Here is a 257,989-nt window from a genome sequence, read left to right as displayed (position 1 = left end):
TGTTGCCTCTTACTCACCTTTTCTCTAAACTAAGAAATCCCACATATTGCAACGTTTCTTCAAATGGGATCATTTTGGTTGCCCTTTTCTGAACCTTTTCCAACTCTACAATATCCCTCTTGTGGTTAGATGACCAGAACTGTAGTCAGTATTCCAAATGTGGTTGTACCCAGTGCTATTTTTTCTAGAAAAAGTGCCAGAACTCACCATGAATGCCACCTCGTTCTCTTTTAATGGCAATGATGCCCACCTGAGAGGTGCCGGAACTGAGTTTTATTGCAGTTTTATTGCATTAGTATAGGAACCAGCTTTATACTGAGTGAGATTGCTGGTCCACCTCGTTCATTGTTGTCTACACCAGGAATGGGGAACCTGTGGTCTGCCAGATTTTGCTAGACTAGAACTTCCGCCATCCCTAACCATTGGCCATGGTAGCTGGGGCTGACGGGAGCCTGAGTCCCTCTGGAGGACCATAGGTTCTCACCCCTGGAATACCCTATTTATTTATTAAGAACATTTTTATATCACCCTTCATTCACTTAGAAGAGTTTCAGAATGGTGTACAGTTATATCACAACATAAATACAATATCCCATTAGGGAACTTTTCCTAGCACTGCTTGGAAAAGACACATATCAAAGTTAAGGTTTCAGAGATCTGCGACACAAGCAGAAAGAAAAGGTGTTTCAGATAAAGTAAAAAACAAACACAAAGCAAAACCATCAAAACCTTTAAGCAATGACAATTTTAACAAAGCAAGGGAAACTGCTGCAAGCACACTTCCCTGGCATCAGTTGATTTCCTGTTGCTGCCTGATGTCTGCTATAACTCTCCTATTCCAGAAGTCGCGGGGGGAGAGAGTACAGCTGCTAGGCTTGACTGTCATGTTTCCTGCTTAGCAGCTGCTCCAGAACACATGCTGCTACTTAGAGCAGGGGAAAATAGAGGCAGCAACAGAATGACACAGCAATCTTATTCTTTGAAAAGCTAAATATGATTGCATCCTCCCCTCAACACAGTTAACTCCTAAAGAATGCACAGTGGAGGCGAGGAAAGGACAATCCACGGGGCGGATTCTTTCCTAGAATCCTTGATCCATATTTCCTTGAGATAGGAGTTTAAGTGCAGCCACTTAATTCTGCAGGCAGTTTCAGCGGGAGAAAGGGAAACCATTATGGAATCAATTGTGGCTTTCTATGATGAGGAAAATATACAGCATAAGCAGTTCAAAACATTTTCCCCTCGGTGCACTGTGCTGTCACACAGTCTATCCACATGACACATCATAGTGATTAATGCCAACTGCATGGCAAACCTCCAGGATAAACACAAATTGCACATTTTCAACGGAGAAATTGACAACAATCACATCCTCTGGGATTTGTAGGAATCAGACTCCAGCAGCTGGAATTGTTTTGTGTTTCAACATCTTCCTTGCTCCTCTCACTGCTGCTTTAGCACTGTAGGGTTGTCAGTCGCTCAGAATTTTTATGGCTTCTTCATATTTCAGGAGCTAAGAATGGAAGAAGAACCTGCTGGATTAAGCCAGTGTCCCATCTAGTGCGGCATCCTGTTCTCACAGTGGCCAACAAGATGTCTATGGGAAGCCTGCAAGTAGCTTCAGAGTGCAACAGCATACTCCACACCTGTGATTGCAGAGCAGCTGCCAGTCACTCCATCTGCCCTCCACCAGATGTTGCTCCCCTCATCCCTGACGATTGGCTATGCTACTTACCCTGTTTCTCCTAAAATAAGACATAGCCATAAAATAAGCCATAGCAGGATTTCTATGCATTTGTGAAATATAAGCCGTTCCCCAAAAATAAGCCATACCCCGAAAATAAGCCATAGTGACGTGGTACCTCCCATTAAAACAGCCTGGAGAGGCGTGGCTATGCAGCGTACCGATGCGACACGGCTAAAATAAGACATCCCCTGAAAATAAGCCATACTGTGTTTTGTTGAGCGAAAAAAAATATAAGACGGTGTCTTATTTTAGGAGAAACACGGTAGGAGCTGATGGGGGTTGTTGTATGACAAGCTCTGAAGGGCACCACAGGATTAGACAATAGTGCACTAGATAGTCCAATGGTATAGCGCAGCTTTTTATGTTCCTAAGAAGAAAAGGGAGAGAGGGAAGAAGAAACCCAACAGCATCTGAACGTTTTCCCTTCCTGATTTTTCTTAACATTACCTTTTTAAAAAACCTCTATCCACTAAGGAATAATTACACTCCTTTGCAGTGTACTTTTGAACTAATTATTGATGAAAACACCAGCTAATTAATCCCTGCAGCACTTCTGCCCACCAGGCCTCTCGGCTTGTGTGCCAAAAGAGGAACTGAGGAGGTCGATGGTTGACTGGGCAGATGGAAGAAGCTCTTAATGATAAAAAAATATTCTTGGGGGGCAGCATGTCGAGTGTGTAAATTTTGTTCTTAGGATTGTTTTTATATTCAGTACTGGATCAAGTCCCCACCCTGGAAAAGCTCCCTTCCTTCCTTCCCAAATACTATTTATCAAATGACAGCAACATCACCAAGAGACTAGTATCATAGACAAAGCCACAAATTGACCCCCTAGTTCAAAGCTACCTGCCTCCTCCCTAGGTCTAGATGTGCTTGTGGAAGTCTATGCTCTTTTGCCTTACTCACAACTGTGAATTACTCACAGCTAATTCAAGGATGCAAGCCAGTGAGTTGGGATTGCTTGCATTTTCCACAAAGAGGCAAAATTTGAGAGTATTGCAACATAGACTGTTCCAGCAGGCGGCAGCACCAAATTGGGTGCATTGCAAATATTTCAGCCAACAGGTGAATGCAGCAAATACGGTGGTACCTCGGGTTACAGACGCTTCAGGTTACAGACGCTTCAGGTTACAGACTCCGCTAACCCAGAAATAGTACCTCGGGTTAAGAACTTTGCTTCAGGATGAGAACAGAAATCGCGTGGTGGTGGCGTGGCAGTAGCAGGAGACCCCATTAGCTAAAGTGGTACGTCAGGTTAAGAACAGATTCAGCTTAAGAACGGACCTCCAGAATGAATTAAGTTCTTAACCCAAGGTACCACTGTACTATGTATTCCTTCCAGCAGGTGGCAGCAAAAAGGCTCCTATACCGTGGTACCTTGGGTTAAGAACTTAATTCGTTCTGGAGGTCTGTACTTCCTTTTGGTCTCTGCAGATCTACCCAATAAGAAGTGCCAAAGCAAGATCTGCTAGCGTGGCTCACAAATCTCCTATCCTGCTAGTGGTTTCTAGTAAAAATAAGCCTAGTTATTTGCAATTTCCAGCGACAGGGATTTTTGCCTAACGCTGTGGTGATCATTTGGCCATAAAATGTTGAAATGCGTCAGGCATATAGGCCATTTATAGCAATTAGAGGTGTTCCAGATTTGTTCCACCAAACTGGAGTAGCGCTGCTTCATCTAAGTCAATTTTTGTCCTCGTTTTAGTCACCTTATGTTAGAAGTTCAAGCAATTATTTTAGTAATGCAGAACGGGTGACCAAACTTGCCTTATCAGGTTGTGCCCCTCTCCAGCCCCCAAGTCTTTAAATAGAACAGCAGGTACATTTGCAGGTTTGTCTTTGAGGGTGCCAGCAGCATTTCCACATATTTTTCTGCAATGGTGAGTTAGAGCGGTCATGCTCTCCTCCTCTTGTGTCTTGTTTAGATTGTGAGCCTGGGAGCAGGACCACTGCGACTAGCCACTAGCCACCCTTGCATTGGATCTTGGCTTAGGAGCAACACACACGCCTTGCTCCGGAAAGATCGCAGAGTTCTGATTGCCTTATAATGGGAAAGATCGCAGAGTTCTGATTGCCTTATAATGGGAAAGAAACACAGGGCAGCATTGTCCGCCAGAAAGAAAGCTGAGAGGAAGGATGGAGACGTAGTGTGGCTTCCTGTATGAAAGCATCTCTACCTTTGCAGCATTAAGAAAAATATTCTGGCATGCTGAATTGCCTGTCAAGAGGGTGCCAACAACAACAACAACAACAACAACAACAACAACAACAACAAGTTTATTACTTATACCCCGCCCATCTGGCTGGGCCTCCCCAGCCAGTCTGGGCGGCTCTCAACAAAACACCAAACCCTTAAAAACTTCCCTAAACAGGGCTGCCTTCAGATGTCTTCTAAAAGTCAGATAGTTGTTTATTTCCTTGACATCTGATGGGAGGGTGTTCCATAGGGTGGGTGGCCCTCTGCCTGGTTCCCTGTAACCTCTCTTCTTGCAGGGAGAAGGCCCTCTGCCTGGTTCCCTGTAACCTCTCTTCTTGCAGGGAGAAGGCCCTCTGCCTGGTTCCCTGTAACCTCTCTTCTTGCAGGGAGAAGGCCCTCTGCCTGGTTCCCTGTAACCTCTCTTCTTGCAGGGAGAGAACCACCAGAAGGCCCTCAGAGCTGAACGATGGGGATGGAGTTACAGGTGGGTAGCCGTGTTGGTCTGCCATAGTCAAAACAAAATCGAAAATTCTTTCTAGTAGCACCTTAGAGACCAACTGAGTTTGTTCCTGGTATGAGCTTTCGTGTGCATGCACACTTCTTCAGATGGGGATGGAGACACCATTATGGATCTCTAACGGCAAAAGGAGATCAATCAGGACATAGTAACCTGAAAGACTGTCTACTCCTGCATAGACCTGTAAAATTATTTAGAATATCTGGATAATTTTCACATGCCCCATGCATAGCTGTCAACTTTTCCCTTTTCTTGCGAGGAATCCTATTCGGAATAAGGGAATTTCCCTTAAAAAAAGAGAAAAGTTGACAGCTATGGCCCCATGCCCTACAGATTATCATTGGGCGGTGACTCCCAAAATGGGCATTTTTTTCTGTTGCCCCTGTACTATAGAATGCCCTTCTCTCTGCCATACATGAAGCAGCAACCAACTGTTGCTTCAGAACATATCCACACTCAACGTACATTTAAAGCACACTGGATTCACATTTAAAACACATTGCTTTCCTCAAATAACCCTGGGAACTGTAGCATAGAGCTATAATTCCAGCACCTTTAACAAACTTCATTTCCCAGGATTCCTTACGGGAGACCATGTGTGTTGGATGTTTATTGAATGTGATTTAATCATCTGGATATGCTATCTTGAAGAAGAAGAAGAAGAGTTTGGATTTGATATCCCGCTTTTCACTACCCGAAGGAGTCTCAAAGTGGCTAACATTCTCCTTTCCCTTCCTTCCCCACAACAAACACTCTGTGAGGTGAGTGGGGCTGAGAGACTTCAAAGAAGTGTGACTAGCCCAAGGTCACCCAGCAGCTGCATGTGGAGGAGCGGGGACGCGAACCCGGTTCCCCAGATTACGAGTCTACCACTCTTAACCACTACACCACACTGGCTCTTGAGTGGTGGAACACACGTCACCAATATAAAGAAGACCTTGGGAGGTTAGCCTAGCCCCCACCCAGAGATCTGCTTCTGGCTGGTGGCACACACACACACACACACACAAAATCTCTTCCAATTATTCTGATACTTCATAGAAAGAAAGGAGGGGAGAAAACACTTTTTAGCTCTAGAGGGAAAGAAAAAGGAAGCCACCAGGAAGGAAAGAATCGTGATAGTGTGGAACAATGGGGCAGCTTCGGAAGGCATCATCAGGGGCTGTAAAAAAGTGAGGTCACAGCCTTCAGGCCAGAAGTTGCCCAGCTGTGCTACAGAGATAGCAGAGGTAGAAGTCTGTTGTGTATGCCAGGCCCAAACGGATCACGAAATTTTGTTGATGGCGTTGCAGCCCATTATATTCCTCCAAAGTGCCTTCCCTACAATATACAAGGAGTTATATTGCAGGGATAAATCCTCTAATTTGCATCCCTGCCATGAATGCTTTATACATCCTAAACCTATTTTTAAGCTTTGGTGCCACAAAGATCACAACTATTCTGTCAGTTGGTATCTTAAAAGAAGAAGAAGAAGAAGCACACCTTCAACAAAGATACAACGATATTTGAGTGTTCAGCTTGGGTTTTCAATCGTTCTTCCTCTCGGCTTGGTTGCCGATGTGAATGAAAATTAGTCTGAAAAGCATGCGGTGATAAAAGCCTTCGATGAATGGTAATTAAATTGATACTGCCCTGTAGCTGAGCCCTTCACTTCTCTTAAGGTTCTGACTGACACCGGCTGAAATATTCTCTGATAACTCATCTGCTCTTTAGCATTTAAGGTGCATGAACTGCACATTAATTCTAAGTGGCTGAAAAGGTAGCAATGGAGTTAGTGTTGAATGGGGACTCCATCTCCTCTGACTCCACATGGTTCTTTCCCCCTGTGTTAGAGAAAGCTGCCTTATATCAGGCCAAGTTTTGCCCATCCAGCCAGCATCTACTACTCTGACTGGCAGTGGTTCTTCAGGGTCTCAGGCATTATAAATGGATAAATGTAAAGAAGTGGTATAAATGTGGTTTAAATGAATGGCGGATGTTAGACAAGACAAGGGGCTGTCCTGTATTTTACTAGCACGTTGACCTTGGGTCCTTTTCTGGAAAAAACACATGTTCTCTCTCTGAAGAAAGTCATTAAAAAAAATCTTTCATTTATTGCAAGCTGTCAGAACAAGCACAATGCGATCTGATGCGATCTCAAGGCCTTATATCAAATGATTTGTACTTATAGGAGGCCATTGTCTTAAGAGAAAATACGAGAGGCTGGGAAAAGGAGACAGAATGCTTCAAAGATACTCCCAAGATTCCTTGCGCGATAACTTGACAGTGCTTATTGTGTGACATTTTCTGTTTTGTATGAAGAGGTGTCATTTTTGTAAGAAAACAGTAATTTATTATTCGCTTACCTATGAAAGGAAAAGATTAAAACCAACACAGCTTTAAAATTGGGCAAGTGGAGTCATGGATAGCTGTAACTCAGAGAAGGGGAACCTGTGGCAGCCTTCCAGATGTTGTTCGACTCCAACGCCCATCAGCCCCAGGCAACACAGAATGATGAATGGCCACATCCAAAGGCAACAAGTTCACCATCCCCTCTGTAACTGATTCCAGTACAGTTGTACCTTGGTTGACGAATGCCTTGCGACTCAAATGTTTTGGCTCCCGAATGCTGCAAACCCAGAAGTGAATGTTATGGTTTGCGAATGTTCTTTGGAACCTGAATGGCTGACGCGGCTTCCAATCGGCTGCAGGAACTTCCTGCAGCCAATCAGAAGCCACGCCTTGGTTTCAGAACGTTTTGGAAGTTGAATAGACTTCCAGAACGGATTCCGTTCGACTTACAAGGTACGACTGTATAGCAGGAAATGATATAGCTCAGTGGTTCTTCAAGGGTGCAGCACACCACACTACTGTGGCAAGAGAGGATGGCAAGTGTGGCAGAAAGATTTAAGGACAATCAAAGAAACATTAAAACATTTCAGTGCCGTATGGTATAGTATCTAATTTTTTTTATTTTATTTGCAGAGCGTGGATAGATTTTCAAAATGAGAGCATCAGGGACAATCCTGAGGACCATCCTAGTTGTGTTTTCCAATGTATTTCTTATCAGTGAAAAATTCAGTGTAGCACAAGCAAATTTGTATTCTGAAAGTGTGGCCCAGATAAAAATGTTTGAGAACCACTGGTATAGCCTGAATCTGAGTGTTAGCCTTAGGGCAGAGCCAGCATTTTTGCTTTATAAAAACTAGGTGCTGTGTGAATAGAAGGTGAGACAATACAGAATATGACTGTGCCAGTGATAGATCTATATTCAAATTTTATATGTGCAGCTATTCGGCTACAATCTGCATTCAAGAAAAATCAAGCTTTTTAAATAAAAATAATAATATTTATATGCAGGAGATCAAGGCCCAGCACACTGTGCAGCATTCCAACTAATTAAAATTCAACTCCATGCCAGGAAGAGCTGGTGGATCAAGTGATATGCAGGTCTTGTTTCCCAGCAGCAATTCTCTGTGATCTTACAAAATAAACTCCTGAGGGTAGGAATTGCTTCCTAGTGCAACATGCCTGTACCTCACAGGGTAGCTTTGAAGAGGAATGAGATGCAGGTTACAAGAATGCCGGTAGTTACCACACATTAAGCTCGCTTATCTGAATGAGATGCACGTGCAAAGGTAGAGACATAGACCATCTTTGCAGCACAATTTTGGGCTGGGATGGAAGATTCCCCAAGTGATTTGCACATTCAATGTACTTAAGTAAATTGGTAATCTTCAGCATGAAAGCAACACCTGTTTGGGTGCCCTTTGTTGGAAACGTATGTTAAGACCTTACTGAACTCTGTCCCCCTTATAGAGTTGCCATATGTCTTCTTTTTCCAGGACATGTCCTCCTCTTCATGGGCATGTAAAAGGAGAGCCATCACAGCGACCCATAGTTAAAAGTAGAAGTCGGCAATTGAGTCCTCATTTTTGCTCTCCAAAATATGGCAACACTACGAGTCTTGTGGTGATGAACGCGAAAGCTCAGAGTTTACAAATACACAGCAAAATCACACGAGGGCCAAAAATACAGCTGCCATTTAATAAATAATCTCCCCGGAAACTTTTCCAAAGTGAGAAGAAAGGGCTTCATCAAGTAGGTGTCTGTAACCGTAAGAAGAAATGTCAGGTGGAAGGAGAAAATTATAGTTACCATATATACAAAAATCCAATAATAAAACTTTTACGGACCTTATTCAAAGCATTTGAAAGTAAGCTGAATGTCTTTAGTTACATCAGTGGTCTAATAAAACATCAGACAATCCAAACATGAAAATCAATCAGATTTGACTCTTGCATATAAACTTTATAAAGGAAAAGCAATCCTTTTCAAATCTCCACCGTAAACAGCCCCTTTTCACACACAAAAGCATAAATATCTATGCACCAGAGGCTTTGAAGCTAGAGAAGGAAAATGAATAATTGTGTATGGAGAAAGTTTTATGAATTGTCTTGGAAACCTTTGTATTGATCGCTATATTGTACAACAACAAGTTATTTCAAATGGCTTACGTTGAAATGCACTGTATAAAATTCGACTTACCAAGGTTTTATTATTGGAGTGTTTGAATATATGATAATTACTCTTGTAATGAAGAATTTTGTACTCACATCCCTCTTTGGGCTATATCCAATGTTAATCTTACTCAGAGTAGACCCATTGAAAATAATGGAAAGAACTTAACGGGCAATCCTATGGCAAGATCTACTGGAATGAACAGCTTAAGATGCAGTAGATCTTTGGCTCAGCTGGCTGATCCCCATCTTGTCTGAGTCCCTAACTTTGGCACAACTAAAGATATGTTGTCTCAACCGAGGCCAGTGTAAATCCTAAAAAGGAGCGCTCCAGGGGTGTGGCAGGGGCAAAACCAGAGCAGGGATTGGATCCTAAACCCATTGGAGCTGGCAACCTCACACAGAACACCATTTTAAATACTTTTTTTCCCTCTGCCAGGCTTAGGCAGATGAACAGAGTTCGGATCTGGTGTAACTTTACACCAGTTTCTTGTGCATAGGATTGTTTTCTAACTTAGGTCCAGTAATTTTAGTGGGTCTGCTTGGAGTATACCGGTAACTTAGTTGGAGGCAACCCTTTGTTTTGGGCTGCATAAGCCTGCTTTGAAACAGATTGTGCCCTGGTTGTCTGAAGTTATCTACAGCAACATATCCGATATTCAACATTATGCAAAGCAACTATAACAAAAAAAAAGGCTGGCACAAAATATGGATGAAAAATTATTGGTGTATATGTATTTGTCTATTTTCAGTTAGGGGATGGGTTAATGTTGGTGTTTTACTTGTTTGTTGTAAAATCAATAAATTCTTATTAAAAAAAAGAAAAAAAGAAAAAAGAAAAATGTCGGGGTTCTGTTACTCGACTGTGTATTCATCTGAAAGCTTTGCGCAATTGAAAATGTATCGAAGAGAAATGTAGAAATTACACACATGGCTGATTCTTTTCTTCAATTACAGGTTCCATTCCCATCCCTTATGCTTCTGCGATAATGAAGTGTCAGAAAATGTCAGCAGCATATAACTGTGATATTGTTCGGCCCACATTGCTTAGCAGTTCATTTTTGGGCACAATTTAAAATGCTGGTTATTACACATAAAGCTTTAAGCAGTATCCTGCCCGAGACAGACTGCTCACCACAATTCCTATCAGAGACCCTGCTTCATATTATATCATATATTTTATTGAAAATCAGTTTTAAAAGGCTTCATATTTAAAAACCTCTAAGTGGCGAAAAACTTAAAAACAACAAACAGGATATATATATATATATCCAACACAAAACCAGTAAAGCAATAATCTCTCACCACTCAGTGATTGGGGCGATGTGTGGCAAAGGCATTAGTAGATCAAATGAGCCCATATTCTCAATACATCCATTGCATCCTGTAATCAACAATACAGTACCAAAAAATGGCTTTGGATTCGCTCTAGTATTCCTATAAAGAAGCAACAAAGTAGCCTAGAATGGATTTTATACAAAAGCATATCCTGCCAACTCCAAACCTAGGATTTCTTCCTGCCAAAGATGATGCTTATAAATGTGTGTGTTCCTGCCCTGGAACTCTATGATTCTATGATTCTAGTTATGATTTTTGTTGTGTCGTTAATAACTGGAGGCAAGAATCAGGTACAACATCTCTTTATTTCAGAAACAGGGAAGAGCCTCCAGGAATGGAGAAAACTGGGGTTTATATAGTAACAGTCATCTAGTAGGGAGAAGATACATTTTGGCGGGAACCAATGGCACGTCTTCCCTCCCGTGGAAACCAATCCAGCAGAGGATCCAAATCCTGCTCCCTGAATCAGCAAATGCTTGCCGTTCCCGCTGTAACTTGTACATTCAAATAAGGTCTGTAATACAACACAATACACTATATTAAACATCTTGACTGTGTTATTGCTTAATACACAACAATTTTGCTGAATTGTCTAAAGTCACCCTGCTTGGAAAAGGGATGAGACATAAGAATAATAACTGGTCAAAATGTGAAATGGGATGAGCTCACAGGTCGAGGAGATGATTTCTCTTACAAATCTTTTACAGTAAACATCCATGCAAAGGAATATTTAATTGAAGTGCTCTTGAACAGGATGTCTCACTGCACTTCTTGGAGCCCAAGCCAAGGAAAAGAAATTAATGCTGAATGAGTGGTAGTGGAACTTTAGTGGAAGAAAGTGCACTGGGCTCGGTTCATGCAGACAAACAGCTCCTACACACATATATAATCCTGCACTACACTTGATCTTAGCTAAAAGGCCGAGAAGCTGTTACTGTATATTGTTTTAAACATCTATTTCACTCTTGTGAAAGCAGTCTCAGTTGTGCTTCTTGAACTAGTCATTGACCGTAATAATAAATTATTACTATTATATAATCCTGTATATTCAGGATTGTGTGAATCAATATATTATATGGCAATATACACCTTGCTATGTATGATTTATTCTTTATCCATAGCATAAAGGTCTCAGCATAAAACAAAAGGTTGCCACTAAAATCTTATTTTGTTTAGTTAGTCTGTTTTCATTTTGCTTTTGCCAAGGCTAAAAAAATAATAATGTTTTTTTTTGTTTTTGTTTTTTAGTAAAGTGCCCAACTTTGTAATGGGGATGAAATCTGTATATTACAGGTTCCTCTTCTTTCACGTGCAGACAAATGTCACACATACCTGCTTTCACCCCAATGTTAGGCTAGAATGCAGAAAGCCACCTTAAAGCAGGACAAAGTTTGTTGCTCCATCTAACTCAGCTGCTCTTACTCACAGAAACTCTCCAGGGTCTTGGGCAGAGAGAGACCTTTCCCATTACTTCTTGTTTCACACGAGAATGCCAGGAATTAAACTAGGCATCTTTTGCATTGCAAAGCATTTGCTCTGCTGCTGAGTTATGGCTTGGATGCAACCCCGTCACGAAAAGACTTGTTTATTTGGTATACAGGCGTCACCCCTCTTATATGGGTGTTACATTCCTGGGTACCATCTGTATACATGAAATCATGTACAGTGGGGAATACCATCTAAAAATCCTGTAAACACTCTAAACCCCTTAAAAAAAACCAACAGCACTTACCAGACTGGCTTGAATGGTGGCAATGGTGTCTCTCGGTCTTCCTCATCACTGGAAGACGATGTGGAAACTACAACAATGGGGCTACACAAGTACCTTGGTTGTGATTCAGAGGTAAAGGTAAAGGTAAAGGGACCCCTGACCATTAGGTCCAGTCGCGGACGACTCTGGGGTTGCGGCGCTCATCTCGCTTTACTGGCCGAGAGAGCCGGCGTACAGCTTCTGGGTCATGTGCCCAGCATGACTAAGCCACTTCTGGCAAACCAGAGCAGCACATGGAAATGCCGTTTACCTTCCCGCCAGAGTGGTACCTATTTATCTACTTGCACTTTTTGCTTTTGAACTGCTAGGTTGGCAGGAGCAAGGACCGAGCAACGGGAACTCATCCCGTTGCGGGGATTCAAACCACCGACCTTCTGATCAGCAAGCCCTAGGCTCTGCGCCACCCACATCAGATTCAGAGGTAGGCCATGCCATTTTTGAAATTTTCGCTGCTCTTTCCGGGCTGTTTTTACCCTGTTCATGCTTTCCCCCCAGCTCCAATCAATTTTAAAAATTATTTTCCGTTGCTGCACGTGTACGTGGTCACACGAGTCGAAGGCACGTAAATTGGGGGACGTCTGTATTTATGCCCTGTAGCATGAAGGAAAGGGAGGCAACTGCCTTGGGTGACAGGATCTACAGGGGCTGCAGATCCTGATCTTTCTTCCTGATGTAGATCTTCCTCACCCCTTTTTGTGGATTGCCTCAGGTGCCAGAATCTCTTGGGCCGGCTCTGCCCTGCAGCCAAGAAACCTTTGGCCCTTCAGATGTTGCTGAACTACAGATCCCATCATCGGGGGCCATTGTTCATGCTTAGGCTACTGGGAGTAACAGGAATGCTAGTTCAGCAACAATATGGAGCATCAAAGGTTCTACACTTCTTGTACCAGGTTGCCAAATCGGGTCCTAGTTCTCCCACTTCATTTTTAAACTCTCCATTCAAAAGATTTCAGGACTTCTATGGCTGTTTTTGTTTCCTTAGGTCCATTGCCTTTGTTTCCCTTATTCTGTATTAGCTATATGCTTAATACATTTAAGTAGCCTGTTGGGGGAAAACCAATACATATATCTTAGGACCTGCTTCAAAAACATGAAATAAATCACAGACCTCAGATTCTGGCCAAAGTGGTGAAACTGCCCAGAAGATGGCTTTGGTGGTTATTTTTAGGAATGGAAGGGTATGTCAGCAAGATTTGGATCCAAGGATGGGTTTAATTAAGTGAAATAGAAATTTGTAAAATGAAGCACTTGCTAATTGGGGCAGCAAGACGATTATTAATTGCTCATAGGCTCTCTCATTAATGGATTTCTTGCTCCGTGCACTGATTCCTGAGTTGCTTCTAACATTCTGCTGATGAATCAGCAGTAAATTCCACACTTTTATGTTGTGCTTGCCTAGAATTATGTAGGAGTGTTTGCTCTAAACAGCCAATTATGATGAAATAAAATGTGAACAGGATATTGACCAGCCGACACAAGACATTTAGGCTGTGTTGTTGTTATGAAAACACTTAGCATTTTGCTATGACTATGTGGATATGGATGGGGCTTCTTTCACACTAACATCAACTGCCATGGGTGTGACCACAGGGCACGGTCCAGTTCTTTCACCCATTCTCAATAGTAGAACATGGAACTCTCTGATGCCATTTGTGGTAAGTCACAGAACTGGCAGTGAAGTGTTCTCTGGCCCTGGATTGGAACTTGCCAATCCAGGTTCACCATTAGACAGGAAGGACTATAAGAGACTTCCTGTCTCAGCCAAGACATTGCCAGAGCAACAATGGCCTTCCTGTCTCTGATGTGTTCTGGCATGTCCTTCAGCCCTGCATATTTTTTGTCACCTGTGAACATCTGCATTATTAAGCACCTAAAATTACAAAGAGTTCTACAAAAATTCAAAATATCACAGGCCCTGCCTGCAGGCACAGCAGTTTAAAGCTCATCAGGTCCTTTTTAACAGAGGAAGGCAATGGGGGCAATTGCCCTGGGGAGAGATCGGACACACCAGCATTGACAAATGGGATATCCCAACGGAAAAGGGGGAAAATACATTGACAGAGAGTGCTGTTGTGAGTAGGAAGCATGCATTTCAAGTGAACATTCAGTCTCCAGGCCAGGGCCAGCCCAAGACACTTTGGGACCTGAAGCGAACCACAAAATGGCGCCCTCTAGGGTTCTTCTGAACAGAAAAGGAACCTTTTTCATTATAAGAGGACACAAACTGGCTTCATTGCTGCGCTGTGTAACTCAGCTGCTGTTCTCCAAGGCTTTTTGACAAATTGTAAGTCATGAAGTCCTAAAGGCTGCCGCTCTCAAAATACATACTGTGTTTGGAGACATATTCCAGTATGGTAGCACCTATCTGCTTTCCATATAACTTTGCATGCTGAAAGGCCATTTGAATCTTGCTCCAGAGAGGTGGGAAACACAGAGAAGGAACTGAGGGATCTGCTTTTGTGTTGCTACATTCCAACTCAATCCCTGCTGAGCGGTAGCAGGATTCCAGCGGTTCCAGGCACTCACAGGGGGTTGTGTTTCCTTTGAGAGTCCAGACTTGGCAGAGGCTGTAGCATTTTAAGATAGATGGTTTGTTTTGCACCTGTAGACAGTGGTGGAGGAAGCTGCTGGGGTACCCAGAGCGGCAAATATGACGCGCATCCGGGGGTGGAGCGATCTGCCCACGGAAGCGTGCCGATTCTCCCGGGGGCGCCAGCGCCGCTCACGGATCGCGCAAATATGCGTTCAAGGAAGTTTGGCGTCCGGGTGCTTGATGGAGAACTAGCACCATGGGGTTGAGGGGAAGGCACTGAATGGCTCTCTTTCCCCTCTCCGTGGCTCTCCCTCCATCTGAAAGGTGCCGTGAAGTAAATGAACAGTGCCCACCTACCTCTCCTGCCTCCTCCTCCCCCCTGCTCGCTCCTTCAGTCTCTCTCTTTCTTCCTTCCCCGCCTCCCTCTCTGCCAGCTGCTCTCTCTGCTCAGTGGCTCTACTAGAAGGTCTTGTGGCGCAGGAAGCGGGACTGACAGCCAACAGCGCTCCTCGGGAAAGCCCTCTCTCCCGCGTCGGCTCCCCTCCCCCCCCCCGCTCCTTGGTCACCCTCCGCTGATTGGCCAGCGGGACAAAAGTTTCTCGGGAGACGGCGGAGCGCCAATGTGACGGACAGAACTGCCCCATTTAGGGATGCCAAGCTGTGCGCATGCTGCAGGCGGGCGGCAGCAGGTTGGAGAGTGCCGCGCAGGCAGGCGGGGCTGGGCCGAGCAGCAGGCGGCAAGGTTGCCCGTACAGATGCTGCGCACGCCCTCAACTGCTCTACAGCTGGGAGGCGGGTGGGACGCAGGGGCCATCTTGTCACCCCTCCCAGAGTGGCACCCAGAGCGCTCCACCCCCTCCGCACCCCCTTCCTACACACCTGCCTGTAGAGACCTAGGATCTTTCATGGAGAGGGAGGGAGTGCACAGTCTTACATCTCCAGCAGACCTTGTTCCCCACAGCAGTGCGACGTTACAGTCCAAGGTATCCTGCACACCATTCCCTTGTCTCTCTCGCAGCCTCCCAAGGTGCTTCTGCCCTTCAGTCCCCTGCATGGAGTTCTGCCTACTTCCCTTCTTCTTCCCAGAAAATCCTTTGCCAGAAACACAAGCCTCCTTCCTGCCACCTCACACCCCTTTCGGTCACCTTGGCAACCTCTGTTTTTCACAGACCTGGGGGGGATTCCTCTTGAGATGATATGGATTGTCTATTGTTTCATGATGATTTACATCCAGCCATTCCAGCCAGGCTACTTTGCATAGGCTACACCCAGGAGAACTGCTGCAATCTGTACTTTCCCCTTCAATATCCCAGATATTAGCTATATTCTGACATTGATTTCTTTAGTTTAAGGGGGGGCTTCCCTCCCCCCCATTTATAACAGTATGGAATATTCACATGGATCATGCTTTAAACCAAATAACATGTGTTTTCCAAATAATTAATTGCAGTGGGTCAAATACTCATCCCTTAAATCATTCATTTTTAGATATTCTGATGGCTTCCCTCTTTTGTGAGTCTTGGAAGCAACAACTAATAGTTTAAAATGTTAATTTCAAGCAAGGCACCTGCAGATTCCTCTGAAATATGTAACTATTGTTTCTCTGACATTAACAGATGCAAGTGAAAATTTAGCATTCTGGGCAGCAAATACTGAACAATTATTATTAATCACTCATCAAACTTTTCTTTTAGAGCAACATGTCTTAAAACCTCCATCTTTTTAAGATCCATGGCAGTTCTGTTGAAAAATCTATTAAGAGATTAAGTAAGTTGTTGTTCAATAAAGGGATCATTGTCCTACCTATCTCACATTGCAGAATTATTATAGTACAGTAAATCACGTATTTGGCTGAGAACTCCATGTAATCCTAGTACAGCAACATAAATTCACTGGGCAGCCCATCATAAAAATAATTGCCCGACCTTTATCCTCTCAAGATGAGCTTTTATTTTAGAACTTGTAGCAAAAGACCTCTTAGTGCTAAAGAAGAAGTGATCCACCTAAAACACGAATTAAATTTTTAGTGCAGCTATATTTGAAGGCAAGATACTTGCTCATGCTGAATTTGGAGGCTTACCATCTTATGGCATTCAAATATTAATGCAGAATATTTTGTGTTTCACTGAATATCATGGGTGGAACTGCAACACTTCTAAATTCAGGGCGTTGGCATATACATGTATATATATAGACATAGCTGCATTGTGGGTGGCATGTGTACAATCTTTAAAACATCATCACCATCATCATAAACAACAACAGTATTCCGGGCCCAACCACCCCAGCTATGGTACCTGGGATCATTTTAATTAGGATGACCTGTGGTCCTCTAGAGGTTGTTTGCTATTGACATGATCACTCCTGAGTGCCCTCTCCTGCCTTGTTGAGCCTGCCTGAAAATTCAGAATGCTACATATCACATTATTATTATTATTATTATTATTATTATTATTATTATTATTTGTTTATTAAATTTGCATTTTAATAAATTTGCATTTAATAAATTTAATCCAAATATAAATTGTATTTTAATTCAAAATGATTGCTTTTCAGATGAGAAACCTCATTCCATTGCTCATAACATTAAAACAAGAAAGTTTAAAAAGATCACGGTTACTGGATTTTAATGTTGATGATGGGCTAAAGTATATTGAGCATGAATTTCCTTGCACATAAGAGTCCTGATCGATCAAACAAAGGGCTCACCTAATTCAGCATTCTGTGTCTAACAGCAGCCTGCCAACTGGAAGCAAATCCTGCTTCAGTGTCTCTGAATATAATGAATTAGCTCTTATTATAATGACTCAAAGTTTTTTTTTAATTCTCCTGAATATGAGCTGATGGTTCCCACTTTAAATGCAGTGGGAAATAATGGCATCTTGCTGAACAAGCCACAGCAGTCCTTGAATTCACACTATCCACTTTTTTAATGGCCATGAAGGGAAGATTGGAGATGTTTGCTTCTAGTTTTAAACAAACCACAGTTCCCTGTGACACTGGAATTCTGTGAATGGCGGGTTAATGAGAACAAGCCAGAATAAAGCTATGATTTCTGATTCTGGGATGTACTGAAACAATAGTTTAAACAAACCACAGTCCCTCGGGTTTGGACACCACAGGGGGTTGTGGTCAGTTTAAAACTGGAACTGGATGATTCCAGTTTCTTCTTCTGACACATGAAAAAGGAGAAATATGGACCAATGCCTGTATTTGCAAGAAATACAGGTTGACACCTGGATGGGTTTGTGTATGCAGTAAGAGAGGGAAATGCTGAGATACACTGGACACCAGAATCTCCTTTCTTACTGTGATTTGTGCTAAGCAGAATGATTTTAAAATAAGATGTTCCATTTATACATTTATGGCTCAAATCTTTATTTCAGCGGTTTGTTCACATGAACTTCCTACTGTTCAGAGAGCAGAAAGCGAAAGATGGCTATTGAAATGTATTATCTGAACAGTCTTCTCTGCTGTGTTGGGATTAGGAGGAAAATACTAGTACATGGAACCTATTATTCCTTAGCAAGGGGACAGGTTAAAAAAGAAAGCAGAAGGGCTTATTTTTCAGAGATAATTTCTACAACTGCTTTCTGACTACATGCCTATAAATATATTGAACTCCCCAGAGGAAAATAAGAATGCCATAACTGTATTGGTGAGCACTGAATGGCAACCCCTGTGGCGTGCCACCACTTTGCAACACTAATCATAATGTTCCATCAAAGAGGAAGATGAGGCTCCCTTCTGAGTTCTTAGCATTGGCAACATCTTCTCTATCACATGGGGAGGGGGAATGGGGATTATTTTATCCCATTCTTTCTAGCACAGCCTGAATTTGACTGTTTCCATGGGCACAGAGAGGCCTTCTCTATCCTTTTCCATGCACGTTGTCCTTCTGCCGTTGGATTAAAGAGGCAAGCAAGTTGAAGAGCATGATCAAGAGCAAAGGAACATCAGGCTCAAAGCGGGAAAATGTGCAACACAGCACTGGAGAATGGGTGTACTGACAAGAGCCCAGTGATAAAACTCTTATTAACGTCTGAATGAAGGGTTATGGAGTCATTGTAAGCTCTCTACAGGTCAGGTAGACTGTAACATATGCACTTGGAAAATCATACTTCTTGGTGATCTCAACAGAACTCACTTTCTAAATTGCATCCATGCAGACAGACCCTGTGCATGTTTACTTCTAAAGATCCAGGCACTCTTGGAGGAAGCTGATGTTCTAGATCCATTTCACTCGGGGTCTAGGTCTGGTTTTGGCACAGAAACTGCTTTGGCTGCCCTATGCAATGACCTCTGTCAGGAGAGAGACGGAGAAAATGTGTCCTTGTTAATTCTCATTGACCTCTCAGTGGCTTTCAGTACCACCAACCATGGTGTCCTTCTGGAGTGACTATCCAAGTTAAGTAGGTGGGTGGCACCACTTTGTGGTGGTTCCATTCCTCCTTGGTGGGTTGTTTCCAGAGGGTGATGTTTGGGGAGTGCTCTTCAGCCCTGTGGAGCTGTCAATGTGGGGTTCCTCATGGTTCAATTTTATCTGCCATGCTATTTATAACATCTACATGAAACAGCTGAGTGGGGTCATTCAGAGTTTTCAAGTACATCATCAGTGATATACTGATGACACTCCTTTATATCTGCAGGTGTGGCACTGGAGGTACTCCCCAGGAAGGCTTGCCTGGTGCCTTCATTACAGATGTTTAGGTGCCAAGCAAAAACACCCCTCTTCTCCCAGGCATTTAGCTAATTAAATGATCTATGACCTTTTAAATTGTGATTGTGTTGGGGGGTTGTTTTTGTTTGTTATAATGGTATGTATTTTTGTGCTTGTATATTGTAAATTGCCCTATAATATTCAAATGAAAGGCGGCATAGAAAACAAACAAACAGACAAACAAACAAAGTCCCATTGTTTTCAGTGGGGCTTTATCCCATGTGAGTGTGCATAGCTTTGGTCCTTTAAAGGGTAATGGAAATATCAGGGAGGTTAATTAATCACTCTTTTGTCCGCTTTGTCATTTTGCAATTAGGAAAAATCAAAACAATGTAAACAATGAATACATAAAGTTTTGCACACTTACAAACAATAAGAATCAATACTGGTGGTATTTGCTCAACTGATTTCTGTTCTTGCCCACAGACAAACATGCAAACTGCAGCACTTTCTGCCTCCTTTTCCATTTTCATCAGAATTGTCTGACATCCCTATTTGGAACCTACAGTTGTAAGCATTTCTGGAAAAGGATTTGCTGCATGCGCATGTAAGTGCTCTGACAGCACAAGTAAGCTTTATTTAACAGGTACAAAAGTTATTTCTGCAATTGCTTCACAGGAAGAGTAACTTGATGCATTTATATCAACCAACATTTTCAAAAATGAAATGTGCAGTACAGTACCTGTCATACATCTTTTCTTATGTTACCTAAAGTGTTCATTTTCTGTATTTTACTATTGATTGTCATGGTTGAGAGCAGTGGTGGATCTACATTTTGAGGGCCCTGAAACTTGAGCTGTTATCTTCTTCAGTGGGGTTGTTCCATGACAGATTGCAACACCTTTACAACATCTGTGCTATTGACATTGTGGAAGTGCTGGAAGCCAAATACATATTGATTGATTATTATCACTATAGTTAATGAAATATTTCCAATAGATATCGTTGTTGATTCTTTACTGTGTCTTCTGAATTATGCTGACAGTAATATGATATCCACACAATTCAAAGTGCAGGTATTATGCACCCTCACATTGGCAAGAATCCTCTGCAATAAATTTTGGAAGAAAAACCAGAAAGCAAGCAAGTTGGAACTGATCAGGAGTTCATTAAATTAACAACAGTGCTGAGAAAGCAAGGGACAGATAAAGAGGCATGGAGCAAGTGGAACCCACTTGCTCAATATGTCAAAGAAGAACTGACGATTCCTAGAACAGCAATAGATCACATGCTGCCATAATGAAAGATATTTGAGATATGAATGCTAGTGGAATGGATGTTGTTGTTTAGTCATTTAGTCGTGACCCCATGGACCAGAGCAGCATGCCAGGCACTCCTGTCTTCCACTGCCTCCCGCAGTTTGGTCAAACTCATGTTGTTAGCTTCGAGAACGCTGTCCAACCATCTCGTCCTCTGTCGTCCCCTTCTCCTTGTGCCCTCAATCTTTTCCAACATCAGGGAGTCTTTTCTTCTCATGAGGTGGCCAAAGTATTGGAGCCTCAGCTTCAGGATCTGTCCTTCCAGTGATCACTCAGGTCTGATTTCCTTAAGAATGGATAGGCTTGAACTTCTTGTAGTCCACGGGACTCTCAAGAGTCTCCTCCAGCACCACCTCCAGTGTAATGGATATATATGCATAATTATTCTTGAAAAAATTGTCTATTTTTGAGACACTAAGTTCTCAACATGTATATTTGTTGTTGAGAATTCATGATGATTTGTGTCAGAGTGGTTATGTATATATATATGTTTTCGTATTTTAACTTCTTGCATATTTTAATGTATTCGATCCCCACCCCACCCATGGGCATAACCAGGTAAATAGTTAAGTACTTCTATTTAACTGACCAATTGCATCACAGATATCTCGGTTCTGTCCCCCCTAGCATAAAGCCTGAGCCCCCTAAAATATATCCTGGCTATGCCCATGACCCCACCCCCTGATTTTATGGTTTTGTCTTTTTGTAAACCACTTTGAGTGCTTAATTTTTTTTATAACAATCGAGTGGTTTGTTGATCTTATGAAGTAAGTAAGTAAGTAAGTAAGTAAGTAAGTAAGTAAGTAAGTAAGTAAATTGTCCCACTTTCAATACTTCTTAAACCTACATAAAGTTCTGGAGCTGACATACTGCTTTGTTTCCAGTTGCTGTATGTCTTGGATCCTAGAATCCTCCATTGTCTTCCAAGACAATGCCAACAACAAAAAGAATTGCAGAGTTGGAAGGGACCCGGGGGGGGGCGCTAATCCAATCCAAGCCACTGCAATGCAGGAATCTCAACTAAAGCATCCATGACAGGTGGCTATCCAGCCTCTGCTTAAAAACCTCCAAGGAATGTGTGGGGCCAGAGGCAAAAATGGGTGGAACAACAAATGTAAATTTTCACTTTCTGCATTTGGCTAGTTTCTACACAAGCTCATGTACCCTTTTCTATCCTCCACCCATGCAAGCAAGAAGCATCATCAGAGCCCAGGGGCACATTCCAGCCAGACACAAGCACACTGGCAGGGTGTGGAGCAGGGTTAGTGATGGGTGTGGCCTCGGGAGAAAGTCCCAAGGGCCAGACAGTTATCGCTGGAAGGCCACACTCAGGTGTCTCATGGCTTTCTGCGGACTCATACCACAAATGTTCCAGGGGCTTTTTTCAAGATGGCGTCGGCGTAGCAAGCAGGCTTTGGAGCTCTCGAGATAACACGAGCAATAATTATCGCCCACTGCTTCCAGGGAAGTAAACGGCTTTTAATTCCCTAATTTTATACATTACCCTTATCTTCCCATGGGATTTTACCGATATATCTTATAAGCTTCCAGGTTGCTGCTGCTGTTGCACTATGGTGCAGGATGGCAAAGATGCAGTAACATTGGGGAGCCATTGCAGAAAAGTAAAGTGGCATGATTTGTGTGGATGGTCCAATATCCATCTGCCACTAAAGCACTACGATTGTGTCAATGACCTGTTGCAGAATGCACCTGCAACCTGCCTCCCGCAACCTAGAAGAGCTCTTAGTTTGCTGTTTTAAAACAAAATTAAAAAATTCCTTCCAGTAGCACCTTAGAGACCAACTAAGTTTGTTCTTGGTATGAGCTTTCATGTGCATGCACACTTCTGTGTATCTGAAGAAGTGTGCATGCACACGAAAGCTCATACCTATAACAAACTTAGTTGGTCTCTAAGGTGCTACTGGAAAGAATTTTTTTTATTTTGTTTCGACTATGGCAGACAAACACGGCTACCTACTTACTGTTTTAAAACAGTAAGGCTTTACTTTACGAACCACGTAGTAACATATCTTAGCATGCAACTCTTTCCTCCTTTTCTAGCCTTAATTTCCCATATGAAGTTCTAGTTGACAGACCTGCCTTCTACACAGAAGTCACATAGGACTCCAGTACACCTCTGATTTTTCACTCTCAGCTGTGGGTAGTGGTGGAGGAGGAGTGGGGGGGGGGTTGCCACGAAAACAGCCTCCTTTACGGTCCCCATCTGGATTGGACTCCTGTGACTGTTTTGGAGCTGATGAAGGAATAATAAGGGAACCATCTACTTTTTATTTAGTATTTGTTTTGGGAATTTCAAACTGTTATGCATTCAGAAAACACCCAAGTGGTGTACAGAAATAGAAAACAATATAATTATTAATGCAAGCTGCTGTTTTAGAGTAATTTGCTTGCAAGTCATGGTAATGGCATCATAACTGATAAATACCATTAGCTGTTAAATGAAGGAGGCAGGATATATATCTTGATTCCTATTATGCATCTTGTAACTTTCCTAAGCAAAAGGGTGCAAAACCTCATCGGTTCCTGAAATTTGCAGTGTGCGCACTGCTTAGACCCTCAGTGCAGATGGATGCCTTTTCGTCTTTCACCAGCACAATACTTTCAATTTTTAAAAAGGCCGTGCTATTTAATCCAGAAAAGCATTGGCTGCACGGTCATTATAATTACTTTTGAGAACAGCTTTGTCTGCGATGTGAGTGATCTAGCAAGCATATCAGAATAATATTATAATGTTCCATTAGCACTCTATTGTGCTGCAGAGGGGGTGCGGGGAATGTGGGCTAGGATGTTCCAAAGCATTTTTGCAAGAAGAAGAATGAGCAGAGGGTCGGGAGAAAAGAGAAAATGCCAGGTTTAGGGATTTTTAATTACAGCCTTCCACAGGGCACTGCACAAAATATGAGGGAGAGTGCAGGAAGGATAGATAGTCTGGTGCTCAAGATGCCAGGGTGCTAAAGTACCTTGCAACATGCCAAATTAAATGCATTTGGTAGCTGCTCCCAGACTTTGGAACTCCCTCCCTAGAGAAATTAGACTGGCACCCTCATTGTTGTCCTTCCAACAACAGGTGAAGACTTTCTTGTTCCTACAAGGAATTGACTGCATTTAATGAAAGGGCTTTTACCATGCTGTTTTTATTGCAATTGTTTGTATGGTTTTAACAGAGTACACACACGCGCGCGCGCACACACACACACACCAATGTTTAATTGTTGTTTAATTATTTCTATGTTTTTAGTGGTTCATATTTTTATCTGTAAGCCGCCTTGAGTCCTGTCAAGGGGGGAAAAGTGAAGCATAAATTGATAGAAAACAGTGAAAATAAAATTGCTGATATCATTGCAGGACCCAGAGGAAAGAAGGAAAGGCCAGGGAGGATAATGGTTTCAGAACCAGCCTGGGTTCTGGCGGACAGCGTGAGTGATTCAGCAAGCGATTTCATATGGAGTGGAGCTGAGCAACTAAAGGCAAAAAGGTAAAGGATCCCCGGATGGTTAAGTCCAGTCAAACTTAACTATGGGGTTGCAGCGCTCATCTCGCTTCAGGCTGAGGGAGCTGGTGTTCGTCCACAGAGCTTTTCTGGGTTATGCGGTCAGTGGCATAGGAAGAGGGGGCGGAGGGGGCAGTCTGCCCCTAGTGCCACTCTGGGAGTGGTGACAAGATGTCCCCTGCCTTCCCCCAGCTGTAGAGCCACACATGCGCAGCCTGTATGGGCTGCCACTTGCACAGCATCCGTAGGGCTGCCGCACATGCACACTCAATACAGGATGCCGCATGCGCGACAGCCTTTATGGTTGCCATGCAAGTGGCAGCCCGTACAGAGTGTGCATGTGTGGCATTCCGTACGAAGTGCGCATGCGCGGGATGCCGCATATGCGCAGTCCGTATGGGCTGCGCCGCCCCGGGTGCTGGAGAGGGTTCCTCCGCCACTGCATGTGGTGAGCATGACTAAACCGCTTCTGGCACAACGGGACACTGTGATGAGTGCCAGAGCGCACGGGAACGCTGTTCATAGAATCAGAATTGGAAGAGACCACAAGGGCCATCTAGTCCAACCCCCTGCCAAGCAGGAAACACAATCAAAGCATTCCTGACAGATGGCTGTCAAGCCTCTGCTTAAAGACCTCCAAAGAAGGAGACTTCACCACACTCCTTGGTAGCAAATTCCACTGTTGAGCAAATAGAATCACTAGTGAGCCCAGAAACTCGGTTTTTAAAAAACCTTTCTGGACAAAAGCTTCAAGATAAATTCCAAAATTGATTGGCTCATTTGTAGTCAGCCTTAGCATAGAGACTCCTTGGCTAGCATGATTAAATTTAAAACTTGAATGATGGACCTAAAAGGGCACCCTGTTGTACTGATGGTTGACTGGATGGCATAGCCCAAGGTCTTGTCCAGTGACACCATCTCCATTGAGATGACCTGTTTAACTCCTTCCACTACTTTCCCCATCAAGACAGCCTCTTGCAGCCCCTTCCCTTTTGCTGAAAAGTGAACCAAACTGAAGTCATTCTTAAAATCTTATAGGCAATATTGGAGTGGAGTGTCTCCCAGGCTCTTCAGCAGCATTCAAAGAGCTTCTGAATCCCCACTTTTAGGAGCCTAAGATGAGTTATTATTTTTCCTTATAGCCAGAGCTTGAAGCTCTTTTATGTTGTCAGGCCCTCAATACCAGGAGCTGCAAGAATTGTCAATGAACCATGAAACTGAAAAGGTCACATTTGTCTTAGTCAGATATAAAAATGAGTGGTGGATCAGCTATTTATCCTGTGCCAGCTTGTCTTTTCACAGAGACGGTTTGTAATAAGTTTCTCCATATAACATTAACCTTAATATTTGGCTTAAAAGAAAAAAAAAGATCAATGAATGTAGTGCAGGGTCCATTAAGCTTTCAGCATCATCAGTTCCTTTTGGAGGAATGCAGTATCTATTTTTATATTACAAAAGAGTTGCATTAGGCCACTTTAATGCCATGCGGCTGGAACAAGGAAAAGAAGGGGAGATGTAACAAATGCCAGACACGAGGCTCCAAAGAAGAAATGTTAAGTCAAGCATTTTGCAGATTCCTTGTATATACAGTATACAGTGGTACCTCGGGTTAAGAACTTAATTCGTTCCGGAGGTCTGTTCTTAACCTGAAACTGTTCTTAACCTGAAGCACCACTTTAGCTTATGGGACCTCCTGCTGCTGCTGCGCCACCAGAGCACAATTTCTGTTCTTATCCTGAAGCAAAGTTCTTAACCTGAAGCATTATTTCTGCGTTAGCGGAGTTCTTAACCTGAAGCGTCTGTAACCTGAAGTACCACCGTATTATGATGCACACATAATGCATTTTTGAGAAAGAGAGCAGACAGTCCTAACAGGAGAATACTTCTGTCAGTTACTCACCCTGGCTCCTACCTTTTGAAAATGGCTCCCAGGTCCAGACCAGATTTGTCTATGTCTGTAAACTGAACATAATGGGATTCAAAGTCCTCCACTGGGATCTAGACTGATCTGGAAAACACTATTAAAAAAAAACGCTATTAAAAAAAGCACCCAATGCAATTCAGGTCGCTGCTCTACAGTGCCCTCTGTTGCCACATTTTTATAACTCATTTTTAACATTATAACTCACCAGTACAGTGGTACCTCGGGTTACAAACACTTCGGGTTACAGACTCCACTAACCCGGAATTAGTACCTCGGGTTAAGAACTTTACCTCAGGATGAGAACAGAAATTGCGAGCCGGCGGCGCAGTGGCAGTGGGAGGCCCCATTAGCAAAAGTGGTACCTCAGGTTAAGAACGGTTTCAGGTTAAGAATGGACCTCCAGAAAGAATTAAGTTCGTAACCAGAGGTACCACTGTATAGATTAGACCCTCTTCCTCATCACCTTAAAAAATAAATAGCTATGTGGTTAGCAGTTTAAACATTTGTTGGGTTCTAGATCAAACTTTATGCTACTTTATGCTGTAGCACTGTGGATTTAATTGTCTGTATATTAACTGCATGTGCATCTACTCTTTCCATACTCTGGAGGACAGCGGACCTGAAGTTGATCTGACAGCAACTACACTAGAACTTGGCTTTAAACTTGGCTCAGTTTGAGCATGTTGAAATAACCAAATAGATAATTTCTACGTCACCACCAATTTCTACATGGGCTATAGAATCATAGAATCATAGAACTGTAGAGTTGGAAAGGCCCCCAGGGGTCATCTAGTCCAACCCTCTGCAATGCAGGAACCCTGCCCATAGCCATCCCTGGGTGGGCTTGAACGACCAACCTTCTGTTTAACAGCCAGACACAGTGACCCATTGTGCCATTAAATACACAGTTGCAAATGAGGTTTTTCCGTTCAGCAATGCATGAGAATCTGTGGCAGGTCACTTATAGCTGGAGTGTCAACTTGTGGGGCCCCTGGTAAGCCCTGCCCTGCATAATCAATCACAAGATGCAGTGTACACACCCCATTTCAATGGCAATGCCCATCAACTTTGGGGCCCCCAGCCCCCCAAACTTTTTTATGGGGGGGACAGGGTGAAGGGACCTCAGACCCTAGGAGTTTGTGCCTATGCTTATAGCTAATGCAAGTGATGTGATTGTCTTCCTTGCACAAGATCTTATTTTGCTGGACTCCCCAGAAGAGGAAGTCAAGCTCTGATGTTCTTCTCTAGGGTGGCTGACTCTTCGATGGCTGCTGGCAAATTGACTTGGAGAATGAAGTCCAAAGCCTGGCAGGAAAGTGCCCAAGTCAGCATCCTGACTCCCATAAAGGACATTCTTGCTGACAGCCTTCACCAAAAAAGGCACAGGGCTGTGTCCTGTCTGTCGTTTCTTGAGGCTGGTTCCTCCGGGTCACACTTGAAGCCAAAATGGAACAGTGAGTAGTGATGCTTCTTGCACAGCTGTAACTTGTGTTCCTCCCCCCTTCCCATTCCCCAGCAATGAAATCAGACCTCAGGCCTTTAGGCTGCCAATCCTGCTGCTTTTAGGAGCACCAAACCCCCACAAATTCATGAAAACACAGGAAGGAAAGTCACTTAAAAACCACCGTGAGAAAAGAATGGATAATCTCTCTGTCTCTCTAAGACAGCTTGCTTGCTTGCTTGCTTACTTATTTTTTTATTATATTGTGTAGGCTGCCCATTAAAAAAATTAAGTTTTGTTTTGTTTTTAAATACTGGTGAAAAATGAGATCTGAGAAGAGGCAGGAGTGTATTAGCTGTCTGTATTAGCTATCCCCACAAACCTTCTTTGTGCTTCAATGGGTCAACATCCTTGGTAAGGGATTGAAAATCGATCTAACTAATTCATACTTCTCGGTACAACCAAAGTTCAGCTGTCCTCCAAAATTTTCATTTCTTTGAATTTTGCAGTGCAAATCTCCAACAGCAAAAGTGTGGAAAAATGCAAATATTCGGATTTTTTTCTATAGAATGAATGGGATCAAAGACAGACAAAGAATTACTGCATTTTTCTGTGTATAAGACTAAGTTTTTTTTTTAACCCAAAAAATAGGTTTAAAATTGGGGCTTGTCTTAAACATGGGTAGTGCTGAGGGGTGTTTTCTTAATTTGGAGTCCCCCCAAATAGGGGGCCTCTTATACATGGGAGCCTACACCCATGCGCAATAAGCATTGCTAAGTAAACACAGGAAAATACGGTAATTCATTATTTGCTGATGACAGCCTAGATGTTTCATCTTTCCAGGGCATTTCAGGGTGGGAAGAATGGTGGCCATTTCCCCCCTCTTGTTGCAACTGCCATTTTTTGCCCAGAATACTCTGGGATGATCTTGGAAAAAGAAAATGGTGACTGCTTTGGGCAACTTTGTCACTACCACCTTTTAAAAAAATAATAAAGTCCCATTGTCATTTGGCAGTGGCCTGTTGCCTGCCCCTCTCAAGTGCTGAAACCCCCAGCCCTCCCCCCAATATACTGACTTAAAATGGAAGGTCAGCCTTGAATGTAGCAATGCTGTAAGTACAACTGTCTGACTGCCTTTATGTGAGTAAGTGCATTTCTATGTGCATATGCATCTTTTGTTTGGGTTTTCTTTATTTCCTAGATTTTCATTCCTTTTCCGTTAATGTAGGCAACAGAAGAGATTTATTCCATCTGTTACCAAGGTTACTTCTGATCACTTATGTTAAAATGTCCTTCTTTTTCTTAATATGCTCCTATACAGCAGGGTTGAACAATCCCAAGGGCATTGCAAGACACACACCCCGGTGTGATCCATAAGCCCCTTAAGCAAAAATAAATTAATGGGTTGGACCTCAAGATTTAATTTTATAAATATTTTGTTTTATAAATGTGGTGCTGGTGGATTGGCACTCGCCAGAGGTCAGAAGAGAGCTGCCACCCCACCTGATAATTACATTGCCAGCAGCTATTTTATTGGTATATGTAAAGCAATCCCGATTCAACTGGTATAGGGTGGTTTACAATTTTGTATAAATAAATACATGGATTTTTTTTTAAATAAAAAACAACTGTGCCAGGGATATAGCTCCCCTCCCACTGCCAACAGCCAATGCTGTGAGGCAGTGTGTGGGGACCACATGCATAATTATGGTGTCCTATTCCAGGTTGAAATGTTGTAATGGCCAAAAAGGCCTATCTTCTGAGCTACGCCAATAAAACCCAGAGACTTGAGGAGCTAGGAGTCCATTATTATTTATTGCGACAGCAATAAAGGTTACAGTCGAATCTTTTTCGCAAGCCTGCAACCCCACCCAAAGGTCTAGGCAGGGTTATTTATAACATTTCAAACAAAGGATTTCAAATTAACCAATCAAGTTCTTCATTACCTCATATTAGTTTAGTAAGCGTGTACATTACCTAATTTAATATGCATGTGCAATAAGCATTGCTAAGTAAACCTTGATTATTAATAATCTGTTACATTCTGTTAGTATGCAATGCATGGGAACTTGAGTTAGCTCTTTGTGCATGCATCAACTTATGTTCTAGCTTATGAATTGCGTCTTTGTGATTGATATATTCACTTGTTCTTCTATCTCAGTGTGAGATGGCATCTTGCCAAAACCATCGGTTCCTTAAAGCAGCAGGTTACCATCTTCTATTAGAGGAATATTCAATGATTTATAGGGGTTCACATTATCACATTTATTATGGCCCTTTGGTCTACTGCCACAGAATGATATTACGAAGAAGAGAAAAGGTAAAAGGTAAATGTAAGTCCGGTCAAAGGAGACTATGGGGTTGCGGCGCTCATCTTGCTTTCAGGCTGAGGGAGCCGCCATTTGTCCACAGACAGCTTTCTGGGTCATGTGGCCAGCATGACTAAACCGCTTTTGGCGCAACGGAACACCGTGACGGAAGCCAGAGCGCACGGAAACACTGTTTACCTTCCCGCCGGAGCAGTACCTATTTATCTACTTGCACTTTGATGTGCTTTCAAACTGCTAGGTTGGCAGGAGCTGGGACTGCAACAGGGGCTCACCCTATCTCGGGGATTCGAACCGCTGACCTTCTGATCGGCAAGCCCAAGAAGGCAAGATTGGCACAATGGCTCCATCTATTCCTCTTGTAGCATCTAGTTTTGCCCTGAGCCTTTAAGGGAGGTGGTGGAGAGACAGGCATGTAAAACAAGCAATACAGGGATACAAACAAGGGCTATAAATAAAATGGGAAACAGCTGGCAGGTGCATCATCCTTATGGCAATCAATGGGGGTGGCGAGGTATCATTTAGGGAAGGGATAAAATGAATGCAATCAAGTTGAAATCAGACAGGGCAGAGTAGAAATGCCACAAACACTATACTCTACATTTGTGGCGTTCGTACAGAGCCCCCGGTCATTTCACGGACTGTTGACCTGTACACCACTACTTTATCCTTCCTCTGCCACCAATTTTGTGGGAAAAAACTCAGGGTTCCCCAGTGAAGTATTGAGTCTCAGTCAGGTAGGGTTAACAATGAAGATTAAAGTTTATTTCAAACACAAACAAGTTTTAAAATATATTCAAAACGCTGTCACTCTATTCCCTCTCAGTCTTGTCCCTGTCTCTAACTCACTCTGACTCCTCTATTTCCCCCCCCCCCCAAAGAACCAACCGAAAAAACTGTCAAAACCTCTGGGCTGAGCCTCAAAATCAGGTAGGCTCCGCCTCTGGGCTTTCTTATTGGTCAACCTATTAACCCTTTCTCTTGTTGTGTTTCTCTCGCCACAACAATCAATGGGGTGGTGAGGTATCATTCAGGGAAGGGATAAAATGAATGCCATTAAGTTGAAACCAGACCGGGCAGAGTAGAAATGCCACAAACACTATACTCTGGAGAGCCAGTGTGGTGTAGTGGTTAAGAGCGGTAGACTAGTTATCTGGGGAACCGGGTTCGCGTCTCCGCTCCTCCACATGCAGCTGCTGGATGACCTTGGGCTAGTCACACTTCTCTGAAGTCTCTCAGCCCCACTTACCTCACAGTGTTTGTCGTGGGGGAGGAAGGGAAAGGAGAATGTTAGCCGCTTTGAGACTCCTTCGGGTAGTGAAAAGCGGGATATCAAATCCAAACTCTTCTTCTTCTTACTCTACATTTTGTTGACAGTGAAGACACTGGTCTCCCACCCAGGCTCAGCCAGAGATATATGCCAGCCTTAAATCCTCATCTGAGCTGGTTGTAAGCTCTGAAAAATGGGCATTCTGGGGGAGGGGAGGGGGCAGGAGCAGAGCACTTAGGCTGGATCCTAAACCCGTTCAGCTCTTTCACATGATTTGGCAACCCAGCACAAACTAAGCTGGAAAAGGGGGCCGTTGAACCCAAACACTATTTTTTTTTTAATGTTTTCTCTGCCAGGTTTAAGCAGGCTCAGGCAGCCATAGAACTTCTCCTGAATGGAGTTTGTGTGGAATGTGATACATAAGTAGCAGTCAAGTACAACATTCCTTGTTTTCCTAGAGTGGACATGCGGTGGAATGTTTGGTCCAGCCAATCGAAAACTTCCTGTTTCCTCCTGGCTGGGACATACTTCCTTTGCATGTGACTAGAGGTGGGCGTGACCTTACCTGTACAGGTATCAAAAGGACAAGGCACGCAGCACCCTCTCTCTCTTTGACTTCCTCTGTTGTTGGATCAGCTTCTTTTAGCGTCCCTGAACATTCCCACAGTTTGGATCTAGCATACTTTATGCCAGGTTAATTTAAGCCATCATAATTTACCCTGGCTTCCTTTACTTAGGATTGCTCCCTTAGTTTGAAAGATCTTAACTCAGGGGATCAGATGTTTGGGATCCCCTTTCAAAGGGGTGTTTGTGACGTGTCTTTCTGCATCCTCTCACCAGCTTTCCCTCCGCAGGTTAGCCTCTGAGAGATCTGTGGAGCAAAGTTCTGCCATAACAATTCTGCGAAGGGAAAAGTGGGTGCGAAGAGGTAGGAATTCGCCTGTTAGTGGAAAGAGACAAGCAAAGGAACCTCGTTGAACATAGAATTAATGGCCTGGAACGCTCCAGCGATGCTGCTTGCCAGAGAGAGCCATTTATTTCACAAACAATGAGACACAGGGTGCTTATAGCTTCACCTCCAGCATCCCTTCTGCAGAGGCAGCAAAGAAAACCACACAAATCAGGCCATTTGTCTTGCATCTTTCACCCTCTTAGGCACTGGCATCCAGGCTCAAGAAAACGTGGAACTTTGGAATATGAGCTCATGAATGTATTTCGAATGAATGACATACATAGAAGGAGAGGTCGGTCTCAGTTGTTGCTGCTGCTACAGCTGCTGCACTCTCTGGGTCAAAGAGGGAGAGGAGGGCAACACTTTTTGAGCATCCCCAAGGTGCGTACATTTTGAAAAGAATGACTGATTTTCATTCACTGTAATAATAATAATAATAATAATAATAATAATAATTTATTTGTACCCTGCCCATCTGGGCGGCTTCCAACAAAGATTAAAAATACATTAAGATGTCACACATTAAAAACTTCCCTAGACAGGGCTACCTTCGGATGTCTTCGAAATGTCAGGTAGTTGTTTATCTCTTTGACATCTGATGGGAGGGTGTTCCACAGGGAGGGGAGGAAGAGGTTCCAGGAGGGTGAAGAAGTAGCACACAACACTCTCATGAGTACAAAGGTTGGTGACCTATTGTAATATGATGTTCTTCCTGCACATGACCGCAGCGCCTAGAGACAGTCAGATTGTGTATCTACAGGAGTGACTGGAAGAGGAATGACCACTGGGGGGAGTGCAGCGAGAAGAAAATTCATGGTGCATCTGCAGCAGCGCAACTGGGCGCCTTTCTCTGCCCCACCTGCAACAAAACATGTCTCTCCTATATTGATTTCTACAGCCACAGCTGATGCTGTAACTCTCCAGCGATTTGACTTTACCCCCGAAGGCACAGTCTTCCATCATCTTCCAAGACAGACGGATGCCTACATTTTCTTTTGTTTATTTTTAACTTTATGGCTTCTTAAAAGCTGTTAAACTGCTTCGAAGCCATTTTGGCAAGCACGTGGTGTAAATAATATTGCAAAATTAAATGCTGTGTTTGTTTTTAAAGACAAGATAGTTTTGCAAAGTGGAAGCTCTATTGCAATGGTGCACCATGCAAATGACCCTGAGAGCCACCTTTTTGTGGGGTGCCAAGGTTGGGTCCAGTTCTTCTCAGTTCCCACATCAGCACAGAACATTCTTAGAGGGCTGTCCCTTTTCTGCCAGCTTCCTCCATGTTTATTCTGAGTGGGAACAGCAGAAAGGGTTGGCACCAATGTGCTGGAGTAGACCATTGTTGGGTAGTCCCACTCTGCTAGGCAAGTGTTTCCCACACTAATCAGCTTTGACAATACAACTATTTTCCTTTGGCCTCTTAAGACTCTGTGCTAGAGCTCCAGAGTTGCATCATGTGGTGCAGCAATATTGAAACATTAAATAATTGTGCCACCTACAAAATTAAAGAGTCGCTTTTCAGGAGCTAAGCTATGCAGAGTGCTGATGCATTGTTGTGTAATAACAAAGACCCAGGACAGATAAAAGAAAATATTTCTTCACACCATGCATAAACTTGCTCCCACAGGAGGAAGTGATGGAAGATGAGGATTTCAGTGGCAGTTAGCCATGATGGCTCTGCTCTGCATCCATGGTCAGAGGCAGTGATGCTTCTGAATACCAGTTGTGGGAACTGCAAGAGGGGACAGGGTACTTGTGCTCAGGTCCTGCATAAGGGTTTCTCACAGACATCTGGGTGGCCACTGTGAGAACTGGATGCTGGACTAGATGGGCTAAGAGGTAACTTCAGTTTTCACATATTGACGAAATGGTGACTAGTCATGGCATCTTATCAATCAATCTCTTCTTTCAGCCTTTGCTCGGTGAAACTCATTATTATTCATGGCCAGAAAGTTCTAATCATCTGCCTGCTCTGCCTTTGGTGTGAATAAAAAGGTTTCAGATGCTCATTCACATTTTATCAGGCTCAGGCTTGTCATAAGCTTGGCCCAGTCACACCTACTGATGAGAAAACACTGTTCTGTTGCTTGTGTTCTGCATTTGCCCTGCACAGTTGTGACGTCTGCTCTGGCTTCTTTCCAACATTTCGTTCAACCTGACATAGGGTTGGAGAAGGATTCATTATAGGTAGAAGACATTGTAGAAGTGCACATTGCCGAAAGTGAGGAAATGTGTCCCCAATAAACGTTTAAATGTATTTCTCATTTCACTACTAATTATCCTCTCTTTGACTTATGGATCATGTTTTGCATAAATACCTGACACTTATCTGTGTCAACTCAGGAGCTATCTCCACTCACTTCAGTGGTGTGGCACTTAAGTCTTATTCTGTACCTAGCTTTCCCCCCATCCCGTTTGTCAAAAATCCACAGGCTTTTAAAAGTTTATCTTCTAAAACAGAATTTCTGAGGGACACGAAGTCCTCCCTAAGAAGACTCAGGAACAATGGCTAGCTCAATTATATAACCTAACACTCTGTTTCTATTACAGCAGGTTCCCCATAGCTTCCCACTTTCTCTCTCACACATATCATTCCTTTAACTAGACCTTCCACTAGATGCTTCACTGCCCTGGATTTTAAACCCAGTGGTTTAATTTAGTGGGCATTTAAAAACAAACAAGCCCTGCTCTTAACTTGGTGCTTTCATACAATCCCAGCTAACACTAAGTAGCAACTTCCTGGATTCACATAAGCTTCTGTTTATCGAAGGTGAAAGCCATTGTCTTCTGATGATGATAACTTCAGGGTTAGCCAATTCTGGCAAGGTTCATTGTGCTACAGCCAACTTCCCAGCTTATCCAGTTAAAGAGTAATAAAGCATCCCGCTGATGGTCTGTGGCTGAGGAGACATAATTACTGACTACTCGCTAAGTTGCACATGGTCAGCTCTCTGCGCTGTGAGTTGTGGGAGACAAGGAAGTTTGCTTTATGGATTTCCGATTAGATTTTCAGTACACAAAGACTTTACAGACATTGCAAGTATTGCCAAAGTATGCACAAAGTAATGCCACAAGGACCGTGTTTTAATGAGGGTAGAATTGTAGAAGCTGGATATATTTTGGTCCCTTATTAATGCCTGTAGTCCTTAACTTAAGAAGGCCATTGGCCCTTCTAATCCAACATCCTGCTCTCTCAGTGACCAATGAAGTGTCTGTGGGAAGCCTGGAAGCTGAACCTGAGCACAGCACTCTGCCCGCCTGTGATTCCTAGCACTTGGTATTCAGAGGCAGAATGCCTCTTGACTGCGGATGTAGAATAAAGCCATCATGCCTAGTAGCCTCTGATAACATTGTCCTCCAAGAATTTCTCCTTCGAATGTTGTTTCTCTTATTTGACATTAGGGGAGTTTGTTAAGTATAGCAATTTAATTCACGAATATTGTAAATGCTCGTATGCATTACTATGTGTTTAAATTTGATTGATTGGTAACTGAATTCTAGAGAGTTCTCATGTGATTGGCTAATGTTGGTCACATGGGAGGTATCTGGTGAAGGAGAGACATATTTTTATGTGAAGCAAGGTGACTGTGTTTTGGAACCCACTGTGAAGACTGCTAAGTTGAATAGAGTGTTGGAGTGCTTCTTCTCTGCTTGGAAGAAAGAGAGCAAAGCTTCAGGAGAAGGTAGAATTGGAAATCTCTCATAAGAGCTGCAAGGCATGGCCTAACTAAGATACAGAAGACTGAGTGCTGAGCTCTGGAAAGAGAGGAAAATACAGTTGTTTAGAAGTTGGAAGAAGAGACTGTAAGCCCATGCTTGGAGAAGGATGTGACTGTAAATATTATGTTTCAATTCATATTTAACCATAAGTTTATGCAAGTAATGTTTTTGAATGTTAATGTTTGGTTGTTCATGTAATTTCCAGAAGAAGAGTGTCAGTCATAATATGATTTGAGTTTCTTAGCTGCAATTTCGCTACTCTTGTATCATCAGAGTTTACTCAAATCTCCTTTTGTATTTGGAAGGGCATATAAGGCGATTGTTAGGCTGTACTGTCCTCAGTGGCGGAGAGCAGGTGTGGGTGGGGCGGGTGCACGTCCCAGGGGCATGGCGCCCAGTGTGGGCGGGGGGACAGCCACAATGGCACCCATGGGATCACGCTGCCAGGGGCGGTGCACTCCCCCCGCACTCTTCTTCCTCCGCCAGTGACTAATGGAATGGAGAAGAGGCTGAAAACTTGCTTCTTAGATTCAAGTTAGGGGATGAGTGTCTTACACAACTATCACCCCCCCACACACCATGCGCAGGTGCCATAGCTAGATTCAAACTCTGCTTCCCTGCTTCCACCTACCTCTATTTGGAAAAAGAACAAAAATAACACAGAACTTCCATGTTACATCCTATTTGACCCTGATGTGTCTATTGCCTGAGGATTTGGGTGATAAAATGTTTCGGCAAATAAAGCAGGGACTTCTCATTTATTTCCACTCCTCCATTAAACTATTGTCAATTAAAGGTGAATCAAATTACATCTGTTTTGACATTGGCAAGTACTTCAAAGGATTACTAAATTGTGCTTTCAGAACCACTTACATCTCTGATTGAGATGGAACTCTCTATATACACACACAATTAGACAATTATTTCCCTTATTATCAGTAGTAGCACTGCTGCTGTCAGACATGTACCAGTCATTCTGCATTAATGTTTCTGCTACCTAAAGAATGGTTCTCACAGTTTGTTGTATGGCCATTTGAAACTCTTCCATCTTTTCCTTTGATCAAACAGTTTCCCAACACTGATTTTCTTCAAAATGTATTTGAATGTTATATTTATACTTCTTTTTCTAAAAACAATCATAACAAGCCGATTCCCTGTGAATAAGTAATAATACACTACTGAAACCTTTCCTTCCTTAAAACAAAATAAAAAAATAAAAAAATTCCTTCCAGTAGCACCTTAGAGAACAACTAAGTTTGTCCTTGGTATGAGCTTTCGTGTGCACGCACACTTCTTCAGATACATGTATAAATATGTATCTGGTATGATATCTTCTTGGTATGAGCTTTCGCATGCACACGAAAGCTCACACCAAGAGCAAACTTAGTTGGCCTCTAAGGTGCTGTCGGTTAAACCACAGAGTCTAGGGCTTGCTGATCAGAAGGTTGGCGGTTCAAATCCCTGCCACGGGGTGAGCTCCCGTTGCTCGGTCCCAGCTCCTGCCCACCTAGCAGTTCGAAAGCATGTCAAAGTGCAAGTAGATAAATAGGGAAGGTAAACGGCAGTTCCATGCGCTGCTCTGGTTCGCCAGAAGCGGCTTAGTCATGCTGGCCACATGACAAACGCCAGCTCCCTCGGCCTATAGAGCGAGATGAGCGCCGCAACCCCAGAGTCGGACACGACTGGACCTGACGGTCAAGGGTCCCTTTACCTTTACTAAGGTTCTACTGGAAGGAATTTTTTTATTGTTTTATTTTGTTTTGACTATGGCAGACCAACACGGCTACCTACCTGTAACTTTCTTTCCTTGTTGATGACCCCATTTCCCCATCTAGTAGTTTCTTTCCATAACTGGCTGTGGGTGAGTGGCAGCCATGCTCTCCTTGAGGTGCATAGACAATAAATAAATGCGATGTATCATAAAATTTGTTTTCTAGTGTCTAATTTCTCATTTCCCTCACTTTTTGAGCAAGCTTTTCCATGAGAGTCATTGTCCAAGTCTGATGATGCTGTTCCTTCAGCACCCCCTCCCAGCCACGTTTTCCAGTTTTTAGCTAAAGTAGGTCTAGCAGCTGCAAATAGAAAATTCAGTAAGCCTTTGTGCAATCCCACCCTCCTTTCCTCAAATCTCAGAAGCAGAGTCGTATTAGGATCAGAAATCACCCATTATTTATATAACATCATCTATGTACATGCTGCTTATCAAAGAACAGGTGCTGCTGAAGTCCAGCTCTCATTATTCCCAACCACAATGGCTAATTGTCAGACATGATAGGAATGGTAGTCCAGCAACATCTGGAGGGACACAGGTTTGCCACCTTGGTGTAGACGAGCCTTCCCACCTGGGTTTCCTCCAGAGGTTTTGGACTACAGCTTCCATCACCCTCAATCATGATGTTGCTGGCTGGGGCTGATGGGACTTGTAGTCCAAAACATCTGCAGGGCACCAGATTGATTTAGACAATACTGAACTAGATCAACCAATGGTCTGCTCTGATGCAAGGCAGTTTCCTGTGTTCCTAAGTTTATTTCACAATATATTCATTTTAAGCTGTCTAATGATTCTCTTCTCAGGGCTAGTTGAGCTCCCTTCCAACTCCACTGAAGCAAGGTAGAAGAAGAGACTGCAAAATGATGACTCAGTCATTGCCTTTATCCCAGGGCAATGGAAACTGGGGGTGCCCTTGGCTCAAGGTTGCAAGCCAGCTGGTAAATGTCAGACATAGGTGCTGGAGGGGCACAGAGGACCTTCATGGTCAGCAGTTTGATAACAGATAATCTGGACACATAGTACAGCTGCGAGCAGATGGGGATGATTATTCAACCAACCTTTCTTGGGTGGGGAGGGTGGGGAATTCTCCAATCTTCAGTATAAGATGCAAACAAGATTTTAAGCACTAGCCATTCAGAGGTATGAGTGTGCAATGAAGGGAGAAGAGGGTTCTAAAGATGAAGAAAGGAAGTTGCCTTGTACTGTCAGGGAAGATCATCCTAAATAGGAGCATAAGGTGGTGCATTTTATTGAGTCAGGCTATTGGTCCAGGATTTCAGAAAGTGGTCTTCCCCAGCCCTGCTTGGAGATGCCAGCGATCAAACCTGGGGTCTTCTGCACACAATACATGTCATCTACCACTGAGCTACAACCCTTCCCTAAATCATGACATTTAAGAAGAGATTTGTTTGTTGTTGTTGTTGTTGTTCAGTCGTTTCGACTCTTTGTGACCCCATGGACCAGAGCACTCCTGTCTTTCACTGCCTCCCGCAGTTTGGTCAGACTCATGTTAGTCGCTTCGAGAACACTGTCCAACCACCTCGTCCTCTGTCATCCCCTTCTCCTTGTGCCCTCAATCTTTCCCAACATCAGGATCTTTTCCAGGGCGTCTTTTCTTCTCATGAGGTGGCCAAAGTATTGGAGACTCAGCTGCAGGATCTGTACTTCCAGTGAGCACTCAGGGCTGATTTCTTTGAGAATGGATAGGTTTGATCTTCTTGCAGTCTATGGGACTCTCAAGAGTCTCCTCCAGCACCATAATTCAAAAGCATCAATTCTTTGGCGATCAACCTTCTTTATGGTCCAGCTCTCACTTCCGTACATCACTACTGGGAAAACCATAGCTTTAACTATACGGACCTTTGTCGGCAAGGTGATGTCTCTGCTTTTTAAGATGCTGTCTAGGTTTGTCATTGCTTTTCTCCCAAGAAGCAGGTGTCTTTTAATTTCGTGACTGCTGTCACCATCTGCAGTGATCATGGAACCCAAGACAGTGAAATCTCTCACTGCCTCCATTTCTTCCCCTTCTATTTGCCAGGAGGTGATGGGACCAGTGGCCATGATCTTAGTTTTTTTGATGTTGAGCTTCAGACCATATTTTGTGCTCTCCTCTTTCACCCTCATTAAAAGGTTCTTTAATTCCTCCTCACTTTCTGCCATCAAGGTTGTGTCATCAGCATATCTGAGGTTGTTGATATTTTTTCCGGCAATCTTAATTCCGGTTTGGGATTCATCCAGTCCAGCCTTTCGCATGTTGAATTCTGCATATAAGTTAAATAAGCAGGGATAGGCACCTCTAAAGAATGCATGCTTTCTGTCTTGAAACAGGAGGATTTGTTTTGTGACTAGAGGTATGTAACTTTTTACAGAGCTGTATAAATTTCCATATGGTGAAGAGAAAGTAAGCTTATGTCTGTTCTGGGAGGCTCTAAGAGCTACAAAACAGCAGCAGCAGCAGCAGCAGCAACAACAACCATACCTGATTAAAATATGAAACACCACAACTACCCACATAATGGGACTTGCAGTTCAAAATCTCTGGAGGTCAGGAGGTTGGGAAAGTCTGCATTAGATAAATACAGAGCAGAACAGAATCTTACAGCTTGCTGATGAGTCTGCAAAGCACACATAATATACCTGTTCATATTTAATTCCTCCCAATTGCTTTCTTCCACAGCTGACTCCATTTCACCATGAGATGGAGAGGGAAGAAGCTTCCTATTTTCATATCTTCTGAAAACCCTGTGTATTTTAATTCATTTCCCTTGCTCAGATTGTTTGCTGCATTTGCATGACGCCTTTCAACATAACAGCCGGTAAGTGATTTTATAGTGCTTCTCATTTGCAAAGTAAAAATCAAAACAAGCTTCTTGGGGCGGGGGCTGTTGGAGGGATTGGAACTGTTCTATACATTATGCAGAATGGGTTTATAGAATTCTAGGCTGTACTACTTCAGACCATAGGGCAGGTGTGAGGAGTGAGGAATACGCCATGAAAAGCTCCCCCTAAGTGTAGCTCCATCCCTTGATATTTTAAAATAGGCCTCAAAGACCCATTTCTTATCAGTGGCAGCAGAATGGACCGTATTTTTCGCTCCATAAGACGCACTTTTTTCCTCCTAAAAAGTAAGGGGAAATACCTGTGCGTCTTATGGAGCGAATGGTGGTCCCTGGAGCTGAATTGCCCAGGGGCCAAAAGCAGATTGTGCTTTTTATTTTACAAAGAGAAAAGGGAGTGTTGAAAGGACCCCGCTCAGCAGCTGATCAGCAAGAGATCTGGAGAGAGATAAGAGTCCCGGCTCCCTTTCAGCCCCGCCCTCCTTTGTTGAATGTGCTGCAGAGGGAGGTTGTTTGTTTCCCCAGGACATGTGACTGGCTGATTAGATTATCTGTCTACAAACAGTAGAAATGGCTCCCTTTCCTTAAGATTTTTTCAGAAATGTGAGTTAAACCCCATAAAAATGGGGCTTTTCCTCTTTGCTTTTCCCCCTTTGCAAAAGGAGCTTTGCTTTCCCCCCTTTGCAAAAAAAGCTGCAAAACGTTTAGCTGATCCTAAAAAAAAACACCCAGGGCTTTTCCCTTTGCAAAAAAAGCTGCAAAACCTTTAGCTGATCCTCAAAAAAACCCCAAAAACAAAACAAAACAGGGCTTTCCCTTTTGCAAAAAAGCTGCAAAACCTTTAGCTGATCCTTAAAAAAAAAACCCAGGGCTTTCCCCTTGGCAAAAAAGCTGCAAAACCTTTAGCTGATCCTTTAAAAAAGGCCTTTTGCCTTTGCAAAAACAGCTGCAAAACCTTTAGCTGATCCTAAAAAAAAAAAACCAGGGCTTTCCCCTTGGCAAAAAAGCTGCAAAACCTTTAGCTGATCCTAAAAAAAAAACCCAGGGCTTTCCCCTTTGCAAAAACAGCTGCAAAACTTTTAGCTGATCCTAAAAACAACAACAACAACAAAACCAGGGCTTTTAAGAGGAAGAAAACCAGAAAAAAATTTTTTTTCTTGTTTCCTCCTCTAAAAATGAGGTGCGCCCTATGGTCCGGTGCGTCCTATGGAGCGAAAAATACGGTAAATTGGGCTGCAGAAATGGTGTTGTGATTTCTTTATGCTCCAGATGTTTTAGACTCCCATTAGCCCCAGTCCAAGACATCTAGAAGGCACCAGCCTGCAGTGACTGATGTAGATGATGTAGGTACATTTTGTCCCTCATCGCCCCCCCCTTAACAAAAACAATATGGTCCAGTATATCTGAAGGAGCGTCTCCACCCCCATCGATCTACCTGGACACTGAGGTCCAGCGCCGAGGGCCTTCTGGCAGTTCCCTCACTTCGAGAAGCCAAGTTACAGGGAACCAGGCAGAGGGCCTTCTCGGTAGTGGCACCCGCCCTGTGGAATGCCCTCCCACCAGATGTCAAAGAGAACAACAACTACCAGACTTTTAGGAGACATCTGAAGGCAGCCCTGTTTAGGGAAGCTTTTAATGTTTGATGGATTATTGTATTTTAATATTTTGTTGGAAGCTGCCCAGAGTGGCTGTGGAAGCTGAGCCAGATGGGCAGGGTAGAAATAAATTATTATTATTATTATTATTATTATTATTATTATTATTATTATTATTATTACAAGCAACACAGGATCCATGATTGAAAGTAAAGCAATGACTGTAAAGAGAAACAGTTGTGGGAATACACTTCGTGGGTGCGCTTGCACCCACTCGTTTATATCTGTTTATTATTATTCATGCACTATTTGATGTATACCTCCACGTTAAAGTGAAAGTGAAAGGAGGATCCAGTAGACGACTTGCCGCTGGGATCGCTCTGCCGGGACTTTTTGGCTCCAAGTTTAAACTGTTTAGTGGTCAGTTAATCTGCTTCCCGCCCTTTTCAAGGGCAGCAACAGTGTTCTGATTGGTAAAAGTGTTGATCATGACGTTGTTTGTTCTTGTCAATAAAAGGCTGCGGCTCCCCGTGCTGGGTGTAGAATCAACGTAGAACTAGTGCAGAATTAAGAGAGAACTAAGAAGAGTACAGGTGTAGAGCTAGACGGTGGAACGGACAAGCCCAGAGAGAAGGTAGCGTGGCAAGGTACAGAGAGAAGAAACCGCCCGTGCGGGTCAGCCAAAGCCGTCTTAAGAGAAACCATGGTCGTCTGTCTTTATTTCATTTTCGTTTAATTTTTGCCATTTACTAGCTTATTATTTGGCCGCCGTTTTGGCCACCTTTACTTTGATTCCTTGCTTTTGGGAACAACTTAAGAGGTCGCAAGTGCTTGCAGATTCATCTACGAGGCACTCATTCATCCGAACAACTCACTCATCCTTCAGATTCAGCCTGGCGGACAATCTTCTTCACATGTGAGCTGGACTCCGGAATTACCGGCCGTCCCGTCCGCAGGCTTGGCTGGTGCTCCGTGCAAGGGCGCACGTGAGGCACTGGCCATAGATCCCCCAGCAACTGCTATCCTGCGTGCAGTTGACCTTGTCCTGTGTGCGGGAGGCTCCAGCCAAAGAATCCCCGCAAACAGTACCAGCCATAATACAGTAAAAATTGGACTTTTCAGGCAGACATTCATTGCCATTCCATTGGAAGGCATGTGTTGCCGGGGGAGGATAATTTGCATTTGACCTTCTAGGGTTTTCCAGCTTTGAGCAATCTCCTGGCATGCTGTAGCTAAGAGCAGGGAAGCCGAATCCTTACAGTGCATTGAGGGCTTGGTTGGGCTTTCAGCAAGTAATAGCGCTACCAAGGAATCAGGTAATAAGTGCTGGAAAGTGATATTTGATACCAAATAATTTGATATCTTTTTGGAGAGGGAATTATTTCACAAATTGGACCTACATGCACAGAGTGGATGTAGTGTATGACTGGGACGAACTTTTAAAACACCAAACGTCTGGAATGAATTGGGGCTGAAATTTAGCACAGCTCCATCACAGCTCTGAGTTGTGGGCCAGCATTAAAAGGCTTCATTCCAAATGGCATTCTGGGGAGGAAGATGGTGGTTGCTAGATAAGTGGAAGTGTAAAGGACCTCCAGGAACCCCTCTTCAATGCACCTAACACCCCAAAACATAAAACATTTGGCATGGTAGTCCACAGGGACAGATCAAGACCTTCGGTGTCCTTAAGCACCAGAAAGGCTGTGGTAACCTCCCATATGTGGTTGTTATGGGGCGGACAGATGCACATGTGTGAATGGAACCTTCAACCTGCAAACAGTGTCCTTGGACAGATTCCTGTAATTAAACAGCCACTTCATTCTTGCCTGAAACAAGCATGGCTCAGATCAAAGAGTGATGTATCAATCCTGAAGACAAGGGGTGGGCGGGCTGTATTCTAGCAGGACTAGTAACCTACAACATTACAATCTTTATATATTAGGAATGCAAATGCCATTATCCAGCTAGTAATTCACACTGCACGCCGCTTAAGACTTCTTTTCCTAGCGGACAATATATGGGAGTCTAAAGCTGTTCCAAGTTAAACCAAAATGAATTGCCACTGGCTATACATATAATTTTGCGCTGTGGAGCTGGGGACAGGCCTCCCCACCCCCGGTGATTAAAGATCATCCAAATCCATTCATACTGCCTCTCTGTGTAAATGATGGATTTTTCACATTAATGAAAGAGCCATCAGGGCCCTCTGGGGCGAGTTGTTCTATTTTTACATTTTGGCATTTTAGCTGGAGCAGCAATAGGCTATTCATCTTTCAGAAGGAGACGGGGAAACTTTACAACCCTGGCTCATCGTCCACACGTGAGCCTCACGGGCCTCCTCTCCTCCCCACTTTCTCTTCCCATTGTCATTGTCCAAAGCAAGTTTTGCAGGGGGTGAATGTCTGTAAAAAAAATGCCGGTAATAATTGACAATAGAATTAGGAGAGAGTAAATTAGCAAACAGCCTTTTGTTAATCTATAAACTGTCTGATCACGGATGGGGAGCCTTTGACCCTCCAAACGTTGCAGGAGTACAGTTCTAAACATGCTTGATCACTGGTCTAGGGCTGATGAGAGCTTGAGTTCAAGAACAGCTGGAGGCAGTGGCATAGCGTGGGTTGGCAGAGCCGAGGGCTGCACGGAGGGTAGGGTAGAGGGAATTGGATGGAGTACACATGCACATTCAACTGCCTAACATTGTCCACTTCACCCAGCAGATCGCAGCCGCAGACATGAGAAAAGAAGAGTTGTTCTGTTGTCTGGAGAGGTAATTTCCTGGTTTCCATGGAGAAGCCGTTTTCAACTGAGCCCAGTGACAGAAGGGCAGCACCTGGTGTTGAAATTTTGCACCCCTAACCGTTTTGTGCCCGGGGCAACCACCCCACGCTATGCCACTGGCTGGAGGACTGTGGATTCTCCATTCCTGGACCAGGTGGGTCTTTGATGTAATCCATCCAGGATGGTGGTTCTTAGGGTCTTTTGAAGTTTTAGAAACTGAAATAAATACATAAACACCCACGATGAACTTTATTCTGCTTATTTATCTTCTGGCTTTGAAGTTGTCATCAAACAGCCACCATTTCCGAGACACTTATGGCACCGTCCTTTGAAGATGCTTATTTATGTCACTCTTTCAGAATAAAATAGGTGATTACTCTGAAGCATCAGAGGCTTTGCTATTTAGATTTCTTCCACCCACACTGAAATGAAACAAAATCTCCCCCAAAATCTGCCTTGCTCTTTGTTCTAAGACTTCCCAAAAGCAATGAGTAGAAAAAGTGCATCAAACGATCTTTGTAGCAGTGACAGGAAGTAACCAGTCAAACACTCAGAAATAGGTTGCTTTGATTGTCTGCTTGCCTGTGTTGATCAGGCCATGTTATGTATCTGAAGAAAGAAGCGCTTACAGTTCTGCTCAAAAACTGTACTCTTCGACCTGGAAACTTCCCTGCTGGAAGCCTACAGTGGTGAGGGAAATGAACATTTTCAGAGTATCTGTATGTCTGTATCTGCCAGACACCCAACACTGGTCACAGACCCTTCAACATTTATCCGGTGGAAATAGGGACGTCCTATTTAACGACAACAACAATTTTATTATTTATATCCTGCCCATCTGACTGGGTTGCCCCAGCCACTCTAAGTAGCTTCCAACATCTATAAAAACATAATAAAACATTTCCCATTTTAAAAAAAACTTCTCCATACAGGGCTGCCTTCAGATGTCTTCTAAAGGTTGTATAGTTACTTATCTCCTTGACTTTGGGGGTTTCTTAGTACAGAAAGTATTGATCTGATGTGTAGAGATCTTTCCTATTCTAATTAATTCAAGAGGGTTCTGGAAGCTTCTCTGTGTGAAAGAAACAAGCAGGTGGTTCATGATGTTTGGTTTATTCCTTCACATAATCTTCTTGGCTACCTAAGTGTCAGCAGAATTAACCTGTAGGTTACTGACTGAATGACCCTTGCTGTTGTACTTCCAACATGTTTTAGTTTGCACATTGTTTTGACATGTGCAAATGGGGCAGATTCCTATTAAAGTACATATGGAACCTCATTCCTCCCCTGTCCCTATGCCATCAGTTCTGGCAGGTAATTCTTGGCACCTATCAGAGCACAGGAACGGCACCAGCAATTCTCCTTGTGAGTTAGCAAATGGAGCACATGTAAAATTGGGGGCAAGAGATTTGTGACAGTGGGGTTGATAATACAATGGGAACTGACGTTTCAGCATTTAGATCAGGGGAAAGTCAGCAATTCCCGACTTCTCTGAGTTCCTCAGGCTCTTTGTGCCTCCTTGTTGAGTAGTGATTGTTTCAGTGCGCAGTTGGGGTTGTGCGTAAAGTTTTTGCCTTGCAAAGAAAAGTCCTACCCCCTACTCGCCCTGCTTCAAAGCAATTACAACTCCATGCTGCTCCGATATTTATTACACATTATTATTTGAATGCCCATTTATGAGGCATAATTAGGACTTTAGCAAGCTATAAATAAGACTGATTTGTACTTTCTGGCACATTCGTTAACATGACTGATTACCCTTGGCAGAAAACTACACATGTGTGAGCCTCCTAAATAAAACCCAAACAATGATCTTTCCCCATTTGTCAAACTCTCGTAATTAAAGGCATCAGCAGTGCTTAGAATTAGCACCTTCGTTCTCAAGTCAGGATGGCATCTATCGTTAGTTTGACAGAGGGCATTATTTTCCATCAAGCTACCATCTTGTTCTCACGTATTTGGTGGTACAAAGACACCTTGCAGGAAGCCATGCATTACTTGAGTAAATTCATTTCATTTGTGCCATATATGCATATTACATTTGAATACTTGGTTGCTATGCCAGCGAGTAATTGGAGCAATTGCTATGGAACAAGCTAGGGACACAGGGCAGGTGCATCCTGATCTAGGTTTGGATGGTGTCTTCTCCAGCTCAGAGACCCTGATGCCTGAAAGTCTCGTTTTGTTGGTGCAGGAAAAGGAGAAGGCCAACCTGTTAATATTTAGAACAGGCCTGGCCAATCCAAAAGCTTCATACTCGCAAAGGGGTGCTGTTAGGTGCCTAAAATACACAGGTCCGGGACATAAATATGCATAAAATTTCCATATGCTAATGTGTCAATGTTCTACATCCACTGCCTCTGAATACTAGTTGGTAACAATGCAAGTGAATCACACAATTAAATGTATGTTGTGACTGTTGCACTAGTTGGGAACTTTACACAGCAGCAGAGCCTCGGACATCAGCCTATGAATGCTTCCATGAATTCTGAGGAGGCAAGTGCATAAACCCCCAAGAAACCTTGCTGGAAATACTATTGGAACTCTTTAACAGAGCTACTCACCACAATGGCCATGTTATACCTCCACTGTCAGAGGCACTATGTCTCTGGATGCCAATTGCTGGGAATCACAAGTGGGGAGGGGGCCGTTGTATTCAGGTCCTCCTAGCAGGCTTCCCATGGACATTTGGTTGGCCACTGTGAGAATAACCACCTTCCAATAACCAACATGCTTAAGTCTAATTAAGCATGAAGGGGTTAATACCATAGAGTAAGCTGTCCTTCTAGGCTTAACTTTGTCCTCTTCCCCTCACTTTAGGAAGAACTAGGTAATTAAGCCTTTCTTCTACCCCAGTCTACTCAAGGAGCTCCGTGAATGAAGAGGTTTGAGCTGGTTGCTTTAGCTCAGACAGCACGGCTCTCACAAGCCACGTTTGAGTTCCTATACAAAATAATAATAATTCTACGAACATTCACCACAGCTACGTTTTACTGCCTGTGCAACTATTCTGAAGCACATGAATGTGACCTTTGGAGGGTTTGTAAGTAAACTTAAATTTATTTATTTATTTTACAAAATGTGTGGCCTTTTTCTGTGTTAGGGGACAAGGGAAACCATGAAAGGAATTTGGAAGAGCATATTTTAAAGGTCTATTAGCCTGTATTTCCGTGCTTTACTTTGCTGTATATTTTGTGTTGTTAAATCTCTGCTGGGCTTCTCTGACCAAAGGTTACTTGCCTCAAACCTGGATCTTGGCATCAAGGGAGTACTCTTTTATACCTATTTTTCCTTGTACCAACAAGTACACCCTTAATTCATGGTGAATTTGTGCCAAACCTATAGGGTTCCAGGCTTGACCCTTAGAAAATATGACAGCACCACACGTATGTCCATCAAATGTCTTTAAAGATATGGAATTCTGACTGTAATAGAATTTTCCTTGTTTGGAGATCCATGAAAACGAGTCAATGTTGTTAGCTTAGGCTGGAATTGGGGGCTTCAGGTTAAGCCAACAACATTCTAGGGGATTTGAATGGTTTTAGCTGATTGAATTTTGTTCTGCCTTTGTGGGGTGATCTGAGATTTTTAATGATTTAAAAAAAACACACCAATATTCTCTCTGTCCCATGCAATAGAGAGGTGTATGTTTAGTGATCATGCCATTTTTCCTTTCCACAACTGCTACACAAAATCAGCTTCTGATCTCGCACTGATTGTTAAGAGCTTAGAAATAACAGATTTGTGAATCAATCATCACTGAAGTGGTTAGGAGGCTGTTTCCTAGTTCCACCTAGATCAGTATAGAAAGATTATTTGCTGTTGCCATTTCCCCCATCTTTTGAATCTGATACCATATGCTATTTCCTGGCCACGGCTTAGAGCTATTGTAAAGTTGCCCTTTCCCCATCTGCCACTATCAGACCTCTTTGCGGGTTACTGAGGTCAGGAGATACTTCACCCTCAAAAGCCAGGGAAGCAGGCAGATCAAGCCTTGTAAACGTCAGAGGACACAAAGCAAGGGCTTATCCATTTCTTCTTCCCTCTTTGAGAACATATATCTAGGACCCGATAAGCTAATCTTCAGCCCATGCTTCCATTTCCCCTCTGAATTCTAACTCGCTCGGCATCACTTAAATACTCCTACTCATTCTAGGAAGGCGCAGAAGGAAAAATAAAAACCAAACGTCGGAAGAAAATGAAGTGAGGCTTTAACAGAACCATTAGTCCAAACCCAATCCATTTGCAATGGTCTGGCGTCTATTTCTCTTTATCACGTTGATTGTGAATTCGAAAAGAAAGGAAGAACCTGCCTAAACAATGGGAATAATGTTTCCATTAAGCAACAAAATAAAATACATTTTGATCCTCAATTATTCCACGGCATGAAAGTTATAACATGGGGAGAGCCCAGTTTTTAGCATTGCGCATGCAAGTCACTCCAACACCTTGGTTTACCTGAAAGTAACGTTCTATAGATTTCAGAGAGACTTTCCAGATAACATTTCCAAATGTGGTAGAGGGTAATAATAATAATAATAATAATAATAATAATAATAATAATTTTATTATTTATACCCCACCCATCTGCAAAACATTAGACATTAAAAATTTCCTGATACAGGTTTGCCTTCAGATGTCTTCTAAAAGTCAGATAGTTGTTTATTTCCTTGACATCTGGTGGGAGGGTGCCACTACCGAGAAGGCCCTCTGCCCGTTTCCCTGTAACTTCACTTTTGACGAGGAAGAACATCAGGTAAGAAAAACAACAGCAGACCTAACCATGGTGAACACATTAGGAAGGTCTTTATTGCTCTAGTAAAGGAACTGCTTTGCATTCAAAAGCTCCCAGGTTCAACCCCAGCATCTCCAGGTAGAGATGAAAAAGACTCTTACCTAAAACCCTGGACCAACCACTGCCAGTCAGTGCAGACAGTACTGAGGTAGATGGACCAATAGTTTGACTGCATATAAGACAGATTCCTGTATTCCAAATATATGGTTGCACTCTGCTAGAATTCAGTTCTTCTTGGATGATCCCATTTGCAAAAAATTCATTACCACAAGAGATGAGGGGCCAGCTGAACACCACCTTATGCATCATTCCATTTAATTAATTAACTAATCAAATTAATTTGTACTCTGCCTTTCATCTGAAGATCACAGGGCAGTTTACAGCATAAAAATACAAAATGAGAACCCAAAATATTTAACAAAAAGGTAAAAACAAGCAAACCAATAAACTGTGTCCCACAGAGACCACAGGCAGCTGTAGGTCAAAGGCCTGGTTATAGATAGAGGAATGTTTTTGCCTGGCACCTAAAAGGTATGTAATGAAGGTGTTGGGTGAGCCTCTCTGGGGAGAGCATGCCACAAACGGGGAGCCACCCGAGAAAAGTGGTGTTGCCACCTTCTGGACCACTCATGGAGGGGGCACACAAAGTCTAGCATCCTGTTCTCACAGTGGCCAACCAGATGCCTGTGGGAAACCCACAACCAGGTCCCGAGCACAAGAGCCCTCTCTTCTCCTCTGGTTTCCAGCAACTGGTATTCAGAAGCATTACTCTCTCCAACTGTGGAGGCAGAACTTAGCCAACTATGCATTGTGTGAAGAAGTAAGGTAAAGGTAAAGGGACCCCTGACCATCAGGTCCAGTTGTGTCCGACTCTGGGGTTGCGGCGCTCATCTCGCTCTATAGGCCGAGGGAGCCGGCGTTTGTCCGTAGACAGCTTCCGGGTCATGTGGCCAGCATGACAAAGCTGCTTCTGGCGAACCAGGGCAGCGCACGGAAATGCCGTTTACCTTCCCGCTGGAGCGGTCCCTATTTATCTACTTGCACTTTGACATGCTTTCGAACTGCTAGGTGGGCAGGAGCTGGGACCGAGCAACGGGAGCTCACCCCGTGGCAGGGATTCGAACTGCCGACCTTCTGATCAGCAAGCCCTAGGCTCAGTGGTTTAACCCACAGCACCACCTGGGTCCCTTTGTGTGAAGAAGTACTTTCCAGTAAAGGTTCTACACAGGAGGAGGTGGGCGTGTGTAAGCTCTTTCCTTAAGATGAAAGCCTTGCAGAGCCCAAGCATCTCATGTATCCTATTTTGCTCCAAGAGAAGTCCTTCATGGGGCGACCTCCACCTTCAAAGTCACCAAACTTGGGTACAGGCCAAGAGAAAGCTTATGGTTATCAGCTACCCTTTCCTAAAGAGAAAGATTGTCTTAGAGCCACTGTGTCTTATAGGAGAAAGCTTAATTATCCTCAGTGGGAACTGGAGGTGGCTCTGTGTCACTCCCTGCTCTTTCGTTGCTCCTGCCTGATGTGGAACAGCAGAATTTTGATTCCTTTCTGATCCGACATAAGGAGATTGTGAAATAATTAGACAAAGATAATTCGACTACATTTCAAAACTGGGCAACGTCTTTTACATCCAGGCTCCAGCATGATAAATGACTCTCTCTTCTCCACAGAAAACTGCTGGTAGTTTTGTATCAAAAGTAGGATTAGTTCAAGGGGAGCACTTAGGTAAAAGTGCAACAGCTGGAGGACACGAGATTGGCGGAGGCTGCTCTGTGGAATATCATTTATCATTGTCATGTCACCTCAGCCATCAAAATGTCTTGGGTCAGACCTGAAAAGAACAGCTGGAACGCTCTTGAATTAGAACCAGTTGCTGAAGAACACAGGAGGGGACAGTGTCCTTGTGCTTAGATTTTCCATAGGTCCATTGTGACAAGAAGATGCTGGACTAGATGGGCCATTGGCCTGATCCAGCAGGCTCTTGTTATGTTTGCATGTATAGGGATAATCTTTCATGTGACAAAATGCTGTAACTTATACTGCATTTTTGAGTTGGAATGAGCTATTTTCAACTTACTGCCATTTGTCACAAAGAGACAGGCAGTAGAATTGGCAGGAAGAAGTCGGAAACAACTCCCAAATAATGATCAGCTCCTTGGTGTGTGGGTGTGGGTGTCACTTGGAGGTCCAGGCACCTACTGGCCTAAGCTTTTCGTTTGGATTCCTTCTTGATCCCAAATAAGCCAATGAAGGAATGTGCAAAAGCCATCACTGGTTTCCCCATCTTTATAGAGCATGGGTAGCCAATGTGGTGCCCTCCAGATGTTGCTGGTACACAACTCCTGTCAGCCCCGGTAACCTTGGTAATAGTGAGGAATCCCTGGGAGTTGTAGTCCAGCACCACCTGCAGATGACCATGTTGGCTTCCCCTGCTAAAGAGACTGCTCTGTTACTCTAAAAAATACAGTGCGCTCTCTCTCTCTCTCTCTCTCTCTCTCTCTCTCTCTCTCTCTCTCTCTGTGTGTGTGTTTAAAGCAATGTCCTTTTATCTAATCTTTGTTATGCCCACATATCTCTGCACACATTCATTTATTGCCAGTTCCTATATTGAGAAGCAAACAGAGAATGCACATTTTACATTTCTGCCACTTCCAACAGCCACATCATTTGGGTATCATCGGAGGACGGTGACACAAAACACACTCTGTGCAAAAAAGAGCGTGAGTGAGTGGTTGGGTGTGTGTGTGTGTGTGTGTGAGAGAGAGAGAGAGAGAGAGAGAGAGAGAGAGAGAGAGAGAGAGAGATGTCATGTTCGTGGATAGATGTACCTCTGAAATGGAATGGACAGAGGAAAAAGAAGGAATGGGAAACAAAGAGAATGAGTGACACCAAAACAAATTACATTTTTTAAAGGGTGGAAGCTGATCGGAGCTTGCAATAATACCAAATGCTTAAATGAGGCTCAATTTTACAAGGTGTACTTACACACAAACACAAACACACACACACACACACACACACACACACACACCAGTTTCACAAGCACCTGCTGTGGTACACAGGGGCGAAGGAAGGGGGTGCAGTGGGTGCGGACTGCCCCCGTGTGTCACCACTGAGAGGGGTGACAAAATGCTGTGTGGCACTCACTGCGGGGCCTGCAGTGCTCCTGAGCCACGCGTCTCTCCTCGGAGAGACACGGTGGCTTGGGAGCGTGCAGGCTCTGTGTTGCCCAAATGGTCCACCCACTGCCTCTCCCCCAGCTGTAGGGCAGCTGAGTGGGAGGAGGCAGGCAGACTCCAGAGGTCCCATGGTGCACCCCGCCCCTATGGGCGGCTCGCCCTGTCCCTGGGTGCGCCGCCCCAGGCGCCCGAGCGGCTTCCTTCACCACTGTTGGTACACCCAGACAGCAGCTGTATGACATGATACTATAATGCTCAGCTTTCCCCCTCCCACACAAGCACCAGCCAATGTCTTCTATACAACCTTTACAAGACACCTGAAGGCAGCCCTGTATAGGGAAGTTTTTTTTTTTAAAAAAATGAATGTTTAATGTTTTATTATATTTTTATATATGTTGGAAGCGACCCAGAGTGGCTGGGGCAACCCAGTCAGATGTGCAGTGTATAAGTTTATAATAAAAATCAGTATATTATTATTATTATTATTATTATTATTATTGAATAAAGGTAAAGGTAAAGGGACCTCTGACCATTTGGCCCAGTCGTGGACGACTCTGGGTTTGCGGCGCTCATTTTGCTTTACTGGCCGAGGGAGCCAGCGTACAGTTTCCGGGTCATGTGGCCAGCATGACTAAGCCGCCTCTGACAAACCAGAGCAGCGCACGGAAATGCCGTTTACCTTCCTGGCAGAGCGGTACCTATTTATCTACTTGCACTTTGACATGCTTTCGAACTGCTAGGTTGGCAGGAGCAGGGACCAAGCAACAGGAGCTCACCCCATCGCAGGGATTCGAACCGCCGACCTTCTGATCGGCAAGCCCTAGGCTCTGTGGTTTAACCCACAGCACCACCTGCATCCCATTATTATTGAATAGGACGTCCCTATACACTGAGCCTAGAGCTTGCCAATCAGAAGGTCGGTGGTTCGAATCCCCACGACGGGGTGAGCTCCCGTTATTCGGTCCCAGCTCCTGCCCACCTAGCAGTTCAAAAGCACATCAAAGTGCAAGTAGATAAATAGGTACCGCTCCAGTGGGAAGGTAAACGGTGTTTCCATGCGCTGCTCTGGTTCGCCAGAAGCGGCTTAGTCATGCTGGCCACATGACCCGGAAGCTGTATGCCGGCTCCCTCGGCCTATAAAGAGAGATGAGCACCGCAAACCCAGAGTCGTCCGCGAATGGACCCAATGGTCAGGGGTCCCTTTACCTTTACTTTTATTTTCACTAGAAATATGTTGGAGGGTATGAACTCACCTTCAAGGAAAGGTTACAACATCTGGGGTGGTGGTGGTTACATTTTAGAAAGAAGGCAAGTTAGGAGGGGCTGCGTGAATGAGATGTATAAAATTATGTGGTGGTGGCGCCCCCCAAAGAGAGTTAGACAAATTCATGGAGGAAAAGGTTCTCTACCTCCACTGTTGGAGACCATATGTCTCTAGGTACTAGTTTCTGGGAACCAGAATTGGAGGGAGTGATGTTGCAGTCTGGGGCTGCTGGTTGGCTACTGTGTGAAAAGGATGCTAGAATGGATGAGCAAGACAGTGTCTTCTTTCATTCTTATACATATCTCTTAATTTGATCATAATCCAGATCCTTTTTTTGGGTTAAGGGGAGTAGCAAAGTATGCCCCACCATATGCTGAATGCAGCTCTCATACCTTTTCAGCAGAACACCCACCATATGCTGAATGCAGCTCTCATACCTTTTCAGCAGAAAAAAAGAAACCATAACCAATCAGACCCTCTGTAAATAAAAATGAGGAAATGCATATATCCCCTTAATATGTGCAAATTGTTGTGCATTTGCCAAATGTTGTTTCAAAAGAATGTAAAGAAAACTGCTTACGAGAAGAGAATCTTCTAAAAATGATAATTAACTTTTAAAAAATATCGCATCCTGTGCTCTATTATCTTTGTACCAGAGAGGAACATTAAACCAAGGAGGGACTAAAAAAGAAAAATCCTTAATCATCAGCTAACTCTTCAGAGTAAAATGCTAATACAGTGGTACCTCTGGTTACGTACTTAATTCGTTCCGGAGGTCCGTTCTTAACCTGAAACTGTTCTTAACCTGAAGCACCACTTTAGCTAATGGGGCCTCCCGCTGCCTCTGTGCCACCAGAGCACGATTTCTGTTCTCATCCTGAAGCAAAGTTCTTAACCTGAAGCGTTATTTCTGGGTTAGCGGAGTATGTAACCTGAAGCGTATGTAACCTGAAGCATATGTAACCCGAGGTACCACTGTACTCTAACTGCTTAGGAACCATAACTGCATTCTTTCTGAAGCAAATCAGTGTGATCTCATCATAACAGCGTTGAATAAAGTTGGGATGTTCCTTAATTTCACTGTCTTGCATATCTCGCAGCGCACGGGTAGACCACCTGCAGCACAGGTGTCTCAAGTGGCAAAATACAGCCCTTCAGTCCTCTCTGTCTGGCTTTGTTTCACATCCATAGTTTTTGCTTAGTTGAAATGTACCTGCTTTTATCTTATTTTGTAGGGAGTTGGCAGGTTTGCCCATCTCCACTAACCACTACACTACACTGTCTCTCTGTGGCCAGCCTAGCAGCATCCAGTTCTGTAGACATCAGCTGCAGGCACCTGGGCTCTTCTGAACTCCTTGCCAAACCCCTTGCTGATAGCCTGGCTTTTCTGCAACTGAAGCTGTTTGCATAAAAGGCATCACCTTACCGACATTGTCTCTCATTCTTTTAGACTGAGCACATCAATAATAACCTCTGCTGTTCCGTCCCAAAGCGTCAGCTTGCCAGCTGTAGCAAAGTGTCCATTGATGGATTTATGCTGGATAAATGACCAGGAAATGACATCTATTTACTACCTTGTCTTCTTTCGGGTTGATGTAAAGATATAGGTCAAAAACAGCCGTATATCTTGCAGCCAGGACACATTGTGCCTAATGCCATCTATCTACCTATGAAGATGTATGAGATAATGTTTGCTAAGCACATTAATGTTTCGGATATTCACAGGGATGTTTGGCATCCTTTTATCTCTGTCTTTAGGGTACAATAGGAATGTGATTTGAATTTCCTGGGCGACTGAAACAATACAAATCCAGCCCCATCACAGAACGTGAACAAAAAACAGATTGAGACAATAATCTTTAGCAATTGCTTCCTTGCCCAGTTCATTCAGGACCATGAGAATAGACTGTTTTATACACTAATTTTAAGGAAACTGTCAGAAAGGCTTTAAAAAAAACAAAAACAAAAACAAAACAACAACACATGAAGCCCTAGGTAATGACTTCGCATCAGCAGGAAGGAAATAGCAATCAACCTGTTTGTCTTTAAGGGGCTGAAAAAGAGACAGTTGCAAAATGCATGCTGACGTGGGTTCCTCGCCACCCCTACCCCGTTCCAATCTCTGTCTCGAAATTCACAGAGCATATTCCTAATTGGCAAACATTCATCATTCCCAGCAACTATTTATGTCTTGTTCTGATTCAGCGCAACATTTATTCCCCTGCTTGACTCCATGCAAGGGAGCTTGTTTGGAGGTTCTAGCAGGGGAGCGCAGCTATCGTATACCCTTGACCGAAGAATGGTACACTCCTTCTATCTGGGATGGTCGTCCTCTTCCACCGAGCGCGCATTTTCGGGAAGGACGCACATGGAGCAGTGAGGGAGGAAGGGGACACCCGCCTAGCCAGCCAGATCAGCCGAATCAACCCTGGCGATCAATGGGGTGACAGATGTCGCAGCCAGATCACCCTAACATCCCCATGCAAGGGAAGTGAAGAAGAAGAAGAAGAGTTTGGATTTGATATCCCGCTTTTCACTACCCAAAGGAGTCTCAAAGCGGCTAACATTCTCCTTTCCCTTCCTCCCCCACAACAAACACTCTGTGAGGTGAGTGGGGCTGAGAGACTCCAGAGAAGTGTGACTAGCCCAAGGTCACCCAGCAGCTGCATGTGGAGGAGCGGAGACGCGAACCCGGTTCCCCAGATTACGAGTCTACCACTCTTAACCACTACACCACACTGGCTCCCCCAAGTGATTTGAGTGAGCTTCTGGGAAGCGCTTCTTCATATGATTGCCCAGGCAGGATTCTCCGGGGATGTTGTGGGGTTTTCTTTGGTGCCTGGGTGGAGTGTCTGCAACAGGTCCTGTATGTCTGAGGTAGAGGGGCCTCCCCTTGCCTCATGGGTAGAGAGGTCCTACTCAGAAGGGACCCTCACCTGTCTGTGCCACCACTTATGGCCCTCCCCACTAAGGAGTCCGATTTAATTTTAAAGAAAAATTACTAATTTTTAAATCACCCATTTTTACTCACCTTGGTATAAGACAGCTCCTTGTTCATTGATATTGGGCCTTAGAGCAGATCAGGAATGGGAGAAGGTGGTTTCAACAGTGCTGTGCTTTATACTGACACAGAGAGTCATGAATCCCCCAAGTGATTTGAGAAGATTGTATTCACCCCTGATCCCTAAAATAGGCATCTTATGCTTATTATGAGTCCCCAGTGGGTGGTTAAAGAAATGAAGTATCTTGATCTCACTTGTATCAAATCCAGGAGCATGCCCAATGCTGGAAACCTGAATGACCAGCTAGAATGGGAGTTCTCCAGGTGAGGGAAACTCTTATGACAGTGGTTGGGTCATGTGTGCTCCTGGCCTGATGCATACTTTATAGGTCTGTGGTTTAAGCCTTTATATGCTTCCTTTCTACCCATTGGGGACCCATCACTTAAAAACAGTATAAGGTTCTAAAACATTGTGGAAGAGCAAACAAAAATATAACAAAAACCAAACACAGCAGCAAGATTTAAGTGACAGCAGCAGACAAACTGAGCCAGGCATTGTTTAGCTCAGTTGGTAGAGCCTGAGACTCTTAATCTCAGGGTTGTGGGTTCGAGCCCCACGGTGGGCAAAAATATTCCTGCATTGCAAGGGTTTGGAGTGGATGACCCTCGTGGTACCTTTCAAGTCTACAGTTCTATGATTATTTTATTCTGGGCTATTCAAGAGGATCCCCAAAGACTTTATGGGGTGCAAGGGAAGGTCTTAAGCAGCCATTAGGAGCCAGACACTGTGGACAATAGTCACTGCAGACTATTTACCTGTAATGTGGGCCATTTCCCTAATAAAAGTTGTGCCTAGAAACATTGCCACTGACTGTTAAGAAAGTTTCAAGTCATCCTTCCCACCCCCGTTCCTCCCCTTTTCAAGCATACGCAACACAACCTTGTCTAACTATCACTACAGTGCTGGTCTAGTGCCAACATTGATGCCGAAATCCAGCATTGCCTCAGCTCTGTGAGTGCAGCTTTCTCCCGATTGAAGTGCAGAGTGTTTGAGGACCAGGACATTCTCAGGGAAACCAAAATGTTTGTTTACAAAACTATTGTACTACCAACCTTACTGTATGCTTGTGAAACATGGACCACTTATAAATGCCATTTCCAATTCCTCAAAAGATTCCATCAACGGTGTCTCCAAAAAAATTTACACATCACTTGGGAAGACAGGTGAACTAATGCCAGTGTACTGGAAGAAGCCAAGATCACCAGTGTCGAAGCAATCTTTCTTCAACATCAACTTCGTTGGACTGGTCATGTTGTATGGATGCCTAATTATCGTCTTTCAAAGCAACTACTCTATTCCAAACTTAAAAATGGAAAGCGTAATGTTGGTGGTCAACAAAAGAGGTTTAAAGACTCTCTCAAGGCAGATCTAAAAAAATGTAGTATAAACACTGACAACTGGGAAACACTGGCCTGTGAGTGCTCCAATTGCAGAACAGCCTTTACCAAAGGTGTCATGGGCTTTGAAGAAGAAGAGAAGAAGAGTTTGGATTTGATATCCCGCTTATCACTACCCGAAGGAGTCTGAAAGCGGCTAACATTCTCCTTTCCCTTCCTCCCCCACAACAAACACTCTGTGATGTGAGTGGGGCTGAGAGACTTCAGAGAAGTGTGACTAGCCCAAGGTCACCCAGCAGCTGCATGTGGAGGAGTGGAGACGTGAACCTGGTTCACCAGATTACAAAACTACCGCTCTTAACCACTACACCACACTGGCTTTGAAGACGTTCAAACTCAGGATGAAAGGGAGAAACACACTAAGAGGAAGGCACACTTGGCAAACCCTCACCATTATCAACTCCCACCTGGAAATCTATGTCCCCACTGTGGAAGGACATGTGGATCCAGAACTGGCCTCCACAGTCACTTACGGACCCACTGATAAAACCGTTTATGGAAGACAATCTTACTTGGCTACGAGTGATCGCCAAAGAAGCTGAACTAGAAGAAGCAGAATGGCAAGTTTGTGAATGCTGTAGAACTGCAGCTTAGATGCAGTCTTTTAAACTTTGGAGGTGAATTTGGCAAAGCCAGCCGTCATTTTTCTTGTGCATTTGCTGACTGCACATGGCGGGAAGTCACATCACCCAGGGTTGCCTTTCAGTAGATGGTTTTGGGATTAAATTAAGTCCCGTAAGATTGTACTAAGTGTCTAGCAGTGCAGAACTAATTTAGCATTCTGAAGTCGCAGTTGGCCTGGGAAGAAGCTTTAAACATTCCAATATCTTGAATGAAACTTTAATTTTTAACTCAATGACCCCATGTGGTTCTGGGCGCTCCATCAGCAACTCCCACCGCACTTCATAATCTTGCTGTCTTCATGAAGGTTTCATAAGCATAAAGAGAAAGCACATCTTTGGTTCAGAAACTGTAAGCTTGTCTGGGCAGGGACCTCGCACTTTTACGCTCCTGCAAACACCAGAAGCGTCTTGGGCGCCCTCTAAATATTGAATGCTGACAACAATAATGGATGAGGAGCTGCAGTTGAAATGCATTGAAGGATATAAACTACAGGACCAAGGTTACTTAACAAAAGCTATAATTCATAATTCATTGTGTGGCTTTTCAGCACAGAACTCCGAAAGGGAAGAAGTTTTTGAAGCTTACGAAACCAGTCAAGTAAAATGTGCAATACAGAACAAAGATGATTTTCTAATTATAGGGCAAGAGACTGTGTGTTGTTCTTGGGAAGACAGAAGACACAGGAGAATACAACGAAAAACTGAATAGGGTTGAAAATCATAGAATCATAGAATTGTAGAGCTGGAAGGGACCACAATGGTTATCGAGTCCAACCATCTGCAATGCAGGAATCTTTTGCCCAGTGTGAGGCTCAAACCTATGACCCTGGAATTAAGAGACTCATGCCACCACTTTGAGTATGTTATGCTGTGATCTTCTATGTGTACTTATGGTGCTGTCAGTAATCATAATCAGGATATTGGGAGAGTGTATATTGCATTTGTATTGTGACACTCACTGAATCTTTATGGTCAAGAAAGGTTGCAAATGGAATGAATGCAAGAGTATACATATTTAACCAAGGCAGTTGTTCCAAACTGTGAATGAATGAATGAATGAGTGAGCAATCTTTACTGGAATCCCAGAGGATTGATTTTTTCCCCCGTTTCCTTTTTTTTTGGGGGGGGGGTATGAGGTAAATGTAAAGCTTGAAAACAACCTTCCATTGATTTTTATTTTATTTTAGTTCATAGCAAAAGTATTGGGATTGCTCACAAAAGAACAGAGGCTTTAAGCAGACTTGGAAGCATGTAAGGATTTCTTGGCATTTCTTCAGTAAAGCACTAACACAGAGAGAAAGACAGAGAAACAGATAAAGGAAGAAAGGAGGTTTGCCAGGCTAAGAGAGCAGAGCAAATGAAAGGGAGGGGAATGGAAATTGGGTGAACTTTATGCAGAAGCTTGACGGGAGACAGAGGCATCATATGAAAAGCAGATATAAAATAAAAACCCTTATGTACAGTTTTAGAAGACATCTGAAGGCAGCCCTGTTTAGGGAAGTTTTTAATGTTTAATAGACTATTGTATTTTAATATTCTGTTGGAAGCCACCCAGAGTGGCTGGAGAAACCCAGCCAGATGGGCGGGGTATAAATAAATTATTATTATTATTATTATTATTATTATTATTATTATTATTATTAACCTTCTGATAGATATACCACATCTATCTTAGTTAGACTTAGTTAGAATGCCTACATGAGTAAAGAGTTTACATTTTTGACAAAGAAGACAGCAAGTGTCTCAGCAGCAGCTGGTAGGGACTGAACTTACAAGCGCATGCCAGGACAAATTTTTGTCCACCCCAGGAAACAGGTACACACACACACACACACACACACACACACACAGAGAGAGAGAGAGAGAGAAAGAGAGAGAGAGAGAGAGAGAGAGAGAGAGAGAGTTTCCTTGGCAACCAGATTCTAGTACAGATACTACCCATTCTTGACTGCCACAAGTCATGTGTGAGTAAATATTTGGATAAGTTTATTTTTCACCAAAGAGAAATGGACCAGGCATTTTAAATCAGGTAAGAAGGAAATATGCCTACTCTCTCTGCAACTGTAAAAGAATTTTGTGAAATATTAGGTTGCTTCCACACCCTGCAAAGTTCCTCTGAAACTAGGTTGACTGATTTCTAATGAAACACCCAGACAACATTGCTGTCAAATTGTTACACTCCAGTGTTTTCTGTGCTCTATGTTTTCTTCTTCCCAGAACTGGTTTTTGTAACAAAAGACAAGTGTGGACAGGCAAAGTGCTATTTTCAAGGGTCAAGTATCTTTACATTAAATACTTTGGATGGTATTCAACTGAGTTTTACTCAGAATCGATCCACATAAAATTAATGAACATGGCTAATCTAGGTCCATTAATTTCAATGGAAAAATGTGCTTGAATGCAAACAATTTCTCTTTGCAAATTCAGACCATTTTATTGCTCCCTGAAGTTCCTGAGTGGGAGATTTGAAAGCTGGTATCAGTCGATATCTGTACATATTTTTCAAACCTGGCACCCTCTGTATTGCATTCAGATTGCTCTTACCTATGTTTGTTGTTGATTTAAACTGCCTTGGGTGCCTTGGAAGAAAGGCAAGATATAAATGCAAATAATTAAATGTATATGTGTATCACATGCATACATATATATACAATTGTATTTATATGTAAATGTTTAGCTATCTTTACTTATGCAGTTGTTCTGTGTATGTTTTTACTGCATTGTAAATAGCTTTGGGATGCCTCAAGGGCAAGGGTTCATAAGAAATAATAATGATGTGATTAAAAACTCAATAACGAAAACAATGAAATGTGTGCATAAACTTCCTTGTTATCTTGTGCCCTTTCTCTTTCCCTGCTTTGCAGCCAGCAAACTCTTAGTGTATTAAAACTGATGCTCACACCCTACAGGGGTGGGGCCAGAGCATCTATTTTGCATCCACAAAGCTTCGAGGTCATTCTCCACCAATCAGAAGGCTCAGTTAGCAGGAGATGGTAAAGACCTTCGGCTGAAAACTTAGAGAGCAGTTGCCAGGTGGGCAAGATGGACAACTAGGCTGACCTAGTTATAAAGCAGTTCTCAACATTTTGTTTAATCACACTTACAAAAACAACATTTAAAAAAATAACCACAACCACACGCACACACATATATTTTCAGATTGTTTTTTCTTTGAACTGTCTCTAGAAATTGACCCAAGAAGGCAGCAACGGATGAGCATAGGCACTTAGCAAGTTCAGCGTAGGAGTTATAAGAACAGGATAACAGGAATCAAAAAGTCAGGGAACAGCTTGTGTACATTTGCCTTAAAATTAATGTTATTCGTCTCATATGCCTAATTTGTCTCAACTCAATTAATTCTGGCGTCTGGAGTTCATTTTACCGTAATTAAGAGTCCAAATGTTTGAAATTGGGTGTCATCAATATATTGACAGTGCCTAGCTCTACTTTTCTTTTGCGCCCACACAAGAGGAGCACTTGACCCTAAAAACCAGTCTGCTGTGGTTGAATAAGTTGCAGCTGGATCCCAAAGGAACAGAAACGATGATGATTAGAGGTTCTGGATGTCTCTGAGAAGCAACCTGCTTGTTTCTTCATGCCCTTGGTGGAACAGCTACCATTTCTCCAGGTTTACCACGCCTATCAACCAATCACCCATTCCCAACACCCTTCTGAGTAATACCCCTCCCCACCCTCTCACTATATATAAGGGTCTGCTGGCTTCTGTTTCAGTGTATCTGAAGAAGTGTACATGCACACGAAAGCTCATACCAAGAACAAACTTAGTTGGTCTCTAAGGTGCTACTGGAAGGATTTTTTTAATTTTTTATTTTGTTTCGACTATGGCAGACCAACATGGCTACCTACCTGTAACATTTCTCCAGTGACCTTGGTGGATAGGAGAGGGCCTTTAGCAATTATATCTGATTTATAGGCTACTGTTCTTTCAGGGTATCAAACCCTCGATGAATTAAGGACCTCCCCTGCATGCAAAGCCAGGTTTTGGCAGATTGAGCATGCAAGACAAGTGGTGAGCCCAACAGTCAAGATGGTGGTTACTGCACAAGCTAAATAAAAAAATAAAAAAATCCTTCAAGTAGCAGGGTGGTATTGTTGTCTGGGCAAACCCAGGATCTCCACAGACACTGCCCAGGCAGTATTTGCAAAGGCTTCCAATTTGGTGCAGATTCCAGTCTGTCATGTGGATTTAAAACGACATCTAGACCACATCCAAACATACTGTAGATGAAAACCAGCACCTTCACCCTGGGAAACCACATGGCAAGAAGCATCCGACTGGATGGAGAACAGACAGGCAGACAGAGCATTTTCCAAAATATGTAGTAGACTTCTGTTTTTATTTTCTTTTTACAAAACGGGATAACAATCAAATAAAACTGTAGTTATCTAAAAGAAAAGGTGGCAAAAAGGAAATTAGCACACACAGACCCCATTTCAGTTGGACAACTCATCCAAGCAAATATCCTGTCTTGTGTCAAATAGCACATTTCCTACAGCGTCATTACATAAATGCAACATTTCATTTCACTCCAATACATTTTATTTTGTTTCCCCCATGTTGCCATTAACCGTGTCTTGCAAGTGGTGGTGGAAGTTTTTCACTGGGACCCTGGTATGCAGGGAGTAAAGCTTTAAGCCTTCCTTTCGCAGCCAAGAACTGCACAAATCCACCCCAGTGCAGCAATTATCTTTGGGAAAGAGTTGCCATTGGTGCAAATGGAAGTACCTCCTCATTAGAGTAACTGCAGCCGGGGGGGGGGTGGGGGTGGGGAAGAGGCAAATTTCATGGGGATCACAGCTGAAGCAAGAAGGATAAATTAAAGAGGGCACGTATCGCGGTGAGACCTGGAAACCGACACCCTGTGTTGTGGGTGGGTTCGATTGGTCAGCCCCAATACCCGATTGGAAGGTCCCTTGATGCTGGGTTCAGTCTGGCCAACGGGGCACAGTTTAAGTGTTACACGGGACCTATATATGCCCATGCACGTGTCCCAGAGCTTCCTCTTTCAGTGCATGCATCGGAATACCTGCCCACCTCTCCCTACTTTTAGGGCTGTTGCGCTTGACCTTGCTATGCCGTCGTATGTCGCCTGTCGTTGGGACAGGGGCATGGCAGGAATTTTCCCCACTTGGCTGATTGGCTGTTGCCATTTGGGTTTCGCTTGCTGCGTAGCAAACCGTCACAACTTGTAAGGTTGCGGATAGGCTCTGGTTCAGGTGATAGGGATGGGAAAACGCTCTCGCCATCCCTATGTGAAGGGTATTCTGTTAAAGGAATCCAGGGACTCGGTGGTTTGGTCAACCCCTGAGAGGGGGTTGTGTCCATGCCTGAGTCCAGGGGGACATTTGGGTGGCGGAGATAGCCTGCTCCTGGCTTTCCGCTTATCCAGGTGTTCACCCTTGGCTGACCTATGCTGGAACCCTGGGTCAGCGTTACCTGCATGGCAGGGAGCTAGTCGAACCAGAGCCTATGCAACCACTCACTTGCTGTAATCCAATAAAGTTGTGGCCTAAATTCTGCCAAAAACCAAACCAAATATTTGAGTCGTGTGAATACTTTAAGGGGAGGTTTCTGGGTCTGAACACGCAAACCTCTCCTCCCTGATTATTGTGGTCCTTATGAAAATCAGCACTTGCACTCTATTATTATTTTTAAAATTGCTACTGATGCTGCATTTAACAACATATGCATTTAACAATATATTGTTCAGGTTTTCAGACCATGAGATTTTCCTTTACCTGAAGCTTATGGGTTGCATCTCTTACTGAAATCAATGGGCACAACTAATTTAAGACCACAGTATTCAGTGGATCTACTCTGCATATGAGTTAGCTGGATACAAGGCAGCTTTATGGAGAGTACATTGCTGGAATCGAGGGGTCACCAGCCGGTGCCTGAAAAATTGTCCTAGGGTGTGCATGCATGCAGGGTCTCAGTAAACATACCCTCAAAAATGCCAAACACACAAGAGACTGTTTGTGCTTCCTGCTCAGTGCTTGCTTGCGCTAGCTCCACCTCTGCTGCAGGCAACAACCCCGCCTGAAACATGTCCACATTTCACTGAACGCCAGGATTGGACTCCCATCCTCCAATCCATTAAGAACAAGGGAGAGGTGCCAAAAAGTATCACACACACACACACACACACACACACACACCATTCTCTCTCTCTCTCTCTCTCTCTCTCTCTCTCTCCCCATGGCAACCATTTTGTCTTATGATGCCTCTACTGCAGCCATTTTGTGACTGCTGCCCATGGCACTTTCCCTAAATTCCAAATGGACCCACTGACCCTAGAAGGCTGGTGAGCCTACAATAATCTGCTGTGTTTTACAGGTTACCAGGACATGGCTTTGTGTTGCTGGGCCCTGATTTACTTATTTAGATAACTGATATGCAGCTTAATTACAACCATCTCTAAGCAGCATACAAGGAATTGGTTAAATTGGTTGAAAGTACAAGATCAGATTTCAGCCGAAATGTCTGCTGGAACAATAGCAAATTTATTCAGTATACACTGGAAATTCAACAGAGACAGGGCCTGCTTGACCTCAGTGTGGTGTAGTGGTTAAGAGTGGTAGACTCGTAATCTGGGGAACCGGGTTCGTGTCTCCACTCCTCCACATGCAGCTGCTGGGTGACCTTGGGCTAGTCACACTTCTCTGAAGTCTCTCAGCCCCACTCACCTCACAGAGTGTTTGTTGTGGGGGAGGAAGGGAAAGGAGAATGTTAGACGCTTTGAGACTCCTTCGGGTAGTAAAAAGCGGGATATCAAATCCAAACTCTTCTTCTTCTTCTTCTCAACTGGAAGGCAGTTCCAGAAAACGGGACCCACAATATTGAACCTGGTAGATACAAGTCAAGTGATCAGGCAGGGATATAAGGGATCAGGTGGTCCTGGAACCAACTTGTTTAGGACCTTGTAAATTAATACAGGAACTTTGATGCTCAAAGAAGGTTTGCAGTTGGTTAATATAAGAGAGACATTAAAAAGCACCCAGGAGCCTCCATCAAGAAGGCAATTGTCTTACTCTTATGTTCATTGGGTTAAATCAATATATAATGGGAGAGCAGAAAAAGAAGCTTTTTTTAAAAAAAAAAATCTATATATTCATATCCTGACAAAAGCTCAGGTAATAGGAAGTAACAAAAATGGTGATTAAAAACTAGTGCAGCTAGCAATACCGCAGACGCCAGAAATTATATATCTCTCTCTATAAAACACCACAGTTCTGTGTTTAATTGCTGCAGGACCTTTTTGCTTGAGACATTAGATAAATGGCTAGCCTTCAAATTCAAAACTGCCATTTTGCAGCAGCAGAATATTAATTGGGGATTCTTTTCCACTTAACATGTTTTTCATAAAGGTCAGACAACGTTTACTCACATTCCTGATGCGGGCCCAGTTGTTTGTTAATCAATTTAAAGCAGCTGGAAATAGCAATTTGGAGCCTACAAATTCTGATGAGTCTTAATTATGATTTGTTATCTGCTCTAGATATGGATTCTGCTTTATTAACAATGCCTGGATTTGGGGTTGCCTTCTTTCAACAGCCTTGATAGAAATATATAAGGTCTGGGCTACATGCTACGTGGATCATGGGGATTGCCACCCCCTGAGTGAGTCCCCAACCAACCAGGCTGTGACAGGTACAAATGCTCATCAAATTGCATAATTCCATTGAGAGTTTCTCTGTTTCTGCTTCCTGCCATACATACGGGAAATTCCGGACATCTCTTAAAATTCAGTCCCATCCCCCCCCCCGACGCCATGTTAGCCGTCCAATTTCCTGGCATGTCCAGAAATTTCTGGATGTATGGCAAACCTAGTTTAAAATGGTATGACACTGCTTTAAATGTATGGTGTGAATGTGGTCAATGGCAACCTCTGGCAGGAGTGGGGAAATGCTGAAAGTGAAGATAACATTGCACCTACCGGTATTATGGCCAGTTTGGAATCCTTTTGAGAAGTATAAGGTGTAGCCCGGCCATAAGACTTTGAATGCTGTCTTCTATCTGGAAAATTATAGTGTCTTGATATCTTTTGTTACTTAAGGCCAAACTTAAAACAGCGCTAATTGTGCAACTGCATATTTAGCGTCTCATGACCCTGAAGTCCAGCAGCAGTCAAGACTTGGAATCAAGGGCTGCCGACTTTCCAGCTATGGAGACAAACCAAGTGCAGAGGTCTGAGTCCAATGCTGGAAATGATGAAACAACAGAAGTCAAGGAACATAAGCTCCCAGAAACACTTCCTGTATCTGCATGGTTGGAGGCTGGAGCCTCTTGGGCACCTTCCTCTGAAGAACCAGTGACCTTCCCCAGGTCCTCACCAGTCCAGAGGCACAGGGAGCACACCAGGCAGGAGGCTAGGAAACAAAGGAGGAGGGCTCATAGTCAAATCAGAGGGTTGGCCCTTTAAGAAACTATAGTTAGTCACAAGGGGGTGCAGCCTGAGAGAGGTAGTCAGAGAGCAAGAGCTTTAAAAAACCTCAGCTTGCTCTCAATCATTATCAAAGCAAGTGGCTTACTTGGAGCCAGAGCTGTCAACCTTCCTTTTTTTTGCATTGGGAAATGGCCATGGCTGTCAACTTTCCCTTTTTTTGCAATGGGAACTGGCGCTGGAATAAGGGAATTTCTCGCAAAAAAGGGGAAGTTGACAGCTATGCTTGGAGCTATCCATGGTCTTGAAACTTTTGTCTTCTTGTCTGTAGAATTCAACATTGGACCCGATGGCCACCATAACTTCTAGCAAAGCTTAGTTGCATCTGGTGGTTACTAGCAAAAGCCAGGGATTATGAGAGTTGCAGTGCAGTGAAATCTGGAGGGCCACAGCTGCTCCATCTCTGAGTTATGGTAGTATCTAGCTTGGCCTTCATATTACTTGCTGCAGTCTAAAATGTAAGTCCATTATTGTGGCAGACTAAAATATAAATTCCTAACTGATAACTTTCCCCCTTGATTGTTTCATCCATTATACTCTCGATCTGTTTTTCCATTATTTTTATTTTTGCATTCACAAATAACAAATAAAGCCATCTATTTTTTATCTGGAATCCTTAGAAATTCTGTTGCTCATACTGTTTGGGGATTTATTGTGCTGGAACTACTGGAGTCACATTGAGCATTTTAGAAATATCACATCATTACGACTTATGTAAACAAGGACAGTAACATCCCAGAAAACCATTAAAATCAAATCTCATTAGTGTTTCTATTGCATAAATGCATCTGTTTAAATAATGGCTACAGGAACACTGTCAGATTCCAACCTGAGCCCAGATGCTGCTGCAAAGAAGGTCAAAAGCAAGTGCTCGGTTGTGATGGGCAGAAATGTTGCTTAGAATTTCAAATTGCACAACCAGGAAACCAAAGCTCTATACAGTTCTGCTACACAAGGAACCTTTTCTTCCTATTTCCCCCTCCCCGTCTACAAATGTCCAAAGCCGCTCTGAAAAAAAGTCTGAAAATATGTGACTCCATCTCCGAGGTGAAGCAAATTTCAACCTCGTTCTTCTGAGATTATGCCAGAGCCCACAAGAAACCAAGTTGCCAGAGGGCAATTGTAGTCAAGCAGGGGTGGTCAGCGCTGGAAGACCTTAGATAGCTCCTAATGAGCAACTTGCTCCGAAAAGGTCTGGAGTCCAACTGCAGCACTTACATTTCATAGCCCAGACTACCCCAGTTCTGGAGGATGGTGGTGTCTTGCTGGTTCCCTGTAACTTCACTTCTTGCAGTGAGGGAACCGCCAGAAAGTCCTCGGAGCTGGATCTCAGTGTGGACTGAAGAATGGGGATGGAGATGCTACTTCAGGTATACAGGGCCAAGGCCGTTTAGGACTTTAATGCTAGTAGTCATCGAAGGATAAGGCTATCGATGGCTACTAGCCATAATGGCTGCGTTTTGCCTCTACCGTTGGTAGTAGCAACGCTTCTGAATACCAGTTGCTGGAAGCCACAGGAGGGGAGAGTGCTGTTATGCTTGGGTCCTGTTTGAAGGTTTACCACAGGCATCTGGTTGACCATTGTGACAACAGGCTGCTGCACTACAGTAGATGGGCCATAGGACTGCTCCAGCAGGCTCTTATATTTTTTGTGATGCAAATGTAGAAATAATGGCTATAATTGAAATAGAAGTATAATTTAAACAGAAATACACTACATCACATTATAGTGGGGAAGGCAGTGACCAGGTGATTTATGTCCAGCACTGTCTTGCTGTCCAGGTCCTAATTGTAGATGGTCAGCTTCAAGGCTCTAACTGCTCTCCCTTCATTTGGTTATCTTTCAACTGGATGTGTACCACACAGCCTCTCAAACAAAGGACTCTCCTTTCTGACATAGGGCCCTTGGCCTCCTGCAAACCACTTGCTTCCTTGGTGCTAGTAGCAAGTCAGGTAAATTAACTCGTGGTAGCATAGCTGTGTTGTAAAACTGTAACATGAGTAGCCTTACTCTGGCTCAGAACAAAGACCCCCATCCCCAAATGCTAATTACTAATGGGGTTATCCTCAACATAATTTATGAGCTAGCTCTCAATTAACCCAGCGAGTTCTAATTTCAGTGGGGAAATGCCTTATTATTTCCATGATTAATTTTCTGAAGAGGGGAGATAATTCATGTTAAGAATAAGTGCCAGATATTTCATCTATTATTAAATTAAATTTAAGAACTTAATGCAAGAAGAGTTCTGCTGGATTAGACCCTACCAAGCGCGGCATCCTCTTTCTTTCGGTGGCCAACCAGATGCCTGTTGATTTATTAAGTATTTGTACCATTTCTTCGCAAGACCTGTAGCCAAAATAGGCTCCTAGAAGAGCCACTTACAGATACCAATAATAAGGCCTCAGGCTTGCAGTCTAAAAGACATGACGCAAAAGGAAAGGACAGTGGGAGAAAGGAGAGTGGAGAATCAAACTCAGACAGTAGTTCATAGTTCCAGAGTTGATGAAATGACCAGCTGGAATGGAAAGAGAGCCAAAATTTGCTGGTGCCTCAGCTGTGGTGGTGGAGAGGTTCTGCAGCCCCATCTCTCTGTCTTCTATAGGCTGGTGCAACTGGCTATTACTAGTCAATAGTGGAGGGAAACAGGCAATAGCCCTCCCCAGCAACTAGTACTGAAGGTGGCCACTCAGCAGCCATTGACAGCCTCCTCCTCCTCTTCCTCCTCCATGTATGCGTTTAGTTCCCCTTTAAATTCATATGAGTTGGTGGCCATCATCACATCACTGCCTGCCCTGAATCTCCCACTGTCCATCTGTGTTGGATCAGCTCATGATCCATTAGAGAGGAATGAAAGCACCTATCCACTCTTGCTGAACGATGCCTAATTTTAAACACCTTTATCATGTACCCACTTACTTGCCTTTTCCTGTCATCAAATGTTGCAACTTTTACTCTGTAAGAGAGTTGTTCCAGTCCCACAGTCATTTTGGCAGCCCTTTTCTTAACCCTTTCCAGCTCCACAACATCCTTTCTAACATGAGGTGACCAGAACTATACACAGTATCCCAAGTGTAGCCACACCATATGTTATAAAACAGGCATGTCTAACAGGTCAATCACGATATACCGGTCGATCGCGGGGCATCCCTGGTCGATTCTGGTTGATTGTGTGATCCTGATCATTGACACCCCCTCAACTACTTTGGTCAACCCAATGGGTAGATCAATGCCAGCTTTTTATAGTGGGGGTAGATCGCAGCCTCTTGGGAGCTGGACGTGCCTGTTATAAAGGCATTGCATTATTGGCAGTTTTGCTTTCCGCCCCTTTCCTAACGATCGCTAACATGGGATTTCCTCTTCCACAGCTGCCTCACACTGGATCCAAGTTCTCATTGAGCCCCCCTTCCTGGTCAATCACTGACAGCTCACACCCCATCAGGGACTAGACGAAGTTAGGATTTATTTATTTATTTTGCCTTACTTCCACTGAACTGCCACACTTGCCATTTTCTCATTTTATTACATTGCGTTGTGTTTTTATGTGCACTTGGCGTCTTTAGCTTAAGCCAAACTGTGACCTATAAATCACGGCCAGAATATATGATATCTTGGAATGCCTACAATTTAATTCACTTAAGCATTTTGTTGTCTTACTGAGCTTATAGACTAATGCACTGAATGAGTAGAGTTGGTGGCTGCAATCCAGAAAAATTGTGGGCATGACGAGATCCCATAGCTGGCTATGAAAAAGCCAAGAATGGGCCTTTACCTTTCCATAATGGACAACAGCAACCCTGCACTCTGTGTGCTTATGGCCGGTATTTATTTTTAATGGAATGAGCAGTACAATTTGCATCGGACCAGCTCATCCATCGAGTGAATGGACATTTGTCCTGAGCATCCACCCATCTGCCATTTGGGCAAGCACATTGGGAAGCTTCTCAGGGTTGTGTGTGGAGCTTCTGCACCAGCAGAGACAGCTGGAGACATGCAAGGTTGGGTGAAGGGACACTTCTACCGCATCAAAACCTCCTGCTGTCTGGCAGATTGGGGGTTTGGATTGCTCTGGCAAATGTTCCAAACAGGGCTGGTTTGAGGCAAAACAGAAAATGGTGTCACTGTGTCATTGAGGCTAATGAGTGGGCTGGCCCTGGTTACAAATGCTTTAGACTTAAAAAAAAATCATAATAATTTATCTTAAAAAAAACCCACAACTACAAATATTCACAAGAGGAAATAAACATACCCAAAATGCTCAACTTATTTGAAGAGGAGAGAGAAGAGAGAGAAAAGGAGGTGAGACTGGGAAACAGATAAATGGAAACACATAGTGTAATTATAATATTCCCAACAATATTTGTGGCTCAGCGTTCTCTTGTATTTCATTGCACCAGTATGTGATTAACAGACTGCACCTTTAAACAAAATAATTATCCAACCGCCTACCCTTACCCTAGTAATATTTGCCATCTTTACTTTCATACAGTAGTTCCTTTCTCTTTCAGGCCTTTTCAGGGTAAACTAAAAAAAATTCAATCCTGGCATTAGCCTTTATAACATGGTCTGAAACTACAAGATGGTAAGTAGATGTAATGGTGAGCTTTGATCTGCATCAGAATCCTTGAAAAACCAGACAATCTCAGTTTCAATTACTTATTTATAAAGTGGGAATAATTAGTAATTGTGGATAAAGGAAATGATGTCACGTTAAGTGTGCTGAGGGATAAGGAAGGCCATCAATCTGGAACTAAAAATACCATAACGTTAATTAAGACTTAGATTCAGAAAAGTCTTACTGTCCAGAAGAGGCACTTACTGAACCCCTTTAATTTTATAAGCATATGAATAATTCTTACCGAATGCAGCAGTCTATTCCTGAATAAGGATCTAAGGGTCGTGTCTTAACCACATCGATGACTTCTCCAGCAAAACCAATGCTTATTAATGGCTGGAAGGTTTGTTAATTTAAAATCCACAGCCTTAGTCACTGTCAACCACTGCACAACAAACCAATAATACTGCATGTTTACTCCCCCCGCCCACTTTTGAAGATTTTTTTTTGATGGGCTTCCAATCTTCCTGCATTTTGTACATGTTCTAATTAATTTTGAGAGAGAGCTTCCTCGAGTGATTGTGGAAAGGCGGGATTAAAATGTTTTAGGCTACCAGCCTGAACACACTATATTTCTTCTTCTTCTTAACATAGCTAGAGCCAGGGATCCTCAAATGAAGCAGAATGATGAGAGATTTAAGACAGAGAAAAAGAAGTAATTCTTCACACAGCACATTGTGAAAACTATGGAATTTGCTACTGCAAAACGTGGCGACTTGGACAGCTTGAAAGGGGGATTAGATTCATCACCAAATGGCAACTAGTCATGATGGCTAAGGTCACAATTGTTTCTCCAGGACCAGAAGGAGCATGCCATGAAGTAGGGATGGGCACATCTGTGTTTTAATTTCTCTCGGTTTCTTACTTTTCTAAGCTTAAATTCAGTTCTCGACATTTCTACATCAGTTTGCAATTTCTTTTTTTTAAAAAAAAGACCCTCCTGAAAATTCTTCAGCACTTTAGTGTGAATTTCTGCAAAGCAATTCCTATCATATAATGTGTCCCCCCCCTTCTGTATGTTATTTTCAGTAACATCTGCATTTATCTGCATGCTTTATCTGAAAGTGTGTGTTTTCTGTACACATTGCTTGGCTGGAGAACCGCACTGCAAAATTCAGAGAACTGAGAACTTGGAAGGTTGTCTGCCTTTTGGCCTGCTTATTGAGAATTAGGCGAGTTCATCTTCAAAGGTGAACGGAGTCCAATTTCTCACCCCAAACTGGGAGAATGCTGTTGCATTCAGGTCCTGGCTTGTGTGCTACCCAGAAGCATTTGGGTAGCCAGTGTTGAAAACAGGATGAAAGGCCAAATGAACTTTCGGTCTGTGCTTGAGTGTAGCAGTTCATAGAACAGTGGAGGGGACACTGCCCCTCATACTTCAGTAGCCCCAAGCTGGCTTCCACCTGCCTATCTCTTTAATTCCAACCAGTTCAAGAGGTGGTCATAACTTTCAGCTCCCTCCTCCTTACACTCAGTGTTGCCCTTGTAGAACGTAGCAGGGAGGATGATGGGGACAAAAGGAGAATTAGTTGCTTCTGCCTCTGGCTCTACCTAGTGTTGACCTCCCTGCCTTCCATCCTACCACCCTCAATGAACACCAGTCCCCAGAGGATTTGAAAAGTCATGCAGTTTGGGGGAAGGGGAGAACTACCCCAAAGACTATTTTGTTTCTTCCATGCCCATCTCCCAGATTAATTAAATATGGCTTCTCTCTTTTAAAAAGAGGACCCAACATTTTCCGTTCCTGATTTGTTATTGCCCTCCATGTGATTTTCTTCCGTAATAAAGTTGAAAAGCCAACAACATCTGTGCCTCAACTAGCGGTGCTGCCATACCAGGAGCAAACAACAGCAAATGAGACTTTCAAGTGCAGTCTTGAAATAGAACCTTTGACAAGTGCAGCAACATCCTTGGAGATGAAAGAGTTGTTTGCATTTGAATCAGGAGCAGGATCAAAATATCACAACGGAGGGTGAAGATCCTCCAACCCTCTACTCAAAAAAACAAAACAAAACCCCAACCTAGACTTTCTTGTTGAACAACAATGTTGCATAACTCTAATACTTCCCACCCCGCTCTGAATTATGTATTTAAATATTCCTTTCTTTCATCCTTCCATCCATCCATCCATCTATCTATCTATAATGCTTTGCAGATGAAGAATAAAATATGTATTCATTTCAAACTAGGGACAGATGGAGAAAGAAAAGATCTTGACATTCATGAAGAAAGGCAAATTTGCAAAGAGATATGGCAGTGAGTGAAGGAACAAAGTGTACAGATGCTTCCTCTCCCCGTTGTATAAATACATATTTACAGAACAGCTCACGTGGAGGAGGATGTGCCATAAGGCCAGGTGAGACAGGGTGATGGATGTGGGGTTGCATTAGGGGCACCAGCGTGTGGGAGACAGGCAGATCCATCTTTCGGAAGAAAAGGGCATGTAGCTCAGTAGCCATGCAAGCAAGAGGTCCCAGCTGCAATTCCTGGCATCTCCAGGGTAGGGATTCTTTTCTGAAACCCCGGAGATCCGCTGTCAGTGCAGACAGTACTGAGTTACATGGACTAATGGGAACTTATTCAGTATAAGGCAGCACTATGTGTTCCAAAGAGGAGAAATGTGAAGGAAGTGATGTATGGGTGCCACAGGTAGCACAGGAAGTGAGAGTTTGTGGCACACCTGGACAGGAGCAAGGTAGGATCCTTTGTACCTGGTTGTAGCACAAAGTCAAGTGTACACTCTCTGCCTCTCCTGCCCTGTGCTGCCTGTAGTTTGATTTCTGGCTCAAGAGACTGCAGACAAAACCACCTGAAGGCACAGGCAGTGCAAATACACTGTCACATAGAAATGGGCAAATACAGTATGCTGATTTCGGTTTCTCAGTGGTCCAATCTTTAGTTTAGTCCTCCCAGGGCTGGCCCAAGATACTTTGGCACCTGAGCTGAACCACAAAAATGGCAGGACCCCTCCACCAGAGAAGAAGGGGTGAGTGAAGATCTACACACGCACACTTCTGCAAAGCTATTTAAAACACACTTTTTAATGTTTTTTTCACTGACTTCTGCGTTTTTGTACACATTGCTTGGCTGGAGAGTTGCATCACAAAATTAAAAACAAAGTACAAAATTGGAACGATGGCTGTGTGCCGGTTCACATATTGCTTCGGAAAGCATGGATTAGGTATTTTCATCTTTCACTGTGAGATGTAACAAATTTCCCTCCATATTCCTAAGCATGCATTGGCGCCATTGCATCATTTGGACCTGCCAGAAAGGCCTGCCACTGCACAAACCAGAAGAAAACCATGCCTGCCCCTTCTGTGAACTGGCAGAAGAAACTGCCCTTTCATGTATTTCAGCCCTAAGGACAGAACCAGATGCGGCAACAAATGTCAGTTTTCTGCCAGAAGCAGCAATCTCCCCTCTTCTCCCTGCAAGGCTCAGTAGTTTCAGAAACTGCTCCACAGTCACATTATGCACCAAGTGTGGCGATGTCACATGCCTCAGAAAGGAATCATTGATTTTCTATAGTTGTTATTGTTTTATACTACATTTTACTGCATGTTTGTTTGCTTGTTTACAGGATTTATAGCACGCTCTTCATGGAATGTTTTCAATCCCAGAGCGGGGAGCAAAGTAATAAAACCGAGAAAAAACAATATGCTGAAATACACAAAAAATACACATTTGTATATACCGGGCTAATAAACAACACAACAAATCTGTCACAAGCTGGTGAAGCAAAATTACAACAACCTAAATCAAAATTTCCAATTTAAAATAAAATACAGGGTTTTTTTGTTTTTGCTTTGTGGGCCTCCTAAAGAACTCCCATTATGAGGTTTTTGTTATATAAAGTCAGTTAATTAATTGAATTTCTATATAAATTCTGGCAACAAGTCCTCTTTTGGCACCACATCTACTTCTGCCCTTGGGAATAACTCTTAAAATTCTCAGACAGCAATGAGCCTATGGACACTTTAAAGCAGGGGTCCCCAAATTAAGGCCCGGAGGCTGGATGCGGTCCAATTGCCTTCTAAATCCAGCCCGTGGACAGTCCGGGAATCAGCGTGTTTTTACATGAGTAGAATGTGTCCTTTTATTTAAAATGCATCTTTGTGGGGCATAGGAATTCGTTCATTTTTTTTTTTCAAAATATAGTCTGGCCCCCCACAAGGTCTGAGGGACAGTGGACTGGCCCCCTGCTGAAAAAGTTTGCTGAGCCCTGGTTTAAAGACTTACAATGCAGTCCTAAGCCTGTTTATTAGTTCACTGAATGGACTCAGGGATCCTTTCTCTCTAGTATGTAGCCTAATAGATTTATCATGGCCTAAACTTTCATGGGCAAAAGCACATTCCAGCAGATGCACAGAATGTTTCTGTCAGTGGACAGATATATGTGCACATCATGACTATTGAGAAAAAGCAACAACACTGCAGGCAGTGGAAATTCTATGTAAAGCCGAAGGTAAGTAACATCCATGCCATACTTATAAAGCTCATGTCTTCTCCCCAAAGAATCATGGGAACCAGGGCCGTCTTAGAGGGATCGGCCGCCATGGCGTGGCGATCCCTCGGCTCCCCCGGCGTGCCGCCTCTCCGCCCGCCTCCCTCCTGCACTGGCCGCCCCTCGGGAGGGGGGGTGAGTGGGTGATGAGGGGCGTGGCGCTGGAGCGGCGTGGGGCTTTGCGTGCCCTTCCCAGCGCTCCAGCTGGGGCTCCGGAGGGCGGCCAGCTTGCAGCTCGCCCGCTGGCGCGCAAGCGGCCGCCTGCCCGCCCATGGGGGCGTCCAGTATGTCAGTGGGCTCGCGGGGGTGCCCCTGGGGGGCCCGGCGCCCTGGCGCGCCACGCCACCCAGCCCCTACAGCCCTGATGGGAACTGTGGTTTGTTAAGGGTGCTGGGAATTGTAGTTCTTCAAGGGGTAAATTGTAGGCGTCTTTGGGGAAGATGTGATCTTTATGTGTTAAAATTCTAATGCTGTTATCATAAGCATAGTTACTTGGAAAGAAGCTCCACTAAAATCCATTGGACCTGCTTCCAAGGACACATGACAAGGATTAGGAAATAAACCTCAAAAGCAGGATCATAAAGGTGTGTAGCCACTGCTGTTATAATGAAATATTAAATTCAACAGATTCCTGTTTAAGGGTTACATGTCAAGCAACACCTTATTCTGTTCCCAGCTAAAATCTCAAGGTTTTTCTTTTAGGTATTATATTAAAAGGTCCTTTTCCTCATTTTCCCAGGTTATTGCTTTCCCCAACAACAGGAATGATTGAAAGATTGAATCAGGAAAGACTGAAGTGAATCAAGAACCCTGCTAAGGTGTTTGTTTCTGAATGCATGAATGTGCCAAGGAGAAGGCCTCACCCTGCCTTGATGCCACCACATGTGCTAGAGACGTCCCCAACTAATGCATGAATGCCTCCGTCTGAAAAGAGCTGCATCAGCATGCATAGGTTTTTCCTCCACTGGGACAGAGTAAGAGGGGGCATGATACAGGCATAGCTGTCAACCTCCCCCCCCCCACCTTTTTGTGGGAAATTCCCTTATTATAGCAGTGGGGAACAGCAGGGAGGGTTGACAGCTATGGATACAGGTTTATAAAATTGTGCGAGGTGAGGAGGATATAGATAGAGAAATGCTTTTCTCCCTCTCTCTAGAACTCAGCGTCATCCAGCAGTCTGATTGGTCCTAGAACAATAGGATTGAGATTGCAGCAGTCTGACTGGTCCCAGAACAATAGGATTGAGATTGCAGCAGTCTGATTGGTCCCAGAACAATAGGATTGAGATTGCAGCAGTCTGATTGGTCCGCAGGAGCCACCCAATCCAGCTCCAGGTGGAAGTGAATCCGCACTCCGATTGGCATACAGGAGTATCCCGGAATTAGCCAATCACGCGGGGCCCATTGTGTAAATAGTGTATATAAAGCAAACATTTTGGGGGAACTGCATTCCTCACTACTATGAGCTGAATAAAGAGCATGAAATTCACACTTGACTCCGAGTATATTTCATATATGTTTGTAACTTTAAGCCTAAAGCCTGCCTTCAGGGATCACACTGTGCCCTGCCTGGTCGTGAGTAAACTCAGAGGCATCTACAAAATCGAAAATTCTTTCTAGTAGCACCTTAGAGACCAACTGAGTTTGTTCCTGGTATGAGCTTTCGTGTGCATGCACACTTCTTCAGATACACTGAAACAGAAGTCACCAGATCCTTAAATATAGTGGGGGAGTGGGGAGGGGTATTATTCAGAAGGGTGGTGGGAATGGGTGATAGGCTGATAAGTGTGGAAAACCTGTTGACGACTCTAAACGGCTGCAATTAGTCTTGCAGGGAAAGGCAAGGGGTGAGATGGCTAAAGATGGCTTTGTTATGTATAATGAGATAAGAATCCAATGTCTTTGTTCAAACCAGGTTTCTCCATGGTTTTAAGTTTGGTGATTAGTTGCAATTCAGCCACTTCTCTTTCCAGTCTATTTCTGAAATTTCTTTGTATTAAGACAGCTACTGTCTTAATTAAGTAGCTGTCTTAATACAAAGAAATTTCAGAAATAGACTGGAAAGAGAAGTGGCTGAATTGCAACTAATCACCAAACTTAAAACCATGGAGAAACCTGGTTTGAACAAAGACATTGGATTCTTATCTCATTATACATAACAAAGCCATCTTTAGCCATCTCACCCCTTGCCTTTCCCTGCAAGACTAATTGCAGCCGTTTAGAGTCGTCAACAGGTTTTCCACACTTATCAGCCTATCACCCATTCCCACCACCCTTCTGAATAATACCCCTCCCCACTCCCCGACTATATTTAAGGATCTGGTGACTTCTGTTTCAGTGTATCTGAAGAAGTGTGCATGCACACGAAAGCTCATACCAGGAACAAACTCAGTTGGTCTCTAAGGTGCTACTAGAAAGAATTTTCGATTTTGTTTTGACTATGGCAGACCAACACGGCTACCCACCTGTAGTCAGAGGCATCTAGTTGGTCACTGCGAGAATGGAATCCTGGACTGGATCGGCTCTTCCTATGTTCCTCATTCTGACCAATCAGAGTTGTTGTGTTAGATAACCCTTCAGATTGAGTCACTTATGTGATAGCTGGGGACTGTGACCAACACCCACATCATCGGGGACAGTGTCCCATATTTCTGCATTGCATGTTTAGTTTTCGTGGGTACAGAACACTTGAGTAGGAATTGTTTCCCTGATATGTTAGTTTACTCCAGATAGGATGGGATGTTTTTTTAAAGTGATAGAAAATATGACAGAGACACACGCAGCCCACACATCTGAAGTGGTATATTCCAGCATTCTACCTCAGTCAGCATAATGTTGCTCCTTGGGAATGAGATGGTACAAGCCTGAGGTAGCATCATGGAATGTGCTACTGCAAAGTACAAAGGGGTATCATATTTTATGCATTGTTCCCTTATTTAAAACCAAGTCAAACAGACACACTCTTCAAAACTCACCACAAACAGAAAGCTAAAACAACAGGGGTAGACTGGGCTACAACCTGTCTTTCCAATTTGCTGGTCTTCTCCTTGTGAGGAGTTTCCATTACAGTGGTACCTCGGGTTACATACGCTTCAGGTTACATACTCCGCTAACCCAGAAATAATGCTTCAGGTTAAGAACTTTGCTTCAGGATAAGAACAGAAATCGTGCACTGGTGGCGCAGCGGCAGCGGGACACCCCATGAGCTAAAGTGGTGCTTCAGGTTAAGAACAGTTTCAGGTTAAGAACGGACCTCCGGAACGAATTAAGTTCTTAACCCGAGGTACCACTGTATTTTGTTAACATGAGGGATAATTTACATGAGGTAGTTCAGTCCACCTTCCTTTCTTAGGATTTTGCCACCTTATTATGTAGCTTGCGCAGACCATATTGGTGAGGTACAAATACCAACAATTCCAGCATAGTATTCCCCACTGCCATCTCCCTCTCCCCTCTCTTTCTGTGTCTGTCTCTGTGTGTGTGTGTGTGTGTGTGTGTGTGTGTGCAGAAGTGGGTGCATCCATCATTCCTAGTAATTGGTTTATTGAGAATTATTTGTCTACTAACGCAATCCAGTTTGATGACTTGTTTGTTAGGTCCAGTGGCTGCTGAGCTAGCATCTCTGCAGTGCTATTGAATGTCCGTGCATTTATTTCTTTCGCAGAGAAACCATACCAGAGATTGCTCATTTTTCTTTGCATATCCGAATCTAATTTGGGGTATAGGAATCTAAAATGGCCAGCTGCCGAACGCTGACTCATGTTCTCCACCTCCCCATCCGTCCCAATGCTACACTTGCCAGTTTGCAACACACCTTTTTATTATTTGGAAGTTTAGTTAATGCAAACATTTCAGAAACTGCAATTAAAAGTCGGCAGACTCCACATGCTGTGTAGAGTGACACTTCTTTTGAAAGGCTTGGGTGATAGCTAAGCTCAGAGCTCTGTATGCCATTTCACAGAAAGTTGCGGGGGGTGGGGGAGAGAGGTGAAGAAAGTGAAATTTGTCATAGATCTCAGCTTTGTGAGAATCAGGTTCAATTTTTTTTAAAGCAAGTTTCTAGCCTTTATGATTGAAATATTGAGGGCAATGCCAGCCTCTTACATTAGCTCAGTGTTTCCCAAACTTGGACCTCCAGCTATTTTTGAACTACAATTCCCATCATCCCTAATAGCTTCAGTCACAGCATCAAGGACTTGTTCCAATGTGATACATGCTATACCACCTGCCAGCAGTGCCCTTCTGCTTTCTACAGTTTTTTTTGCAGGCCACAGGTCAGTCTCTGTGCAAAGAAATATTTATTTTTTTATCTATCTATTTATTTATTTATTTTTATACTATCCTCTCAAAATATATCAAAGCAGTGCACAGCATTTTTTTAAAAAAATCCAAACATTAAAAGAAATATAGAATCAGACACTGATTTGAAATCAGAAATGGCAACATTCCAAAATCAGAAAAGGAAAACAAACTCCCCCGGGACTTTCTACTGCTGACCAGAAAGTTGCCCTTCTCCAAGAAGTTTTTAAATGGAAACTCCACCCTAACGCCGCTGAATGATAACTAGCCATAAATTTGATTCTATCTGTTTAGGTTTGAATTGAGACAATGGTTTCCTGTCTGATTACAACACTTGGCTCACCCAACAGTGTTGGGATGACTCTGTATGAAGGAAGCACAGAGGAGTTTCAGGAAAAGCCAGCTGTTGGGGTTTGCACACAGCTCAAGCACAGATTATTGTCAGTCACATATAGCCTACAGTATAGTGCAAGGACCAACACCACAAATGATGCCCTTAATTAGAGCTGTTTGGTCATGTCCTTAACTTCTTTGGTTGCAGCAAGGCCCTCAGACAAATTTTCCTGGCCCGACCAGAATTACAGCCTCTTGAAAGGTGCAAACTGGACTGGAAAACCCCCCTTTCACCTAGGAAAGCTATTTTGCACGTGCTCAGGAACACTTTGCCTTTAAGTTCTTTCAAGATTTCTCGGGGGAGGGCCAGGATCTCTGCACGTGCTCAGATTAGGTCAGACCTGAGTTTGTCAACAAAAAAGGCAGACGGATCTGCACTGGCTACTCCATACTAGAGGCGTTTGGGGGCGTCCGTCGTGACCTCTGCAAGCACCCAGAGCCGAAGAGTTGGAAGCGCGTGGGCTCCCAATGTCACTTTTGCACTCCCGTAGAAACAGGTTTATTCTTAGTAATGTTATATATAAAGAGCAGTGGAAGCAGTCAGACTCAGCCAGCTCGGCTTAAGCCCGGAAGAGGGATCCTGCAGGCTGGAACATACAACAGAGGGAGAGACAGAGAGGGAAACGAAGCTTGCCTAGCGGCAATGCCCTCTGCACCTTGCAGGCTTTGCAGTCAGGCAGTGGCCGAGCGCGCGCTGCTATTTCGAACGATCCCCGGATGGCGCGCGCTCCGCTCTTTGCAGAGGGAGGGAGGGAGGGAAGGAAGGAGGGAGGGAGGGAGGGAGGAGGGGGAGGCTCCTTCTCCGTCCAGCAGCAGCAGCAGCAGCAGCAAGAGGAGGGAGGAGGAGGGGTCGCTTTTGGAGAGGAAGCGAAATGAAGGAGCCAAGCAGGAAGCCCAAAAGAGTTCGCCTGAAAAAAGAGACCAGCAGAGTTATAAAGGCAGCGGAGGCGGCCAGAGTTTGCACGCAGTCCTCCCCGGGTTTTGCCTTGCAAAAATAAGAAGAGTCACAGCAGCAGCAACAGAGCCCTTCTGTATCCCCCCCCCCCTTTGCCTGGCTGCCTGCTTCCTCTTCCAGCACCCCGGGGGAGAAGGACAGCTCCCTTTGCACGTTGGCACACTCTGCGAGCGAGAAATCCCCAGCAAGCCGCCTGAAGGGGAAGGAGGAGGCGGCGGAGGTCACCGGCGAGCAACAGACGCTGCGAGCTTGCCGGGCAGTAACTCAGCCCTTGCAGGCGCCCAAGACTCCAGCTTCCTCCAGAGCTCCGCTCTCACCTTGTACCTGCTTGCAGTTGCCTAGTCGGGGAAGACGACCCCTTCCTCCCCCAGTCCCACAACCTGTCGGCCTCGGGGGGTGGATCTTGAAGCAGGCAAAGCAGAATGTACCAGGGACACATGCAGGTAAGAGGCAGCAGGGAGCGAGCTTTGCAAAGGGTGGGAATCCAGGCTCCAGTTAAGTTTCTCTGGGGTGGGTTGGGGTGGGCAGGGGGACGCACTGCCTGCGCCTCGCGCAACAGGTGGACCGGGCAAGAGCCTCACTTCAGGAAAAGGAGGCTGGTGGCTAGAGGTTGCAGCAGGTGAACTTTGCAACTAACTTCGGGGTCTTGCCCTGGACGCCGGTTGGACCGGTGACCTTTACGCACCAGGTCAGCCCTTCCCGGGAAGACCAAAACCGTCTAGGAAAACAGCTAGTGGAAATCCGACAACCACCCCACTGCCTCTCCTTTCCAGCGATTGCTTTCAAGGCATCCTTGCATGTATGTCAACTGAAGGGCAAACAATAAGAGGCGCTTTCCCTCTTTACTTTTTGTGTGTGTGGTGGTGGGCTTAGCTTTGCAGAATCCGCAGGAAAACCTCGCGCGCAAACTCCGGCCCCTGTGCATGCTCTTTCCCTCTGCCCCTTTGTGGATAGAGGTTCTGCGCCCTCAGAAGCGCATCTGGTTCCCCGGCCGCTGTTTGGGGGTGTGCTTGTTTTGTCTCTCTCACGCACATCTCAGAGCTCCTCTTCCTCTTCCGCCTCCTCTCCACGTTAAACGGGCGGCGCCTGATCTGGCCGAGCAAAAAGAGTGAATGAATGAATTTGGGGGGGGGGGGGAGAGAAGCACAATGCTTTTGCAAAGGTTGGAATTTCAAACGCACGTCTTCCAGCAGTTCTAGATAGAGTCGCAGCCTCCGACTGCTATCGATCCATGTATATAGCCCTGAAACTGGAGGATGCTGTTCTCCCTTGGTACGCTAGGGATGGTTGCTTTAACCTTGACTCCCTCTATTCCTTCTTCACGTGGTCCTTTTCCCTTAAAGAAAACAGGTCTTATTGTGGAGGGAGTGCTGAAATATTGAGCCCATTGCTTGAAGCCTCCCCCCCCCCCCATATGCAACCAAATCTAATTTCTTGGTTAACCTCCCTCCCTCCCTCAACTCCCTCTCCCAAAATAAAACATCAACAACAACCCACTTTAAAAATCACCTCTAGCATGTATCCAGATCTTAACATGCGTGAATAGGAAGGATAAGTACAGAGAGCGGCAATCCCTGCCTTTCCCCCTTTGTTTTTGATACTTCTGGCTGATTTCAGGGCTTGTTGATCAGCCTTTTTGCCCACTTCAATGTCAGTCACAGGAAAGTTAAATGAGCATCCTGACTCAGCACTTTTTGCTTTATAAAACTAGACTCTTCATGGTCACTGAATTGGCTCTGTAATTAGTGTGTATCAGCAATATTTAAGAGCTAGGGAAGGCCTGGATCAAGAAATGCATGCGCAGTTTAATATTAAAGAGCACAAATAAATGTTGATTTCATTTTATATCTTAAATGAGGAGAAATGCCCATTGCCCTGACCACTGAAATCATATTACCCACCAACCTGTACCTCTTTAGACTGATCTACAAGATAGTTAAGGGTTAGCTCATGGTTTTAAGGCTGCAGTTCAAATCATGGAGTTACATGGAATAACTTGCAATAAAGTCAGTGCACAGGATCAGGTCGCAAACTAATTTATGTTGATTTCATTTCAACAGAATAAAGGCATTTTCACTTAACTGGACTTAAATATTGGGTTAATTGTCTAGCATTTGTGAATCTGCAAACTTTGTGCTGGCATAGTATGAATTCTACTGGAAACTGCACACTTCATATAAGTGCAGAAATGAGGCGTTACGTTAATTAATAGTAACATGCCCATTTGTTTAATCAAGAAAAGCTTCGTTAAAGCTTTCCTTTATGAGATTTGCATCTAGGTGTGCAGATTTGGAAACTGTTCAGGCTATAAACAGTTGGTAATGATAAGCTGTTTCAAGTCATAAAATATACTCCTAATATCAATATGCATTTGTCTGGTATCTAGAAAAGGCTCAGCGAACAAATGTCTAATTAAATGATTTGAAAAAGTTTGCTGGCCACTGGTCCTCTTTAGTTTTATGTAGACATATAGGCAGTGATCCTTGACTCGTTTATTTGAAAATGAAAAATATTTCTGAATAATTTCGTTCCGAGCAAATATGCTTAGGTTCCCAGCTTTAAGTACTTCCCTTTCTTATGGTTGACCCAATGTAAAATGTTTTTTTAAAAACCACAGCAGTTTCATTTGCTGAGCTTTGTTTGATTTGTTTGATACAGATTTTCTTTGAAAAGTTTATTCAGTTCCTCTTTTCACTTAATTCACAATTGTGTCTCCTGTTAGGAAAAATTAGTTGTGGACCTTTAGAACAAGAGGGTCCAAATGAAAGGATGATTGGGACTTGAGGCAGGTAGGTAGCCGTGTTGGTCTGTCATAGTCAAAACAAACAAACAAAAAATCCTTCCAGTAGCACCTCACGAAAGCTCATACCGAGAACAAACTTAGTTGGTCTCTAAGCTGCTACTGGAAGGATTTTTTTATTGTTATTTTTTATTTTGTTTTGACTGGGATTTGAGGGTTAAATGTTTGGCTCCAAAAGTTGTTCAGCAAAAGAATGAAGGAGAGCAGAGATGTTGTAGAAGATTTCAAGGAGGGTAAGATAAATTGGAACCCCTTGGGTATAAAACCTGATACATTTGAGCTTAGCTTACAGTTCATTGGCCCGCTTTCTAAGCCTATCTTTCTGGTCATGTTGAAGCCAGCCAGATCAAATCAGCTTACATTGCCTTTTGGAGCTCTTAGGCTCTTTCATTTAAAGAGTGTCCTGGTTTTGGAGAGAAAGGCAGCTCACAACTTCCACAAGAGCAGTCGAGTTTTGTTTTGTGTTTGCTCTGATGCTCTAGGGTCAAATTGCATGTGATGCAGGAGATCTGTAATTGGATCTCCTGGCATTATTATTGTTGTTGTTGTTGTTATTATTATTATTATTATTATTATTATTATTATTATTATTTAAAAAAACAACTTAAAAGGTGCTGTGGTTCACCATCGGTTTGGGTTGGCTGTACTCCCCTGCAAGCAGCTGTTAGCCCCACTGGGATGGGGTGGGTGGGTAGGATAGATAGATAGTTATATTGTGCATAGGAAGTGCATCCAACTATTGGTACATCTAGGTTAGTGTTGTCTACACTGGCTGGCCAGAGACTCTCCGGGATTTCAGGCAGGGTTCTTTCTCAGCCATAGCTGGAGATGCCAGGGATTGAACCTGGGACCTTCTGAATGTAAAGCAGAGACTTCACCACGGTGGCCCATCACTATCCTTTGTTATGCCGGTGGGTGCATTAGCAGCTTTGGGCAGGAGGGATTTTGATTGGCAAAGCAACATGGAAGGATAGAATCAAACATTCTCTTTCTACTGTCCTGTGTCAACTTACTCCCCTTTCCCCAATGGATGCTTTTAAGCTTCCTGAAAGTGCTGGGAATGCTGATCATTGATTTCTCACATTTTCCGTGATCTGCGTGTTGGGGCAGGTGTGAAACACTTCTGTGAGGCTACGAAGTTGCTCTAGAAGTTTTGTTGTTGCAGCAACTGATTGCGGTGTGCGTGGGAAGCTGTTTTGGCCGTTTACTATGAGCATTTGTGCAATTGTATCTCAGCTTAAGAAACTGAGATACAAACGCCTTTTACCCCTTTACTGCTCCCCTTTACTCCTCCCTTCGTGGCATGCCTCAATTAGCCAAGAAATCTCTAACTAACCATAGTTTCCTGTGTCATCTGAACTCGGAAACTATGGTAGCCAACTTTGGGACAACCTAGGATCTTATGCCATAGGTTGAAGTCGGTTTAAGATCCAGGCTTGTTCTGAAGTTGGTAGTCATAGTTTCCTGGTTCAGACAAACTGAGAAACTGTGGTTAATTAGGGACCTGCAGTAGCACAGGTCCAGATATTACAATCAAAGCCTTACAGTGCATATGGACAGGCATTGACGTTTTGCCCATGGCTGTTTCGCCGATTAAGTCCCTGGTCGTCTGGGAGGCATGGGACTTTCTTGGCATGACGGCATAAGTCTGGCAGGCCCCTGGTGGGGCCCCCAGTGGGGCCCTTAGCAGGCTTAGCTCTCCAAGACCTGGGCCAAGTGTACCCACCTGCACACACACACACCCCGCCCAGGCTTGTTGGCTACACCTATCCTAGGCAGTCCTCCATACCAGCATTTTGCAACCAGAATTGGCCCCTGGATGCTGTGAGTTTAAACGGCTAAGTAGAGGGACTTGCATGGCGATCCTCACTCTGACCATTTTCTGGTTCAAAATAGCTGCCCTCTCCTTCTCCATAATCTGCTTGTCTGCTTGCAGTGGGAAATAAATGCTTAACCACCCCCCCCCCCAATAGAAAAGTAGCTTGCGTGAGGTTGTCAGTTCTGAGCAGAACGAGGAGAAAGAGTTAGGCATCCACTCTCTTGCTGAAGCCTTACATCACCAATTTTGGTTGAAAGAGTTCTTGTGAATTGCTCTGGCATTTAGAGATGAAGGGTGGAATAGACATATTTAAAACAAATGAACAAATTTCAAGGTAAAAAGACATACACTGCGTCAAGTTTGGGCACCACAACCTATTCCAGCCACAGAATCATGTATACCAATTTCCTCATGGTAATTCTGCAGAACAAGGACCAGGCAATCATGGCTCATGCTTTGAGAAATACATTGTGCAGATCAGGCAATCACGGATATGTTCGTGATTGTGGCGGCTAAAGAAAGTGCCACTACAATTGCAAGAAATTACTGCTGGCCTTACCAGAGACAGGCCAGTTCACACAATATGATTCTTCATTTGAAATAATGGCTTCCTGGTCCTCCTTTGCCAAGATGCCATCACAATATACCTCCAGCCTTCTCGACTTGGATTCCAAATACATCACTGAGTGTCATTAAAACCAGCAGAACTTACCTCCAAGCATACTTTGGATCCTAAGATGTTAACGTAGGGAAGTTTAGGAGAAAGAAAGACTCTCACCCCCATCTCTTCTCTGGAGCCCCCTGTGCCCCTTGAAAAGTCTCTCTGAAGGGCCAGGGCCCCCTCTTGAACAATATGGGATGGGGCACTGAGGACTGCTGGTGGAAGGAGGCATTTCCCCAAATCATACACAGAAACAATCCATATTGTTCAAGAGGTCCCTCATTCCACATGGTTGAGAAGGGCCCCTTGACCCACAGAGGAGGTACTTCTGGGGGTGTAGGTGGTTGCAGGGCAAGGAGGAGATGTGAAAATTTCCTTCCATGAAGTTCCTTATCTTAAGATCCAAGCCAATGTGTTTCAAAGCATGAAGCATAGGGCATTTCATAGGGCATTTATGAATGCCCCAAGCTCTGGGCAGTGTACTTTGGTTCCTCTGCATAATCAAAGCTGTAGACCTTTGTTGAACCCCCAGCTCAGATTTATCAGATCTTTTAACCTAGGGATGGCCTGTTCCATTCAGTGGGAGTTCTTTAAAAATAGCTGTTGGCTGCATTCAGATGTCATTCTTTGGATCTTGCAAGCCATGGTTAGAAGGTTCATGAATGAGCTTGGTGCTCCCTCATCCACTTCCATTTTCCTCCTCCTCTCATGCACAGGGCTTTAACAAATTGTTCTCTGGTTTAATGAAACCATATTTTGCATTATGCCCAAAATGTTGAGCCAACCCTGGTTTGCAATCCCAGTTCAGAGGACTTGCTGAAACCATGGTTTGCCAGTTCAGCTTTAAAAGCTTTAAAAACAACCCCAGAGTCGGACATGACTGGACCTAATGGTCAGGGGTCCCTTTACCTTATTTCATTAAACCAGGAAGTTGTTCATCAAGCTGTGTGTGAGGAGAGGTGAAGGGGAGGGGAGGGGGAAATAAAGGAACACAGCTTGTTTGTAATCCTTCCAACCATGGTTTGAAGGATCAGAAACCTGATGTCTGTTGACACTATTGCAGTCCTTTTGTTTCCTTAAAGATCTTTGGAATCTTTTCAGTATGTTTCCACAAGCAACCATAATGCACTGTGAGTATAGAGAGACAATTAGCGAGACAATTCGGTAGGCTGGAAAGCTGCGCCTCGAGATATGCAGTAGTGTGTACAAACCCAGTCTGTAGCCTCCAAGTAAACAGTACAGATTTAGTCCACAATGGTCCTGTAAACATAAGGAGCATAATCCAGCAAGCCCCTACGAAAGGAAGGGAGTAGGATTTTGCTGTGCTTGTGATTAAATGAAGTCTGCTGGTTGCAACGGGACTTGCGTCATGCCTAACTTTTGCTGATTCTGTCACGCATCAGGATCGTCACTTTCTAAACTTTTATTATTATAAATGTTGCAAAGCAAACAAACACCTGGTTCTTTCCAGGAAGCAGTGGACCACCCTGAGATCTATGGGTGGTATACAAATTATAAAAATAATTGAATGAATGAAGAAAAACTCCAACTGCCTCTGTCCCTGTTCTGCTAGCTAAGAATAAAATAGCAGGTAAAAGAAAAACCACCCGATGCATTATTTGAGATGGGGCGTATTGAGTTTTTATTGAATTCAATTGCACTTACTTACTGAGTATACTGATTAGGACTGCAGCCCCGCTACATATAGGTTGCCTCTAGCAAAGAAATGACTCACACTCACAGTCAACGAAGAACTATTACAGTATATATCAAGGAATATGTAAAAAGCACACATTGGAACGCATTGTGCATCTCTATTTGCGTATAATGTGCATGATAAAAACTTTTGGTGTAGAGAACTAAGGCAAAAAGCATTCACAGCAGGAGTCCATGCCTTGGTGGGAAGTCTGCTTCATAGTCTTGTTTTCAGCTGTTCCTTTGACATCCTGGAGGGAGGGGTCTCACTCAAATATCCAAATGCTCCCACAGGGCTTACAAAGTTGATGGCCCCTGATGTGTACAGTAGAGAACAAGATAGACAGCCTGGCTATCTGACCTGGCCTAAGGCAGTTTTCTATGTTCCCATAGAAATATGAGCAGATGAACTACAGATACAATTGAGAAAGAATTTCAACCGGAGATCAGACTAGGGTAGGCATGTGCCCTACTCAACAGACGACTGTTTTCTGTTTCAAGGGCTGTCAGGGGACAGTCCTCTATTTGAAGAGCTGCATGGACTCCTTCAGTCCTCTGTTGGAAGAGCTGTCTGGTCTTGTTTAAAGATAATGTGCCATAAGAAAAAAAGAGTAAGAACCTCGAAGTTGCCTATCAACATGGACTGAGCAAACAGAGACTTTCACTTTTTCACGTTTCCCCCTCAACTATGGGGAGCAGGGTTATATTTCTGTTTCTATCATACTGGTTATGTGCAGATCTCTGTCCTCTTTTTTTGGAGTTGTCCCCCTTTTTGGCAATGCACAAGTGGCTACCCTAAATCACATGAAGGGATTCCTGGAACTCACCCCAAAGCCTAAGGATTATTGTGGAAAAAGGCTCCAGTTCCTTCTGTCCACTCCAAATCTCTCTCTCTCTCTTTGGATGATGGAACTCAGAGGGGGGTATTTCTTACCTATTAAAGCCAAATGATTAGTCTTCACACTTGAGACTCCACCGCTGCAGATGTACTCTCGGTGGTGGTCTGAGCAGTAAATTGACAAGAAACTCCTGGTAGCGAAAGTATACTCTTAAGGCAGAGGGCTGTAGAAAATCCAACTTGTGTTGATCTTCTTTTTAAAACAACAACAACAACAACAACAACAACCAAAATGACAGAGGCATCAGCTGACTGACTAATGGTTTGAGAAATAGACTTGGACATGGAACCGACTACATAGTTAAATGAATGTAGTCATCCCTGCAGCAGTATCTACGTGTGAGTGCATTTTTAAGGATGTCATAAAGAACAAGTTGCTGCAAAAAGATAATAATTTTTTTTAAAAAAATCACACAGATCCAGAGAAAAATCATATCTCTGAAAGCTATAACATAAGCAAAAACAAAACAAAACCAAGCAGCCCTGGGAAATCTCGAGTCACGACTGGAAGGTGTCTTTGCCAATCCTTAATAGCAGGGATTCATAAGTTCCAAACTCCACCGAAATTTTCTTAGATCATGTCTGTGCCTCCCATTCTTTTCTCTTCAAAGCACTTATATAATAATAATATAATAATTTATTATTTGTACCCCGCCCATCTGGCTGGGTCTCCCCAGCCACTCTGGGCGGGTTCCACCAAACATTAAAATACATTTAAAAATTTACACCAACTATCTGCTAGCTGACACAGATATAGAGACTACCAGGGTTGTAGCTAAATATTGCTATGTGGTGACAAGAATAAGACATGCCATGATGAAAGCAATCACCAAAGATAATGATCCCAAGTAACCCATAACAGTCGGAGAGGCGACAGAGACTCAGCTTTTAATAGCCACGCTTTTAATAGTCAATTTTAAAATTGTGTAGTATTAAATATTATTATAAGATATAGAAATTTAACTTATGAATTGAATTGTATTATTTTTCTGCTGGTCTTTGACCGTATTAAAGTTTTACTTACTTACTTACTTCGAAGCACTGGGAGGTGGCAGGAACAGCTTGAAATCACTTCATGTCCCAAGAACATCTTCACACAATTACTTCTTTTTGACAACCACTTAATGCACTTTACTTCCCAAGGGATCCCCCTGAGAACCAATTCAAAGTTGTAGAAAGAGTAGGGTGTTTGCTATGGCCACACATTAAGCTGCATTTCTAGACCATGTTGGGAGTCTATCAGTGGGTGGACTTGAAGCTGGCTGGGTTATGTACCCGGTATTTGTTCTTTGTCTGTATGAGCTCTATGGCTCTGTTCAGTGATTCATTTTTCATTTGTTTCATTTTATTTAAATATTTATAAACTGTGCTCTCATAGAAAATAGAACTGGGAGATGTGCAACTTAAAAACACAGCACTGCAGTAAAACCATCAATAAGAAAAAGATTCACGTTTCCAAAGGTCTCCCCGAATAGCAGTTTTTAAAAGACATCAACCTCTGCTTGAAAACATCCAAGGAAGGAGAAGTCCACAAGGTTCTGAGGGAAACTGTTCCACTGTTGAACAGCTCTTACTGTCAGGATGTTTTTCCTGATGTTTAGTTGGAATCTCCTTTCTTGTAACTTGAAGCCATTGGTTTGGGTCCTACCCTCCGGAGCAGAAGAAACTGGCTCACTCCATCTTCCATGTGGCAGCCTTTTCAATATTTGAAGATGGCTATCATATCTCTTTTCAGCCTCCTCTTTTTCCAGGCTAAACATATCCAGCTCCCCATAAGGCATGCTTTCCAGACCCTTCATTATCTTGGTTGCCCTCCTCTGCTCACGTTCCAGCTTGACAAAGATGGGTCAAGGAGTTGGAGAGGCACTGAGGAGAGAGTGAGAGACTGTCCTCTCTAAAGTAGGACAAGTGGCTACCCTGCTAATATGTGGGATAGTCCTAAAGAACGTTATTTTGTTGAGGTCTCTCCCCACCCACCCCAACTCCCTGCAATGGATCTCCCTCTGTGCCTGAGATTGGGATTTCTAAGCAGATCCCAAGGTAAGCTTACCAGACATTCTAAGCATCACTGTTTGCAGTGATTTGTCACTTTGTGGTATGTATTCCATGACCAAACAAAAAACAGGCTCTGAAATATTCATGCTCTGGCCAATGCTTCTTATTGCCTTTGGAGTCACTGTCCTCCATCTTTATTTTGTTGACCTTAGTTAGCGATGGTCAGGATAGGCATAGGTGTGTGATCAGGAAGCAGCCTCGTCCTGTTGTAGTGGAATTTTAGAAGAACAGTTATTTTGAGTCTGAACTGTACCAATGCTGCATTCAGAAAAAGATTGCAGTAGGAAGTGATATATGGCATTGATGGATGAGAGTCTTTAAAATTTACACTCTTTTCTCTGGCCTAGTTTTCACTAGAGTGAACCCTTTGTCAGGGTTGTAGCACTTCAGGCAGAAGATAGCTCAGTCGGTTAGAGCACGAGACTCTTAATCTTAGGGTTGTGGGTTCAAGCCCTATGTTGGGCAAAAGATTCCTGCATTGCAGGGGGATGACCCTTGTGGTACCTTCCAGCTCTACAATTCAATAATAATAATAATAATAATAATAATAATAATAATAATAATAATAATAATTAATTTATTTATTATTTGTACCCTGCCCATCTGGCTGGGTTCCCCCAGTCACTCTGGGTGGCCTCCAACAGATATTAAAATACATTAAAATATCACAGGTTAAAAACTTCCCTAAACAGGACTGCCTTCAACAGAAGGTGGAGAGAATCCAAGGTTTTTCCGTGGAATAGGGAGATTCCTATGCATAAAGATTCGTACACATAGAAAACTGTGTCAAAAATAAGGCTAGGCTAGAACCATTCTTAGTGTACTAGTTTCCCAAATGGGGGTGGATAGATAGATAGTGTGTGTGTGTGTGTGTGTGTGAGAGAGAGAGAGAGAGAGAGAGAGAGAGAGATGCTTGCCCCCACATTTATTTGTAAGGAGGAGCATTTATTCCCACCTGCAGTCTGAAATGCTTCAACCCATAACAGGTTTAACATTTCCGTTGTGAGACAGATCATCATCATCATCATCATCATCATCATCATTTTATTTGTATGCCGCCTTTCCATAGTTAAAACAATGCTCAAGGCGGCTTACAACATGACAAGATTTACATAATTACCAACATAACAAAAGTCATAAACAATAAATAAAACACACCAAAAAGTACACAACCAAATGGAAAACAATTTCCACATAAATCATAAAATCTAAAACTAAGAATACAGCATTAATATCAATCACAATTTAAAATTACATAGATAAAAAATAAATGCAATTTAAAAAACTGAAACAAAAATGGAGCTCTCTCTCTGCCCAGCAGCAGCAGCAGTGGTGCGGCAGACTTTTATGGAGCCCACCAGGCCCCGGTCCAAGCCAGGTGGAGAGGAGCAGGGCAGGGCCCTTCAGGCTCCCAGCACCTCAGCCCACCACTCCCATCTCTATAGTACAATAATACCGACTTACCCAACATGTTTGCTGGTAAATCAACTAAAAGACGTTGGTTAAAATGTGTGCTCAGTTAATTGCAGATTTAAAGGAATACAATGATAAAAAAATACATGAGTGTTAAGTCACTGTATGGGATGTGGGTGGTGCTGTGGTCTAAACCACAGAGCCTAGGGCTTGCCGATCAGAAGGTTGGCGGTTTGAATCCCACGACGGGGTGAACTCCCGTTGCTCAGTCCCACAGCGTTTCTGTGCGCTGCTCTGGTTCGTCAGAAGCGACTTAGTCATGCTGGCCACATGACCCGGAAGCTGTCTGCGGACAAACACCAGCTCCCTCTGCCTATAGAGCGAGATGAGCGCCGCAACCCCAGAGTCGTCTGCGACTGGACCTAACGGTCAAGGGTACATTTACCTTTTAAGGCACTGTATTAGAGAAGATATCCCTCCTTCCTCTGTTGTACAGCAGGAAAAGTGTCTTAGATCTTGTGACTCTCTAGATGTTGTTGTTCTTCAACTCCCATGATCTCTGTCTGTTTGCCATGCAGGTTGGCGCTGACAGGAGACAGAGTCCAATAACGTATGGAGGACCACAGATAATCTATCTTTGTGTTAGGAGGCACCTAGTGTGTGCATGTGATTGCAATTAATGAATAATAATGTAAGACATGTCAAATTGAGTGACAGCCTTGATGTATGTTATTTTGTATTAATTTTAAACTGTGATATAAGCATTTTTGAGTAAGCTAAGTTTAGAGAAAGTCCAAAATAGATGTTTGCAGAACCTGGTTTAAACCACACTTTTTGTAATGCTGCTTTTAGTAATGATGATTCATTTAAAAGGATTGATGTTTTAAGGTTTCTCGTATTATTTTGGGTATTTTGTTCAACTCTAGTGAATCTACCGACCAGTTACTCCATATGGCTGCACGGTCTATTTTTAAAATAGCTGACATAAAGGAAATGGACTCAAGTAGATGCCTTGTTCCAGATCAGGTGGCATAAATGCAAATTAACAGAACTCCTTCTATAACAACAAATTTTCCATCTCAATGTAGTTTTCTTCTCTGTCTAGTGGCATTATTAACCAAACTATTCAAGGGTGATAAAAACCCCTGTTCAGCAAATTCTGTGACAGTGACAGAAAACTCTCAGAGTACCATTAATAGTTAGTTTCAATAAAATAACATAAATAGGACTGCACTTGAAATACTAGGTCAAGTTCAGTTAAGAGCTGGTTCGGACAATTTGTCGGCCACTGTGTTTGCCCTGTACATAAGAACTGCACTTGGGCAATGTGAAATCAGAAGAAGGAACTTACATGAGATCATGGAAGATCCTCTTACATGTTTAGAAACATCTTTTTAGAGGGAAAGGCATGGTCTTGTATGCCTGACCATCTTGTCTGTGAGTCCTGGAAGACCTGCTCCCTGCCTTGCAGGCCTTTTCCCACCTGGCCTGGGAGGGCAGGGGTCTGACTGACTCCAGCTACAAAAGTTAAGGGTGCTGAATGGACTCTTGAGCTGTGGTATTGTATAGGACAGGCATGGCCAAACTTGGCCCCCCAGCTGTTCCTGTTAGCTATGGATGATGGGAGTTGTAGTCCCAAAACAGCTGGAGGGCCAAGCCTGGCCATGCCTGGTCTAGGTGGTTTTGTTGGAGTTTGGGGTTGTTGCTGTTAATTCTTTGTATTTTTATTTTGGGTCTTCCATAAATCATGTGAAAATTGTTCAGTTTGGTTGTGTACTTTTTGTTGTTTTGTTTATTGTTTATGACTACTTTTGTTATGATTATAGTTACATAATTTTTTATAAGTTGTAAGCTGCCTTGAGCTTGGTTTTAACTTTGGAAAGGTGACATACAAATAAAATGATCGATTAATTGATTGTCCAGTTATTTAGCTGGTTAATGAAGTAGTTTTGCTGGTTGGAAATTCGTTTGGACAGGCTCAAAAGTTATCTTCATGCAGTATCATATCTGGATATCTTCCATAATAATATTCTAGATAACTGTACACAATTTGTCTGTCTGTCACTTCCTCCTGAACGTCTCTACTAGTATGAGCAGGCAACACACCACTAAAACAACTAGGAGAGGTGGAGAAAGCTGACATTGCATGTGTTGAGGAACTAGGGATGGAAGGTTCTGTCCATTTCAATTTTTCCCATTCCTCATTTTTTCCAATCTTAAATTCAGTCCTCCACATTTCTGCAGTGGTTCACTGAAAAAAATTCATCAGCATTTTAGTGTGAATTTCCCCTAGCAAGCACATTTTTGTATTCAGTTTTGAATAATGTACACATTTGTTCAAGCAGCTTTCCTTAATATAATGCATTTTTGTATTTATTAACTTTTATGCAGACTTTCCTCTAACACATTCATTTTTATAAACATTGGCTGGTGCATTGCAAAATTTGGAGAAGTGTGAATTTCAGTGGATTGCTGTGTTTCAGTTCTCATGCTGTTTCAGAAAGTTTGAATTTGACAGATTTGCCTTTCAATGCAAACCAAAACAAATGTCTCCCCTACCTCTGTCTACAACCTTTCCCTCGGGTGAAAGTCTCCCAAATGTCTCTTCAGCTTAAGAAAGGTACATGGAAATATTGCACCAGTACCTTGGACATCAGCAGTCTTGACACCTATTCCCACCTGCAGTTCAGTCCTATTTGCATGCCTAGCAACCAAGGGACAGGTTTTTGTTTATAAGCTGAGGAGCAAAAAGAACAACAATAAATGTGGTCACGCAGCAACAAAGGAAAACCAAACATTCATCTAGCTGCTCAGCTACCAGACAATTTTTATGGGCATATTTCCCCACATATTATTGTCATGTGGTAGGCATTTCACTAGCAGTTCCATGAGAAGAAATTAAAATAAAACAAGATTAATAAATCCAAAAACTTGTTTGTTCCAGCTTTGTTGGGCAGAAATTCCCAAGCTGCCTCCCAGCCTCTGACCATAATAGTTTCCACTCCTTTATCTCTCAAAACAACCTGTTATTTACTCCTGCTTTTAATTAACTTGTTTGCCCTTTTTATCTCCTTGATTTTGTTTGGTGTTTACTGTTACTGCTCTGAGCATGGTAGCACCTTGTGACACTTTTATTAACTAGGGCAAGTCTACCATATATTATATTTCCAAATGGCAAAACTAAACGGTGATCTCTTACATCTCATCCTGCCTATGCTAAATCAAGTAAATGAGATGTTACACAGAAGATCTGTATATCAGCCTGCCAGCAGTTTTTTTAAAATAAAGAGATGCGTAAATTTCTCTACTGCTAAGGATATAGGACTTCCGCTAATATGAAATGGGACTCTGCCCCCTCTCCTCACCTTGCATGCACCCTGCGCCCTTCCTAAATCTGCTGCAGAGGTTGGGGAACCCCAAGAATGGGTTTAGGTGGGGCAGAATATTCCATTGCACAAGCAGAAATCCATTCCCTCACAGAACGTTCACATAGTGAACCCAGATTCGGTATAAAATGAAAGGTAACAACATAAAAAGGGAAAAATCAGAGAAACGTAAAATAGATGACAAGGCAAGGGGTACTTGTGTAAATCAAAACGTTTTAAGCCAGCATCTAAAACCAAGCACAGAAGATGCCTGCCTAATTCCACAACAAATTCCACACTATAGGCACTGCTAATGACAATGATAATAATATGTTGCCCATTTGACTGGTTGCCCCAGCCACTCTGGGCAGCTTCCAAGAAATTAAAACATCAAACATTTAAAACTTCCCTATACAGTGGAACCTCGGTTTTTGAACGCCTCCATAGTCGAACGTTTCGGAACTTTAACACTGACAACCTGGAAGTAAATGCGTCGGAATTTGAAACATGGCTTCCGTTTGGTGTTTTCCATATTGAGGCTTGCCTTTTGAGGCTTCTGCCTTTGTTTATTGTACATTTTGGAACTTGAATACACTTCCTGAACGGATTATGTTTCAAACCGTGGTACCACTGTACAGGTCTGCCTTCAGATGGCTTCTAAAAATGGCCCATTCCTCTTGACCACTAAACAAATATAAAGGATAGTTTCTTAATGGAAGGAGTGACAAGTGAAGGAGACATATAACCTTTTCACTTCTGGCCATTTCCCCACTTAAATTAACTTCCAGCACACTAAGGGTTGTTAGGGGACCCCTATCTCCCCCTCCTCACAGAGCTACAATTCATGGAGTGGTTTAACAACCAATCCCTCCTCTCAGGGAACTCTGGGAGTTGTAACACTGTGAGAGGAATAGGGGTCTCCTAACAACTTAGTAACCTTAACAAACTGCAGTTCCTAGGATTCTTTGGGGGAAACCATGACCGCTTAAAGTGGCTTCATAGCACTTTAAATGTCAAGTGCAGACAGGGCCTGATGGAACCAAGAAGAAGAAAAAGTTGGCATTTTGAGAAGTTAGCTTTCCTTTCCAGTCACAATAAGTATGCAGCATGGTTGCAATTCTCCTTCTCCTGCTTTAAACATTATGTCAGCTGCAAAAAGCCCTGACCAGACAGAAGTTATTCTTGGCAACAACCAATATGCTGAGGTAGCAATTTGAGTCAGCCCTTTATTTCCATATTTAATAAAGTTGAGAGATCTGTGAGGTCACTGTAAGAGGAACGATCTGATTAGCCCAAAGTCACTGGGGCTAAAAGAGACCCACCCGGGCTATTATAAGACTAGATTTTCCATTAAATGTGGGCCTGGTCTCCACTGAAATGCCTCTAAGGGATATGTGTGAATTCTCAACTATGGGCTGTGTTAAATGAAATATTTGCACTAGTGTAAGGATTATCACTAGTGCAATGGGATTCACACACACACACACACACACACACACACACAGCATGCTGTCCCCAAGTCTGCTTCGGGGGGTGGTGGTGGAGAAAACCGCACAACAGATTTAGGGGGCATGTCAGGGAGGAGAAAGGGAGAGCATTTCGTTGTGCAAGGATATCATCCACTTATTCTCTTGCCCACTGCTTTTTCCATCTCAGCATTTTGTCCTCTGTTTTTTTGCCAGTTGGCCTCTAAAATGGAAAATAAGCCAAACTAGAGGAATAAGCGTCTGCAGGAATTTGTCTGAGGGGGAGAGGATTAAAATGCTAAAAGTGGGAGCAGGTTAGTTTCTCAATACAAAAAAAACAAAGAATAGTGCCTGTGCACTTTGCCTCATATCTCAGTTTCTGCAAATCCTTAAAAAGTTGATCTTTAAGGGAGAGAGAGAGGGAGAGAGAGAGAAAAAGGTTTTTAAAAAATGCTGGGTGTCTATGTAAAATGAATGTGGGGAGTGAATTTGTAAGGACAGTTAAGCACCTCATTCACTGCCTGCCAAATCTCCCTTGCAAATGCCCCTCTTTTCCTCATTTAGCAAACACAGGATTGGAAACCTTAATTGGGTGGTATCTAATTGAGTTACACTCAAGAGTAGACCCATTGGGTGGTATTCAGCTACTGTGTCCCCTCAGTGCAAAGATTTATGTCTCACCCCCTTCCTCCCCTGTGTGCACCCCATACTCATCCCAAAGGGTTGGGGGAAACCCCTACAGCAAATTTAAGGGGTACACAACAGGAGGAGAACATTCCATTGCACAAGGAGAAATCCTTGTCCTGGCAAAATGAGAACTAAGTTGAGCTCCATTCATTTCAGTGGGTCTACACTGAGTAATGTTGGATATCATCCACTGTGACTTACATAATGGCAGCGTTTGGATGAGATATGATTGTCCAAACCCAGCCATGTGTAACTCTGCCATTAGCCTTCATGCCTGAGAACCTGCTTCTTGAATGATAAGCCATATTTCAGCTCGGAAGGCAGTCTTGCTTTCTTAACATGCAACACGATAATCTTGTTCCAGACAGAATATGGAACTCCTGTGATAACTAAACAACACCCACACCCACACCCACTGTTCCTTGCTTTAACTTAGTGTTTTAGATAGGAAGTATTTCCTTCCTTCTATTTCTGGGTAGCTTAGTACTATGATCTGCTGATTGCCTTTCCAGGGAGAAAAAAAAATCTATTGGTCTTGTTTAAGCAGACTGAAAGTTTGGTCGATATATTCCGTAAAAGGAAAGTAGCTGGTGGCAGTGCATCAGTAGCTGATGTGCTATTGGGGTGGGGTAATGTTGTTTACTTGGCTTCCCAGTGCAGAGGTCACTGCCGGTACCCAATATGTAGAGGGATGAGGCAGCAGGGAGGTTGGTGAGGTGCAGGTGCAACAGCGGAAAGTGTTGAATTGACTCTGCTGCTGCACCTGCACCATGCCAACCTCCCCACCACCTTGTCCATCACCATATCAGTTGCTAGCAGCAACCTCTATATTGGGCAAGTCAGGCAAGCAATGCCTCCCCACCCTTCTCCGTCCCACCAGACACTACTTCGGCACAGGTACGGTTGTCAAAATCCAGGAAGCAGGTCCTAGAGTTGTGCTGGAGTGAGGGAAGGTGGATACCCATTTGGGATCCTTGAATCGTGTGACAGGAAAAGGGAGAAAAACTGTGGCACAGCAGTCATGTTGAGGTATGATAGCCGTCCATTATTGGTACATTTGCGTTGATGAGCTTTCTCCACTGGCTAAAAAAGGCCTCTACTTTGGGTGATTCTTATGTATTGTTTAAAAAACTATTTTGGGACTGGGGGTTGCACCGTTTTAAAATCTATTTTTGCTGCTCGTATGATATGATGGTAAATCACATTGGAGACACATATGTAAAAGGCAATTCATAAATTAAGAAAGCAACAACAACAACTGATTAGAAAAAGCTGGCCTGCTCTGTTTTTGTGCCTTCATCTGTAAAATCAGCAGGCGACATGCTTCACAATGGTGTGGAATGAAGCTATTATCACCTGCTAATGTCCACAGTTTGTATTTCTATTTAAGACACATCTATAATGGCCAGTTCAAAAGCTGGCAACTCTATTCTTAGGAGGACCTGTTTCAGTTTTTGGAGTTGCCAGAGATCCTGCCAAAACCTTAGTTTCATGCCTTGATTAAGTTTATCAGTTGTTTTCTTTTTTTCCTTTCTCTGTACCTGACACAGAGAAATGATTCCCCCCCCCCCCTTCCTGGCATGCATACAAAGTAATAAGAAAGGCTTCATGTACTGAATTTCAGGCTGCTGAAAGAGCAAGTTGACGTTAAGGGACACAGGAGCAGTGCCACAATAAAGGTGACTATCCTATTCATTCGGCTTGCCTTAGAAAGATCCTGCAGTCATGGCTTTGTAAAATAACTTGCCTCACCAGTTTGTATTTCAGTCCATTAAAAGGCCTCCGCTTTTGATTGTTTACTGCAGTGAAGAAGTCTGTAAATGGAGCACTATTTACATAAAAGCAAATCAGAAGCAACCCCCTACTGAAAGTTGTTTTTTGCCCTCCACCCCCCTCCCCCCATTCCCCAAAGAAGATGCATTCTTCCAGTCATGTCTTCTTGATCCACTTCACTGTACAGCAATAAAACAAATCTGACCACCTGAGAATTTCATGCTGTTAACTCAGGCGCATGGACACACACAAAAGACACACAAAATGTCTTTAAAGACATTTACTCTTGCAAGGTGATGAAAGAGCCAGTAGTGTGATCCAGGTGTACCATTTGGAGTAAATTGCTTTAAAGCAGTTTTGGCAATGCAATGAAACACCCAGGGTGTGTACAAAGAGAATCTGAATGTGGATTTAAAGGTACTCGCGTGCTTGTTTTTTACGTTGTCTATGTGGCATCTTCCTAATCTGAAGGCTAGCCTGAACTTCCCCTCCATTTAATATGCTGTTTCCTAATCCACGGAGAATACAACAAGAAGAATAAACGCAATTATCTATTTGCATGCATCACAAATATGAAGGCACTACGATACAACCGGACATTGTGTCTTTGTGGGCAGTTGTGCACATGTGTGGTGGCGCTTTTGGTGGGTGTTTTCTTTCACCACACACCCTTCTTCTTGTGCATAGGCTTTCTCCCTTAACTGTCAAACACCAGGGTAAAGTGGTGTGTCTTCCGCATATGGCAAAAGCCGTACCATGAAGATGCTAGACACACCTATGTTGAAGAGAGATGATGCACAAATGGGAAGGAAGCGATGAAGACCAAACCTCTTTTTGTTTGTTTGTTTGTTTGTTTTTACCACTATTACCCCCCTTTTGGTTTTTTACTCCACCCCTGCAACATGTGTGCTTGTTTGTACTCCATTCTGAAACATGCTGGAAACATTTGCTCTTGCTCACTTCCCCGGGATTTAAAAAAATAGATAATAGATATGTGGGTGTGCTATATATTCCAGGTTTAGGCAGACAGTTAAGACCAGGCATAGGGAAACTCAGCCCTCCAGATGTTTTGGGACTACACCTCCCATCATCCCTGACCACTGGTCCTGTTAGCTAGGGATGATGGGAGTTGTAGTCCCAAAACATCTGGAGGGCCGAGTTTGCCTATGCCTGGTTAAGACAAACCTTTTTCTGCAGTAGTTCGCTGTTTTAATTGTTTTGTGTAGTTTTTATTGTGTAAATATAATTGCTGCAAACCAGTTTGACACATTTTACGGACTTGCAGCACACAAGGGTGCATGTAGCCTGCACGCAGGTGCGGAAGTATTTGCATGCATGCCCAGCCGGGGAAAAGGCAATAGAGATAATAGAGGGGAGGGAATGAGGGGAGGAGTAAATGAGTAAATGAGGGGAGTAATGAGGGTAAATGGGTAAATGAAGGGACAGGACAACACCCAACAATGTCCAAATGTTCCATTGAGCACTATGCACTACTGTCTATTGGAAACATCAGTGTTTTTCTTCTTAAAAAGAAAAACCATTTATCCATGGACAAATGTGACAAATTCACACAGAGAAAAATTAGACCAGCGTGACCCTCCTATGTGCTAAACAACACTGTGTGGACACAAGCATGAAAGTGGGACTTTCTTCATGCAAAGCAGATGCTCCGACTCTGAATTAAATCCCTTCCCCGGGCCTGCAAGGTGCAGCCTTTGAAAGATTCTGCCTCTTAGCCTTCTCGCCTTGCTTGCAATCTGAGGATGATAATAATAATGTTGTTGTGAGCATTACTAAATTAATGTACGTGAAGTGTTTTGAACACCGAAAGCTACGAGAATGCTAAGTATTTTTTTATCATGATGGGTATCATTTATCATTGTTCATGTTTTTCTTTATTTCTTTTTCATTAAGCTTTTTGGGAAACGCAAATGCAAAACAAAGCATAACAAAAGGGATGCAAAAGGGTAAACATGGCAGGCTTAAGGCAGCTCTATAACTAGATACACTGATAATCTTAACACTTTCTGCTTTAAATTTTCTTCATGGGGTTTTTCTTTAAGGGGTTTTGAGATGAAGGGAAAATATTAGGTCCATAGTCTAGAATGCATTGTGGGTGGAGGGCAGACATTAACCATTACACTTGAATAATTTAAAAAAAATGCTCTCCATGCTTTCTTAAAAAAGTACTTAAACTTTTGTCCCCTTAGTTTTTCAGTCAGTTTCTCATTGCCAAAAAATTTGAAGCCACTGGTCAGTATTTATGTTCTGAAACGTCTTCCAGTTCCGAGCCACAACTTATTGTGAAGCTGAAAGTAAATGACGCAACACGCCTTTGTGATTAAGATCTCAATTTCCATCCAGAAACGTATTTAACAACATCAGTGTTGCAGATGGATGTGTCCATTGGCCAGTAATTTTATTAATCTCCTTAATGAAATTATTACTTTTAACCATTGCAATTGCAATGAAACTGCCTGTCTCTGCCTTTGTCTGGCCTGATTCATATGACATGTTAGCCATGTTAGCTTAATGTCCTACAAATTGTAATCAAATCCAGCCCCTTAAAGGGACTTTGTGTACATACAGATTTGATGGTGTCTAGTGCAGATTGAAAAAAAAAATGTTCTGTGGTTCTGCACCGGCATTTCCTGGGAAGATTCAAAGCAGCCCTAATGGACACCACCCTCGGAAATGAAATGTAGCTTCTCCCCTTGACAAGTAGGACTACAAGAGAGCACTAAAGGCAGCCTGTCTTGCCATCCTTACAAGGAAATTCCCCCCATCGACTTAATGAAAATGTTTTCTGCTAGTACTACAGGAACATTCCTTTAAAAAAAAAAAGAACATGAATCTACTTTTCTAACAATGTCATCTGCTGGAAACCCCACGGCATAATCAAAATTCATAATATAATTTAAGTTTTGTTCTCATTGATTGCTGTGACATTTTGGACCTTGCTCATCTCATCTTGCATCTTCAGAGCATGCAAAATAACCCAATGCAGGCCACTGTTTAAGAACAGCATTCAAGTTTATCCCTTCCCAGGTGGTTGGTGTTTCTTCCCCCCCACTGGAATTTCTATTTGCTTATCACATTGCAGACATTCAACAGCTATGCCAAAAAGTGACTTCCAATATATGAGATCAATGCCTATTGACTTTTCATGCTTCTAGCATAAGTATAGTGATAAAAAGACTTCCAATTTATTAAAATACTAATTTCATCCTGAACATGTCTAGGAGTCTAGGAGTCTTTTTGAAGAGTTCTAGTCTCATTTTTCTGTTCAGCAATGATAGCAAGAACCATTAATAATAATAATCAGTTTTTAATGAAGCAAGCTGCAGTTGCGGAACCGCAGTAGCGATGGATAGAGGAATCAAACTGTTTCTGGTCTGAATCACTTATTCATGTGTTCATTCATGTGTTCATTCATAAGTCTGTTCCATCCTGTTTCCACATTAAACTGCTGCATTTTGTTGTTGTTTTTTAAATCTGCACCAAAAAAAACCAAACAAACCACCAACTTTAAAGAAGTGGGTTTAAATGCATATTTTGTTTTTTTTAAAAAATATTTTATTAAGTTTTCCATAAAAAACATAAAATAAACAACACATACAATACAAATTAAACATAAACAACCAAATATACCATACAAACAAACAAACAAACAAAAAACACTACTTACTCTAACTTCATTTCTATTCTTCTTAGGGGTGACTTCCCCCGTTCCCTTTTCTGCGTTCAATTCGAATTTACTTTAGTAACTTCTTAACTAATTCCATAAACATTCACCAAAATTTTCATCATAACCTTAAAACATCTTAACTCAAGCACTATATCCTAATCTTATTACATTAATCTTATCATCTTAAATTTCTATCTTATATTATCTTCTAAAATTTCCTTCAATCTTCACTTCTTACATTCTACTTCAACCTAATATTGTAATAGCTATCGCCTATTAAATTCACTGATTTCACTTCAAATGTCCAATTTTTCACGTTGTTTTAAATAGTCTTTAAATTTCCGCCAATCTTCTTGCACCGTCTCCTCCCTCTGGTCTCGGAGCTTCGCGGTCAGTTCTGCGAGTTCCATATACTCAATCAGCTTCATCTGCCAATCTTCCACCGTAGGGAGCTCCTCACCTTTCCAACATTTAGCAATCAAAATCCTAGCTGCGGCTGTGGCATACATAAAAAACACTCTATCTTTCCTGCGTATCTCATGGTTGGTTATGCCCAATAGGAAGGCTTCTGGTTTCTTAGAAAAAGTGTATTTAAACACTCTTTTGAGCTCATTATATATCTTCTCCCAGAAGTCCTTGACTCTTGGGCACGTCCACCACACATGGTAGAAGGTACCTTCTACTTTCTTACATTTCCAACATTCATTGCTCAATCCATGATACATCTTAGCTAATTTAACTGGTGTTAGATACCATCTGTAAAGCATTTTCATCATATTCTCTTTTAGCACATTACAAGCAGTAAATTTAATACCTTCCCTCCACAACCTCTCCCAATCCTCAAACATAATGTTGTGTCCCACGTCTTTAGCCCATTCAATCATAGCAGATTTAACCATTTCATCTTTCGTATGCCATTCCAACAATAAATTGTACATTTTGGAAAGGTTTTTGGAGTTCGTATCAATCAATTCTGTTTCCAACTTTGATTTTTCTACTTGAAAACCTAACTTTTTGTCCATTTTAAAAACTTCATTGATTTGGTGGTACTGAAACCAATCATACACTCCCTCTTTCACTTGTTCATAGCTTTTCAGCTTATAACTCTGACCATCTTGTTGCAGTATATCAGCATATTTTAGCCATTTTGCTGGCATGTTAGGTCTTTTGAAGGCCTTTGCCTCCACTGGTGATATCCATCTAGGGGTCTTTCTCTCCAACAAGTCTTTGTTACGAGTCCATACCTGAAACAAGGCATTTCTAATTATATGATTTTTAAAAGCCTTATGGGCCTTAACTTTGTCATACCACAGGTAGGCGTGCCACCCAAAAACATTATCATGTCCTTCCAAGTCCAACACCTCAGTATTTTCCAACTTGAACCAGTCCTTTAACCAGCAAAAGGCAGCTGCTTCAAAATACAACCGTAGGTCTGGCAGAGCAAAGCCACCTCTCTCTTTAGAGTCAATCAGTATCTTATATTTTATTCTTGGTTTCTTTCCCTGCCATACAAATTTCGACAAATCCTTTTGCCATTTTCTAAAACAATCTAACCTATCTATAATCGGTATCACTTGGAATAAGAACAGCATCCTCGGTAGCACGTTCATCTTTATAGCCGCTATTCTGCCCATTAAGGACAGTTTTAGCCTCGTCCAAATTTCTAAGTCTCTTTTAATTTCATTCCACACCTTTTCATAATTGTCCTTAAACAGGTTGACATTTTTTGTAGTCAAGTTTACCCCTAGATATTTAACCTTTTTAACAAAGTTCAGTCCAGTGAGTTCTTGTAATCTTTGCGCCTGCAATGGCGTCATATTTTTTGTCAATACTTTGGTTTTAGCTTTATTCAATTTAAATCCTGCTACTCTTCCAAAGTTGTCAATTGTCTCTAAAACTCTAGGAACACTGCTTTCTGGTTCCTGTAGGGATAACATCAAATCATCGGCGAATGCTTTCAGTTTGTATTCCTTCTCCCCCACCCTTATTCCTTTTATTGAGTTGTCTGTCCTAATCACATTTAGGAGGACCTCCAAGACCGTAATAAAAAGCAAAGGGGAGACAGGGCACCCTTGTCTCGTTCCTTTTTCTATCCTTATCTCCTCAGATATTACACTGTTTATTATAATCTTTGCTTTTTGTTCTGTGTAGACCGCGTTTATACCATTTAAAAATCTTTGGCCGACCCCCATCTTTTCCAGATTTTTCTTCATAAAAGTCCAGGAAATGTTGTCAAAGGCCTTCTCTGCGTCAATGAACATCAACACCGCATCTGTATTTATCTTTTTTTCTAATCTCTCCAAAATATCCACAATGTTCCTTGTGTTGCTGCTAATATGTCTTCCAGGCAAAAAGCCTGCTTGATCCTTGTGGATATAATCTTTCAATACTCTTTTCAAACCACCAACTTTAAAGAAGTGGGTTTAAATGCATATTTTGAAACTATTTTCTCTCCAACAATGCATCTTTTCTCAAAATACATATTTCTAAACTTGGGAGAACTGCATTGCAAAATTCAAAGGTGTACGAAATGTAAAGGATTACTATATTCCGATCCATGCACCTGTCAAGGAAGTGAGGATTAGGCCAGTTGATTTTGGAATTCACAAAAATCAAATTCTTCAAGCATCCCCAGTTGAATGTGTTACACACCTGCTGGGAACCTGCAGTTGTCAGGTACAGCTGAATTTCTTTGCTAAGTATATAACGATTCATTTGCTGGATCAGTCCAAGGTCGACTTGTCCATCATTTTACTTCCAACAGTGATCAGCTAGAGGTAAACACAAGCAAAGTACAAAGCTGATGGCATAAGCCTGCTATACCAGATGTTCAGAGGTATACTGCTTGTGCACATGGAGGTTTTCTGAAGCCATTGTGGCCAATAGCGTTTGATAGATCTACTATCTCTTAGGAATGTGTCTAACCCAGCCTTCCACAAACCCTCCATATATTTTTGAGCTACAACTTCCGTCAGCCCCCACAAGAACCCTATGAGCTTGTTGGAAGTGCAGACAAGAGGAAGGTGACTTTTATCACATGTGGTGGACTTGCGATAAGGTCAAGGCGTTTTGGGAGTCAATTTATAATGAACTAAAGAAGATGTTTAAATATACTTTTCCAAAAAAGCCTGAGGCCTTTTTGCTGGGTTTGATGGGAGAAGAAATAGCTAAGAAGGACAAAAGATTGTTCATGTATGCGACAACTGCTGCAAGAATATTGCTTGCCCCAAAGTGGAAATTACAGGAATTACCAACGATTGACGAGTGGCAGACGAAGATGGTGGAATATGCTGAACTTGCAAAACTGACCGGCAGGGTCAGAAACCAGGACGACTCAAGGTTTCAAAGAGATTGGAGTAAATTTGTGGAGTATTTAAGATTGAACCAAGGAAGTTTAAAAACACTAGTAGGATTGGAATAAACCTTTGACATAGTTCAATAGATGAGGTGGTAAAAACTGTGATGAGAATGGACTAGAAAACCTGCTGACGAGAGGGAGAGGAGTCGTAGCTTGGCAGAGCATTGATTTATGTAATTTGTGTGTAGATGTTTAATTGGCTGTAATTTGATATTTGAAAAAAAAATTATTATGAAAAAAGAACCCTATGAGCTAGCTTAGACTAAGAGGCAGTGACTGGGTCAAGGCCACCCAGTGAACTTTGTGGCTAAGTGGGGATTTGAACTCTGGTTTCCAAGGTCCAAGTCCAACACTATAACCTCTATATCACACTAAGCAGTCAAAGCCCACAGCACCTGGAATTCCTAGGCAGTCTCCTAGTCAAATACTAACCAGGCCTTGTAAGCTATTTTTATGGCTGTAGAATATCCTTTGCTTGCTTCTTCTGTGCTGACAGTTATGAACAAATGCACTCAGATGCACCGGCTCTCCCTTTGCCAGGTCTCAGTAATAGGATTCTTGGTTGGTTTGCCAAGATCCAGATTTTGCCCAGCTTTGTCAACAATTCAGGAGCTGTCATGTTTGTGAGAAGGAAACGAAGGTGTAAATGAGGGCATTCATTTGGTTCCTACCAATAATGTTGCATGCTTTCTGAAGCTACAATAGCTCAGTTTGAGGGCCAAAATAATATCACATTGTTTTTTTGGGGGGGGGAGTCAAATTCAAGCTGGTTAGAAGCAAGAGAAGTCATTATGAGTTTCAGCAGAGCAATTCTGTGATTTAATGAGTGGATTCTTCTGGTGATCCTGTTGATTGAGGAGCCCACCATTCACCAGCACAACCTTCCACCCCAAAGTTGTTTGATGTTGACTGCTACATTCAGCCTTTTGCTGGTCTCACTGCTCTTTAAACGGAAGCTGTACATTTAAAACTCCACACAGAGCTTGCCAGTACCTGAGGCATATGTCCATGATATGGAAATACATTTGTTTTGATGCATCAATTGATTTGGTCCCAAACTTTGACTACCACCCAGAAATGCAAGGGCTCCACTTGTAGCCAAGATGACATGGGTGGGAGCTGCCATTTTGAATTTGTTTGTGCATGCCCAATGGAACCCCTCAAATGGCCAGCTAACTGACCGAGAGACTGGTTTGAGTTTTATGGGACAATCAAATTCATAATGGCCAGCCATTCTGAGCAGCAAAAGTAGACTTCAAAAATTGTAGAGCGCTGGTGTAGCAACCACCATCGATGCCTGGGGCGTCAGCGGCAGGGGGGTGTATGCGTGTGGGCAGCGGAATGTGCCCCACCAATACCTGAGATCGCCCAAAATTATTGAGCTTTTGGGGGAGATCGCCGGGCACCCGGGAGGGACGGTGGCTCCAGCAGTTCTTGCAGGTTCTTCATGGCAGCAGCAGCAGGAAGGTAAGTAGTACCATCCATTTATAAGACAACCCCTAAGTTTAACAAAAGTTGCAAAAGAACATTGTCTTATACACGGAAAAATACAATAATTGGTTCCATTGTCAAACTGCACTTACCAGTAAGATGCTTCTCCTAATGCTCAACTACCTTCCTGTAACTTAAACCCATCAGAACTAGGTCTATCCTCTGAATACATGACAGTGGATGACGACAACGATTATGGTTACATTTATACCCTACCTTTACTCCGAACCGCTCAAGGTGGCATATGTGGTTCTCCCTCTGACTTGAGTGTCCAGGTATTTTTTAAAAAACATTCTCATTATTTTAGCTGTTACTCTGTTCTAATGAGGTTGTTTGTTATATATTTTAATTATGGCTCACTTTGATGAAATCGTTGTACTACATGTCTTACTTATGGGTAGTTGTATTCTTATGACCAGTTTTATACTTACTAATTGTTTTTGCCTTTGTGTGTGTGTGTGTGTGTGAACTACCTGGTATTTCTACTCAGAATGAAGAGGTGGTGTATACCTCCTTTCAATCCTCCTCCTCCTCCGTGCTGTTTGGCTCATCCATGCGTGCAAGTTGTTGGTTGATGCTGCAGCCATAAAGTCACCAACTTGTTCTCCATTGTATGTGGTCACAGGGCTGTGATCGCAGGGTTCAGTATTATGGGAAGTGCCGTGGATCAGTGCTAGTGCAAATACAGAGCTAGTTCACACAGATTTTGGAGGACAACTACATCCTCAGCAAAAGTCAATTCAAAAGTTGGGTACCACCTGTGCAATCTTCACAGCACATTGATTTCTGTTGGCCTCTGGTTTGAATCAAGACTGACAGTTCTTGTAGGGTTTGGGGCTAGGGAACACATCTTGGAGACCCAATACGTGTCCTTCCTTTTCGTTTTCCTTCAAGCCTACGCACACCAGCTTCCATAAATTAACACAAAGGGTCCACTGCAAAAATTGCAGGTCTCTGAAAATGCATGTGTGCAGGCACACACATAAAAGAAGGCACTGTTTGCTCTGACTGCTTCACTTATCTCTGCTAGGAATGCACTGGGGAGCCGAGCCATTGCAAAAAACCCAAGTCCTTTAAGGCATGCTTGTTCAAAAGCTGTTTAAGTCCCTGTGCAGTAGTTTGCATCTATCACTTCTGACAGGCTGCCTTGAGTGTCTTGGCTTCCTTGCAAGATCATCAGTTCTAAAAAAGTTGCAATCCTATTTGGCAATATCAGCAGGGGAGGAAATAGTTGCTCTCGCTGCATTAAAACGTCTCCTGGATGTAATCAACAGGGAGAGGCAAAACCCAGCAACACTCATATGGGAGGCCAACACAGTGAGAAGCCACAGTGTTGGTACAAATGCTAACTGAAGAAGAATGGGGTTCCATTTCTTCTCCTCCGTTTCTCCATTTCTGATCCCATTAGCAATAGTATGATCACCAAGTGACCTCTCTGAGGGTATTCCATAAAATGGGTGCCACCACAAAAAGGCCCTGTTCCTCATAGCTCAGTGAGAAACAACAGAAGTACTTTTGGGGCAGCAGGAGAGTTTCTTATCCTCTTTGTACCCTGCACAAATGAGAGATGACCCTTGCCTCCCACTGCAAGTCCTCTGCAAGAGCTGGAAGACTAGAGAGAGTGGAGGGGATTGATGGCTGGCTGGAAAGCCACCCCAATATTTATGGGCCCCTATTTGTGTGAGCTTATTTGCAGACATTTCGTCTTAGCAGACTCTGGACTGCTTATCTGCTTAATGTGTTTAATTTTTTGGAAGCTGCCCAGAGTGGCTGGGGCAACCCAGTCAAATGGGCGGCATATAAATAACAAATTATCATCATCATCATCATTATTGATAACTCAGTCAGTAGAGCATGAGGCTCTTAATCTCAGGGTCATGGGTTCTAGCCCCAGGTTGGGCAGAAGATTTCTGCATTGCAGGGTTGGACTAGATGACCCTTGTGATCCCTTCCAACTCTATGATTCTGTGATTCTCTCTTATTTTCTGCTTCTGTGTTTGCTGGATTTGGATCCATTTTATCTCTGACTACTCCCTGGTAGTCCCTAAGAAGATCAGTTCACCTGGGCCTCTAAATGCCCTGCTTTTGAAGCTAATATTAAACCCACAGTTGGAGAACCCAATGGAAAGTTCGCTGCCACCACCGACTTTAAACCAGCAGCTTTTCCGCCTCCTGGAAGAAGACCAGCATGGACTTCAGGCAGAGGCAGATTTAGGGCAGTGAAACCCATTCCCCAGCACTGGATACCAAGCTGGGGGGGGGCACACACCACAGGGCACCGCAGCTATGACATAATGTGCAAAGATGATCCTTGGTTGTGTCACAAAGATGATCCTTGGTTGCTCATTTAAGGAGGAAGGGATGCAGGACGCGGAAAGGACCACTAACGTCTTGGGGTGCAACAGAAGATCAACATAAACATTTTAGGCGTTTTCTAACCTCCCAGCTTTCTATGACTGCACTGTACTCTGCTCTTGGAAACATTTTGTTGAAAAAATGGATTAAGAACAATCATGGCCGCTGGATCGGACCAAAGGTCCATCTGGCCCCTCATCTTGTTCTCACAGTGGCCAATCAGATGCCTACGAGAAGTTGGTAAACAAGACATGAGTGCAACAGCATTCTCCCTGCTTGTGGCTTCCAGCAAGTGATATTCAGAGGCATACTGCCCTCAATTGCAAAGTTTTAAGTAAACAACTAACGTCAAGCAGTTAAACCGAATGTAATATATACTGTGTCCGCGCGTGCGAACGTACAGCAGCCGCTTTCAAACATCTTTGTTAATTCTAATGAAACTGCGTTTGAACACTACGTTGCTACTCAGTGTCAGCAGTAGTTACAGAATCCGAACCTTAACATATCCATTCAGAAATTTGCTTTATTACATGAATTTGTTGCAGCAATTAGAAGGTGCCGGGGACAGCAGATAAAAGATGGAAAGGTCATTACCAAGTACTTAGTGACAGACGCAGCAGATGATTGTGAAGGAATGCTTGACACCATTAATTTTAAAGAAGAACTGAAGGTCGTTTCTGTGATTGGGAGCCATTATCTCCCCCACAGCCACAGCAAGAGAGAAGCATGTGAAATACTAAGTGGCCTTGCAGCCCTGTTGTTGTTGTTGTTTTAAGTTATTGACACATTGAGTCTTTAAGAGTGGACCTTTTTGTATATCACTTTTTTAAAAGAAAGAAAGAAAGAAAGAAAGAAAGAAAGAAAGAAAGAAAGAGAAATGACTTGAAATTGCATGTTGTAAGGCTGTGAGATTGTGAGACTCAGGTCATTTACTCCAGATTGGTTGTATTGATTTCATTTGGAGTGCTCTAGAGCAGGACAGAATTAGCCACTTGGTAAAACTAACTGGAAATTCTGGAAGCATGCAGGGCTCTCTCTGTCTTTGGAGACAAAAGTGCAATTCCAGGGGCTCCATCAGAGGGTCTTTCACATCCCATGGTACTAGGCATTCCACAGATTAAATGCAGAACCATCTTCGGTCTGCCGCTGAGTTATGGCTCTGCATTTACTTCCAAGCATGCAAATGGGTTGCAAGCTATATATAATGTATAACCAGTGCAGTCTGTTTTAATCAATATATTAGTCATCTAAAGCCTTTGCTGATTAATGGGTGGGTGCCAATTTTAATTGGGGGTGGGAAGTTTTAATCAGCGGTCATGCTTAAGGCGCTTTTGACTTTATTAAAGTTGCCCTTTCCTTGTAATAATGAGCGCTAGGTTTAGTAATTTGTTTATGACACACACACACACACACACAGAGAGAGAGAGAGAGAGAGAGAGAGAGAGAGAGAGAGAGAGAGAGAGAGAGAGAACAAGCTTCCTCACCTATATCCCTAACTGGATTCTGAAACAGGTGGGTAGCCGTGTTGGTCTGCCATAGTCAAAACAAAATCGAAAATTCTTTCTAGTAGCACCTTAGAGACCAACTGAGTTTGTTCCTGGTATGAGCTTTCGTGTGCATGCACACTTCTTCAGGGCACACCCAGATTCATGCTGTATCTGAAGAGCCATATCAACAAGCAAAATTGTAATCTTTTATTGCCAAAAATCTGTTCAGAGAAAGTGAGGGGTGAAGAATTTGATCCTTCTTGCCTATTCTCCTTCCACCCAAACAGATGTCAGGTACTATTGCCAGCTGTCCGTGGCTGGATCGGGCATCTCAGCCAGGACAAATGCATGAATCTCTGCCCATTGTTGTATGTGTATATTGCTGTGTCAACGCCAATTTCCGAGGGAGCATGCAGAACGCATTTCCCACAAGGCATCCTGCCACAGTGTGCAGGGAACCAATAACTTGTGTCAGGGGTGAGATACCTTTTTCAAGCCAAGGTCCGCATTCTGGAACACTTCTGGAAGTGTTCAAGGCCAGAGGCAAGAGTGGGCAGAGAAAACGAGCGGGAATTTTACCTTCATGCAGTAGGCTAGTTTCCACACCCCTCTCGACCTTCCATGGTTTTCCCCACCATTTGACAAGATTGCCAAGTGCTTCCAAACACACTGAATGGTAAATGGCCCTCTGTATGGATCCTGTCTGAGATAGCATCAGGGATGATAGACAAAAGTTCTGCCTTCTGAGATTAATCTGTAACGGGCCACTGAAACATACAAATCACCACTTAATGCTATAGGCAAGGAGCGATGAACATACTTGTGTAAACTGATCTTGTACTGTTAGTACTGTTCAGTTAATCTTTTTTACTTTTTTCCAGTGTCAGTTCTCCCTGTACTAAACCTCAATCTTTTGCCAGGTAATGTGGCACTTACTATATTTTTTTTGGAATTATAAAATCAGGCCTGGCCTTAGCACCCAGCTCCCTCAGGCAGCTGCGAGGTCCCAGGTGTAAGCCGCCATTTTGAATTTTCCTCAGTGCCCCCAAGTTAGCATCACTCTGAACACACTGTGGGAAATTAAAAATGTTGGCTTGTAGCTGTCTGCTACCACCACAGCTAAGTCCAAGGCCGGTCACCCACCAACATAGGCCTGAAACCTGTTTAGTCACTCAGTTTAGTCACTCAGCTTCAACACAAAACTTTATTTTTAAAATGTTCTTAGACAGGGGAATGATTTGCTGAGGTGCTTACTATGGGACATGACCCCTGTTGATTTCACTTGGGAAATTAGGATATATTGTGGTGGTGCATAGTTTGCCGTAGCTCTTGTAAGGCAGGGTTTTGATCCAAAGCCAGAAGAGACTCCCTGTGCTCATTTGACACCTGCTTAAAAACAAAAACAAAAAACATTATTGAATGCTTCCCAAACAGGTTATACAGCTGAATCTTACACTGCATGCAAAATCTGTCTGGAGACTTCTTAGTAATAGCAAGGCAGAAAAGAGGGCTTGAGCTGATAATTGGTCAGTGGTTTTTGTTAATACAGCTGCCACTGGGTTTTGCAATTGTGTGGACTGAGGGGGCTTCTGGGTGGAAGTTTACTGCAGAATCATTGCTGCTCACAGACATACTCTTCCCCCCCCCATTGTCCACATGATGGCATTGTCATCAAAATGTCTACCCATTCATGCCAGATCCATTCATTCCACATGAAATTCAATGAGTAAAAATAACCTGTTCTAAATCCGTATAGTTAAAGCGACAAAGGTCCGTATAGTTAAAGCTATGGTTTTCCCAGTAGTAATGTACAGAAGTGAGAGCTGGACCATAAAGAAGGCTGATCGCCGAAGAATTGGTGCTTTTTAATTATGGTGCTGGATCAAACCTATCCATTCTCAAGGAAATCGGCCCTGAGTGCTCACTAGAAGGACAGATCCTGAAGTTGAGGCTCCAGTACTTTGGCCACCTCATGAGAAGAGAAGACTCCCTAGAAAAGACCCTGATGTTGGGAAAGATGAAGGGCACAAGGAGAAGGGGACGACAGAGGATGAGATGGTTGGACAGTGTTCTCGAAGCTACTAACATGAGTTTGGCCAAACTGCGGGAGGCAGTGAAGGATAGGCGTGCCTGGCGTGCTCTGGTCCATGGGGTCACGAAGAGTCGGACACGACTGAACGACTGATCAACAACAACAAATCTGCATTCAGTGCTAGTATCATAGCTGCTTGATACATTGGGGCAGGGCAGTTTTTCATTCATATGGTGGTGTTTGGGTGGGTTTCATCTGCTGCCACACATTTCCTTCCATTTGCTCTGCACCTGCTTTGCATGGACCGTGAGAAGGGATCCTGTTGGGAAGGGTCCACCATAACTTTCCTGCCAGCCTTGCTTTCTGAGGATGGGATCTAGTGATTTTGGGTAAAGTGGCCCAAACAATGGGAGCATGCCAATTTCCACAAATTCCCCAGGCATTTCAACAGCTTGATTCAGAGGAACTGCCCTCCCATGATCTCCACCCAGTGCACGTGAGTGATTGCTCCTTGAAGAATGTCACTGTATACATTGATCTTTTTATTTCAAAATAAATACTTAAGTCTTGCGCATGGCCTCTGCACCACGCAAGGCTTATTCGGGTAAATATCAGTTCTGATTGATCTCGGTATTATCATTTCTTTTTTAAAGGGTATCTCCCAAACCCACAACAAAAGCACAAGCCTCAGTTTTGTCCGTTGTCTCACAATGCTGTTGCGCTATTGTATACTTGGCTGTTTTTGTTTTTTCAAAGAAATACTTGTTCCCACGCATAGAATAGAGAAAGATGGTGGAGGGTGAGGGAGGAACAACTATGAGGAGAACCCCCCAAAACCAGTATGGATACATCCTGTCAAGCTCTACTGACTGGTGTTGATGGAAAGCAGCAGAATAGCAATGAATACGATGTCTGGAAAAACTGGAGTTTGTGGGTCAATCAAATACAAGCTCATTAACTCCTGCAATGTTCAAAGAGCCTTAAATGAAACAAAAGGAGCTATTTCCAAATAAAAGCAAATCAGGAAAACCAGGTTTTGTCCGGAGTGTAATAGACACGGCATTCCCAGGGAACGGTCGATGGCACGGTAAGGTGTTGACAGTTTCAAGGAAGCAATGTGCTGTGAAGGCTAAAATTTTACACACTAAAGAAACCTGAGCAGTGTGATGGGTAGAGGTGACAGGTGGCACCAGAGATTTGATGCTAAGGGTTTTGTCTCATACTTCAGGCAGCTCTGTTGGTGAGAGGGAAGGGATTCTCTAGACATATCAAGTGACATCTATTCCCTTTTCCTATTTAGCAGAGGCTTTGAGAAAGTTTCAGTCTTGGAGTAGATTCTGGGTTTTTTTTAATTTAAAAAATTGACTTGCGAGCGACTTGAAGATGCCTGCTTTGCACTTTCTGTGGAAGGAGTTAAGAGTCAAATTATTTCCTCTGTAAGCCATCGTGATGGGTGAGATTATTGATTTGTGAGCACGCTTGCATCTCTATATAATTGGCCTAAGCCATTGGGGGGGGTGTTATTTAGTTCATGTTTTAATGCGGACCTACTTGATTTTCTCAAACACAGCTGTACTCCAAAATCCACATTGCTCTGAATTGAAAATTGGTATGCTAGTGAAAACAAAATTAATAACTAACATTAGTGAAAATAACATGCACAACTACATTGTATGGCATAAAATGGCTTGCAAAAACACAAGCTTCTCATTTTTTCCCAATCTTAAGTTCAGTTCTCCACATTTCCACATCAGTTTGAGACTTAAAAGGAAAGTCCTATGAAAATTCACCAGCATTTTAGTGTGAATATCTCCTAATAATACATGTTTGCAAAGCAATTTCCTCTTCTATAATGGATTCTTGTTTGCTGTTTTCACTAATATATATGTATTTGAATGCATATGCTTTCCCAGTACTTGCATTTCGTACACATTCCTTGACTGAAGAACTGCATTGCAAAATTCAGAGTAGTGTGAATTTCAAGGGATGGCTCTGTTTTGCTTTGTGCATTGTTTCAGAAAGTGCAAATTAGGTAGGTTTCACCTTCCAGAGTGAACTTCGCCCCCATCTCAATTCAGAATGCTTCAAGACCAAACTAGGTGTGATGGGGCAGCCACATTTGGGCAAACCTCAAGGTCACATGACTGAAGGAGGGGAGGTAAACTTCCCCCTAGACTCCATCAGTTCAAGTGCACCAGTTCTGGGCACCAAGAGAGGAAACAGTATATCCCCCTGGCCAGCGAGTGATTCGGTTTGCGGGTACCCGCTTTTGAGGGAGTAGCAGGACCTTTATGAAGGTCTTAATTTCTACCAAGAGCAAAAGAATTCTGGGATAGAATGAGGATGAATTGAACTACGTGAGGTCGAGAGATAAGTGGATGGCAGGTTTCACAGCCCTGAAGCAATTCTGCCTGGGTCACAGGGGTCCCATGAGCGTATTGTACAGACAAATCCCAAACCCAGATGCTGGAGGAGATGCTATCTAAATTGAGTGCGAGTTAAGAGATCTGGCAATAGAGAGGCGGGATTCTGTTACACTGAGTGCAGAAATATGGAATGTGCTGCTAGCATCATGAAGCCATTAAGAGCGAAACGATTGTTAAGATAAAGCAAGGGAGTTGGCGGCGGGGAAAGGGTGAGGAGGGAACAGAGAGTACGGCTGCCAGCTAGATTTCGGTTAATTTTTCATGTGAATTTATTGCTGGGTATATAAGAGCGATTGAATTAGTAGGACTGGCAGGAACTAGGCCATGGTAAAAGCTTCCTGCTCTCAGTTTAGCTCTCCGCCCATATGGAGCACAGCCTCAGCTGTCTACAGCAGCCTCACCGCACTTAGATTGTTAGGGCGGCACAGCAAAGTAGCCTGCTTTCCTGCGGAGAGACAGGTGCACGAGAACGAGACTCCCTCTGCTGCTGTTGCTGCTGCTGCTTCTTATTTTTACACAATTTCGGGGGGGACTTTACTGGTTTTACCAGGTGATTTCTCTCAGGACACAATCCCAAGCTGCAGGTGCGATCGGATGCACTAGCATGCTTCCAAAATATTGCAAGGTAAGCCCTTGGGGGGGGGGGTGTTGCTGCAAACAATCGCCTTGGAAAACAAGGAAGGAGGAGAAATGCAGTGCAGAAAGGGAGATCTTGCCTAAAAGTGCATGTCCAAACTGAGGGGTCCTGCTTCATGTTCAATCACAGGGCAATGGCTTTCCCTAGAAATGTCTCGTCTGTTCTGTAAGGCCTACTTCATATGCTGTTGGGGTGGCTTTAAACCCAGGATCGGTTTGCCTGGTGCCTCCTGCCAGCAGCAGCATCACTGAGGTTACTGGGAGGGGCAAGGTCTGGGCTGCACCGCTGAACCTACGAAGTAAATATAAGCAAGTGTTTTCTCTTTAGACTCCATGGTGGTATTCAGAAGGTGTTACCTACTCCTGTGGGTGGAGAGCAAATGCACAGTCATTCAGAACTAGTTGCATCAGTTCCCACTGGAAAGAGGCAAGCCTTTTTGAAAACTTCACAGTGGATTGCCTTTTCCGCAGAACCAAATTCCGTAGCAGAAACAGGAAAGCACACAGCAGGGTACAGGACATTGTTGGTGTTTGCAATCTCCTTTGGATTGCTGGGTCGGTTCTCTGCTTTCCTTTGCAGTTGTAGCCATGCAGTTCGCATCCAGATTATTAGCTGGATTGAGTTTTGTTTTTTGTTTTTTTTCCGATAGATGGTTTTTTAAAACCTCCTTAGAGAGTCTATTCGTAAATTTCATCAAAGATAACATTTATAATTCATCTAGCAATTTCAGTCACTTACTAACATAATTTCCACATTTTCCCCTGTTTATTAAGTGATTTCACTTCCCTGAAGTTATTTCACTTCACTTTCATCATCCAGTTCGATGAATTCCAGCATAGTCTTCCCTAAAGAGAAGATTAAAAATCTGTTTGGGTGGCAGGCAGACAATGGGGGGAGGGGGGACTAAATGCCAATAAAATTACATTCTAGTAACATTTAGCAGTATCTCTAAATAAAAAGAAGGGAGTAATGCAGCTGCTTCGAAAGTTCAGACACGAGGATATGTGGAGTTAAGAGGGTTTTTTTTTTACTGCCATTAGCTTTCTGTGCTGGTGTGTGTGTGTGTGTGTGTGTGTGTCCATTGCTTGGAATTAATTCAGTTCATTTCACTGGTCCTTCTTTCAGTACTGTGGAGGACTGTTTCAAAAAGTTTAAGGGAGAAGCTTCAGTTGTCCAGGATCTTATTATTTTGCTTGTTCTCATTATTGAGAGGGTATGTGAAATTGACTTTAGCACATTGAACTGTTCGTGTTTTTTTATGTGTGAGTGAGTGTGTTTTGTTTTTTTAATGAGCCAGTAGGAGATTTATTTTAAATCAGGATTTCCCAAACTTGGGTCTCCGGCTGTTTTCAGGTTTCCCATCATCCCTAGCTAGCAGGACCAGTGGTCAGGGATGATCGGAAGTGTAGTCCAAAAAAAAGCTAGAGACCCAACTTTGGGTCTCTGTTAACTGGATGTAAAATGCAGTCCTATGCATGTCTACTCAGAAGTAAGTCCCATTATGTTTAGTGCAACTTACTACTAGGTAAGCATGTGTAATGCTGTTGTTTAAAATATATAGATATATACATACACGCACGACACTGGTGGGTTAGTGCTGCCAGGCCACTTTAGCTGTGGAGAACAATCACTGGTAGCACCTGATTTTCTGAGGGAGAAGGAAAGTTACGCTCAAATGGATTTGTTGCTTTAGATTACCCTTTGTTTTAACAATGCGCCCGTGAATCCTTTCTAGGGAAATGTCCGTTATCAGTGCTACTTTTCTAGAAAAAGAGGTGCTCAGCGTGAACACCTCCCTCGTTCTCTTAGAATGACAAGGGTGCCCGCCTGATAGGTGCCGGAACTGAGTTCCTGTGAGTTCCCCCTGAAAAAAAGCCCTGGTCATTATTAAAATGGGTGGGGAATCTGTGTGGGTGTGTATGGAGGGTTTGTGCAGGGGGGGTGTGTGTGTGACAGATTGGCCCTAGGGTGGAGGAGGTATGACATCCCAGCGCAGAAAGAGTTAAGCCACCTTCATTTTGACAGACAGTTCATCCTTTGGGGGCGGGGCAATCCCCGGCTTAAAAGGAGGGACCCGCCATTTTGGCAGTGGAGAAGAGGGAGGGAGGGAGGGAGTGGTGACTGGAAGAAGAGGGGTGTGGGGCCAGGATAGTGGTGGTTAGGCTAGGATAGGATGAAGATTAGTCGGTTATACTGAAAGAGTTTATATTCTAGATGTAACTAAGCTGTTGAACTATTGAAATACGCGAAACATGATGTTCTGAAATAAATAAAGACTTGTTTTTGTTGAGCCAAGAGAAAAGAGGCATTTATTTGGTCCAGCCATATATGGATGCTCATGAGGAGGTGAACTCAGGGAAAAGGCAAAATTGACCTTCAGGGTGATAGTTTGTGTCTTGGAGTTTCACTCAGGAGGGGCAAAAGGGCAGAAACCTCGGTAAGGCTACACAGTTACTAAAAGGGTTTAGCTAACTGACGCAGTGGGGGAATCTAATGAGAGAGTGATCCGGAACTGATAGAGCTGAGAGGTATTCTCAACCCAGGAGCCCAGGGCAATATATATATATAACAGGCCACGACAGCTGGACCAGAGAACCCCGTTACTAAGTTATCCCTAGTTATAATAAAAGGGGATTATCCACACAGACGGACCTCAAGAATCGAAGTGGGGTGGATAGAAAAAGTGACCCGGAACACCTCAGAAATAATACACTTAGTAACAGAGGGGTAGTTGGCAGGGAGGTTCGTCGCAGAGAGCCACAGCATCAAAAAAAAAAATTTAGCTGTAGGAATTCTAAAGCAGTTTATGAAGTAAATTAAAACCAGTCATCAACTAAACAAGAGGAAGGGGGCTCCAACACAATCTACTGCACCCCTTTTTACCAACATCTTATCAGCACAAGTAACCATATTTTTTACATCTTCCAATAAGAAAGGCAAATACATTCTTAGCTCACAACAGTTTCTTGGTGTTCACATAAGCACATAATAGAAGCTGGCTCTGCACAAGGTAGACCGACCTATAGAGGGCCATCTCTGGCTTTGCATTTGGGGAGTCAGCCTTGAACTCCAGATGAAATCAGTCGTGCATGTTCTTTCATACTGCCTCGGTATCAGTTGGATGCTAGTAGGGAATGGTTTTCAGATGAATGTAAGGTAGCCTTCCTTATGTCTACTCAGGATGGGGATAGGAGGGAGAGTGTAGCCAGGTTTCTGCAACACACAAGAATTTGTGAGGATTTGTGAATGCTATACAAGACTAACTTAAGTGTTTGGTGCAAAGTCTCCCCACCCCAGCACCCCATTATCACTAAAGTATATGAACAACAAACTCCTTTTTCTGCTACCATTCTTGTTATACTAATCAAATCTTACTGAACAGTTTCATGCCAACCCACTATAATTACTTGCAGGGCCGGCCTACCAACTAACAACATGGAGACCTTTGCCTGCTGTTAGATTTTGGACAGTATTTGCTGCTTCCACAGCAAAAGCAGTGGCAGCGCAGGTGTTCTTTGGGGCCACCTCACCCACAGGCAAGGCATTATTGACTGAGAAGGTGGCTCTGGAGAGCTTGGGCTGTCTAAACACCAACAACACCATGAGGAGGAATCAGAGGAGGTTGTGGCACTGGTCTTCAGCCAGCAGAATATTGAGTGCTGCCCCTGATTGCTTGTGGCTGTTTAGCATCCTATTTCCTCCATTAGCATAGCTTTGCAATATGATGTACAGTATAGCTAATCTATCCCTTACGTACCCAGTAGGTCACCGTGGTCTATGGAATAACTTCTCCTGCAGTTTCCAATGATATAAGAAGCAGGGCTTTCCGTGTGGCTTCCCCTGTACTGTGGAACAGCATTCCTGTCAAGATAAGGCAGGCACTTTCCAGAAACAACTAAATACACTTTTGTTCCAAGAAGCTTTACCAGCTGGATGAAAGGGTCTCTGCCATGGGTGTCTATTTTGAACTGTATTGTGTTGTACAGGCAACCCCCCCCCCCATTTACATGGGGGTTATCTTCCGGGTTATCGCACATGTTGGTGGAGTGCTCATAAGCCCATTCTGCCCCCGTTCCACTATCTCCTGGTGCCAAACAGGACATGCACATGCACGGTCGTGTGTGTATATTGAATATGCACAAATTGAGAGTTGCCTGTATTTGATGTTTTGTTTTAAGCATAACTTGTGGTGTGTGTTTGTGTGTGTGTTCTTAGCTGTTTTTAATGGACATCACCTTGAGATGCTTTCATGGAAGGCGATTAATAAGTGTTTATCATTAGCAATAATAACACCCCCCTCATTTTTCTTCTTCTGGATTTGCAAGTTTCTCCCTTCTTCCATCCTCAAAGGCCATTGTCACTTGGAGCTCATCCACACTTCGTGATCTCTAGGAGATGTTTTTCTTTCGTCGTCCCATTTCCGCTCAGAAAACCCTCTGTTGAATTGGAACAAGCACCACACAGGTTTTCTGTGGATTGACATCTGTTCTGATTCAGCAGCAAAAAGCAGGTTTGCTGGGGAAAGCAGTGGGAGTCCCACTGTAGGACCAACGAAAAACATCTCAGACCTGAGCCTTTGATCTCTCTTACTGAACTTGGATATTTCTCATTTCAGTGTCTCTCACCTTTTTGGTTTAAATTAAGTAGGATGATTGCAGTCATTTCTCTTCCCCAGTTTGGTAGCTAACACAGGTTCCCTGGTGTACAGATTAGAATCAAATGTATGTTTTCCTCTACCTTGTGACAAAGGAAACGCTCGGCTCACTATAGGGAATTTTGACCGCTCACTTGACTTGTTTGTGAAGCACAACCTGTTTGTTTTATTTAGATTAAGTCTCAATAGGTTTGAGTGACTCTTAAACATGTCTGTGGTTGGTTGCGTTCCATCTCCTGCTATCTTTGATACTTGGTTGGCCACTGCTGGATAGGTTTGAGGGGTGTGTGGTGTGGAGTGGCTGATGTTTTGGGGCTTGGACCTGGCAAATGTGGACTCATATTTGTGATCAGGTACATAGCAGTCTTGGGTGGCCTTGGATAAGGCACTATCAACAGTGAATGGGAGAGTCAATGCAGTTCTCATTTAAAGGTAAATCTGCCTGATTTGCTCTTTCTGAAACAATGCACACAGCAAAACACAGCCATTCTTTGAAATCCGTACTTCTCTGAATGTTGCTATGCAGTTCTGCAGCCGAGCAATTTGTGCAAAAATGCAAATCCTAGGGTAAAGTGTGCATATGTTGGTGAAAATAACATGCAAATGTGATTATTTTGCAAAAAATGTATTTTTTGGCAAAAACGCATACAAAAATGTGTATATTGGGAGAAATTAGTGCTAAAATGCTGATAATTTTTCTTGAAGACCCTTTGTTTTTTAGGGGGAAGCAAACAGATGTAGAAATGTGGAGAAATGGTTTTAAGATAGGAAAACTGAGACAAACCAAAACGGACAGATTTGCCCACCCCTACTATTGACCCAACCTACCTTGAACAGTTGTTGTGACAGAGAACCAGTCACCCAGACAAATCTGGGTTTGTGACTGAACGTGCAGTCAACAAGCAGCTGCAGCCAGCCACAGCTTCCTGATGAGTACAGCTTGTAGGATATATCTGTTTGAAAAACCCATATTTGTTGCATGCACACTTTCTAGTTTTAGGTGGGCTGGGGGGGGGGAATGCAGTGAGTGAACTGACCCAAAGCTGTGGGGAATAGATCTCAACTACCTCCCAATAAGTTCTGCTGTTCCTACTGAAATCCTCTTGTTTCCTTTAGAACAGTGTTTTTCAACCTTTTTTGGGCAAAGGCACACTTGTTTCATGAAAAAAATCACGAGGCACACCACCATTAGAAAATGTTAAAAAATTTAACTCTGTGCCTATATTGACTATATATAAAGTAATTCTCTTGAATAGGAATCAAATAAACAAATTTTTCCCACGGCACACCAGGCAACATCTCACGGCACACTAGTGTGCCGCGGAACAGTGGTTGAAAAACACTGCTTTAGAAGTCCCTTTCCCCCTTGCCTTCCAATTACCCAGAGGAAGGGCTTCTTGAAACAGCTTGTAGCTGATATTCTGCAGTAACCAATATTTCCCCTCACATTTAAGCTTTTGCTCATTGTTTACTATTTTTTATGCAAGTGGGACCTGCAACAAAATGCTCCTTTTCAGTCAGCCAACCATGCCCTTTCCCAGGATACTACATTCCACCCCACCTGTCTGGTTTTCTTCCTGTCAAATATCTATGTCAAGAGGAATTCCCCCCTTACTTCCTATGGGAGCTAGGGCTGAACCGTGGAGGCAGGCAGAAAGATGTGGCTGCCATTCCTTCAGTTTCTGCACAAATGCAGAAAACAATGTGTTTGCTCCCATGTGATCATGCTTGCAGTGATGCATGTGAAGCTTATTGATTGCAACATGCCATCTAAAGGATAAGTAATGTGAAAAGATTGCCATTATTATGATTTCTTAGGAAGACAGGTGCTGTGGCCCGCAAAGACACTTCAGTGTGATACCAGAGGCCCTCTGTAGATACACGCTCACCTGTGTCTTTTTTTCAGAGCAAAAATAACTACTCTCTGGAGGAACCCTGTGGCAGGCTGATTTGCGTGTAGATAGTAGGAACCAGCTGCTCCAGCATCAGAAAACAAACAGCACCATTCACCTGGGAATCCTGCTTAGTTCCACTGCTAAACATTTATTTGCTTCACAGAGATTCTGAGTCTCATTTTCCATCTTAAGCGAGCGCTCAAAATGGCATGACGTCTGATAAATGATACGGGTGACACGACAAAGTGATAAAATCATAGAGTCATAGAATTGTAGCGCTGGAAGGGGCTCCGAGGGTCATTATCATTGCAGCATTTGTGTGCCCTGCCTTAATGGTGCCTTCCGTTTAGGCTGCCTTTCGTTTCCCATCTTCTGCTGAAATAGGAAGCTGTAACTCCCAAAGCATTTTAAGTGAAGCAACGTTAATGGGAATCCCAGGATTAAGCTAATGACGGTGATTTTCACCAGGCGAAAAAGATTAGAGAGTATTTTCCTGAATTCCCCATACCTGTACTGGCCAGTTCACTATCAGCGTCCGCTGGACTGCAGAGAATTTGACAGGGGCTGCGGAATCTGAGAGAAGGCTTGTCACCAGAACATTGATGGTGAAGAGTTTAAGGGTTTAAGTCATAGGTTTGTGTAGAAAACGCATAACTGAATTTGTATGCAATTTTTTGTGTGAACATAGACATTCTTATTGGACTGATTGAAATGACGATAATTGTGTGTTGTATCTGTATATATGGAAAATGAACAATAAAGCATTTAAAACATTTTTAAAAAGAGAGTTAAAGGGTGCACAACATGCTGGTGACTGGGAATAATGGCAAAATAAGCAACACCTAAATATTTTCTTCAAGGAGCTTAAGGTGGTAAACGTGACTACAACTCCCATCATCCTATCCCATTGGTCATGTTGGCAGGGGCTGATGGGAACTGGAATCCAACAACACCTGGGGAACAGAAGTTCTCTCATCTTTTCCTGGCCTCAGGGCTGCATTCACCCTTGTCCTACCCAATGGCAAGGGGGACATTCCAGTGGTGGGTGTGGCCTAGGTGGGTGTGGCCACAGCCTCCCTCTCAGGTGATCCATGTAGATTAGCTGAGAGAGAGAGTTATTGCACTCTCCCTGCTTATCAGAGGATCAGTCTGATGACCAGGGTATGGGGCAGTTTGCACCTCCATCAGGGTGCTGTGGTAAGTGAAGTGTAAACTTCTAGCAAAAATGTCAAACTTGTTTCTTTGTTTTTTTAAATTAAAAATACTTTTTCTTTCCATCATCAAAATTGGTAGGCTCCTGCAGTGGTGGCAACAGCAAAAAAATTCCTGGGAGGCTGGATGAAGCCCCCAAATTGAGGATTTGATACCCTGGATCTAGAGAGTAACAGATTAACCACCTGTTTTTAAATGAGCAATTTGTGGTTGTCTGTTGCATCAGTTGGGCAAAATCATGGAATGTGGGATGAGGTTTACTTCTCAGTGAATAATCCGATATAATAATACTGATTGCATATTGTTCCTTATATTTATACACGCACACAGAGCTTGATACATTTTTTTAAAAAGCTAACATTTCAAAAAAGGCTCCTGGAATATCCTTTAGGAGGTTAGGTCCCCACAGGTCCCCTTGTTGGCCAAAGCTCTCTGTGGGAGAGATTCCAAAGTATATTAGATATTGCCCCTACAAATGTCAAACGCCAGCAGTGTCCTTGGTTAGTAGAGGAGGCCTCCTGCTGACACCCCAAGACTTTTCCCTTGGCTGTTTGCTGGCAGAAGTTTTCTAAAGGGCAACTCTCTTGCTTGAAGCCTTTCGTAACGGCCTCAGCGCATGTGGTTTTGAAGTATCCGGCCTTTCTTCTCAGCTGGAGGCTTACAGAAGAGTCGCAACCATGAGTGGTTCACGTGTTAGTGCAGAGCTTTCCAAACTGTTCATGTTGGTGACACAAATTTTAGACATGCATCATTCTGTAACACAGTAACAAAATTCCATTTTACTAGCAAACCAGAGGTTAAACTAACCCCTTTCCAGCATGGGGAGTGTTTGTGCGACACACACTGCAGCCAACAAACTAATGTTTCATGACACACAGTTTGGAAAGCTCTGTGTTAGTGGGACAGAGAGATGGGGCTGAAGCTGCCATAGATTCATGCTCACTCCATTTTGATCAGATTTACGATCTTCCTTAAGGGACGTGGGTGGAGCTGTGGGTTAAACCACTTAGCCTAGGGCTTGCCGATCAGAAGGTCGGTGGTTCGAATCCCCGTGACAGGGTGAGCTCCCGTTGCTCGGTCCCAGCTCCTGCCCACCTAGCAGTTTGAAAGCACGTCAAAGTGCAAGTAGATAAATAGGTATCGCTGCAGCGGGAAGGTAAACAGCGTTTCTGTGTGCTGCTCTGGTTCACCAGAAGTGGCTTAGTCATGCTGGCCACATGACCCGGAAGCTGTACGCCGGCTCCCTCGGCCAGTAAAGCGAGATGAGCGCCACAACCCCAGAGTCGGACACAACTGGACCTAATGGTCAGGGGTTCCTTTACCTTTACCTTTACCTTTACCTTACGATCTTCCTTGCAGGATCGAGCTCAGAGGAGGACAGCTGTGTTAGTTTCCAAGCTGTGCATAGCCCCAATTTGTCAGGCTCTTCTTCTTCTTCTTCTTCTTCTTCTTCTTCTTCTTCTTCTTCTTCTTTTAAAAAAGAGGACATGTGAGGGGAGGAGTGAAGGTGATTTAGGTCACATCCACAACACACACTATTAAAGTAAACAGTAAAGTATTCTGCTGAAGAATATTAGTTTACCCCTCACAATGCTGCAGTTCCCAGCGCCCTTGGAAAACTACAGTTCCCAGGATTATTCAGGGGAAGCCATGTGTATTAAATGTGCTTTAGATGTAGAGTGTGGCTATGACCTCAGTGCTGGATTTGTAAGTGAGTCCGTGTGTCAGTAAAGGCACAGGGAATTCGCCCAGTAGCAAGATAACTGGACTGACTCTTGATTGCATAGATGTCAATAAGTACCTGCAAGGTCAGTATCAGGTTCTGAGTCTTCCCTGTGGTGGCCTGCAGGTCATTCTCTCTGAGACTGAAAGCCCCTGACAAGTGGCATAAACAACATTTATGAAATCAGGCCCCGTCCATATTGTGTGCACGCTCATGTATGAACAACCCTTTCAAGAAGTGCGCCGAAAGCAAAGGAGATGCAAATAGTAAACTGTAATTACCACGCAGCCAGGCAGAGCAGAAGCAAAGTAGGTATCGCAAGACTATAATCTAATATAATTACACTACAGAAAGAAGAGAAATGCAAGCACGTTCATGCGTTTGTAAACCCCAGGGGCTTACGAAACAGCAGACTTAAATTTCATGGTTCTCTGGGTTAGGCTTACTAGGCAGCTTTTGTTTCCAGGGATGCTTTTGTTTAAAGTTCCCTCTTAACCAAGACCATCAGGATACATAAGAGAATGGATGGCACCTTATTTTTGGAAATCGCAGCAATATGCAACACACACGAGCTTTCTCTTCTCCTCCCTTCGCTCCTAAATGCTGCAACTCTGGTATATGCCATGTTTTAAGTGATTTTGGATTTGTCCACCCTGTGTTAACTGAATAGCCATGGTATTTTATCAGAGACTGATTTCTGGTGCCGCGCCAGCCTGAGCAAACACCTTGCCTCCATATCCCAGGCGGGGTGTTCCACCCCACAAAGGCGCCCAACCTTGAAGGTAAGCATCATTATCAAGCAAAGAAAAATCAAGAGTTGTCGTTCCTTGCATAAATTGTCCCAATCTTTTATCCCACCACTCTGTAATCCCACCGCTACCGCTATTCCTGCAGGTGTGAATGCCTCTATACTTTTATATAGGGGTGTCATGCCTCTAGACCAGGCATAGGCAAACTCGGCCCTCCAGCTGTTTTGGGACTACAACTCCCATCATCCATAGCTAACAGGACCAGTGGTCAGGGATGATGGGAATTGTAGTCCCAAAACAGCTGGAGGGCCAAGTTTGCCCATGCCTGCTCTAGACCTTGAAGCCATTGTGTACCTTCATGGTATTTGGCACATGACATACTGATCTTTCAAAATGACTTTTAAACACCTCCCCCACCCGCCCAGTTAATCAATTTGTACGGTAGTCAAAATGCAATTTTAGGGACTTATTAACATCCATATAATTAACCTTAGTTTTCTCAGCTGCCTCTCTTTTAATTAAATTCACAGATAGGAATAGGATTCAAACTGCCCTTTAAAAGCAGAAAGTTCCTTAATTATTTTCTGCATTAATTAGCAGACTGGTAGGCTTTTGTTTATATATATATATATATATATATATATATATATATATATATATATATATATATACATATACATATACATATACATATACATATACATATACATATACACACACACACACACACATTTCTGATGCAGCTTCAAATGACTATGCTTTGTAAACAAGTTGCATGAATGCGATTCATTGGAATTACTGCAATGATTAGTGATGAGGGCGGGCAGGTACAGAATTTCATGGGTTTGCTCCCCGGTTCGTTTAGAGTTGGACCCTTAAATTCTCCAAACTAAGGGCATCCAGTGTTGTACCCTCCTGATGTTGTTGGACTACAACTCCCATCAGCACTAGTCAGCATGGGCAGTGGTGGGTAGAGAAAAGTCGTCCCCCCCCCTTATTACACTAGAACACATGGGCATCCAATGAAGTGGAATGTTGGAAGATACAGGGGAGATAAAAGGAAGCAACTTCTTCACACAGGGCAAAGTTGCACCAGGGAACTCCCGCCCAGTGATGGCCACCAGCTTGGATGTCAGGGACCAGCTGGATGAGGCAAAGTGGTGGCAGCTCCAAAGATGACACCTTTGAGCCTAGATCCTGGTGGTGGGACACTGAGGAGCAGTCAGCAAAAGGGGCAAACTGGGAGCTGATAGAAGCAGGAGATGAGTGATCAAGGGGAGTCGGGAGAAGGAGGAGCCTCCGGGACAGGGTTAGAAGCTGAGAGTCACAGTGTATGGGCAGACAGTCCCTGTCCTGATGACTCTCCTCCCTCTCTGACCCCTCGCTTTAGAAGGGTCCTGCATGTTACTGAGCAATGTGCCAGACAGGCCCAGGTGAGGAGCCAAGCCCCTCGACACAGCCTCTGTCTGCTTGGGAGGGATCCAGAGTGAAAAGCTAGAGGGTGTGTGTGTGTGCCTAGAGCTTAGTTTCAGGGGAACCAGGGACATTGCTGTGTTGTTTTCTGCTAGTAAAAAGTGAATTGCATTTTTGTGTGTTCTCAACCGCACACAGACTTTTTGCTTCTTATTCATTGCCCTTAGGTCTGGGAACTTTTGCCCCTAGCATTGTAATGTGACAAATTTTACAGAACATGTGTTTAGACATCACATGTTTGCTCTCTGGAAAGGTTTTTTTTTTTCCCCTTTCATTTTTTTTGCAGAGTCATGCCTAACTGAGCAGCTGCCAAAGGGCAGCTACTGTGTGCTGGATTCTGAGGACAAATTGTGCGTTTTTCAGTTCCCAGCTGCTTATTCTTTCTTGGCGAACATAAATTAAACTCCCTGCTTCATCTCTAGACGAGCTCATGTTTGTTGCCTACTTCCAGGCAAGGTTGTATAATTTCACTGGCACACCTCTGTAGGGAGAGAGAGGCTTTCATAGAATCACAGAATTGTAGAATTGGAAGGGACCACAAGGGTCATCTAGTCCAACCCCCTGCAATGCAGGAATCACAGCTAAAGCCTCCATGACAGATGGCCATCCAACCTCTGCTTAAAAACCTCCAAGGAAGGAGATTCCGCAACTTCCCGAGGTTTCCGTATGTTGAGTTAGAATCTCCTTTCTTGTAACTTGAAGTCATTGGTTCGAGTCCTACCTTCCAGAGTAGGAGAAAACAAGTTCGTTGCCTCTTCCATGTGATAGCCCTTGAGATATCACATCTCCTCTCAGTCTCCTCTTTCCCAGGCTAAACATACCCAGCTCCTTCAACCGTTGTTCCAGCTTAAAGGATTTCCGCCTAGACGGGATGAATTGGCCCAACTTGAATTTTATCCTTGGGTGCGGTTTCCAGAATTTGAGGGTGAAAAACCTGGGGGAAGGGCAGAACCATTTCTCCCCTAAATGCAAGCACACTTGAGTTGTGGTAGTTCACAAATAGTTACAGCATCACGCGAGGCTGTTGTCTTGGCTTGAACCAAGAGAACTGTGCCCTATAAATTAGAAGGGGGGGCTCTTTTCAGCTTTCCATTCTGGGCATCTTTGCAAGGGCCACATGCCATTGGTGGGCAGAGCATAAATGTGAATTTTGCCTTTCTACAACAGGGTAGTTTCTACACTTACTCAAACACCTCTTTGTCCTCCATCCAGGAAAACAAAAGGCATTACTGGAGTTCAAGGACACATTCTGGCCAAGCATCAGTGCTTGGTGGAGTGGCAAAGTAAGGGGTCCAGTAAGGAAAGTAGAAAAAAGAAGAGTTTGGATTTGATATCCCGCTTTATCACTACCCTAAGGAGTCTCAAAGCAGCTCACAATCTCCTTTCCCTTCCTCCCACACAACAAACACTCTGTGAGGTGAGTGGGGCTTAGAGACTTCAGAGAAGTGTGAGTAGCCCAAGGTCACCCAGCAGCTGCATGTGGAGGAGTAGAGACGTGAACCCGGTTCACCAGATTATAAGTCCACCGCTCTTAACCACTACACCACACTGGCTCCTGGTAGCCTGGTGAGAGGGGATGTGTCTGGATGGAAGGCTGCCTTTGCTCCCTGGGCCTGATATTCCCCTTTATTGCTACGAATACAGATGCATGCGTTCTGTGCTTCACACCTCTACCCTTTAATAATGGGTTGGGCATAGAAATATAGAATTGTAGAGTTGGAAAGGACCACGAGGAACATCTAGTCCAACCCGCTGCAATGCAGTAACCTTTGCTCAAGGCGGCTTGCAACAGGGGGGAGAAAACGCAACAACACAACAAAAGTAGTCATAAACACAGATCCCAGTCCTCTTCTGCTAACTTATCAGAAGGCAGCACGGTTTAGGGAATTTTTTTTAATGGTTGATGTTTTATTGTGTTTTTAATATTCTGTTGGGAGCCGCCCAGAGTGGCTGGGGAAACTGAGCCAGATGGGCAGGGTATAAATACATGATGATGATGATGATGATGATGATGATGATGATGATGATGCATGTGGAGCTGCTGCAACTGTAGGCAGGTGAACTGAGAGTGATGCATAGCTGCCCCATGGTGAACCTCTCTGGACCAGTGAGGGAGCATTCCCTCCACAAAGGAAGTGGAGGGAAATCATTTGTCCTCGGGTCCTTTTGAGTGTTTCACCTTTAGGAGAAAGAATTCTGCACCTGCTCAGAGGTGCCCTGCCTGAGATACCGGGCTTTGGGCTCTGATTAATCTCGATCCTGTGACTTCACAGTGGCGACTTCATCCTTCACTGTACTAAATAATTTATAGCAACAGAGAAAGGAGAGATGATTAAGCTTTCTGGAATCGGGAACTTTTAATAGCATGATGGCTTCAGTGCTGAGGATGCTTTAAGAGCCATTTCTCATTACGTGAAAATTCCCGTCAGTGCTGTTGTGTTCTTTTCCTCTTTGTCCTCTCTATTTAACGATATAGTAACATTAGAGGTCTTATTTCTCTTTTGAGATACACAGGCACCCTGACTGTGAGTTGGCTGTTTCATTCAAAGGCTCCCCATGGCTGCTCCCGCTGAAGGAGAACAAAGCTGCCATAGAAAACAGCCCCATATGGCATATCCAGTACAGAGTGGAAAATTAAGAATGGATAAATAATTCAGGGTGGGCATAAATGGGGTGAATGTACCAAGACCAGAGGTGCCTGGCTCCTGCTATCGTGCCACACAAACAAATAAAGCCAGCATCAGGTGGAGAAATCCGTGTCTTGAGTAACTTTAAAGGAAAAGTTTCTAGCTTTTGAAAAGAAGTTTGGAAGTTAGCCATGCCTGGTGCAATCTCACTTTGTGTCTGTTTGTGTTTGTGTGTTAGCAGTACAGGTGGAGGATGGTTTTGCTTGGTCTGCAGTTTGAAGAAAAGCAACCCAATTTTCAGCTCCAAGACTTGTAGGTGCATTGCAACGTAACTTATACTTTGGAATTTGCACGGCTCCGAACTGTGCAATGCTGCACCCAGCTCAGAAAAGTACCAAAATGTATCTGAGAAATATTTTATTTAGTTGAGGCAAAATAGATACTTTAAAGTGCCGTTTGTGTTAAAATACTATTTAAATATGCATTTAATCTTAAATTTCCATGCAGACCTGGGGGGGGGGCAGGAATCAGAGATTTATATGGAAATGGGATGGAACCGTTTTATGAATGAACACATGCAATTGACATGATTTGGAACTGGACTGAGGCTTCCACCCTAGGTAGGTTTTCTGGCATGCAGCTGATGGGATACATCGGTTCTTTGCAAAGCTCTGTGCACCATGATTAGCGGAGTCAACTTTGCAAAAGTACAGAACTTCAATAATTTCATTATAGGAAACCGACATAAACCAGGTTTATGTCAGATGGCTGCCAAAACACCCATTCTTCTTTAAACCGACACTTTGAAGCTCTTGGGAAGAGATTTGAATTCCCAGACTCATTTACGTCTGCTGAGGATGTAGTTGTCCACCAAAATCTGCCTGCACTTGCTCTGCATTTGCACTAGCCCTGATCTGCGGCACTTCCCATAATACTAATTTCATTCTCAGTAGCAACTATACGGAATCGCTTCAAGGGTCAAAAAGAGAAAAGGCTAGTAATCTGCAGAAGACTCTGCTAACTCCAGTGTAAATCACCAGCGCTAATACCAGTAGAGACATGTCATTTCCCCTCTGGGATACCTCCGTTCTTCTTGTCCCTGCACAGGCAGGTGAGATTAAAGTCCTGGAATTAGTCGCTTCGTGTGGAGAGGTGAGAGCCTGCCATTTCAGAATGGCTTGATTATCTCAGGATGTGTTCAAACGGAAAAACACATACATACACACTGGCAATTTCCTGCCAGAAATTGTTTTGTTCAGGTTGCTTCCTTAATGCTGGCAACTTTCTGCGGAGTGGCAAAGCCGCTGTTCCACTTTTCAGTAAGAAAAGAAATGCAACATCATTCAGACACACACACACGAGAGAGAGAGAGAGAGAGAGAGAGAGAGAGAGAGAGAGAGGGAGAGAGAGATGTTGTACAGTGGTTTGACTTCACCCGAAGAAGAAGACAAAGAAGAAGAAGAAGAAGAGTTTGGATTTGATATCCTGCTTTATCACTACCAGAAGGAGTCTTAAAGCGGCTAACAATCTCCTTTCCCTTCCTCCCCCACAACAAACACTCTGTGAGGTGAGGGGCTGAGAGACTTCAGAGAAGTGTGACTAGCCCAAGGTCACCCAGCAGCTGCATGTGGAGGAGCGGAGACACGAACCCGGTTCCCCAGATTACGAGTCCACCGCTCTTAACCACTACACCACACTGGCTCCCAAAGCACACTCCATTGTCTCTCGAGACAGACGGATTCCAAAAAACAACAAAGGAAATGGTAGCACTGATAGGTTTCTGTTTTATCTATATGCCTGAAGCATTACAGAGAACATATCTTAGGGTTGCCATATCTTGAAGAGCAAAAAAGAGGACAGCTTGAGCTGGCAGTGGTCACAGTGTGCAGAGCAGTCTGAGCCTGAGTCCGAGCCCCAAAACCAACCACCCACCCCATAAAACCCAGACATGTCCTTTAAAATGTAAAAATCTGCCCGGATGGGAATGTGGGGCCCCCCCAAAAGAGGATATGTCTGGGTTTTCTTGGATTTATGGCAACTCTGCATATCGACACTGGTCAGGACCAGCCTTGAACTGCAGCAGTCACCCAGGTCTGGGAGACCAGCTCTGTGCTAAATACTTAAAATCTCATAAGTGATTTCATAAGTATGTGGGATCTTTTCCTGAAATGTGAACCTCTGCGAGGTAGTAATAATTATCCTTTGATCACCTAGTGTCTGGTACCCAGTCTAGGGTGAACATGTACAAAAAATGCTTCAGGACCTCTGGCAAGTGTGTAGAAGGGGAAACTGAAGCCAGAGCTTATCTGCAGAAATTACCTTTCCTATAAAAGTGTTAAAGGTGCAGAAGCCATGGCCCTTTTTGCATTTGACCACACTAATCCAGCAATGATCTGAACATGAGCCATTGTTATTAGCATCACCGAGTTATGCATATTCCTGTGTACCATGCCTGGTCTTCCAGGATTATTGAGCTGTAGAAAGAAAGGGTGTGTGATTGATGATCTGACTGAGTGATTGACGATGTCTGGCCAGTTCCTATCACTGTGTAAGATATAATCATTATATTCAGTACCTAAGCAGCATACAGCCTTTGTGCTTCCTAATTCTGTTAGGATAACCAGAATATTCAGAGCCTTCTCACAATTGCAATGTAACGGCAATAGGTGAGAGCTGTTGTTTTTTATTTGGGTCCCTCTACTGTGTTCGGGCCCTTTGGTTTCTGTTATGTCAGGGGTCAGAAAACTTTTTCAGCAGGGGGCCGGTCCACTGTCCCTCAGACTTTGTGGGGGACCAGACTATATTTTGAGGGGGGGAGAACAAATTCCTATGCCCCACAAATAACACAGAGATGCATTTTAAATAAAGGACACATTCTACTCGTGTGAAAACATGCTGATTCCTGGACTGTCCGCAGACCTGATTTAGAAGCTGATTGGGCCAGATCTGGCCCCTGGGCCTTAGTTTGCCTACCCATGTGTTATGTCATGGCACTTCATTTGCCTGACAAGCACTTTTCATTTTCATTTAGACTAGCCTAAAGATAGGACGCGTGCCAAAAACACTGATAAGTCTCGACGTTTCTTTGGAAGTTGCCACTTACAGTAAGTTATTTTTTAAAAAATGGTTGAGGTGGGGAGAAATGACTCTTGAAATGTCTACCCTCATTATTTCTTCCCCATTCAAACAATTAGAAACAGCCAGAACGCACTTCGTTTGCTCTGAGGAAACTTTTGGATTTAGTGGAAGAGTGCCATGTCCCTGGAGGCTAAATCTGTAAATGCTCGAGTAAAGAAGACATTCCCTCTGCTTCAGTAAATTTCGAGACTTGCTGGGTTATTGGCAGAATAAACCCCTATGAGGAGCACTGGAATTTTTTTTGAATAAATCTTGAATTCTACACACACCACCCTTGAGTGGTTGTAAAAAGCACTGTTTTATAATGAGTTATCAAATGTCCCGGGGTTTGCACGAGGCAATTTTCACTTGGGGATGTTTATATGGGAAACGATTCACAAATGGGATCAAATAAATGAATAAATAAATAAACTAGGTTGCCATGAATAGCTGTGGCATGTAGTATGGAGGAGGAGGAGGAGGAGGAGAGTTTGGATTTGATATCCCGCTTTGGATGATATCTTCATCCTGGAGAGAAGTGACTAGTGGGGTGCCACAGGGTTCTGTCTTGGGCCCAGTCTTATTCAACATCTTTATCAATGACTTGGATGATGGGCTTGAGAGCATCCTGATCAAGTTTGCAGATGACACCAAATTGGGAGGGGTGGCTAATACCCCTGAGGACAGGATCACAATTCAAAATGACCTTAACAGATTAGAGAACTGGGCCAAAGCAAACAAGATGAATTTTAACAGGGATAAATGTAAAGTACTACACTTGGGCAAAAAAAAAAAAAATGAAAGGCACAAATACAGGATGGGTGACACCTGGCTTGAGAGCAGTACATGTGAAAAGGATCTAGGAGTCTTGGTAGACCATAAACTTGACATGAGTCAACAGTGTGATGCAGCAGCTAAAAAAGCCAATGCAATTCTGGGCTGCATCAATAGGAGTATAGCATCTAGATCAAGGGAAGTAATAGTACCACTGTATTCCGCTCTGGTCAGACCTCACCTGGAATACTGTGTCCAGTTCTGGGCACCACAGTTCAAGAAGGATACTGACAAGCTGGAACGTGTCCAGAGGAGGGCAACCAAAATGGTCAAAGGCCTGGAAACGATGCCTTATGAGGAACGGCTTAGGGAGCTGGGTATGTTTAGCCTGGAGAAGAGAAGGTTAAGGGGTGATATGATAGCCATGTTCAAATATATCAAAGGATGTCATATAGAGGAGGGTGAAAGGTTGTTTTCTGCTGCTCCAGAGAAGCAGACACGGGGCAATGGATTCAAACTACAAGAAAGAAGATTCCACCTAAACATTAGGAAGAACTTCCTGACAGTAAGAGCTGTCCGACAGTGGAATTTGCTGCCAAGGAGTGTGGTGGAGTCTCCTTCTTTGGAGGTCTTTAAGCGGAGGCTTGACAGCCATCTGTCAGGAATGCTTTGATGGTGTTTCCTGCTTGGCAGGGGGTTGGACTGGATGGCCCTTGTGGTCTCTTCCAACTCTATGATTCTATGATCACTACCCTAAGGAGTCTCAAAGCGGCTCACAATCTCCTTTCCCTTCCTCCCCTACAACAAACACTCTGTGAGGTGAGTGGGGCTGAGAGACTCCAGAGAAGTGTGACTAGCCCAAGGTCACCCAGCAGCTGCCTGTGGAGGAGCGGAGACGCGAACCTGGTTCAGCAGATTATGAGTCCACCGCTCTTAACCACTACACCATGCTGGCTCTCTGAGGGGTGTGTCCAGGGATCCCTTGCATCACCCCTAGTCTCAACTCTTGAAATCTGAACTGCAGATTCCAATGCAGGATGCAGCTTGCAATTTTGCAAAGGAAAAAGTCACAGGAAGTCAGACCCCATTGGTCCATTGATATCAGTAATCTCTTCAATGACTGGCAGTGCGTCTCCAAGGTTTCAGGCAGGGTTCTCTCCCAGCACGACCTGGAAATGCTGCCAAGGATTGAATCTTGTGTGTACAAAGCAGGTACTATGGCCCTTCCCCTCTGAAATCAGGCACTGCACTTCCCTCACACAGCCCTGCCAGATGTGCTGCACTGCATGCATTCATGTTTGTGCCAGCACTGCATATGGATAAAGTGCCCACCCATCCTTTGGAAAGCTCGGACACTTCTCCCAAGGGTCAGTTGACCTTCTAGGATGCACTGAGGACTCAGTTTCTTGCTGCCTTGGCCACACCAGCTCTTTTTCCACCCCAAGGTCTGCCGCAGCAGTGCTTCAGCCCAGGTCTAACCGGAGTCCAAAGAAAAGAAAAAGTTGCCGTTGTTTTCCAAAGAGAAACACAGTCCCACAGAAATAACTATAAGGGCTTCTTCACAGAGTTTGTTGAGGTGACAACTCGCTGGCGATAAGGATTTTGGTATGCTTGTTTCCATTATCAGACGGTGCATTTGTTCGATCTAGCAATCTGTGATTGGCGTTTTACTTTTCCCATCTTATCCTGATGTGACTTAGCCCAAAGATACTGTTCCTTGAAGAATGACTCACCTGGAAGAGCCGCAGAGAGGGGGCTTTCATTGTTCAAGCTAGGAATGAGCTCACGATTGCAGGCACATCCTACCAGCATTGTATCAGGTCAAAGGCCCATCTAGTCCTGCATCCAGTTTCCATTGTGGCCAACAGCAGAACTTAGGACCAGACTGCAACAGTGCTCTCCCCACTACTAGCCATGATGGCTACACTGTGCCTCAACAGTCAGAGACAGTAATGCTTCTGGATACCAGTTCCTGGAAGTCGCAGGAGGAGAGAGGGCTTTTGTGTTCGAATCCTGCTTGCAAGTTTCCCACAGGCACCTGGCTGGCCACTGTGAGAACAGGATGCTGGCCTAGATGGGCCATTGTCCTGATCCAGCAGGGATCTACTTAGCTGCTTATATTTCTGCTTTTCAATCGCAAGGACCTCCAAAACACAAGGTCTTGGTGGTTGACATTTTTTAAAAAAACCTACATTGTTATAAATCCCAATTTGCACCCCACAGCAAGTAGTTTATTAGTGTTGATTTTCTCGGAAGCTGACATTGATCCATGCACTGTGACCTGCAAAGGAATAATGAAACACATGCAGGAGTTCCCTGCTTGGGTATCATTTTTCTTTGTGGAACAGATGACACCTGGGATATAGGAGGTCAGTTTAATGAGAGTAAATGAGATGGGGGAAAGCGAAGAGAGGTGTCGCCATTATTTTTGACAAATAGCATCAGGGATTTAGCTCATTTATGACTATTTATTTTAGAGTGTGCAGAATTAAAATTACTAAAAAAATAAATAGATAAATTGTGGTCCAGCTAGCTTTTTCTATTACTTCCCTTCCCGATACCCATCCTTTGTTGTTGAAAGACTTCAGTTAACTGATAAGATATTAATCACTAGATGGCAAGATCTCTATAGGGATTGTTTGCTGTTATAGATCCCGTGTCTCCTTTTACACATACCCACACAGACATTGCTGAGGATTATTGTAGCACCCAGAATGCAGAGGGTGCTTTATAGAGCAATGTAAAGAAAATATAGGTCCCTGCCCTGAGCAGCCTACAGCTGAAATTTAGATTTTCCCTAATTGTGATAGCATTCTGCACATGGAAAGTTGTTAAGGATAGGGTTTCATTTATTATACTCATAATCCCCCTTGATTCCCCCCCCCTTGTCCTTGATTTCTTTGTGGAAGGGGTGTTTTGATATGTGGGAACATGTATTTACTTACTGAAAGATTTATTGCATTTATAACTCACCTGTTCCTCCAAGGAGCTCAAGGTGGTGTACGTGGCCTCCATCTCCCCGTTTCATCCTCACAACAACCCTGTGAGGTAGGTTAGGCTGAGAGGCAGTGACTGGGCCAAGGTCACCCAGTGAGCTTCATGGCTGAGTGGGGGATTTGAACCCTGTTCTCTCCCAGGTCCTAGTCCGACACTCTAAGCACTACACCACAGTGGCTTCATGTCCCCTCTGCCTGCATTGTGAAATCGTACATGGTCCATGACCTATTCCATATGCTTTTCCTGTATGCTTAAATTGGATTTGAGGCAGCAGAGATGAGAGGATACCTTTGCAGCTACCAGAGACCACATCAGCTGCTCAGGGACTGGCTCTCTCTCTCTATAAAACTACCCTGACCCTAAGATCATCATCTGAGTACCTTCTTAGTGTGCCTCCTCCATGAGAGGTCCGGAGGGTGGCAACACGAGAACTGGCCTTTTCTGTGGTGGCTCCTTGTTTGTGGAATGCTCTCCCCAGAAAGGCTCTCTTGGCGCCTTCAATATGCACCTTTATGCGCCAGGCGAAGACATTCATTTTCAGCCAGGCCTTGGGCTGATTGATATCCACTACCCTTTTAAAAGTGCTGTGGGAAAGGGGGTTATTGGTTTGATTTTGTTCTTATTTTTATTGTGTGTTTTGTGGTTTTTATATTGTATTTTTACATTGTGAACCACCCTGAGATCTACGGATGATGGGTGGCATATAAATATCATACATACATAACCCAAAGAGGGTTATCGAGGACTCTCTGCTCATCTTCTTTTCTACTTCAGCCTCAGAGTTTGTGTCCAACGGACAATCTTTCCTTGTCTGCAGGAGGAAGCATTGCACAGCAAGAGCTCTGCAATGATCAAGGTGAAATATACTGGGCAGACCTTATTAAAATGATCAGCAGTACCTGCCACTCAGCTGTCCCATTGCTGTCAGGGCTCAGTAAGAAGCAAATGCAGCACTGCACATTACACGAGGCTGTTGCTGTGCGAGACAACTTGCGTTGCCTGCCTGTTCCTCCAGCCCTTCCCCTCCTACACACACACACAACCCACTGATTCAGTGTAATAATAAACAGCATTATCAGGCAGACATCATATGTGCATTCTCCATAGTTCTGGTTCTTGCTCAGATGGGCATCCGAGTTCCAAGCCTTTTTCTAGGACAGAAGAAATCTGGCAGACGACACCCTTTCTGCATTCCATTGAAGAGAATAATAATAATAATAATAATAATAATAATAATAATAATAATAATAATAATAATAATAATAATAATTTATTTATACCCCGCCCATCTGGCTGGGCCTCCCCAGCCACCCTGGGCGGCTTCCAACACAATATTAAAATACAATAATTCATCAGATATTAAAAGCTTCCCTAAACAGGGCTGCCTTAAGATGTCTTCTAAAAGTCTGGTAGTTGTTGTTCTCTTTGAAATCTGGTGGGAGGGTATTCCACAGCGCGGGTGCCACTACCGAGAAGGCCCTCTGTCTGGTTCCCTGTAGCTTGGCTTCTTGTAATGAAGGAACCGCCAGAAGGCCCTCAGCGCTGGACCTCAGTGTCCGGATAGATCGATGGGGGTGGAGACGCTCCTTCAGGTATACTGGACTGAGGCCGTTTAGGGCTTTAAAGGTCAGCACCAACACTTTGAATTGTGCTCGGAAACGTACTGGGAGCCAATGTAGATCTTTGAAGATCCGTGTAATGTTGTCTCGGCAGCCGCTCCCAGTCACCAGTCTAGCTGCCGCATTCTGGATTAGTTGTAGTTTCCGGGTCACCTTCAAAGCCCCATGTAGAGCTCATTGCAGTAGTCCAAGCGGGAGATAACTAGAGCATGCACCACTCTGGTGAGACAGTCTTTGGGCAGGTAGGGTCTCAGCCTGTGTACCAGATGGAGCTGGTAGACAGCTGCCCTGGACACAGAATTAACCTGCGCCTCCATGGACAGCTGTGAGTCCAAAATGACTCCCAGGCTGCGCACCTGGTCCTGCAGGGGCACAGTTACCCCATTTAGGACCAGGGAGTCCTTCCCCCCTGCCCGCCTCCTGTCCCCCAAAAACAGTACTTCTGTATTGTCAGGATTCAGCCTCAATCTGTTGTCCGCCATCCATCCTCCAACTGCCTCCAGACACTCCAGAAATGATGGTGTACAAATTCCAAGGTCTGCTTGGGGCATTTGGAACAATTCCTATTGTTGGTATTGAGCTGGGCAATACTTGGATTGCCCTGCATTATTCATTTAGCTGGAGGCAGACACTGATTTGTTTGCTTCCCCCCCTCTCTTTTGGAGACTTGAAGGAGATGGGTTAAAGGTAGTGACTGCTTGTGATGGGTAATTTTGTCTGGTTTGACAGGTCTTTGTATTGCTTCAAAGACTACCTTGATCAGAGACAACAGGGGGACCAAAGGGGGTGCACCCCATGGGAAATGATGCCTCTTCCAACAACCGTCTGTCCCCTGTCTTTATATTGTAGGCCACTTCTATGACTGAAGAACAAAGTAATGTGTAGGGGTGACTGGGTGCAATGACTGCAGTGACTGGGTGGCGGGGGGGGGGAGGTGTGAAGCTTTCCAGGGGGAAATGAGATCATTCTTACTGCAGGTTTGTAACTAAATAAATGGCCTCTTCCTCTATGGCAAGTAGGGATGCTTGATAATTTCATTTGATCCAGGCTGCATCTACATAAGTATAGTGTCCAGATCAAGGGAAGTCATAGTACCACTCTATTCTGCCTTGGTCAGACCACACCTGAAGTTCTGTGTCCAGTTCTAGGTGCCACCATTTAAGAAGGATATTGACAAGCTGGAACATGTGCAGAGGAGGGTGACCGAGATGATAAAGGGTCTCCAAACCAAGCCTCATGAGGAACGGTTGAGGGAGTTGGGTATGTTTAGCCCGGGAAAGAGGAGTCTGGGAGGAATATGACAGTCATCTTCAAGTATCTCAAGGGATGTCACAAGGAAGATGGAAGCAAGCTGGTTTTCTCCTGCTCTGGAGAGTAGAACTTGAACCAATGGTTTCAAGTTACAAGAAAGGAGTTTCTGACTAAACATCAGAAAGAACTTTCTGGTGGCAAGAGCTGTTTGACAGTGGAACGGACTCCCTTTGGAGTTTGTGGACTCTCCTTCCTTGGAAATCATCATCATCATCATCATCATCATCATCATCATCATCTTTATTGCGGTCCAACGACCCATAACATGGATTCAGAATAAAATACAGATTCATACAGACAACCCCCCAGGGAAGGGAGACCGAAGCGTTATTTGTTTAGTCATGAGTATGTTGATCTTTGATTCGTAAGACTACTGAAAGAAACTTTGCCACGGCCACTGTGATACCATTGGACTTGTCATCCAGAAGATATTTGATATAGTTCTCGTCCAGAAGATATTTGATATGGAGGTTTTTAAGTGGAGGTTGAGTGGCCATCTGCCATGGATGCTTTAGTTGAGATTCCTGCATTACCTTTTTTTAAAGTGGAGTGTATTTGAACTGGTTGTTGTTGTTTGGCATGCATCACAGGTGGGTTTTTAGGCTTTTGTTTTCTTCCAGGTTTTCATATTTCATTTTAACTTTCGTGTCATATTTGCAAGTTGCTTTGGGTTGCCTTTTGTAAAAAATAAATAAAAATGCAACTACAAATGTAATAATAAACACATAGCCCATCTTCTGCACACCTAAAAATGCATTTCCATTGCAATATATCACTCCCTTTAATAGAAAACTTCGATGGCGAGTGCCGACAGGAAAGGAGCTAAAAACAAACGAACAAACAAGCCAAATTGTAGGGAGGAAAGGAAAGAAGCTGTGCTGCAATCATGGCTAATGGTGAGTTCTGGAAACTGTTGTACAATGTCTAATCCCCCGAGAGAAATTCTGTGAAATGTGCCCCATCAATTTCCCCATCCAAAAGCAGAATGGCAGAGTTTTGAGAGGCTGTTTTTTACACAGCAGTCTTCCTCTCATTCTCGCTCCATATTTAATCCAGCTGCTCCCAACAAACTGCCCTGTCTCGTTTCCTTATTATGTCTATTCATTCACATATTGCCCTGTTATTCAGAATATTAAACCCATATTTCAGACTTGTCTTCTTTCCCCCACTCATTGCTTATCTTATGAAGAAGCTAGTAGTACACATGCCAAAAGCAGAATTATGTGCTTCGATCCCTGATGAAAAATGTGGAGTTTCTGAAATGAAATAGGTGACTTTTTTCCAAGGCTGCCGCAGCTAATATAACACAGAAAGTTATTCAAAATGCAAGATAAATATACTTTTCAACCTCAGCCATAGCCATCTGGCACCTCTGAATTTAAAAACAAAACAGAACTCTCAGGTTCTCAGGAGATACTCTCAAGTATTCTGTTTCTCGCACACACAAAAACAGGATAAAAACACACACAGCGGAAGTGTAAAAACATTCAGGTCATTAGCACCAACCTCCTGCTTAAAGGGTAGACACAGGTGCATGCACACTATCTGAAGAAGTGTGCATGCACACAAAAGCTCATACCAATAACAAACTTAGTTGGTCTCTAAAGTGCTACTGGAAGGATTTTTTTTTATTTTGTAAATAAAATAGTGGCTATTCTGACCCTGGCAACAAAATGCACACTGCAAAGCATATTGTTCCCCAAAGCTAGGGGAGAAAAATTGGCTTTGCTGCAATAAAGGTAAATTGAAAATGAATCGACTCTTGCTTCCTAATGTCTTCAGCTTGTAGATCATTTACTTGTGATAATGCATTAAGAAAAAAGGAGACTTTGTCAGGGCTGTCTTGGATCTGTGGCACAGTGTAATAAATGCCCTGCATTTTGAAATTCTGGCATCAGAGCTATAAATGAACCCATGAGGAAAATAATCACGTTGCTTCCTGCTCCGAAAATATTCTCCTTTATTGTGAGGGGGCTGAGGCTTAATAACAGAAAGGAAATCGATTGCTTCTAGCAAACTGGGATATGCAGTGATGCCGCATCCCAGAGAGTTCACCTTGTATTTGAACTATAGCAAAGGGGAGAGTACATAGAAACTTCGCAGCTGCTTTATAGCAAGGCAGATCACTGGTCCATCAATCTCATTACTGTAGACACTGACTGGCAGCAGCTCTCCTGGGTCTGAGATGGGACGTTCCAAGTTCCTACCTGGAGATGCTGGGGTCAGTTGTGGGGCTATCAGCGTGCAAAGCAGATGTCCTACCACTGAGCTGCAGCCCTTTCCTTGGGCATCATGGCTTCTTGAAATTATGTGAAGCAGGGCATGTAAACATCACCCATCCCCATGACATTGCAAGTTGCTGGCCTCTTCACCTCCACTCCCCAACCTCCATCCCATTCTCAGTGTTGTCCTCCTAATGGAGATTGAAAGCTGCTTAGTCATGGATCATGTTGCTTTGGTTGTTTATGGTACATGCGGGGCTGGATTTAGCTTTGATGAGGCCCTAAGCTACTGAAGGTAATGGGGCCCTTTATATGTCCAGCTGTCCTTTGTCAACGACAAATTGCCGCTGTTTTTTTGTGTTGAATATATGCTATATGGTAATTTATGGACCTAATAGGTATCTAAACCCATTTGCACATAACAAAATATGTATTTTATCGAAGTAATTGTTGAACTGAAATACAACTAAGAAGAAGTATATTAATAGTGAAATAATTATTAAGCTCTAACTTAAAATGATTTTTTATTCATAACAAACTTAATAATGCAAACACATTGGCATTTGGCATTTGGCAATAACAAAAGTTCCTTTAGAAACACAATTTACAAAGACTCATAATTTTGGGGTGGGGTGGGGCAAGAGAGTGGGGCCCTAAGCTATAGCTTGTTTAGCTTATACGTAAATCCGGCACTGGGTACACATAGTAAATCTGTTAGATAATAGGGATAATACTAGCTTGAGTTTCCAGATTTGAATCCTGGGGGTTTCCAGAAGTAGCATAGCTCCCACACAAAACACTGGAGAATGGGGACCAATACCTATTGCCGGGAAGAGTTTGTTCAGAACAAAGTCTTCAGATAATGGACTCCCTGATCACAGTGATCAAAACAACCTCAATTTACCAAGGCCATCAGAAGCTAACTATATTTTTTTAATTTAAAAAATTACACCTGTTCTAGAAGATGCTCATACTCAAGCTTTGGCAAGTTCCCAGTGAAAGGAAATTCTACGGTTAAGTATCAACCACCAAGGCTATGTATGCCTGCATAGCCTTGACTTGATGCACTCAAAGTGTGTCCCCAGTCAATGCTAGTTTGTGATGGAGCCTAAGGGTGAAGGTAGCATTGTCAAATATCTTTTAGGCCCAGAATGTCTAGGGAGGAAGGTATGAGGGAGATGGATCACCGGCTTGATTATTACAAGGAGTTTAGCTAGCAAATTGAGTGGGTTTTTTTGTTTGTTTGTTTGTTTACTGGTTCACTGCCATGCTTTTGCAGTAGCTACTTATCACTCAGTTGCTTTCATAATCCGAGAAACTACACAAGACTGAACATCAATGCGCTTTCAGGCATAGTTCCTTTTTATCAAGTGGATGCAAATTGTATTAGCTCTTACTTAATCCTTATTTGTTTTTTTAAAATACCTTCTTCTGAACCAGATGGCACATTTATAGATATGCTATTTTTATGTAACGCTAATACTTTCAGTACTAGGTTATTTAAACATTTTCCCCATTATGAGTCATTGCATGAAGTGGTGTGTGTGTGTGTGTAATCTCCCACTGTTCTAGGTATGTCACACAATACCGTGGGGCTAAGATAAACAGTGATTTCATATTACCATTGGCTCATCAAAATTGGATACACTTTCAAAGTAATCCATACAATGCTTCTGCTGCATAATGAAAATTGGTTCCCAAACCAAGCAGGGTCGCCGGGGGGGGGGGGGGGTAGGTAGAAGGTCCCATAATGAAACCTGCAAACTTCATCCACTGACTCACTCAATTTTAGCCAATCATGCCTTCCCTTATTAGATTAGTAGCCCCCCATGCTACGCCACTGATTGGATGTTCCCCAAGTTCTAGTATTATTGGGGAGGGGCTTATCATTGTTCCCTTTCTCCACAGAATGCATAATTTTATATACCTCTTTCATGCTCCCTCTTGCTTTGCTTTTCTCTAAAGTCTGTCACAATACAGGTATTATGGTCAGATGTGGGAAAAGCCAAAGATTTGCTTCTTTCAATAAAATGGTTTTTTTCCCCTGTGGTTGTTCATTTCCTTTCCATACAGTCATGGGTCTCTGGTTACCATTAACCTTGGAACATGTAAAAAACGGCTATATTGTGATCTCTTTTAAGCAGAGAGATCGTTAGCCTTAGTACCCTTTTGAATATTAATAAAAGTGACAGGTGGCTTGCAGAGCAGGAGATCAGACAAAAGAAGAAGCCAGCAGCAACTAAGGAGCTCATTGAGGAAAATACCTGTCTAACCAAGGAAAAAAAGGACTCTACCTGGCTGAAAATAGATGAACATAGAAGTAATGCCATGTTAATCATGGGCGGTGGAGGGAGATATACAGGGAAGGTAGATGTGGTGGTAACATATTACTGAACCAGCTTCTTTTGTGGTGGTGACTGGTAGTTTGCAGAATCATTTCCTCTATTACCAATCTTCAGAGTGAGTGATGATCCTTCTGTGGCAATAGCTGGCTTGAGAATGCCAAGTAGCTGTTGCAGGAAGTGGAGGGGAATGGAAGAATGCAACTTTTTTTTTTATGCAGCCGGTCCAACTTGTGCTGTGTAATCCCTAAGCCTTAACATGCTGAGGGAGAGATGCTTTAGAGTGGTATCAACATCTTAAGCAGTTAAAAACTCCTTTAAGTTCATTTAAGGGAGATTGAGGATTTGGAGTGAAAAACGGGAGAAAGCTGAGGTATGTTAGGCGAAGAGAGAGTAAGTAATGAGTGGAGATAGTTAAGATCCTGGTAGGGTCAGTGTAAATGAATTCGGGATTACAAATGAAAAGGAAATTTGCACCAGTTTCTTGTTAGTCCTTGGACATGAGAATTATTTCACAAAGGATAATGCTGGTATATCTCGGATACATACTTTGCAGTGGTATTTGCAGAAGATCTAGAAATTTGTATTTTCTGCATCCCAGAAAAAAACAAGCTTTTATGTTCATCTCCCCACACCCCCAAAATGCAAGTTTTTAGCCATTAAGACTGCAAAAATATTTTAAATTTCAACCCACCTTTCCTCCAATAAATTCAATGCAGCTTTTAGGGCACTTCCCTTCTGTTAGCCTTGCAAAAGCCCCACGAGGTGGGTTGAACACAAACAGTAAGCATTTCTGGATGAATTGGGATTTGAACTTATGTCACCTTGGACACTGACCCAATATTCCAGCCGAAATGTAGCCATCATAGTGCCTGTCATCTCTGACTATTGTCCATTCTGGCCAGGGCTAATGGGAGATGGTGGATTCCTACAGCATCTGAAGGGCACCACATTAGCCACACCACTCTGGGTAGGTTTTCGGTACATGGAAAAATAGATAGTGAATGGATGGCAAAATCAAGAAGCTGTAAGAGGGACTGGAGATAATTTCCAGTAGTCAAGGGAAGGACTTCAGTACCCTGGACAGTTCTTTGCTCATCCAGTGGCATCAGCATAATTATTTTTAACATATCTTTTGTTATGTATACCTAGCAGTCTCCAAAATAACAAAGCTAAAACATGTGTAGCATTTGTTCCAAGAGGTTTACAGTCTAAGACTGGGGTACGCTACTGAGTGGCTGAGAGGCAAAGATAGCACAGGTTGGATATGAGCAAAAAAAGGGCTATGGAGAGCCAGTGTGGTGTAGTGGTTAAGAGCGGCAGACTCGTAATCTGGGGAACCGGGTTCGCGTCTCCGCTCCTCCACATGCAGCTGCTGGGTGACCTTGGGCTAGTCACACTTCTCTGAAGTCTCTCAGCCCCACTCACCTCACAGAGTGTTTGTTGTGGGGGACAAAGGGAAAGGAGAACGTTAGCCGCTTTGAGACTCCTTCAGGTAGTGAAAAGCGGGATATCAAATCCAAACTCTTCTTCTTCTTCTGTCCCCAGCAGAAACAAAGCCTGGCACATGAGACAGAGGGCCTCAAAGGAAACAAATCTGCTTATTTTGCAAATTTGCTTACTTGCCTAATTTATGTAGGTCTCCAAATTTTTATTAGTGCAAACCCAATCCACAATGGTTGAGGCAGACAACTGAGTTTTCTGAAAATGGGCTTACATGACAGTGCTATTTTTGGCCAAGGTGTTCGCCTGCATGCCACTGTTGCTTTAGTTCACAGTCTTTTCAGGTTTTTCAGTGCTTCAGAACAGTGTGTTGACCAGAAATAATGTAAGAATGAAAAAGGAGACCTACTGGATCAGGCAAAATCCCACCTACTTAAGTATTTTCCTTCCTAAAGTGGCCAGTCAGACAACTTCAGGAGGCATGAATCCAACACACATGTCCCTGGCATCTGGTATTCAGAGGGACTTGTTTACTTGAAGGATCACCTCTCTCCACAGGAGTCCATTGAACTTTACAAATGCCACGTAATGTTTCTTCCACTCTTTCAAGAAATCAGCTCTAGAATGTGGCAGCAGCTACACTTTGAAACTCCCTGATTTCAGGCAGCCGCCTTCGCTATATTGTTTTCAGCACCTGCTAAAAAACATTTTTTGTTCCAGCAGCACTGCCGAGGCACGTAATTTTAGCATGAAATTTCAACAAGTGATTTTAGTGAGGATGAATGCTGGTGTTATTTTACATTTTAAAATACTTGTGTAGCCTGTTTCTGATCTTTGTTTTTTATTGGGTTTTTTAAAAGAAAATTTTAGATGTCTGTTGTAAGCTGCTTACAAGACTTTTGCTCTATTAATCAGTATATATGTAAATCATGCCAAATAAAAATAAGAGATACACTACCTCAAAGCCTAGATGTTTCTTGTAGCTATAATGGGCAGTTACAGGTGGGTAGCGGTGTTGGTCTGCCATAGTCGAAACAAAATAGAAATTTTTTTCCAGTAGCACCTTAGAGACCAACTGAGTTTATTCTTGCATACGAAAGCTCATACCAAGAACAAACTCAGTTGGTCTCTAAGGTGCTACTGGAAAGAATTTTCTATTTTGTTTCGACTATAATGGGCAGTAACTGCTGTACTTTATATGAATCTCTGTAGCCACTAGCTTGCCAAAATGGAAATACCTTTTACCGGTAATATCACAAATCTTTAGCGCATCAAATTATCAAGGAGTTGCTGCATTTGGAGGCTGCTGCTTCCCAAATGCAGAGAGGTGCTGACAGTGTTCTAGATACCAACACTGTGACCGTCTTATGGTCATAATGCCTGGAGCCTGAGATCAGCCACCTCTCTCTGAAACACATTAGCTCAGCCTCTCCTTGGAAGGAGTTGTCGTAATAGGAAGGTTCCAGTGATTTTCATGGAATTTATTTCCACAAAATGTACTTAGTGTCTGGAGAAACGAGCGCTACATCTGATTAGTGTGTGTATTTTATAAAGCCTCACTTCAGGGCCTCGCTTGGGTTTTATGATCGTGAAGGGGTGAGTGTCGAGGATGTTTCTGCAACGCCTTTCTGTTCCGTTATGTCTTCTGCCTGTCAAATGGGAACCAGGTTCCCTTTTCACCCCCCAACATCTTAACTACGTTTGCGTGCATACAAACTGCAAGAGAAGCTGGGCCATCAAGCCTTTGTCATCCAGCAGAAATTCAAATGCCCGCAGGGAGCCAAAATGCAAAAAGTCAGTAATTAAAACCGTGCAGTCTGTTTTGTTGTTCTCTGAGTGTTATGACTGAAACAAATGTCTTGCGCATTAAATGGGAATTGTATTTGCACCCGCATTGGGGGAATGGGGACCAGTGACAAGAAGATTGCTGGACTGTTTCGGGAGCTGGTTTGAAATTTAACAAGGCGAAACACAGTACTCTGCCCCGTTCCCTTTTTATAAAAGCAGCATCTGTAATATCACTAGTGTAGAAGGGATGTTGGGAAATCAGTGGAGACCTCAGTGCCCCTTTCCTGAGTTTCCAAAGAGAGTATTGGTTGAAATTAAGGTTAACTAAGCCACCAAGAGAAAAGGTGGGTTTAAGCAATTGCTTGAAATTAACTTTCCCATCAGAACTACTTAATACACTTCTTTAAAAGCGGTATAAATGTGACCACTAATGGGGAGGAGGAGAACTGTATATACCACCTTGATTTTCTTGGAAGTGGGATATACTGTATATACTTGAGTATAAGCCTAGTTTTTCAGCACATTTTTTGTGCTGAAAAAGCTGCCCTCGGCTTATACTCGAGTGAGGCGGGCGGTGGGGGGCGGCGAGAAAGAAGCCCTTTCTCTCCACTCGTGCCGCCGCTGCCCGCTCACCCCAGTCAACCATTCCTTAAGAAGTGTACAAGAACAGCGGTTCTTTACTCTCCCCAGGCAGCTTGATCCATTCCTGAACTGCTCGCATAAATGCAAACTTGGCAGAGGAGAAAAAGGAAGGAGCAGCCCAAAGTTCCTCCTCCTCCTCCACAGCGGCAAAGTGATCAATAAGCTTTCCCAGGTTTATGTAGGAAAATTAGGTGCCTCGGTTTATATTCAGGTCGGCTTATACTCGGGTATATACGGTAAATGTGAAATAATAATAATAATAATAATAATAATAATAATAATAAATGTGGCGTGCTGTAAACAAAGTTACCGGTAAGCGTGTTTCATTCCTGTTGATTCCAGTGGGGAAATTGGGGAAGTTATTCATTCCCTCTTGCTGTACTCAAAAGGACTTAATGGTGGCTGGATTGTGCTGTTCGTAAATGTTTTCTTCTGTGTTTTGGCTCACTGGGTGCCCTTGAGGTGTAAAAAAATGGACTACATGCAATTGGAAATGAACATTCCTAGAATCCTAGAATTGTAGAGTTGGAAGGAACCCCAGGAATCATCTAAGGGACCACTTCTTATTCTTCCTGTTATGAAGGATGGATCTATCAATGGATCCGTGACTACAGTGTGGCATAATGGTTAGAGTGTTGGACTATGACCTGGGAGAGCAGGGTTCGAATCCTCACTCAGTCATGAAGCTCACTGGGTGACCTTGGGCCAGTCACCATCTCTTAGCCTAACCTACCACACAGGGTTGTTTGTGAGGATGAAATGGGGGGGGGGGGAGAACCATGTACACCACCTTGAGCTCATTGGAAGATAAAGGGGGTATACAAATGTAATAAAGAGATAATAAAAAAATAAATGAAAGTAACACCTTCTCAGTGCCAGTTCCCCATTTGTGGAATGCCCTCGCTGGTGAAGTGCCGCTGTCTCACTTACTGTTATATTACAGTAAAATTTTTAAAACATTCCTATTTACACAGGCATTTAATGGCTGAAAGCTGCCATTCCTGGCAACCCTGAAATCACTGGCTAAGAGAATGTGGTTGTTTTAAAACTTTAGAATGTTTTTAGTAGTTCTGATGTGTTTGGCTCCCTGTGACCCTTTAAGAGGAAGGATGTGATATATAATAATAATAATAATAATAATAATAATAATAATAATAATAATAATAATAATAATTGCTGAAGAGCAACAACAGTGAAGGGCTTTTGCTTTATTGTCCCTGGGGGCTACCCAGAGATGTGTAGGTAGCCATTGTTTGCATCAGGAGTCCGAACTAGATCTACCTCTGGTCTAATCCAGAAGAGCTCAGTTTATGTTCTTATGGCTGGTGTCACACAGGGAGGGATAGCTTGCCCTTCTCTGCTATAGGAGAAGCACAATTAGATTCCCCCCCCCCACAAGTAATACTCCATTGCTCTAGCTAATGATTTGCCAGCTTGGCAAATTTGAAATGGCCCTGGAAGACCCAGGCTCTAGCAAGGTCTTAAGCTCTTTCAATGGCAACCATGGTATTCCCGTGTGACTTGCTGCCCTGATCACCTGAGTGTTCTTTAAAAAGCACCTGCAGAATTTATAATGAGCAAGAAGGCGGCGGAGCCACACAGAGCTGTGTGCCAAGAGACCCAATTAGTTTCCAACGCGGCTGAAGAGCAGGATAGAGCCATATATAAAACCTTGGAGGAAATGTGAAAAGCAGTGGTCTGACACGTTAAAAATATACCTTGTGTAGCACCTCCACGATGAACTTTAATCCCAATCACTGCTCTCCATCTCAGCAAAGAACTTCACTAATGTACCACCGACAAAACCTGCAAAATGTAAGGAGTATGGATGACCCCGTGTCAGCTTACAATGCTGGTATCTCTGTTTCATTTTGTATATGTAGCCCAAAGAGTGTGCCATCTCTTTGAGAAATGAAAGCAGATAAAGGGTTTTGTATCCTGTTCCACCAAGCCATTCTTGGGACCACTTTGTAGGTTTCCATGCTCTCAGATGAACAAAGAGTCTTTTGATGCCTTCAGGACTAACACATCTGTTATGCCATAAGTTTCCATACAGTCCACCAGCAGATGAAATTGCTTATCCCCTAGCAATTTTTTAAAAAAAATTGTCTTCAGCATCAGGGTTCTGGTAAGGGGAGAGAAATTGCACACTGGTTAGTTTAACATCTGTTCAGTGAAAGCTGGAAATCATAATTAAAGACAGAAAGCTGAAGGATAGAGAAGAACAAGTCTTGCTGGAAAAGAATCAGCATGGCTTCTTCAAGAGAAAGTCTAGTAAAACTACCTTTTAGAGTTCTCTGAGAGTGTCATTAAGTATTGGTAGCAACTATCTGGTAGACTTTGTGTATTCATTCATTCATTCATTCATTCATTCATGGATCACTTCCCAAGAGGCGTCTTTATGATATACTGACATTATATAAAACAGTTATATGTATGAAAGCAGTTTAAAACAATTGCGTATAAAAACTATTTTAAAAATAGCTAAACTATAAACAGTTTTAGACAACAACACGTATCATAAAATCACTGCTACCAATGGGGAGGGGGGGCGGTTTTCAGAAGGCTTGTTGAAAGAGGAACTTCTTTAGATGACACCAAAAAGAAAAACAGAGACGTGTCCTGTCTGATATGAAATGGATATACTTAGGGACCCTGCCAGCTTGGGTTTCATGTGACACACTTTATATGATGCATTCAGTGTAGTTGGTTCCATTGTACCTTTTGCACAAAGGAATACACAAAGGACCTACTTATTTTCTTCCCATTTATATAATAGCAGGCAATAGCAGAGCATCATGTGTAAATTGCAAACAGGATCAGTAGGAGCCTTCCTATGGATTCTCATCCATGTGTTTATTTTGGGGAAATGCCAACAAAAATTAGGAAAAGCGAAATGTTCTGAGCGGATTAGAAAAAGAGAACACGTGAAAGCGATAGCAATACAGGGAAGTGATTAAAAAGTGCCAGTTTTGTTCTGTGTTTTATGTGTGTTACTTGTTTTCTCTTTTAAAAAAAAAGACTGTAGCAGGAGGATCAAGCAGTTAAAACAGAGCTGCATTGCCGAAGGTTGATCATTCATTTGTTTAAGTGAGGATGGTTTTAGATAATGATCCTTAAGCTGTAGAAAGAGGGAACATGCACAGGAAGAACGGGGGGGACTCCGCAGATGGCAATGTGAGAATATTATGTTCTAGCAATAACAGCTGGAGGAAATGGTGCCTGACCAGCTGGAGCTTAAAACTCCCTTCTGTTTTGAAGAGGCCAGAGGGTATCAGGGCTGGAGGAAAGTTCCTTTAAACTCACTGTCCTCGTTCGTTGCAGTTCATGGAAATGTTGTGCTCTCATCCGCCACTCTGAAATCCTCAGCTCTATGCAAGATTAAGAGCATAAGGATCCCCTTGCAGAATCAGAGAGATATCCACTAGGGAGCCCATGTGGAAAGGTCAAAGGTTTGCATACCGATGGTCCCAGCGATTGACACTGTACAGCTGTGGCTCTGCAGGGTTTCAGGCAGAAGTATCTTACCTGGGGGAGTCAGGGATTGAACCAGAGACCTTCTGCGTGTTGGTACTCCACCACTTTATAGAATCACAGGCTTGTAGAATTGGAAGAGGCCATGAGAGTCATCTAGTCCAACCCCCTGCAGGAATCTTTTGCCCAACATGGGGCTCAAACCCACGACCCTGAGATTAAGAATCTCGAGCTCCGCCGACTGAGCTATCCCAGTAACTAGCTGCACTTAGCTGCAGCTTTTCCATAAGTGGCAAAGTTCCTTCCCCAGAGATTGATCCAGTCTTTAGAAAGGCATTTTCTAGACTGACGTTTGCAAAAAGTGTTGGTCCTAACACTTCGTCCCAGCTACAAACCGAACCTTTGGCGAGTGCTTGGGTGTCTGAATGATGCATGCATCATCCAACAATAAGGGAGTCACAACTGCCGAGCACTTATACTCCAGCACAGCATTACATACAAATATGCAAATTTATATATTATGTACATTTTGCATTCAAAATCTATAGAAGACATGTGATATTCAATGAACCTTTCTGAACAATGCTTTGGGCTACCCCCTGAACAACGGGATCGGTTAATTGCTTTGGGGGGCATATCTGGCGCACAGCTTGCCAGGCACCCATCGCTGTCCAAAAGTATTTCATACTTTACAATCTCTTTCATAGAATCATAAAACTGTGGAGTTTAAAGGGACCACGAGGGTCATCTAGCCCAACCCCCTGCAATGCGGGAATCTTTTGCCCAATGTGGGTCTCAAACCCATGACTTTGAGATTAATAGTTTCATGCTCTAGTCTACTGACTGAGCTACCAATCTTCTCTTCCTGTTACCAAGGATAGAGCCCCAAATTATGTTATATTTTGGCTGCAGTACTATATCCATTTACTTGGGAGTAAACTCCATTGAACTCAATAGGACTTGTTTCTAAGTAGATTTTTCTGGTTCTTTAAAGAAAGTAAACAGCATTGATCATATATAAGGGTCTGGTGACTTCTGTTTCAGTAACAAAATAAAAATAAAAAATTCTTTCCAGTAGCACCTTAGAGACCAACTAAGTTTGTTCTTGGTATGAGCTTTCGTGTGCATGCACACTGTTTCAGTGTATCTGAAGAAGTGTGCATGCACACAAAAGCTCATACCAAGAACAAACTTAGTTGGTCTCTAAGGTGCTACTGGAAGGATTTTTTTATTTTTTTATTTTGTTTTGAGCATTGACTATGTTTCTCTCTCTCTCTCTCTGTCACACACACACACAGAGAGAGAGAGAGAGAGAGAGAGAGAGAGACCAGAAAAGTTAAAACAAAACCTGCTAGCATTCTCCTGTGCTTCTTCCTCAAGGCTAACTAAGGTGAAGTTATTCAGCATCTTGAAAGGCCTTAACGCCTGGATAAACTATATCAACTGCAGGTTAAGAACAGATTAACACAAACTGTCGCACAGAATGTGCTGTCCACAAATAGAACATTATATATAGGTCTTAGGATTTAGCCTTTGGCTGGACTAGAGAAGAAAAGGAAGGCATAATTGGCTCTCTAGACATGCTAGATTTAGGCTTAAAGAGCCACGTAAGATGAATTCTGTACTATAGGGTATGGGTCTGGTTTCTGCATTTTGAACGTTTACATTATATTATGCTATATTAATATATAGAAAGAAGGGTAAAGTCAGCTATGTGAGGTGCACATTCAAACACATGAGCAGTAGGGATGGGAGAGAAAGTTGATCCAGTTCACATTTATAGGCAAATCTATTAAATTCTCACTTTCTGAAACAATATGAGAACTGAAACACAGCCATCCTTTAAAATTCACATTTATCTGGATTTTCTGATGCAATTATCCAGCTATATAATGTTTTTAAAATGCACATTTAAGGAGAAACTACATGTAAAAATGAATATACGAGTGAAAAATAATATGCAAAATTGCATTTGATTAGCAAAGGCATGAGCAATTCATTGCTGCTATGTTTTATTTCTAGGGAGTCTTTTCTAGGGACTCCCTAGAAAAGACCCTGATGTTGGGAAAGATGGAGGGCACAAGGAGAAGGGGACAACAGAGGATGAGATGGTTGAACAGTGTTCTCGAAGCTACTAACATGAGTTTGGCCAAACTGCGAGAGGCAGTGAAGGATAGGCGTGCCTGGCGTGCTCTGGTCCATGGGGTCACGAAGAGTCGGACACGACTGAACGACTGAACAACAACAAATGTTTTATTTTATTAGTAAACGTTACAGAGGGTTGTGAGGACGCCATTTTCAGTGGCAGCTCCATGCCTCCCAGAATATGGAGTTCCATCCTTAAATTGGTTTCATGGCCATTTCCTTTCCCCCAGAGCATCTTGGGAACTGTACTCCCACGAGGGACACAGAAGACCCTTGCTGAGCGACAGCTCCCAGAATTCTTTTGGAGGAAGCCATGACAGTTAAACTAGCATGAAATGGCTGTAATGTTTTAGTGCAGATTTAACACTGTGCACATCTTGTTTGCCCCAAAATGTTTCCTTCAAGATTGCTTGGAAGCAAAGTTGATTGTGCGTCCCCTATAGATTTCCCCATGACAGCTTTGCCCATTTGCTTTTATTTACTGAGCATTTCTGTCACTTTTTGCAATGGGTACAAGTCCCTCAAGTCTCAATGCCTATTGGGTGGGTTTCCATACCAAGCAAGCAAAGGGGCAAAGGGGCATGGGAAAGGTTTTCTCTGCTTCCAGTCCTCACCCAACTATACGGTTCTATAGGGAGACGCCATCAAAGTCAGCAATCTCTCAAGACCTGCATGGCAAAGATTTTCTGCCTTCCCATAACAGCTGAGAAATCTCTTTTCCTCCCTGTGGCCCTGCTGTTTTTCACGGCCCTTTCAGCTTGCTCAGAGAACTCTGGTGAAGATGAACAGTAAGAAAATATATACTGTACACTTTGAATTCTCCTTTCCACGAATGATGTCCCCCTGGTAACCACTCTTTCAAGATAAACCTTTCTCTGGAGTAGAAAACTGTTGAGGCGAGGCAGGAAAGCAGGTGTGGATATGCATGCCATGAAACTCTTCCACTGAATAGGAGTCAGTTGTTAGAATCCCATTGTTATTGTAATTGAGGGGCCGTGAGTGGAGAGATCTCTGTGCATGCACCATACATCATGTCCTTCATCTACTAAACTAAGCCACTGCACTTGGCATGCCATGGAGAGTGTTGATGTAAGAGCCAGTGGTCTGCTGGGGTTTCATCCATGGAGTGGGACTGGAAGGAGGCAACTTCTTGCCCTTTGCTTCAGGCAGCAAAACCCCTTGGACCAACCTTGCCTTTCTCTATCTTCCGTCTAGTGTCAGGCCACTTCCTATGTTCTGGTTGTGTATGGACACCCAAACAAACTGAGAATAATGGGGAATAAGACCTGTTGAATTTAGTGATATGCATCTCCAGGCATTTATACCTAGGATTGTGTTGTTTGGGTGTGATGCCAAGCACCCAGGTAGCCCAGTTCAATGTACTTTTCCCCACGGAAGTAGGCCACACAAAATTCGGTGTGCTTACTACTTAAGGTTGGAGTTATATATGGAAGTGAGTTATGCCTAAGTCAGTAGGATTTCCTTCCAAGACTCAGCTTTCCCAAGAGCCTCCACCACTCCCCCCTTTTCTTTCTAATGTAACACTAATGTCTCAACGAATGAAACTGACCTGTAGAAAATGTAACTTGAAAAAAGAGGCATTGCACATACCTTTGTAAACCAAGAAAACTTTAATAAAAAATACTTTTAAAAAAGAGGGGAAGCAAAGAGAAATAGGAGGTGCATGGAGCTAATCTGACACTCCTGCGCTAGGCAACCTCCTTGCATCTTGCATCTTCCCTCTCCCTCTCAGCAAGTGCCCCCGATCTGATGCTTTGGAAAGTCAGAAAAGCAGCAATGCCTCATCCACACCACCTCAACAATGGCTACTGCTTCCAAGATGTGGCTAGGATGGGATGGGGTATTGGCAGCTGTAGCTCCTCCACATGCAGCTGCTGGGTGACCTTGGGCTAGTCACACTTCTTTGAAGTCTCTCAGCCCTACTCAGCTCACAGAGTGTTTGTGGGGGAGGAAGGGAAAGGAGAATGTTAGCCGCTTTGAGACTCCTTCGGGTAGTAATAAAGCGGGATATCAAATCCAAACTGTTCTTCATCATCATCCATATTTTCTCAACACTCATTTGTTGTGACCTTGCCTGTAACATGCCATCACTTTTTTAAAAGATGTCCGTTGCAATCGCTTAGGAGAATTCTTATTGCAACATCTGACGACGACTTAGCCCGGATAAGCATTTAGATGAGATAAGGTTTTATTGTGTTGTACTCTTGACCTCATCTAAGAAGATACTGAAACTCAAGTGTATTTGTAATATATTCTTGGAGCGATTAAAGAACGAAAAGATTGAGTCCTCGCAACAGGTTGGCCTCGCGGATTGCACAAGTAATGTGCACACATACACACACACATACACACACATATGTTGTGGTGGTATATAGGCATGCTTCCTCCTTTCAACACAGCTAGAATTTCCTGTACAAATGTAGCCCCTATAAGAACTCACTGCAGTACAAGTAAGGTACTCAAATGCACTCTGTCCTATTTTGGTAGGAACCTTTTTCCTTCCCTCCCTTATATCTAAGAGAAGCTGTTCTTCATGACTGTTGGTTCGAGCCAAGGGATTCATCAGCAGCCAGCAAAACCAAAAGAACTGTGTAAAAAGTAAAGAAAATATGCAGATTCACATGATATTTACAGATCAGGGGGTTTAATTTTTTCTTCATGCAGAATTTGGCTTGCCTTTGCACAGGTTAGCACACCTAGCTTTGCTTACTGCATCCATACCCTAGTTCGCTTGTGTGAAGCTGGGCAACAGTTGTGCTGCATTCCCTTGATTCCAGCACTCAAAAATGGCAATTTAGAACTCCACAGTTAATTTGCAAGACCCTCCACAGGCAGATAAAAGTTGTGTTTTTCTGAGAATCCATTGGAAATCAAAATCATTCTCAGTCTTGGGCAGCACTTATTGAGTCATGTTTCCATTATTGGTAGAACAGGAACTTCAAAGACACAGAGTTGTTCTCCGCTGCTTTCAGTTTGCAAGGATGTGTTCTTGAAAAGAACATTCTGTGATGTGCAAGGAAATGAGAAGGAGCACCAAAACAATCCCAAATAAATTTCTTTCTGTCATTGCAGGATTAGTAACTAAAGCAGCCTCTTTTTGGCCAGGAACTGAGCAATCAAGTTGCATTGTGTGTCTTTTTCATGCAGATCTTATAAAATGCTGGTCCTGCTGGGAATAATATAATGGAGCAGTTGTTTTCAAAACTGTTGCAAGGAGCCCTGGAGTTCCTTGGAGGTTTGTCAGGGGTTCCTCAGTGCAAAAGTCAGTAATGGTGGGCAAACCTTCTCTGAAAGACAACTTGCCCACCTGTACTCATCTTCCCTGGGCAGTCACAGGGGTATTCCTAGAAAAGAGAGAGCATAATAATCTGCTTTATATGGAGTAAAACCACTGACCCGCCTGTATGCACTGACTAGCAGTGACTCTCCAAGGCTCCAGACAGAAGTCTTTGATGCCCCTACCTGGACATTAGGTCTCAGACCATCTGCATCCAGAGCATGAATAAGCCCTGGGTTCTGGCTTTTCCACTTAGGCTGTTGTGTGCAGGGGTTCCATTTGTCAATTCAGATGTGATTGAGATAATGAAGACATCAGGTAAACTCCCTTCCCCACTGCTGCTGCTTATTCACTGAGGTCCAACACTGAGGGCCTTCTGGCGGTTCCCTCATTGTGAGAAGGGAAGTTACAGGGAACCAGGCAGAGGGCCTTCTTGGTAGTGGTGCCCGCCCTATGGAACGCCCTCCCATCAGATGTCAAAGAAATAAACAACTATCTGACTTCTAGAAGACATCTGAAGGCAGCCCTGTTTAGGGAAGTTTTTAATATTTGATGAATTGTTGTATTTTAATCTTTTGTTGGAAGTCACCCAGAGTGGCTGGGGAAACCCATCCAGATGGGCGGGGTATAAACAAACAAACAAACAAACAAACAAACAAACAAACAAACAAACATATTATTATTATTATTATTATTAGAAAATGTTGGGAGAGCCTCAGATCTGGAAGGCAGTGTGTTACAGGCTGGATTGGGACCTTGAACTTGTGCAATTGCTTATCCTTACTCTAGCTGAGGAATTGGGCCAGGAATTGACGATTTACTTCAACTGGTATAGAAGTATTGGGCTTGTAGTGTGGGGGATGAGACCGCGTGTTACACGTGTCCACGGGATTGTCATGAATGATCAAATTCTGCCATCTGGCATGAAACTTGGAGCAGCAAAAAGAAACACAGCAGGCTTCTAACATCTCTGCCCACAAATTTTTCTAGCTTTGTTCTGCAGTCAGTCAAGGCCTGGCGAAACTCCAGGTGCCAGAGGGGTCTAAACAGGGAGGCTTGTGATAAGATGACGTGACTTTAGCAACCTGCAACGGCTCTGCATTCCCTCCACTGCGCCTACATTCTGTCTCTTTCCACTGCAGCCCACCTCTGCAATCTCCAAATCCCCAATTCTTGATGAAAATAAATGAATGCGTGTAAACTTATTTTTACAACTGTAATTCTGACAGCAAAATAAAGTAAAATAGGCAAATATGAGAAACATTTAATGTGAAGGAACACCTTCTGGGAGAAGAAGGTGAGTTCCCTGAATACAGAATTTGAAACCAGACTTTTAAAGGGTGTTGGCAAGTTCAGACATGCCACCTGGGGCCATGTATTCACTAACAGCACAATCCTAAGCATGTCTTCTCAGAGATATGTCCCTGGAGTTCAGTGGGAGTTGTACATGCACAGGATTGCAGTCTAGGTACCCAATTCCTTGATAAAAGGCACTCTTTGGTAAGCCGGTATGTTTATTTTCTTTATCCTTGCTTGTGTGAAAGGGGTTTTTCATTTTTGGAATACATTCTATGGGGTAATGGATGAAGAACATTTATTTGCACTCTCTGCTAAGTCTTCAGGAAATATTGTGTGTGGCTAGCATTCTGCCAATTGAAAACAGAGCCTTATCATATTGAGGCAAGCTCTGTTTCAGGGGGAATGGCTGGGGTGTATGGATCCTGGCTTAAAATGTATACAGCCAGTTTTACTTGCTTCTGGGCAAAACATTTGGGTTTGAAGCTCAACACTGCCTCCAACTCATTAGGTCACCGCTTTTCTTTCCTAACAAGCAAGCAAGTTGTGATTGTCCGCAGCTACAGCCACCAGCTCCCTCTTGACCAGAATTGATTTTGATGGATGAGAACAATGTCTTCTGAACAAACCTGCTCTTGCAGAAAGGCTCAAAAGCAGGCCGTGCAGGACACAAGTGCCAGGCTACGCTAATGGGAAATTTTCTGGTGTTTCGTGAGTGCTTGAAGAGAAGCCATTCTGACAACCGCTGTCACACAATTTAACCTCCCACACTATAGATGATTATGCCTTGAACTGTAGAGAAGATATTAGAATTTACTCTTAACTACATGGGACAAGCCGTTGCCGGATTTGTCATCCTTGCTGCGGATTCTGCTAATTAGAGCTCCAGTTCATCGGAGGGATTTTCCATGTACTGTAATCCAATTTGGAAATACAAGCAGTATCAGTTACATTCCAAGAAAGCAAAGCTCCAAAGAGGCTTCCTGGCAGGTTTAATTGCTGAAATATCACAGGTCCGTGAGATAAACGTAGCCAGCTCTGAAAGCCACTTCCACTGTTGCAGCATCTATTCTCTATTTCCAATGCATGGGTTTCTAGCCAATCAGTTCTATTCCTTCAGAGGTCTGTAGGCCACAATTCTAGGCACAGTTCATTGAAGATACTTGGACTTAATCCCATGTAAACATGCAATGAATGCACTGCCAGTGATCTAGAGCAGGAGTATTCTAGGTTTCTGCCCCATGGGTCCACTTTCTAATGGAATTGGGTCTTGGCTTAATGATAGAACATCTGATTTGCATGCAGAAGGTCCCAGGTTCAATCCAAGTAGGAGATACTCCTTTCTTAAATCCTGGAGAGCTGGTGCCCATCAGTGTAGGCCAGGCTTCTTCAACCTCGGCCCTCCAGATGTTCTGAGACTACAATTCCCATCATCCCTGACCACTGGTCCTGCTAGCTAGGGATCATGGGAGTTGTAGGCCAAAAACATCTGAAGGGCTGAGGTTGAGGAAGCCTGGTGTAGGCAATACTGAATCAGATGAGCCAGTGGTCCATCCAACTAAATATAAGGAAGCTTCCTTTTTTTTTCTTTTCCCCGATAGCTAGAAATCACTTAGGCCCACCTGCCACAAAATGGTGGCAGATGGATGCAGAGTTTGGCACAGTCAGCAGGCAGTTGCTGATATCATCTTCTACAGGTATCGAAGGCCCCTTTGGAAATTGGTAGATTATTTGCCACAGTGGGGATTACCGTTTTAGACTGTAAGCTTATCAGGGCAGGAAACTACCCCCGCATACTCTGTAAAGAACAATATACACTGATCCAGCTATATTGATGATGACGTTGTTGAGATGTTTCTAACCAATAAAGCCCCAAATTCTCTAAGAATCACTAGTGGAGTGATTCACATTGCTTCTGGGCTCTGGACCAGCACTTGGATGCAGTGGGGTGAGGTGGGCTAGAAACAGTGAGAGTTGTAGTCCACAACATCTGGAAGCTGCCAGCTTGTGGGGGTTTGACCAAAGATGTAAAAATGGAAGACATTAAAAGTCTAGAAGGTGCAGGTTTACACACAGCATGATGTATTTAATCTTTCAGAGAAAACACACAGGATTTCATTCTGACATACAAAAGAAAAATACACCCAGAAAAGATTTGCTAGTATAAAATGAGAAGCAGACCTCATGCAAAATTCTCATCATCATGTAAAAACTGGGTCTCTTCCTTATTCTCATGCAAGCTTTATTGTTCCCCATCTTCCTTTGTACTTCTAAATTTGCAGTATATAATCCATTAGGACCCGACTAAATAGCCCACAGCCTTCTTCAACAAAAGCATGAATCGTAACTTCCAAATCAGGCTGGTTTATTATGTGTCATTTCAATACTAAACCTTCATCATCTCAATTTAATTAGCGTGACAGACTCAACAAAGACTTCAATCTTCCTGGGCTTTTTTATCTGATAAACTGGAATAATAAGTGGAAGACACACAGGTGACAGTATCTACTGGAGGTGGGAGGTAGGGGAGAGAGAAAGACATTAGAAATGGCATGATTGCCTTTTACCAAACTTATACCAGCGAGATATACTGTATATTAAGAGATACAGTGACCAGATGGTTTTGATTTTATATTTTGTTTTTACTAAGGCAGACCAACACGGCTACCTACCTGTAACTGGAACAGATGGTTTGGGTTCTTGATTGCACTTCATTGTGGATTGAAGTCACTTAGTGGTTGACTCCAGTAGCCAACCCCACCAATGAGAATGTCATGACCAGGGACATACGTAGGTGTAGCCTAGATTGCCCCCTGCCAAGGGTGCAAGCCCAAAGAGGCGCAAAAATTGTGTCTCACCACACTGGCTTGGAGTGGCTAGGAGCCTGCTCACCTGCCTTTGCACTCCCCAGGCGACTTCTCCACTGTCCTGGGTGCCTCGGTGTAGGAATCCAGTCATTGGTGTGGGGCATCACAACAGCTGTGGGACCTTCTTCTCTGTCGGCCAGCAGTGCTATTACACACACACCAACATGGTGGGGCTGTGCAATACAGTACCCCCTTTAGAAACCTTTTCTCCGCCCCGTCCCACGTCCCACGTCCCACCCCCGCACTACAGCTCAAGTGCTGAGATACTGGGAAGGACTCTAGTAGTTAGAAAGTGTGTCTTGTAGCAACTCAGAGTGGGAGGTGGTGCTTTGCGGTTGAGTTGCAGTTGGTTTTTGTTTTATTCTTTTGCATTTCCTAAGAGGGGAGGCTTAAGGCTTTCAAATGGCTCTGCACTACAGTACATGAAGATGGAAATAAGCACAGAAGGCAATGCTGTTTGTTGCGTTCCAGGTTTGTTTGTAAGAAGTCGATGCCAAGATAGTGGCATCAGCAGCAGTAGTAATGGACATAGTAGTGTCAGAAGACTCAGCAGATGTAGGAGAAAGAGGCAATATTCAATAGCCCAGGACATAAGAATGGCCCTTGGGGAAATTGTAGAAATGGCAACAAATCAGTGTTTAAAAAGTGGGTGGCACCATTTTGGAGATAGGGTTTTCTGCCCCTCTAAATCCCGTATTAGGATTTTTAGAAGGCACAGCATTGGAGGCAAGCAACTTCTACTCAGGGTAGACAGAAGGTAGCCATTCTTATTAATTACAATGGGTTTACTCTGAGTGTGCCTTGCATTGGATACAGCCCATGTTTTCCAGCACTTCTGTATGTACTGGAAAAAATAAGCCCATTAAATCTGAGAGATGAATCCCTTCTGTACCAGGGAAAGTCATCCTTGACAGATTATAAAACAGTTCCTAAAAAAGAAGATTGGCAGAGCCTGGTTGCCCTTACAATAAAGTCACTCAGTAAGATGAGCGTGTGCTAGAAGCGAGGCTCATTTTGCATTCCTGCTTTCCCAGAAGTGTCTTATGGTTTTAACAAAGACATTGAAAATTGCTAATTTTCTCGACTCATTTTCATTCACCAGAAATTCGTGACTGAAGTAAAAAAAAATAATAGATCCCTGCAGGCTTTTAAGTTTATTGTCATTTTGTTGTTGTTGGGTTTTGTGTTTAGTTTAGTTTTCAGGTTTTTTGCTGTCGTGAGGTACTCAGCTCTAATTTATCAATTTAAGGTATAATGTAGCCACAGTATTATACAACTGTATAATTCTTGCTTAACTAATACAAGTTTTTTAATTATAGGTTATGTCTAAGTCCAATTGATGTTAGAAATGTTAAAGGGTTTGTCCTTCTGGATTAACATCTTGAATGTTAAATATCTCTATTTAAACTTAAAGAGAATAAAAAGCTTTAATGTGTCTGTGAAACTGTACAAATGGACACACTTTGGAATGAAACTTATTGGTGATCATGGAAAGGAAACTTCAGTTTACATTTAAAGGTGAACCCAATTCACACTTTCTGAAGCAATACAAGGGCCGAAACACAGTCATCCTTTGAAATTCTCACTTTTGCATTGCAGTTCTCCAGCCAAGTAATGTGTAAAAACAAGCTATATTAGGAAAAAATGCTTTACAAACACACACACACACACACACACACACACACACACGAAAAAGCTGCATAGAAACATGTATAAGGAGGAATTTTCACGAAGCTACTGATTTATTCGTTTAACAAAAATTATATACGAATAACACATCTAAGCAGTTTAAAAAAGCATTACAATTATCAATATGATAATTTGATGGTTTTCTTTTTCTTTAATGCAAACTGATTTGGAAATGTAGAGAACAGAACATGAGATTAGAAAAATGAGAAGCTGGCAGTCAAAGTCACCCACCTGGAAACATATGGAAGGTTTAAATTGATGATGAAGTAGGGTGAGATAACCTGTCTAGGAAGAAGGGACATAGCTCAGTGGTAGATCCTCTGCTTTGCATACCGAAAGTCCCATGTTCAATCCCGGGTATCTACAGGTAGGGCTGGAGATGTCCCTAGTCTGAAACTCTGGTGAACCAGTGCTGGTCATTGTAGATAATACTGAGCCAATACTGAGAACTTGTGTGTCAATTCTGGGCCCACGTTCCTGAGAGAGTTCCAAGACATTGACCCCACCACTGCATCAATTAACTGCCTCAAGATTGCATCCAGTGCTTTTTTCCCCTAGGAAAATATGTGCAGGAACTCCCATCTTTTTTTTCTTTTTTGGACAGACAACCCTAAGTTGTTGAGTTTCTTTCAGGAGGAGCTTTTTTTAGGAAGCGCCAACGCTGTTTTTAGGGAGCCGCCAAAAACACGTGTCACATACACTCCCTTAAATATCTTCTTTCAGAAAAGATGTGAAGCGCCAAAAACATGTGGATGCACCAACTTGCACCACTGGTGGGGGCCAAGCTCAGGAGAGATGCCGCAACTAAATTCTGGAGTTTCCCGGCTGAAAAAAAAAGTCTTCATTGTATCTAGTGGATATTGTATATTTAGTGGTATTTAGTGGTTTATGGGGAAAGTGTCTGGAGGGAGGAAAGAACAGACATGGATAAAAGGGGTGCTAAAATAGGATAAGGAAGAATCCAGTAGCATGATAAGATATGGAGGAGATGCGTGTACATGAGAGAGAGAACCCAAGATGGAGAAAAGAGGTTGTTCTATCACAATAGAATAGTGTGGTGGAGTCTCCTTCTTTGGAGGTCTTTAAGCGGAGGCTTGACAGCCATCTGTCAGGAATGCTTTGATGGTGTTTCCTGCTTGGCAGGGGGTTGGACTGGATGGCCCTTGTGGTCTCTTCCAACTCTATGATTCTATGATTCTATATCTTGGACTGGCTATTTTTAGAGAAGTGGAAGGGAATGTGTTAGAGCTGCATTATCATAGCAGAAAAGGCTCACGATTGGTTCTGCACAAATCCGTCATGAATAGCCTGCTTAATTGATACATTAGGTGTTATATCAGCTGCCCGGAAGGATTTGAGTTGCTACCCAGGCGCACAAAAGGATAGAGCACAGGGAAGCTTAACCTGCTTGCGTTCCTGGACTGAAAGTGTCTTAGGAAGGATTCGCTTCACATTAAGCTTTCATGAACCCTTGTGCAAGCTGAGCCCTGGAAGAGAGGATGCTCTCAAGGTCTCTCTGCATTTTCAGGGAAGCTAACAAACATGGATAACTAACATGCCAAGGAGAGATTTTGCATAGGCAGGGCCCTGTCAAATGGGTGGTCCTCCAGCTCTTCTCTGAGACCCATTGCTCTGAGAGGTTTGAACCACATATCTCATTGAATGTATAATCACCGACATGTAGGAAAAGCAAAATAAAAAATAAAAAAAATTCCTTCCAGTAGCACCTTAGAGACCAACTAAGTTTGTTCTTGGTATGAGTTGGTCTCTAAGGTGCTACTGAAATGATTTTTTTTAATTTTTTTATTTGTTTTGACTATGGCAGACCAACACGGCTACCTACCTGTGAAGGAAAAGGAGTATGTAGGAGATCAAAGTAGGTCAATGAAGACCTTTGTGAGCATATTCGATGCTGGAACCCAGATAGTTCCTTTTATAAACCAAGGCTACCAGAAGATTTAACATAGCTTTAGACAACGTCTTAGAGGATAAGTCGATCAATGGCAATCAGCCATGAGGATCATGTTCTCCACTATCAGATGCAGCATGCCTCTAGATACCAATTTTGGGGAATCACAAGCAAGGAGAGTGCTGCTATATTCAGGACCTGCTTGTGGGCTTCCCATGGGCATCTGGTTGGCCACTGTGAGAACAGGATTCTGGACTAAATGGCTCTTTGGTCTGATCCTATTGCAGATATTAATATTGTGTAGTTTGAAGCAACTAGAAGTATAAGAACTGACTCCTTTTGGAAGATAGCATTGCCCAGACCATAGTTGCCAACCTTTCCCTTTTCTTGCAAGGAATCTTATTCAGAGTAAGGGAATGTCCCTTAAAAAAAGGGAAACGTTGACAGCTATGGCCCAGACCCATAAAAATATTATTCAAACTTTTACTTGCAGAACTCTTTAAAAACAGTACATAAGCATCAAAGACATACCCAAAATATCCGTACAATGTATTGTGCTGTCCAGAACAAGCTCAGTGTCTTAGAAATAAAAGATAACTCCAAAAATCAAAATGCCCTTTCACGATGGCGAATTTGCAACTCAGTACCTTTTTCACCTGATCTAAGGTTACAACACTCACATGTTAGCTAGCAGAAAATTAGTTAATTATCAGCTCAGCAAGAGCTCAGAGACCACTTAGAAAAACTACTGCGGAAAAACTCCAGTGTTAGCAATACACATTTAGCCATTTTCCATTTTAAACCTTCATTAATATACAGGCATTTTCATTTCTCTGTCAATTAAACCAATTATACTTAACAGATCCTGCAGGCCTTTTCTTAGGTCATTATAACTAAACAGAGATTTCCCACGTTTGCTAGTTGGACAGTTCAGATGTAGAAGGAGTCACTTCTAAGGATACTCCTGAATTTGACCTAGGCTTGAATCTAGGAAGGGATCTCAGGTGGAGGCTAAAAAAAATGGATTCATTGAAAAAAAAATACATTATTTTGGCCACAATGAAAGGTGAACACTCCTATTCCGATCTTTCCAAAATTATACCCAAACCAAAACACAGTCATTTTTGCTTGAAAACCTGTATTCTGCTGTCTTCACACTGCATTTTTAACAGTTTCCCGCTGTATAAAGAAATGCCTCCCAGTGCCAGGAAGCCCATTAAAGCTGATTGGTGGTGGTAGTGATCTCGGAGAGTCCTGGTAAAAGATGAAATTGTTTTCCTCAAAACAAGTCAAAAGTATGAGATTTCTCGCTCTGAAAGTTGTGCTGTATTAAATGGCTTTAAAGATTAAAGGCATTCTGAGATCAAAGAAAGAGAACGCGATAGAGATCTTGCTTTATATATTTATATATATATAAGAAAAGACAGGCATTGATTTGTTGGCTGCCAGGGTCTCTCAGCGAATACTCAGTCCGCCTTCTATTCATTCTACCTCCCAGGAACTAGTATCAATTTAAGCCTATCTGGTAGGATATCACTATCCTGTTGTTGCTTCTGTTTTAGCAGTTAAAAGGACACAATACATTATTGAGTAGGCTTCGAGAGTGCAAGTCAAGATTCTTTTAAAATGTTAATGTGGTCCATACCACCAGATTTGCAAAGGTTATAAAAAATGGAAGGATATAGGAGGCTAACGCTTGGGTTTATTTCTCATCTTGCTATTCTGAAAGCTTTTTGGCTTGGTTTTGCTTTTCTTCTGTGCTAGATATTTGTCATTTATAGACTATACACAGACCAAGAACACAATGAGGACTATGGAATGATTCCATGTAACCGTTCCTTTAAACAATTCATTGATTGAAAACCAAAGCTTAAACAAAATTACCGTATTTTTCCATGTATAACATGCCCCTGTGTATAAGACAACCCCTATTTTTTGGGACACCAAATTAAGAAAATGGGGGGGAGAGAGATTGTCCAGGGTTGTTGAGCTGTTTTTTGGGGGGGGGGGTTGCCGAAAAGCACTCACCCGCCTGACCACCAATGCCATTTGCACGCCTCACTGAAGCTACCTATTGTCTCCACGCTTGCCCCCAGCAGCTGCTAATCACATGAATTGCTGCAGCAGCAGCCAATCAGCATCAGGCCTTGCCACAGCCACCAATCACCTGCCCAATCGCCGCTGACAATCTCCTGCTTGCGGCTGTCACCAATCGCCCGTCCCCCCTCTGCACTATCCGTGTATAAGACGACCACATAAAAAAGCATAGTCTTATATACAGAAAAATACAGCATGTTTCTAAGTTCACAGCCTTGGCTGAATTGGCCTAAGACTAGCAGAGGGAAAAAGAAAACATTTTTTCATTTGAGTTTGAGTTTTTGCTGGGTTGGCAGGTCACATCACCTAGCTGAAATGGCTAAGGATCCACCTTAAATCCTTCTTCTGTTCCCACCCCCCACCATACTCCCCTTTTTAAGGTCTTACTCTGGTTTAAGATTCACAAGGCTTGGGTCAGCCAGGATTCGAGACAACATATTTCTGATTGAGCCAGGGATCTCCTGGTTTAGGCGAAATCCCACTGACTCCTAACCCATTGCGTCACATCTAGCCTTAGGGTTGTGCCCTTTTACTAAATAAACTCTCATGTTTATTTATTCATTTAAAAATAAACCCTTGGGGGAGGGGGTGTAGCCCCAAATGTGTGCAGCTGTAACTGGGATTCCATCACTGACTCTGCGAAACAACGCTGTTAGTGGCCCAATATATCTGGGTAACTTGTTACCAAATATATCGGATCAAAAATATTCTGCACAACATGACCCACTTAACTAAACCTTCGGATATCAGGAATTTTAGAAGTTTCTAGGTATTTACTGTGGTCATGTGTCTACACTACTTCCCATTTTTTTCAGATTACACTGAATTATTTGCCTAGATCAAGACAGCAGGGAGCAATATTTTACATGTGGCATGCGTCAATTTTAATCCTTGGCATCTCCAGGTAACGGGATAAGGTAGCACATGGTTTGAAAGATGTATAACCCCAGAGAGAGAGAGTCTCAGTCAGAGCAGACAATGCCTGGGCTAAATCATCATAGAGCTGGTATAAGGCTTTGCTTCTACATCGTGCAAATTAAGTATGCCAGTTCAGTGGTTTTCTCGGTGAGAAGATCTGGAATGCCATGACAGGCAAGCTTTCCTGAAAGACGGCTTGTCCGCCCACTACTGATTTTACTGCAGCTTCCTAAACTTACTGCAATGTGCAGACACAGGATAGTGTTGGGTATATAGCAGAGCACAGCAGATGCAAGGGCAAGGCACACGGGGCCTGGTCAGGGCCCCATGTGAGCTGAGCACTAGCATCCACTGCAACACAACAGCCTAGAGCAACATCGCACCCGCCTGCCCCATCTCAACCTCTGCACGTTCCCACTGAAGTCTGAATGGAGCCTATGAACACATGGTCCCTCTCTCCCTGTATGATTGGGATCCTCTGCCTGAATGCCCAGAGGCTGCAAGCAGGGGAAGAGGTCCTCTGTGTCTCCAGTGAGTGGGGATATGTCATCAGAAAAGCCTACAGAGAATCTGTGGAAGATGTTCAGGGGTTCCTTGGGAGATCAGGACCATGTGGGGAAGCAGAAAGCTTGAAAGCCAATCCCAAGAATTTTGTTAGCTCAAAGGTGGAAATTACAGGAATTACCAATGATTGAGGGGTGGCAGATGAAGATGATGGACTATGCTGAGTTAGCCAAACTGACTGTGAGGATCCGGAACCAAAGCGGCCAGAAATTCCATAGAGATTGGAATAAATTTATTGAATATTTAAGGGATCATTGTAAAAACGTGAAGACACTAGCAGGACTGATATGAATCCTGTAACAAAAGATATAAATAGTATCTGACCATGGATAAATAGAAGGATTTGATATGCATTGAAGGACAGAAACGGACAGTAAAAATGCGTATGCAATTTATTAAGAAATTGGAAACCAGGGAGGGAGGGAAGCCACGAGCTCAGCAGAGCAAATGTTTCAGAATGGTTATTATAATGTTGTAATATTTTATGTTTTTAAATAAATATTCATAAATAAAATAAAATAAAGTTTCATTGCCTCCTCTGGCTGCAATCCAGAGAGCTGCTACTCAACCCATGCCAAAGCTCTCTTTGAGATATTTTCTCAGTGTAAAATACGTTTATGACAAACTGCTTTTGAAACAATCCTCTGTTTCAATTGTTGCTTGCCGACATATAGCATATAAGCTTGGGAGCTGCTTTTCAGGATACTCACATCCAAGACCAAAGGTTTTCTATAGTTTTCTGGGATCCTTGTGTGATATTCAGCTTGGTCTGCCTGCTTGTGCTATGGAATTCCACTTGTGCAACAGGATTTCCGGTTCCTCTTCTGCTTCCTGCAGCTCACTGCATGCCCCCAAAATCTGAGTCAGTCCTCCCAATCCCCTCGGAAGCATATTATGGCTGCTTCAGTAGAGAAGGAGAAGAAGCCTTTCTTTGCACGAGAAGAAGAAGAAGAAGAAGAAGAAGAAGAAGAAGAAGAAGAAGAAGAAGAAGATGAAGAAGAAGAAGAAGAAGAGTTTGGATTTGATATCCCACTTTTCACTACCCGAAGGAGTCTCAAAGCGGCTAACATTCTCCTTTCCCTTCCTTCCCCACAACAAACACTCTGTGAGGTGAGTGGGGCTGAGAGACTTCAGAGAAGTGTGACTAGCCCAAGGTCACCCAGCAGCTGCATGTGGAGGAGCGGAGACACGAACCCGGTTCCCCAGATTACAAGTCTACCACTCTTAACCACTACACCACACTGGCGTAGAAGACACTTGCTCACACTATCCTGGAATTCAGCCCGTATTTCCAAGCTAGAAATGCTGAAAAGAGTTTGGAATTATTTGATGGTCATTGCTAAAGTGGCAGGATGTCAGTAAGGTTAGGAGCACAGACCTGGTATCTGAAGAAGTGTGCATGCCCACGAAAGCTCATACCAAGAACAAACTTAGTTGGTCTCTAAGGTGCTACTGGAAGGAATTTTTTATTTTATTTTGTTTTGACTGGTAGCTACAGTCAGACTTTGAGGAAGTGGCTCTGCACTCAAGGAAGTTTAAAGCAAGTCTGGGGGGGGGTGACCTGCAGAGAGAGGATGTAGTTAGAGGTGTGTGGCCTGGGAACAGACCCAAGAGGCAGATTGAGAGTTCCATAAATTAACATTTGACCCCTGGGGCTGGGGCATTATCTCTCCCTTTCGTGGTTTTTCTAAAAGGCAGTTTTGGAAGGGAAAACATGGGGTGGCCCATCCCCTTTGCTTCTGCTTTGTGGGCGTTCAGACGACACCTGATCCTGCTGACACTGAGGTCTTCTAGTGCAACCACTTCTGCTTTGGCCCTGATGATCAAGAAAGAGGGTAACAGGTGTTATATATTCAGTGGTCTGTGTTTGCCTGAGCTTGAGTCTGGACTAAGGATTCTGAGCCCCTGTGTTCTGATTCGATACATGATGTCCAATCACAGAACATTTCAGGATTTGGGCCTCTGCCATTGGCCCTTGAAATCTGAGTCGTGATTCGCAGCTTGGAAGTTTAGACAGCCAATCACGTTAGGTGTGGGAGTGGCCCAGGTTTTCAGGAATGTATATAAGCAGATGCTTTGCCCCTGTTTCCCAGTTATGTAGTTCAATAAAGGTTCTTGCTGTTATCGCTGTGTCTTGCCTCATGGGAATCCACCTACACTTCAACAGAGGACCCACAATTAACTTTCTTTGCAAAGGCCCTAATAACAGAGAAATTGGGTTTTTTTGTTCTTCTTAAAATTTGCTTTCAAATGCTATGCCCATATGCCAAAATGCTTTAAGGTGGTTGGGCATACAAGCAGACAATCTGAGCTCCTGCTTATAAAAACATATTTTTCCATAGTCTTTCTGACTGGCCGTCTGGCCGTGGTGATAAGCATGAAAATAAGAGGCCGGTGCCAGATAAAATCTCAAATCGGAGCTTCAGCTCTTCAGAGGCTGGGGTGTTGTTACTTTGAGAGGTCCATGACCCTCACCTAGGCAGGATTGGGAAGACTCTGCAAAAATAAATAACTGCATTCACATTGGCTTGATCTGCAAAATTTATTCAGGCTTGCAGGATTTCACTTTGCTTGGCAGAGAATTGAGGTCACTGTAGTGCAGAATGTTATTTTCTCCTCTGGGTTGGAGATTTGGATGTCGGGCCTGATGTCCCAGCAAAATTCTAAGCCAGGCCTGCAAACCTTGTGAGCCAACAAGCCAAATGCAGCTTTCCCTGCCTTGGAGGTGGTTATCATCACTGTCGTTGTTATCATTATTATTACATATACACCCCATGTTTCCTCCAAGGAGCTCAAGGTGGTATGTGTGGTCCTCTCCCCATTTTATCTTCACAACAACCCGTGAGGTAGGTTTGGCTGAGAGACAGTGACAGGCCCCAGGTCACCTCAGTGAGCTGCGTGGCTGAATTGGGATTTGAACCCTGGATCTCCCAGGTCCGAGTCCAACACTGTAAGCACTACAACACACTGGTTCTCCTTCAATTAGCAAGGAGTTTAGGGCAGCAAAAAGGAAAGCTCAAAGTGAAGAGCGTACTACAGCAAAGAGTGAATGGAAGGCTTTCATTCTCTCAGGACCAGATCCTTCCTTTCAGGGTCTGCCCCCTTGCTGGAGGAATGGAAGGTCTTAAAGGGACTGGGCTCTGGGTTTGAGCCTTAGCATGTTTCTTCTGTTCCCTTCAATAGGACTGGCAGATGGACAGGGGGTGACTATCTCCAGGGTGGAAGGATCTGGTTCCTCAGAAGATGCCCACATTCTTGGGCTCAGCTCAGCAGGCTCAGATCCACTGAGCTCAGGCCCGGCCGTGATGCTGGGGCCTGGGTTGTTGGGTGCTGCTGGACTAGAGAATCAGACCTGCCCCTTCAATTGGGCTGCTGGATCTAGCTAGATCTTGTTAGAGTTGGGAGTCCCTCTTCCATGTGACAGTTCTTGAGATATTTGAAGATGGCTATCATATCTCCTCTTTTCCAGGCTAAACATACCCAGCTTCTTCAACCGCTCATAAGGCTTGGTTGAAAACCAGGGTGAGGAATCTGTGGTCCTTTGAAGGTTGCTGGACTACAATTCCCACCATCCCTTTCCACTGACCATACCAGATGGGGCTGATGGGAATTAGAGTCCAAAAACAACTGGAGGGCTGAAAGCTGTCTACTTCAAGGGACTTGAGAACCTTATTTGTAAGACATCACTTTGTAAGAAAGCAAGGCTTTGGCCATCCACAGTTTTGCATATAAGAGTGATTCAGCTGCCCAGCTTGGTTCCTTTAACCTAAGTGCTCCTTGCATTCCACTAATATTAAGTTAATTCAAAAGCAAATTCCAATTTGACCATGTTCACATTTTTCTCATGCTTGCCTTATATTAACATTAAAGCACTCAAGACTGAGTAACATGAATATTCATGAGAATGCAAATCTTTAAAGTCAACTACTTGAATATTCATGTTCACCAAAAGCAAATTTGAGATCACACAATAGATGACAGAATATATGCCCCACCAAGTTATTGGACAGAAATGCCACCCGCACAGCTTACAAAATTAACTTGTGAAGTATTTGCAACTAAATTATTCTCAATTAAACGCTTTACATTTTTCTTTCTATATGCACATGAAATTATTTCAAGGAAATGCAACATTTTTCAATTATTTCCCCCTCAGTCATGTCAGGCGGTGCTTTTTTTCTTAAAAAAAAATGTTTAGGGTTACTCTCATTTTGACTCACGTAAATCACCATTTTATAGTTCAAATCGGGGGAAATAAGTACAGTAAATGGACAAAAGTACAAAGATTTGCAAAATGTTTAGGGGTATGCATACCACTGCATCCCCCCAGAAAACCCCCACTGATATTAGGCATACTAAAGATGTTAGATTGTAGAATTTAGTTCTAAAGGTTGAGACCTGTTATTAGGCCAACCATGGGGATGTGGGTGGCGCTGTGGGTCAGAAGGTCAGCGGTTCGAATCCCCACGACGGGGTGAGCTCCCGTTGCTTGGTCCCAGCTCCTGCCAACCTAGCAGTTCGAAAGCACGTCAAATTGCAAGTAGATAAATAGGTACCGCTCCAGGGGGAAGGTAAATGGCGTTTCCGTGCCCTGCTCTGGTTCACCAGAAGCGGCTTAGTCATGCTGGCCACATGACCCAGAAGTTGTACGATGGCTCCCTCGGCCAGTAAAGCAAGATGAGAGCCACAACCCCAGAGTCGGACATGACTGGACCTAATGGTCATGGGTCCCTTTTCCTTCACCTAGGTAGCCATAGGAGAGCAGTTTCTCCAAGGGAACCATGTTTGTCACAGTTGTTGACGAGACAACATTGCTCATTCTGAGCCGCAGTGTGACTGAGATTCCCATTTAAGCTGTAGCTCAGTGGTAGGGCACATGCTTTGTCCCAGGTTGATTCCCTGCATCTCCAAGTACAGCTGGTAGAGACCGCTGTCTGAAATTCTGGAGAGCAGCTGCCAGCTACTGAGCTAGCTGGGCCAATAGCCCACACTTCCTGTGCTAGGTGTCGCAGGCAGATGCATGCATGCATTGGGAATGAGTGCATAGAAATACCTGAAACTTTGAAATTGACAGGCAATTCTTTGCTTGTTGGAACACCATGTGCACATCTGAACAGGCAAGGAGCCATTTCTTTTACCTTCTGAGTTGTAGCCTGGTGCAGAACTTTCAGCTGTTGAAGGGCCCTTTTAATGTTTTAGATATGGAGATGCGTCCTCTGGTTTAACTGAAGAATTATTAGGAAGGTGCAAAAGAGAGTTTCACTTAAGATTATCTAGCCACGGGTCAATCAGTCGTTTTATTTGTATGCTGCCTTTCCAAAGTTCAAACCATGCTCTATAGGGTTGGCGTATTTCAAAAAGTGAAAACCCAGATACAAAAGTTGTTGGGGGGAAATAACACTTACGGTGTGGGCTGCAATACACCTGGGTTTTCCTGGACATTTCTGCCGGTTTTAGGAAATTCCACCCGGACGCCATTTATGACGGACGAATCCCGGCAATACCCAAGAAATTATGGGTGTATGGCAAGCCTACTTTGGTCAAAGGCCTGGAAACGATGCCTAATGAGGAACGGCTTAGGGAGCTGGGTATGTTTAGCCTGGAGAAGAGAAGGTTAAGGGGTGATATGATAGCCATGTTCAAATATATAAAAGGATGTCATATAGAGGAGGGAGAAAGGTTGTTTTCTGCTGCTCCAGAGAAGCGGACATGGGGCAATGGATTCAAACTACAAGAAAGAAGATTCCACCTAAACATTAGGAAGAACTTCCTAACAGTAAGAGCTGTTGGACAGTGGAATTTGCTGCCAAGGAGTGTGGTGGAGTCTCCTTCTTTGGAGGTCTTGAAGTGGAGGCTTGACAGCCACCTGTCAGGAATGCTTTGATGGTGTTTCCTGCTCGGCAGGGGGTTGGACTGGATGGCCCTTGTGGTCTCTTCCAACTCTATGATTCTATGATTCTACATAACTACAAACATTACATAACAAAAATACTTATAAAGGTCCCATAAGTGGCATCCTAAGTGTGGTCATGGAATAGCGCCAGTAGCAAAGGTTCCCTGCTCATCTAAGAGCATGCAGTGCAGTCGGGTGAGACGAAGGGAAGAGCAGGCCCAGCAGATATGGAAACTAGGAGTGGTGAGAGGAAAGTAGTGAGATTTTTTAAAGCCTTCACAAAGTGGCTAGGATGCTTCACGCCAGACCTGTACTTTGCAACTAGCATGTTCCTAAAGGTTTTGAAAGTGTGCAACAGAAAGTAAGTTCAGTTGCTCCTACTGTAGGGCAGATTCCCCCCCCCCCTAATTTTCTGTGATTGGAGTTCCTGAGTGATGAATTACTTTTGCTCAGCGAGGAGAGCACTCTCAGATTGCCTCGGAACATCACATTAATATTCAGTGGCAGTAGCTTAATTAAATCCTCATTAAGCGGTACCATATTTCTTGCAAGTTCTGCATCTTGGGCTGAAATTAATTGTGAGCTGCTATACAGAGGCACCAGCTGCTAGAAAAACGGAGTTCCCTGCACCCACCCAGTTGAATCCTGCAGGAATGTTTTCGATCAGAGTTGAGCAGAGGGTAAGCAAAGGTCCACTGGGCAGTTTCAGGTGAGCTACCTAGTTTTGACTCCCTGTATGTTTGCAAAGAATGCTGGACCAGACAGACCTGAATGTCTCTTTCTAGCACATCTGTGTTCTTAAGCAAATAATGCCTTTTGGGGAGCACTTAGCACAAATTAATTACATTTTTGCTATAGCAGCTGAGAAATCCTGACCATGTCCCCTTGCTTTGTAAATCTAAAATATACCAGCGGACCACGAGGATTCTATTATCGTCATCGTCATCGCTGCAAAAATAAAAGCAGCCCACCCGCCAATTTACATGGTTTGCAAATATCAGTTTTTTAAAAGTCTCTTCTGCCTGGCCCACAACAAAGTGTTCTGCCAGTGTTCATAACAAAGCAATTATAACTAATAGAAGTGCCAACATATTTCAGAATTACTGGTTTAATCTAACTGTCTCATTAAGTCTCTGGCTCAAGGCCGCTTTATGCACAACATCCTTTCTATATGAGTAGAGTGGGAAAACACTGTGACTATTATGATGGTGTTTTGACAATTAGTGCATGGTATCTAAAGGCTTGGTGCCATGCTAAGCCCTTCTGGAGATGAGCTGATGCTTGAGCTAAGCCATAGTTTGGCTTAGTGTGTCAACTGAACCCAGGCTCATGATTTAGCTACTCTCCAGAGTCCAGATTCATCACAAGCTTTAATCAAGGTGTGTTTTGTGGTTTGTCCAGGAGAGCTAAGCCATGAGCCCAGGTTCAGACAACACACACAGTCAAACTGCGACTTAGCTCATGGTATAGCTGCATGGTATAGCTGCATGCATGAGCAGATCAGCCAGGCAGGAGCAAAGTGGGTACAATGTCCTTTGCTGGGGACTGTACACTTGTGCATTCATTTATCCTAAACTATGGTTTGGCTTAGTGTGACATACAAATAAGGATGGAAAAGAAATTTCAGGGCTGGATCTACACTGATCTGTAAAAATGCTGTAAAAACGTAATATTGCTCTCAATGCAATTTCCCATTGACAATGGGTTGCTGTTCTACAGCGCCCTCTGGTGTCACAGTTTATAACACGTTTTTAATGTTATAACCAACCAGTATAGATTCACCCCAGATTTAAAGGTGAACTTTAAATTTATCCAGCTAAGCAATGTGTACATAAATGCATATAAATATATACAGTAGTAAAAGAAAAGCATACAAAAATGCATTATTTTATGGGAAATTGCTTTGCAAAAATGTGTATACTTAGCAAAACTGGGTTAGAAGGCAAGTAGCTTTGCGCTTTTTATGCAAAGTAGATTGAGGTGCGCAGAGAGTCTGAGCCTGTCCATTGGGGGAAATAGGAAGCCCAGAGCACTTATTTTTAAGATGTTCCTTCTATGAAGAGGCAAGTAGGGAGACCATTGATCCCTTGCTGGTGAGGCTCGTTGACCTCCCAGAATAGCAAAAATATGACCTGTTCCTGTTACGCAAAGATCAGAAGACGACCCAGATGGTCGCCAGATTCTCTGTTCAGATCTGTAGGCACAGACCTTCCCCCGAGCCAAACTAGTCCGTTAAGAAAATCCCCAAACCTGGTTCCACGGGTGACTCAGAGTCTGTTCTCTGCGGTAGATTGTCCTAAAGTTTTAAGTGTCTAAAGCTTATCGCATTTATAAATTTTAATTTTACCATTGTACAGTGTTTTAAATGTGTGTTTTTCTTCCGGGGTTGTACATTGTACAAATGTTTTTTATATGCTGGTCTCTGACCGTAATAAATTATCTATCTATCTTGAGGTGCAATATGATTACATCCATACAGTGTTACCTACTTCAGTAGCTTATTCACATTTCTCATTATCTGTACCTATAACCATAAATAATAATAGGATATAAAGGAGACAAATTAAAATTAGAATGAAAATGGTAACAGTTTTTTTTGGGGGGTGAAAACAGATATATGGATCATTTGGGTGATACATAACTGGTGAAAAAGTAAGATCATTAAATTATGACCTGGTTATATATTGGGCCCCTGTGAAACTATTGGAAAATCTAGTCTTTCTTCAATCGGATAAATAGGAAGATGAAAAATAATAGGAAGAATAAGAGAAAAGAGAAATAAGCAGGAAGGATGAGGTTGGGGTTGAACAAGGAGTCTGAATCGCAGGACACAGCAGTTGCTGTTTTGCCTTAATCAAAGCACTCTAAAATCTTATTCCCAACACCCCTGCAGTGTTGTTTGAAATAATAAATGTTTAGTGAAGAGAATTCTGTGGCAAGTGGTTTAATACCACAGCATGCATGTTACTTCATTTCTTTTACAGATTTATAATCTGCTTCATGCCCTGAAGCCATCTAAGCAGTGCAAAAAAAAAAACCAAACCTAACTAACTAACTAACTAACACAATTTCCACAAGGATATAAAATTAATATTCCATATAATGACTCGATCACACTTCAGGGAAAGACTTCTTGAACAAAAATGTCTGTTAAAATATTGAATATTAAATATTGAAAGTTCTGTCCTTCTGTTTAGCTTTCAGCTGAAGTGTAGCTTATAAATAAACCCAGATGCCCAGTATCCTGATTATGGAACTGCATGTTGCAGGGCATCCTTCGCATTCGTGCCACATTGGGCATTACCATTTTTGCTAGAACCACAAGTCATTTCCTGGCATCAGCTTGTCAATCCAGCATTAGTATGCTGTGATGTTTCTTGGGATTTTCCAACATTACGATTTGACCCTCCTTGTGAACCCCACTGAATGAAAACTGGAACATTAGAAATGGATCTTGCTGTTAAATTGTATTTTCTGAAAGTAGAGTTTACCCTGTCACACTTCCCTGTAAAAAGAAGCCTTGCCCATCATTTGAGCATTATATTGTGTGTTATGCATGTTGATCTTAAGATCTGCACACCGCAGACCAAATTTGTATTTGTCAGGCTCTCCCACCGAGTCCTCCGAGGTGCTGCATTTATGAAAAAAAGATCCCCTTGTTTCTCCAAGCAATGATGAGCTATTCATTATCAAAAACTGGCAAGTGTAAAATTAGCCATTCCAGAACAAAACAGGTAAAAGGTACAGGTAGCCAACCTTAATGAAAAATATTTACCGGTAGCACTAGAGAGCATCTGAAGCAAAAAATAAAATATAGCTAACCCCATTCTTCCATGATTATTGATATGGGCACCATTAGTTTTTAACAGCAGCATCAAACAGATGATCAGTTGCATTACATTTTCCAAATGTTGGTGGACTAATCCTTTATTTTTTGGTGATGGTCCTAGAAAGACTGGCTCAGTTCACACATCGCAGCTAAAACATGGGCCATGACTTGAGTTGGCACACTCCCTACTTTCTTGCACAATCTTGATTTCTTTCCTCACTTTCTGATTTGGGCAAACCATGGTTTACCATTGCATCCAATTAAAGCCTGTGTGGCCATGATTCCTTTACAGATACAGCCTATGGGCATTCAGCAGACATGCCTCCAACATGTGAACATGATGGGGGTGGGGCTGGCTTGGGATGTAACACTTAAGGCAGGGCAAGTGCATGCAACCCTGATCTCTCTCCATGAGATGTTAAGAGACTGAGTAGGGCTGCTGTTTCACATGCTACAAATCCAGTTTTGCAAACAAGGACACATTTGGCAGAGATCCTAAGCTAACCTCAGCTCTCTGACATGTGTTGCATTCACTCATCATGTGTTTAGTGGTATATGAAAATATCTGAAGGGTACACCTTAAAAAAAAAAAAGGAATGTGAAGTATCCTCAAGGTTGTAATTATATGCATAGTTTGCTAAAAACTCATTGATTTGAATAGGATTTAAGCACCCTGACTGTGCAGTGGGTTGCAGCCCAGTACTTTGTAGAACTGAGACCTGTGTTTCTCTGTGCAAAATTCATATGTGATTTGAATCAAAAAAGAAAAGATGTCACAATAGGTTGCTGAGCTTTTGATGCAAAATTTGTAGAAGATGGGGATTTCAGTGTTTGTTTTAAAAGATTAATCATGCAAGGCTTCCTAAGTCTCAGGCTGCCCATAAATGAAGCTCTTGAACACTGTGAAGAAACACTTGTGCTCAAACATGCTGTGTTGTGTGCTCTCTTCCCCATTAGTGTCTAATTTGAGGCATCTAATTGTTGGAAGTCTAGAGATACTATAAACATGTAAGAGTCCTACCAAAGGCCTGTCTTTCCCATTGATCTGTCTCCAAAAGTGTCCATTCAGATGCCTCCTGGAAACTGAAAATCACAGTCCACCTTGCACCTATTGCCATTTAATTTTGTTGGTTCACCCAACAGAATTTCTATCTGTTAACTTTATTCATTATTCTTCATTGTTATAATTTGACAAATTTCTAAAATTCTTTTCATTAGGCTGAAATGCTAACTGGGGCTGATGGGAATTGTAGTCCACAAGATCGAGAGGGCACCAGCTTGGGGAAGGTTGATTCCCCAATTGGAAGGCGCTTCAGCTACTCTTTTTCTGCATATTTCCCATTCCTTTAATATCCCTAATCTCCTCTATAAACATCTGCTTAACTACTCTTCCTGGTCCATCTGTAAAATCAGTATCACAATAGCTCAGATTGGAAGGGTAAACCTTGGAAGAGGACAGTGGCTCATTTGAAATTTCTTTGTGTTATCCTGACTTATAGGGCTGATTCATTCAGTCCACTATTCCTGTTTTAGCAGCTACAAAATGGACTCACAGCTGTTCCTAAGTGTCTAGAGAGACAACAGCTGTAGCACAGAGCTTGTTTTCCAGCTACTCTCCCCTGTGTACTGTACTAGTAAACCTGCTATAGGGGTTTATGGATGTCTGCAAGTTCTCTTCCCCCACCTCCCCACGTCCTCACCCAAAGCAAAGCCCCCTTGTGACCAAAGTAAAGGGGGGTGTCTCATGTCTTAAGATCGAGATAGCAGTTGAAGGTTTTGTAGTGTTACGATCGCATCCGTCCAATGGATTTATTATAAGAACCTGATATCAGGCACTAACATGGGTATCATAACTTTTTTCAGGCAGTAGGTGAGACCTTGAAGAAAAAGTGGCTCTGGCTTCAAAAATGTGAGCTGACCTTTGCCTTGGTGGGTTTTTTCCTCCTGTGCAAGAAGTAAAAGGCACTGCATGTTTTGTTTTGTTTTTAATTTCTTTCTCCAATGCATCCTTCCTAGCTGACAGAACTTGCTTCATCCCAACATTCATCACGAAAGGACTAACTTTGCCAAAGTCGCATGATATTTACCGCTAGCCCCACATATCATGTAAGCGGATGCTGTCACAGATTGATTGACTGAATCACAAATGGAATCATGCATACTTGGCCAGATACCTTTTGTTATGCTTAGCAACTAGAATGTGCTTCTCATCAGATTAAAAACACCACTATAATGCATTTTCTTTCCGGTTCTTCGGATATCAGTGGAGTCTAAAGGAACCAGCATGCTTATTACATTGCCCGATATTTGGTATGAGCATGTACTGTAGGGTAACCACACAAGCACTGAATGAATATGCTGAAATTTTGCTTTGGTCGTAGATGTTTCCAGAAATCACATCTCTATGGGTGCAACAGATATGAGAAATAACATGTCTTATTTTGCTCTCCGTGGAGTGAAAGAGTCCTGCATCATAACCTGATAGGTAGATACCAACAATGAAGTTTTAAATACAACAGGCCCCAATATCATTTTTTTAAGCCCTCAATTAAGTTTGGTTCCTCTTCTCCAGTAATAAATAACTGTTTCCCTTGGATAGAAAAAAGCCAACTGAAAAGATGAAATACTGGAAAATAAAGTCTAAACTTTGCTCATCTGAAATCTGGTTATGCAGGTTTTATGTATTAAAAAACTACAGTCAATTATTATAGCACAGTACAAATACAGTATATGAACCCACATATTACCCCCCCCACACACACACACACAAAGGAGAGTTGTTTTTCCACCATGCTTTCCCAATACAGTGGTACCTCTGTTTATGAACTTAATTCATTCTGGAAGCCCGTTCTTACACCAAAAGCATTCTTAAACCGAGGCGCGCTTTCCCTAATGAGGCCTCCCGCCGCCGGTGCCCTTCCACCATTCAGCTTCCGTTCATCTTCCGGGCCAAAGTTCACTAGCCAGAACACCTACTTCCGGTTTTGCGGAGTTCATTTCCTGAATCGTTTGTTAACAGGTCTGTTCTTAGACCGAGGTACCACTGTACATTGTCTAATCCAGGTCTCCAACCTTTGATTCTGAACATCACTACCGGCTCCCATCTGCATTCTTTCCGCCAGGTTCCTTGCATGGGGGGTGGGGGGGTGGGGACCAAGGCAGTTGTAATATCCCCAAATATTTAACTCCACGAGGCCCTTCCCACCCTTTCTATCCTTTCACCAGCTGAGCCACAAAGCTATGCAATCATCTTGATGTCCAGTTCTGATGTATCATTAACTGTTCCACGCCTCTAGAATGAGCAGTGTGTGTGGTGATCTGCCTTTCCACATCCACACGGTTTAGGTTTCTGATCAGAAGGGCTGTTTTGACATGTTCCGTTACCGCACCAATCTTAACCCTGAAGCCATTTAGAAACAACAACTGTGTTTAAAGTGTTCTCTTTTTTTTCCTGGTAATGTGAAAGGCAAACATAGAAGGTGCTTTAAAATGTGGAAGGGGGTGCAGGTAGCCCATCTGAGCAGAAGAGGGGAGAGGTCAAAGTGCAAGTCAATCCAAAATTTGACTGCATGCATCAGGCACGCTGCAAAACAGAGTTCACACCAAGGAACCCATTTTTATTCAATCTGTTTAATTTGCCATCACCTAAGATCCAATGCAACTTTGAAATCTTGGATGATAGCCCAGAATGCCTTGAGCTGGAAGAGATATACCTTAGTGCAAAGGATGAGTCAGCCATGGTAGGAGGTGCTTGAAGAAACCATTTTGTCCATTAGGCTACTCAAGTTTCCCCAGAGGACCAGGCTGATGTGGAGCCAGTCTTGGCACTGATGTGCTTCTATGAAAAGTATATTTTTTCCAGGAGAACACCAAATTATATTGTCAAAGTATCCGGGGATGTGGGGTGGTGGTTAATATATGCTAAACAGGGCGGCTGTCTACCAGCTCCATCTGGTACGCAGGCTGAGACCCTACCTGCCCGCAGACTGTCTTGCCAGAGTGGTGCATGCTCTGGTTATCTCCCGCTTGGACTACTGCAATGCGCTCTACGTGGGGCTACCTTTGAAGGTGACCCGGAAACTGCAATTAATCCAGAATGCGGCAGCTAGACTGGTGACTGGGAGTGGCCGCCGGGACCACATAACACCGGTCCTGAGAGATCTGCATTGGCTCCCAGTACGTTTCCGAGCACAATTCAAAGTGTTGGTGTTGACCTTTAAAGCCCTAAACGGCCTCGGTCCTGTATACCTGAAGGAGCGTCTCCACCCCCATCATTCAGCCCGGACACTGAGATCCAGCGCCGAGGGCCTTCTGTCGGTTCCCTCACTGCGAGAAGCAAAACTACAGGGAACCAGGCAGAGGGCCTTCTCGGTAGTGGCGCCCGCCCTGTGGAACGCCCTCCCATCAGAAGTCAAGGGAATAAACAACTACCTGACATTCAGAAAACACCTAAAGGCAGCCCTGTTTAGGGAAGTTTTTAATTTGTGACTCTGTAATGTATTTTGGTATTTGTTGGAGGCCGCCCAGAGTGGCTGGGGAGACCCGGCCAGATGGGCGGGGTATAAATAATAAATTATTATTATAATTATTATTATAATTATTATTATTATTATTATTATTATTATTATTATTATTATTATTATTATTATTATTATTATTATTATAAACTGGCAGGTTCTCAGTGCTATAGATACACAATTTTAAGGTACACGCAAAAAGGTTGTCCCCCCCCCCCAATGCTATATCAGAACTGACTCAAAACTGACAATTCTGCTTTTTAAAGAGATGCTTCATTGCTCAGATGCTTCTCTGTGAATGTGTATGAATGGCATTATGTCAACTCTGCCATGTTTATCTCACTGAATTTACCATATTCTTCTTGAGCTTTTAAAGAGAAAATATACATCCTTTGAAAGAAGTGCTTTGTTTGATTTTCAATTGACATTCATGGTGTGAATGGATTCAGTCTCCACTTGCATTGGGATGTTAAAACCAATGGGAGTTACGACAAGCTTTTTTTTACTTCTGAGAATTTAGGATCTCCTCTTGACCAATGCACTCTTCTGCATCTGACATTGATTTTAAAATTCTATTTATTTTTAATAACTTTTTTCTTCTAAGGCGGCTTGTGTTGCTACTGTGACTTGCTCTTGTACTGAAAGAAGAACTCTGTTCAATTTTCTAGGGAGAAGATTTTCCTTAAAGAAATAGGATTTTGTTTCAAAGAGGTTTCTTGAAATTCTGTGTGGATATCACTAGTTTTTGCATCAACTGTTAACTACAACTTAACACTTCTTTATAAGAATTCAAAGTTCAGAAGCAACAGGCAGCTTCTGCCGCAGTGTGAACGTTCAGCTCCCTGTGCAATTCACTTGATAATTACAGTAATTGCATGATAGCCTGGCTGTTTGAAGCTTTCGTCACATGGTGACTTCCCGTGACATTAATGTTTTGTCTTTTAAGAACAGCAGCTATCAGTGGGGTAAAGTAGATACCTGATGGGATTTTATGAGCATGTAACTGCATTGTTACAGACTGTTTGCATTCACCCCAAAACTACCAACAATGAATGAGGTCGGCTTGATGTCGTTTGCAAATGAAAGCTAGAGAAAGTGTTTATGCCACTTGCTTTAACATCTGTTATAATTAATACCACGCATGATGCTCAGTTCTATGGCTTTAACTTCAATAATGCAAGGCCCAGTCATTCAATTGGTAATAATACGGTTTTTTAGACCGTTCAAAGAGCTTAATGTGAACATTACAAGAACCTGTAAGGATGAATAATACAATAAGTTGTTTCAAATTGTTTCTAATGTGGTAACTGGCCCTGGGACCTTAGGGTGAAGGGCAGATAATCAATTGATTAATAATCAATTAATAATAATGTTATTTCCATATTACGGCTATCGGGTAAGTTCATGGCTGAAGCGAGATTCTAACTGGAGGCTTGCTGATTTGTAGCTTAGTCTGATATCTGTCCTGCACTAGGTAGGCCAGCAATTAATTCTGGGGAACAAAACACTGTACAATTGGCATCCCAAGAGTGGCTGGGGAAACCCAGCCAGATGGGCGGGGTATAAATAATAAATTATTATTATTATATTATATTATTATAATAAATTATTATAGTTGAACGTCACTACCGGGCTATATATCAGTATACCCAACATAGTACACTGGATTTCTGTGGGGACCTGAGGAAAAACCACAGATCCCATGGCTAATGCTGATATGATCTTGAACGGCTGTTATGAAGTAAGAGTTTAGTATTGGGCATCATATATCTATTCGTTATCACTATTAAGTACTTTACACTTGTTGTTTTATTGCAAAATTCACAGTTTTGTTTACAGTGACCGAAAATTGCTTTTTCTCCACTTGACACCTTAGTTTAATTTTGGGGCTGGTGTTGTTTTTAGGGGATCAGTACTAATGATAACCATAATAATAAGATATTTCTATATCTGTAACAGGTTGCTAAGTTTCCTCCTGACACGAGTCATTGTTGATTTCACTGTTATAGGGGAAAGGCTCTAGGGCGGCAGATAAGGCTGTTGCCATGGTGATGAAGGAGATACCGAGGGAGGAGCCTGCCGAGGAAAAGCCCCTCCTTACTATGAAATCACAGGTGGGCAGAATGGTAGGATTCCGAGGAGGAAGCTGACATATGTTGATTTTCATGGAGACCAACAATGAGCCGAGAATGATTTCTGTTCTTGGAGTCAAATGTTTCATAAGATTGAAAAACAGGGGTTGGGGGAGATATTTATGTATGGCCACTTTCCACCCCAAATTACATTGGGGGCGTATTGAGGGGGGAGCCATTATTTTTCAATAGTTAGTACTTCAGCTGATGCAATTTTTATCTTTAGCTAATCGACTTCAGCTTGGTCCTTTAGAAAACCCAAAATGCATAATACGTAATGTTATACAGAAAGAGAGAGTGAAAGAAATCACTTCGTGTTTCCTGATCTTGTGTATTAGAGCTTGGGGCATAAAAACCAAAAACGACAGAGGAGTTAAGGAAAATGATTTACAGAAACAGTGTACATATGTCAGTTACCAGTAGAGTGTCTAAAACCAATTGAAACTGTCAACTGTGATTCATGCTGTCCATACTTGCATAACAGAGTATATATAAATGCACATTCACAGCAAAAGGTATGTTGATAAAACTTTATGTAACATCTTCTCCATAGAGGTGTGTGTCATTTTTCAAAATATGTTTTAGTGCCTGTAAAGCACTGGACCTCCCTCATTTCAGTTTGAATCCCTTCTCACGTATCGAGTAAAAGTCAATATGCAGACCCATAGTTTGAAATGATTACTGTGAAAGTGTAGAGAAATTTTAATAGGTTCTTCTGTAAAAGCGTAGAGAAATTTTAATAGGTTCTTCTGTTTAAAAAAAAGAGAAAAAACAACACACCCAATCAAATGAAAACCTGTTTTGTTGAAACTGTGTGCCTTTGGTCTAGCATATGAGATTCTGGCATCATTCTGATGCAATATAATGAATGAGCTTTGGGCTTGTCAGCTCTGCTCTCTCCTCATTTGGCACAACTGCGAGCAAGGGACCTGAAACTTCCTCTTCTCTTTTTATCTAACCGCAGTTTAGTGTTACATCTGAACCCAGACAGTGTTTAATCCTACGTACTGATTGCTGATGCAAGCCAGCTTCAAACAACCATGGTTGTTTTAATAAACCGAAGTTAAGATGAACTGCAATTTAAAGTTTGGGCATAAGCTCATGTACCTAACATTCAACCATAGTTTAGCATTACAGCCGAACCAGGAATAGTGTAAATTACACTATTAAACATGAATTGGATAAAATGGCAATAACCATCCGTTTTGATCTAAGCTGTGATGCTTGTCACGTGAGCTTATGGAGCCACGCTGTACTCAGTCAATTTAGTTGGCAACTAAATTTAGAATATGCGTGCCTGCTCGGTGATAGTTATCTTCCAGTAATATTTATCTTACTATATATTACATAGGAGCATAAGTTAAATAAATTCTAAGTTGAATGCCAGATCGGAGCATATGTGTAAAATAAAAGTAATGATTTTAAGCAGGGGTCAGCAAGCTTTTTCAGTCGTGGGCTGGTCCACTGTCCCTCAGATCATGTGGTGGGCCAGACTATATTTTGAAAAAAAATATGAACGAATTCCTATGCCCCACAAATAACCCAGAAATGCATTTTAAATAAAAAAGGACACATTCTGCTCATGTAAAAGCACACTGATTCCCAGACCATCCGCGGGCCGGATTTAGGAAGCATCTGGCCCCCGGGCCTTAGTTTGGGGATCCCTAGTTTTAACCATACTAGCCACAAGTGAGCAGGATGGTTGATAGCCCCTGATAATCAATAATTTAAAATTTTATCTGGATTAAAATTCCAAAATCATTTCCTTATTTCCACAGTCCCACTATTATCTAAATGCTGGATGGTTTATTTGACAAATCTAGGATAATTACAAAAGGTCAGCTCAAAGTTCCCCCCTGGGTTGTCCAGATTGTATGTTCATGATCCATAACAACTGCCAACATTATCCTATACCTAAAAATCACTTTCTCTCGATCGCTCTTACAGATTTGCAATGCTGCATTATATATACAGAAACTCAGAATGTCCCGTGTTTAGATTGCATTACACAGGGCAGTTTTCCTACATGGATTACGCTGAATGGTGTGAAGATTGTGGCAGTCTGGGCTTCTTATGTGTACATGCCTTGGGAATCCATTGCCCACTTCGATTCCCCCAACATATATATACATGTGGCAAGAGACACATGAACAGTCTTCTTACATGGATGTACCCATGTAGAAAAAACATCCTGTGAAACATCTCTACACTGGGACATGACTGGGTGATGGAATAGGATGCTCTCCTTTCTTACATCCTATTTGGATTTTACATAAATCAGCTTATGAATCGTACCTGTCAAGACACCTGATTCATAATGTGTTTTGTGCCCCATTTGTATTGGTTGTATGTAACAGTTTGCCATAAATCATTTGTGATACACTCCTTCAAAGTAAAATGTTGTGTCTGTTAGTCTGTGTACACTTTTCCCCCACTGTGTACCAGTTGACTTCATCCTTGTTACGCACCAGTTGGCTACACAAAGCCAAGAGAAGGCAAAATCAAGTGGATGAGTGAGTATTTTCAACAATTGTCTCCACATTGTGTGTGCCCACTTTTGCAGTAGGGTCATGTTGCCTTTCTCCCTTGCATACCTGTTATATAAATGTCTTGCTGTTTTTATGATGCCTTTGTCCTTAGCCTTCCCATGTGCACTTTTTGTTCAGAACATTTGTCTGGTATAATGTAATACCACAGGGAAAACTACAAGACTTGGACCCAATTTATACATTCCTTTTGCAGCAAGGAACCCACGCAAATAATGCTTTCCTGTGGCTGGTCTCCCATTTTACATTGGTGATGTGTATAAGCATTGAACCAATGGGTTGTTTTGATAATGTGACTATTTCCTGTGCCAGCTTGCCTCCTTTGAAGTTGTTGTTGTTGACTTGGGAAGTAACCAAACAATCCAAAAGACTAAAACGATTCACAGGAAAGCTGTTTTTCAACAGTTCCCATGCCACAGAGGTATTGTACAAACCAGGAATGAACCTGTGGCCCTATAGGTGTTGTTAGACTCCAGCATACATCTGTCTCAGCTAGCATGGCAAATGGAGTGATGCGGGTTTTCATTCAACCAAATCTGGAGGGCCACAGATTACCCAGCCCTGGTGTAAATTGAGCCTTGGAATTATAGAACTGTAAGAATGACTAGGAAGTCCCAACTGTCTGCCCAAGGCAGGATCATCTGCCAAGTACTTTCATACGTTTATTTTGATTTCTGCACAGAATAAGGCCAATAAAGGTTTGCCTGCCTGGATGGCAGAATCTTAACACTGAGAACATAGTACACAACAGGATTTCAAATATATATTTCCACCCGTTGCAGAATGGATGCCGACATATTTTCTAAGTAAGATCAGCTCATAAATATCAGGTATTTTGTAGTAGGACATGCCCATTTGGTTGAGGGGTGGGAGAGTGAAATATCACCTGTCAATTTATCAAGAATGTCCTTGTTTTGGAAACTATGTAATACTTAAAAGTGTCACTTGTACTGTATGATACAGCAGCTGCATAATGTACAAAAATAAACAATAGTTTGTACAAGAAATAGTTGTAGGGGAAACTACTACAACCCTGGCTGAATATACACTCCCATTAACTCTGTATGCAGTAAGCTATCGCCACTGCCTTAAAAAGTGGTGTACAAACAAGTCTATTTCTATCCTGTAGCTGCCATGTTGTTTCTTGTGGAATCCTGTGTTTTGATACATTTTCCTCCAAACCAGCTTCAGTCTGAATTGAGGAAAAGGATGGCCTACTTGTGTTTTAAGCCGGTAATATGTATTGCAGCCCCCCGTGGATCTGCTTAAACTGCATTTTCTTTGCAAATGTATGTTGGTTATTTCATTTATTTATTTAAGGAAGGTCTTTCCCACTCTTCGGGTAAAACCTCTCTGAGTAGCTAAAATAAGGAACGACTAAAACCATGGTAAAATGTGTTTTGAAAGACCCAACAGGAACGACAGAAAGCCAGGCTAAAATGTTATATAAGAACTCGACATCTGAGTCAATAAATAGGCCTGCACACCAGAGACTGCATCAGGCAAGACTCCTAAAGGGGAGCATTCCAGAGTCCATACTCCAGAGGAATGTGGTGCTACAGTCCAATGGGCTGCAGCCATTAGCAGTGGCCAAAGACATTTTGCTGCCTCAGGTGGAATAGCAAATGCACACACACACACAAACACACACAACCCCACCTCAAGGTGAGTAGTACTCGAGCCTGGCCAAGCTATCTTGTACCCTGAGGCAGGAAGTCTCACAAACCCTTCTATAATACTATAATTATCTTACATTAAAAATTAACCATTTGCCCTTTCATGACACCTAAAAGTAGCTACTTGAAGCAGTTGCTTCCTTCTGCCTAATGGTAGAGATGACCTCGCTCTGCGTTTTGATCCTTGTCCCTCGTACGCCTAAGCAAACCAGAATTGTAAAATAGCTTGGGGGAAATCATCTCTGGGCAACTGCCAGTGTGCTGGCCCCAAGGGTTTGTCTGTGAAGCGAGGTCCAAGTCCAGTTCTGGGTCTAGGGGTCCAAAGGAGGTCAGTCCGGCGGGGAGCGAGGCAGGGAGCAGGTCGAGGTCCAAGGCAGGTTCAGGCACAAGGTTGCAGGTTGAGCACACGCTTGCAACTAAGTTGCTCACGCAACTTGGGCTGGGTCTGGCTGGCTTTTATCTGGCCCTATGCTTAGGGCGGCCCCGATCCTCCGGAGACTCGCCTCTCCTCCGGGCCTGGAGGCGAGCACTCCTCCTGTAGGGACTTAGCTCCCTTCGCCTCTCTGTCCTGAGCCTCTGCAGCTCAGGAGAGGCTGGTGGGTTACTGGACCCAGGGGCTGCCTCAGCTTCCTCTGAAGAGGTTGGGAGTGGAGCACCTGCAGGCAATGGGTCCTCCCTCCCATCAGGAGCCAGAGCAGACTCTGCTGATGCCTGCACCTGGGGATCCAGCACAGGTGGGGATCCTTCAGGCTCAAGCCCTGGCCCCGGCTCAGCTGGTTCTGGAGGCGGGGAATCCTGTGCAGGCTGGGATCCCTCAGGTTCAGCATCAGAGTCTGACTCCCAGGCCATCACAGCCAGTAGGCTTTATTTGTCTCTAAGAATTCTTAAGCCGTAACAATTAATAGATAATCAGACAGTTTGTAAGTTAATCTATTATTGCCTCTTTTACTTATTTTTCGCCGGGTGCGTATGATTTCTGCCAGACTATCCCCATGAGAATAATTTTTTTAAAAAAAAATTGCCTTGAAGAAACAGATCTCAGAAATTGGCTGGCTGCCTATAAGTTGAGTTGCCTTCCCTTCATCCAAATGAAACAGATTTTTCTATTAGCTGGTTTTTATCATAAGTAAGCGTCAAAGAATGAGAGTCAAAGAACTTCAGTTTAACACACACACACACACACACAGTGTGTGGATGTGTGGGTGTGGGTGTGTGTGACCCTTGTTCAACTGGAAGAAATAACACTGAGCTGCATTTTAATATGAGGTTGTGTATCATTATTTGTATCGATTAAAAACAATAATGTAAAAGCAGAACTGCTGGATCAAAGCAAAGGCCCATCTAGTCCAGTTCTCACAGAGGCCAACCAGATGCCCACAGGAAGCCCACGAGCAGTGTCCCTAATAGCAATTTCAATTGCATTTCCTAGCACACTGCCACCAATATTGAAGGGAGCAGACAGACAGTATGACTAATAACCTTATCTTCCACAAAACTGTCTAGTTGCCTTTTAAAACCATCCATCCTGTGGTAGCAAATTCCATACCTTAACTATGCACTGTAGGAGACAGTACTTCCTGAATCTTCCAACATTAGACTTCGTTGGACGGCTGTGGGTTCAAGTATTATAAGAGGAGGAGGAAAACGTGTCTCGTGTCTTCTTTCTCCATCCCTTGCTAGGAGTGGCTGTGGGTTCCCCCCAGCACCGGTGCTGAAGTTGACGCTATTATTTATCAATTTATATACCACTTTATGCCAAAATAGGCTTCTAAGCAGTTTACAAGTATAAAAACCAGTTACGCCAACTTGAAAATACAAGCACCCATAATTAATATGGACATGAAAACAACCCCATTTAAACAACAGGAGGCTCAGGTTGAGAGATCAAAGGAATGCTAAAAACATTTTTGTTTTAGACAAGCCTACCTGGAAATGTTGAATGTTGATGTGTATTTTAAACTGTTGTTTTTAACTGCTTTTACTGATAATTCTATTGTTTTGTTTTCTTTATGAACTGCTCCGGGGTTTTCTTTACAGTCAAGCAGTGTATAAAATTTATGAAATAATAAATAATTTCCAGTACAGCAGATTGGGGCAGGAGGGTGTAGGGAATAGGAAGGCCTCCGGACATTCAGCTTCTGAAAAACATTTGCAAACCGGAACACTCACTTCTGGGTTTGCGGCGTTTGGGAGCCGATTTGTTTGGGAGCCAAGCCATTCGAGTACCAAGTTACCACTGTACCTTGCTTCCTTTTATGCTTAACCCAGGCTGCATATTGCAAGCGATGAATCTTGAACCGTTCATCAATTAAATAAATAAATCCCCATCTACAAATCCATTCATTCAACATAAACAAAAATAAAGGGGTGGAGAATAATTCTCTTTATTAATTGAGAATTTACAACTTGAGGGAGGCTCACCTACCTTATCTTTAGGCACCAGGCTTTTCGTTGTTGTTTTTTAAAATCTTTTCCACTGGCCTTTCCTTTTATCAGTGGGTGCGATGTTTTAGTCCTGCCTTTTAAAAAAAAATCCGAACATGTTTTACATGTTATTATGCCGGTTTTAATGTATATGTTATTTATTTATCTGTTGTCGTAAGCCACTTTGAGCTGCTTTTGTTTTTGTTTTTTTGTTTTTTTAAGTGACTAATGACTTTAATTACTAATAATGAATCAGAATAATGACATCAGCGTTCATGATAATGGAAGGTTTTTGACATCAGGGCATTTTCAGCTTAGAAAAGGACACAAGATACTTTCGCAAGAAACTCCGTACGGGCTCTGTGACCTTGTGTGGGTCACATGACTCGTGTGGGAACACGAAGAGGAAGATGTACATCCCGGTTTGGGGAATCAAGGTGTTGGAGGGCATGCCATAGCATAGTTGCCATTGCTGCCTAGCTAGACCACACGGTATTCTGGTAAAGTCTATGTACAAATTCTAAAAAAAATGCAGCTGTATTGGTCTGTTGTAAGAAAAATGGGAATGAATAGTTAACGACATCTGTTCCACTGGCCTGCAAGGCCGAGGGGACCAAAACACTCTGAGGGGGCATCAGAAGATGGAAGCATATCCTTGTCAGATGAGGAGGGGTGGTGGAGACTGCCTCCCCAGGAGCTTTCCAGAGAGGAGGAAGGGGCAGAGGGTATAGATCTACAAGCATGGTTTGAGACAGGGCAGGTAAAGGTAAAGGACCCCTAGACGGTTAAGTCCAGTCAAAGGCGACTATGGGGTTGTAGCGCTCATCTCACTTTCAGGCCAAGGGAGCTGGCGTTTGTCCAAAGACAGCTTTCTGGGTCATGTGGCCAACAGGACTAAACCACTTCTGGTGCAACAGAACACTGTGACGGAAGCCAGAGCGCACGAAAACGCTGTTTACCTTCCTGCCGCAGTGGGACCTATTTATCTACTTGCACTGGCGTGCTTTCGAACTGCTAGGTTGGCAGGAGCTAGGGCAGAGCAATAGGAGCTCACCCTATCATGGGTATTCGAACTGCCAACCTCCTGATCGGCAAGCCCAAGAGGCTCAGAGGTTTAGACCACAGTGCCACCCACATCCCATGAGACAGGGCACACTCTAGAAGAAGATAGGAGTTGGGAAATAATGGGTGATGGAGAGCAGGAACAAGGTAGCTTTGGACAGAGACAGCCTGTGCAGTAGCTAAATGACCCGCTGTCTCTGGAGAGTTGACCAGAGCCCCCACCTTCTCCAAAACCAGACGTTCAATGTGAATAGCTGGACAGAGAGCCCAAATGAAGTTTGCCCTTAGCAGCCACCATAAGGAGCAGGAGGAGTCTCATTGATAGGGAATGGGGGTGGAGCTTTACTCAGAGCAACACCGGTTCAGAGTAGGTGCATTTCTCGGGCTTCTTTAAGTTCCTGAAAGAACAAAAAAGCTTGCTCTTTCTCTGCCTCTCTGATTTCCTGGGCAATTAGCCAGGAGCCGTTGACAAGCACCCTGACAATCCTTCACATTTTGATCAGGGATTGGTAATTTTGAAAAACCCGGGCCAAATCTGTCACTTCCCCAGCCTCCAGCCTTCTCCCTCTCATCCTTTGGTAGACCGTGCCCACTTAGGCAGGCTGGTGGGGCAGAGGACTGGGAGAGAGGCCAGCAGTAGATGGTGCCAGAGTCAACGACAGGCAGAGGCAACTCATGCTAGTTTTGCCCCCATTCTCCTCTCTGCTGGGTTCCACAAATGGCAGCACTGAGACTGAAGCAGGAGGAAGCCAACAGCCAGTGGGCTGGGTGTAAGTAAGATGGCGGGCGGTGGGAGGCCTAGCTGAGCTTAGCAGGGCAGTGCCCCCATTTGCTGCGATGGACCAGCCTCACAGCTCCCATCCACAGGAAGCAAAGATTGGCCTGCTTGAAGGCACATTGCAGGGTCTGAATGGACTGGTCCAGCAAAACTAGTTTGTGATTGGAGGCCTGCCTCAAGCAACTCATTTGGGAACAATTAATCCCCTTCCTCCAACCAGTGCAGGTTAAAGGCTCAGGATATGAGCAATTAATTGTGTTACATTTGTTCACAGCCCAGGGTTGTGTTGACATTGTTGCTCGAGCCAACTTCCATATTGCCCTCTGCACTGGTATCCCTCAGGAAACTCTCTTCACTGTCTTTACCCAAGCCATTTCCCAACCTTTCATTTCCTCTTACCCAGTGCTATTTTTCTAGAAAAAGAGGTGCCGGAACTCCCTTGTTGTCCTATAATGGCAATGGCGACCACCTGAGATGTGCCAGAACTGAGTTGCAGCAAGTTCAGGCTGGAAACAGTCCTTCTCTTACCCTTGATTTATGCAGCCCATAGAGTTCCACAGTAGAGCTAAACAGTTATTTTTCCACCTCGAAACACGGCATTATTCATTGTCTCTCTGGAATTCTTTATTTTATTTTTGAAATGGCAGAATTCCGTTAAAGTTGCGGATGAAACTGCTGTCACTCCTTCAGCAGATTTGTTTATTTTTAAAAACGCTTTACAAACAACAACAGGGAGCTGACCTCATACCCATCACCTGGTGGCAAACAATATCATGGTACAACAAATTTCTTCTAAGATGACCTTTCAAAATAATATATTATCCGGTTATGTTCACTCATGAAATGAAGCAGTTATCTTAATTCAATAGCCTCAGCCTAGTGCCACAAAATGATTTTTTAGCCACTTAATGAGTCGAACAATAGATTGAAAAGTAAGACAGTTAATCAATGAAAACTCGGAAGCAGGTTGAGGGTTCTCAGTAAACCCTGTGGCCAGATCAGGGGGTCTGATGTGGGCATGTAGTTTCATGGGCATAAGGAATGCCACAATTTTTTCAGTACAATTACATGTGCAGAGCATTTCTCGACCCTGAAGTGAGCAATGTATCCACCATTTGCATGGGGCATTGTGCTCATCCAAATTCCCACATATGCACTGGAGCTGATGGTTTAGCACATTGATGTGCAATCCAGAGCCTGATGGGTGTGCAGGACACCCATGCATCCAGGATGGAGAGATTGATGCACACTTTTCCTTCCCATCTGCGACAGCAAATCCTCACGGGGCATTCACAGCCTGTATACATAAATATAGAGGATTGCAATTATCACAGACAAGTGGGGACTGTGAGAAAATGTTGCCGTGTGGAAAGCTACTGTCCGAGATTCCAGGCAGGATCTTTCCCCACAGCACCCTAATTTCCTGTATCCCCCACACCCCACCGGCACACAGAGTTGCTTGGTCAGTCCACCGTGGGTTGTTTTTGAGGCTCTCACCTCCAGTCCCACCCCTTAAAAAAAAAAAAAAACCCACTGGTCCTCTTGCAGCTCTGTAGGTCTTCCCAAGCCTGGTGGCACTTCTGCTTGTGTGAGGATGGTGCCATTGTCCCTCAATAAGGATCCACACTCAAAGAATGAGTTTGGCATTTGGCTCTAGCAAGCTTTGCCAATCTGGTGCCTTCCAGATTTATGATCCGTGGCACCGTATGTCTGCAATTGCTGTTGAAGGACTGGAGTGTCCTAGTCAAGCAGTCCTTGAAAAACCCTCAAAGGGGGTTTCTGAGATCTGCTGAGCTGCGTTGAAATATACTCTGAGTCAAGTGTGAATTTCATGCTCTTTATTCAGCTCATAGTAGTGAGGAATGCAGTTCCCCCAAAACGTTTGCTTTATATACACTATTTACACAATGGGCCTCACGTGATTGGCTAATTCCAGGATACTCCTGTATGCCAATCAGGTTGCAGATTCACTTCCACCTGGAGCTGGATTGGGTGGCTCCTGCGGACCAATCAGACTGCTGCAATCTCAATCCTATTGTTTTAGGACCAATCAGGCTGCTGCATTTTGGATCCTATTCAACTCAGTACATAACATGCGTTCACACTATACATTTAAAGCGCATTGCTTCCTCCAAAGAAGGAGTTTGCCCCCGCAGTATTAAAATTCCCAGCATCCTTAACAAGCTACAGTGCCCAGCATTCTTTTGGGGAAGTCATGTGCTTTAAATGTAAGGCATGTACACCATCTTCAACGTATGGATTGCATCCCCAACTCTTTGCTTGGTTATGCTGCTAGGAGTCCCTGGTTTACTCTCCACCCAGCAGTTAGTCAGGTTTGACCCTACCTTATATCCGCTGGTGCTTTGCTGCCCTTTAGCTAATCTCAAAGTCCAAATTAGAAGGTTGCTTTTTGTTTACTTAGGCAATTGTACAGCTAAATTGTATGAGGGGAAAGTCACAAGCACATCTCTGCCCCCATGGTCACATCCACACCATGCCGGATGCTGAGAGTTGTTAGAAAACATATCAGAATTACAACTCCCAGCACCCTATAAAAACTATAGTTCCCATTGTCTTTTTTTTTAAACAGGGGGAGCCATAACTGTTAAAATGGCATAAAGTGTTTTAAATGTATGGTGTTGATGTGACTCATGTCTTCTTTTGCATTTCTAGCCTGAGTCAGAGGACTTCCTGAAGTTTCTCTCTTAATCTAGAGCAGCATTCCCAAAGTTGGTGCCTTGCAGATGTTGCTGTTGGACAAACAACTCTAAGCTGGTGCCCCCCATTGGCCATATTAGCTGAGTTGTGGTCCAACAACATCTGGTGGAGGAAGGTCAATTCAGACGAAAGGGCATGTTACAACACTGACTAATTACCAGGTAGAAAATAACAAACCCAAAAAATGTATCTGCCAGCTACTGAAGTGCCACACAAAATCTGGGTTAATTTGATTATAAATTGTGTAAAACATTTCTTTCGATTTCTGAACATAATGCTGAAATCTAAAGTTGAGTGTCGTAGATATTGCTTAATGGTGTCTCTTTTTCATTTGCTGCCTCACACCCAAATGCTATATCCATTTTGTTTTGTGCTTTTGAAAGACTTATTATGCATAGTTCAGCCATTCGAGAGACTCACACACAAACACACACATCCCCTTTTGCTTTTCTGTCACTAGCTGGTGAATGAGCAACAAGAAAGCAGACCCCTCCTGAGCCCCTCCATCGATGACTTTCTTTGCGAAACCAAATCAGAAGCCATTGCAAGGCCTGTGACATCAAATACAGCAGGTAACTGAAAGTTCTACTACTGTTGGTCATGTTCAAAGCAATCCTTGGATGTTGTCTGGCATTTAGCTGTTCCCCTATTCCACCACTCTTCAAAAGCTCATGAAGTGGAGAGTTATGAGTGTCCAGCATAATCATAATAGAAAGGGATGCAGACACACACACACAAAACTGAAGGCTTAATTCAAGGAAGGGCAAACTGGTGTTGTTAGCAGAGCCACTTGCAGGCAGAGTCCAGAATGAAAAAGAAACTGATAATATTTTGCTGGGTAAATGGAACAAAAGCTGTAGATAATATGAAGCCAAATAAACAGAGAGGTTTTGCCTTTCTTAATTCAGGCCTTGTTCCTAGCAGGAAGACTTACAGCTACACACACAGGTGAAAACTCCCTCAGAACTACACAGCCAATCAGAGTGTGTGGTACCTCAGCAAGTATCATGCCATTCTGACTGGTTCCTAGGAAACATCTCCACTGTCACCACCTCTCTTGGTCTGCTGCCTGTCAACAAAATTAACCCTTAGTTTACTAAGTGAATGATCCCTGCTGTTATGCTTCCAACAGTTGTCAGGCATTACAACAGTTGTAGTCCAACAGCAATTGAAAGGCCACAAGTTCCCCATCCTTGGCCTAATTGCTGGTCAAAATACCATTGAAGAGGAGAAAGTGAGGCACATTTACATCTATCTTTTGACCTACTTTCATATTTTTAGCCTTTCATCTGACTCCCATCCTTCTCATAGTCCTCTGTTCTCTGTGTCCTCATGTGTTTGATCTTGACTTAATCTTCTACTTCCTATGTCCAAATATATCTGCTGTTGCATCATCTTCTTCTGGTGCCCATTGGTTCTTTTCTACCCCGAAAGCCATTTATCAGCTACTTTCTCTCCCTCCATGAAGGAATAAAAACTGTTTTCAAACAGAAATTTTACCTAAGAGGGATGAGGGGCAAGTCATCACTTTTAAAACATCTATAAGTATCCACCAGAAGACTGCTTTGTGCCGCTGAGTGCATCTCCCCAAAGAGCTTTTATTGGCTGCTACTGGAGACAATATTCTGGGCCAGATGCTTTATTTGTCTGACCTAGGAAGGCAGTTCTTATGCTAAGTAAAAAGAAGAAGAAGAAGAAGAAGAAGAAGAAGAAGAAGAAGAAGAAGAAGAAGAATTCACTGCTGCTTTCAAGAATTCAAAATAGGCAACGAGGAAGGGCAGGATCTGAGCAGCACAACCTTGAGGGCTGCAGAGTCAGAACATTGACAAAGGGTCACTTGGCTGCTGATCACATACAAGATACCAGGGTCAGGCTAGAAAAGATGACCTAATGTTTAGGCCAGGAAGTTCACTTCCAGAAGAGGAAATGCCCATAGCTCTGTGATAAAACATATATGTTGCATGCAGAAGGACCCAGGTTCAGTCCCCGTTATCTTCAGGTAGGTGTGGAAGAGTCTCCTGTCTGAAACCTTGGAGAAGGGCTACCATCCAACAGGGGCAATATCCAGCTAGATGGACCAAAGGTGTATATGGCAGCTTGCTTTGTTCTTAATACGGACCTCAGTAAACCTTTCCATTGTTGTTCATCTGGGAGAAACAGGAGGCTACATTATGACGGGTCAGGCAAATTGCCTAGTGTTGCCTGCTCTGGCTGGCAGTGTCCCTTCAGGGTCTCTGGAAGAGCCCTTTCATTGTTTCACTTACTACCCTGGCATTTTAACAGGCGTTGCTAAGGATTGAATCTGGGGCCTTCTGTATGCATAGAAAGTGCTCTGCTTCTGAGCTGTGGCCTTTCTCCTTTTCGTTCAGGTGAGTGTTTCTTAGGGAATGTAATTATCCAGTTTATCACTGTTTCTTTTAGATATAGATAGATGATAGATAGATAGATAGATAGATAGATAGATAGATAGATAGATAGATAGATAGATAGATATAGATTTTAAGTGTGGTGTGGTGTGTTGGACTAGGACCTGTGAGACCATCCTTCAAATCCCCACTGAGCCATGAAGCTCACTGGGTGACCTTGGGCCAGTCACGGCCTACCCTACCTCACAGGGTTGCTGTAGGGATTGATTGAGGAGAGGGTGGACTGTGTAAATCAGCTTGAGCTCCTTGGAGAATAGGTGGGGTAGACAGTCAGTGAATAGATGCACTTTCGTAAAGCTGATCAAGGCAGCTCACAACATACAAAACATAATAAAGCCAGCCTATAAATAGCCATGAAACATAATAAATCAATAAAACAGATAGGTAAAGGTAAAGGGACCCCGACTGTTAGGTCCAGTCATGTCCAACTCTGGGGTTGTGGTGCTCATGTCGCTTTATTGGCTGAGGGAGCCGGCGTACAGCTTCCGGGTCATGTGGCCAGCATGACTAAGCCACTTCTGGTGAACCAGAGCAGCACACAGAAACGCCGTTTATCTTCCTGCCGGAGCGGTCCCTATTTATCTACTTGCACTTTGACATGCTTTTGAACTGCTAGGTGGGCAGGAGCTGGGACTGAGCAACGGGAGCTCACCCTGTCGCGGGGATTCGAACCACCGACCTTCTGATCGGCAAGTCCTAAGCTCTGTGGTTTAACCCACAGCGCCACCCGCGTCCCAATAAAACAGATACCAGTTGGTTAATAAGAGAAAGTCATATTGTGAAGGTCTGTCTGAACAGTACAATTTGAAGGGAGACAGTTCCTGCTGAACCTCTAGTGGCAAAGTGTTCCACAGGGCAGGCCTGCCATACTAAAGGCTTGACCCCCTAATCTGTATACTGTATTTGGGGGTATTGTTGCTTTAATGTTAAATTTGATGGTTGCATTTTAATTGTGTATGTAATTCACCCAGAGATTTGCACAAAGCTGGGGGTAACCCTAATTGACCTGTTCTCATGGCTATCACTGGGGAAAGAGACATTTGCATTTATGATATACAGTATAGCCAGTGCCAAAATGACCGTGAAACAGAGGGTACCACAGCTCTGGTACACCACAGATCCAGCCAGACCAGCATTTTTTTCTATATTTTTGCAAAAAGGAAGGAGATGCCATGAAACATTCAGACGTCTTCCATCCTCTGTCAGTCACTCCCAGTTTTTCTACCATTCCCAGAGGTTTGGGGACATCTTGTATACGACCTCTATATCCTATTTTCTGCTTAATAACTGTTTATGCCTTTCATGAGCTTGTCGAAATCCTCTTACGAACCATGTATATGCCAACTTAGCTAAGCCACGCTGACACAGATGTTCAAACACGTTAAAGTCGAGCGAGTTGGGAGGGGAGGGAATAAACTCATAGCATCAGCAAAACGGGTAGGGGAAACAGCTTCAGAATGTCACCTAAAAGAATCCCACGCAGCCTCATTTTTTCTGAATGACACTGGGGCCAAGCAAATAGGGTTTTGTCCACACAGATCCTAAGACCGACATCATCATTCCTTTTCTAGTGCAATCCTACGCATGTCTACTGAGAAGTAAATCCTGTTGCATCCAGTGGGACTTTGTTCCCAGTAATAAATGCAGTAAACAAAAATAAATAATTGTGCATAAGATTGCAATCTTGAAATGGTGACATACATGTCACTTCTCGTTGATGTTTTGCAATTCAGCTTTTTTCCCCCCAAATGAAAATTTCCACAATGACATTGCCTTTACATAAGCTAGGCTCTTAAACATTCCACTCAATTGACACAGGTCTTCCAAGGTTTATACTTACAGAAACAAATGCTTTAGGCATTCCTAAGTGTGGGATGTAATCCACTGAGAGCAGTCAAGTACAAAATTCCTTGTTTTCCTAGAGTGGACATGCGGGGAAATGTTTGGTCCAGCCAGCTGAAAACTTCTTGTTTCCTCCTGGCTGGAGCATCCTTCCTTTGCATGTGACTAGAGGTGGGCGTGACCTTACCTGTCCAGGTAACAAAAGGGCGAGTCATGCAGCACTCTCTCTCTTTTTCACTTCCTTCTTTGTTCGACCAGCTTCTTAGCTAGGAATGCCCTACTAGCTGCCAGCTAGCAGAGCAGTGGGATTATTCCCCCCATATGGGGCAGAGCCACATGTACATATTTGTAACTAAGTCTGCCTTCAGGGATCCAGCTGTGAGCTGATGTAAGTAAACTTCTTTTATTGGCTTTAAATAAGATTGTGGCATCTTTATTCTTTTAAGAGGGATTAAAGGGAATTTACCAGGAACTATACAATTCAATCTGAGACAGACTGAATTGTATAATTGTGAGAGGCTTACACAAGCCTGCAACCAGCTATCTGCTGTGCGTGTAAAAGGGGAATGTAAACTCTGCTAAGTAAAAGAACTTGCTAGCGCAAGTTAGGAAGGATATTAATAAACAATATATCCTCTCCTGCCATCCTGAACATTCCCAAACTAAGAGATTCCAATAAATTGGAATATTGCTTACTTCGAATCACACAAGACCTGCGCAGGTGCTATTCTCAATGTGTTCAAAGAATATAGAGAGGAGGAAAAGCTGGTCCATGCATGACCTCACACCCTCCCTGCATTCCAATGGCTCCATCCTGCCAGCTCCAACCTCCATGCATTGAGCAGGAAAGTCTGGAGGGGAAGTCAATTTAAAGCATGTTTCCACTCACCCCACCACGAAAGAATCCTAGTTTGTTGAGGGTGCTGGTAATTGTAGGTGTCAGGAGGGTGGCTCTACCTTACTGGACTTGCTTACTTAGTCATGCTTGCTTGGAAACACAGCTGCTTAAAAACAAGTCCCATTCCAGTCATTCTGTTTAGGATTTCAGTGAAGGGCTTCAATGCTACTCCAGTTACTTACAGGTGTGAGGGTGCATATCACCCTCTATGTCACAAGTTGCATCCATTCGGTTGCCTGGGACCTAGGGCTCATCCACCTTTCTGTTTGTCCTGTGCCTAGGAAGCATGGGTCCGAGTGGTTTCCCCCTCATCTCGTGCTTTCTAGGCGTGAGTCCCAGCAGTTCTGCATTTGCCTCGCCACTTCGGAAAACCCGCTTTTTAGAGCTAAATCGGAACAAACAGCAATCCATGGAAAACCCAATTACAGTAGTGGGGTAGGAGAGCTGGGGGGAGGGGAATCATATCTGACAACCAATGCTCCCCTTTGGTTTTAGATAATACACAGGTATGAGTCTAAAAAGCCCAGCACACAATTTTTCATACCCTTCCAGAGTTTTATATATATATATGCTTTTTAGCATATATAAACGCCTGCTTCTTGGGCGAAAAGCAATGACGCCTGCTTCTTGGGAGAAAAGCAATGACAAACCTAGACAGCATCTTAAAAAGCAAAGACATCACCTTGCCGACAAAAGTCCGTATAGTTAAAGCTATGGTTTTCCCAGTAGTAATGTACGGAAGTGAGAGCTGGACCATAAAGAAGGCTGATCGCCGTAGAATTGATGCTTTTGAATTATGGTGCTGGAGGAGACTCTTGAGAGTCCCGTGGACTGCAAGAAGATCAAACCTATCCATTCTCAAAGAAATCAGCCCTGAGTACTCACTAGAAGGACAGATCCTGAAGTTGAGGCTCCAGTACTTTGGCCACCTCATGAGAAGAGAAGAATCCCTAGAAAAGACCCTGATGTTGGGAAAGATGGCGGGCACAAGGAGAAGGGGACGACAGAGGATGAGATGGTTGGACAGTGTTCTCGAAGCTACTAACATGAGTTTGGCCAAACTGCGAGAGGCAGTGAAGGATAGGCGTGCCTGGCGTACTCTGGTCCATGGGGTCACAAAGAGTTGGACACGACTGAACGACTGAACAACAACAACAACCTGCTTTTTAGACTCGTCTACCCATGTACTATCTGAAACCAAAGGGGCTCATTGGTTGCCAGATGTGAAATATATTGGCTTTTTTTTTAAAGCTCTCCTACCCCACTAAATTGCTGTTTGTTCCAATTTAGCACTAAAGATTGGGTTTCCCCAGGGGGAAGCAGTGGGGCAAACAGAGGTGATGAGCATTGCAGTGTGAATGCTCATGAATATCTTAATCCACATTGTTTACATGTGGTCAGATCCCCCTTACTGGATCAGGGTACTGGTGTTCGCCAAATGGGCATCACATGAAGCTGTTTGTGAAAGTGCACATTCTGCACAGCAACTAAAACGAAAATACTCTGGTGTCGAGCATGCCTTCGAATGACAAACAAAATTTGGTGTCTCCTTAAAGCTGAGGCCACCGAGGTCACATAGGAATATAGGAAGCTGCCAGAGTCAGACCTTTGCTTCATCTAGCTCAGTATTGTCTATTAGCAGCACCTCTCCAGATCTCAGGCAGTGCCAGTGGAGTCACTCAGCCCTGCCTGGAGATGCCAGGAATTGAACCTCTGCTCTTCTGCATGCAAATCAGATGCTCTACTACTATGGTGCTATGGGTCAACCCAATGGGAAAAGTCAGCCAAAGTTAAGTCTTTGTAGTTCTCACTGATTTCAATAGCAAAGTTAACCACATGCCTTATACTCTTCCACTGGAGCTATTGTGTCTTAAGAGAAGAAGAAGAAGAGTTTGGATTTGATATCCCACTTTATCACTACCCGAAGGAGTCTCAAAGCGGCTAACATTCTCCTTTCCCTTCCTCCCCCACAAACACTCTGTGAGGTGAGTAGGGCTGAGAGACTTCAAAGAAGTGTGACTAGCCCAAGGTCACCCAGCAGCTTCATGTGGAGGAGCAGAGACGCGAACCTGGTTCACCAGAGTATGAGTCTACCACTCTTAACCACTACACCACACTGGCTCTTGAGTGATTATGCCCAAAGATTTCTGAGTTGTTTTAACCAAACAAAAAACAAAAAACCCAATGTATAAAAGAAACATAGACAATCCCAATGGAGGAGACAGGGAAATCCAAGGTTAAAACATGCATCAACTCAGACAGCTAAATACACCAATTCTGACATTAGTGCTGACTGATTATGTATATCTGCATCCCTAATTAATGCACTCCCCTAAAACAATATGCAGAAAATGCAAGATTTAATTAAACACAATGCTCACAATCATTCCTATTGTCATATGGAATCTAATAACTGTTTCTTAATGAGCCCTCGAGTCTCATTAACAATGCAGTGTTTTACAACGATATTTTCCAATTCATTTTGAACTCCAAACCACTCCGCTGCTAATCCTTGATATGGAAACACAAACTAACTGCAAGGGAAATTGCTTGATAATCAAGGCTGATGTCAGTGATTGGTAGCATCAGACACCTGCTGACCCCCTGGAGTTCCCTGGTCCAGCCCCTCGTCTTCCTTTTTGCTATTGCTTCCTGGCTCCCCTTCTGTCTCCAAGGATTCAGGAAAAGCCTCCACTTGCCTTGACCCTTCCTTCTGGCCAGTAGCATGGATTGGGTCCATAGGTAAACAGGTGGACCATGGTGACAAAAGTGGCAACTTTCAGGGCACACTGAAGGCTCCTTGCCATCCAAGTATATAAAATGCTGGAGTTTGGCACAGTTGTTTGTGCAAATGGAAGAATGATTGTGGCTGCAGCTCCACACCTGTTCCCTGTCCACTACCAAGCTATAATTCCTCTGCCTAATGTCCAGTCTGCATGTGCAGAAAAAGCATATGTGGTTTCACTCTTCCACTTTAGGCAGCAAGTGAGGGATTACATGTTTGAATGTTCCACTTTTAAAGAAACAAATGAAATCTCCCTGCAAGTGGAAGTGTCGTGGGCAGACACATGGAACCTTGCATCGTGGTATGTTTATTTTCTCCATGCAGGGAGCTTTTCATGCCAGAGAAAAGTAATTCTTCACTCCACAAGTACAGACTTGGGAGAACTATATGGTATTCCATATGATTTGGCTGATCACATTGTTTGACAGTTTAGTTATACTTGTGGAAAATCAAAGCAGCATTTATTTTAGGTAACAGTAGCCAGAGAAGCAGCTGGTTTGAATCAGCATAGGGAGGAGAATTTAGCCCTTAACACACACACACCCTGCAAAATTGATTCCGTGGTGTAAATTGTCCCCATGGAACTGCTATTAGCTGTGAAGGCATATTAGATGTGATACATAAGCACACCCTTATTGTCCTTTGAATTTGGGCAGGTCAGACCACCCAGTCCAAGTAGAATGACATAGGGGATGTATAATCCCCACTCACCTGTGTGTCATATATAACTTGATTTGCTCTAAGGTCTGAGAATTTGATTTACCCTTAACACATTTCTTCTTAAGACACTGGAAATGCAACATCCAATAAAAGTTAGCGCTTAAAACGGTTTCATTATGTTGGACCTGCGATAGTTTTGTCAACAGGGTTGGATCTCTTGGACCTGAGTGAACCAGTCTCCCAAACCCAAAACAAAGTGAAAAAGTTGGAGAATTCCTCAAGAGGGGAAAGCTTGAAGGCTTCAACTCACAGGAAAAAGGCAGACAATCCAGACCTTATCAGTGTGGATGCAGAGCAGAAAATCCAGCCTGCCAGAGCTCCCGAAAAGTCATCATTGGATTTAGGTACTTAGCATCTTCGATCACCAGCTACAACTTCCCCATTTTTCACATGCTTTGCTTTTCCCTCACTCTTAGAGGCCTTGCTTGGCTGCAGGGCTTGAGCTTCAGGAAGCCAGGCTGGAACAAGGCCTGGCAAGCTACCCATTGCATGCAGATGTGGGGTACCTTTGGCCATCCAGATGTTGCTGAACTACAACTGAGTAGCTGGAGGGTATGCAATAGTGGTACGTGGTGCTGAGCCCTCTGGTTGGTGAGTAGTAGGAAGCCTCTGCAATTGCTAAGCCTGATACAAGGAATCAGAGCTAGGGGATGGTAGACTGAAGATCTTGAAGCAGAGAGTGGATAGCCATCTATTGGGGACATCCATGCTCTGGATTCCCTGCATTGAGCTGGGGACCTTAGACTGTATGGTCTGCAGTGCACCCTCCTGCTCTATGGCCTCATCCACACCATATATTGAAGCAGTATTATACCACTTTAATCAAGTATGGCTTTCCCCAAAGAATCATGGGAGCTGTAGTTTGTAGTGCTGAGAGTTGTTACGAGACCCCTATTCCCCTGCTCACAGAGCTACAATTCCATGATCCTCTTCTCGGAAAACTCTGGGCATTGTGCCTTTGTGTGGGGAATAGGGGTCTCCTAACAACTCTCAGCACCCTTTACAAACAACACTTCCCAGGATTTGGGGGGGGGGGACCATGATTGTTAAAGTGGTATGATAATTCCTTAAATGCATGGTGCATGTGTAATGATACAACGAACCCTACTTAGTTGAAAGAGCAGTACTTTCTGCATTGATTCCTGCATTGCAGGGGATTGGACTAGATGACCCTTGGGATCCCTTCCAACTCTGTGATTCTGCACAGCAGACATGCAGTTCAGTTCCTCCAGGCCTTTATTGGAAACAGCTGGTCACAGCGCCAGCTTGGCCCTAGAACTCTTTCTCATGTTGTCGCACTTTTTCTTTAGCTTTTCTTTCTGCTTGGAATGCTTTTCTGCCAATACCTACTGTGCTTCCCTAGTTCTTTCTCTTTAAAAGCTGAACACCTTGGAAGGTACTTGCCGTCACACCTACCCTTAAGGCAAGGCCCACAAGGAAACACTTGAATTTGGGAACTAAGCTGGGTAAGGTCGCTAAAAGGTCTCTGATAGGCATTTGAGGGTGTTGGGGCTGGTATCACTTTGGGGTTGCGATAGTATGTCTCTGTCCCAATTTGCTTTGTAATTTCTGGCTTGAAATTGGAGCCATCCTAGGGAGAATTTATAAAAGTACCCCCTGCCATGCCTCACCATTTTCCTTGTCATGCTTCCATGAATCCCAATTAGTATTACCGGGCTTAAAAATGAGGGCAGGAAGTATCGCCCTCACTCTGAATGACTTCAGGGCAATACAGTCGTACCTTGGAAGTCGAACGGAATCCATTCCGGAAGTCCATTCGACTTCCAAAACGTTCATAAACTAAAGCATGGCTTCTGATTGGCTGAAGGAACCTCCTGCAGCCAATCGGAAACCACGGAAGCCCCATCGGATGTTCGGGTTCCCAAGAATGTTCACAAACCAGAACACTCGCTTCTAGGTTTGCGGCGTTCGAGAGCCAAAATGTCCAAGTACCAAGGCGTTCAGGATCCAAGGTACGGCTGTATCAGGTTATCACAAACCCAGTTAAGAGTGAGAACAAACAAACAAAATTTGCTTCACTATGCATTCTGCTGGTTTAAAAAAAATGGCAGCCACTAGAACATTGGTATTCCTGGGAGTATGGTTGTTGTTGCATGTTTGTTCATGTTCACACACATCATCATCATCATCATCAAAATGCTCCCCAACTTCTCAGCATGCAAGAAAGGGTGCTGAAAGTAGGAGAGGCTTTTGAGTTAAACCTAATTTTTGCAAAAGAGACAGATGCAACAAAACACACACATGTCTCCAGTCCTTTCTCCTCACAAGGAAACTGTCCCTGTAAATCTTCCCCATCGCTTAGGAAAGTGGCAGGTGCAAAAGCTATTTTGAATGAAATGACCTTTAAAGAAGTCGCAGTGATTTCCCGAAGTGTCATGTCTGTGTGAAATGTGACCATTTGTGCAAATGTATTGTTGGCTCTCAAGCTCGTCTTGTCCTTAGCTGTAACAACACTGATAACAATAAGAGCAGCACATAGCTTGGAGTGGATGAGATTTATTTTTTTAGCTCCATAGAGTGACTGCAGGGCCGGCGCGTCCATTAAGGCGAACTAGGCAATTGCCTAGGGCGCCAAAATGGAGGGGGCACTGGCCAGGCTTGGGCGGGACGGGCTAGCAGCAGCTTCTCCGCTGTAGCGGAGAGGTGCTGCTTGCCCCCTACACCACCCCCCGGCTCCCGCTAAAGCAGGCTTTGGCGAGGGGCGGGCGGCAGGACGGGCAAGCAGCAGCTTCTCCGTACAGCGGAGAAACTGCTGCTTGCCTCTCCACCACCCCCACCTCCCGCTAAAGCAGGCTTTGGTGGGGGGGGGGTGCCAGAAGGTGGTCTCGCCTAGGGCGCAAGAAGCCCTAGCACCGGTCCTGAGTGACTGTTTCCTCCCTGAACTTGTTTGGCTCTGGAATGAAAGCAATGTATTCCTGAGCCCTTGAGAGATCTTGTTTTCTTTTCTCCATCTCAGTCAATATCCAGGCGCAGCTAGAGAAATGGGATGATGTGAAGTTTCATGGAGACAGAGCCAGCAGAGGCATCCCAGCACCTGAGAGAAAACCTTCATCTACTAGAGCTCCATCAAAAGAATTTCTATGGTAAAACATACTTACCAGCTTCTGCAACAGGGCCGGCCCTGCTGTTGTGCAGGGTGAAGCATCCTGCCTCGGGCAGCAGGTTCAGAGCTACCATTAAAGGATAGCAAACTGTCATGTATTAATGGCAGGGGTGGCCAATTCATCATGCACCCATGGCTTTCTTGGCATCACCATTCCCAGAGGCAGGAGGGCAAATATATCCATCTGCTGCTTCCAGATTTTGCAAGCGCTCTTTCCTAGCAAATGAAATGGTACTTGTAAAGAGATCACTGGGGCAAAAGGGACAACGTTACAATAGCTTTCAATGTTTGGGACCAGTTACAGGTGGGTAGCCGTGTTGGTCTGCCATAGTCAAAACAAAATTGAAAGTGTCTTATCAGCCTATCACCCATTCCCACCACCCTTCTGAGTAATACCCCTCCCCACTCCCCCACTATATTTAAGGATCTGGTGACTTCTGTTTCAGTGTATCTGAAGAAGTGTGCATGCACACGAAAGCTCATACCAGGAACAAACTCAGTTGGTCTCTAAGGTGCTACTAGAAAGAATGTTTGGGACATTATTCCTAATTGAATTGCCTTTAAATTCACACCCACACTGTACATTTAATGCACTCTTATACCACTTTAAGAGTCATGGCTTCCCTCTGCCCAGGTATCCTGGGAACTGTAGTTTGTTAAGGGTCTCCTAGCAACTCTCAGCAGCCTTAACAAACTATAGTTTCTAGGATTCTTTGAGGAAAGCCATGACTCTTAAATTGACGAAAGATTGCTTTAAGCATATGGTGCAGATGCAACCTCTAAAAGCTTTTCTTAAAACAAAACAAAAACCCCACCTTTGCTACTGACTTTGCTCACTTTCTCAGAAACACTACCGTTGCTACTCACTACAGCTGCTACAACACCTGCGAGGACAGAACCATTTTTCTCCCGCCACAAGCCTGGGAATTTTAACGAGTTGTGCCAAAAGCTTCACATCACTGGCCTTTGTTTCTCCATTCACTGTTTTGCACATACCTAGAATTACGAAGCATGCATCCTACGATGTAGGCAAGGCTCTGTGTGTCCCGAATGCATCTGCTCTGCCGTTGTTGCAGTGACGGGATCTACAAATGCTTTCCCTCCCTTAGGTCTGCAGAGAACAGTTCCCAGTCAGAGCTGACCACTGTCAAGACCGCACTGGAACCTGACTCAGCCTCGGATATAGAGTTAGCACCCGCTCCTGCACCTGCACCAAAGGTAAGAGGTCAGCGTCATTTGGACAAGTTCTGCGTTCAAGGAAGGCTTTTCCAAGCTGGTGCCCTCCGGCTGCTTTGGACTACAACTCCCATCAGCCCCAATGGGAGAAAAGTACAAGTAGCTAAATTTATTTCTTTGGATTTCAGCACATCACTCCCTCTGCCTTTTCTCTGCTTCAAGCCATGTATAATAACATCCATGCTTAGTTAATTGACCATTAGTAAAAGGTACGTTGTATCAATAATCATTTTAATTTCTGGGGATTTATGGGAATTCAGAGGGAGAAAGTATGTTGGGGCAAACATTAGCGTAGCGGGTGCTGAAATGTTCTTTGGCCTGGCGGTAACCCCTGAACAACTCATCTGGGCACACATACCAGCAGTGTGTGTGGCCACCCTCCCTCTCCTGAGAATACTCTCATATGCATACATGAATATATACAACGGAGAAATAAATAAACAAGATGTTAAACTTTTTCATTACGCCACTGCTGCGGCCAGAACTTTAATAGCGCAATATTGGAAAAACAAAGAAGTGCCAGGAATTAAAGAATGGCAGGAAAAATTATTTAATTATATTGATTTGGCGAAATTAACAGATAAAATCAGAGGAATTAATGAACAGAAATTTCAACAAGACTGGGGAAAATTTGGAGAATATATAAAAAAGCAATGCCCCACTGTGAAATGCTGGCTCCATTTTTAGACATTCTGTATCGGGAATAAAAGGAAAAGATGAAAATAAAACGGTAAAGATACGAAAGAACATAAAGAATACTAGCGTAGTAAAAAAACAAGTGATAGATTGAGTTTTTGGGAGGAGGACAAGTGGAAGTCTTGGAATCTTAAATGTTGGGGCAAACATTAGCGTAGCGGGTGCTGAAATGTTCTTTGGCCTGGCGGCAACCCCTGAACAACTCATCTGGGCACACATACCAGCAGTGTGTGTGGCCACCCTCCCTCTCCTGAGAATACTCTCATATGCATACATGAATATATACAATACACACACACACACAGGATCTGTGCATTGTCAGGCAAACACACACACCCTCAGCTGATTGGCACAGATAAGCAGAAGAGGGAATTAATCCCCCCTTCCAGACATCAAATGATCAGTCTCATGACTGGGGAGCAAAGGGATTTGCATCCTTTTTCTGCCCACCCCAGTGCCTACTTTAATTTTTGTTCTCTTTGCTACTGCCACCAAAACCATGGGAGGTCAAATCAGATCTTTGGGCCAGGGTTTAGCCACCCACTATGTAAACCGCTGAGCCTTGGGCTTGCCAATAAGAAGGTTGGCGGTTCGAATCCCTGCGATGGGGTGAGCTCCTGTTGCTGAGTCCCGGCTCCTGCCAACCCTAGCAGTTCGAAAGCATGCCCAAAAAGTGCAAGTACCGTATTTTCCGGCCTATATGACGACTGGGCGTATAAGACGACCCCCCAACTTTTCCAGTTAAAATATAGAGTTTGAGATATACTCGATCGCAGATTCTCCACCCGGCGTATAAGACGACCCCCGACTTTTGAGAAGATTTTCCTGGAATAAAAAGTAGTTTTATACGCCAGAATATACAGTAGATAAACAGGTACCGCTCCAACAGGAAGGTAAACGGCGTTTCCGTGCACTGCTCTGGTTTCACCAGAAGCGGCTTAGTCATGCTGGCCACATGACCAGGAAAAACTGTCTGTGGACAAACGTCGGCTCCCTCAGCGAGATGAGCGCTGGAACCTCAGAGTCGTTTGCGACTGGACTTAACTGTCAGGGGTCCTTTACCTTTACCTTTGATGTTAGGAGGAGACTTAGGACCATCTCTCCATGACACGAATCCTACAGATGACCAGGATTTGCCAGTTTGTTGTTGCTTCTATAATTTGTGTGCTGCTTCACATAAGGCTCTGGAAGGTCAGTTGCAACGTGGGGGCGGGGAGAGATCACCACCAGCTGGCTGTTGGAAAAACATGAGATTTTTTTGACACAACACTTCCTTGCCATAAATACTCTTATGCGCATAAATCAGAGCGACTGCAGCTCAGCTCTTGCAGACATGCTGGAAGATTGATACTGCAGTAAAAAAGAAAGAAAAGAAGAGGTGACACTAAAAAGCAGAAGAAATAAAAAAAAGACCGCGTAACCAAAACATTGGCCCATTTCCTAAGTGGGAAGCTTTTTAACGTCCGGTACTTAAATTCATTTTAAGGGCTGTGATGGGATTTTATTGCTTTTAATAGAACTAAAATTCAGCCTGCTTATCATACAGGTCCAAGCACCTGATGGGCACAGCATGGCCAAGGGCAGCACAGAGGAATGTGGGTGATCAGCTGTGCCACCACACAGAAGAGAGGAGTGAACTTCTACTCTCTCTTTATATATATTTGTGTCTGTACATGACTCACAGAAACTGTACATGACTCCATATGCTCTTTTGAAAAATTCACATATTCAGATCTGCAGGTAGAAAACCTGCTGAGACACCCAGAGGGGAGCTTTCTCTAAGTTCAGGGAATGGGTCGTTGTTGTTTCGTCCTGTTTATTTAAGGGGAATGTAGCCTCCTCTTGTCACTAGTGCAGAATGGATGCAGAAATGTAAATGCAATGTAAGAAGGGGGGTAATAGGAACTTATAGAAACTGAAACTGACAGATTTGCCTACCCCTACCCTTAGCCATGCTGAGGGGAAGAATTCCCCTTTAGGGAGTGGGGAACTAAACCTCACCTCCCCAGGCACCACAGTCCCAATGTAAAGACAAAAACAGACTACATGCCCCACATCTACTTTGTTGGGCAATTTGACCATCTTTTAACACCTACTGTGCTTCACTTTTCAAATCTTCAAAAGGACCTCATATTGAATCTTGAGCATTTTTATTAATCTTAACAGTTTAAAATGGCACGAACGTTTATATTAATATTAACAGCTGATAGATTGTTATCAAGAGGATTTTAATCCAAGTATTGCTTACCAGATGCCAGCCCTGGTTGTGACTCAGTAAGGTTGTAACTCGGAAGTAAGCCCCATTGAACTCTGTGGGATTTACTGCTGGGTCCACATGCAAAGGATCAGGCTGTCAGGCTGTAATGCTGTCCATGCTGGTTAAATGCTATTTATCTCTGTGGGATTTAAACTGCCCAACCGTGAACGGAATTGCAGCCTTTTCCTTTGGAGTGAGACAGGGCCTGCTATATCTGGCACCCACAATATGGTGTTGCTGTGACAGATTCGAACTTTGCAGCTTCCATTGCGTAACTGAAAAGATTCTCTGACATCTTGGCTGCTTGGAAACACTTTAAATGATGCTCTCAGGGTCTCTGTTTCTCAGATTGTTCGCTTGCATGCACAAAGCAAATCACGCCCTTCATATTTAGCTACGGTCTCCAAGCTCATGCAAATGTCACCTACCTAATCCAGACTTCCTCAACATGGTGCCCCCCCTTTACTCTGGACTACAATTCCCATCAGCCCCAGCCAGCATGGGTGGTTGGGGGCAGCTGAGCTAAGTGCTAGAGTTCATCTTGTCAAAAATTCCACAGTTCCGCATGTGTGATTCCTCGGAGATCCTCTTTGCCATTCATTCTTCACAATGCTCAGAGATTCCACATCTTGCTTAGATTACGGGAACAAGGAAATCCAAGCATGTCATCGTCCCGTTCTGTCTTTTAAGAAACTTGGAAAGTGCGTGGAAATAATTTGTTTCCATAATAATGGCATGTAGTGTTGTGGTGGAGCTACATACCTGTTCTCCTGACACCAACATCACCAGGAAAGGGCGGACAGTGGCAAGGTCTGGGCCCCATAAGTGCTCCAACGGAAGCACCAGATTGTTCCCACTGATGCACTCACACAGCCATGACTTACTGGCCCCTCTGCCCTGCTACTGGCCCATCCAGGTAAGCAACAGTTCTGGTGTCAAGAAGGTAGCTTCACAGCTCTGCCCCACCACGTACTCAACTACTGATTTGTCTCTTATCATTTACAAAGACATGATCCATCATCCCACCGGTGGGAAGTCCCATAGAGCTCAGTGAAGCTCTTTCCCCTCCTTCTCTTTCCATAAAAGCCCAAAGTCTGACACAGAACACATGGCCATCATCTATGCTACCCTCAATAATACTTAACAGTCCTATATAGTGCTTTCAGTTGTTCAAATCATTCTGTGTGCATTATCTAGTTATAATTCTTACAACAAAGCTGTAAGTTAAGTCTGTATTATTATCTCCCGTGTTGTGCAGGGGGTGGCTGAAGCTGAAAGAGATTGGTTTGCCTATGGTCAACTGTTGAGGTCAGGGTGCAGACAAGATATGAACCAGTGACTTCCTAATTTGTAGCTCAGTCTTTTAGTCATTACATTTCACCAGCTGTCTCATTCCTCTCCAATGCCCTGTGTGCAAGTTACCCATATTTAACCTGTGCAGTGGCGAGGAGCAGACTGGCCAAATGTGATGGGCATGCACAGTGCTTTTGTTTTCCTTAAAAAAAATGTTTAGGGGTACTCTCATTTTGACTCAAGAAAATCACCGTTTTATAGTTCAAATCGGGGAAAATAAATACAGTAAATGGAGAAAAGTACAAATTTCACAAAATGTTTAGGGGTATGCATACCCCTGCGTACTCCCAGGGAAAAAAGCACTGGGCATGCATAAAGAGAGCTCATGTCATCATTTTGTAAAGGGAAGGTGTCAGTGCCATGCCTGATCACAGTACTGGGCTTAATTCTCTGCCAATTCTATGTTCCACGGGAGAATCAAAGTCATGCAAACACCAGATGTCCTCGGCTTTTAGATTATGGATCTTAGATAACCTGCTCAACACACTGTATGCTTTGCTTATATGTTCATGCTGCAAAGCCATTTTTCTCTGGGACTATAATTTCAGACACGCTTACCTGGGAGTAAGTAACCCTGAGCTCAATGGGCTTACATCTGGGTAGACTGTAAAGTGATCCTAGTAGGGATTTCATTGCATGTAGGTTGGTAACCTTAACATCCTCTGACCCAGTGTTTTTCAACCACTGTTCCGTGGCACACTAGTGTGCCGCGAGATGTTGCCTGGTGTGCCGTGGGGGGAAATGAAAAATTCAAGAGAATTACTTTATATATAGTCAATATAGGCACAGAGTTAAATTTTTTAACATTTTCTAATGGTGGTGTGCCTCGTGATTTTTTTCATGAAACAAGTGTGCCTTTGCCCAAAAAAGGTTGAAAAACACTGCTCTGACCACTTCCTCTTTCAGTACTGTTCAGAAATTATAGCCAGCATGAAAACAGTTCATTGCAATTGAATAACCCCCAAGGATAATAATAAAAATGTATAATCATGTAAGTGGAAGCTGTTGTGATATGCTGTTGGGCCGGCATCTGGCTAATGAGTTTAACCTCAGACAAGTGTGGGGTCAGGAGCTTAGAAGAATCGAGGCTTTTTAGGTCATTGCACTATTTTTCCTCCCAGTGAAAGAGAATGTTTCTTTTCACTGTGATAATGAATTCAGAAGTTTTTTTTTTTTTTGTTTTTTTATGAAAGGGTGCTTATAAACTTGCATTGTACTTTTCCCATGGGGAGAATACTGGGAAGGAAGCTGAACAAAGGAAGCAGCCAAGAATAGCAGAGAAATGACAAATCACTCCTGTTCAGGCAAAATGGAAAGCAAACGCAAAAAAAACTTTCCTCCACTGAGCAAGCTCAGGTGCTTGGAACATTAAGATGAACTAGTTCAAGTTCATCCTGTACCAAAAATGAACTAGTTCAAGTTCACCCAAGTGAACTTTTTAATTCATAAAATAATGAAACAGCAGAAAAGTTTTACCTCGGTATTCTGAGTGTTACCAGCTGCTGGGCTGAAGTATAGGGTCAACAACTACATCAGGGACCACACACAAGGAATATGATCTCTGCTGGACATAATTTCAGCTAGTGAAGCTATGATTCTGGTATTTCCATACTAGAAAAGGTTTACATTGCTTAATTTGTGCCAGGCACACAACTGTTAAAGGCACAAGGCATCATTCAATTTGTTCCTATTTGTATACTTTTCAATTGCAGGGAAGATACAGGAAATGCCTCCTATCCCTTCCTTCTGATTGCTTAGCAATAATGACTAAGTGGTTAAATACCCTTAGCTACAGCAGCACCTCTGGATCTGCCTAATAAACCTTGGAACATTCCTCCATGTTTTGCTTTATAACTTATAGGAGTCTAGTGGTCTTACTTTTCTTTATTTACTGAAAGCTAAGAGTCCAGGCCTCCTACAGGGTGGAGCAGATAAACTTGAAATTGTTCAAAGTTCTACCCCAGAGTGAACCTAATGCACCTTTAGTTCACCTGGCAATTATGGGAACTACTTTCAGGTGTAATTCAGAGATTCTTGAAACAGCTTAGGAAACTTCATTTAAGTTTACAAATTTATTCCAAGCACTTCCAAACATCTACCTTGGCTGGTTTTGCCATTTTTGGAAAGGATTATCTGACTAGTAGGAATTGAACAAGTGCATGGCCACGCTAGCTGGGGCTGATGACAGTTGTAGCCCAAAATATCTGGAGAGCACCAGGTTGCTGAAACTCTTCTAGATTTTGTAATGGGGTGACAACTGCAGCAGACAGGATAGCAGCTGCAGTAGACAGCCTTTAAATATCAATGGGCTTCTGTTGAATATAGAGGGCTGAATGACATCTTGCGTGTTCCTCTCTGCTGATGGTTTGCTGACTTTTTTGTCTGAAAGGTGCTCTCAGGAAATGGCGTCAAGTGAAGATCAGCAATTGAAAATCACCGGTGTCAGTGAAGTTAACTCTTTATTCAAAGAAACCAAAACAGTGGAGGCTTAGTGATCCCAGCAACTCTTCCCAGTGTGGCAATTGTGAGGACTGAAGGTTCTTCCCACAGCTGCCTAAGTCCCCTCCTCTCCGGGGGTTTTTCCAAGCAATTGGAGACTGTGTCTGTGTGCAACCAATCTCTCCTTTGCTCCTTTCATTTCTCTGTGTGTTCTGGGAGACCAGCGGGGAGGGGAGCTGGTCACAGCAGGAGGGGGAGATTTCCTGGATTCTTCAGCAGTTTGTCTTCTCTTAGTCTCCTGACTCCCCTCCTCTTCTGCCTCTAGGTTCTAGAGTGCTATCTGTCCCAGCATCAGCTTGTTCACTAAACCCTGCTGCCTCTTCAGCTTCCGACACCACCTCCTCGCAGTCTTCTCCCTCTGACCACATATCGCCATCCCACCACCAACTCCCTGGCTCTGAGCCTTCCTCCCTGGGGGGTTCTCCAGCTGGTACCTCCCACTACTCCTCTGCCAGTCCATGACATGAGCCTACGATCAGGAGCAAAGGAGTAGTCATATGGGGCTGAAGTTTTTCCTTCTCGGCTAATTACCTACTCAAAATCTTCTCTCACAATTTCAGGGTTGGGCCATGGGCAGCTGAGGTGAGCCAGGGACCAGAAACCTTTGGACATGTCAGAACTACAGTTTTATTTGCACTGCATAGAGATTGGTTTTGTTTAAAAGTTGCTTAAATAAATAATACACTAGAAGACAAAGCAGGAGGCAGGACTGAGGAGCAACCCAGAGGGATTTTTTGTGGGAGAAGCCATTTGCATTAAATATACGTTATGGATATACGTCTGGCTGTGCTGGCTCTTAATGCACAAAGTTGGCTCTCAGCAAATATTGCTCTGTGCTTACTGCATTTCATTTTACTTTTTCTTTTAGGCACGATCAACCAAAGAGCAACGTTGGGGAGGTGCCCTCCTCTCACGAAATCATTCCATGGAGGAGGAATTTGAAAGAGCAAAAGCAGCTGTCGAGGTATTGTTTGACGTTTTGGAAAATGTCCCGCCTGAAGTCGATCTAGCAAAGCAGCCCTTTGTTTAATGCAACAAAAGCACAACCTGGCATTAGGCAATTTGAGCTAAATGGAGCTAAAGTGATTGTGTTTCCATTGGAAAAATAATGGTGTGATCCTCAGCATGTTTCTCTGAGACATGGTTTCAAGTAGATGCGCTTAGGAGTGCCACCAAAGGGGAGCTTCTAGCATAAACAGTTTAAAGCACAGGAGTGTTCTTGCTAGCCATTCATCTGAGTCTGGGGTAAATATTTTTTTAAAATATGAGTAACTAGGTGAGCAAAAGACCTAATTTCAGGTACCGCATATACCTGAGAATAAACCGAGTTTTTCAGCACATTTTTGGTGCTGAAAAAGCCACCCTCGGTTTATACTCACGGCCAGCGGCGGGTAAGGGATGAGCGGCGAGAAAGAGCGGCGAGAAAGGAACAAGCGCTCCTTCCTCCTCCGCGCAAAGGCAGTGGAGGAGTCCCCGCCCCTCCCTCCCCAGCTAACTCTCCGGGAAGGCAGCGTCAGGCAGCTTCTCTGCCTCTCTGCCTCGGCCCCAGTCCTGAGCAGCAGCCTCGGCAAATCCTTTCCAAATCCTTTCCCTTTCATTCCTTCCGTCTCAGCAGGCAGCGTCTCTCTGCCTTTCTCTCTCTCTCTCTCTCTCTCTCTCTCTCTCCCCCCCCCCCCGTGTCTGGATCACTTTCCCCCATTTAAGAGGCTACACTAGTAAACCCCCCTCCCAGAGAGTAAAAAAGGTGGGTGATCCTTGCTGTTGCCCCGTTAAGGTGAAGGATCGATAGGACGGGTGGGGGGGGACATCTGCCAGGCTTTTCCTGCAAGCTCTTCCTTCCTTCTTCAACCCTCCACCCGATATATTCTCCCCACAGAGCTTGCCTCTCTCTCTCTCTCTCTCTCTCCCTCCCTCCCTCCCTCCCCCTCCCCCTCTGTCTCTTCCTCTTGTGATACTCCTTAGTTCACTTATGCCTGGCAAGCAGGGGCGTTCTTAGCCCCTTGGCTGCCGGGGGCGGGAAGCCAAGAGACACCCCTGGGGGGCGGGGCGTGCGTGCGTCATGACGTCATGACGCATGCGACGCCCCGCCCCCGGGGGTGCCGGGCGGCGGATTCAGGAGTCTTTGCGCGCTGCAAAAACTCCTGAAGAAGCCTCCGCCCGGCGGCAGCACCCCTTCTTGCCGCGGCTGCTCGTGCCTGCGTGAGCAGCCGCTGCAAGAAGGGGGGCCAGGCGGAGGATTCAGGAGTCTTTGCGGGCCGCAAAGACTCCTAAATCTGCCGCCCGGGCTCCCTTGGCGCAGCGCAAGTCAGGGCAGGGAGAGGGACGGGCCACCTCGCTGGCCTGCCCCTTGCTTCCATGCCGAGCTGCGCCGCTGCAAGGGGGGCTATTTTCGGCGCTGCTGGGGCGGAGCTGCAGGGGCGGCCAGCGAGGGGGGGTGACACCCCTCCTCGCTGGCCGCCCCTGCGGCTCCCCCCCCGGCAGTGCCGAAAATAACCTTTTTTTTTAAAAAAAATAATTAAATAATAAATCCCAGTGGGCGGGGCTGGCCCCCCGATGTGTCACCCCAACAGGGGTGCTGCCCGGGGGCCCCCCGCCCCCTCCGCCCCCCTGCGACGCCCCTGCTGGCAAGTTGTGAAAATTATTACGATAAATGGCCTCAAAAGTTTTGCTTTTTAATAAATCTTTTTAGCAGCACCTCCTCCTCTCCTTGGCACAGTAAGGACCCCCACCAGTTGGACAGCAGCCACATAAAAGGAGCTGTGAGCTCAAATCAAATTCACACCCCAAGTAGATTTGCCTGGGGGCAGGGATTCAATTTGCATCTTGCAAATCCAGTGACATTCTTTGGTTTCAAAGGAAGAGCCTGTGTATTTCAGTTCTTCACCTCAATGGCAAAGGGAACAGGAATAAACAAAAGGTGCCTTTTGCAAGCTGCTCTCTTGAGCTGGTTTAGGTACCCAAAGCTTGCCAAATTATAGCAAACTGTTAATTGTCCTTTCTTACTGTAATTGCTCCTCTGGTTCCTGGTTTATGCTCTCTGGGCTGTAGCTCAGTATAGATCACCTGCCTTGCATTGCCCCAGGTTCAGTTGCAGGCATGTCCAGGTAGAGTCAGAAACTCTGGAAAGCTGCTGCCAGTCAGTGTAGACAATACTAAACAAGATTGACCAATGGACTTAGTATAAGCACAAACATCTCTCACAAAACAAGTTTGCTCCATCTTCCCTGTGCACAGCCCTTCAGATACAACAGAATAACAGAACCATTCACAGAGTTGGAAGGGAACTGCCAGAGTCATCTAGTCCAGTGTTTTTCAACCACTTTTCCGCGGCACACTAGTGTGCCGCGAGATGTTGGCTGGTGTGCCGTGGGAAAAATTGAAAAATTACTTTATATATAGTCAATATAGGCACAGAGTTAATTTTTTTAACATTTTCTAATGGTGGTGTGCCTCGTGATTTTTTTCATGAAACAAGTGTGCCTTTGCCCAAAAAAGGTTGAAAAACACTGATCTAGTCCAACCCCCTGCAATGCAGGAATCTTTTGCCCAACATGGGGCTTGAAACCACAACCCTGAGATTAAGAGTCTCATGCTTTACTGACTGAGGTTTGTTTATGTTTCCTGTTTTCTTTTCCCAAGCAGAGATGATGTGCAAATGTGGTGTCAGCTCCCTTAAAAAAGGGTCAGCAACTCGGGGGAACCTTTCCTTAAAAAGGTCAATAACTTTGGGGTTCCCAACTCTGGGAAAGGGGGGCACGCCAGATATGCTTAAGAAGGCCCTGGCGGAGGAGGAGGGCTGCTTTCAGGCTGCTGCTCCTTCCTCCTCCGCTGCCTTTGCCTCTAAGTTTCCCCAGGTTTTGTGGTAAAATTAGGTGCCTCGGCTTGTGTTCGGGTCGGCTTATACTCGCGTATATACGGCACTTCTTGCAGCAGGTTACCAGACCCCCCCAATCAGTGGAAGGGTGGTTTCAGACTTTTGCAATTTTTCTTTGGGATCCCATCACATTTTACAAAGCTCGGGTTGCACAATTAAAGTTTGGGTGGAGCTTTTGCACAACAAACTTGCTTCTTCCACAGATTGGACCTTTTAGGCAATGTTAGCTGTTTAGTGAGCGTTCATTCTGATTTGTTTGCGATAAGTTATTTGATTTTTAAAGTGTATTTATTCATTTCATAAAGTTTCTATACTGCTGGATCGCACGAAACCTCAAACCTCACATTGAGCAATTGTCACCCGCATTTCCAATATGTTCTTCCTTTGCTTTCCTTATTACAAAGTCTGCTTTTTTGTAAGATGGGGTGCTGGGGGAGAGTTGGTTGTGCAAGAGAACCAAATGAACTATAATTGTGCAACCTCTCTTTGTCAGTATGCGATTAAATCCCACTTGAAAATATCAACCATCTGGAAGTGCCCAGAGAGAATGGGCAACGAGAATTGCAGGAGCGAGAGAGAAGAGGGGAAACAAACTTTACATACACACACACACACACACACTCTGAAACATGCACCCAGCCAGTTCAGTGTGAGTCCCTGGTGAGGATCACGAGGTTGATGCAAATAGAGAGGCACTCAAATCAGCTGTGCAATTTAGACCCTGGTTATACACACAAGTTTCCCTTGCTGTGTTGGGAAGATCTCACATTCTTTTGTTTCACATTTACTTTTCTGGGGGGGGGGGGAAGTGGTTTTTATTTCTATATTCATACAGAACATCTTCCCTCATGTGAGAACAATAAATAAATGTATGCACCGCTGCTGTGTGCAACACACTATTTTGTTTTGCATTTACGAAGGGTGCCCTACCCCATGCACACACACCCCAGCACAAAAAATATCGGTCCTGAATGCCAGACTACAGATCTGCTCCAAATCCTCCCTTGAAATTGAATTTGGGAAGGAGCCTTGAAAGATAAGTTTATTCTGCTTGTGGTCTCCGGAGCTCAGCCAGAAGTCTCTTGTATCAGCAGCATGTAGTAAAACCATTTATTCCAACCAACGGCTTCAAATCTAGGTGAGGAAGAATTGCTGTTCTCTCATTTTTATGCAATTGCATTTGCTTGTTTATCTCCAGCTTGATTCCAAAAGACTGAGAGATGGTGTTGTGGCTAAGCTTTCCCGATCTTCTTCTGCCAATCTGCCTTCAACCTTTCCTCCAAGATCTTTGCCATTCTATTCACGTTCCCCTTGATTGACAGCATCCCTGATACTCCGAAGCTGGGCTTTCTTTTAGCACAACGTGAAATGATTTAGCAGCTTATATGTGGCTTGGGGTGAATTTTTACTGTACTATTTTCAGGGACCTCATTGGGATCCGGACAGTGTCCCTGTTCAATGCAAAAAGGCTGGGCCTGGCCACTAAGAGACTATGCCTAGGGAGACATTTTCAGAAAAGCATAAGGCATAAGGCAAAACCTAGGCAGTTAAGTCAGAGCATTGACTAAGAACGCTCAGCAATTCGCACAGGCCTTGGGCAGCTGTTTCCACATTCAGGACAACTGTTTGTGACAGCCCTTCAAGGACTGTACCACCTCAGAATGCAAGCAGGCATGGGATGTGTAGCAGACTGACACCGCTAACTGCCCCCAATTAAATATGGCAGACCCACTGCACGGTACGATAATTAAATAGATTTCTACAATTTACCACAGGGTATCTTGCCTTGTCTTATGTGAGGGAAACTTCAGTTTACAGTGTCTCGGGCAGGAGTTGATCAAAGAAGAACATTTTTATTTACAAAAAGAGAGAGAGTTGGTGAAACAAAGTTGGGTCAAGAGATGCGTTCTTTCAGGTAGAAGTTAACTTATTACAGTACTTAAAAATAAAGATGTCACAGGCTTAAACACAGTAGTAGGTGCACAGCTTTTCTTGAAATTCAGTTACTCAGAAATCAGTTGTTACACTTCAGTTTCTGTCGTTGGGTGTGTGTTTTTAGGAAACCCCCAAATTTGTTGAGTGGAATTCTGAGGGACTGCATCACCAGACTCTGGTCTGGTTCTGCTGCCTGTCACTGGGTGTCACATGACTGAAGTGCCCGCTATGCCTTTGGAAAAGTAGCTGTTCAGGAAAAGTGGTCTGCATACCCTTCTCCCTGACATGCTAGCTTTCTGTGTACAATGGCTCTTTGATATTCCCAACCAATATTGACTTGCATGCTGGACCTTGTGCGCTGCCTTGTGCTAGTCCTCATTGAATCATCTGAGTGGCACAGCTGGCAGGAAGAGTCTGATCTCTGGCAGGAACAGTCAGAAGAGGTGAAAGCATCTAGACCTCATTATGTTCCCAACAATGTCTTTGGGGACACAATAGGACCTTGAGGCATTGTGGATCTGCTGAGCTTCGCTTTGGAGGCTGCGGAGTTCTTTTCCCCCTGGGAAGTTGACATTTAGGAGGGTGGAACTGACATATACACCTCCAATTTTGGTTGGCAGATCCAAACCCAATCCAGACCAGCCCTATTACTAGTGACATTTTTACACTGTCTGTGTTTCAGGGCCGCATTAAGCATTATTTACACTGCCAGCTCCGTGGACTAATGCAGAGTAATGGTGCTTTATGAATCATAAATAAAATAATAAGGTGTTACTGAAGCCATTCCTGAAAAGTGCTTTGAACATTTGAAATGTGCTATATAAATGCTAAGTATTTTTTTCTTATTATTCCTTAAACCCACAATTTGTTTTCTAGTACAGATCATGCGATTTTGTGGGTTTTCTGGCTATTTAGCAGGGAGTGGGGAGGGGACTTTATTTCTCTTTTGAATAAAACTCAGGCTTCAGATATGCCTAAAATGCTGGCAGCTATGCTTTTCAATTATGAAACATTATGCACAAAGTAAAGAGACTCTTTTTAATAGCATCCTTTCTCTAAAACATTTTACCTAGAGAGATAATTAAAACATATTCATATTATGGCCGGGGGGTGGGTGGGAGCGAAGCAGCTATTAGATTGGAATGTATTTAAAATACAGCTTACTTAAAATTGGGGTGTAAAATGAAAAGAAGATCAGCTGTATTGAACTGCCACTGCAGTGTGACTGAAAGGGCAATAAGGCTATGATTTGATTGTTTTCTGATGATTAGGCCTATTTAGATTATATCCTCCTGCCATCTCAACACCCTCTTCAACTGTACTGATTTGAGCAGGACACCCCAGAATTACAGAAGCCACTTATGCTTCTGATTGGATCCCAGAATGTCTAATTTTGGCTCCTGCAAGAGGTTGGCCTCAGAAGACACTCATTTTGTGGGGGAAGTGCACTCAATGCAAGTCACCTGGCTCTGGTGAGAGCGTAGCCCCCCAATAGACACGTGTTTTGGGGGGACCATGTTTTCATGTGAGTCACATGACTCGTGTGGGAGCTGGGAGCGTCTCCCTGAAAGACACGCATCCAGATTTTCCTCTGCAGGATGCTGGAGGGCATGTCTAAGCACCTTCACTCGAATTAAGATGGGGAGGCATGTACCCTTTGTCCAACCACCCCCAACACACACAAACACTGGCCTGGTTTGCATATCACAATAAACCATGGCTGATTAAACCTTGGCTTAGTGTTATGTGTGAACCCTACTCAGCAGCTTAGCTATGTGGTTTTTTTTTACTGCTAATGAACCACAGTCTGCAGCTATGGGTTGTTGACTTGTGAACTTTGGTTTGCTTTAGCTATGGCTTGGCTTTACACATGAGTCCAGCACCCTTGCCACACTACAAATATATGAAGCAAGAGCAGCTGGAACACAAACCAAACTTGAGAAGCAAGCCATGTTTACTTTGATGATCTGTTGGACAACTTGTGGTTAACCACATAGGTGTGGTTAACAAATAGTTTGGGAGCCAGTGTGGTGTAGTGGTTAAGAGCGGTAGACTCGTAATCTGGGGAACTGGGTTCGTGTCTCCGCTCCTCCACATGCAGCTGCTGGGTGACCTTGGGCAAGTCACACTTCTCTGAAGTCTCTCAGCCCCACTCACCTCACAGAGTGTTTGTTGTGGGGGAGGAAGGGAAAGGAGAATGTTAGCCGCTTTGAGACTCCTTCGGGTAGTGATAAAGCGGGATATCAAATCCAAACTCTTCTTCTTCTTCTTCTTCTACTACTACTACTACTACTACTATCCGTGACTTAGTGTTATGTGTGAACCAGAACCTTGTATGTAGAATGTAGCAGCTGAACTGGAAATTCTTTGCTTCTTTGAATGCTGATTCTGTGAAACAGACATAATCCAGATAAAAATTGTGGGTAGCTGCCCTGATCCATTTGAAAAGAAAAGAAAAATCCAGAAGCAGCAGTATCACAATCCATTTATTAAAACCAAGGAAAATGTCACAAAGTAGTGAGCAAGCTTTCAAGTGCACCAGAACCTTTATCCAGTCTGACTGTTGAGCAAAAAAAAAGCAGGGGGTGAGGGAGAGAAAATATATTGCTGGGTGTGGTGGAAAAGCTCTGTCTGCAGTTTATACAGTAAGTGTTTTAAGACTGAGTGCATGCGGTGTTATGTAGACTTAAACAGGTTAGCCTGTGTCCAAGTGTAACATACATCTTGGGTTACACAAGAGGCAACTGGGACAAGGAAGCAATGGGTGCTGTCCCTTGAGAATCTAAATTTGGACACAGGTCCCTTGGAAGGCAGACAGGAAAAGTGAATAAAACCACAGGTATTGTATATTTGGAAAGTTGTTTGTTCTTTGTGGATTTGGACACTTCTTAAGATACTGCATTTTGCATGATGGTTCTTGTAATCAAGGAGCAGTTTTTTGTTGCCATTTGGGCACAGTTGGGTGCCATTTTGCAACACGATAATGAACTGAACCTTTAAAAACTGCACTGATTTTAACCAAATTTTGCATGATTGTTCCTGAGATCAAGGAGTAGATTTGCGTCCATGTTTGAATACAGTTGGACGCCATTTTGAATCAAGGTGGTGGATTGAACTTATCCAAACGGCATTGATTTTAACCACAGATTTCAAGACTGTGCTGGGGGCGTTTTTTGTTCCTTAAAATTCCCAAGCAATGATAAATGCAAAGCAGCTAGTAGTCGATATATTAGCAAAGCTCAAGATTAATTGTACGTGATCCAGGCAACTCACCACCTTCAAAGGCTACATACATCACAAGTTCAAGAGGATAATGGATTTATTTGAACATGCTATTTCTAATTTCAGCAGTTCTATCCCATGCACAATTCAAGGAGCATAGATGAATCGAAAAACAGCTCTCCATCTTTCTTCGGGTACATAGGTTCTACGGAGTATTACTCACATAGGTTCTTTTCTCTTTTTTACCAACTGCTGTATGTATGTTGAGTGGTCTGCTGCCAGTGTGGTGTAGTGGTTAAGAGCGGTAGACTCGTAATCTGGGGAACCGGGTTCGTGTCTCCACTCCTCCACATGCAGCTGCTGGGTGACCTTGGGCTAGTCACACTTCTTTGAAGTCTCTCAGCCCCACTCACCCCACAGAGTGTTTGTTGTGGGGGAGGAAGGGAAAGGAGAATGTTAGCCGCTTTGAGACTCCTTCAGGTAGTGAAAAGCGGGATATCAAATCCAAACTCTTCTTCTTCTTCTCCTGCCCCAGATTTATTTGTAAATTTGCATGCAGAGGAGGGTGCTTTCAGAAGGGGGCAGCTTTCACTGCACTCACATTTCATGGAATTCTCTATAACAGTTAATTTTTGTTGTCAGCAAAATGCAGGCTAAGCTACAGCAAATCCTGCATCACGAAGAACAGATGCTGCCTGCAAGATAAAGGGCTTTTGGCTAAAGAAACCCAACTCCAGTATGTGAAAAGAAACATTAATTATAGAGACCTCGGACCAGTTGCCCTTCTGCGGAGATGTTTCAGTTGGCTGTTTATTCCTGGATCAAAGAAGAGAAACGGAATCCAGCTCTAGTGGTGCAGCTTGGATGGAATATCCCTGAAATTAAATCAAAGTGCCCAGTGAATTAGCATCGGCGCGACAGGGATATGCAGATCTAAATGAATTCGCCTTGCCAAGTCTGGACTTTGAGAGGGCTCTTGCAGAGCTAGATAGAACTGAGAGTTTGGCTGCATATTGTACATGCCATGTGAAAAGGAACCAGGTTATTGTTCATAACTCTAATGGCTCTGTCCCGACAGTCAAGAAAAACTAGAGATCCTTGTCTACGTTAACATATTATTTTATGTTTACAAAGTATGCCAGCCTTCACCAACCTGGTGCTATTCAGATGTTTTGGACTATAATTTCCATTTGCCCCAGCCCAGCCCACTTTAGTTTTAGTCCAGAACTGCTGGAAAACATGAAGATGGGCAAGGCTGAGATACAAAATATAACATCTCCTTCCATCTTATCATATTATGTTGTGTTGGGCCTTTGGGTTTAACTGGAAAAGCCTCAAAACCAGTTTAGCACTTGGAGTGGTGTCCAGCTACGCTTCCTCTGCGTTTTCCTGCTTCTCCAGTGCTTTTGCAGAGTTTTTCAAACTTCTTACTTCTTCTTCTTGCGCAACGGTATGTGTGCCTTGTGCCAGCAATAAATTCCACAACGTCTGGGTTGTTTCAAAGTATGCAAGCTTTAATTACAAACATATAAATCACGGAGCTCCTCTCCGGGGCTCACGGACGACATGTCCGCTCCGTGCATTTTTAAAACTCTCTAAGGCTGCATACACACTATGCCTTTTAAAGCACATTTGAAACAACCCTTTTCCTCCAAAAATTCCGGGCAGCTTTTTTCCACCGCTAATTGCAGCATGGGGGCCAAATCCCATCAAGATCAAGTCTAGGGAGGGAAGGAAGCGCCTCAGATTACATTTTAAAATAAGCCATTGAATTAATGTACATGGAATTAATGTGCCCTCAGCTGCACTAATAACCAGAGCAAAAGCAAAGTGAAAACATCCCTCCCAGACCCAAAATGTAGCATGATGAATCTTTAAGGGAATCTAGATCTTAGCTGAACCAGCAAAGTGTTTGCATTGTGAATGCTGGTTGTTGCGATTGCCAAACTTTAATTAGCAAGCAGTTATAGTTCTATGTACCCACAATGCTGATGGATTATTCCTGGGGCTCTGGCTGGTGATTTAAGACAATCCTGTTTATGATTTGCCTTTTTCATTTTGCATCCAGGAGAAGCAGAGCTAAGCAGACAAGAGACACCGTAACCTCATGTTGTTCCCAAATTGCCCGCATAAAACTATATTGCTTGGACTTTATTAAGGAGGAAGTGCAGAGAGCATAGTCCAGTTTTATTTAAACTGCTCTTTGATAAGCCCCTGGGAGGACTGTCAGACTGTGAATTCAAACCAAATCATGTTCGCAAGCAGGCAGACAGAGCCTGCCCTGCCTTTACAGTTTGGTAGCATTCAGAGCTGAATTACCTCTAGATTCTAAATACTTCTAATGAGTTGCAAAGTCCAAGTTACGTAAGTCTAGCAACTTAGCTGAATTTTGCGTGGACAGGCGGAGTCCCCCAAACCCCAGGCGACCCCTGAGCGGAATAATGACACAAGACAACGTGCTATGGGATTAAAATTGGCCACAACTTTATTAAGATTCAGATGTAGGGAGACCTTGGCTCAGGCATTGGGTGTTTATTCTTCCCAGCCCCCAGCCAGGGATCTGGGAAACTGCAGGGTTATCCAGAATGTCTGGGGATTGGGCTAGCTCTGGATAACATATGTTCAAGCAGATAGCCCGCCCCCCATTTTGCCGCCACTGGTGGGGGAGAGCAATGACAACCTCTCGGCGTATGGACAATGCCTCCCCCCAATACCCCTTTAACGGAGAACCCTGTTATCGCCGCCACACTGGGGGCGTGGAGTCACCGCCCCACGCCCCCCCCATTTGACTAAAGGATTCTGCCCAAGGCCTGAAACCGCCAAAGCTGTGACAAATTGCTACGGGAAAGGCGAAACCTGCCAATGCAGGGAAATTGCTTTCCGGCCCTTCAACAGCGGCCTTGGCATAGCAGCGCCTGTGTGCCTGTGGAAAAAAAGGTTAACCAGTAAAGTAAGCGTTAATTGAGGGAGTGGAGGGTGGGAGAAGCTCTGGAGTCGACTGCTGCTTCTCAGGTAAGGTACACTCTCTATTGTGTGGGCTGGGTAGTCCCTCCCCTTACCTGGCCAATCCCTTGGCGACGCCTCCCCCAGGCGGGATTGGACAGTTAGCTGGGTAGGCGGAAACCCCAGGTATCCCTTCTGGGGGAGGGTGCAGCCAGCCAAACTACCAGGTGTCGCCCAGGAATTCAGGGGGCTAAGCACGACCATGCAAACGTCGCCCCCTATTTAATGTGGGGAGCGGTCATTAGTAGCAAGTAATTCCTCCCCCTCCCCACTTATTGGGAATCCTGGGGGTTCTATTCCCTCTCATTCCCTTCCCCACTCCCGAAACTCAGGTATACCCTGACTCACCAAGAACGTTAACAATCAAGGAGAAGGGGGAGAGGAGAAATTCAATTCAGTTCACATTTAACAATCAAATTCGCACTTCCCGAAATGATATGCAGCCATATCCTGTAAACTTCCCATTTCTCCAACCTTTGCAGTGCAGTTCTCCAGCCAAGTAATGTGTCCCAGAATGGGTATACTAGGGTGAGAGAGCCTTTAGCAAAGGTGTCATGGGCTTTGAAGATGCTCGAACTCAGGACGCAAGGGAGAAACGTGCTAAGAGGAAGGCACGCTTGGCAAATCCACACCATGATCAACTCCTGCCCGGAAACCAATGTCCCCACTGTGGAAGGACGTGTGGATCCAGAATTGGCCTCCACAGTCACTTACGGACTCATTGTGAAAACCGCATTTATGGAAGACAATCTTACTCGGCTACGAGTGATCTCCAAAGAAGAAGAAGAAGATACTAGGGTGAAGTGTGCATAAGCATGCATATATTAGCAAAGAGAACATACAAAAATGCATTATATAGAACTTTTCGGGGGGGGAAGTTGTTGAGGTTTTTGGCAAAATTGACGTTTTTGAGCTATTCTTAAGAAACATCAAAAACACCACTGCTGACATCAGTTGTCATACATCCAGGTTTTCCTAGACATTTTGCCGCTTTCTGCCCAGGCATTGCTTCCGACTAAAGTATTCTGGGTATGTCTGGACATATGGCAACCCTACATTGTATTAGGGAATATTATTTAGCAACATTTGCTAAATTTGTGTATATTTGGCCAAATTGCATACGAAAATGCGCACATTATGAGAAATTTGCTTTGATGGATTTTCATGAGGACAGTGCAGACAGATTTGGAAATGTGGGTAATTGAATTTAAGACTGGGAAAGTGAGACACTGACAGATTCATGCATCTCAGGCTTGAACTGCAAGGCAAAACTAGAGGTGACAAAGACCACAGCCTCACAGCTTGCAGCGTGGCATTTCATTAAGGTGCATGGAGTGAAAAAAGGTGAAAGCCAGCATTGCATAGTAGCTAGAGCCTGTTATGAGACTTCCCGGGGGAGGGCAAGTTGTTAGACTGACCCCCAGGCAGGAACGAAGCCTCTGTGCCTTCCTGGCTACTCGAGTCCAGGGGCACATCAGTAATATGTGATTGTTCCCAGCTTGCAAGAACAACACACACAAGCCAGTGAAGGCTATAACTTACTTTATTGCAGTTAAAATGCAGAATATGTATCTGCGTAGCCAGTTCATGAATTCAGAGCTGTCTATACATGCGTCCAGCATCTCTGAGCCAGAACAGAAAGTAAAATACATCAGTACATTACAATAACATCACATGTGTGGGAAGGCTGGTATGGCCAGTGGTTTTCCCACAGTATGAAAACATGACTCATAGTCAGGTGACCTCGCTTCTTGCAGCTCAGTTTGTAATAATATCACAACAGAGCCTTGGGCTAGGACTGGGTTCAAATCCCACCTCAGCCATGAAGCTGTTTGGGTTATGGTAGTCAAAACAAAATAATTATAATAATAATAATAAATCATTCCAGTAGCACCTTAGAGACCAACTAAGTTTGTTCTTGGTATGAGCTTTCGTGTGCATGCACACTTCTTCAGATACCATGCATGCACACGAAAGCTCATACCAAGAACAAACTTAGTTGGTCTCTAAGGTGCTACTGGAAGGATTTTTTTATTTTTATTTTTTTTTTGTTTTGACTATGGCAGACCAACACGGCTACCTACCTGTAACTGGGTTACGGTAGGCCAGTCACGTTCTCCCTGCCCAGCTTACTTCATTCGTAAAGGTTTCCAGAGCAGTTGTTCTGTTACTCTGTTGCTGAAGGAGAATAAAAATTAGCTTGTGGTGCCTACGCTAACAAATTTGTTATGGTATAAACTTTCATTGACTTATGCATCTAACGAAATAGACTGTAGTCCACAGAAACTTGTGTCATCATAATAAATATGTTCCTTTTTATGGTGCTGCAAGACCTTGTTTTGTTTCTGTTTTGTAAGGCTGCAGCGATGAAAAAATGAGGGTGGAGGGGAGAGTCAGATGTGCTGTCATGAGCACTGTAGATATAAGTTTTAAAAATGCATTGGGAAATCATCCATTGGTCGCTGTACTGTGTATGCAAATGTTCAGGCTTGGTAATGTTCAATTTTTCCTCCCTTGACTACTCACCTTCTGCCCTCTCATCAACAGGTAGTCATCAGCATTACTTTGCATTTTTATTTGCCATTTTAAACAGGTGGCCTGGGATGAATATCCACCAAGATCAGCTGAAGGCATTAGGTATTCAGAGTTTGGAATTTTAGAAACAGGGGGGGGGGGGGGGAAACGAAAACAGAAGATGCAGTGAAGCTGAAAGAAGTTTTTCTCTCTCGCATACACTTTTTTCTTCCTCTTTTAAATCTTGCTTTCACTGTTTTCCTTTTGATTTATCCTCTCCCTAGTCAGACACAGAGTTTTGGGATAAGATGCAAGCAGAGTGGGAAGAAATGGCTCGCAGAAACTGGATCTCCGACAGCCAAGAAGCACAAGGCCAAGCGGCCGTCTCCATTAATGAGAAGGTAACACTGATGCTGTGGAGAGAGAAGGCTTGTATGACCGCTGGGTTGCCAGGGGCAACCATGGAAACTTGACTAGGCCAAAGCCCTTGCCAGTAGCTAGAGGAGGGTGAAATAATTTGGCAAATGCCTTTCTAATTTGTTCCAGTGGCAGCTTTTCAGCACCAAGCCAGGCATGCAGGTTGCCGCCCGCCACATGGCAGTGGTCCCAAGGTGCCTCCTGTCTCTCTCCTCTGTGGCATTTAGTAAGGCAAAGTGAGGGAACTCACAAGACAACGAGGAGAGGAGTTGCAGGGATTTATTCAAAGAGTATGTAATGTGAGCATGAAAGAGGTTGAAAAGAAGACAAGTGTGTCCATCAAGTTCCCCACTTCTGCTGCTGGAAATAACTGCTGTGGCTTGGGCTGATGGGAGTTGTGTTTCCAAACATCTGGAGGGCTTCACCAAGTTGGCGAAGGCTTTATTATATTCTTTAATCAACATCAATAACTTTTTATGCTCATGTACAGCAAAGGGGGGGGGCAGGATGGAGGTTCATTCAAGTGGTCAGTGGATTTGTGCTTGAACATGGAAGATGACCTATCCACTGCATTAAAAAATTGTATTGATTCTTATTTGCATTAGAAATGAAAGCAGGAATTAAAATGCAATTAAAAATCACACCCCATTTCGCACAGGCATTTACCATTGCTATAATAGGCAGAAAGATCATTAAGTTGTCCACCAAGACCTGTCAGCTGTTTTCAAGTGGTCTGGGGGTGGGAAGTTTGGGAACCACTGGTGCAGGAAATGAGCAATTAAATTCTAGGCCGTTTTCGCCTTTTTGAGGTTCTGTGCCTCAATGTCACCACATTCATTCTCTCTTCTAGGGCTATTATTTTCATACAGAGAACCCCTTCAAAGACTGGCCTGGCGCTTTTGAGGAAGGCCTCAAAAAGCTGAGGGAAGGGGACTTGCCCCTGGCCATCTTATACCTGGAAGCTGCTATTCTCCAAGACCCTCATGACTCCGAGGTATCCGCTCTGGTTAATATTCTGAAACTGGAATGCGTTGGCTTGAACTTATTTGCTAATAATGGAAATAAAACCTTTAGCGGTCATGCTTAATATTATGATCGACATGATGTCTCCAGTCCTATCAAGCTGGATGGGGATACACCATTGTATTAAAAGGGGAAAGTTTACAATTTAAGGATAAACACACATTTCACATCCAGTACAAAGCCTGAAATATATATTCAGTTGCATCAGGTGTTTTAATCGGCGTAATTTGACCAGGAGTCTTATGAAGACTGGATGAGAGTCAACAAACTAAAGCTCAATCCGGATAAGACTGAAGCCCTGTTAGTGGCTGGTTCCATTGACCGGATGGTTGGGAGGTTGCCTGCTCTTGTTGGCATTGCACTCCCTCTGAAGAAGTGGGTACACAGCTTAGGGGTACTCCTGGATCCTTTGCTGTCACTTGAGGCTCAGGTGGCCTCAGTGGCGTGGAGTGCCTTCTATCGGTTTTGGCTGGTGGCCCAGCTGTGCCCCTATCTGGACAGGGATAGCCTAACTTCTGTTGTCTATTATTTTGTTTATTGTGTATTTTGTGTTGTGAAGTGCCCTGTGATCTTTGGGTGAAGGGCAGTATACAAATTTAATAAATTTAAATAATATGCATTGACATTCTGCCAGCTTTTGAAGATGCACCTTTGAGCTCTCAACCTAAGTCGCCTGTTTTAATTTTGTGCTGTTTTTACATGATTGTTTTACTAAATGTTTCACTTATAGATGTTTATGCTTAAATGTTTGTGTAACTAATTTTATACTTTGTGAGCACCTTAGAAGCCTATTTTGGCAATAAGTGGTATTATTATTATTATTATTATTATTATTATTATTATTATTATTATATATTAATAATAATTCCTATGTCACACTTAGGTATTTCTGATTGCTCCCTGGCCACTAACTCTATGGCTGTCTGTCAGGCTCAATGAAAATTCCCCAAATTATATTTTCAACTTTTGCTTGCATTTATTTGTTTTTTCTGGACTTCAATTTCGTAACATGACTTGCAAAGCAACTTTTTATCATCATTATTTCATTATTTATTAAATTTGTATACTGTCCTGCAGCCTAAGATCACAGGTTGGTTCACAACATAAAAATACAAAATGAGAACACAAAATACATAAGAAAACAAGGTAAAGGTAAAGGGACCCCTGACCATTAGGTCCAGTCACGGACGACTCTGGGTTTGCGGCGCTCATCTCGCTTTATTGGCTGAGGGAGCCGGCGTACAGCTTCCGTGTCATGTGGCCAGCATGACTAAGCCGCTTCTGGCGAACCAGAGCAGTGCACGGAAACACCGTTTACCTTCCCGACGGAGAGGTACCTATTTATCTATTTGCAGTTTGACATGCTTTCGAACTTCTAAGTTGGCAGGAGCAGGGACCGAGCAACGGGAGCTCACCCCGTCGCGGGGATTCGAACTGCTGACCTTCTGATCAGCAAGCCCTAGGCTCTGTGGTTTAACCCACAGCACCACCCACGTCCCTCAAGGAAACAAACACATACCAATAACCCTCCTGCCACAAACCCAGTTAAAAGGGCATAGAATCTTAATCAGCCAGAGGCCTGTTTAAAGAGAAACATGTTCACCTCATGCCTGAAGATATGCAATGAAGGTACCAGGTGAGCCTCCCTTGGGAGAGCATTCCAAAAATGAGGAGCCACTACAGAAAAGGTCCGTTCTCATGTTGCCACCCTCTGGACCTCTCATGAAGGAAGCACATAAAGAAGGACCTCAGATCATAATTGCAGGGTCAGGGCCGCTCATATGGGGAGAGTAAGTCCTTGAGGTATTGCAGTCCTTTCGATATGCAGCTGTGCAGTAATCTTACCATTTTTATGTTGCAGGCCTGGCAGTACCTTGGGACAACACAAGCTGAGAATGAAAATGAACAGGGAGCAATTGTTGCACTCCAAAGGTAAATGGTGTTAATTGCTGCATAGATAATCTCAGCTCTAATTTTTTAAAATAATAATAATAATGAAGAAGTCAAGTTTCTAGTCCTTAAGGCAGTGAAGACACACTTTAAAGACTGACCACAATGCCTGGTCCTTGCCCCTCCCCATCAAAACAAATTTTGCGAAGTATATGTAAGTTTGCTTTAATTTGCATCAGTGTGAAACCGCGGTGTGCCAAATTTGAGCCACCTTGGTGCAGAAACCATTATTATTAATATTTAAGCTCACACAGTGCAGAGGCTTAGGTATCCTTAAAGGGATCTGCAAAACTTACTGGTAATCCAGTATGTTATTGAATCAAGCAAATGGGAACATGGGAAAAGGCAATGTCGTCCGGCAAACACAACCAAGGAACTCGGCAAACAGGAGGCCTGCTTGGTATTCCTGGCACTTGCGCACTTTCTAAAAGTTTATCTCTTCATTAGAAGTGCTCCTTAATTGAGCTAAACTCAATCCGACAGCCGCATGTTAAGTATGTGGTGATCATTTCTGCTGCTGCCTCTGTTCCAGTACTAGGCAGATAACAGTCGTGCCACATTTTCTAATGCTAGTTATTATTCTCTGCTTGTGCTCAGAAAGTTAGCTGCGTCATATTCATTTTCTCCTCACCCTGAGTGTATACTCTCCAAACCTAATGATATTAGCTGCGTTAATAAGCTAATCCGTTTATCTAACAATGCTTCCATTACTGTAGCCCTTTCACAGGTTAACTCCCTGCATACAATAAATAAACTGGCGGGGGGGGAGGGGCGGGAAGCAAACATGCGCATGAGTCCTGCACCCAACACCACCAAAAAAACTTCCATTTTCAAAGGGGGCTTGTAGGCTTGTGCAGCACTGGATACAACCCTGCTGAGTTTGTAATGTTTTGTATCCTATCCAGTGCTTTTTTGCTACAAAAAGGGGTGCCAGAATTCACCATGAACGCCTCCCCTGTTCATATATATATTATTAAGTTTCAACGATTTTTAACATATACAGTCAAAACACAATTTCGTCTTTTTTTCTTATTTTTGTCGACCTCCCACCCCTTTCCCCATGGAGCTGTTGTTTCTCCCCTTCTGCTTCACCCTATCTTCTATCAGATCATAGCCACAATATTATAATCACCTCCTTTGTTCTCTTATAATGGCAATGGTGCCTACCTGAGAGGTTGCAGAACTGAGTTCCGGCAAAGTCTGGCTGCAAGGGGGGGGGGAGCCCTGGTTCTATCTTATTTTACCGTATACCACTTTTGGTTGTGAAGTGGTTTATAAATCTTGCAAACAAACAAACAAAAGCCATCCCACCATCCATCCCAGGCTGGATAGTCATATCATTTGACTTTAAGATGCCCAAGGAGGACCCCAATGAATTGCTAGGATGCATCTTCTGATTCCAGTGGTGTCACTTCACTGCCTGCTGCTAGAGGTGGTTTTTAGGAACCAAGGATAAATGGTTAAGCCAGGCATAGGGAACCTTCGGCTCTCCAGATGTTTTGGCCTACAACTCCCATGATCCCTAGCTAACAGGACCAGTGGTCAGGGATGATGGGAATTGTAGTCCGAAACATCTGGAGAGCCGAAGGTTCCCTATGCCTGGGTTAAGCCAAGTCTGAAACCCTATGTATACTGTTATGTACTGAGTTGAATAGGATCCAAACTGCAGCAGTCTGATTGGTCCTAGAACAATAGGATTGAGATTGCAGCAGTCTGACTGGTCCCAGAACAATAGGATTGAGATTGCAGCAGTCTGATTGGCCCCAGAACAATAGGATTGAGATTGCAGCAGTCTGATTGGTCTGCAGAAGCCACCCAATCCAGCTCCAGGTGGAAGTGAATCCACACTCTGATTGGCATACAGGAGTATCCCGGAATTAGCCAATCACGTGGGGCCCATTGTGTAAATAGTGTATATAAAGCAAACGTTTTGGGGGAACTGCATTCCTCACTACTATGAGCTGAATAAAGAGCATGAAAGTCACACTGGACTCCGAGTATCTTTCATATACTTAACAGGGCAATCTTAATTATGTCTACTCAGTCCTACTGAAGTCCATGCACCTTACTCCCAGCTAAATGGGGTTAGGATTGCAGCCAAACTGGGACTCCACTGCCAAGTAAACCTGCATTGTTAATTACAAACAAACCAAAAAATAATAAATGTCTAATTATTTTGTTAGCAAAGCCCTTTGTTGGTTCAGCTTAAGTGTTGCATTCAAATGAGCAGGCCTTATGCCAACACATTGAGAGGGATCTAACTAATACATGTTTCCTCTATTCTATTCAGGTGCCTAGAGCTCCAGCCAAACAACTTGAAAGCCTTGATGGCCTTAGCTGTGAGCTTTACAAACACCAGCCATCAGCAGGAGGCTTATGAAGCGCTAAGAAACTGGATCAAGCAGAATCCTAAATACAAGTACATAGTCAGGAGCAAAAAAGGATCCCCGGCACTTACCAGGAGAATGTCCAAGGCAGCAGAAGAAAGGTAACAGAAGGTCTGATAAATGGGCATTACGAGATAGATTTGGGAGTTCTTAAAAGCAGTCACAGTACTTTAAGAGAGTCATGCGGTCTCCTTCAGATGTTACTCCCATCAGTGTGGTGTAGTGGTTAAGAGCGGTAGACTTGTAATCTGGGGAACTGGGTTCGCATCTCCGCTCCTCCACATGCAGCTGCTGGGTGACCTTGGGCTAGTCACACTTCTCTGAAGTCTCTCAGCCCCACTCACCTCACAGAGTGTTTGTTGTGGGGGAGGAAGGGAAAGGAGAATGTTAGCCGCTTTGAGACTCCTTCGGGTAGTGAAAAGCGGGATATCAAATCCAAACTCTTCATCATCCTAGACCAGACTTTTTCAACTTTGGGTTCCCAGATGTTGTTGGACTACAACTTAAATGGCTCAGGACTGCAATACCCCAAGGACCGCCTCTCCCCCTATCAACCTACCTGGACCCTGAGATCATGCTCTGAGGCCCTTCTTCATGTGCCTCCTCCGCAAGAGGTCTGGAGGGTGGCAACACAAGAACAGGGCCTTTTCTGCGGTGGCTCCCTGTTTGCGGAATGATCTCCCCAGGGAGGTTTGGCTGGTGCCTTCATTATACACCTTTAGGCTCCATGCAAAAATGTTTCTTTTCAACCAGGCCTTGGGCTGATTGACATCCCTTTTGAACGTGTTGTGGGAGGGGGGATTTTTGGTTTGCTGTTCTTATTTTAACTGTGCATTTTGTGGGTTTTTAATGTTGTGAACTGCCCTGAGATCTGCAGATGATGGGCGGCATACTAATAATACTAATACAGCTTCTATCAATGTTGGTACTTGGGCTCTCTGATTTCAGCGGTGTCCTGTGCGATGCCAAAATTCACCCCTCCCCCTCTCACTTTCCATTCTGCATCATAGTTGTGGCACCCCCAAGGCTCTGCGTCCAATGTGACCGAATTAGTCCCACTCCCCTATATCCACCTCTGCTTCCATCATCCATAGCCAGCAGGGGAAGCAGTGAGGGATGATGGGAGCGGCAGTCCAACAACATCTGGAAACCCAAGATTGAGAAAGGCTGTCCTAGACCATTGGCCATACTGGCTGGGACTGATGGGAATTCTACTCCAACATACATCAGGCACAACTTTGACTAACCCTGAAGTACATGCTTCCCCCGCAGTGTAAACTTGACTTCACAACTTATCCATCCATGCAATTTGAATGCTAGACTAACATTCTGTCCTACTTCTCCCCTTGCATGTCAGTTGACATCTTTGGGTTTTTCATTAGAGGGTTATGTATGCAGATTCTTGTTCATCCTTTGCTTTACCCACTCACAAACTTGACAGTAGTTACAAAATGGTTTCACAGGCTGAGGGAGGAGGGGAGCTGTCACGCTGATGTCATGGACGCTAGCCCATAGGTGCCCACCAAAACCAGCATTTCACTGGTTCAATCTGACATATCAGAATTTGTAGAACCGGTTTCAGCAGGGTTCACACACCCCCGAGGCAAAAAGAATGGACCATGATTTGAGGGCCAGGATGGCCGTTTCACAAACCCTACACCGCTCTTAAAATGTTACACTTGCCCTTGCTTTGTGCTGCTCTCTTCTTACAGTTCACTGCTGGAAGAGGTGAAGGAGCTATACCTGGAGGGAGCCCATCAGAACGGGGAGATGATAGACCCGGACTTACAAACAGGACTCGGCGTGCTCTTCCACCTGAACGGAGAATTTAACAGAGCAATAGATGCATTCAGCGCTGCCCTCACAGTTCGGCCTGAGGTAAGTTTTACACTTTTGCATTAACAGGCTTTTGACACTTTCCTCTTCTGTCTGTTCTTAAAGTCAGGCCTGCATTAATGAGCTGTCACTCCTGCCATTAATACTCTGGTGCCTGAAATAGAAATATTAATTGCAAGGAGAGAGTCCCATTTTCAAGAAGTTCTATTCCTGCCCCATTTCTGACTGGCCTGCAAATGAATCAAAGTTGTTTTATAGGGAGTTATCCATAACTACGAGACATGTTCTCATGTTCTATGCCAGTTAATGGAGAAGGTAATTAATTCCAACCCACCCACCCCCCTTCGCTTTCCACTCCACCAGTCATTAATTTGAGGCTGCTGGCAAAGAGAGAGAGAGAGAGAAAGCTATATGTACAAGGATTGCACCAACACTAGAAAACTGCCGTTGTGTTTGTCAGGATTATTCATTGTGGAACCGTCTCGGTGCAACCTTAGCAAATGGAGATCGGAGTGAGGAAGCCGTAGAAGCTTACACAAGAGCACTGGAAATCCAGCCTGGCTTCATCAGGTCCAGGTACAATTTAGGAATAAGCTGCATCAACCTTGGAGCATACAGGTGAGAACAGTTCAGCCACCCTTTACATGGAACAGCCGGTTCTTCCCATAATTCTATAGTGGGACCATGAAATGGAGTCTAGAATGGGGCCATGCAAACTGGAGGAGGGTTGATTTCCTAGTGGCTGCAGTTGCTAGGTGACCAGGAGCAGAGAAGGGACCACCCAATTGGTGTCTACCCTTTATGGTCTCACGTATACAGTTAGCGTTTGCCACTTGGGGACACAAGTTGTTTTCTTTCCACCTACACCAGGGGTAGGGTACCTGTGGCCCTCCAGATGTTGTTGGATGGACTCCTGTCCCATCAGCCTCAGTCAGCATGGTCAATAGTCAGGGGTGGTGGGAGCTGTCTTCGAGCAACTTCTAGAGGTCCACAAGTTCCACATCCTGTTCCTACACCCCACCTGCCATGCTGATGGCCATTTTGCTAGCTTATAGCTCAAAGACTAATGTCTAAAGAAGGAATGGGTGTGTGTTCTTAGCCCTTTTCTGAATACTTGTAAAAATGAGTTCAAATGAGCCTGGTTCCAGATGTTTGGGAGATTGCTTCTCTTCCCCACCTGGTTATCATCCCCTACATTTGAGTAGAGCTTCTCCAACAGATCTGCAGTGCAAATTGTGGCTTGTGTAAAGAGGGACACCCTGCTGGACACCCCAAAGAGAGCAGGTGTTTCCTGTCTGCCGACTGGAAACACGGGGATCACTGCTTCCAGACACAGACCCATGAAAGCCATGAGAAATGGGAGGTCATGTATCACCCTCAGAAGAAATGGCCTTTTCCCCCAAGGAGTTTCAGCTGGCTTCTCATTTTCATAACATGCCATTGTCCTGCAAAGCTGGTACACCAGAGTGTACTAGGTCTCCCTTGGTGGAAGAAAGGTGTCTTAGTGCATGGGATGGCATTTTCTTAGATTTATGGGCAGTGGCAGGGCTCTGGATATTTGCAAGTGATTGACCTTCCAGATAAAACAAAATAAAAAATAAAAAAAATCCTTCCAGTAGCACCTTAGAGACTATCTGAAGAAGTGTGCATGCACACGAAAGCTCATACCAATAACACTATCTTCTTCAGATAGTGTGCATGCACACGAAAGCTCATACCAAGAACAAACTTATTTGGTCTCTAAGGTGCTACTGGAATGAATTTTTTATTATTTTTTATTTTGTTTTGACTATGGCAGACCAACATGGCTACCTACCTGTAACTGACCTTCCAGACATTAGACTGCAACTTCCATTAGCCACATTGGGTGGGGCTGATGAGCCAGAGCAATTTTGTAAGGGATTGCATTACCTGAGGTGATTCTGGAAAGAAGTGTAGAAAAATGAGATTGCTGAATATGATTCATGACAAATTGCTGCTTCGGAGAAGTGTTGGCCCCAGTTTTTACACATCTTCTCTTCTACCCAACAGAGAGGCAGTCAGCAATTTCCTCACAGCTCTCAATTTGCAACGAAAGAGCCGGAATCAGCAGCAGGTTCCTCACCCTGCAATTTCAGGTAATATCTGGGCAGCTCTCCGGATTGCTTTGTCTATGATGGACCAGCCGGAACTTTTCCAGGCCGCTAATGTGGGCGATCTGGATGTCCTACTAAAAGCTTTCAACATCGAACCCTGACGCACACAGGGAGAGAGAGAGACTCACACAGAGAGACACTTACCAAGCCCTCAAAAGAAAAAAGAAAGCCCAACCCATCTAGTTCTATATAGAAATAGAAATATCTTTGAATTCCCTGCTTGGACTGAGAAAGATGACGTGGACAATTTGCAGCAGAAAGGGTTCTATGGGATTCCACCAGATCTCCAGAAAATTAAAAGCACAAAACCTTGTAAATATCACCTTGCTCAAGTCCACTGATGGATTCATGGGAACAACAGCTACTATGGTGCATAGGGGAACAGGACAAAACAACTTCACCTGGATATTCCTTATGACATGTACCTGTACAAAGAAAATGGGTTTTGAACATCATGCTACCATGTGCATAAGAGCACAGAAAAGGTGTTGGGTAGCGTTTCCTAAGGAGCTCCTCTGACCCTCAAATACAGCAGCAGAGGAGAGGATGGATGGTTTCTCACTTCCATCTTCCACGGTTCGTTTCCCACATCTGCGGCCTTCCATATGTACACGTTGGAGTAGCTGCGTTTCCTCCACCGTTAGCAACCATCTACGGCTGAAACGTTAATTGGATTTTGATTCTGGAGTCTGGATCCCGTGAAGCCCTCCAAAGCAGAGATCTCATGAGATCCAAGAAGTCTACGCATGGAGAATTTGAAGGTTGAAACATATGCTGTAGGGGATGGGTTGTGCAAAAAGAGGGCCATCTCTACTGCTGCAGCAACGCTGATGCAGGGGATTTCTGTACGTGCAGCAGAACTTCCTCTCCCTCTCCTGTTCTCTCCAGCCTCCTGGGTGCCCTCAAAACCAGCTCTAGATGGTTTGGGGAACCCTCTGGAGCAGATCTTGAGGGAGAGGAGAGGAAACGGAAGTTCTGTTACACCAGCAGAACAGTTCTGGCACAGCATTAAATACAGCTGCTAAGTTGCAATTTGCACTAGAGGGTTTTGGGGGGGGGTATGCATGGGTAGGGCTGGCCCCAACTGTTTGGGCACCCTGGATTGGTACCTGGGTGCACCTCAAACCCCTTCCTGAATCCACAAATTGTCTCTCAAAACCCCTTCCCCGCCAGTGTGGTGTAGTGGTTAAGAGCGGTGGACTCGTTATCTGGGGAACCGGGTTCGTGTCTCCCCTCCTCCACATGCAGCTGCTGGGTGACCTTGGGCTAGTCACACTTCTCTGAAGTCTCTCAGCCCCACTCACCTCACAGAGTGTTTGTTGTGGGGGAGGAAGGGAAAGGAGAATGTTAGCCGCTTTGAGACTCCTTCGGGTAGTGATAAAGCGGGATATCAAATCCAAACTCCTCCTCTTCATTAGAGAGGTAAACCTGTTGCTAAGAATGTAGCCTACCAACGTCTGTTTTCAGTGATTCTGCAGGGATGTTGCGGTCGAAATTGTGAGCTGGTACCTAGCAGTGCAGGAATGTACCTGAAATCACTTCCCAAGCAGTCAGGGAGTGTTTTGCGCAGTTGCTAGGTAGCTGCCACACAGGCTTCCTTCCCCTCCATCAAACAAGCAGACACTGTTAGCGGGTGATGGCAGAGTGTTCAGCAGCTGGCTGCCCAGTGCTCTGGTCAGATGTCCACTGTGGCCACCAAGTGTTGTTTTGAGCAGAGCTCACAACAGGACCACGATCAATGGGTTCATTTGCACTTTAATCTAGCTTTTCTGTTTTTATTTGTAAAGGATGGGGGTGGGCGGGGAAGCAAAAATATAATATTATACTTTTTACACATTTGGAGAGAAATATGCAGATTCAGCCATGTTGGCAAAGGACCAATAAGGAACTTGACACAAGGCACAGCTTCCTTCCAGGCTGTTTAAAAAATGCAGATAGGAGCCATAAATTACAGTCAAGAAATGGGAGAGGATATAGCACGGGTGTTAATGGGAGGCAAATGTCAGCGATCGAAGGACAGACATCTGTTCCCTCGCCCTTTTGGAAGAAAACAAGCAGATGGGCTTGCAGCCCCTGGTCTAGCAAAAGTGCTTTAGCTGATGCTGAACTATTTTGAGACGGGATGGCAAAATTCTCCACGCTCCTTGACGGTACACAATCAGCTCTAAAATCTTCAAACTTGGTGCTTGAAGGAAATAAAAAATCCACCCAAGGTCACCAGGAAGTGAGCGAGCCCCATTTAAATGAATGGGAGTCGCACTCGAGCAGAGGAAGCTCTTGATTTCAGTGGGCCTTACACCAGAGAAATGTCCTGATCCTTTGGGTCCCAAGGAAATAAAGTGCCCTTTAATTCTAGTTGAATTCAGAAGTAGGCAAAATGCTAGATTTTTAGATGACGTTAGACATTTGAACGGAACGTGAAGTGCCAGAGTGAAGGCACACGAAGAACCATCCATCCAGGATGGTTGATCAGGATGTATCGATAATTCCATTTTCTAAAATGGTGAATATTTGTACTTTTCTTTTAAAAAAAATAATAATAATCACAAACTATGGTATAAAAACAAGGGAAAGGAGGGTATGCAGCGCTTCATACTTGGGAATGTTACACACAGGGTATCGCTTGGACTCCTTGAAGCCTGATTGCTCTGGCTTGTTTATCAGTGCTGGTGACTTGGCTTAGCAGGCAGTGTATTCTCTGAAAACGTGGGTGTGCTGGCACAGCCCATGCGGAGAATGTTTCCTAAATGTAATGACGTTCTTTTAAATGATCACCCAGAACCATGCCCATAAATGTCAGGTGTGGCTGAACGGCATCTCCCATCATCCCTGCTGGCAATGGGCCCATGCTTGCCAGGGCTGATGGGAGTTGTAGTTCAGCAACATCTGGCGGGCCAACAGTCCCCCACCCCCGCTAGCTCAGACCAAAGGTTTATCTAGGCCGGCAGTGGGCAGAATAATTGAGGACCTGGTTGGAGAAGCCTGGCAAGTAGATTGGCAAGAGTTTCCAACTCCCAATCATTTAACACTGGCAAAACAAAATGGCGCGCGCACACTCATCCACTGTATCATTGTTGGATGAAGCAAGAAGGGGCAAGGCAGGTTACCTAGGACTGGATTTTTATGTGAAAGAACTGTGAACTCAATTAAGTTATGGTATCCAAAACAAATTTCTGGGTTCAGGATTCTTTTAATTTAGAGTGTACATCATTTGTCCCTGGCCCTGGTTGGTCAGTCTCAGGATTCTAGTAAATAAGCAATGAAGTGGGTCCTGTGAGCCTGAAGTCTAAAAGCCACTGCTTTAGAAGTCTGTTTTCGGCATTAAGTGGTATATAAATTAATTCTTCTTTGTCATCGCTTAAGCCAGCACTGCTGTCTCCAGCAGCTGATAGCTATATGCCCCAGGCAAATTCATAAAAGGGGATATGATAGCTGACAGCCTTCCCCTGGCGCTTGTCCCCAGCTGAAAGATATGCTGCCTCAGGACATGGAGGTTCTGCTCAGCTGTCATTGCTAATCGGTAGACCTACACACAAGGTCCCAGAAGCAGAGTGTATTTCAAGGTGGGGGAAAGAAACCATTTAGTAGTAATAAGCAAAGATCTTTACACAGACAGCAATAAAACTTAGGATGTAAATGCTCCGATCCATCTTCCCGTTCTTTCTCTGCATGCAGCAATGCTATTAGTGCGTATCTGGTGAAAACAGCCATTTATTTTTATGGCTTACGAACAAACACCTTTGCTGTCTCGTTTATTGCTCAAGATGCAACAGTTCATTAGCAACACTGGAAACCGTTCAGAATAGTTTGTTGCTGTGTAGCCTGTTGGACAGGGCAGATCTGAGTAGAGCGCGGAGCCAAGGAGCACAATCCGGTAGGAATGTCCTCCAGCACCTTTGAAATGAACAACAGTTTGGGTCATACGACACACAACTGGACCTCTACAAGTGGCATCTACTTTTTTTAAAAAAAACACCAAACAACACAAAAACTGTATAGTCAACCAGAGTTGGTGGTGGTGGTTTTCAACAGTACCGAGAGGCGGTTAACCTTCTCTCCCCTCCTCGTGGTTCTGAAGAAAATAGCACCCCTCACCGCCAAGCCAACAGGGTGGGCAGCTCACATATCACTGCTGATGGGGGCTTCTGGATTAATAGCAGCCTGGGGTGGGGAAGAGGATTTCCTCCTCCTCCTCCTCCTCCTCCTCCTCCTCCTCCTCCTCCTCCTCCTCCTTTTTACAGGATTATGGTGCAAGGCTAACTCTCGCACCTACACACCACCATGCTGATTAAATCACAGGGCAGTTACTGACCAGTGGTTTTTAAAGGATGCATGCTACAAAAGAGTGCAATTTAGCGTCATGTGCATTTGGTCCATAGAAGGGATCTACTGCCAGTTGAAGGAAACCTTTGCTCCGTCAAGTAGGACCCCTAAAGCAACTACCTCTGCTGCCCTGCTGATTTCCGTCCTCTCCTGTGTACCTCACCGTGGTCCCATTAACACCTTACCTTTAAAGCACTAGGATACCACAAATCACAGCTTCTCCCAAAGAATTCTGGGCACTGTAGTTTCTTAAGCGGGCTGAGAGGTTTTGTTTTTTTAAGAAGACACCCTATTCCTTGCACAGAGGTACAGTTCTCTCAGAGTTCCCTGTGATTAACTGCTAAACCAATCTGAGAATTGTAGAGCTACGAGGTGAACAGAGGTCTCCTAGCACCTCTCAGCACCCTTTGCAAACTGCAGCTCCCAGGATTCTTTGGGGGAAAGCCATGACTGTGTAAAGCGGCATCATAGCTATTTAAATCTATAGTGTGGATGTGGCCAGTGTCGTTTTGCTGCTCTGGTCCTGCTCTTGCGGAGGACAGGATGAAGACGGGTTTCCTCCTCATACACACCCCGGTGTGCAGCATCCTAGAAAATAAGCAGCTGCTTAACGGAGAAAGAGTGCACACATTGTCCCCTGCCTCCATCTTTCGGGTTCACTTTTAGTGCAAGCTTTGGAACTCATTGACACTTGACATTATAAGCTGTGTCTTCATGGGAGAGCTACTTGCAGTGGGCAATGCAGGATCGCCGCCCAAAGTGACATCCCTGTGCCAACACATCTTCTCCTTTCTTTTAGTCAAACGTATTATGTCATTTTCCTGCCAGTGATGTGTAGCATGGGTGCATCTGACTAAACTTTACGGAAGCAGGAAGAGAAATTCAACATGGAAAAGAGGAGGGGGGAATTGAACACAGGGATACCATTTATGGCAGCAGTCCTGTGTCAAGTGCCACATGTAGATCCACTCTTGCAAATCATAGGGGGTGGCATTCAGCTAAGGTCACACCATGCCTTCAAAGCACTACAGTGCCACTTTAAACAAAGAATTCTGGGAGCTGTATTTTGTTCGTGTTGTTGAGAGTTGTTGGAGACCCCTATTCCCCTTCCAGAACTACAATTTCCAGAATTCCCTGTGAAGAGTGATTGATTGTTATGAGAGTCTCCAGGCAAATTCCAGCTCTCTTGACAAACTACAGCTCCCAGAATTCTTTGGGGGAAGCCATGACTTTTCAAAAAGGTATCATACTGCTTTAACTGTGTGGTGTGAATACAGCTTTAGTCATGTTCGTTGGGTTTACTCTTGAGTAAAACGTAGCTGAATACCACCCATACTATCTGCAGCTTCAAATTTATTCTAGCAGAGCAGTTTTTAAAAGGAGTCTCCCTGTTTATTTTTTTTTATAAAAAACCCATTTCCCTAAACTTTGATTTTCTTCTTTCTCATTCAAGACATTGTTTTTATGGCTAGTTGAGAAACTATATCTACATATAAATATTGTTGTTTGAGTTAGTATATGTATCCCTCTCTTTATATATATATATATATATATATGGTTTTTTCTAATAGCAGTATAAGTTTGTAAATATATATATACATTTTAAGGAATTACATAGCCTCAGGTAGCAACGTAGTGCATGTGAGCTGTATTTAACACCAACCTGAAATGTGCACTACTGCTATAACGCATGTCAAAAAGCAACAAATCTTTTAAACGTAAGTTTATGCTGTGCATGACTAATGGTTTAACTAGTCATTAAGATAGCAAAATCAACACACCAAGCTGTGGTTCACTTCCCTTAGGTAACTGGGTTTGAAAGATACATCAGGTTAGCTATATAGTCTTAAAAGGAGAGGGCAGTGTTATGTTGCTTTGGAGTTGTAAGAGGCACCTGGAGGACAAGAAACACTCCTTGACCCTGTCATTAGCCAGGGAGGTGCCCCCCCTTGGGTAGCCATTGGTGAGCCAGCTCCTTACTTCTGTGCTCCTCTGAGTATTCACACTAGCCTGAAAATGGACATCTCCCCTCTCCTTTTGCAGGCGGGGTTCAAATCCAAACCCTGCCTGCAAAGGGACACTGCCAGGCAAGGGCTAGCAACCTGCTGATTGCCAGCACTTACAAAGGCGCAGGCAGACCCTGCTTTGCCACATCCTTACCTGCCCCATGCCTGAAGTCAGATATGGCATTAGGTGCAGGGCAGATGAGCAAAGCTTGGCAAAAACAGCCCCACGGGCCAAATGGAGAGGCCTGCCAGGGTGGCGAATGGCCAGGTGTTGCATGTTTTGCTGCCAGACTGGGGGGAAGGGGGATGAGTCCCATTTTGGACTCCTCCACCACAGGCACCAACATGCCTTGGGACCAGCTGTGGTCCATTGCTTGCAGATTTGCTGCTATTCTGCATGGCTCACAAATTGGAGAAGAGTATAAGATGACAGGCTTCAAAGCGCCGAGTCTAAAAGGAGAAGTGAGCCAGGAAGAAAGGAGTCAAAAGCAGGATGCAGTCACTGCTAGCAAAGGAGGGCATGTCATTAACAAACACAGGAATCAAGGGGCCTGCAGAAGATATGGGGTTGTTGCGATGGGGATATTGGGCCACAGTTACCTGGAGATATATATTCTTCCCATGCTGGGGCAGAAAGCAGTAGCTGAGGTGGGGATACCAAACCACTAGTGACAGGATAGGACAGAAAAAACACAAACCCTTGGCTATAGCCTAATTCTCTGCAATGGTCTTGCACTCTTTGCTTGCCTCCTTTTACAGCTTTTTCCCCTTGGCTCAAAGCATGGTCACTGTTCTTGCCTAACATGTCAGTGGAACAGCAGCTTCCAAATGTAGAAAAACATACCGTACTATTCTATTGCACAGGCCTCATAGAGTTACCATAGTGGGACTAAGGGAACACGAACCCACTCATGTGCTTTAAGACTACCTCCAAGTAGAAGCAGAGGAAGGAGCAGGGCCTCTAGGTCAGAGGATCTCCCAGAATGCAGCAGAGCATCAGGATTCCCACATCCATCAAGTCAGCAATTCAACAAGAACAGGAGAGCAAGGTTGGCTTAACCGCCATAAACTGTCAGTTTTCTTCAACGGGCTGTAAGGGTTGCAATTATTAAAATAGTAATGAAGCCTTTATTCTCACTGGCTATTTTTGAGGGGTGTGTGTGCATGTGAGGGAACCATGAACACAGCTAGAGATGGTGGTGTAGACATGTCTGCCATCTTGGGAGCCCATATAACTGCAACAGTCACTTTGACACATATAAGGGTTTGAAGGTACTGCTGTGGAATCTGGTGGATTCCCCATTCTCCAAGCAGGGGTTTGGTCAATATTCTCATCCACCATCATCAGCCTTGGGTCTGAGGGTGTTAGGTCAAGGATGTTGAATGGTATCTCCTCGCAGGGAATCTGAGCCCTCCATCTTCTCAACAGGGATGTGCTGGGAGGATTGTTATCCCATCAGAAGATCCACAGAGGAAGTGACCTTAGGGAACAGGCAGGGAACCAGTTGTATGCGGGCCGAATGCAGCTCAGGATGCTTTCGGATCTGGGCTTCCCCACCTGGCAATTAAGACGTACAAAGTAAGCTCCTGTTTGTGCAAATGGGACCGTTTTTCCTAGGCCAAACTGCAACGCAGGGATGGGATTCCCAGGGGGCGGCAGCTGGGGAAAGAAGGGTCAACTGCGCCCTCCCTGTCCCTGCTCCCCACCCCACCCAGAACCACATCCCTGAGCTGCCATTAAGGCTTGGAGGAAAAGATATGTCTGCACGGTATATGTATGTCTGTTATAGAGGTGGGTGAATGACTGCCAAAGACATTGAAACATAGAACTTCTTTGTGTGTGCATGCTACAGAGGTGAGGCTTGAAGTCACGGAGCTCTTCCTATTCATACTCTCCTTCCAGCCTTTCTCTGCCATAGGAGAAAAACACTTACTAAAGGCCAGCTCCTAGCTCTGCTGACACAAATCCATGGCTCGGTTGTATTTGGAAGACCTTGGCCTTACTATGCTCCCTCTTCCTCCGTTTGCATAATTCCTTCTCCGTGCATCATGAGTGGGCTGAAGATTGCATTTCATGTTAGCAGCTTTTAAAAAAATATATGTACTATTTATCAACTGTAAATTTAGGGGAAATGTTTATAAATATATATTTTTATATATCAAGTGTAAGGTTAAATAGATGCAACTAAGAGCATATATAGTTTTGAACAGAATCTTGTGCTGCCTCTGCTACACGATAGTTTCGAATTTTCAGTATCCTGAAACAAGTCTGGGTCTTTTTTTATTTTAAAGCTCAAGTAGAGTCAATAATAGCTTACGAGACTGAAGCTCACTTGCATCTTGGTGGATAATTTATTTTGCAGAGGCACCAATCCTGCAAAGATTTACCCCCCCTACCCCCCAAAAATATTTTTATTTTTGAGGGGTCATTTACCAAAGGATCTTATTTCTCCTGCAAACCTATATCCTAAAAGCAAACCCATTTTCCAAGTCTGGATCCTTATGTGACCAGAATGGAGGAGGTAGCAAAAGGCTTGAAGAAACGCCCAATTTGTAGAGGTATATAAAAAAAGTGGGCGTATGAAAACAGACTTTAGAGAAAGGACCTGGGACCTTCTACTTGTGGATTCTCCATACAATGATGGCAGGTCAAGAGCTTTTGCTGAGAACATCTGTGTTCCAAATTATAATAAGTTTCAAGTATGGTTAGAATATAATACTGACTTTCGCAAACTCTATTAGGTTCAAAATTCCTGAAGATAAAGGCAAATATGAGCACGTCTTTGCAGGATGTGGAGCCTTAAAATAGGAAAGATGTCACTGGAAGCCAAATAAATGTTTGAATGGCTACATTCACTTCCAAGAGAAACCCAGTCTGAGGAAAACATCTGATTATGTGGTTTAAGGTTAGCCTGCAAATAAGGAAAAAAAAACATTTCTGCCTCTAAATACTTAGTGCATTATTAGCCGCATATAATAGTTAAAGAAACAACAGTTCTATAGTTTAATGAAGCTTCAAAGTGACGTTTCCGTGCTCTGCTCTTTAATGTAATCTATGCTTTTAACTTGGAACTGTATGGATATTTAGTGCATTTTATTTATAAGGCTGATAAGACAAAAAAAAATGCAGAGCACCACAGTAAATGTATTTTTGTACGGTAATGGAAGCATGCCTTCCTTGGATTCTTTTTCCACTTATTAAATCGTATTTATTTTCCTGTATTTATAAAATCGTGCAATTTTTAAATATGTTCTAAAATAAACTTTGTCTGTGGCTTCAAGTTATTTGTTGCCTGGAGATTTAGAAGGATTTATTTCTGCCAGGGTGAAAGCTATTTCCTCCTCCATACACAAAGTTAATTTTGTTTCATTGTGTTAATGGTTAAGAACCAGAGTAGAGTTGCGCTTTTGTTCATCCAGTCCCCAAATGGATCCAGGATTTGATGGAAGACGCAAGCAACCCGGTCAAATCATCTGGAAATAGCACAAAAAAGTGTGTTTCTGTGTGGAAGAGACAACATAAACCAACACATGCAAAATGGTTTTTTTGTTTTTTTAATTTAAAACAGTTGCAACCATCTCATTCACATCCCTTCTTGCGGCAGACAGATTTTCTTCAAACGATGATTAGCGTTTCACGCCAACAATTCGGAACAGTGCAAAACTCATCCAAATTGCAAACCAGGATACAGTAGTTAACCTCAAATGGTGGGGCAGGACTCGTACAGTAATCTGATCCAACGTGAGAAGCAGAAAAGGGAAGGAGTGTATAGGAGATTAAAATTAAAAGGCACAGCCAGTTCCACCATCAATTTGCATAGTCGTTCAATGCCTCAGGAATCCGGGGGGGGGGGGGGGACGACCTAGCAAAACTGCCACAAGGATGGAAAACAAAGGATATAAACTGGAGATACATTTTAAGATACAGTTTGCCTTACCAATCCGCAACACAATGGCAGATTCAGATACTTTTAAATACGCCACATCCATAGTTACAACTGCAATGACTGAAAAATGTGCCGCGGCACTTATGGGCCAAACACCACACTCACAGGTGTTGCTGCCATGAAGTGGTGCCTGCAATAGCACTCATCCTGCAGCAGATGCAGCTTTTTCCATGAGGTCACTTGGGCCCCATACACATAATATTAAGCCATAGTTACAAACAAACCATGGTTTACCGTGAACCAACAGCATGCTGGTACACACTGCTCAAATACTGCCTGCCCTGTGTCTCCCTTTGCAAACAAACTGGTGTTGGCTTAGCATTATTTGCAAACCAGCCCACTGTTGATGGCTTGATTTCCTCCATATAAACCTCAACTGGATAGCAAGAACAAACCTTGGTTTCCTCCCATGACTGGAGAGAGAGAAAACTACAAGTAGTGGTTCACACGTCATGCTAAGCCAGCACTGTAATTTGTTTCCTCCCAGCTCTGCAAAAGAGAAGAATGGGACGGACACAATTTGAGCAGCGTTAACCAGCATGGGATTTTAACGCAGCTGGATCTGACATCAGGCACTTGGGGCATGAGCACTAATCTTGTCAGTGCATTAAATGTGGAAAAGTTACCATGAAGCAAGTTATCCATGGAATATTTTTTTAAAGAAGAGTCCCCGATGTGCAACAGGAATGAAAGGTTCCACTCGCAGGATTTCCCTCCAGAAAAGATAACTCGTGGAAATGTAATTTTCATACATGTGTGCACTTGCTGGATCATTTCAACAATCTGGCTCTTATTTGCTAATCAAGGAGACATTTAACCCCATTAACAATGGCTTATTCCGGTGTAACATTTGGTACACAGGTCTCGTTTATTAGCACCATACTGTTTGTTGGCAAGGAAGAGCAACTCTCCTAGATTGCATATGATTAACATTGACAAGGAACAAATTGGAGAGAAGAGACCAGCTCCCATGTCCAATAAAGATTAAGTTTTGATTCTTGGGTGTTGCCAAGTTGGTGTTCAAAATGTGGACATCAGCCATCAGGTTGACCATGGTGAAAACAAATGGATAATAATACTTTAGAGTTTCTTCCTTAGTTTACAAATCTACAACAAAGTCAACCAAATTCTAATCCAAGTAAATTATCATCCTCTTTCTCTTAAAAGACAACAACTAACTTTGCAGAAGAATTTGAAATGTGAAGCCATCTTTTTATCAAACTTAATAGAAAGTGGAATCAAAGAGGTCCTTATTCCTATTGTATGGCTCCATACAAGATCCAATGGGGCTTTTTCATACACAAGGGCTCTTCTTGTGCTTCTCCCATTCATTTCAAAGCCGCTCTTGCAGGAAAACATCCCAGCGGATCGCACCTTTTTTGGGAGGCAATTAAGTCAATGATGCGATGGAGTAGTGAAAAAAAAATGCTATGCTTGCCAACTGCACACAGGAGGAAGAGCTACTAGGGACCCCATTAAGCAGAGAAGACAACCAAGGTGACATCCAAACCATATATTTAACCCCCCCCCCCATTTATACCACTTTAACAGTCACAGCTTCTTCATGACTTCTCCTGTAGTTTGTTAAGGGTGCTGAGAGTTGTTCAGAGTCGCTTCACAGAGACACAGTTGCCAACACCCGACAGCTTCCAGCTTTCTTTGGGTGGGGTGTCATGAATGTTAAAGTGGTACAAAAGAGTCCTTCAAATGTATAGCATGGGTGTTGACCCAAAACAGATCCCACAGCCAAATTCTCTAAATTTCCCAGAGGGTGAAAAAAAGCCCCATTGTTTATATTTAGCTGGGAGTCCTTAGGCTTTAATCCCAGCTGTAAGGGCAGTGCCCTCAGCTGTCCGTCACCAATAACCATGTCCTTGGCATGCTGAACGAACTGCCCCCTTTCATCCTAGCTAAAATGGCAATGGTATTTAAAAGCAAAGTCTTGCCTTCATCCTCCAAAGTCATGCGTGTACCTATTTCATTGTCAGCACTCCCCACTTTAGTAATTACACAGCAATAAGCTAAATTGGGTTGGCCCACAACCTTTATGCGCACAGCCCCGGGTGTAAAATGATGGAACCACCCACCGAAATCCTCTCTCTGCAAGCTCTGTTAAATGAATTTAAGCTGCAAACCGCCCTGTGATCTTCAGGTGAAGGGAGGTACACAAATTTAATAATATTAATCTGTGCTCTTGATCCCATTTCATTTCAACAGGGCTCGTGAAGAAGACCTGGTGGGTTGCATCTAGAGTTTATCTGCATCCAAAATTCTAATTCCACCAAGATATACAAGCCTATTTACTGACCCCAAACATAGCCTGTGTGAGGGAGAAGTTGAGGACTTAGAGGAAAATGCAGCTCCCCCTCAACATCTCAACTACCACTGAATGCTGTTCTGTCAAGTTTTTTTACTCTGCTTTTTAAAATTGTCTCGTGCTCCCGTGGCCCTCGTAGGCAAAACTGCACATGCACACAAATATGTGTGGAGCTTTGTGCTAAAGAACATTCCAGAAGGAGAAGCAGGGAGCAAATGTTCGATAGTGAAGAGCCAGATAATACCTTAAGCACCAATGCCCGAGCTTCTCGGCTGTTGTTCTTTGGGTTTGGATACTGCGCTTTGCATGCATTCATCTCTCACTCTCATATATAAATATTCACACACAGAGAACTATTTTAGATCAGAGTCTCTATACAGGCAGATAGCTTAACAAGTTTGTTTCTGGGAAATCTGACTGGCTCCCAGATTCAAGAAGGAACACGCTGAGAGTTCCCCTTATTTACACTTAGATATAGGATGCTGGCATAGCAGATCTCGCCTGCTTTGAACTAGCCCTTATACATCCACAAGGTGGAGAAAAGACCACTTTGCTTAATTTTCGCAGGCACAGGAATTTAAATAAGCACAACGTGACAAATCCGGACTCTGCAGAAATCATCAGAATTAGACAAATATTCCCCCAGTGACACATTCTAAGGTAACAGCAAATAGCAGCAGATCAGCCGGCAAATTTTGTGGTACATTCATAGTGACTTGGGAAGGTGTAATTGAAGGTTGCCTGAGACTAGTTTGCGAGACCGACCAGCATTCTAACATGCGTGTAGCAGTGCTGTAAATAAAGCAAAGTGGTGGTGGTGGTAGAATAGGCCCCAAGATATAGGCTTTGGATTCACCACTCGCAGTGTTGTTGGGCTCGAAAGCCTCTTTCTGCCTTTTGTGGCTGTTGATTTGTAGAATCTAACCTGAGATACAAGGTCTTAAGCTGCATCACATTTGCCTCAAATGATGCTGGCTCCAAGCATAAATAGCCGCAACACCGACTTTTCCATAAAGAAACTCTGTGTATGTGCATGTGTACACACGCACACACAAACCCACACACTGTAATGGCTCCTGAACTTCTGCACAAGTAGTATGTCATTTACTGAAGATTTATACTTGATACAGGTTTGTCTGCTGTTTTCTATGGTAACAGCTGCATCTGCTTGAACCAAATCAGTAGGCACCACTTTATTTGCCATTGTAAATTCCCTAACAATCCAGTAGTTCAACAAAGGCAAAAAAGTAATAAAAAGAACTTACCAGGCCCATGAGTTCACACCATGAATTGAAAGAAACAAAACAAAATATATACACACACACACACACCCTTTTACGCTTGTAAAGCCATAAAATAGTACAGTGAAAATAGTTTGAAAATAGTGTGAAACTGAAAAGAAGACATTGGAGGCAGTAAGGAGGGTTTTTAGAAAGGGATACATTGCTCCTTTGCAAACTGCTGACAAGTCAATATGATGGTTTTAAAATGAAAAAAAAAATCAATCCATCAGCAGGCTATTTCATGGGAAGAAATTTTAAATAATTAAACAAGCTATGCCAGAGGAACAGGACTGTCTGCATATTTGCTAGACACGGTTCCTCCAGGGAGCATCATTGCCAGGGAAGGTTATATATTTTAGCTTCTCCATAAAGGGTCCCTATCTTTAAAATATTTTGTGGGAAATACTAGAGTGACATAAAAGTGGAAGGAAAATCAAAGCAGACTGAATTCGGGTCCAGTACATTTTACGACCCTGATGGGGTGGTCTCCTGTGGTAAAGGATTCCCAACCGATCCACAAACATTTGCATGACCTCACCATGTGACTCTCCCCCATCCTGTCGTCCTAGCAGGTCTAGTTCCTTCGGTTGCCCGGTCACAGGAAGAAGGTGGGGAAAGAGCTAGTCACAAGGTGAGCACTTGTGAACGTTACGAAGCAGGATGGGAATACTTGTCATGGGGATCCATGGAGTGGATTCCCTTTTACAGTATATGCAAAAGCATGAATAACCGAGGAGAAAAAGCAGCCAAGTTGCAGTCTGCTGATCCACAGCCCTACATGAACCCTGAGGACACAGAGCTTTTGCATTTATCTCACAATGGGAGAAGCAGACACACACAGAGACATAAATGTGCATACTGATCCATTGAAATGGGTGAAATGAGCACTTTCTTATAAAGCAAGTTCTCGAACCACCAGCAATTGCTAGGTCAAGGCATAGAAATGGAAGATATGTTTTGAAGCCACCCAAAGCACCATTTTTTTGTTTGTTTTTAAATGAACACCCAGATTTGTTTGTTTGTTTGTTTTGCCAAACTGCAAGCTCCCTTAGCTTCAGTTATTAACCTTGATTTAACACGTTGACATCTGCAACATATTCTGGGCCATTACATCCTAGGATAACGCAGTCCTATTCAAAAAAGGAAAAGGAAAAAAAGAAATCTAACCATGGAGATACAACAGAGATCACAACTAAGCCA

The 257,989-nt window shown here is 43.5% G+C and overlaps 1 protein-coding gene across 5 annotated transcripts; it reads left to right on the top strand.

The window, feature by feature from the left end:
• Positions 1 to 82,351: 82,351 nt before the first annotated feature.
• Positions 82,352 to 243,884, top strand: PEX5L (peroxisomal biogenesis factor 5 like). Of its 5 annotated transcripts, none has more exons than XM_033150706.1 (14): positions 82,352 to 82,698; positions 187,455 to 187,559; positions 199,242 to 199,353; positions 207,587 to 207,796; positions 210,430 to 210,556; positions 211,686 to 211,794; positions 219,486 to 219,581; positions 233,450 to 233,566; positions 234,433 to 234,576; positions 236,467 to 236,537; positions 238,846 to 239,043; positions 240,655 to 240,820; positions 241,239 to 241,396; positions 242,810 to 243,884. In XM_033150706.1, exons 1-14 carry the CDS (start codon positions 82,678 to 82,680, stop codon positions 243,012 to 243,014), a joined length of 1,839 nt encoding a protein of 612 aa, XP_033006597.1. In that variant the 5' UTR covers positions 82,352 to 82,677; the 3' UTR covers positions 243,015 to 243,884. The 5 variants fall into 5 exon arrangements, with proteins under 5 accessions (XP_033006597.1, XP_033006598.1, XP_033006599.1 ...); XM_033150709.1 differs by lacking the exon at positions 82,352 to 82,698 and adding an exon at positions 182,815 to 182,857; XM_033150707.1 differs by lacking the exon at positions 187,455 to 187,559 and having other exon boundaries at positions 242,810 to 243,014.
• The last annotated feature ends 14,105 nt before the right edge of the window (positions 243,885 to 257,989 follow it).

The sequence above is a fragment of the Lacerta agilis genome, chromosome 5, assembly GCF_009819535.1.
Source record: "Lacerta agilis isolate rLacAgi1 chromosome 5, rLacAgi1.pri, whole genome shotgun sequence".
Classification (NCBI taxonomy): Eukaryota; Metazoa; Chordata; class Lepidosauria; order Squamata; family Lacertidae; genus Lacerta; species Lacerta agilis.
The sequence above is the reverse complement of the archived record's forward strand: the minus strand, read 5'-3'. Positions and strand labels throughout refer to the sequence as shown.

Coding starts and splice junctions, on each gene's coding strand:
- PEX5L (XM_033150706.1), top strand. CDS start 82,678: ATGTACCAGGGACACATGCAG. Junction 82,699..187,454: donor TGTACCAGGGACACATGCAG/GTAAGAGGCAGC, acceptor TCACTGTTATAG/GGGAAAGGCTCTAGGGCGGC. Junction 241,397..242,809: donor ATCAACCTTGGAGCATACAG/GTGAGAACAGTT, acceptor TCTACCCAACAG/AGAGGCAGTCAGCAATTTCC.